Source organism: Perissodus microlepis, chromosome 3 (assembly GCF_051167445.1).
Source record: "Perissodus microlepis isolate ML-2025 ecotype Zambia chromosome 3, ASM5116744v1, whole genome shotgun sequence".
Taxonomy (NCBI): domain Eukaryota; kingdom Metazoa; phylum Chordata; class Actinopteri; order Cichliformes; family Cichlidae; genus Perissodus; species Perissodus microlepis.
The window spans coordinates 28934044-29222401 of record NC_140463.1 but is presented as its reverse complement, the minus strand read 5'-3'; the positions used below and the strand labels follow the sequence as shown (position 1 = coordinate 29222401).

Here is a 288358-nt window from a genome sequence, read left to right as displayed (position 1 = left end):
GCCACCACACGAAGTAACGAATAACGAGCCTATTTAAATCCCAGTAACGACTAACGCGTTCCTGGTTTTGGCATAATAACTAGTTACTGTAACGCGTTACTTAATAACGCGTTAGTCCCAACACTGGTCTGAAGTAAACTGGATGTCGCGCTTGGAGAAAATGCTCCTGAGTTTTTCTGATACACCGGCTACATAGGGGATAAGAATGTTGTTCAGTTCAATTCAATTTTATTTATATGGCGCCAAATCACAACAACAGTCACCTCAAGGCGCTTTATATTATACAGTAGATCCTACAATAATAGATACAGAGAAAAACCCAACAATCATACGCCGGGTATATATTGTTTATCATGACTCTGGTTTTACGTGGCCTATCAACACAATTTAAAAACTGGTATATATCACCTTGTTGCTTTGTCTTGAAGTAGTCATGTGATTGGCTTACCATGACTACTTTATTCTTCCTCAGTCAAACAGCAGCACTCATGTGATTGTTTTGCCCCCTAGTAATACATATATATATATGTATATTACTTTTTAAGAACTCTTTAACAAACACATTGAAGAGCAGAAAAGTAACGCAGGCATGTGCAGGCCTACTTTTAAATAAAAATGCGTACAATATGATCCACAAGCATAAACTAAGCTTTACAAATGTGTACAGTGATTTGTGTGTAACATTTGAGGACTCGCGCATGCTTTAATACACACACAAATTGTCACGACTGTGGCAGCAGCCGTGTGATGAGTGGAAAAGAGGACTCAACGTCAGCACTACTGAGATGCGAGGGTGGTTTATTATAAATGCAGAACACAAAGTGGGGATGGAAAAACAGGTTAAAGGTTAAACTAAACTGGGAAAAACGAAACTATGGAACGACAAACCTGAACACGAGTGGAGGACGACAGGGAGAGCACACAGTAGATTCACAAAGAGTTTCCAGGAGATGAACATGGACACGGAGATCGCAGAGTAATGCAGAGTATGGCAGGAGAACACAGAGTAATATGGAGTAACACAGAGGATGAATACAGACAACGCGACGAGGAACAGAGGCAGACACACACAATGGCTGTATCCCAATTCAGGGTCTGCAGCCTTAAAGTACGCAGCCTCAACGGTCCTCAAGGGCCGCGTACTCAAAGAGCTTCCAGTTTGGATTCGGGAGACAGAAACTATCTCTACTTTTAAGATTAGGCTTAAAACTTTCCTTTTTGCTAAAGCATATAGTTAGGGCTGGACCAGGTGACCCTGAATCCTCCCTTAGTTATGCTGCAATAGACGTAGGCTGCCGGGGGATTCCCATGATGCATTGAGTTTTTCCTTTCCAGTCACCTTTCTCACTCACTATGTATTAATAGACCTCTCTGCATTGAATCATATCTGTTATTAACCTCTGTCTCTCTTCCACAGCATGTCTTTTATCCTGTCTTCCTTCTCTCACCCCAACCGGTCGCAGCAGATGGCCGCCCCTCCCTGAGCCTGGTTCTGCCGGAGGTTTCTTCCTGTTAAAAGGGAGTTTTTCCTTCCCACTGTCGCCAAAGTGCTTGCTCATAGGGGGTCATATGATTGTTGGGTTTTTCTCTGTATCTATGAAGCGCCTTGAGGCGACTTTTGTTGTGATTTGGCGCTATATAAATAAAATTGAATTGAATTGAATTGAATTGAATTGAAAGACCGCTATGGCCGGAAGTGCGAGGCTTGTGAAATGGGACGGTCTAGCCTCCGTCGCGCTGCCCAGGTTGCCTAGCAACCATGATAGCTGGAAACGTGTGGTTGACAGAAATGAAGGAGAACATATTTTGTTCGTTTGTTTCTACATGAGCTTTGTGTGATTTAATAAGTATCTGAGGCTGAGACCACAGGACGGTAAAACATGATTGTTGGGCTTCATATCTGTACTGAACAGTCATACAGGGAGTGCAGAATTATTAGGCAAATGAGTATTTTGTCCACATCATCCTCTTCATGCATGTTGTCTTACTCCAAGCTGTATAGGCTCGAAAGCCTACTACCAATTAAGCATATTAGGTGATGTGCATCTCTGTAATGAGAAGGGGTGTGGTCTAATGACATCAACACCCTATATCAGGTGTGCATAATTATTAGGCAACGTCCTTTCCTTTGGCAAAATGGGTCAAAAGAAGGACTTGACAGGCTAAGAAAAGTCAAAAATAGTGAGATATCTTGCAGAGGGATGCAGCAGTCTCAAAATTGCAAAGCTTCTGAAGCGTGATCATCGAACAATCAAGCGTTTCATTCAAAATAGTCAACAGGGTCGCAAGAAGCGTGTGGAAAAACCAAGGCGCAAAATAACTGCCCATGAACTGAGAAAAGTCAAGCGTGCAGCCGCCAAGATGCCACTTGCCACCAGTTTGGCCATATTTCAGAGCTGCAACATCACTGGAGTGCCCAAAAGCACAAGGTGTGCAATACTCAGAGACATGGCCAAGGTAAGAAAGGCTGAAAGACGACCACCACTGAACAAGACACACAAGCTGAAACGTCAAGACTGGGCCAAGAAATATCTCAAGACTGGTTTTTCTAAGGATTTATGGACTGATGAAATGAGAGTGAGTCTTGATGGGCCAGATGGATGGGCCCGTGGCTGGATTGGTAAAGGGCAGAGAGCTCCAGTCCGACTCAGACGCCAGCAAGGTGGAGGTGGAGTACTGGTTTGGGCTGGTATCATCAAAGATGAGCTTGTGGGGCCTTTTCGGGTTGAGGATGGAGTCAAGCTCAACTCCCAGTCCTACTGCCAGTTTCTGGAAGACACCTTCTTCAAGCAGTGGTACAGGAAGAAGTCTGCATCCTTCAAGAAAAACATGATTTTCATGCAGGACAATGCTCCATCACACGTGTCCAAGTACTCCACAGCGTGGCTGGCAAGAAAGGGTATAAAAGAAGAAAAACTAATGACATGGCCTCCTTGTTCACCTGATCTGAACCCCATTGAGAACCTGTGGTCCATCATCAAATGTGAGATTTACAAGGAGGGAAAACAGTACACCTCTCTGAACAGTGTCTGGGAGGCTGTGGTTGCTGCTGCACGCAATGTTGATGGTGAACAGATCAAAACACTGACAGAATCCATGGATGGCAGGCTTTTGAGTGTCCTTGCAAAGAAAGGTGGCTATATTGGTCGCTGATTTGTTTTTGTTTTGTTTTTGAATGTCAGAAATGTATATTTGTGAATGTGGAGATGTTATATTGGTTTCACTGGTAAAAATAAATAATTGAAATGGGTATATATTTGTTTTTTGTTAAGTTGCCTAATAATTGTGCACAGTAATAGTCACCTGCACACACAGATATCCCCCTAAAATAGCTAAAACTAAAAACAAACTAAAAACTACTTCCAAAAACATTCAGCTTTGATATTAATGAGTTTTTTGGGTTCATTGAGAACATGGTTGTTGTTCAATAATAAAATTCCTCAAAAATACAACTTGCCTAATAATTCTGCACTCCCTGTATAAGATTAGCTAGTAAATAACAATTAGCTAATGTTGCTCATGAGACTAAAGTCAGTGTAAATATGAGATGGCCAATATTATAGTTATTATATTAATCATTATTAGTTATTACAGCAGTGAGTTTGAACTCTCAAATCAAATCACTTCTATTGTCACATCACATGTGCAGGTACACTGGTACAGCACATGTGAGTGAAATTCATGTGAGTGAACTCTGTGTCAAATACTGAGCTTCAGTAAAGATTCAAGTTGCAGTTATTTATATTTCCTATCACCTTAAATCTTCACTCAAAGACACTCAAGTATCTTTGACAGTGTATATATAGATGTATTATATATAAGAGACATGTTGTTCCTTCAGTATGTTGGCATTACTAAATTTGGCTCAATGCTTACATATATGTGTAAAAACAAAATGTACGAGCTGTGATAACGGTTTCTGATAGAATGAAGAATAGACTGATATATTAAATAATCCTTTATTGGGTGAGAAAATCAGACCATGTCATAACTGCTTTAAGTCATACAGAATAGATATCAGAGCCTTAAACAGGCTGACTTCTGCTAAATGGGTCAAACTGGGCAGAAAGTATACAAACACATAACATCCTTATAGAATATGCTGTAACACTATAGATCAACTTACCTCAGAATATATAAAGCATATAAAAAATTACAGCAATATGATGCAACAAACACAGCAGGACTACCAATCCAAAATACTCAAAGCTTCATAGAACTGAAACAAACATTTATTTTTAGCTCCATTCTGCTGCTGATACATACTTTAGGTTTCTGAATATTAAACTTGTTGCTGCCTTTCATAGTGTGTAACTTGAAGGCCCTGAGTACTTTCTCCCATACTGAAAACACTGCAATGATAAAATTATTTGAACATTACCTAATAAGACTGATTCAGGACAGACAATTAGTTATGCTAAACTTTCCTAGCAGTCCTTCACAAACAGGGAACAGTCTGTCTATTCTCTCCATCTGTCAGCTGCTGCTGGCTCTTCCTCCTCCTCTTCCTCACACACTGCTGAGTTTGTCCTGGTGGATCATCAGGGGTGCAAAGCCTCACAGATGATGTGCAGCAGTGGGTCCCTCAGTCTGTCCTCACTCTGGACACTTGCAGTTGTCACACATGGAAATCAAATGTGTGATAAGCTGCAGGATTCAAACACAAGTGTAACTTATAAATACATGTTCATACTTTTATTCCACAATCAGAGAGAAAGAAAAAGAGAGAGAGTGCAGGACAGACAGACAGGTGACAGTCTCAGGTGTTTACACTGCTACAAAACAGCACAAAAGAAGGAGGATTTAGTGTTTGTGTTATTACGAAACAAGAAGAGTTCCCAGATGGTACAGTGGACACATGAGTGACTCGTGTGATTAAAGCATCTTTCTTTCAGCTTAACGAGTGAACCGTCAGCTCGTTCAAACACACGTTAAAGTCCGTTTGGCTCGACACCACCGAACAGAGGCAGCAATATAACATAGCTAACATTAACAGTGCAGTGAATCCTGCTTGTGCCGTGATATTCAGGACTGCAAACCGAGCAGCATCACTGACTTTCAGCTTGTTGTGTTTGTGGATATATGACTGACTTTAATTATCCATAAAATCATCACATTCTCTGTAAGATTAAGGTCGACTATTGTATTATTATATTTTAAAGGCTTTAAAAGCAAGTAAAAGCTGAACATACAAACATCGCTAATGGCAAATAACTTTGCCGACATGTGGCCAACAGTAATGTTTTAATGTTCTTCATTATTAAACATTTGCACATAAATAAGTGACATAATATTCAGTACTTACTTTTAACAGTTTACTCTTCGGCCGCTCCGCTTCTGCCGTCTGCGGCAAAATTATCCACACCGACTGCCGTGCTATGAATTGTGGGATATGTTGGGCCACGAAGTCTACACTGCCACAGCCTTAAAATTTAGGGAAATGAAGGACACATTTGAGGGCCGCATTTCGAGCAGCCTTTGAATTGGGACAGCCTCTGTGACGTAATCCGCCTTAAAATGCAGCCTTTAAGGGTGCAGACCCTGAATTGGGATACAGCCAATAAATACACAGAGGGACACTGGGAAATCACACACAGGTGGGAGACACAGCTGAACCTGATTAACCTGACGAGACAGGGGAACACTAACACCAGGGACCAACAGAGGGAGCACAAACCCAGAAACCCAGTATCCAAAACCCCAAAACACTAATAATAATAATAATAATAATAATAATAATAATAATAATAATAATAATAATAATAACAATAAACTCAAAACACTGGGTCAATGACCCAGGACCATGACACAAATATCAGGCAATCTGACCACACATAATTTTTTAAGTTTTGCTTTGTGAATCTGATAATTTTGTCTTTCAAAAACTTTTCTTTATGTACAAATGTCTACAACTACCGGTAACATCTCTCTCGCTCACTCACAAAACTTTAAAGTGTAGTGATTTCTTGTTTCCTGTTTTATTGTGAAGGTCTGCGTCTCATGTGAGTGTGTTCAGTTTACCTCCCTTGTCTCGTCTCGTTAATTACTCCCAGCTGTGTCCACCACCTGTGTGTAATCTCCCTGTGTTTCTCTGAGTGTATTTAAGTCGTGTCTTCTGTCATTATAGTCGCTGGTCCGTCTGTGTATCCACCATGTCTCACTTGTGTGTTTTTCCTGCTGTCAACCGTCGTCTGCCTCTGCTCGCTCTCATTCTTGTTCAGGTTTGTGTCCAGTAGTTTGTTCCCAGTATAGTTTAGTCCTTCCTCCATTTATTTTGTGTTTAATAAACCACCTTCACACCTTTACAAGTGCCTGCATTTGGATCCTCCTTTATTACTTCCACACGGCTCATCTCACTCGCCGTGACACTTTTTCCTCTAGTCTCGAGCCAGTGAGTAGGATGCAAAGACTGCCTACTCATTGTGTGCTGAGTTAGGATTGGAGTCAAGAAGGAGAAGTCGGACAGCCTTGTACTGGGCTACACCTCATCTTTCTTTTGGATTTCTTCCAACACAGCAGGGAGCTGGATTCTATCGGTGCGCCCAATGATCCTCCTTCCCTCCTAAAAGAAGAACCACCTCAACAACGGTTGTAGTCATTTAGCAACAGAATAGTTAGGATTTATAGGGTGATAAATTGATTAGTTTGATTTGATTTGACTGAATTGCAATTAAGCTGTTTGCTAAACCCTGCTGAAATATTGTTTTAATAAAATTATCTATCTGCATTTAAAGTCAGAATCGTGGACATTCATTCTATTACTTCCTTAAAACAGTAAATGGTAAGAATTTATGAGTGTTAACTCATAACATCAGATTTAGGGTTCTTATAGGTTATTCTAGTAAATCATTATAACACGTCCTTGGGACCTACTGTCCAGGTCGCTAAATTTTACTCAGAAAAATAACAAGTGCCATAGATCATTAGAGGAGAGCTGCCGTTAATAAGTGTGGCTGACAAATATGTTTCATTAAGGTTGCAAATGAGAGCATAGAGTCAGAGGTAATGCAGGGCGGGCGCTTAGATGAAGGCCGTTAGAGGCTGAGTCTCCTCGCCGCTGGCTTAAACTACTCTCAACTTCACCTAACAGGGTAATACCCGTAGGGATTAAGGGGCTCTGACCCGAAGGATGGAGAGCCGGTCCAGACCACCTGTACAGGGGTAACTGGGATCTAACAGTGTGCTAATTTAGGTTTCCTGTATTCTGTATAGTTCCCTGAGTATTTTATAGGTTTCCCTTGTATAGTTGCCCTCTGTGTGTCTGTGCTTATATTGTGGTGTCAGTTCTGGTGCCTTCGTGTATTTCTTCATGTATTCTCTCTCTTTCTCTCTCTCCCCAGTCTGCATCTCTGTGTATTCCTTGTTTTATTGTGAAGGTCCTTGTCTTATGTCAGTGTATTCAGTTTTACTTCCCCTGGGTCTCGTCATGTCTGATTTCTCCCAGCAGTGCTCCCCTTCTGTGTCTCATTCCCCTCGTTATTCCCCAGTGTATTTAAGCCCTGTGTTTCTCTGTGTCAGTGTTGTGTCGTCCCTCATGGCTGTGTTCCTTTTCCCAGTTTAGTTTCGTATTGATTTGTATGCCTTTTTTCCCTTTCTAGCAAATAAATCTGTTTTGAGTTCATCCCTCGTGTCTGCATTTTGGGTCCAACTACTGCCTGCACACAGCTGAATCTTGACAGAGAGTGTGTAGTCTTTTTCAAAATGTGAAATATTAAATAGTCTTTGGGGCATAAAGAGTTATATATTTTCCTCTCATTCTCTCATTCATTCTCATTCATTCAGATTCTGTATCAACAATGGAGGTAAAATATATGAAACAGGGATATTGTTCTTTGGAGATATCGCATTTGCAAGAAAATGTACAGTGGAACCCCGACTTACGAAATTAATTCGTTCCTGAGGGTCTTTTGTAAGTAGAAAATTTTTGTAAGTCGAAGCATTGAGTGAACAATAGGCTATAGGCTAATTGCTAACTGCAACAACAATACGGCGTTCAAGTGGAACAGCGAAGCGCAAAAGCCAAGGGGGTTGTCACATGATTCGGAAGGCATTCTGGGCAGAAATATTGCCGTTAAGTGCCTTCGTAACTTGAATTTTTCGTTAAATGGGGTATTCGTAAGTCGGGGTTCCACTGTATTTACATGTGTATTTTTTCTCTTTTTATCATCATTTGTAAAACAGGAAAACAACGATGAAGATTTAGTTGTTGAGCTATACTGTGAGGAAGTAAATGACCCTCCATCAGCACCATGTTCTACCTGCAAGGATGACTGTCAGCAGATTGTTGCAGGAGGTAAAAGTCAGCTTTATGCTTTTTATTGATACAGCAGAAAGACCTGATATGATGTGAGGTCTGTAAATGAATCATAAACAATATTGCCAATATTACTATTATTATCCCCACAGTTCCTTGTCGTCATGTGAAGACAACAGTGTTTAATATCCGCAGTGAGTCACTGTATCAGCATTTGGACCCTCCTGCTGGTGACAGCGAGAACTACACAGTGATCAAATGCAGAGAGGAAGAAACTGAGCAAGAGTCGACAGACATGAAGAAATCAGAGCCCAACAAACTCAAACCAGAGGAACAAAAGTCCACTCAGGCTCCTGAAGACATGAAAGATGAAAACAAAGGTCGGCCTGTTGTTACCCCTAAACACACAGGTAAATTTTAACACCAATTATGAAAAAGTTGGTATATGGGCTAAAATGTAAATAAAAACAGAATGCAATAATTTTTAAATCTCATATCCACAGTGAAACACCTGGACAAGGCACTGGAAGGACTGGGCTTGAAGCAGTATTACAAAGGGAAGTTATCACTCAGCAGGATACTTGAGATTGACATGAGGACCATCACTGATATACCTGCCAAGTGTAAATCAGACCTTCCATGGTATTTTCTAAAAAAAAAAAAAAGATGTTTAATGTCACTGCTAGGAATGTGAAATGTACCTCAGTGCCTGAATCAAACAGTGATGATAAATCGGGAACTAAAAAGTTAAATCTTAAAAATCGGGTCAGGAGTCAAAAAAAAAGGCAACATGGTGAACCCCCTCGACGTAATCACTGCTCTCTTTCTGTGTTCTGATGGTTTTCTACAGCAGGAAATGGCACTAAAAATGTCCATGTGTCAGTTCTCTGTCCCTCTGCTGCTTCCTAATTGTGACACAGAACAGTGCACACTCATGCTGTGGGCCATGAGAGACATTGTTAAAAAGTACAGACCTCAGTCTCTTTCACAGTCAAAGGGCTTCATTGAAGAAAGAATCGTTCTCTCTGAACTTCCAATGGTCTCTTTTGTCAGACTGGGTGAGTGCTCCTTGTCCAAGTCAGAGATTCTCAATAACCTTCTGAGCAATGATCAGCAGTACCACGACACCTTTGTTCACCACGACATGGAGTGTGGTGACAGTCCAAGAAGAATTTCCAACGGACTGACTGAAATTACTTGGTATCTTCCAGGTGGAAACACAAACATTGATATTTTCAGTCAGCCAGTGGCATCAAGATGATAAGATAAACATTGAGTTTGAAGTTTCTCTAAAACAGCAGATCTGTGGATTTGCAGCCAGAGAGTTTCAGAAAATGCACGAAGATTTCATAGAAGAAAATGATCCGTACAGATGTCTGATTAAAAACAAGGAAAGGTTTCATGAGGACTTCAAAGATGTGTTTCATGAACGAGACCAATGTCAGAAGAAGGCAGAAGAATTCACAAATCGATGTTTGAAGCCTGCTGTTGAAGACTTTGTTAATCGCTCCCTGGGTCCTGATATCATTGATGAAATGAGGAAACTCGAGCAGTTCAGCACAAGAATGTCTTTATAGTATTCAATTTTACTGGATTTGCTCTCCAAGGAGGATTTTCAAAACTATGTGAGCTACATTTGCTCATATAAGAAATATGTAAAGACATGGATACTCGAACAAATAAAGGAGCACTTCTCGAATGAGTCGACAGTTTTTGAGTTTGAGGAGCGACATCTGCAGTCATGTATTGACAGCATAAATTCTGCTATCAACAAGGCCAAAACCAGAGAGAGTGAGGATTTGAAGGCTTTTGTTGAAGACATTTGGAAAGAACTTGGTGATAAACTGGTCATTTCCCAGGATGCTCTTGGTGCTTTCATGATACTGAACAATGCTGACAAGGAACAGTTTGCTGACTGGCTCACAACATCTGTGAATGACATGACAGAAACAATGAGAAAGAAGTTTAAAAAATCTACCTTTGAAAAGAAACTACAACATCTCCAGCCTCAGAATGAATTTTTCAACAAATTGATTGGTTGTGGCAAACAGTGTCCATTCTGCAAGGCTCCCTGTGATGCAGGAGGAAGAGCCCATACTGAGCACTTTGTTTCACTGCATAGGCCACAGGGTCTGGGTAGATACAGGTGGCACAGTACAAAAAAAACTTGTCACTGAAATATGCTCATCCTCAGTGATCAGTGACAACACATTTTGTTGCAATGACACAAACAGTGAATGGCACCCTTATAAGAAATACAAGGAAATCTATAAAGACTGGGATATTCAGCCAGATAAGAGCCTTGAAGCATCAGACTACTGGAAATATGTAATGAAACAATACAAAAGTGACTTTGCTGAACAATATGAAGCAGAACGTGCCAACATCCCAGCAGCTTGGGAAATCATCGACAATGATCGGGCAGAAAAAAGTCTTGACGAAGCATATAAGTAACCACTCATATTCGTGCTCATTTTATTAAGCTGTACAGAAGATATCACAGATGTGGTTCTGGTGTTACTGAATAAAATTTCTCTATATTTTCTGAGACAAAAGTAAGATACTCTCAGTACACAGACGATTAACCAGTGTGGCTTAACATACAATAAGAAAAACTTGTTGTCACCTCAGTTTGCACTTAACACAATAATCTAACATCAAATTTTATATATGTTTTTTTGTTTGTGTTGTTTTTCTTCCTATTTTTCTGCCAACCCATGTATTCATATTTTTGTTATGGATAACTCAGTTTTATTCTTTTTTCAATAACAAAGTTAACAAAACAAAAACACTCAGACTCAGTAAATCATTGATGTTTCTTTGATGAATCTGATGTGAAATCTTTAGACTTTCAATGTTTTAAAGAACATCTGAGAAAAATTCATGTAATCTGTTTAGAAATCCACCAGGCCATCACAGTGCACATCCCACATGGTTGAGTCAAAACAGTCCTTCAGAGCCTCTTCAGTCTCACCATCTTTTCACTGTGTGTACTGTCATGGAATTATTTATGGATATGTATGTCATGGAAATCATTAAATACTGTATATGCATTAAATACTTGCATTCGTTTAGGACAGTGGGAAGTTACTAAGCTTTGACACTAGTTGGTAAAACCCGAAAGGGAGAACAACATGGCTGAGAAAGTTATGTGTGAAGCATCATACAATCTATTTTAGCTTTTAGCCTAATCAAACATAAATAAAATCTGCTGAGTTGCAAGTTATGTGTTTTTATGTTGATTAAGAATAATCAAAAAGGGTGGGAATTGTCATGGAATTAATGATTTATGGATATTGTAGTGGGTCAGGGCTGTTCGGGGTTCTGTTTGTACAGTTATGTTTTGTTTATGTTGCCATGGTGACAGGTGACGCCCTCTCGCTGCGACGGTGTGTCCTTCCGGGGTCAGAGGGCGCCCTGTGTTGTTGTTGTTGCCGCGCTGAGCAGTTAGCTAGCGGCAGTGTTCTTCTTCAAGTGTGAATAAACGGCTGTGCTCCCTGGCTAGCTCACGGGAAGCAGGACCAAACGATACCTCCGTCTCCTCCTTGTCTGAGCTCGCCACATTGGTGTCAGAAGTGGGATAGCTCACCCTCGCCGTAATGGAGAGAGACATTCAGAGGCTGGAGCAAGCCGTCGAGGAGAACATTCCCCGCTTGGGAAACTGGCGATGGAAGAGAGAGGATGTGAGCGGCCATGTAAGTCCCCCGACGGGTCCCGATGGTGCGAGCGCACCGCGGCGGCGGCCCGTCGCGACAGATGCTAGGGCAATGCTTCATGGGCTACCTCTGTCGACCCACACGCCGAGCCCCCAACCGCGAGCAGTTATGCCTACCACGCCAGTTAAGGTACCGAAATACAACGGGCTAACCCCGTTAGAGCCCTACCTCTCACAAGTGCGGCTAGCCGCCAGACATAGTGGCTGGAGCGAAGAGGAGACCGCTACACACCTAGCACTAGCATTAGAGGGAGATGCACTGCAGATACTCCTTGACCTAGCCCCGGCAGAGCAGCATGAGCTCCAGGCCCTCACCGCGGCACTCGAGAGGCGATTCGGGCAGCGGCACTCCACTGATCAGAGCAGAGAGCAGCTAACCAACCGGAGCCGTCGACCAGGGGAGAGCCTGGGCACCTTTGCAGCAGACGTGTTGCTGTATGCTCGTCGTGGCTACCCGGAGTTTCCAGCAGCGGCCCGTGAGGAGCTTAGCCTGCATGCTTTTCTGCGAGGACTTTTCCCAGAGCGACTACGCCAACACGTCCGCCTGGCCATGCCTCAGACCCTCCGTGAGGCGCTCCTTGAGGCTGAAAGGGCCGAGCCGGTGCTCACCTCGCGACCTAACCAGCAGGTGCCCCCCCCAAACTACCCCCAAATCAGAGCCGCAGACTGCGACGGGGAGGGGGAGGTCGCCGAGATGTCCCAGCTGCAACCCTCGGTGCCCCGGAGGCGTCCTCGTCGACCAACCGACCGCTGCTACCGGTGCGATGAGCCTGGCCACGTGGCGCGTGACTGCCCAGCACCAGCCCCGAAGACCGGAACTACGCAGCCTCAGGGAAACGAGGAGGGAGCGGTGTAGCGAGGGGACCACCGCTCCAGCTTCCTGCCCCCCTCCAAGGACGATGCACAGTGGTGGGCCGAGTTGGGCACCTCAAGGGACTCCACCTGAGCTGCTGTGTTGAGGACCAGCCATGCCAGGCCCTGGTGGACACGGGGTCTACCATTTCCCTGATACGACCTGGCGTGCTCCCTGAAACATCCGGGCCACTGGTGAAGGGTTGGTTGCCCACAGACACCCAGCTGATGACAGTGACGGGGGAGAAAACTGTTATGCGGGGGAAGAAACCGTTGCGGATCCGAGTGAAGGATCTAGAGCTGGTGCACGACTTCTGGCTCGCCGACATTCAAGACCAGTGCATCATTGGCCTGGATCTGCTGAGCCGCTGGGGGGCCTGCGTCGACACCGCAAAGCTGGCTATCACTCTTGGCGCAGAGACTTTTGCTCTCCAGCGCGGCCAAAAGCAGGGAGCGGGGACCAGACGAGACAGGCGTCGGGCAGCTGCCGCTCAGCAGATTTCGGATGCTGGTGGCTCCGGGTCATCTCCACTCGCTTCAGCCTCAGCCTGACAAACCTCCTTCGACCGAGACCATCGAGGCTGTTGATGACCTTTGGCAGCGCAGCAGCGTAGGCCTCAACGTCGACCAGCGCCAGCGGTTGAGGTGCCTCCTGGACGAGAATGTGGACATCTTTGCCGCCAGTGACAAAGACTGCAGGCAGACGAGTCTGGTCCAGCACACCATCGACACCGGCTCTGCTCAGCCCATCCGTCTGCGCCCACACCGGCTGCCCCTCTCGAAACGGCAGGTAGCGGAAGAGAAGATCCGTGAGATGGCTGCGGCTGGGGTGATCGAGCCGTCCATGGGCACCCGTGGTTCTGGTGGGGGAAGAAGGGATGGCAGCCCGAGGTTCTGCGTGGACTTTCGCCGTCTCAATGCAGTCACCAAGAAGGACTCGTACCCGCTGCCGCGGATCGACGAGGCCCTAGATTACGTTACCGGCTCCAGTTGGTTCAGCTCCCTCGACCTACGCAGCGGTTACTGGCAGGTGGAGCTAGCCCCCGACGCAAGGCCTAAGACTGCATTCACCATTGGACAGGGGCTGTGGCAGTTCAGGGTCATGCCATTTGGGCTCTGCAATGCGCCAGCGACGTTTGAGAGGCTGATGGAGAGGGTGCTCGTGGATATCCCTCGTAGCCGCTGTGTTGTGTACCTGGATGACCTGTTGGTGCACGGTGGCGACTTCGACAGTGCACTGTCTCACCTGAGCGAGGTCTTGAGTGCCATCCGACGAGCTGGGCTGCGGCTCAACCCCGCGAAATGCCGCCTGTTGGCGAGAGAGACCACGTTCTTGGGCCATGTGATCAGCGCTCGAGGTGTCGCCACTGACCCCGCAAAAGTGGCTGCGGTCCGGGACTGGCCGACTCCCTCGAACGTCCAAGAACTGCGGAGCTTCCTGGGCCTAGCCTCCTACTACCGTCGGTTCATCAAAGGGTTCGCGACAATGGCCAGCCCCCTCCACCGCCTGATTGACAAGGGACCGCTGTTTGGCTGGGGGGATGCCTGTGCTGTGGCTTTTGAACAGCTAAAGGAGGCCCTCACCAGAGCCCCAGTCCTGGCCTACCCCGACGCCCGGCAACCTTTCATTGTGGACACTGATGCTAGCAATGTAGGGGTCGGGGCGGTCCTTTCCCAGCAGGACGAGGCTGGAGAACGGGTGGTGGCGTACTTCAATCGTGCCTTGGGGCGAGCCGAGAGGAACTACTGCGTGACCCGGCGGGAGCTGCTGGCCGTAGTGCTAGCGGTGCGGCACTTCCAGCCATATCTGCACGGCTGCCGGTTCCTCCTGCGCACTGACCATGCATCTCTGACTTGGCTCCTGAACTTCAAACACCCAGAAGGGCAGGTGGCCCGCTGGCTGGAGGTCCTTCAGGGCTATGACTTCGAGATCCAGCATCGGCCAGGTCGACAGCATGGCAACGCTGATGCCCTCTCCAGACGGCCCTGCGTAGCCGTCGAGTGCCGCTACTGCCTGCGACAGGAAGAGCGGGCCCAGGAGGTGCTGGGGGTGGCTACTGCTCAGGCCACAGCCGGCGGAGGGGGGTGGCTCCCATTGACAACGCAGCAGCTGAAGCGGGAGCAGGAGGCCGACGCGACGTTGGTTCAGGTGGGGGCCTGGCTGGAGGCAGCGCAACGCCCCGCCTGGACGGGGGTGTCGGGACAGGAGCCCAAGGTGAAGGCCTACTACTCCCAGCACAACAATCTGGAGACCCACGACGGCCTCCTGTACCGGAGATGGCGGGCCCCCGGTCAGGGCAGAGATCTCCTGCAGCTGTTGGTGCCTCGGTCGCTGCGGTCGCAGGTGCTTGAGCTGGTCCATGGCTCGGTGGGGGCAGGACACTATGGGAACGCCAAAACTCTCTGCCGCCTCAGGGGACGGTTCTACTGGCCTGGCTGTCGACGGGATGTGGAACTTCATGTGCACTGCTGTGACACCTGCACGGCACAGAAGGGCCCAACTCAACGCTCCACTGCCCCCCTTCAGCAGTACCTGGTGGGGGCCCCAATGGAAAGAGTGGGAGTGGACGTCCTAGGGCCTTTCCCCGTCACAGAGTCAGGGAACCGGTATGTGTTGGTGGCTATGGACTATTTCACGAAGTGGCCAGAGGCCTACGCGGTGCCAGACCAGAGTGCAACGACGACGGCCGAGAAGCTGGTGGAGGAGATGTTCACCCGTTTTGGGGTCCCGGCTGAGCTCCACAGTGACCAGGGGCGTAACTTTGAATCGAAGGTCTTCGGAAAGATCTGCCGGCGACTGGGGGTGGAGAAGACGAGAACCACACCGCTCCACCCACAAAGCAATGGCTTGGTTGAGCGCTTCAACCGCACGCTGGCCACCCAGCTCGCCATTCTCACCAGCCGCCACCAGCGAGATTGGGACCGACATCTGCCCCTGGTCCTTTGGTCGTATCGGACTGCGGTGCAGGAATCCAGCCAGTGCACACCTGCCGCTCTGATGTTTGGACGGGAGCTCCGGACGCCTGTGGATCTGGTGTTCGGGTCCCCCCCCGAGCCGGAGATTGATGGTGGGCCAGAGATGGACTACTACAGGAGGCTCAGGGAGCGGCTGCAGGTGGTTCATGGCTACACCCGCCAGGCCCAGGCCAGCGCTGGAGTACGACAGAAAAGAGCCTACGACACCAAGTGCCGAGGGGGGGTTTTCATGCCTGGCGACAAGGTTTGGGTGTACTGCCCGGTTCGCAAGAGAGGAGTGTCCCCCAAACTCTGCAGTCACTGGCAAGGGCCGGCAGAGGTCGTGGAGCGGCTAACAGACGTGGTGTACCGTATCCGCATGCCGGGCCCGGGGCGCATGGTGGTGTTGCACCGGGACAGGCTCTCACCGTACCGACCGCTCGCTCCAGCAGACGCCGGAGCAGGGGATGATGGTGGCACCCCATGTTCTGACCCAAGTGACTTTTCCCCCGCCGGTCGTGACCGGCTGGTGCGCCAAAAGAAGGCACCTGGACATTTGGGGGACTTTGTGTGGGGTAATGGGGTCGTCGGGGACGACTGACCCCTTAGGTGGGGGCTATGTAGTGGGTCAGGGCTGTTCGGGGTTCTGTTTGTACAGTTATGTTTTGTTTATGTTGCCATAGTGACAGGTGACGCCCTCTCGCTGCGACGGTGTGTCCTTCCGGGGTCAGAGGGCGCCCTGTGTTGTTGTTGTTGTTGCCGCGCTGAGCAGTTAGCTAGCGGCAGTGTTCTTCTTCAAGTGTGAATAAACGGCTGTGCTCCCTGGCTAGCTCACGGGAAGCAAGACCAAACGATACCTCCGTCTCCTCCTTATCTGAGCTCGCCACAATATGTATGTCATGGAAATCATTAAATACTGTATATGCATTAAATCATTTTAATCGTTTAGGGCTTAGACAGTGGAATGTTACTACGTGCGCAATGGAAAATAACTAAAGAGCAGAAGCTTGTGCAGCATAGCAACAATATAATAATAGATGTAAAAGGGGGAAGTAAAGCTCGCCCCCATTAAATTATTTTTAGCAGAGTAAAAAGAAGACACTTATTTTTCAGGATATAAGTAAAGGGCGCTGCCTCATTTGGGGCAGAAATTATCAGGAAGCTCTGTCTGACTGTATACTCTCTCTTGCTGCACCAATAAAATCTTCGTTTAAAGGAAGCTCGCTGTTTGTCGTACTTTGTTCAATGATTTAAATTGCCAAGACAGTATGATCTTCAAAGGGGAGGTAGGGGAGATGAGCTATATGCCTTTTTTGTGTTAGCATACAGTATATTCAGTGTTTTATTGTCTCTGGTGGTGCGTGTTATCATAATGAGACTTTCTACTGTGTTTTCTAAATTGCAGTGTCAACAAATCAATAAATCTGGGAAATAAATGAAATAACATTGATTTTTCTTGGCATTCCATACTTTTCATCATCTATTTTATGAATCACTTCCACATTATGAGCAAGCCAAAGTGCTTGCTCATAGGGGGCCATAAGATTGTTGGGTTTTTCTCTGTATCTACTATTGTACGATCTACCGTGCAATATAAAGCACTTTGAGGTGTGGTGGCAGATTTCTTTTCTCATGTATTAATCACATATTTAATCATATCACATTAGTTATAGTAATATCACTTTCTCACTTTACTATAGTAAGAGCACTACTGTCACTAGTTTACATGCATGTGGAAAGTTAACACAGTGAGGCCATTGTAATGAGAGACGTTAAACAGATAGTGAGGCTCCTTCTGCTTATCAGGGATGTAAATCCTTAGGTGATGGCTAAGCAGAAGACAAGGTCATAATTCTCTCGGTGAGGGAGGAGGTATAGCCCCCCCCCATGAGAGGGGCCAACATGTAAGAGTTTGAGGAATGTTCTTTGTCTGTGTCTCTGTATATAAGATGTAAGGGCGGTGGCCACAATTCAGAGATGGTCCTGGTGTTTCACTGGGATGCTCTCTCCACATTGCAATGTGTTTATTAAACGCACTTCAAATCAAGCTCACTGGGTGTGTTGCAGGCAGTGTTGGGTAAGTTACTTTAAATTAGTAACTTAGTTACATTACTAGTTACTTCTATCAAAAGTAACTCAGTTACTTCAAGTTACTCGTTACTTTCAGAGTAACTAGTTACTAGGGAAAGTAACTTTGGTTTTACTCAGAATTCTCTTGTTAATGTGTTGCTTCCATAACTGGATACCCAGCCAGACTGCCAGTCTTCTAGCTTGCTTACTTGCCACAAGTGCACTGTGCCACCTACCAATAGAAAGGAAAAAAATAATGTGCACATTTCCACGAGAGAAATCCCACGCCTGGACCGTCGTTGACCGCCGCATGATTCTAGCCTGCTTTTTACATCCAACACAAAAACTGCAGTCGTGGTGCTTTCGATTGTACTCAGAACTCGGAAATTCTGCCTTCTGAATAGGAAGATGTAGGTAACACCAGACTGCAGATGAGCTGCTTACAGGGCTGGACTGGGACAAAAAAAAATCGTCCCGGGGAATTTGACTAGAGACCGGCCCACCATTATAGGAAAAATCATAAAGCCTTCCTTTGAATGAAAACAAACGCTGTTGTGACAGTGATGTACACTGTTCTGATGGTATATATGCATTAATCTATCAATCGTTTGTTGTAAGACTCAGATAATTATTTTTTTTAAAAGCGAGACATTTTAAATGAGAATAAGAAAGAAAAGTATTTCCTTGTGCCCCCCTCTCCCTGTTAATGCCCTACCTGCCCCCCTGGCAACACTTTGCTAGACCCGCCCCTGGACAGTTACCAGCTGTCAGCTACTTAGAAAAGGATCCTGGTGTTATTTGTCTCTCAGAAACAGTTCATAACTTCCCTTCAACTCATTCATGTCACCTAAAAGGTAAACCTGTTTCTCCATCACCTGTTCAGCTCTGATGATTCAGTAAGGACATCTCCTGGTTTCATCTTCATGTTTCCCTCTCACCACATATCCAAACCGACATCATGACCAGCAGCTTTACAGCTGTGGCTCCAGCAAACATCAGCTGATACTAGAAAGTAATATTAAATAAATTCTAACAACAGCTGATCAAGCTTAAACGTGCTGCTGTTGTTTAGCGTGACACCCGCTGGTTTCCTCTTTCTGGCGCAAAGTAGGCGATAAACAAACACGAGAGAAAAGCCGATCAGCTGATCATTGATCAGTTTCATGATTGAAGTAGAAACAGGAGAGGGAGGGGGAGAGAATGAGAGAAGAAGAGGCAGTTGTGCAGCGTAAACACAGAATAAATCCAGCTTTGTGTCTTTTTCATTGTAGCTGAAGTCCGGGACAAAATGTTCCTTTTCACCTCAATATGAAACCCGTAATATTTTCTCTTAATACGAGACGATTCTGTTTTTTACGGGACGGTTGGCAACTCTAATAATTAACCGTATGAACAAAATAAAGTTCAACATCAGTAACATAGCACCCACCCAGCTGTATAGAAACTCCGTCATGCTAGCTAGTACGCAGTACGAAAAAGTCAGCATAACGAAAATAAACTCCACCTAAACTTGATTTATATGTGACTCAGATACACTGCAGGTCATAACTTCTTACCTGAAGTTCAGTTCACCTGATACTCGGACCGGCGGCTGCTTCGGGTCTCTCCTCTTGCCTCCCTTTCCCTCATCCATCTGCTGGCCTCCACCACTTGCTAATGTTATTGTGGAAGCTCCGCGATAGCCACCACACGAAGTAACGAATAACGAGCCTATTTAAATCCCAGTAACAAGTAACGCGTTCCTGGTTTTGGCATAATAACTAGTTACCGTGCTCGTTACCACAATAATAACGTAGTTACTGTAACGCGTTACTTAATAACGCGTTAGTCCCAACACTGGTTGCAGGTTATTGTTAACATTTCCATAACAGAGGCAACCGTTGTTGTGATTTTGCGCTATATAAATAAAACTGAATTGAATTGAATTATATAAGGAAAATTATGTGAAAATAATCTTTTCCTGTCTTCAGTGTGTTTCTTGTCTGCGTGTTTCATGTTGTCAAGCTTGTGTTATCATGTCTTCGTCTCTCAATTTTTCCTGTTTTATTTTGTAAGTTTTGTGTTTCTATGTCCATTGACCAGACCAGACCAGACACCAGCGAGGGAGGATAAGAAGGACAGACGCAACAACATTGTCATCCCCTATGTAGCCGGTGTATCAGAAAAACTTAGGAGAGTTTTCTCCAAGCATGACATCCCGGTGCATTTCAGACCCAGCAACACGCTCAGACAAAAACTGGTTCACCCGAAAGACAAAACGCCAAAACACAGACTTAACAATGTGGTGTATGCTGTACAGTGCAGCGAGGAATGCCCAGACCTCTACATTGGAGAGACCAAACAGCCACTTCACAAGCGCATGGCACAACACAGAAGAGCCACCTCCACAGGACAAGACTCAGCAGTCCATCTGCATCTTAAGGATAAAGGTCACTCTTTCGAGGATGCCAATGTTCACATTTTGGACAGAGAGGACAGATGGTTTGAAAGAGGAGTGAAAGAAGCCATCTATGTCCACTGTGAGCGACCATCTTTGAACAGAGGCGGGGGTTTACGACACCAACTCTCTGCCATCTATAATCCAGTTTTGAGATCCCTTCCCAGACGCCTTAACGCCCACTCACATCCTGGGCCATCTGACCTCAGGAATTCGCATGATAAGGTGGGGCCAGGTTTCACAATGAACACACCCGAAACTCTGGCTGATTGGGACCCACACCCAGTTTCACACCTTGGCTCAGGCGATTAGAGGATCATCAGGGGGTCCTTTTGTCCCTCTGTGGGGGGATACTCCCACTAGGTTTATATCTGGGACTCCCCACCATTTGACCTTAGAACTGAAGAAGCTTCTCGGATGAGAGGTGAAACGTCTTCAAGTAACTTAAAGAAGTTCAGACGCTTTTCTTTGCAAGCTCCTTTGACTATGTCCATTGTGCTTAGTTTGACTTTTCCCCTGTGGTGTCATTATGTTCATTCCAGTCAGCTGTTTCCCCATGCTTTTTCGTCTACACCATAACCTTTGTGGGAGAGAGACACTTTTGAAATGGCGTCCCAACCAGACACAAGGAAGATGGCTGCAACTCGGATGCTAAAGCACCCAACCTGACAAAGTACATCATCCCTCAGTCTACACCTCTTGACCTCAACCTTAAAGCTCTGGAGGCAAACCTAGCAGATGGTCAGAGAGAATCATTAGTTGACCTCCTTGAACAATTTAGCAATATGTTTGATGGTCATTTGGGTCGCAAATCTTTAACGGAACGCGATCGACACGGGAGATGCGAGGCCTGTTAACCCCCCCCCAACACACACCGCACCTCCCCAACAAAAAAGCAACTGATTGAAGAACAGGTCTAGAAAATGCTGGAAGATGGCAGAATCAAACCATCCAAAAGTCCCTGGGCCGCGTCTCTCATGATTGTTAACAGGTTGGGCGCAGACTAGGGCTGGGCGATATAATCTCTACAGTTGGTCAAATTCATATCGTTTCTACCGTATACCGTTTATACCGCCCACCCCTAGCGCAGACCCACGGTTCCTTGTGGACTTTAGGGGGCTGAGCCAGGTGACCCGTAAAGACTCATACCCCTTACCTTGAGTCGACGAGTCTCTCGATTTCCTGGCGAGAGGTCGGTTCATTTCAACATTGGACCTGGCAAGAGGTTACTGGCAGCTCCCGGTCTCAGAGGACTCACACCCTAAAACTAGGGATGGGTATCGAAAACCGGTTCTTGTTGAGAACCGGTTCCCACTGTTTCAATTCCTTGGAATTGTTTGCCATTTTTGCAAACGATTCCCTTATCGATTCCAGTCGCCCCAAATGACGTCACCACGTTGCGGAGCGTCATTTACCTGGCAGGAAACACGGCGCCTCAAAACTTTGGTCATACTTTACGAGAACGGATGACAACAGGGCAACTTGCAATACTTGCAAAGTAGATATTTCATTTAAGGGAGGAAACACTACGAATATGCAAAAGCATTTGCTCACAAAACACGTGATAACCTTAAATTAATGTTGTGTTTTTAATTCCGCTCCGGACTCATGAATCTCAACCCAGCAGCAGCGGTAACGTTTGCACGTCCTCTCCCGTTAATGCGGCAGGTAAATAATCAACTAACAGTGCATATTATGTTAGCGCGATCTGCCTTATTACAAAACCTGCCATTACTGTGCATTTAGGTGACCATGATGAGAGAGACAGACAGAGTCTGGCTGGCTCAGATGCTGACAGTTCTCGCTGCAGTCTACCGGTAGCGTCTCCTTTCAGGCCAGGATAGACGAATGTCACCGAGCAGTGACTAAGTTTGTGGTCAAAGGCTTGCACCCATTTGCCACAGCAGATGCCCCTGATTTCACTTTGGTAAGTGAATGTGTTTAATTGTAGGCAGGGACATTACTGGATATTCTTGTGTAATTGCTACAGAATAATTTATCTTATACTTTGTTATTGCTACAGAAGAATATTTATTTTATTATTTTACATTTACAATTTTTTTTCCTGGGGACCCTGTGACACCCCATGGAAGAGCCGTAGGCTGTGGATCTCTTAAGATCTCACTGTTGGGTTTGTAAGGCCATGTTACTCCTAAATTTCTATAAAACAAAGTTCTAAGCTAATCGACCTTAGTGTTCTCCTTTTTTAAAAATAAGAATCGATAAGAGAATCGAATCGTTAAACAGAATCGAAAATGGAATCGGAATCGTGAAAATCTTATCAATATCCATCCCTACCTAACCCCCCCCCTTTTTTTTTTTTACATTGTGGGCTGTTTCAGTTTTGCATGCTCCCTTTTGGTTTATGTAATGCACCAGACACTTTTTCGTCCTTGGCGGCCTTGTTTACAAGTCATGTGCAGTTTATCTGGACAACATTGTGGTCGTCTCTCCCACCTGTGAGCAGCATTTGATGGACCTACAGGAGGTCCTTGACAGACTTAGGTCTGCGGGTCTCTCGTTGAAGCTTAAGAAATGCCATTTCTGCCTCACTTTCCTGGTCTACCGTGTTACCGGGATGGCATTAAACCAGACGATGACAAATCAAAGCTGTGATGCAGTTCAAGACTCCATCCTCAGTGAAGCGAGTGCGACAGTTCCTCTGTCTGACAGGTTATTACCTCAGATCTGTACAGGAATATGCTCGCCTCTGCACGCCCTAACAAGGAAGGATGTAGCCTTCCAGTGAGATAACAGGTGTCAGTAGTCCATGGACTTCCTGAAACGCAGCATTACGACAGCACCTGTCCTGTCACTTCCAAACTTTTCTTGCCCTATCTTCATCCATACGGACGCATGTAACCTGGGCTTGGGGGCGGACTTAATGCAGAAGGATGCAGAGGGTAGGGAAGTGGCTTATGCGAGTTGAGCTCTACTTAAGGCAGAGAAACTGTACTCTATGCTGGACAAGGAGTGTCTGGCCATGATTTGGGCCTTACAACCCTACGTAGAGGGGCTTCACGTGACGATCTTAACTGATCACAGCCTTAAGTAGCTCATGTCACACCAAAACCCCACTGGCTGCTTGGTGCGGTGGTCCCTGCGCTTGCCAACATACATATGGCAGGGGTGCACAACAGGGTGTCAGATGCTCTGTCTCGCAACCCACTACCTGTGCCTGAGGGTTCCCCTATTAAAATCTTGCCAGAATATCACTTGGTGTTTGCGCTCTCTGCGGTAGAGTATCACTTCCTGTTCCTGTTCCAACACACAGTGGTGTTTTTGAGTAGCTTATCTGCACAGCAATTTAATTTAAAAATTTTAGATAACTTAATTTTTCATAGTATAATTTTCACCTCCTTCATCCGAAGCACACTCTCTGTGTGTACTCACTCCCTAATTTATTGCCAAAGTATTCACTCACTGTATCTTTACTGTTTTGCTACCTTAGCTTAGCTCGTACTGAGCACAATGAGCACTTTCCTGCTCATTGTGTCTAGGGTTGCCAACTCCCTGAAAAATAAATAAGGGACACCTCGTGGCCAGGGCCGGGCGACCCAGTTGTCTTCACCGTTCCCAGTGTGGTGAATTTTCTAGCTCTTTTTTTGTGTGTGAAATTATTTTTTTAACCATTTGACTTGAAGTTGATTTAAGTAGATATATTCTACTTAAATCATATTCTATTCTTTGTGATATGAACACATGTGAAACAAATGATCATTTAGCCATTTATTTTTTAGCTCAAAATGACAACATTAACACAATAAAACAGGTCTCTTTCTTAAACAGAAGCCTGTCATGCTTAACTTTTGAGAATATAAGTAAATCTTTCTTTAAAAGAACTCTGTCCTGCTTAACTTAAAATAATAGAAAACAATAGAAAGAAAAACATTCTTGTAACTGTGCACATTTAGTGCATTTAGTACAATTGGCTTCAGTTGAGGTATTATTTCAGCTTTTCTAATGCTAATCAGCTGCTCCCATTTGTAAACCCGCTTGTTCCCATGATTACGCATCATTACTCATCATCATTATTCATCTATGTATTACTTTTATGTATTAGTGATCTATTTGTTGTAATCATCTATCCTTGCAGTTGTTTATTACACAAAATAAGTTATATTATCACACTTCTGGCCACATAGCGCTGATATTCACTGCACATGCCCATATTAACTTTTTCCAGCCAGGTGTTTTCCTTTTCCCCATTCTTCCCTTTCTCTGAGGGGAACAAACATTGCTGCTCTAATGCTGGGCTTACACTGTGCGGTTTTAGGCCCATTTTGAGCCGATTTTTGAGTCGTGCGACCGTTTTGGTGATCGGACCGACTTTGGCCTTCATCGTGCGTCGTGTAGTATACGTGGGGTAAAGAGAAGTGTTTAACACCTCACGACCAGCTCCCGATCATCAATCGCTCGTGAGGGTGTCACCGCAGCTGCTCACACTGCTCACGCGCAAACATGTAAACGTCGGTGAAAAAGATGGAGCAGCACAGCGGTGCAGCGTGTGCACTATCCACAAGCAATGGAGGCACAACTTGTAGAACTTTGGAAAGCTCATCCGAGCCTTTTCGATGTGGCATCACAAAATTATCACGACCACAACAACCGTGAAAATAGTTGAATTTGCATTGCTGCTCAATCACAGCTGCCTGATCAGTGTTTTTCATTAGCAATTTAGCAAAGTTGATGGTGGTGGTGTGCGTGTCTGTGTGAGTGAAAGACAGAGAGGGAGAGCGAGCGACAGATTTTCTGCTATAACCTTCATTTTATGGAGGCACAGTGTGAGCTCTCAGGTCGCATCAGAGCATCGGGCGGTATAGTGTGAGACCCTGCATCGTGACCTACCAACTTCTAACCCCTGCGAGTCAATCGTGCAGTTTGAGCAGGAGCTGAATAACGTGACTGAAAAAATCGCACAGTGTCTGCCCAGCTTTAGGTGTACTGACGTCCGAGACTTGCACCGCAGTGTCTGCGTTTGTTTCCCTGTTGGCCATGCTTCTTGTTGTGGTCATCTGTTGTCTTCCGGTATTTTCTCCGTAAGCGACCTTTCCTCGACCAATGAGATGAGCGGTAATCTGAATTGTCATACTCGAATTGTCATAAGTGTGCTGTCAGCTCATTGGTCACAAAGCAGGAGAGGGGCTGGGAATTATGTTTTCAAACAAAGTGTTAATTCCATTAAAAGTTATAGACTACTTTTGATTCTCACTGTATTACGGGACAAAGTGCGTCCCTTATTAGCTCAATACGGGACGTGTACTTTTGTTTCTAAATACGGGACGATTCCGTTTTTTAAGGGACGGTTGGCAACCCTAATTGTGTCAGATGTTTAGTTACTCCTCTGCCTCCTTAGGCAGTAATGATACTTCTAATAAATGTAGCCCATTTGAAGCTCTGGAGGCCAGGATTACTGAATTGGAGACTTGGCTTCGCACCCTTGATACATCCTAGCTAACCAGGCCCCTGTAGCTGGTGCAGCCGATAGTAGCGTAGGCCCCACTAGCTATCTCCTGGCAGGCCCCGAGCAGCTGGGGAAAGAGGACGGCTGGGCGACGGTGAGGAGGAAGCATAGTCTTAAACAGAAGCCCCAGTTACACCACCAACCTGCTCATGTGTTTAACCATTTTTCCCTCTGTAGTTTTCTCTGGTCCCCTCCCCATGTTTAGCCACATGTTCTCCTTAAATTGCTGGCTGTCTGAGTATTGTCCAAAAAACAATGTGGGCTTTATAGATAATTGGGAAACTTTCTGGAGGAAACCTGGTCTTGTTAGGAGAGATGGCATCCATCCCACTTTGGATGGAGCAGCTCTCATTTCTAGAAATCTGGACAAATTTATTAAACCCCCCAAAATATGACTATCCAGAGTTGGGACCAGGAAGCAGAGTTACAGTTGCTACCTCTCTGCAGCTTCTCTCCTCCTGTTATCCCTCCAAAACCCCATTTCCATAGAGAATGTGTCAGCTCCCAAACAGAAAAAAGCAAATAAAAAAAAAAAAAAACAGAAAAAAACGGCTTAACCTATATGGAAAAGATATATATAAATCTTATAAAGTTTGTATCTGTCTTGTGTGAAACTTGTATGAAAAGCGTACAAGAGTGAAAACAGATATAGGATCCCTTGAAAAATTATATAAATCAAACTTGTATGTTTTGGATACTTCCTAAAACAATATATGAAAGTAATGAGAAAGTGGCCACTTTCATGAGTAAATCATATAAGCCTTATATGATTCACTATATGAAGCAAGCCAAAACTGATGCAAGTCTTTTATAAGTTTTTTCTATTTCTTTTCCATATGGGAAACATAAACAATCACAAAGAAAGAACAATACAGTATCCACATCTGAACCAAAGAGTAAAACAGTGAAATGTGGATTATTAAATATTATGTCTCTCTCTTCCAAGTCTCTGTTAGTACATGACTTAATAATTGATCAACAAATCGATTTACTCTGCCTTACAGAAACCTGGTTGCCAACACCAGCGGATTATTCAACCAAAGACCAAGACAGACTTTTAATTCATTTGAAAGCCTGATGCTTAACATTGTCCACCCCAGCTGTAAAACTCAAAAACCAGTCTTACTTGTTATCATCTATCGTCCACCTGGGCCTTACACAGAGTTTCTGTCTGATTTCTCAGACTTTTTATCTGATTTAGTTCTGAGCTCAGATAAAATAATTATTGTGGGTGATTTTAACATCCATGTAGATGCTAAAAATGACAGCCTCAACATGGCATTTAATCTGTTATTAGACTCAATTGGCTTCTCTCAAAATGTAAAAGAACCCACCCACCACTTTAATCACACTCTAGATCTTGTTTTAACATATGGCATAGAAACTGAACATTTAACAGTGTTTCCTGAAAACCCTCTCCTGTCTGATCATTTCCTGATAACATTTACATTTACAATAATTATAATAATAATTACAATAATTGATTACTTAATTGATTAGTTTAAGAATATAATCCACCCACTGTTATCATCTTCAATGGCCTGTACCAACACAGAGCAGAGCAGCTATCTGAACGCTACCCCAACAGAGGTCGATTATCTTGTTAATAATTTTACCTCCTCACTACGTATGACTCTGGATACTGTAGCTCCTGTGAAAACTCAAGTCTCAAATCAGAAGTACTTGACTCTGTGGTATAATTCTCAAACACGTAGCCTACAGCAGATGACTCGTAAGCTGGAGAGGAAATGGCGTGTCACAAATTTAGAGGATCATCATTTAGCCTGGAGAAATAGTTTGCTGCTTTATAAGAAAGCCCTCCGCAAAGCCAGAACATCTTACTATTCGTCACTGATTGAAGAAAATAAGAACAACCCCAGGTTTCTCTTCAGCACTGTAGCCAGGCTGACAAAAGGTCAGAGCTCTTTTGAGCCAACCATCCCGGCATCCATCCCACTTTGGATGGAGCAGCTCTCATTTCTAGAAGCATGGACAAATTTATTAAACCCCCCAAAATATGACTATCCAGAGTTGGGACCAGGAAGCAGAGTTGCAGTCTTACACGCCTCTCTGCAGCTTCTCTCCTCCTGCTACCCCCCCAAAAACCCATCTCCATAGAGACTGTGTCAGCTTCCAAAAAGACAAAAAACAAACTAAAAACCAGCAACAAACAACTTATACATAAACAATTACAAAGAAAGAACAATACAGTATCCACATCTGAACCAAAGAGTAAAACAGTGAAATGTGGATTATTAAATATTAGGTCTCTCTCCTCCAAGTCTCTGTTAGTACATGACTTAATAATTGATCAACAAATTGATTTACTCTGCCTTACAGAAACCTGGTTGCAGCAGGATGATTATGTTAGTTTAAATGAATCAACACCCCCGAGTCATTCCAACTACCAGAAACCTCGAAGCACAGGCCGAGGGGGCGGTGTGGCAGCAATTTTTCACACCAGCCTATTAATTAATGAAAGACCAAGACAGACTTTTAATTCATTTGAAAGCCTGATGCTTAACATTGTCCACCCCAGCTGTGAAACTCAAAAACCAGTCTTACTTGTTATCATCTATCGTCCACCCGGGCCTTACACAGAGTTTCTGTCTGATTTCTCAGACTTTATATCTAATTTAGTTCTGAGCTCAAATAAAATAATTATTGTGGGTGATTTTAACATCCATGTAGATGCTAAAAATGACAGCCTCAACATGGCATTTAGTCTGTTATTAGACTCAATCGGCTTCTCTCAAAATGTAAAAGAACCCACCCACCACTTTAATCACACTCTAGATCTTGTTTTAACATATGGCATAGAAACTGAACATTTAACAGTGTTTCCTGAAAACCCTCTCCTGTCTGATCATTTCCTGATAACATTTACATTTACAATAATTGATTACACAGCGGTGGAGAGTAGATTTTATCAAAGTAGATGTCTTTCTGAAAGCGCTATAACTAAGTTTAAGAATGTCAAAGGAGCTTGCAAAGAAAAGCGTCTGGACTTCTTTAAGTTTACTTGAAGACGTTTCACCTCTCATGAGGTGAAACGTCTTCAAGTAAACTTAAAGAAGTCCAGACGCTTTTCTTTGCAAGCTCCTTTGACTACGATGACCTGGATGACTGAGAACCTTCACAGACATAAGTTTAAGAATATAATCCACCCACTGTTATCATCTTCAATGCCCTGTACCAACACAGAGCAGACCAGCTATCTGAACGCTACCCCAACAGAGGTCGATTATCTTGTTAATAATTTCACCTCCTCACTATGTACGACTCTGGATACTGTAGCTCCAGTGAAAACTAAGGTCTCTAATCAGAAGTACCTGACTCCGTGGTATAATTCTCAAACACGTACCCTAAAGCAGATGACTCGTAATCTGGAGAGGAAATGGCGTGTCACAAATTTAGAGGATCATCATTTAGCCTGGAGAAATAGTTTGCTGCTTTATAAGAAAGCCCTCCGCAAAGCCAGAACATCTTACTATTCATCACTGATTGAAGAAAATAAGAACAACCCCAGGTTTCTCTTCAGCACTGTAGCCAGGCTGACAAACAGTCAGAGCTCTGTTGAGCCAACCATCCCTTTAACGTTAACTAGTAATGACTTCATGAACTTCTTCACAAATAAAATTTTTATCATTAGAGAAAAAATTACCAGTAATCATCCCACAGATGTAATATTATCTACAGCTACTCTTAGTACCATTGATGTTAAGTTAGACTCTTTTTCTCCAATTGATCTTTCTGAGTTAACTTCAATAATAATTACTTCCTCCAAACCAGTGGCGGAGCGGGGGGTGGCTTACTGGGCTTAAGCCCGGGTTGTTTTTTCAGAAGCCCGGGCTGACAGCTGTATAAAACAAAAACTACACACAATATTCGAAGCACATAGTGCACACTGTGGGAATTTACGACTGTGCGTAAATCTCCCCTAATATTGGTATGATCCGAGCTCAGGCACTAAGCGACTGAGCGAGGGGGCGGGGGGAGCTGCTGCCTGTTGGAGAAGCGCAGCGAGGCAGACAGAGGAGAACTGAAGTTTGACCAGGTACCAAAGAAAATCATTCGTACTGTACAAATAATGTAAATATTAGTGATGGGCAGATGAAGCTTCATGAAGCACTGAAGCTTTTCATCCAATTGGTTCACTCCAGCGCAAAGCTTCTTGAAGCTTCATTTGCTCTAGTAGGACATCTACTGGACGTAAAAATATTAGTTGGCATGAATTTGAAGAGTGTGGCCTTTTGCACACAAGCCTGTAAATGTCAACAACAAAAGGAGTGTGTAAAACATCTATATTGTAGTGATGGCAGTATACTGTGTATATTTATACTGGCAGTATGGAAAATGATCATTTGGAAATGCTTAAAATGGAAATGATCATTTACCGTGAGGTGAGGTGTGGTTGGGGTGTGGACAGTGGTTGTGCTTTTGTAACGTTGAGGTATAGACAGCTACACACTGAGGCTTTGAGCCTCAGTCCTGCCCACATTTTATTCTGTAAAAACTAAATTTTCACTGGTTTTATGGCCTTTTTAGTGGGGAGAACATAGCTAGGATTTAACGATTTAACAAATCTTTTAAATCCTTTGTCCTCCACAATGCTAAATGGCTGTGAGTCCTCAATCACCATGCTAACCGGGTCTTCATCTATTTGAGATTGCTCTGCTGAGGAAAGACAACAAAAATAAAGCACAAATATAAATATCACACACGTAACTTATTACAGTTGTATAATATTGTTATATCATTTAGTAACATTACTGCATGCTATATTATCATGGCATTTGATGGCTCACCCAGGGCTCTAGAGTGCGACCAATTTGGTTGCAAATGCGACCAAATTTTTCAGTGGTGCGACTAAAAAAAAAATATTTGGTTGCACCTGTGCGACCAACTGTTCGGGTAGCAAAAAAAAAAAAAAAATCTGCAACCTTCCCTGTGGTCAACAACAGACACACGTTATGCCCCTATCGTGGACTAAACCAATCAGAGATAGTAAGGGGCGGGACCTCTCTGATTGGCCGTGGTCCAGTTGAAAGTGCAGGTGGAAGTGGGAGGTGAGTAGCTTGAATAAAGCGATATCAATTCATTAAATCCTGAATCAACTTTTAAATATAACTGTGTTTTGCCAGAAACGCCAGATTCTCAGATTAAAGCTCACAAAACCATTTCAACAACAACCAAACAGCAAATGAGAGCAGGTACAGGGATTCCACACAAAGACGTAAACACGGAGCGGAACCGACGCATCAGAATCAACTTTGTCTTTCTCGGCTTTCTCACCCGACGGCTCGTAGACGGACACGCTGTCGGAGCTTAGCGATTCTGATGCGTCCGGTCCGCGCAGTGTTTACGTCTTTTTGCGCTGATTCTGAGCTGCAGGTTTTGTCTCTCTCCAACCAAAATTCACCGAGCCAGCAGCAAAAGAAGCAGCAAACTGCGCTTCACATTTGATCAATGTCGTCATGAATTTTGCTGTTTTGCTTCCACAACTATTAAAATCACACTTCATGCACAGCTAGCTCTCTCTCTATCTCTCTCTGTACTTCAAGAACAGTTTCCCGTCTCCGATCTCTGTTTTCTGTATTATTCATTCGCTTATTACCCACCAGTCTACCGTTGTTTACAGCGCTGTCGGCTGCTGTCTTTTTCTTTTCTTTTTCTTTTTCTTTTTTTCACTTAAATGACCTCGGACAAGAAAGCCTATTTTTCTGTTGTTCAATACTGAAGAAATTTAAACTTTATATGCAGAACATTGTAGAATATTTTTAAGGTTATCTGCTATAAAAAGCCAGACCAGCAAAATCTCCTTCATGTTTTTCTGTGTTTTATTCTCAGTTACTTTCACACAAAGGCATCTGCTGTGATGTTCACAATTCTGATGAAGTCAGTACTGATAAATGATCAGAATTATAATATTTCTGACTGTCTGAGGCTAAGTTGAATCGAATCGGGACTTTGAAAACCGGAATCGAATGGATTATAGAAATCAGTGATGATACCCAGCCCTAGTGAGCAGCCTAGGCACGACAGAAGTGGATGTAGCTGTAATAGGAAAAGAACTATTGCTAACTTTTCTGTTAAGTTAAGGCCTGATCCTTCTGAAATTCATAGCCAGTGCTCTGACACGGTGTCATCAATCTTTGAATGCTGAAAAAGCACAGTGTATCCAGAAAAACACATTATATTATATAAATTATTATAAAATTTGTGTACGCCTAACTTTTGTGCCGGTACGCCTAACTTTTTAAAGTTAGGCGTACCGGTACGCCCATGGCAAAAAGTTAGTCTAGAGCCCTGTCACCTGGTCTTGCTCCACAATCGGTGTTCCCCCTATTCTCATGCAAAGCTCTGTAGTGCCTAAGCATGGATGAGGTGTTGTTGTTATATCCCAGCTCCCTGGCACATAGCAAACACTTCACCTTGTACAAAAGTACAGACAGCTTAACATAAGTTTTATTGCACCATCAGTATTATGAAAATACATCTTCTGTAGAAATCTACATACCTTGTTGGGAGGAATAAGATCAAAATGTTCCCACACAGGGGAGGACATCCTCCTCTTCTTAGCTGGCTCCATTCTCTCCTGACTTTCTCTCCTCACTCTCCTAAACCTCCAAACTGTCTACAAACTCTCACTAACCGCAGCTCTCCATCAAACACCCACATTTTGAATGAAGTCTGAGGGGTTTATATCGCTGTCATAGCTCGCGGCAAAGTTCGAACCACTTCATGAACCAGTCACGTGGTACAGCCGGGCAGCGAGGCTTCGGACGTCATCATTTTCAGCTCCTCCCATAAATGAAGCAAGCCTCGATACGGGCATCGCGGAAACGCCCCCTCCATTACTCGACACAAGCTTTGAAGCCTCGATACAGAACGTCACATCACTAGTAAATATGACGGTGTATCACGGAAGATTGATGTCAAACAGATCACTTGACCCATATTACATTACTTGCTCTTCGAGTGAATCAACAAATGGCGAAATGAAAAGCCGAACAACAACAATGCTGTTTCTTTAGAGAGTCTTAGCTTACATGTGTGTTTATTTCATATTTTCAGTTGTTTCTGTCAGGGTGGGTGTAGAAAAGAGGACTGTATGCAGGACTCCTTTGGGAGAAGACAGTGGATTTATTTACAGTGCGGTAAAGGTGCAACAGTTCAATAATATATACATACATAGTGATGGCTGCCCAGGTGCGGTCTCCTCCTTTTCCTCCTAGCAGTGCTCGTGGCCGTGAAGTGAAAACACACGTAGTGACTCCTTCCAAACAGTTATCCCAAGTGGCGGTCCAGCTCCCGTGATCTTCCTCTCCGTTTCCCTCCTGGTGGCAAACACACAAACAGTAACTAAACAATCCTCAGATCAACATAACTGCCACAAAAACCATCCGCGCTGCTCTACCGTGCTTCACACAATGATCCAGCGCAGACCGAAGCTCGATCGCCCTGTTAAGAAGGCAGCCCGGAGATGGCGGATAATTGGCTACAGCTGGTCGGCTCCGATCGACAACAGGTGCGGCCAGTCACTGCGCGGGAACACTCTCGGGAATGCTCGTCACCGCTCGGAGGTAAACAATCCCATTCCGAGAGAGAGAGAGGGAGAGGGGAATGGAGCGACATGCACACAATAACACATGGGCAGGCAGCCAGGCGAGGGCTGTCGGACCATGACAGTACCCCCCCTTTAACGGGAGCCTCCCGGCGACCGACCAAACTTGTCCGGGTGCTGCCTGCGGAATTCTCTCACCATAGCATCATCGAGAATAGCAGATCGCGGCACCCAGCAACGCTCTTCCGGACCATACCCCTCCCAGTCCACCAAGTATTGGAAGCCCCTACCGCGGCGCCTAGCGTCCATAATCCGCGTTATGGAATATGCAGGTGCGCCATCGATAATCCGGGCAGGTGGTGGGGACCCAGCAGGCGGGCACAACGGGCTGGTCCGGACTGATTTCACCTGAGAAACATGAAACACATCATGAATCCGCATATTGCGGGGCAAAGACAACCTCAACGTCACTGGATTGAGGACCGCCTGAACAGGGAAAGGTCCGATGAAGCGGGGACCCAGCTTTTTGGACTCAGTCCGAAGGGCAATGTACCTGGTCGAGAGTCAAACCCTCTGGCCAACCCGGTAAGCGGGCGCCTGAGCGCGGCGGCGGTCCGCCAAACGCTTGTTCCGTTCCGCCGTCCTAAGCAAAGCTGCCCTAGTTGCCTTCCAGGCGTGCCGACACCGACGAATATGATGTTGGACAGACGGCACGGCAAGCTCACCCTCCATGATCGACAGGAGCGGAGGTAGATAACCCAGGGAGGCTTCAAAAGGTGACACTCCTGTTGCGGTCGACGTACTGGCGTTGTGGGCATATTCAATCCAGGCCAACTGCTCGCTCCAAGAGGACTGGTTAGATGAGACGACACAGCGTAGCATGGCCTCCAGCTCCTGATTCGCCCTCTCAGCTTGACCATTTGTCTGCGGGTGAAAGCCAGAAGACAAACTGACCTGGGCCCCCAGTTCAGCACAGAACGCCTTCCACACCCGGGAAGTAAACTGGGGCCCTCGGTCCGACACAATGTCCTGGGGAATGCCATGTAAACGAAAAACATGCTGGACAAGGAGTTCAGCAGTTTCCAAAGCAGACGGGAGTTTAGCCAGGGCCACAAAATGGGCCGCCTTGGAAAAGCGATCAACAATGGTAAGTATGACGGTATTACCAGAAGATGGCGGCAAGCCGGTGACAAAGTCCACCGCTATGTGAGACCACGGACGGCTGGCGACAGCAAGTGGCCGTAACTGACCCGAGGGCAGAGAGGTAGGAACTTTGTTCTGAGCACAGATGGTACACGCAGCGACATACTCCTGGACGTCCTTCGCCAGAGCAGGCCACCAGAACAAGCGTTGTAAGAACGTGATGGTACGGTTCTTACCCGGGTGGCAGGAGAACCTAGCTGTGTGCGCCCAATGAATGACCTTGCCACGGACAGCTGTGGGAACATACTGTCGGCCCGCTGGGCCCAAACCGGGATCAGGTTCCAGTCGCAAAGCCTCCCCGATCAACTTCTCGATCTCCCACGTCACCGCACCCACCACACAGCTGGCCGGGATGATAGTCCTCTCCTCCTCCTCCCCCTCCCCACTGGGAGCAAACTGGCACGAGAGGGCATCTGGCTTGGTGTTACGCGACCCTGGCCTGTAAGTGACGACAAGATCAAAACGAGCAAAAAACAAGGCCCACCTGGCTTGCCGGGCGTTGAGGCGTTTGGCCGTCTGCAGATACGACAGATTCTTATGGTCCGTCCAGACCAGCACCGGATGCACGCTCCCCTCCAGCCAGTGGCGCCATTCTTCCAAGGCCAACTTGATCGCCAGGAGCTCCCGATCCCCGACATCATAATTACGCTCCGCCTGGGAGAGACGATGGGAGAAGAAGGCGCAAGGATGGAGTCTACCGTCCACCTGTTGGGAAAGGACAGCGCCCACACCAGAATTCGAGGCATCCACTTCCACAATGAAGGGTCGAGACAAATCTGCTTGAACGAGAATTGGGCCAGACGAGAACAACAGCTTCAGTCGCACAAAAGCCTGTTGGGCCTGGGGCGACCACACAAACTGCTGTTTAGGAGAAGTGAGAGCAGTCAACGGCAACACCACAGTGCTAAAGTTACGAATGAACTTACGGTAGAAGTTCGCAAAGCCCAAGAACTTTTGGAGCGCCTTCCAAGTCTTAGGCTCCGGCCACTCCACCACCGCCTTGACCTTAGCAGGATCTGCTCTCAACTGCCCCCGATCAATCACAAACCCCAGAAAAGACACAGTCGGGACGTGAAATTCACACTTCTCACCTTTGACGAACAGGCGATTCTCCAACAGCCGTTGAAGCACCAGCCTCACATGTTCAACATGCTCCTCACGAGTCTTGGAAAAAATGAGAACATCATCCAAGTACACAAAAGCAAAGTGGTTAATGAAATCCCGAAGCACGTCATTCACCATAGCCTGAAACACTGCCGGAGCATTGGTAAGACCGAAAGGCATGACCAAATATTCTAAATGGCCCAAGTGCGTATTGAATGCGGTCTTCCACTCGTCCCCTTCTCGAATACGAACCAGATGATAGGCATTGCGAAGGTCCAGCTTAGTAAAAATGGTGGCTCCCTGGAGCAACTCAAATGCAGACGCCAACAGAGGGAGAGGATATTTGTTCTTGATGGTTATCTTGTTGAGACCACGAAAGTCAATGCAGGGGCAAAGGGATTTGTCCTTCTTGTCGACGAAAAAGAATCCTGCCCCTAGTGGAGAAGTGGACAGTCGAATGATGCCAGCGGAGAGAGAGTCGGTAATATAGCGCTCCATGGACTCGCGCTCAGGCTTGGACAGGCTGTACAGGCGGCTGGTGGGCAGTGTAGCTCCTGGAAGCAAATCAATGCCACAATCGTAAGGTCGGTGAGGCGGAAGCGATGAGGCCAAACTCTTGCTGAACACTTTAGCTAGATCATGATATTCAGCCGGAACAACAGAGAGATCAGAAGCACGGACAGAGTCCTTCGCCACAGTCAGCGTCAGATTGGGAACAGCAGACCGTAAGCACTGCTTATGACACCACTCACTCCATCCCCCCCACACTACCCTGGGCCCAATCTATCTGAGGGTTATGACGTTGAAGCCACGGGTAACCCAACACTAATGGAGTATCAGGCGCCCTAAACAGAAACAAACTTATCTTTTCAACATGATTACCAGAAAGAACCAGCGTGATTTCATGCGTGCGATGCGTGACTTTGGCCAGTACTTCCCCATTGAGGGCAGACACATGTAAGAGAAGATGCAGAGAAACAAGCGGGACCCCCAATCTCCTGGCTAAAGTCTCGTCCATAAAGCTTTGTTCTGCGCCCGAATCCACTAGTGCGTTACAGGAATGAGTTATGGACTGAAAGATAAGCTTGGCGGGGCAGCTGAGGTGGGGTAACACATCTCCCGTCGCACCCATCAGTAGCCCCACCGCTACTGACGGGCCGAATCTTTTAGCCGGGACGGGCAAAAAGATTCTGCAAAGTGCCCCTTCTTTCCGCATGCAAAGCACTCACCCATCTGGCGTCTCTTCCTCCACCCTGGCCTGCTGAATCTAGCTCGCCACAGCTGCATCGGCTCCTCCCCCGTTTCCTCAAGCTCACGCTCTCCTTGTCCTCCCCCATCGGAAGAAGTGCTCAGCCAACCACCTGGGCTTCCAGTTGCCCGGCGGGCGTCCTCAGCCCACCCTCCGTACTCTCACATGTGGTCATCAAGGCTGATACACATATTAATCAAAGCATCCAATGATGTAGGTAAGTCTTTAGTGGCCAACTCACGTCTGAGTCTGTCATTCAGGCTATTGAGAAATGCCCCCCGAAGTGCTTTTTCCTCCCATCCAGTTTCCTCAGCCAAGATCCAAAAATCCACAGAGAAATCCGCCACACTCTTTTTGCCCTGTTTCAAAGAAAACAACCGGTGAGCAGCAGCATCCGGATTAGAACCTTTATCAAAAACACTGCGGAATTTGGCCAGAAAGTCAGGGTAAGACACATTGGGGTTGGAACGCAGCACTGCCTGAGCCCATTTCAGTGCTCTCCCAGTCATGAGTTGCACCATGAGGGCAATTTTGGCACCGTCGGTAGCATAAGCTTGAGTCTGTTGGCGAAAACTCAAACCGCACTGGGTTAAGAAGCCTCTACACCTATCCAAATCCCCCGAAAATTTTTCAGGCACAGGTAAGGTGTGCTCACGCATGGGTGGAGGCGGGGAGGGAGGAAGAGGGCAGGCGGCCGCAACGCTTAAGGAGGGCAACTGAGGTGAAACATTAGCTGCTGCTGGGCCAGGAGATTGCCACATACCTTTGAGTTCCGTTACTACCTAAAGCAGGGTGCCCTGTTCCTTAGAAATATGCTGAAGCATCTTCTCGTGTCGTTCCAATAGGTCCGCCTGAAGAGATAGCTCCCGTTGTACAGGATCGGAGTCCGCCGAGTCCAATGCTGGCTGGATCATTCTGTCAGGGTGGGTGTAGAAAAGAGGACTGTATGCAGGACTCCTTTGGGAGAAGACAGTGGATTTATTTACAGTGTGGTAAAGGTGCAACAGTTCAATAATATATATATATATAGTGATGGCTGCCCAGGTGCGGTCTCCTCCTTTTCCTCCTAGCAGTGCTCGTGGCCGTGAAGTGAAAACACACGTAGTGACTCCTTCCAAACAGTTATCCCAAGTGGCGGTCCAGCTCCCGTGATCTTCCTCTCCGTTTCCCTCCTGGTGGCAAACACACAAACAGTAACTAAACAATCCTCAGATCAACATAACTGCCACAAAAACCATCCGCGCTGCTCTACCGTGCTTCACACAATGATCCAGCGCAGACCGAAGCTCGATCGCCCTGTTAAGAAGGCAGCCCGGAGATGGCGGATAATTGGCTACAGCTGGTCGGCTCCGATCGACAACAGGTGCGGCCAGTCACTGCGCGGGAACACTCTCGGGAATGCTCGTCACCGCTCGGAGGTAAACAATCCCATTCCGAGAGAGAGAGAGAGAGGGAGAGGGGAATGGAGCGACATGCACACAATAACACATGGGCAGGCAGCCAGGCGAGGGCTGTCGGACCATGACAGTTTCCCTCCACGGCTAAATAAATCGGTTTCAGTAATGCACTGATATACAAGAATGGACATAAGGGGCTTCTTTCAAAGAAAAAACTCTGGTAGTATTTTATATATTATGCTTTGTATGTTGTTCAGTATATTCCTATGCAAAACAAGAGGAACTTCAATACACAGCAGTATATTCACAGTTTAAACCAGATATTTACATACACTTTATGGAAAACACAAGAACATTTTTTTAATGTACAACATCAATTTAGAGTAAACTTGTTTTTTTTTTGATAAATAAATATTGAAATATCTTTTGAATTAGTTAAATGTCAGAATAAAGAGAGACAGAGCTGTCTATTTTTTTATCACTTTCATCAAATTTAGGAGTACATATACACTAAGTTTATTGTTAATTAATAAGAAAACTCCAGACGATTCCATTCTGAGCTGAAGAAGCTTCTGATAGGTTAGTAGAGTCTATGTGAGTAAATTGGTGGCACAGCTGTGGATGCACATAAGGCAAAACGGGAGCCTGTTTCTTTGACATGGGAAAATCAAGAGATGTCAACCAAAACACCAGGAAAAGAATTGCGGAGCTCCATAAATGTGGCTCAATTTTATATACAATTTGGTGCCATTTATAATTAAGAAATACAGATAGTTTTTCTCTTTACTCTTAAAGTTAACAAATATGTTTTTTATATCTATCAATCTAAAAAAATAAACATTTAGACTGATTTGATGTTACAATTAAAAAAGTCTTTGTGTTTTGATCTGAAGAGTATGTAAATATCTGGTTTCAACTGTATATTTGATGATGTTGGTGTTTGGCTTGATTGTCAGCACAAAGAGGGAGAGAGAGGAACAGAGAGGAACAGAGAGGGAGATGGAGAATGAGGACAGAACAGAGATGGAACAAGAGCAGGTGAGACACACATGTTAGTCAAATGGTTGTTTACCAAAAGTATCAACGTATCATAGGTACTCATGTATCTCGTACCTAGTGTTTCTTTTTAGGTTTGTTATTTTTCAAATTCTATATTTATGAAGTTATGCAGGCTTGTTTGCACAACAAGGCTAAATAATTATATAAACTTTTCTCAATCTAAACAGTGTACTTTGGTAGAATTAAAAAATAAGTGTAGTGCAGGTCTATGATGATTTTTAGTGCTACTATCATCTAGTTTTGATTCTGGTTCTGTCTTGGATAAGTCCTCAGTAGTCCTGATTTTGAACTGTTGTAGTCCCCCCCCCCCCCCCCCCCCCCACCAATCCCACATGCATAATACCCTTTAGGGCTAAGCCCCGGGTGTATCAAATGTCTGCCTCCGCCTCTGCTCCAAACCATCAACGTGTCTTTTAGACCCCATTCCTACAAAACTGCTCAAAGAAGTCCTGCCATTAATTAATTCTTCGATCTTAAATCTGATCAACCTATCTCTAATAATCGGCTATGTACCACAGGCCTTCAAGCTGGCTGTAGTTAAACCTTTACTTAAGAAGCCATCTCTAGACCCAGCAGTCTTGGCTAATTATAGGCCAATATCCAACCTTCCTTTCATATCAAAAATCCTTGAAAGAGTAGTTGTCAAACAGCTAACAGATCATCTGCAGAGGAACGGCTTATTTGAAGAGTTTCAGTCAGGTTTCAGAGCTCATCACAGCACAGAAACAGCTTTAGTGAAGGTTACAAATGATCTTCTTATGGCCTCTGACAGTGGACTCATCTCTGTGCTTGTCCTGCTAGACCTCAGTGCAGCATTCGATACTGTTGACCATAATATCCTATTAGAGCGATTAGAACATGCTGTAGGTATTACAGGTACTGTGCTGCAGTGGTTTGTATCATATTTATCTAATAGACTTCAATTTGTACATGTAAATGGAGAGTCCTCTTCACACACTAAGGTCAATTATGGAGTTCCACAGGGTTCAGTGCTGGGACCAATTCTGTTTACATTATACATGCTTCCTCTAGGCAGCATAAATTTTCACTGCTATGCAGATGACACCCAGCTCTATCTGTCCATGAAGCCAGATAACACACACCAATTAGTTAAACTGCAGGAATGTCTTAAAGACATAAAGACCTGGATGGCCGCTAACTTTCTGCTTCTTAATTCAGATAAAACTGAGGTTATTGTACTCGGCCCTGAAAAGCTTAGAAATATGGTATCTAACCAGATTCTTACTCTGGATGGCATTACCTTGGCCTCCAGTAACACTGTGAGGAACCTTGGAGTCATTTTTGACCAGGACATGTCCTTCAATGCACATATTAAACAAATATGTAGGACTGCGTTCTTCCATTTGCGCAACATCTCTAAAGTTAGAAATATCCTGTCTCAAAAACTAGTTCATGCATTTATTACTTCCAGGCTGGACTACTGCAATTCGTTATTATCAGGATGTCCTAAAAACTCCCTGAAAAGCCTTCAGCTAATCCAAAATGCTGCAGCAAGAGAGTACTGACAGGGACTAGAAAGAGAGAGCAGATTTCTCCTGTTTTGGCTTCCCTTCATTGGCTTCCTGTTAAATCCAGAATTTAATTCAAAATCCTGCTCCTCACATACAAGCTCTTAAATAATCAGGCCCCATCTTATCTTAATGACCTTGTAGTACCATATCACCCTATTAGAGCACTTCGCTCTCGCACTGCAGGCCTACTTGTTGTTCCTAGAGTATTTAAAAGTAGAATGGGAGGCAGAGCCTTCAGTTTTCAGGCCCCTCTTCTGTGGAACCAGCTTCCAGTTTGGATTCGGGAGACAGACACTATCTCTACTTTCAAGATTAGGCTTAACACTTTCCTTTTTGCTAAAGCATATAGTTAGGGCTGGACCAGGTGACCCTGAATCCTCCCTTAGTTATGCTGCAATAGACGTAGGCTGCCGGGGATTCTCATGATGCATTGAGTTTTTCCTTTCCAGTCACCTTTCTCACTATGTGTCAATAGACCTCTCTGCATTGAATCATATCTGTTATTAACCTCTGTCTCTCTTCCACAGCATGTCTTTTATCCTGTCTTCCTTCTCTCACCCCAACTGGTCGCAGCAGATGGACGCCCCTCCCTGAGCCTGGTTCTGCCGGAGGTTTCTTCCTGTTAAAAGGGAGTTTTTCCTTCCCACTGTCGCCAAAGTGCTTGCTCATAGGGGGTCATATGATTGTTGGGCTTTTCTCTGTATCTACTGTACAATATAAAGCACCTTGAGGCGACTGCTGTTGTGATTTGGTGCTATATAAATAAAATTGAATTGAATTGAATTGAATTGCATTGAACATGATCTCTAGCAGGAGCATGAAAGACAGTATGAAACAGAAAACATGAAATCAAATCATGAGAAACACTAGAACCTGACGTGACATAGAGGGAAAGAAAACAGACCAAGACTGAAGAAAAACTCAAACTAAACTCAAGGCAAACAAATAATAATCCTACAACTCTAAATATTTTCTCAAGAGATAACATAAGAACTCAAAACCTAAACTGAGAAACTGTCAAAACCCTTAATCCTACCCCAAAAAGAAAGTGGATTAGCCCACACAGAAAAACAATCGTTCTCTTACTTTTTGCACATTATTTAAATTTAACCTTTGAATTACACAGTTGGGTAGCATTATTTTTGTTTGCCTGTTTGTGTGTAACATGAAGTTATTGTAATTCTCATGTTTACGCTTGACTGAAGAGGCAGTCAGAATCCCCTCTGTGGTACACTGCCTTACAGAATGAAAGTGAAAGTAAGTCAGGCATTAAACTCCTTTTCAAGAAATCACATGATCCTGAGTGAAAATGAAAGTGTTCATCTAACAGTATAAAAGGGGTGTTACCAATCCCCGCTGCACTACACTATTTGAAGAATCTTACTGCCAATAGTGCAGAAGCAGAAAAAGTTAGACGGGCAGATCTCTTCTGTAACGGTAGGTTGTTTAATACTTGTTTTTTTCATTCTTTCTGTCTGTACAGTCTGATATATGCGTTGTCATTGAACCTTAAAGCTTTCACAGATAAAAACAATACAGAGTTATCTGATGCATCAGCACAGTCCGGTAGTCGTTTGGCACTGGGGTGCGAGAGTTCAGGCTCGGGTGAAATTTATGGTTTTCAGGGTCTTTATCGGTTTTTATTGTTATTTTTTTATTGTTTTTATCGTTAATTCAGTTTCCCTGGGTCTTTTCCCGTGTGTTATGAATAAATCTTTTATTTTTTTTGGTAACGGTGCTGGTTTTATTTGTTGTACTGTTGTTGTAACCATGCCTGTCAGACCATGACAGTTTCTTCTGCCCTGTGTTGAAATGTCTTTAATCCTCAGAAAACATTTGTACACTAAATAATCAAATTAGGCAAATTACTGTAAAAGCTGTACAACAAATCACAGAAACCTGAGTAAAATTGAAAGTGGTCAACTAACAGTTTGTACAGCACCAAAGGTGAACTACACTGCCTTACAGATTAAAAGGAATTGAGGCACTAAACACCTTTAAATAAGGTTACATGATCCTGAGTGAAAACAAAAGTGTTCATCTAAAAGTAGTAGAGGAGTGGTCAGACAGCCTGCTGCACTACACTGCCTGAAGAACTGAAAGGTAGTGATTTACAGCAGCGGTCCCCAACCCCCGGGCCTCGGACCAGTACTGGTCCATGAGTCGTTTGGTACCGGGCCGCGAGAGTTGAGGCTCAGGTGTGAAATGTATGCTTTTCAGGGTTTTTATCGGTTTTCAGCGTTATTTTGTTATCGTTTTTATCGTTAACTCGGTTTTCCTGGGTCTTTTCACGTGTGTTATGAATAAATCTTCTTTTTTTCGGTACCGGTACTAGTTTTATTTTGTTGTATTTATCCGCGACACCTTAAAGGCCGGTCCGTGAAAATATTGGTGGGCATAAACCGGTCCGTGGCGCAAAAAAGGTTGGGGACCGCTGATTTACAGCAGTAGTACAACAGAAAATTGTTGAGTTTTTGTTTCAGCTACTGGCTGAGCCACATTTTGCTTGTCCCCAGCCTCCATCAAAAGTTCTGCTGGAGGTGCTAGTCGGTCCAGTAGCTTCCCCACCACCTGATCCTACTCACCACCAGATGGTGATCAGCTGACAGCTCAGCTACTCTCTTCAACCAAGCGTGCAGAACATATGGCAACAGAGCCAATGACATAATTACAAATTTGATTTCTGACCCGTGACCCAGTTTGTCCTGGTGCCATGTGCACTTATGGATAATGTTAAAACATGGTGTTTGTTATTGTATTGACACTTGCATGGACCCACATGTTTTAGGTCACAGGGCTGCAAAGTATGAAAATCATGCACAGTGCTTTGTTTATTTGCTTTCTATTGCTTAATTTTTTGAAAGTGCTCAAATTGTTTGTGAGATGAAGGGGAGAGGCAGAGAGTTTGTAGTCTTTTTCAAAATGTGAAATATTAAACTGTCTTTGGGGCATAAATAGTTATATATTTTCCTCTCATTGCTTTCAGGGAGAAACCGACTGAATAACCTGGAGCAAATGTTGGATGACAAATTCTGTATCAACAATGAAGGTAAAATATATGAAACAGAAATATTGTTCTTTGGAGATATCGCGTTTGCAAAAAAATGTGTTTACATGTGTATTTTTTCTCTCTTTATCATCATTTGTAAAACAGGAAAACAACGATGAAGATTTAGCTGTTGAGCTATACTGTGAGGAAGTAAATGACCCTCCATCAGCACCATGTTCTACCTGCTGGGATGACTGTCAGCAGATTGTTGCAGGAGGTAAAAGTTAGCTTTATGCTTTTTATTGATACAGCAGAAAGACACGATATGATGTGAGGTCTGTAAATGAATCATAAACAATATTGCCAATATTACTATTATTATCCCCACAGTTCCTTGTCGTCATGTGAAGACAACAGTGATTAATATCAGCAGTGAGTTAGTGTCTCAGCATGTGGACACTCCTGCTGGTGAAAGTGAGAACTACACAGTGATTACATGCATCGAGGAAGAAACTGAACAAGAGTCGACAGACATGAACAGCTCAGAGCCAGACAACCTGAAAACGGATGAAGAAAAGTCCAGCCAGGCTCCTGAAGATATGAAGGATGAAAACAAAGGTCAGTCTGTTACTTGTTTACACAAGTAAATGTTAACACCAATTACAAAAAAGTTGGTATACTGGTTAAAACGTAAATAAAAACAGGATACAACAGAAAGCAATAAATTTTAATTCCTATATCAACAGTGAAACACCTGGAGAGCTTATTGGAAGAACTGGGCTTGAAGCAGTATTACAGGGGGAAGCTATCACTAAAAAGAATACTTGAGATTGACATGAGGACCATCACTGATATACCTGTCAACTGTAAATCAGACCTTCCATGGTATTTTCTAAAAAAGGTAATGATGTTTAATGTCACTGCTAGGAATGTGAAATGTACCTCAGTGCCTGAATCAAACAGTGATGATAAATCAGGAACTAAAAAGTTCAATCTTAAAAATCGGGTCAGGAGTCAAAAAAAAGGCAACATGGTGAACCCCCTCGACGTAATCACTGCTCTCTTTCTGTGTTCTGATGGTTTTCTACAGCAGGAAATGGCACTAAAAATGTCCATGTGTCAGTTCTCTGTCCCTCTGCTGCTTCCCAATTGTGACACAGGACAGTGCACATTCATGTTGTGGGCCATGAGAGACATTGTTAAAAAGTACAGACCTCAGTCTCTTTCACAGTCAAAGGGCTTCATTGAAGAAAGAATCGTTCTCTCTGAACTTCCAATGGTCTCTTTTGTCAGACTGGGTGAGTGCTCCTTGTCCAAGTCAGAGATTCTCAATAAGCTTCTGAGCAATGATCAGCAATACCACAACACCTTTGTTCACCACAACATGGAGTGTGGTGACAGTCCAAGAAGAATTTCCAACGGACTGACTGAAATTACTTGGTATCTTCCTTGTGGAAACACAAACATTGACATTTTCAGTCAGCCAGTGGCTGTAGCTAACCTTCGTGGGGACATTGCTTCATTTGAAACACAATACTCCTTTTTGTGTCAGACATCTGCAGCAGTTTTTGTTTTCTTTGAGCATTTGGATTCTGAGTCTGACTCTGTGATCAGTCTACTTAAAAGCCAACACCACAAAGCACAGATCTTTATGGTGGGAAACTATGAGAGAGAAAGCTTCAATTTAGATGCTTTGGAAAAAGTAGCAACTGAGTTGGATCTAACTGAAAACAACATCATTATTAAGACAAAGGAGAAAAATGATGCAGACTTTGTAAAAGATTTGAGGAAAACTGTCAGAAATGTGGTTGAGAAATCAGAGCTGAAGATGAAAATAGAGAAGATGGTGGATGTTGCCCATGAACTGGGAATCCTGGTTGATGAAGATGCTCCAGAGTGCCAGACTGCAAAGAAAAATGCAAAAACCATCACTGCAGGGATTCAAGACATCCATATATACAAAGAAGATGAGCTTCCCCGACAAGGACAAATATGGAAAACACTGACATGCTTAGAGAAGGAAGAGTTTCGACTTCGACATGTTGGGTCTAAAAATGTAGAAGATTACAAAAGTGATCTTCAAGAACAGAAAGAAGAACTGCGAAAAAAGCAGAACTCTTATGAGATATCAACAGCTATGACAAACTTCATCACGGGGATATCAAGCCGAGGAACAGAGAGGTTTTATTTCCTGAAATGGATGCGAATGAACCTCGATAATGTGTCTCGTATAAAACTGTGTGAACTCAGGGAGAAATATAAAGAAAAATGTGAAAACTCTGAAAACAAAGAGGAGATCAAAGAAATTGACAGACAAATTTCCAACAGCTCACTGGGGATTGAACACTTCTTCCGTGAAATGGGTCAGATCTATGAAGCTTCACTGTCCCTTCCAGAAACAGACCTAGTACGTCAACAATTGCAGCATCTGCCCAAACTGTGTGCAGAGTTGTTGCTTGATGGATTTCCTCTTGAGCTCGTAGATGGAGATGCATCCAACATCCCTCTCAGATGGGTGAGTGATGTTCTCTCTCAGCTCAGTGACCTGGTGTCTCCAAACAGAAAGATACGAGTAGTCACAGTTCTTGGAGTTCAGAGCACAGGAAAGTCCACTCTCCTTAACACCATGTTTGGAGTGCAGTTTGCAGTCAGCAGTGGTCGATGTACTCGAGGTGCCTTTATGTTGCTCATCAAAATCAGTGAAAACTTCAAAAACGTCCTGAACTGTGACTTCATGGTGATCATTGACACTGAGGGCTTAAAGTCACCAGAACTTGCACAACTGGACAACAGCTATGAGCACGACAATGAGCTTGCTACACTTGTTGTTGGGCTGAGTGATGTCACCATAGTGAACATTGCAATGGAGAATTTAATTGAAATGAAGGACATCCTACAAATAGTTGTGCACGCTTTTCTCAGGATGAAGGAGGTGGGCAAAAAGCCTAAATGTCATTTTGTTCACCAGAATGTGTCGGATGTTTCAGCCCATCAGAAGAACTTACGAGATAGGAAACTGCTCCTGGATCAGTTAAATGAGATGACTCAAGCAGCAGCCAAAATGGAAAAGAAAGAGGAGAACAAGAGCTTCACTGATGTGATGGAGTACAGTCCAGACACTGGGAACTGGTACATTCCTGGACTCTGGAATGGAAACCCACCAATGGCACCAGTTAATGCAGGATACAGTGAGGCTGTATACGAGCTCAAGAAAAACATCATCCAGCTACTGGGAAACTGTGAATCATCTGCTAATGATATCATGGAGTTTAAAGAGTGGGTGAAAAGTCTGTGGAATGCAGTAAAGCATGAAAACTTCATCTTCAGCTTCAGAAACAGCCTCGTAGCTGATGCATACATGAAGCTCTGCACAGAGTTCAATAAATGGGAGTGGGAGTTCAGAAAAGAAATGTACACCTGGGTAAGAGATGCAGAAACAAAAATTTCCAATTTTGGTACCATTGCAGCAAAATCTGAAACATCTGACATGAGAGAATTTCTCAGATCTTTGAAAAGTGAAGCCTCCACAGTGCTGTCTGCATGGGAGACAAAGATTCTGGACAATCTGACACAATATTTCAAGCAAACAGAGGGTCATGTGTATCTGGTTGAAGGATACAAAGAGGAATTCTCAAACAGTGCAAAGGTCCTTCGCCGTGAAATAGAAAGTGGTGCAATGTATCAGCTTAAAGCAGCAGCAGGAATCAGACAGGGAATGACAGAAATTAATAAAATCAAAGAAAGCCACAGAAAAGAAATTGAAAAAGCTGTGCGTGCATTAATTGATAAATGTCGAAAGAAAAAAGTCCAAATGACAGACGAAGAGTTGGATAAAGAGTTTGAGAAGATGTGGAGGGAAACTTTACAAAAACTTTCTTTCTCTGAACAAAAAACCTCGAATGTCACAGACAGAGTGTCCTACTGTCTGAGAGAAAATCTGAAACACAGGGGGGGGCGTGCAAATGAGTTATTAAGTGAAAAGAGTCTGAAAAGTTGTGGAAACGAGTCATTCAAATATACAGCTGAAGGATGGTTCAACAAATTTAAACACACAGCAAACAAGTTACTTGTCCGTCAGGATCACATAAAGGCTGCACAACATCTGGCTGACAGCATCATAGATATTTGCACAGACTTTGTGAATAAACGAGTGAAAAGCAAAAACAATTACCATGACACTTACATTCAAGAGATCCTCCACATGATTGATGTGACTCTCCAAAACAATCAAGATGTCAAGATAAATACTGAGTTTGAAGTTTCTCTAAAACAGCACATCTGTGGATTTGCAGCCAGAGAGTTTCAGAAAATGTACGAAGATTTCATAGAAGAAAATGATCCGTACAGATGTCTGATTAAAAACAAGGAAAGGTTTCATGAGGACTTCAAAGATGTGTTTCATGAACGAGACCAGTGTCAGAAGAAGGCAGAAGAATTCACAAATCGATGTTTGAAGCCTGCTGTTGAAGACTTTGTTAATCGCTCCCTGGGTCCTGATATCATTGATGAAATGAGGAAACTCGAGCAGTTCAGCACAAGAATGTCCTTCCAGTATTCAATTTTACTGGATTTGCTCTCCAAGGAGGATTTTCAAAACTATGTGAGCTACATTCGCTCATATAAGAAATATGTAAAGACAGGGATACTTGAACAAATAAAGAAGCACTTCTCAAATGAGTTGACCGTTTTTGAGTTTGAGGAGCGACATTTACGGTCATGTATTGACAGCATAAATTCTGCCATTGAAAAGGCCAAAACCAGAGAGAGTGAGGATTTGAAGGCTTTTGTTGAAGAAATTTGTAAAGAACTTGGTGATAAACTGGTCATTTCCCAGGATGCTCTTGGTGCTTTCATGATACTGAACAATGCTGACAAGGAACAGTTTGCTGACTGGCTCACAACATCTGTGAATGACATGACAGAAACTCTCAGAAATGAGTTTAAAGAATCTACATTTGAAAAGAAACTACAACATCTCTGTGTAGAGCCTCAGGATGAGCTTTTTAGCCAGCTGATTGGTTGTGGCAAACAGTGTCCATTCTGCAAAGCTCCCTGTGATGCAGGAGGAAAAGCCCATACTGAGCACTTTGTTTCACTGCACAGGCCACAGGGTCTGGGTACATACAGGAAGTCTGCAACAGGTATACTTGTCACTGAGTTATGCTCGTTCAATGTGAAAAGTGACAGAACATTTCACTGCAGTGAAACAAAACATGAACCACACCCTTATAAGGATTACAAGGACATTTTTAAAGACTGGAAAATTCAACCAGACGAGAGCCTGGAGGCATCAGACTACTGGAGATATGTTATGAGAAAATACAACAGTAGATTTGCCAAAGAATATCAAGCAGTACCTGCTGTCATTCCAGAAGCTTGGAAAAAATAAAGAAAAAACAGGCAGAAAAAAGTCTCAAAGAATCATTTTACATCAAGTAACTTTCCAATTCAGGGTTGTGGGGATGACTGGAGCCTTACAGGAGAAAATTGCACAGATATAGTATTTGTAGTATGTGTGTGTGTGTGGTGGAGGTGGGGGGTTTATTCATGGCACTATAGTAGACACTGGGAAAATGCATGTAATCGTTGAATAATTATTTTCTTTAAATTATTAAATAGATATGATATGTGATATATACATATATGTTATTGATTGATTTTGTTTTTTGCCAGATATTCACAATTTTGTTTCGAATGACTTAAATAGAAAAGGAAATAAAAAAAGAGACTCAATATATAATTTTTACTTCTGTGAGGATTATGGTTCAAATTTTTAATTGTTTAGTGTTTAGATCATGTTAGTATAAACATTTTCTTTATTCCTTTGAGTATGTGACTTTGTTTTGCAGAATTTAGAATGAGCTTTTCTTTTACTGACATATCTGATCTTACACAAACTTTTTAAAGGACTTACGGGATTCATTTTCTATCTGATGAGAGCAACAAATTGAGTTATGTCTATTTGTCACAGTTTTTGAGTCTTTGCCATTGTAAAGTGTTAAGTAACGGGACACATGATCTCAGTCATGTGTATGTGTTGTTTTGATTTGTATGAGTTTTAATGTGTTGGCGTTAAATAAACTAAATTCATCCCCAAATATATGACAATGAAGCTTCCAATGTGTGTGTCCACATACATCTGGACTAGTAAACACTGGTCACAGTTCAGGTCAGAACCTTCCCTTACAGACAGATCGACACTAAAACTGAATGGTAAAATACCCCCAGCAACAAATTCCTGTACTATAGAGGGCCAGATATGACAAAATGAAATAATTAAATATGCCATTAATTAATTATATAAATGTTTCAATAATTAATTTAATGCTAATTTATTTCATTTAAAACATTGAATAAATCATTTACTTGTTTTCAATTTTATTTATTTAATTCATTATGTAGTTAATTAATTATTGAGACATTTATGAATTATTTAATTATGTATTTATTTAATTCATTTTGGCACTTCAGCACTAACTGGCTCTCTTTCCTCATTCAAACGCTGCAGCATGGTGTATGTGCCATTCCACCTCCCACAGGAGCTTTAGATGTGGTCTGCCCATCTGCTGCTGCATTTGGCAGAGCTTCTTTGCTGTTGTGCTAGACCAGAAATAGTTTACTATCTTCTGAGCCTTACCTCTGAGCTCCTCAAGTCCAGGTGTGTTATCAATTGATTTTCTGACAATTAGCTTCAAAGTATGTGCAATGGACTTTGTGTGGCACACTTTCAATATTTTCCAACATGAAATCATGTTTGGTGCTGCATCTGTGACAAAGCATCTGACCTTATTTTGGATGCCCCACTCCTCCATCAAAGCTTTCTTCACCTCAGCAATATTTTCTGCTGTATGTGTCTTAGGAAAATGTCCCACTCCTAGCAACACTGTGGACAGTGTATCCTGTTCATTAACAAAATGACAGGTCACAGCTAAGAACCCATCCATATGAATGGATGTCCACATGTCACTGGTGAGACTAACAGCTGTAGCCTTCTCCAGTTCTCTCTTCGCCTTCTTCTTTTCCTCCTTGAACTTTTCCACCACCATTTCCTTTAGAGCTTTTCTGGTGGCTGTTGTGTAGGCTGTGTCCAAGACACCAACAAAGTCTCTGAAAGCAGCATCCGCAATTATGGAAAAAGGGTTGCAAGTCCTTCACAATCATGTTCACCAAAGAAGCATCAACCAGTTGCCGTCTGGTCTGAGTGGGCTCTGTGTTCATGGTCCCTTCAATAGAAGAAAACTTTTGAATAGGAGTATAAAAATTTGCTTAAGTGTCTTGTGCAAGTTGATTAGTCTTTTATGCCGTTATTCCCTGCTAGTTCTTTTTTTTAATTCATGTTTTGGATAGACAGAAACATATAAGCATATACAACAGGAGTAATAATATTGTCAGTTCACTGTCCATTTCTCAGTATCAACAAACAAATAAGAGCTAACAATAGCTAAAGAAAACCAAAAGAAAAAAGAAGAAAAACCCAGGAGAAACAAAATAAGAAACCACCTCCTGGGAAATACCAGCAAAAACAAAACAAAAAACAAAAGGGGCAGAACACCCAGGTGCCTAGAAACTAAACTCAACCTTGACCACTGGTTACAATAAACAATTTCTTTCCTCTACTGGCTGTCAAAGAGAAAGAACAACAACAATAACAACGACATATGAAAAACAAAATAACAAAAAAAACCCAAACATCATATAATGCCATCTTGGACATTTGTTCAGACCATTCCCTGAAACAACAGGGGCTAGATGACTTCCAGCGCCTCAATATTATCCTGCATCCTGTTATGAAAGCCAGACACATCCATAGTCTCTGTCTTCTAGTGAGGATGCTGTTGTCAGGTAACAGACCCAGGACGCACAAGGCTGGAGACTTAGAAAGGTTAAGATTAAAAAGATCTTTCACAAGGTTAATCATCCCGTCCCACAAATAATCATTTTTCCAGCATGCATACAACATATGAACTAGGGTCCCGGCTTCTTCCTGACATTTCCAGCAGGTGTCGGTGTCAGCAAGCTTCAACCTGACTAGCTTACTGGGAGTCCAGTAATTTCTGTGAAGCAACTTGTATTGGATAAGCTGAGATTGTGCTTCACATGAACAAACATACCATGATGAAACCAGCTTCTTTCCCTTGGATCCAGATTAAATTCCGCAAATGATTTCATGCCAGTCTGCTCAAATAAATCCACCACCTGGTTGATACCTGCCCTAGCCCAAGCCTCCCACCTGTATGGTTTCCGGCGGAGCTCACGGGCGCGTCACTGCAACCCCCCCTGGCTTCTGCTGCGCGGCTGCTGAGTGACCCCTCATCTGGGGCTCTCCTCAGCTCTTTCTGGGACAGTGGTGTGGCTGCCCCTCTGTTGGTCTTCCTTGGTCTCTTGTGTTCTGGGGGCCTCTGGATGTCTGGAGTTTTGATCTCCTCCATACCTGCTTCATGCCCTGGTGGACGGGGCTGTGGCTCCCCACACCCTCTAGCAGATCATTACATGAAGGAACCTTTTAAAAACAAGCGCGTCCATGCTCACAGGTGTGCACACGGGTGATCACACACACAAACTACACCCTTTTTGGCTCCTACCTCAAAGCACACTGTGCGCTGTCGATATTACGTGCTGCACAATAATGTTTAATATTTAGTATTTACTGTTATATTCCCATATATCATCGTGATGTTGTTTATTCTATTGCTCTCGTTTTCTTTGCTTGTTTTCTTTTTTCTTTCTCAACAGGTGATCCAGGTGATTGACATATGTATTTTTTTGTCTGCTTATTTTGTTGGTTTTTGTTTTTTGCCCTTTATCCCCGTCCCTCTTCTCCGCTGTTTTTCTTTCCCTCTTTCTTTTTCCCTTTTCTTTTCCTCATTCAAGTCTGTCCCGTATCTAGCAAGTGAAAATAAAATAAAATAAACAATAAAAGGTGAATCAAATAGACCATTACGTCAAGGCTGGGATGGTCCATTTGGTAAAGTAAATCCGTTGGGCATCTTTCTTCGCCTTTAGACAATAATTCTAATGGCAAAAGAGCCAAACGGGACAGGCAAAAAAAACAAACAAACAAACAAACAAAAAAAAACACTCCACAAATCCTGTGAATGATTCATTTCTTCATAAACCATCCAGTCTTTGAGTGATGATGTATGAACCCTGCTTCTGGGTCCAAACTACTCTGCGTTTATTGAGGCTGTTGTGTTTTTAACATATTTTAATTAAAAGTGTGAATTTAAAGCGCTTAAAAAAAAGCATTTAAGTGCAACTTTTGTCAATGCACAATTTACTGGCATACTGACTGCAGGACTGATCAGAGGCAAATTTCATTTCAAAAGACTACCCAAAGGAGGACTTGATAAAAGCGTGGTTTTATGCAAACAAAAATCTGCATACCACCGAAGCACTTCAACCTTATGCTACCATCTAAATGCAAAAGATGTTGCAGCGAGCACAGAAACTGTGGGAGCTGTTAGAGCTAGCAGTCCGAGTACCAACAAAAGGTGTCGGCAGCCCAAACTTGATGAAATGACTGGCTTCAGGACCACAATCAATAAGTCAACATCAGACAAACTGACCAATTCTCTCACAAAATGTATTGCTCTGGACTGCAGAGCACTATCAGTGGTAGAAGATAGGTTATTAGAAAATGTGATAGTCAGATGATCCATCTTTCCAACTGCCATGTCAAAAGACTATTTCAAGTAAAATTCAACAGCTTTATGACACTAAAAAGCAAGCCAAATTGGATGCATTACAGAAAATCCTGCTAATATGGAGGAACTACACCAGGAGCAAACAAGACTGGAGCAACAGAAAGATCCACTCATACAGGATGTTTACACTCGGTGAAATTCAACGATGAATATAGTTTCTTGCCTACTAAAGAATCAAGAGGCTTTTTTTTGCTGCTTTAGATAAACAAAAGCACAAACTAGTAATTTTTACTCCATCAGAGCTGATAAAACTCCAAAAGCTGGTGACTGTAGTTGAGCCATGCAGGTAAATAAAACAATTTTTTAACATCTTGTTACTGTTTCTTCAAAAAGCTCTATAGCTGACAGTTATTGTGGAGATTAATAATTACTTTCTTGAACTGTCTACTACAGGTTTGTGACTGAGCTTCTTGGAGGTGAGACATATGTCTCATCTTCAGTGGTTTTACCTCCTTTCTGCCACCTGCATCACACCATGGAGGTCAAAGAATCATTTTACATCAAGTAACTTTCCAATTCAGGGTTTGGGGATGACTGGAACCTTACATGAGAAAATATTACAGATATTGTTTTGTGGAGGTCAAAGGTCAAAGCTATTCTTAGTACACAGAGACGTAACCAGTTTGGCTTTCAATAAAACAAAAAAAAAAGTGCTGATCACCTTCAACGTGTGTGTGTGTGTGTGTGTGTGTGTGGGGGGGGGGCGGGGGGGGGGGGGGGGGGCGGATAGACACTGGAAGATGCATGTAAACATTGAATCATTATTTACTTTAATTATTGACTTTTATTGATTGATTGATTTATTTATTTTTTATTTTTTATTTTTAGATATTCACATTTTCTTTGAATGGGTTAAATAGAAAAGGAAATTAAAAATGTCTCTTAGATAATATTTTTTTGTTTCTGTGGGGATTATGATGCAAATATTTAATTGTTTTGTGTTTTAGATCATCTTACTATAAACACTTTCTTTATTCCTTTGACTATGTGATTTTGTTTCGCAGAATTTAGAATGAGCTTTACTTTTATTGACATATCTGATCTTACACAGTTTTTAAAGGACTTATGGGATTCATTTTCCATCTGGTGAGATCCACAAATTGAGTCAATTACATTTAGGCACTCAGTTCTAATCCTAAATGACCTCAGTTATGTCTGCTCGTCACAGTTTTTTGAGTTTTGAGTCTTTGCCATTGTAAAGTGTTAAGTGACGTGTCACAGTGATGTGTATGTGTTGTTTTAATTTGTATTAATATAGATGACAATGAAGCTTCAAATGTGTGTGTCCACATACATCTCTTTCCCACACAGACAGATCAACACTAAAACTGAATGGTAAAATACCCCCAACAACCAATTCAAGAGCTATGGAGGGTCAGAAATGACAAATTTGAATAATTAAATACGCAATTAAATAATAACTAAATAACATCTATTCTCCAGTAGTTCATGTTTTCTCTTTCACTTTGTGTTACCCCTCACCCCAGTCAACACTTCGTTTTTAAGTGGGGCGTAACAGTCATTAATTAATTAAAGTTGGAATTAGATATATATTTCATTACATATTATTTCATTTAAAACATTTAATAAATTATTGATTGATTGATATCCAAGTTTAATTAATTACACATTTAATTAATTAAACATATTTATTTAATTAATTATTGATACATTTAATTAATTATTTAATGATGTATTTATTTAATTTATTTTGGCACTGTCTAATGTTATCTGTCAGCCTCATCCATCAAACCCAGGGGGTGGGGTCAATGCTGGCATTACAGCTTGTCTAACATCTTTTTTTTTTTACTGTCCAAAAAGTGTTTTATTTTACCCCAATTAATAAATGGAAGATGTCAAGTAAACATAATGCTATTCAAAAATATTTATGTTTACTATGAACCACCAGTAGCTATAAGTAGAAAAATGTTCGCGCCCCCCACACACCCATATTTTGCTCCATTGCGGTTTATTTCACACCTCAAACATTTGGTAAACAATTAAGCAAATACAAGTAATCTGCAATAAATTATTGGTAGTAATAAAATAAACTACTAACTCTTTTACGCTACGTCCACACCTACACGGGTATGTTTGAAAATGCAGCTGTTTCTATGCGTTTGGGCCTTTTATCCACAGGTAAACGGCCGAAAATGGAGATTCTTTTAAAACTCCTTTATTGCGTTTCTGTGTGGACGAGGAATACAGAGTTCGTCACGCAACGTCAAAGGTATGTGCCTTTTTTCACGTCATGCTGTGCGCCACGTTATTGTTTAAATGAGATGAATTGCAGAATGGCAGATAGAGACAAAATACTGTTAATCTGACTATCTGCAGGTTTTACACGCAGTTACTGTCGCTCCATTTAGAAAGGCAGAGGCGTCACGGTGTGATTATTTTATGTGTAGTTGTTTTTTTTCCTGTGTAATAATATTCAACATTGCTATCAATACATTTTTCAAAAAATGCCTCTCTGTGCAAACTGGGTTCAAAAACATAAACAACTGTGGGATACTGTTTGTCTGTGATTTGAACCGGGGAAACAAGTTACGGCAGGATCGGCCTGATATTATTTGTATCCCACAGTAAGTTTACTGCATAAAGGGCTAACATCTCCAAAATGTCAGGAGTAGTTAGTCATTACAAGAAGTGTTTCTGAACTAAAAATCAAGAATGTGGGATACTGTTTGTCAGTGATTTGTAGAGCCCAGCGCTGCTCCCGACGCAGAGAAAACTAATTCTGCAGGGGAGACCTACCTTGGCACTTGTGCAGGTGAAGCCAAAGGGAAGATATGCTTCACCATATTTTCTAGTTTTTGGCTTGGAAGGAAGTTGGTTTGGAAACATATTTGGCGATGCTTCATCTCCTGCTTTGCGTTTGTGTGGGCACCCCATCAAAAACCTGTTCATTATGCTAGCAGTGTCCAAGTGTATGGGCTCATTGAGTGCAGCATGGATAAGATCTTAGAAAGGCTTACGGCTGCTGTGAATACTCAGAATAAGATCTCTGGGTGCAGACTGGATTACATCTCGGAAGGGCTGGCTCGGAATAACATCTCTGGGCATAAATTGGATGACATCTCGGGGAGGCACACTGTCGTGAGTTCTCAGAATCGGCTCTTTGGGCACAAGAATGACAACATCACAGAGCGCAAGTATGGCGAAGCTCGCGGCTCTCCAACGGGAGATTGAGAGACCAGTGTTGGACTGTAGAACTGCTTGGAAATTCATATGAGCTGTTCGCACTAAAGTAAAAAGCACCATCACTTATGCGGATACCCTTTCGGCGCCAGCTGCAAGGCTGGAGCTGAACAACAACACCCTGATAACGACTGTGTTTTGACTGTTCTTCCCTTTCTATGCAAGGCCACCTGGGTTGGCTGGAAGACTGTTTACTTAGCCTGGCAGGGCGAAGGACACCGTCTCAGCTGAACTCTGGACAAACACACACACACGCACACAGACATATATACATATGCAGACATACACTCATCCCCCCTCCCCCCTCCCCCCTCCAAACGCCCTTATTCCCTTCCGATGCTGACGGTGGATCAAGGAGACCAGCGCACAGGCTGCAGGCCCGGATGTACTGTCTAAATCGGCTGTCTCTCACCCTTTAGCCATCCCTGTTGCTTGTCATGTGTTTCTTTGGTGTATTAAGAGTTTTTTCATGTGCTTTGTGCAGAGGTGTTTTTTTTTCTGTTCTCAAACTGATCTCCCTGTTGGAGCTCAGTCTGGGGGGAGTTATTTTTTTCTCCTTATCTTTCCTCATGTGGTGCATTTTCCATTGTTATACCTCTCTGACCGGTCTTCCCCATGTGATGTTTTGTGTAATGTATGTATGGTCGGAGGGTAAGATGACGCCGCCATTGCGTGCAATAGGTCGGCAGCCTTATGAAATTTCCCCCTTGTGGGACTAATAAAGGTATATCAAATCAAATCAAGCTCAGAGGTTCCCTAGGGGGCGGGCCCCACACTTTGGGAACCTCTGAGCTATAGCAACATTAACTCACATGTAGAAAGGAGATATTTAAAATCTAAACAGCAATGTTTTAGCTGTAATTTAAGCGTAGTGAGCAAATTAATACTACTAAATTGCTATTTTTAATTGTGCAGCTGTAAATTTAGCCACCGTAAAGTAAGTATTGAAAAGAAAGTACAAAGCAGTAAATAGTGATTATGTGAATGTAAAATATAAATCATCCGATCTATGAACCATACTTTTTTATTTTTTGCCTGTCCCATTTGATAATCAGAATTGTTGTCTGAAGACCAGGAAAGATGCCCACAGATTAATTTTTTCAAGTGGAGAAAATATGGCAATGCCATATTGGTCCACTTGATTGATCTATATTATTAATGTTTATTTATTTTGTTTTATTTTAAGTTATTACAAATTGGACAGTCAATTAGACAGAAAGAAAGAAAGGGAGAAAGAAAAACAGGGAGGAAGGTGGGACAGTGAGAGTAGACTGAGAAAATTGGATCACCTGTTAAAAGAAGAAAAAAGAAAACAAACAACAAGAGAATACAGAGATCAAAGCAACAACCTAGATACATGTAAGTAACAGTAAATACTAAATATTGAATTTTATTGAGCAAGAGCAACAGCAGATGATATGCTTTAAGGTAGCAGCCAAGGTAGATATTTTGTGTCTGTGAGCACCTGTATGTACACTTGTGTGCGTGAGCCACTTGAGTTCAAAAGGTTTATCCGTGTAATGATCTGCTAGAGGGTGTGGGGAGCTATAGCCCTGCTCCCCAGAGGATGAAGTAGACATGGAGGAGACCCAGGCCTGGACATCGACAGGCCTCCCAGAGCGTGAAAGCCCAAGGAAGACCATCGGAGAGGCAACTTTCCCGGGAAGAGTTGAGGAGAGCCCCAGCTGAGGAGCAGCCATGGTGCAGAAGCCACAAGGGGCTGTGGTGACAAGCCCGCAGGCCCTGTCAGCAGCCAGTCGTCCCAGAGCGGACTGAGCCCTGGTCCCAAAGGCCTGAGATCCGAGGGACCCCATCTGGCCATGGGCGCCAGGGCTGCTGCCGGGAGTGAGCTGTGTGCCCAACCCGAACGCCGAGAACCACCAACGCACTGACGACTGAGGGCATCAGCCACCGGCAGGAAGTGTGGTGGGTGGAGACAGGCCTCCACACCTGGGGGGCCTGAGAGGCGGAGATGGAGACTCGACCTGACATATAGACAAACACAAACTGGCACACACAGACACAAGCATACATTCCCACCCTCATGCACACAAATACAAATACTCAGCACTCACCCAACCTAGAGACAGAACAGATATGAACACTATACACCCATTCACACATCCCAAACATACTCTATACTCCCACAGGGGGGCAATCAACCCCAGACCCACGAGATACTACACTTGGGGTGGAGGGAAGCAGACCGCCCTTGGCCCGACAGCCGCAGAGAGGCCCAGCATCCCACACCCCAGCCAGACTGCCAACTCCACCCAGTCCCCTGCCCCGATGGTGTACAGAGAACGGGGGTGTGAAGACCACATCCTCACTCCGCCTGCTCATATGTCATGTTGCTGCGTGCTGTTCTAAAGTGCATTTAAACCATGGGAGGGGCATGGTGTTTCCTGCCAGAAAGCAGCAGATGTCAGCACGGCCCCTCCCAAAAACCCTCAATGTCTACATGCATTTAAAATTGAGAGGTGGACACCGGTCCCAGAGGTTAAATTGGATATACAAACCGTACTCTCGATGCCGTATATCATGCCCACTCCCAAAGCCCTATAGAGATTGAAAATGTGACGTCATTCAGGGGTAAAACCGCAAAGGATTCTGGGAACCCGTGGCAAGAGGTACTAGCGCACCCAGGCTTTCAATTGAAATCAGTTATACAGCGATAAAAAGAAACACAAAAAATGGCAAGAAGCTGTTGTATTATTAACTGCAATAGCCGGTCGCATGACAGCCACGGGAAGCCGACGCTTAAAGAGATCGGTTGTTATCAGATTACGTAGTTGAAGAGAAATTGTTCGAGCCATGTTTCCGAAGTAACAAAGAGGCGACGGATGGCCTGGATTGCAGCCATTCAAAGACCAAATATAACTTCCCAGTCTGCTCCAAGCATTCCCACAAAGGTCAGTGTTTTGTAGTAGTTAATACATCATTTTTCATAACATAATTGGTGATATAGGTTACAAGCAAGTCTGGCGCTGAACAGAAATTGTCGCGCTATGCTCCTTTGTTTATTGTGCATAAATAGTGAATTGTCCTGACAGAATATTGCGTTTCGCTTCTGTTATTATGGTACATTGACAAAAACATATACTTTTATTCACAGGATAAAACAGGTTTTTTTGTATCACTAATTGCCCAGTACGATTACAGCATACAGTATTATTGTCACTGCTACATTTCTGTAATCCGTACCAGAAATTATTTCCACTACTAATTAATTACCATTGAGCTCAAAGGTCCTATTAATAAACGGTTAATGAATGTGTATTTATGAAGACGATTTGTGAGGTAAACTTACCTTTGTTCATACGATGGTCTTTCGTTCTACATGGTGCATTTCAAGGTCCTGTACCCATCCGTCGGTAAACTGTACCCGGGCTTGTGTATGTGTATGTACTCACTCCAAGAACTGTATAATTATAAATATGAGCGTGGTGAAAGTTGGGCAGCACGCTAACGTTTTTTGTCCACTCTGTGTGCTCGTAAGGGTCTAACCCTTTCACTCCTTTGATTTTTTCCTCGTATCTTTTCTTTGCCTTTTCGTCGAGTCTGTCTTTGTATGGACCGGCATTGTTCTCCTTCGTTTTGTACATTACTTTTTTGGGGGGCAAAGAAAAACCAAGAAGGTATTGGAACGGGAGAATGAACGTTTTGCGGTGCTGCAAATGCTTGCATTTGATGCGGTACTTGGATTGTTTTACCACAGGTTCCCGGCATGCAATGCGCGAAAGTCTGTCAATCTCTACATGTATGTGTTATGACACTATGAGTAATGTGGATGTCTAGATTGCGGAATAAAATTGAGGCACAGATGACCAGAAGAGGACTGAGGAGGAATGCCTCCCCTGCACCTCAGTGACACACCTGTACCCCAAGGCCCTGCATGTGTGGTTGTGATGGAGCAGGAAGGGGGAGGCAGTTGGGAATGGAGAGGGAAGGAATGGGGGTGGGGCACTGGGCCCAGTGCCCTGGGTCCAGCTCCCCCCCTGACCCCAGTAGGCACCCCCTCTCCCAGGAATCCACCAAGGCTGGGGGACTCTGGCCCATCTGGACCGGGGCCCACAGCAGCAGCACCGCTAAGCCCAGCAGAGCCCGGGGGGGGGGGGCCCACCTAACCCCACCCAACCCCACCACAGAGAAACTACACCCACCCCAACATCCAATCAGCTACCAGACTACATAAGACAATAGACATAGGCTGAGTTCATTCTCCACCTTTCCTGTACCTCTCCCCTACGTGCAGAGTGGATTCCTGGAAAGCAGAGACTTCCTGCAAGGATGTGACATCTTACCCGCCAGTTGAAGAGGCCCCCATTTCCGCTGGCGCACTAGAATCCCCCTGCGCCAGGGCTGGGCCCCCGTGCATCCACCCACCCACCCACAACCCCAGCGACACACCAACCAGGGCCCGAGCCCCCAGGGCCCAGCCATTTGTATTTGGGGGGATGAAAAAATTATGTTATGTGTATTTGTTTCAATAAAGTTTATTGTTTCAATAAACTTATACTTATCATGGCACATGTTTAAATAAGGAAAGTTTATTGATCAAATTTATTAAACAAATAGATAATTTTCACCCCAAAAATACATGTTCAAAGCAATACAGGGGTAGCCCAGTATCAGACAGAATTGTGAACTCCACTCTGTAGAGTGAGCAGTTATAATGAAGCAGTACATTTTAATTTGTAGATTCAAGCTGGTCTTCATATTTTTGGCCACCGGATGTCACCAAAGATGACTGTGGTGAAAAGCCTCAAGTAATGAACCATTTTTAAACACAAGCTTCAATACTTCAATACAGAAAGCTTTGTTTGGGCATCGCTACCCACCACCCTGTAACTAGAAGGCCAGTAATCACTCCAGCCTCAGCAACTCAGCTCTACCTTTAGGCTGCAGCATGTAGTAGACCCTGGCCTGCACAGAGAGACAAACTATCACAGCAGTGTTTATAGTGTGGGCTATAAGTAGACTAGAGTATCAGTGCAATCAAATACACCTGCCTTCAACTAGTTCAACCCCATCACAGCCATTTGACAGGATAACAAAGGGGAGGACGGGATCCACGGCAGATGGGAGGGAAAAAACACACTCCACACTCGCTCCTCGATCCGTTCGCTCCACAAGTTCCACTCCTTCGCTCAGTCGCTCCACTCCGATACTCTCCACGCAGACTGGTGGTTACACTCCTCGGCATACACACATGCTCAGTCATCCAGGAAACTCGGGAACTGGTTCAGGGAAATCTACTTACAGATAAATGAAAGAATTCAAATTCGAAGAGTCTGTGGCGACAAATGTGTCCCTGTTTTCCCCGAATTTCAAGGATGGATCGGGTTTATCCTTCGAATTTTGATTTTTTTTTTCAAATGAACCTTTTTGTGATATTGTTGTTGAAATGAGGAAAAATGATCCTGTTTTCACTGGGGTGAAGAATTTGGCCACTGTGGCATGGAGGTACAGGAATAAATCAATTTACACATCATATTCATATGACTACGGTTTTATTAACCCTTATGCTGCAAAGAACCTGTGCTGTCCAGACGGTATTCCTCTGGTGTTCTGCTGTGAAAACGTTTGGGTTTAGGCATTAACATAGTTGCCATGGTTTTCTCTCCTCTTATTTTTTGTGTGTGATCAGGACAATTCTGGAGAAGATGGGCCTGCAGGGGAAAGTCACCCCCATGCAGGCCAGAAAGAAATAGAATAACTAAAACAAATACAAAGTACGTATGTGTGTTATCAAAAAGATACTTCTTAAGAACACAAGTTAATAAATGTACAATTACTAAGAGTTGTGTTTTTTTTTATTTGTCTACCGTCATTTTTGATTTCCTCTGCCTTTAGAATTAATAATGGATTGGATTTATATAGCGCTTTTCAAGGCACCCAAAGCGCTTTACAATTCCATTATTCATTCACTCTCACATTCACACACTGGAATTGCAAGTATCCAGGCTCAGGAGAGGGAGTCAGTGGGAAGCCCACTGCTGTGCTTGGCCTGGTTTGCCCTCATGCATGAGGTGATAGGACAGATGCCTTCAATTAGGCCTCCTGTCCTAATTTCCTCTCTCCCTGAGGACACTCCAGGGCCAAGCGCAGCAGTGGGTGACCAAAACGAAAGCGATGAGGGAGTCAGCCACCCACAACAGGGAGACAGAGGTGAAGAGACAGCTGATGAGCTGCAAGACCTCATCAGAGAGGACACGAGGCAGCAAAGAGAGCCTGAGGAGGGGAGAGCGCAGGAGAGCAGAGGATGGACAGACTAATTTCAATTGCTGAAAGATTAGTTCCAAAATAAGTTATGCATTAAAATATGTATTTATTTGAATATATTTGTTACATTGTGTGGCGGTGGCAAGGCAATGTGAAGGGGCCAAATGGAAAAAAAACAACCACACGAGCCTTCAATTGTTTTCAAAGCTTTGAATATATTCTCTCTTTTTTCTGGTACAGAGGTTTTTTGTCATGCCCACCAGCAACACATCTAGAAATAACCACCCGAGCCTCTCAACAAACCCCTCCTTAAATAGATGCTGGTCATACCATAACCAATAAAATGTAAAAGGTCTTCCCATCCCGACACAGCCCAGCTACAAAAACCTATACAGTGAAACATTGCAGTTTTTTTGACACACCTCACAAATATCTGATTACAAAACACCCCCCAGCTAAACAATATCCCAACTAACTAAATCAAATCAAACTGAAAATTCAACCCACTCCCCCCTCAGCTCTCATCAGATGGTTCAACCCACTATCAGTGGGTGATTGGAAAACTCCTTTCAGGTGAACATCATTAGGCCATAATCGTGTGTGCACTCCATGACTAAGGCCTTCAGGAAGTTGACTTCAAGGGAGAGAGAGAGAGAGGTTAATGGACTTCAAAACAAAAGTATAACAAAATCAAAACTTCCTATTAGACACCGTGAGTGTGTACATCATTTAGTCAGGGAGATGCTCCCCAGCACCCTCACATTTTGTCACACGAGACAAAAGTCAGCCACCTTATTCTGCCTTCCCGGTCGATATTGGATGATAAACCGGTATGGTTGTAGAGACAGGAACCAGCGTGTAATCCGGCTGTTTGTGTCCTTCATCCGCTCCAACCACTGCAACGCCTTGTGATCTGTCTCCAAGACAAACTTCCTCACGAGCAGGTAATACTTCAGCGTGTCAATAGCCCACTTCACGGCCAAACACTCAAACTCTACTTCTGAATACAGGGTCTCCCTTGGAAAGAGCTTTCTGCTAATAAAGGCCACTGGTCTCTGGTTCTCTCCCACGCCCTGCAACAGGACAGCTCCAATTCCTCGATTAGAAGCATCAGTTTGTACCGTAAAAGGCAAGTCAAAGTTGGGACTCTGAAGCACAGGTTCACAACACAGGGCCTCCTTCAAACCTTTGAAGGCCTTCTCTTGCTCCTCTCCCCACACCAGTTTAGATTTTACTGTACTGGTGAGATCTGACAAGGGTGCCGCCCTCTCTGAAAAGTTTGGAATGAAGCGTCGGTACCAGCTCAATAGTCCAAGGAAAGACTTTACCTGTTTGTGGGTGTGAGGTCTCTCCCTCATCCGGATGGCCTCCACTTTATCCTTGACTGGCTTGATTTCACCGTTTCCAATGTTGTAACCCAGATACTCAAGCTCCTGCTTTGCCAGGGTATACTTTTTGGGGTGTACTGTCACGCCGGCTTCCTTGATTCTTCCAAAAACTGCCTCCAAGTGAGTCAGATGTTCCTCCCATGAAGAACTGTGAATGAAAATGTCATCCAGGTAGGCCGCAGCAAATTTTTCCATACCTGCCAACACTTTATTCATTAACCTTTGGAAGGTCGCAGGCGCTCCATGCAGGCTAAACAGCATCCTGTTCTGAAGGCAGTTAAAGGCTTTGCAGCATCCGACAATGGCACCTGCCAATATCCTTTACATAGATCTAACGTAGTGAGGAACTTCGCTTGTCCCACACGTTCGATCAGATCTTCCAGCCTGGGTAGAGGAAAAGCATCAAATTCAGACTGTGCATTGCAGAATGTGCACCTCTCTCCTCGGCTTCACCCAGGATTCCTGCAGAACATCCAATGGACCTCTCACCTACCTGCCATAAAGGAGCTCAAAAGGTGAAAAGCCAGTTGAGGCTTGAGGCACCTCCCTATAAGCAAACAGCAAATAGGGAAGCCACTTGCCCCAGTCTTTGGCATTAGCTGAGATGAACTTCTTCAACATTGCTTTCAGAGTTCGATTGTATCTCTCCACCAAGCCATCTGTTTGGGGATGGTAAGGGGTGGTCTGGATACTTCTAATACCTAAAAGCTTATAAACCTGCCTCAGGGTATGTGAAAGGAAGTTTGTTCCCTGATCTGTCAAAATCTCAGACGGAATACCCACTCGGGAAAAAAGCTGCAAAAGGGCATAAGCTATTGGTTTAGCTGTAATATAGCTTCTGGGTATCTGGTACTGTAATCACAAACCACCAATATATAGCGATTACCTGCCTGGGTTCGCTCTAGCGGCCCCACTATATCCATTGCAATACGACTAAATGGAACCTCAATAACAGGTAAAGGCTATAAAGGAAACTTTGGGACTTTTTTTATCCCCGGCTGGCTGACAGATTGAGCAAGACTGGCAAAACTCCCCAACCTCTCTGTTCATACCTGACCAAAAGAACCTGCTGGCTATTCGGTCCCTTGTTTTCTGCGTTCCCAGATGCCCCGCCCAGGGAATACTATGCCCTCAAAACTTGCTCCAGCCACTGCTGGGGGACTACTAACTTCCCTTTGTCATCCCTGCTGCCTTTGTAGTACAACACTTGTCCTTTGAGGTATTAATCCTCTTCTATCAACTGACCGGGCTGCACTTCTGCTGCCTGTTTAAAAGGGCCTTCCAATGTCACATCCTGTTTCTGCAGCTCTGAAAAGTCTTCTTGGGCAGTTTCTCCGCTACCTGGCACTGGCAGCTCAACAGTATTTTTAACCGTCCCCGTCATTTTCTCTATTCTTCTTTGTCTTTTGCTTTTCCTAGCTTTAATGGCAACTTCTGGCAACACCTCCGCAAAAAATGGCAATTCCGAGAAAATGTCAGATGGCTTGCTCTGGTCCTCTGCCCCATTTTGATTCTCTTACATGTGCTCACTAATTAGCTTCGGGACTGCACTGACACCACTCTCAGCCTTTTGCACCTGCTCATTGCATTGTTCCTCCTCCTTCTGCTTTTGTCCCTGTGACCTTGTGACAATATTTACAGGTTTACAAGTTTGTACTTGTACCTGCAGTTTGTACCTGCAGAATAGGCACATCCTGACCTAAAATTACAGGAAATGGTAAGTGGCCTGTATTTATATAGCGCTTTACTAGTCCCTAAGGACCCCAAAGCGCTTTACATATCCAGTCATCCACCCATACATTTACACACTGGTGATGGCAAGCTACATTGTAGCCACAGCCACCCTGGGGTGCACTGACAGAGGCGAGGGTGCCGGACACTGGCGCCACCGGGCCCTCTGACCACCACCAGTAGGCAACGGGTGAAGTGTCTTGCCCAAGGACACAATGACCGAGACTGTCCAAGCCGGGGCTCGAACCGGCAACCTTCCGATTACAAGGCGAGCTCCCAACTCTTGAACCACGATCGCCCCAAGCTTTCCACCACCCCAACTGAGATAAGGTACTTCTGCCCAGAAACTTCTAGATAAACTACTGTTACGGGGTAGGGTACCAGTGTCCAGAAGGGCTTGGGCTTTCCTACCATTTATTTTCACAGTGGTGGTTTGCTGCTTCCCTTCCCAAACTTTATTCTCACAGGGCCTTGGAAGGGTACACACATATGCTGCCAAGCCTTTCTGACAGGACACTCTGGCTTAATGTGACCCTCCCCCCACAATAGAAACAAACAGGTTTAGTGGTTAACTTTGTTTTTTGCAAACCCATCTCCCGACTTCAAAGGCTCTAACTCCTTAGGACCACCCCAACCCCAGATGACTTACCATGTGAAGTGAAAGATTTGGCCGAAGCCCCAAATCGAAAGCTTCTAGCTCCTCGCCTTGCTGCTTGAATTGTTTCCACCATCTGAGCAGCTTCCTGCGCTGACTTTGGACCCCTTTCTTTCACCCACACCTGGAGTTCTGGAGTCAACGAGTGATAAAACTGTTCAAGGATAATGGCGTCTCCAACCTGCTCCTTGGTTTTCTTTTCTGGTTGGATCCATTTGCCATACAGGTCTTTCAGACGATTACAAAACTCTTTCGGACTTTCACCGGGCCGGATGTCAGGGTCTCGGAATCGCTGTCGGTACACCTCTTCATTAATGTCATACTTTGAAAAAATTGCTTCCTTAACCTTTTGGTAATCCCCAGTGTCCTCTGCTGCCATGGCCACATAAGCTGCTCGAGCTCTTCCTGACAGGTAAGGAACCAGCCTCACCGACCACTCCACTTCAGGCCACTGATACGCCACCGCCAGCCTCTCAAAGGTTATCAAGTACTGCTCAATGTCATCGCCCACCTCCAGTTTTGGTATCACTGCTTTCCCCCAGCTCCGACCTTCTGGTCTCTCGGCACACTCGGCGGGATCACCATTTCCTCTCTTAATTGCTGCTGGGGCGGGGACGGCTCTTGGGGCTGGTCCGCTGCACTTTGTTGCTGCTCCAACTCATCTTGAAGGTTATTCATTTGGATCTGCATCTGGCGCCATCTTTGATCTTGCTTCATTGATTCTTTCTCCCACCTGTCACTCATGTCCCGCTGGAAGCGTACACACTGTTGCAGCAGCCCCGCGATAGAAACCAAATCTGTAGTCTCAGGATGCAGCTGCTCCTCCTGAGGCTTCGAGATCAGGGGCACTCCCCCTACAGCGCCCTCCTCCAGACAGTCCTCTGCCACCTCCATCTTCTGAGCTCTGGCTTGTGCTTTCGGACCCATATTGCAGCTATTAATATGGTCCACCTCCACTAACGAAGCGTCACACATTGTTATATGTGTTGCATTAGTTTAAAAGTTTTATGCTATGAATAAATTGATTACAACAAACAGTAATTGTCACTGAACTCATTTTATTTACAACTATTTTAAACATGTATGAACATAATGCTTTATTTGATGACAATAAAGTAAATAACAATAACAACTAAACAAGAATATTTCTAATACACCAACAGTATTTAAAGATCAAAAAACAATATTTACAGTTGTTCACACAGGATTAACCTGCGTGACCTGTTCCTGGACCATTTCTTTTACAACTGTAATAGATTACAGGAAGTCTCTGGCAGTGTTGCTGGATCTGGATACTAGCCACTAGAAACATTTTATACAGCATTTTTTGGCATAAATAAAGGTGAAAATTTTTATTTTTTTCACTCTGATATATATAGATGTATTGTATATATGATAGACAAATGTTGTTCTTTTAAGATATGTTAGCATTACTGAATCTGCCTGAAAGCTTACTTATAAGCATAAAAAGAAACTCTACAAGCTGTGATAACAGTATGTTTTTGATAAAACGAAGAGTAGACTGATCTAATAAATATTCCTTCATTACAGGGGTGGGCAACTCCAGGCCTCGAGGGTCGGTGTCCTGCAGATTTTAGATGTGTCCTTGATCCAACACAGCTGATTTAAATGGCTAAATTACCTCCTCAACATGTGTTGAAGTTCTCCAGAGGCCTGGTAATGAACTAATCATTTGATTCAGGTGTGTTGACCCAGGGTGATATCCAAAACCTGCAGGACACTGGCCCTCAAGGCCGAATTGAAGTTCCCCACCCCTGCTTTATTGGGTGAGAAAATCATGCCATATGATAACTGCTTTAAATCATACAGAATAGATATCAGAGCCTTAATCAGGTTCACTTCTGCTAAATGGGTCAAACTGGGCAGAAACACATAAATCCTTATAAAATGTGATGCAACACTAGACCAACTTACCTCAAAATATACACAGCATATAAATATTTACAGCAATATGATGCAACAAACACAGCAGTACTACCAATCCAAAATACTCCAATGCTTAATATAACTGAAAAATAAATGGACATTTATTTTCATGTACATTCTGCTGCTGATACATACATACTTTAAGTTTCTGAATATAAAAATTTTAGTCCCACCCAGAGGATCAAGATGAATTTAAATGTATGCTAGCTTTGCACATGCAACACATGCCTGATAACTGTTCTGTCCTGAGCTTTTGTTTCCTATTGCACCTAACTTGACCACACTGCCAGTTTCCACGCTAAAGGAGGGTAATTACATATGTCTGATGTGGAAGAAGCTTAAAAAAGTGGGAGAGGTAAGCCCTGACTGGGGTAACAAAATCATGAATGTCCCTTTATAGGCAGGAAAAACATTTTTTCCTGCCCAGTACCTGGTCAGGTATCTGCACAATGGTCCAGTTGGAAATGCCAGTAACAGGCAGGAGTGGGACCAAAATTGCAGGACTGCAGGAGGAAATAAGAAATAACCTTAAAACCAGTTTATCGCTGAGCTTTAACCAAATACTAACTAAAGCAAGTGAGGAGCAAATAATCAATCTTCTATTTCTCATGGGAAAGACATAACAAGGAGGAACACAGCCATGAAGGAGAATGTGACAAAGAGCAAGGTAAGACTGAGACAATATATAATCATACACAGGATAACAAGAGGATGGAAACAGGTAGAGATAACTAACCTAATGACTAAGGAGGATGTTAAGCTGGAAACAAAACATAGGGAAGAACAGACACCAAGATCTGCAGAAGACATTTGTGCAGTAAATCATCTGATGCAGTTTGCTCTCACAAACTCTACAGGAAGTTCCATGAAGTGTTGATCTAACGGTATAAAATGGGCGAGGCCAGAATCCGCCCTGCACTACACTGGCTCAGATATGGAAAGAAAGTGATTTATCTACAGTAACAGGACAGCAGTCTTACTGAAAATAACCACAGGAAAGCATTTAAACAGACACTATTAACAGATTTACATGTAAATACATATTGAAAGGCACTAAAAACCTTCACAAAAAAATCAAATGTAATGATGCTGAGTGAAAATGAAAGTGTTCATCTAACCGTATCAAAGGGGTTTTCCTGTTATATGTAGTAGGAAACAGGAAAACAATCTCACTGCCAGTTGAACAGAAGCAGAAAAAAATTGTGAAATGACATTTTCAAACAATAAAAGCTAAACTGAAACAAGAAATCCAATCTGTAAAGTAAACGAAACTAAAGAGAATTAAAAGCAATAGTTGCTTCTTCTGTCTCTGCAAATGTTAGACAATTTTAAAGGATGATAACTGTAAAAGGGAATTTGTCCACCTAAGAGAGCACTAAGTCTGTGTGTGTGTGTGTGTGTGTGTGTGTGTGTGTGTGTGTGTGTGTGTGTGTGTGTGTGTAGGATATAAAAAGTTATTATTCTCACATTCGCCCTTGTTTGTATTTTTATTTACAATTTTCAAGATTATCTAGCTGTTATACACTAGATATAACATTCCTTCAACCATTTACTTTCTAACAAACTGTCTTTAATCTGCAGAAAACAGTTTTGCACTAAATGGTTTTTACAGTTTTGTCCAAATAACAAAAGGTTCCTCAGCATCCTCCAGCAAATGTCTCCATTCCTCCAGTGTCATAATTACATTCTGTGGTAGAGACAACAGGAGAAAATGACACAAGGATACATTAAATCTCTTTGCTTTGAGAGCATGGCACCAACTCCTGAATCAGAGGGATCCACCTCCAAAAGGAGCTGTTTTAACAGGACCTCAACAAGTGCAGTGGATATTTTAGTTCTTAGTGTGTGTATATATATATATATATATACATATGATCCACTGTTGATCTGCACACAGCTTTTGTCACGAACGTCGCACTCGCTTACGTCACTCTCATGAGACATTCTCGCAAAAAAATCACGGTTTTAGTAACAGGGTAACGCAGCGTTCCTACGGGAAAGTAACAGTAATCTAATCACTGTTTTTGCAATAGTAGTCCCTTACTTTACTCGTTACCTGAAAAAAGTAACGCGTTACTGCCCATCTCTGATAATCTGTCTCTAAGTACATTAAAACTATAACACAAAAATGGGTTTATGAACCTTAATTGCAGTTACTGACACAGTCCTAGACCAAGCTAAGAGTGCGTAAGGAAAACATAGTAACATTTCTTCCAAATTATTGTAGAGCACACAGTTTAGCGACACTTCAACCTCTATACACCACAAAAACTAAACACCTCAAAAACTAAAACCTTAACCTTACCCTAAGAAGAAAGTAGGTTAGGCCACACAGAAACAGTAATTGTAGTCTTACTGCACACTGTTTAAACTACACCTTTGAAGCACATTACACAGTTGAGCAGCAGTATTTTTGTGTTTGCATGTGTTGCAAATTATTTTTATCTGTAAGGCTAATACCTCATAATTAGCATCACATATGTGTGTTTTATACTTTGCTACACACAGTGTACTGTGAGGATGTTTTGGAGGGGGACTGTTACTCTGATACTAACAGACATAAACAGAGGGAAGCATTCTTCTCTGTGGAAGTTAGCCAAGGCCATTGTGGCGGGGCGTGGCCTGCGGTGCCGTCCAGGGAAGGCGGACGCACCTGCACGGCATCCGCAATCACCCCCGCCGACTTAAATATGGCACTGGGTCCTGTGGTGTTGGCGGTGGTAAAATTTTGAGCTGGCAGCAGGAGAGAGCTGCAGCTCTGTGTGTGTTTGCATATAAATAAAGAATGCCGCAAAGCATGAACATGCACACGGGTCTGCTGTGGGTTTGTTACAGCCATAAATCAGGTGTTAGGAGATAGTACGCACTATACCCTCCCCCTTCTAACTCTACAGGCCTGACAGGAAGACAAGAGGTGGTTTTCATGGTAACAGGAGCATCTCCACATAAAGACATACCAAGAAAGCTACAGAAGAAGAAACATGAGCCAAAGTGCTGGATCTTAGTCAAATAAGGAGAACTGTGGCTCTTCTCCAACTTTTGACCAATCTCCTTAAATCCTGTTTATCACAGATAATAATTTGCTGCCTGGTGTGGTGCTGTTTGTTTGTCTGTGTCTCCTGAGTGAGCAGAGAGACACGGCAGCCTTTTGTCTCTGAACCAGAGACGAGGTCCATGGTGCCATGTAAAAAAATTAGAAATTCTAACCATTTTGATAATAAATTGTGAAAACCTATAACTGGAGCTATTTGCCTTCTCTCTTACAAAAAAACCCTACACATATTTGTGTGGAACATAAAGTTATAGTAGTTCTTTATTGAAGAGGCAGTTAGAATCCCCTCTGCACTACACTGCCTTACTGAATGAAAGTAAGTGAGGCACTAAACCACTTTACAGGAAGTCACATGATCCAGGGTGAAATGAAAGTGTTCATCTAACCATATAAAGGGGGAGTTCAGAATCCCCTCTGCACTACACTGCACTACAGGAAGTGACTTATCTGCAGAAACAGGAAAACAATCTTACTGCTAGTAGTGCAGAAGCAGAAACGGTTAAACAGGCAGATCTCTTCTGTAACGGTAGGTTGTTTAATGCTTTTTTTTTCATTCTTTGTGGCCGTACAGTCTGATTTATGGGTTATGATTACACCTTAATGTTTTCACAGATAAAAACAATACATAGTTATCTGATGCATCAGCACACAGTCTAACACACTGTCGTGATAAAATTACAATAGGTGCATTTTTGGATTGCTGTAGACTGATAACAGGTCACAAAGTTTGGTATAGTGGGCCAGATATTATAATGTGGTTATCACTGTCTAGATCAGGCGTACATACATGAACCTTCAACATCAAAAGTGCCATTTCAGACCCCCTGACCGAACACTAGAAGAAAAAGACCTACATGTGCATGTGTGTATCTGTGGTTTGTTTGGTGCAGATGGGAGTAAGAAATGATGCAATTCAGAAAGGACAATACATTTACTTAATACAAGAATAATAAGATGTCTTAATAAGGAGAAGAGCTTTTTTACTTTTTAAGAGCTGTTTAACGAACAATTTGAAAAGCAGAGCTGAGGTGTTACATGCAGGCCTACTTTTAAATAAAAATTCATACAATATGATCCACAAGCTTAAACTGAGCTTTTCAAATGTGTACAATGATTTATGTGAAACTGTTGAGGACTCAGGCATGCTTCAATATACAAAAAAATACCAAGCAATCCGACCACATGTAATTTAAAAAGTTTCAGCTTCATGAATCTGACCATTTTGACTTTCAATAACCTTTCTGTTTGTACAAATGTCTAAAAATACCTGTAACATCTCTCTCGCACACTCAAAAAACCTTAAATACGTATGGACGAATCGCCTGATATGTATAGATCATGTGGCATGGTCACGTGCAGTTTCGAGGCATATTTAATGCTTCCACCTTCTGCGTTCAACTCTCAGTGTGAAACAAATGTGTACAAAGCATTGCTTGTGGATCATATCGTATCCGTATGCGAACCTCATGAGACATATTTCTATATGTCCATATTGAAAGCATAGTTTTTCCATTTTCAAGTAAGAGTCGGGCTCAGTAGATTTATTTCCAGATCCATGGCTCCGAACAACAGTTTTAAAAACTAGGTTGTTAAAAAGTATTTTTAATTTTTTTTTCACATCTAGTTTTAGTTTTTAAGTTTAGTTTTAGTTGAATATAATAACCTTTGTATGTGTTTTCATTTTTTGCTTAAACAGTTCTACCCTGTTTCATGGCTTCAGCATTCACTTTTTGAAAAAATGTCTTTATCTGCAGAAAATATTTGTGCACTAAATCATCAGAGGCAAATTATTGTAAAAGCTGTACAAGAAATCACATAAACCTGAGTAAAATTCAAAGTAGAGCAGGGCGATATGACCAAAAATAGTTATCACGATATATGTAAAGTCTAATTGTTGAATGTTGTCATTATGTTCTTAAATTTGTAAGGTCTGAGTTCAATCTATAGGATCAAGACATTCCTTTGTCTCTGACCACTGGCTGGAGAGGCTTTTATTGCAGATACATTCTATCTGGAAGATCTGTTTCTTGTGATGTTGCTTCCTGCTTTTATGATCCTTTTGGTGAGCAGGAAGTCATGCACACAGAGAGACACATTCTCACACACTCACTAAAACACACACACACTCTCACATTCTCTCTCACACACACACACACACACACACATTCTCACATGCATACAGATGTTTACACATACACACACATAGTGCCTTGTCTTAGAACCATTTGGGGGGTTTTATGGTGGGCGTTGCTTTGCTGTGATGTGTATTGTGTGAATTGTAACAGTTTGTCAATAAATAGCTGCGAGGGAAGCTGCTCTTGGAAGGATTTTGGGCTGGAGACAGGTTAGGAGCATGAGCTCCAAGAAATGGTTCTTGACCAAAAACTTCCCTTGCTAGCAAGTAAAAGATGTTCTTCTTGTTTTTGTCGTTAACGAGAATAAGTTTCTAAACTAGCGGGGCTTGTGGAAACACAGACCCAACAATATACATTTGAAAATTTGTGATAACGATATAACTGACGATATAATTGACACTGGACAAAATACTTTACAACACAACTTTATTAGTGCAAATAAAAACCCCATCAATTTATTTTCACTTAAACAAGCAGCTGTTTTTTTATGTGCATTAAAGTTATGTAAAAATTTAACAGTGCAAATGCAAATTCCTTGCTGACAGTTTAACCAAAAGGCATTTCCAGTGGAAACTGGCCGACATATCCTCAGCATAACCATGTATAATATCCACAAAACTTAAAAAGCGGTTATACACACAATACGGTAATATTATGTTGAAGCACAGTACGTATCACTCCACGAGGCTCCTGCCTACGATAGCCGTAATGCTCCGACAATCCATCAAGCGGTGCGGGTTCGTAGCTTAGCAAAGTCGTACTAAAACATTTGACACACTGAAAAAAAGGGATTGGCCAGCTCTTGGATTTACATAAGCATCTTGCGTGTATTTAACACAATTGCCTCATGCTTTAAAGTTAAGTGTAACTACATAGTGTAGAAACTACATGATATGCAGAGAGGCTAGATTAAATTGTTCATATCATGTTCAAGTGAAGTAAGTCAATAATATATCAATGTTAAATCCCGCGACACTGCACGGGTTTCAGACTCGCGCTCTTTAGATCGTGGTTTCAGGAAGGCATCCATCTCAGTCAAGTCGAGCAGCCACCTCTACTTCTTTTAGTATACCAAAAAAAGTAAATTGGGTGGTTGTTACATTACATAATTTGAACACAATAATTTCATGTTTCTATGAACGTAATTAAATCATGAAGAATCTGTACGAAATTCAACAACTTAATTTGTTCTTGTTGAGACGACATGATACAATCTAGTAAGAGTGGTTAGTTGCTGAACTCATGAAATTCACAAGATCGCACAAGATTTCAAACTGCAGGAAAATCACTGGAGTTATAAGAGGCATACAACTACACACGCACCACGTGCATGCTATTGCTATTTATTGTGTATTATTACAAAAACAAAAAAATTCTGCATCAAATACAGGAAATCATAGCTTTCCTACATTTCCTAGATTGTTGGCATGGTGGTTAGTGCTGTTGCTTCACAGTAAGAAGGTCCTGTGTTCAAATCCACATTCTGGCTAGTTTGCAGGTTTCTCTCTGGGTATTCTGGTTTCCTCCCGCAGTTAAAAGTCATGCAGTTATTAGAGTTAGGGTTAACTGGTGATTCTAAATTACCTGTGAATGTAAGTGTAAATGGTTGTTTGTTTCTATGTGATAGACTGGTCAGCTGTCCAGGGTGTACCCTGCCTTGTAACCTATCACTTCAGGGTTATTTCCCAGCCCTCCTGCAACCAGGATAAAGGTAGAAGGATGGTAGTTGTTGAAGACCCATTCAATTTTTATGGTAACCAGGATCTAGACTTTGTTGAAGATTATGTAATATGAAGACAGCATGTAGTATTTAAGTGACCAAGTAGTATTGGGGTAAAAGTTATTGAATAGTGTTGAAATAAAATGACAAAATTGTGAAGGATTAAAATATTCCAAGAGCTCAACTTACTTCATCTGAACATGTTTCAATCGTGTTTTATGAACACAAAATGCACAGGTTTACTGAATATGAAAAAGTTGTGTTGATTTAACTAAGTTGTTTAAGTTTCTGCCAAAGCAAAACATTTGTGTGCAACCAATGTCCACTATTGAATCAAGTAAATCCAACATGGCCTTTTTTTCAGTGCAGATTTTCGCCGTGTACCACATAAAATCGTTTTGAGGTCAGTAAACACAACCAGAATTCATACATAAGGCACACGGGATTATAAGGGGCACTGTCGATTTTCAGAAAAATCAAAGTATTGATTTTAAGTGTGCCGTATTTTCCAAAAATACAGTAATAACGACGGCCCGCTAGCATGCTCTACCAAAAATAGTGCTTTGTTGTGTGTCTGACGGACGAAAGCTAAACCAGTTCCACACCACTGAAGTTGCAACATTTTTACAAACCAATTCTGGTTCATCTGTTTCATTCAACGATCCGCTTTCGCCCTTCTCATTCTCCGTCGCCGCCATGTGCGTATGAAAACAAAGGCACTGCGCATGCGCGTTTTACCCATATTCTATCGCGATATTTCATTTTCTTATCGTTGCCCAACATTATACCGGTATTACCGTGAACGGTATGATATGGCCCAGCCCTAATTCAAAGTATTCATCTAACAGTTTGTACAGTACCTAAGGTCCACTAGGATGCCTTACAGAATGAAAGGAAATTAGGCACTAAACACCTACAAAAGGTCACATGATTTTGAGCAAACATGAAAGTGTTCATCTAACATTATAAGAGGAGCAGAGGTGGGTCGAGTATACAAAAATTGTACTCAAGTAAGAGTAGCATTACTTTAAAATATTATTACTCAAGTAAAAGTGAAAAGTAGTCGTCAAAAAATTACTGAAGTAAGAGTAAAAAACATAGTTGGTGAAAAGACTACTCAGGTACTGAGTAACTGGTTGTAATGTCTGATTTATTTTTTTACTTTTTAAAAAAATAAATGCTTATCAGACAAGCAAAAATAAATAAATACACAAATTTTAGTATTCTCAAATAGAATATAAAAACATTAACAAAATAAGGCACACCACTTCTAATTTCCAGATTTCAGTTTTTCACAACATAAAGCTTTTTTAACCAATACAGTGGTCCCTCATTTATCGTGAGAGTTAAATTCTAAAAATAACCCGTGATAGGTGAAATCCATGAAGTAGCCAACTTTACTTTTTATAATTATTATAGATGTTTTACGGCTGTAAATAGATGTTTTAAGCCTCAGTATACACTTTATGCACTTTTCTCAGACAGGCATGAACATTTTCACACTTTTATCCCTTGATAAAAGTGTGAAAATGTCACAGTTCAAACCTTCGTTGAGTATTATGGAATGAAACCAAAGGCACCCATGGTTGCCTCTGACGGTGCAAAACGTTTCATCGACATTGTTGCGTTTGTTGGGGAGAAAACTTACAAATATACAGTACAGGCTTCAGAGTCACACTGCTAGCACTTGAGATTTATGTCAATTTGACCAGCTGAACGCATTCTGTATTGTACAGGAGACACGGAGCATGAGATTGATTGACAATGGTCTACAGCCAATCAGGACGCAGAACACAATGCGCTGTGCAAAAAACCCCAAAAAACACTTGAAAAATTGCACACAAAAAATCTGCGACAGCGAGGCCGCGAAAGGTGAATCGCATTATTGCGAGGGACCACTGTACCTACAGTAAATTATATAAATATATGAACAATGCAAACCATTTCCAGTGACAAGATATGCTGTATACTTTATATTCAGCTTTACTCCAAATGGCACAGCAGCCTCAGAGAAAACATTAGAGCAAGGCAACTTCAACATATGTACATACAAGGCTGTAATTGTTTAGCAGTGAACAGGAGTCCTGCCTGACTAAAAAGTCCTTCACAAGCTCCAGATGCAGGAAGAGCTGTACTGATTATGCAATAGATCCACACCTCCAGTGAACAGACATGAAAGGTACCTCTCCAGCTCCCCTGCTTCTGGTTTTCCTAACCCCATGGATCCAAAGCAATCATCTTGGTCGGTTAGGCCGCTGTTTGTGCTGGCCTCATCCAGCTCTGTGTCTAGGTGATGTCTGATGAAGTTCAGACCTGTGGAAACATACGGTTTTCAAAAGAATTAGGTCTGGGCATTATAGTGCTGTATAGACTGCCAGGCTGCGGATGTTTGGCATAAATATTTTATCACGCTGGAGATGTTTTTTACTAACTCTTGTTGAAAAACAAAATCTTGTCATTCATATCTCCGCACAAACAGTTTGTGATGAATTCCAGATTAAGTTCAAAATAAGAACGTATGCAAGGCTAAGCAGTGCTAGCCAACATATTCTTCTTCAAAAACATTTTTTTAGCCTTTCTTCTTAGTTCTAAACTTCTACACCTCAGAACTGTAGTTCACTGAAGGAGGAGTCAGGACAAAAAGTCAGATGTTGAGAAAAAAATATATAAAAACGGCTTAATTACTAATGTAAATGGCCTGTATTTGTATAGCGCTTTACTAGTCCCTAAGGACCCCAAAGCGCTTTACTCATTCAGTCATCCACCCATTCACACACTGGTGATGGCAAGCTACATTGTAGCGACAGCTGCCCTGGGGCGCACTGGCAGAGGCGAGGCTGCTGGACACTGGTGCCACCGGGCCCTCTGACCACCACCAGTAGGCAACGGGTGAAGTGTCTTGCCCAAGGACACAACGACCGAGACTGTCGGAGCCGGGGCTCAAACCAGACAGTTGCCTCTGCCATGTTTTCATGTTTCTACTTTCTGTGTCCGCTAGTTTGAAAGGCTTGGGCCGCTCTGCCCGCCACAGTTTATAAACTGGTCATGTGACTGCATGGCTACATCTGATTGGTGAAAGAGTTAAGGGTAACTCCACTGGCAGCATGATCCATTATTATCTAATGTGTGAAATTAATTATGTAGAAAAAGTAACAAGTCAAATATAGCGGAGTAAAAGTAGCATTTCTTCTTCACAAATGTACTCAAGTAAAAGTAAAAAGTATGGTGCAATAAAGGTACTTTTAGAAGTACATTTTTTTCAAAAACGTACAGCGTTAATGTAACTCATTACTACCGACCTCTGAAGAGGAGTGGTCAGAATCCCTGCTGCACTACACTGCCTAAAGAATTGAAAGGAAGTGATTTACTGCAATAGTACAACAATTTCACTGCCAGTAGTGCAGGAGCAGAAAATAGATGAGTTTTTGTGTCAGCTACTGGCCGAACCACATTCTGCTTGTCCCCAGCCTCCATCAATAGTTCTGCTGGAAGTGGGAGTTGAAGATCTTAGAGAGTGGGGCCTCTGTCAGGCATTCCCATTACACCATCATAATATGTTTAGGTTTGCCAGGTCTGTCAGGTGTCGTTCCCACCACCTGATTCAACTCACCATCAGGTGGTGATCAGCTGACAGCTCAGCTCAGCTCTTCAATCAAGCGTGCAGAACATATGGCCACAGATCTGATGACATGATTACAAAATTGAGTGGGTGCATGGGTTCTCTCTGGGTACTCTGGCTTCCTCTCACATAGATATGAAGTTAATGGGATTAGGTTAATTGGTGACTCTAAATTGCCTATAGGTAGGAATGTGATTGTGAATGGTTGTCTGCGTCTATGTGTTAGCCCTGCAACAGACTGGCGACCTATCCAGGGTGTACCCTGCCTCTTGCCCTAAGACAGCTGGAATAGCCTCCAGCCCCCCTGTGACGCTGAAAACGATAAGCAGAAGAGAATGGATGAATGCTTTTTTTTAAGTGCTCAAATTGTTTGTGAGATTAAGGGGAGAGGTAGGGAGTTTGTAGTCTTTTTCAAAATGCCAACCATAAAATAGTCTTTGGAGCATAAATAGTTAAATATTTTCCTCTCATTACTTTCAGGGAGAAACTGGCTGAATAACCTGGGGCAAATGTTGGATGACAGATTCTGTATCAACAATGGAGGTAAAATATATGAAACTCAAATATTGTTCTTTGGAGATACTGTGTTTGCAATAATATATTTTCATTTTTTTCTCTTTTTATCATCATTTGTAAAAAAGGAAAACAGTGATGAAGATTTAGTTGTTGAGCTATACTGTGAGGAAGTAAATGACCCTCCATCTGCACCATGTTCTACCTGCTGGGATGACTGTCAGCAGATTATTACAGGAGGTAAAAGTGAGCTTTATGCTTTTTACTGCTACAGCAGAAAAACACAATATGATGTGAAGTCTGTACGTAAGCACATTATTAATATTATCAATATTACTATCATTATCCCCACAGTTACTTGTCATCATGTGAAGACAAAAGTGTTTAATATCAGCAGTGAGTTAGTGTCTCAGCATTTGGACAGTCCTGTTGGTGACAGTGAGAACTACACAGTGATTACATGCAGAAAGGAAGAAACTCAGCAAGAGTCGACAGACATGGACAGCTCAGAGCCCGACTACCTGAAACCAGAGGAAGAAAAGTCCAGCCAGACTCCTGAAGACATGAAGGATGAAATCAAAAGTCAGTCCTTAGTTACCTCAACACACACAGGTAAACGTTAACACCAATTACAAAAATGATGGCATACTGGTTAAGTTGAAAATAAAAACAGGATGTAATAACTTTTAAATCTCACATCCTCAGTGAAACACCTGCAAAGCTTATTGAAAAAACTGGGCTTGAAGCAGAACTACACAAAGAAGCTATCACTCAGGAGAATACTTGGGATTAATAAGAAGACCACCACTGATGAATCTGCGAAGTGTAAATCAGACCTTCCATGGTATTTTCTAAAGAAAGTAATGATGTTTAATGTCACTGCTAGGAATGTGAAATGTACATCAGAGTGTGATTCAACCAGTGATGATACATCAGGAACTAAAAAGTTAAATCTTAAAAATATGGTCAGCAGTCCAAACACAGAGGACACGGTGAACCCGCTCGACATAATCACTGCTCTCTTTCTGTGTTCTGATGGTTTTCTACAGCAGGAAATGGCACTAAAAATGTCCATGTGTCAGTTCTCTGTCCCTCTGCTGCTTCCTAATTGTGACACAGGACAGTGCACACTCATGCTGTGGGCCATGAGAGACATTGTTAAGAAGTACAGACCTCAGTCTCTGTCACAGTCAAAGGGCTTCATTGAAGAAAGAATTGTTCTCTCTGAACTTCCAATGGTCTCTTTTGTCAGACTGGGTGAGTGCTCCTTGTCCAAGTCAGAGATTCTCAATAAACTTCTGAGCAATTCTCAGCAGTACCACGACACCTTTGTTCACCACGACATGGAGTGTGGTGACAGTCCAAGAAGAATTTCCAACGGACTGACTGAAATTACTTGGTATCTTCCTGGTGGAAACATAAACATTGATATTTTCAGTCAGCCAGTGGCTGTAGCTAACCTTCGTGGGGACATTGCTTCATTTGAAACACAATACTCCTTTTTGTGTCAGACATCTGCAGCAGTTTTTGTTTTCTTTGAGCATTTGGATTCTGAGTCTGAATCTGTGTTCAATCTGCTTAAAAGCCAACACCACAAAGCACAGATCTTCTTGGTGGGAAACTATGAGAGCAAGCGCTTCAATTTAGATGCTTTGGAAAAAGTAGCAACTGAGTTAGATTTAACTGAAAACAACATCATTATTAAGACAAAGCAAAAAAATGATGCAGACTTTGTAAAAGATTTGAGGAAAACTGTCAGAAATGTGGTTGAGAAATCAGAGCTGAAGATGAAAATAGAGAAGATGGTGGACGTTGCCCATGAACTGGGAATCCTGGTTGATGAAGACGCTCCAGAGTGCCAGACTGCAAAGAAAAATGCAAAAACCATCACTGAAGAAATTCAAGACATCCATAAATACAAAGAAGATCAGCTTCCCCGACAAGGCCAAATATGGAAAACACTGACCTTGTTAGAGAAGGAAGAGTTTCGACTTCGAAATGTTGGGTCTAAAAATGTAGAAGACTACAAAAGTGATCTTCAGAATCAGAAATATGAACTGCGGCAAAAGCAGAACTCTTATGAGATGTCAACGGCTATGACAAACTTCATCACGGGGATATCAAGCCCAGGAACAGAAAGGTTTTATTTCCTGAAATGGATGCGAATGAACCTCGATAATGTGTCTCGTATAAAACTGTGTGAACTCAGGGAGAAATATAAAGAAAAATGCAAGAACTCTGAAAACAAAGAGGAGATCAAAGAAATTGACAGAGAAATTTCCAACAGCTCACTGGGGATTGAACACTTCTTCCGTGAAATGGGTCAGATCTATGAAGCTTCACTGTCCCTTCCAAAAACAGACAAATCACATCAACAATTGCAGCATCTGCCCAAACTGTGTGCAAAGTTGTTGCTTGATGGATTTCCTCTTGAGCTTGTAGATGGAGATGCATCCAACATCCCTCTCAGATGGGTGAGTGATGTTCTCTCTCAGCTCAGTGACTTGGTGTCTCCAAAGAAAAAAGGAAAGAAGAGAAAGATACGAGTAGTCACAGTTCTTGGAGTTCAGAGCACAGGAAAGTCCACTCTCCTTAATACCATGTTTGGAGTACAGTTTGCAGTCAGCAGTGGTCGATGTACTCGAGGTGCCTTTATGTTGCTCATCAAAATCAATGAAGACATGAAAAATGTCCTAAACTGTGACTTCATGGTGATCATTGACACTGAGGGCTTAAAGTCACCAGAACTTGCACAACTGGACAACAGCTATGAGCACGACAATGAGCTTGCAACACTTGTTGTGGGGCTGAGTGATGTCACCATAGTGAACATTGCAATGGAGAATTTAATTGAAATGAAGGACATCCTACAAATAGTTGTGCACGCTTTTCTCAGGATGAAGGAGGTGGGCAAAAAGCCTAAATGTCAGTTTGTTCACCAGAATGTGTCGGATGTTTCAGCCCATGATAAGAACTTACGAGATAGGAAACTGCTCCTGGATCAGTTAAATGAGATGACTCAGGCAGCAGCCAAAATGGAAAAGAAAGAGGGGAACAAGAGCTTCACTGACGTGATGGAGTACAGTCCAGACACTGGGAACTGGTACATTCCTGGACTGTGGAATGGAAACCCACCAATGGCACCAGTTAATGCAGGATACAGTGAGGCTGTATATGAGCTCAAGAAAAACATCATCCAACTAGTGAGAGACTGTGAATCATCTGCTAATGATATCATGGAGTTTAAAGAGTGGGTGAAAAGTCTGTGGAATGCAGTAAAGCATGAAAACTTTATCTTCAGCTTCAGAAACAGCCTCGTAGCTGATGCATACATGAAGCTCTGCACAGAGTTCAACAAATGGGAGTGGGAGTTCAGAAAAGAAATGTACACCTGGGTAAGAAATGCAGAAACAAAAATTTCCAATTTTGGTACCATTGCAGCAAAATCTGAAACATCTGACATGAGAGAATTTCTCAGATCTTTGAAAAGTGAAGCCTCCACAGTGCTGTCTGCATGGGAGACAAAGATTCTGGACAATCTGACACAGTATTTCGAGCAAACAGAGGGTCATGTGTATCTGGTTGAAGGATACAAAGAGGAATTCTCAAACAGTGCAAAGGTCCTTCGTCGTGAAATAGAAAGTGGTGTAAAGTATCAGCTTGAAGCAGCAGCAGGAATCAGACAAGGAATGACAGAAATTGATAAAATCAAAAACAATCATACAAAAGAAATTGAAAAAGCTGTGCGTGCATTAATTGATAAATGTCGAAAGAAAAACATCCAAATGACAGACACTGAGTTGGACAAAGAGTTTGAGAAGATGTGGAGCGAAACTTTAGAAAAACTGTCTTTCTCTGAACAAAAAACCTCAAATGTCACAGACAGAGTGTCCTACTATCTGAGAGATAATCTTAAACGTAAGGGGAGCTGTGCAAACGAGTTAAGTCAAAGGAGTTTGCAAGACTGTGGAAAAGAGTCTTTTAAATGGACAACTGACGGATTTTACAACAAAGTTAAACATGGGGCTAAAAAGTTCTTTCTCGGTCAAGATGACATAATGGCTGCACAACATCTGGCTGACAGCATCATAGCTGCTTGCACAGACCTTGTGAATGAACAAGTGAAAAGAAAAAATAATTACCATGACACTTATATCCAGGAGATCCTCAACGTGATTGATGAGAAGCTAAAAAACCATCAAGATGTTAAGATAAACATCGAGTTTGAAGTTTCTCTAAAACAGCACATCTGTGGATTCGCAGCCAGAACGTTTCAGAAAATGCACGAAGATTTCATAGAAGAAAATGATCCGTACAGATGTCTGATTAAAAACAAGGAAAAGTTTCATGATGATTTCAAAGATGTGTTCAATGAACGAGACCAGTGTCAGAAGAAGGCAGAAGAATTCACAAATCGATGTTTGAAGCCTGCTGTTGAAGACTTTGTTAATCGTTCCCTGGGTCCTGATATCATTGATGAAATGAGGAAACTCGAGCAGTTCAGCACAAGAATGTCCTTCCAGTATTCAATTTTACTGGATTTGCTCTCCAAGGAGGATTTTCAAAACTATGTCAGCTATATTTGCTCATATGAGAAGTATGTAAAGTCATGGATACTCGAACAAATAAAGGAGCACTTCTCAAATGAGTCGACAGTTTTTGAGTTTGAGGACCGACATCTGTGGTCATGCATTGACAGCATAAATTCTGCCATCAACGAGGCCAAAACCAGAGAGAGTGAGGATTTGAATGAATTTGTTGAAGATATTTGGAAAGAACTTGGTGATAAACTGGTCATTTCCCAGGATGCTCTTGGTGCTTTCATGATACTGAACAATGCTGACAAGGAACAGTTTGCTGACTGTCTCACAACATCTGTGAGTGACATGACAGAAACTCTTAGAAACAAATTAAAGGACTCTACCTTTGAAATGAAACTACAACATCTCCATGTGAATCCACAGAATGAGCTTTTCAACAAATTGATTGGTTGTGGCAAACAGTGTCCATTCTGCAAAGCTCCCTGTGATGCAGGAGGAAAAGCCCATACTGAGCACTTTGCTTCACTGCATAGACCAGAAGGTCTGGGTAGATACAGGTGGGAGCAGACAGAGCGACTTGTCACTGACATATGCTCATCCTCAGTGATCAGTGAAAACAGATTTCATTGCAGTCATACAAACAATGAATGGCACCCTTATAAGAAATACAAGAACATTTATAAGGACTGGGATATTCAGCCAGATAAGAGTCTCGAAGCATCAGACTACTGGAAATATGTAATGACAAAATACAACGAGAATTTTGCTGAACAATATAAAGCAGAATGTGCTAACATCCCAGGTTTTTGGTATGCCATCAACAAAGATCAGGCAGAAAAAAGTCTTGATGAGGCATACAAGTAACCATTCTTCTATTGCTCCTCATTTCCTTCTGCTGTACACAAGATATCGCAGATGTAGTTTTCATGATATTGAAGAAAATGCCTCAATATTTTCCAAGACAAAAGTAACATACTCTCAGTACACAGAAAATTTACCAGTGTGGAACTCTTCCCCTGAGTTCAATTTAACTCGATTAATGAAAAATAATCTCATATCAAATGTAATATATGTTTTGTGTGTGTTGTTTTTCTTCTCTTTTTTGGTAATTGATATATTCACATTTTTGTCATGGATAAGTCAGTTTTCTTCTTTTTTTCAGTAACAAAGTTAACAACAAAAAAAACCCCGCTCAGACTTCATTAATAATTTATGTTTCTTTGAGGAATCTTATGTTAAATCTTTACACTTACACAATTAGCAAACTGTGGATCGAACTGTGTGTTATCTACAAAAAAAAGTAGTCTGTAATGCAATCCACCAGGACATCACAATGCATATCCTCCATGGTTCAGTCAAAACATTCCTCAGAGCCCACTTCAGTCTCACCATCTTTTCACAGCATTGGTCCCTGTGTACGATAGGTTTATACACAGGGAGAAGGTAGACCAGGTTGTCTTGATGAGCTATATGCCTTTTTTGTGTAAGCATACAGTATATTCAGTGTTTTAATGTCTCTGGTGGTGTGTGTTATCATAATGAGACTTTCTATTGTGTTTTATAAATTGCAGTGACATCAGATCAATAAATCTAGGGGGAAAAAATGAAATAACATGTATTTTTCTTGACATTTCATACGTTTCATCATCTGTTTTATAAATTAGTTCCTCATTAAATAAAGAAAATTATGTGAAAATTCATCCTCCCTGTTCTCTAACAAATGTGTAAGGAAATGGGGTAAACCGTGTCTTTGAGCTTTTCAAAAAATCTAGTATAGTCTATGTGACTGTCTTTAGAACCAGCTTACATATTTTTGGTCTTAAAAAAAAAAGAGAAAGATTTTACATTATATTATTATCTGTTTTTATGTAGTGGTTTTACCAGTCTGAAAAATGCTACTTTTTAAAATAATCATATTTCATTAGAATACTTTTAATGTCTTTAGCAATTTTTATCCTCCTAAGTCTTGAGTTTGAGTTAAACAAAGATTGTATAAAGAGCACAACAAGTGCACATTTGGTGGAGTAGTTGCAGCACTAGTTGCTGCAGCAGACCAGAAGCGCCACTACTGCTGCTGCTGCTGCTGTCATGAATTGAGCCAGTCCTTTCTCCCACTTACAAATGAAGTCCATGTGGCGATCCTTTTGGACTAAAATGTTTGTTATGTTTTTGCACTTGACTCGCTCCTAACCATGGACTGATGGGCTGTTTCTCAATACTTAAGTCTGCAAATCCGATACGCAAGTTATAGGCCAATTATGTCACAGCAAGGCAACAAAGGGTGCCCATTTGAGGCCCACAAATGCGTCCTCCTTTTTCCTGGATTTGAAGGACTGGTCAAGTGTATTCTTTGTTGCCCACCCTATCCCAGGATTCATTGCGAATCTAACATTTGAAGAAATTTTGGGGAAAAAATAGCAGTGGTCCGGAAATAAACTTTCAAATGTACTGGGGTTTTAATCACTTCTAATATCCTGCGAAACAAATGTTAGCATAAATGTTAAATTTAGCTAACCTTCGTCTATGTTATGTGACATCAGTTTTCTATCGAAGCAGTGTGAAGCCAAATGTACCTAAACATTTTAGGAAAAATCGAGCAGACAGCGCTCCAAATATCTGGCCTGTGAACTGTGGTAAGGAAACGGACCTTAAACATGAGTTAAAAGAGCTTTCATCCTATATAGAGCCACTAATAATAAAATGGACAGTAAATGAAGAAGAACTGTTTCTGTGCTGTTTTTATCATCCTTGTATTATACAACCTGCGAAAGTCACCTTTGTTATAATACTCAACATTTCTGCAGGCTTTTATATCTTATTTCCCCTTTAGTTTTCTTCCCTCTCTGATTAAAACACATAAAGTGTGTCCATGTTCTTATAACTTATAACTTATAACACCAGTATAACTGGTGTTTGTCCAGATATGGTATGTAAACACTGGTTTGTTTTTTTTAAAACCCTCTGGTTAAGGTTAATATGGGCATGTGCAATGAATATCAGCGCTATGTGGTCAGAAGCGTGACAATATAATTTATTTTGTGTAATAAACAACTGCAAGGATAGATGATTACAACAAATAGATGACTAATACATAAAAGTAATACATAGATGAATAATGATGATGAGTTATGATGCTAACTCCCTTTCTGATACTGCGAGGAACTTGGGTGTTGTCTTGGACAGTTCCTTCAAGCTGGACAAACATGTGTCCTCTGTAGTTAAACCTGATTTCTATCAATTACGTCTAATCTCTAAGGCTAAGCCCTACATACCACGTAAGGACCTGGAAAAACTTATCCATGCCTTTGTTACATCAAGATTAGATTACTGTAATTCCCTTTATACTGGTCTTCATTCTGCCCTTGTTCACAGACTGCAGCTCATTCAAAATGCTGCTGAGCGTCTCTTAACCGGAACTGGTAGGTTTGAGTCTATTACTCCAGTACTTTCCGACCTGCACTGGCTCCCCATTAAACTTCGCATTGATTTTAAAATCTTATGGCTCACTTTTTAAATCAAAAATAACACCTTGCCCAGCTATCTTACTGATCTCCTCAGCTTTTATACCCCTAGGAGAGCGCTTAGATCAGCAGGCCAAATCCTCCTGGTGCGACCTAGATTTCGGCTTAAGACCAGAGGTGACCGCACATTCGCCTCTGTTGCACACTACCTCTGGAATAATCTCCCTCAAGCTATTCATGCGTCTGATTCAATTCAATCTTTTAAATCTCGATTAAAAACATATTTATTTAGCCTTGCCTTCCCTGCCTCCTAGACCCTGCATTTGTAAGTGTACTGTAACTTATCTTTTTTGCTTTTATTAATGTTTTTATGATTTAACCTTCAGCCTTTTGGCTCGTGCCTACTATGCCTGGTGTATCATTGGTTAGTTATGTCTCCCACCTGTTAGTGTACTTTATTTGTACTTATTTTATTTTATTATTTTATTTACTTGTAACCTAGGCATGACAGAATTTAACTAGATAAGCTGAAATGAAAACTAGAACACAAATGAATAACAAAATACAAAGAAACTCAAAAACACTGGGTCGCACGACCCATGACCGTGACACTGGGTCTAGGGACTCAGGGCTTGTTTCTCTGTAAATATGTTTTTTGTCCATGTGTGGTGTTTTGAGTTCTCCCTTTTCCCCTCTGTGTCTTTACATTCACTGTCCTGGATGTTTTGGACACAGAGCAACCTCTGGACGCAGAAGTGCTCTGGTTTGGGAGGCAACTGCAGCTGCAGCTCATCAAGCCATCACCGGCTATGCTGATCACCTTCTGGATGAGCGTCCTATTTAGCAGTGCGGCTGAGCTCCGGTCAACGCTGGATGATTGAGTTAACCCTCGTTAGAATGTCCATGTTTCACAGTGTTGTTATACCCCACTAGTGTGGATGCCTCTTGTGGACATATGTCTGTGTCTTGTGTTGGCAGGGATCCATAGCTGAGCATTCATTCACTGGGATGGAGCATGAGGGGAGAATGGGTGCTGGAGCCACAGATCGGAGGACGGGTTGTTTGGGACAGCTTTGCACCACTTCACGGACACTCGCATTGTGTGGGATTCAGGGGAATCTCACGGGAGCCACAGTGAAGGGGGACTGTATATATTTTTGAGATTTGTGTTTCACTGTGAATAAACTCACAGTTTTTGCCTCAGGAGTCCAGCGTTTGGGTCTTCTTTCTACCCCATTCCGTGACACATATAAGGGTTTTTTCTTCATGGTGTCAGGATAAAGTAACATTAAATAATGGATCCTCCATCTGAAATAATTGCAGTCTGTATAAATTCCCACTGAAGACCAAAATACACATGATAAAATAGAATTAAATAATGCATTGCTTGTTAATTAAACAACCTTTGAAACATCACATTGACCTCTATACCTCACTATCGTCTCTAAACATTTAGATCCACAAGCTATCCAGTTTAAATAAGAAGGAATTAAAAATACATGATTGTAGCTGGTTTTGACTCAGATGGAAGGAAATCACATATAAAACATTAAAACCTAATTAAACACACCGACTAGGAGGAGGCCGGGCTGCAGCTACGTGAATGAGCAAAGCTGCCAGTTCTGGACATGCGTGTGCAAAGTCACCATAAATATTCTCAGGACTACACAGGGTGTCACTTAGGGATTGCAAGACCTGAAGGCCAATTTACTACTACAGCAGAGCTGACAATCTGGAGGAAAAGATGGCGCTCCCCAGTGTGTGACGTCGCGGATCGCTCCAAGTCAAGTCACTTACTATTACTTTTCTTCTTCTTACTACTCTATGGTGTCGAGCTAAGACACACACTGCAAAGACCTTCTACGATTGGGCTACCCTGCTAAAACTGAGAGAGCACAGTAATTATGGACTTCTCGACCTGACCGTGCTGGAATCCCACCCTGAGCTAGCATGCTATGCTAACCCGTCGCTAGGCGACTCTTCTGAAAACAAGCCGAAGAGGAGGCGCGGCTTCGGTGAGGTGCTGACTGAAGGCTCCGGCGCTTGGTTAGCAAAGGAAGGCTAACCCTCCCGGTCATATTGCTTGCAAACGTTCAGTCTCTGGAAAATAAAATGGACGACCTCCACGCTCGGATTTCCACACAGAAGGACATTCAGGAGTGCTCCATACTGTGTTTCTGTGAAACCTGGCTGGGGGAGAGGAAACCCGATACAGCAATAACACCAGATGGTTACACGGTCTTTAGAGCGGATTGAAGCGCTACAGCGGCAAGACCCGCGGAGGAGAACGGCTGCCCTCGTCAAGCAACCGTGGTCTACTGACTGTAAGATCATTTCAAAATCCTGCTCTGAAAATGTGGAACATCTGACCCTAAGGCTAAGGCCGTTTTATTTGCCCAGAGAACTGCAGTGCATCATTGTAAGTGTCCTGTATATCCCCCCCTCCGCTAAGGAGGAGGCTGCACTGAAGGAGTTGCAGCGAGCACTAAAATAAACACCCAAATGCTGCTGTAATTATTCTGGGAGAGTCTAATCATTGTAATCTCAGGAAAACTATGCCTAAGCTGCATCAGTTTGTAACCTTCCCCACGAGAGGAAATAAAATACTGGATCACTGCTACAGCAATATCAGGATTGCCTTCTCAGCTGAACCGAAACCTGATCTCGGTAAGTCTGACCACCCAGCAATCCGGCTAAAACCCACCTATAACTAAAAGCTCAAGACAAACCCAGTTACAGTCAGGACTATTAACACCTGGACTGACAGTGCAAAAGCCAGCCTGCAGTGCTGCTTAGAGACCACAGACTGGAGCATCTTCAAAGGAGCAACTAATGACATTCACTACATAAACTGGTGTACATCTGTATGTGCCCCTCCCAGGACTGTGCGTAGGTTCCCCAACCAAAAACCCTGGTTTAATGGAGACATAAGATAAGATAAGATAAGATAAGATAACCTTTATTAGTCCCACACGTGGGAAATTTGTTTTGTCACAGCAGGAAGTGGACAGTGCAAAAGTTATATAGCAAAAATTAGAATACAATAAGAATAAAATACTGTACACAACTGTACAGAGTAGAATAGAATAAAATAAAATACTATATACAGTAGAATAAAATAGAACAAAATATACAGTAGGATAAAAATAAAATACACATTCTATATATAACTGAGTAAAAATACAACTTTGTCAGAAAAGAGTATTGCACTTAGTCTTATTGCACATGTGTGGGTTTGTGTGTGTTTGATCAGTTGGAGTCTTTGTTGTGGAGTCTGACAGCAGTGGGGAGGAAAGACCTGCGAAATCTCTCCGTCCCACTCAGTGGGTGCCGCAGCCTGCCACTGAAGGAGCTGCTCAGTGCTGTTAGAGTTTCCTGCATGGGGTGGGAGATGTTGTCCAACAGGGATGACAGCTTAGCCACCATTCTCCTGTCACTCACCACCTCCACTGGGTCCAGAGGGCATCCTAGAACCTAGCTGGCCCTGCGGATGAGCCTGTTCAGTCTCTTCCTGTCCCCGGCAGAGATGTTGCCGCCCCAGCAGACCACACTATAAAAGATGGCTGAGGCCACCACAGAGTCATAGAAGGTCTTCAGGAGTGGGCCCTTCACTCTAAAAGACCTGAGTCTCCGCAGCAGGTACAGCCTGCTGTGCCGTTACCTGTAAAGGGCGTCTGAATTATGAGACCAGTCCAGTTTGTTGTTCAGATGAACACCAAGGTAAAATTAAACTGAAAATCAGGGAAAGGAGGGAGGCCTTCAAGACGGGAGATCAGGCGGAGTACAAGAGAGCCCGCTACGAACTGCAAAAGTCCATCAGAGCAGCAAAGAGGGCCCACTCAAAAAAACTTGAAGGCCATTACCTCAACAACATGCGCAGCATGTGGCAGGGAATTCAAGCTATCACACACTACAGAGGAACCACAACAACAACCACAGACCCCCGAGACACCACCGTCCCGGGCAGCCTCAACACCTTCTATGCCAGGTTTGACAGAGCGTACACTGACTTGCCCTCAAATGGTAAATGGTAAATGGCCTGCATTTGTATAGCGCTTTTCTAGTCCATAGGACCCCACTACATTTACACTACATTCAGTCATTCACCCATTCACACACACATTCACACACTGGCGATAGCAAGCTACATTGTAGCCACAGCTGCCCTGGGGCGCACTGACAGAGGCGAGGCTGCCGGACACAGGCGCCACCGGGCCCTCTGACCACCACCAGTAGGCAAACATGGGGTTAGTATCTTGCCCAAGGATATTTGGCATGCAGCCAGGAGGCAGCCTGGGATCGAACCACCGACCTTCTGATTAGTGGCTGACCTGCTCTGCCACCTGAGCTACAGCTCACGCTGACGACACCACCATCCTGGGGCTCATCAAGGGGGGGGACAAGTCTGGGTACAGAAATCTAGTAGACAAAGACCCCATGTGACCCCACAGAACCCGTCTTCCAGGTGACACACACAGGTACTGAAAGCTCTGAAAAAGGTAAATCCCCACAAGGCTGTGGGACCCAATGGAGTTCTTCCCAGAGTACTGAAAGCCTGTGGGGAACAACTAGCTGGTGTGTACACTGATATCTTCAACCTGTCACTATCCCAGGCAATAGTCCCACACATTTTTAAATCCTCTATCATCATACCAGTTCCCAAAAGACTAGACACTTCCACTCTGAATGACTTCAGACCAGTGGCCCTCACACCAGTCGCTATGAAGTGTCTGGAAAAAATAGTTCTAACACACATCAACCACACGGTCCCAGAAACGACAGACCCCTTCCAGTTTGCGTACCGCCCAAATTGATCAGTGGATGATGCAACAGCATTAGCCCTGCACCACACTCTGCAACATCTGGAAAGTAGCGGCACGTATGCCAGGATGCTCTTCCTGGACTACAGCTCTGCTTCCAACACCATCCGCCTGGGCAAGCTGATCGAGAAACTGAGGGACCTCAACATCCCAACTCCCACCTGCAACTGGATCCTGGACTTTTTGACAGAGAGACCACAGGTGGTGAGAATGGGAGGACACGTGTCTGCTGAGCTCACCGTCAGCACTGGATCTCTACAGGGCTGCTGCCTCAGCCCTAAACTCTTCACCCTGTACACCCATGACTGTGTCTCCACCCAGGAAAACTCCATCATCATCAAATACGCTGACGACACCACCATCCTGGGGCTCATCAAGGGGGGGGGACAAGTCTGGGTACAGAAATCTAGTAGACAACGTTCTTGTCTATGGTGTGGAAAACGACCTCATCCTCAACACGGACAAGACCGAGGAACTAATACTGGACTTTAGGAAGAACCCCCCTCCCCTGCAACCTCTTATCGTCAAAGGGACAGAGGTGGAGAGGGCAAACAGCCACAGATTCCTGGGACTGCAGGTTGCATCAGACCTGAGCTGGATTCTCAACACCACAGCAACAGTGAAAAAAGCCCAGCAAAGGCTTTATTTCATTCGGCTGCTCAGGAAAGCCGGCATGAACCACCGCCCTCTCACCCAGGCCTACAGAGGACTGATAGAGAGCATCCTCACCGCAGGCATCAGTGTCTGGTATGGGAACACTACACAGACAGAGAGGAAGGCTCTGCAAAGAGTCATAAAGTCTGCGGAGAGGATCATGGGAACAAAACTTGCCCCCAATGGACCTTCTGTACATACAACGCTGCCAAAAAAGAGCAGAGAGAATTATCAGGGACTCACACCATCCAGCTCACTCTCTGCTCAGACACAAAAACTGCACATACAATCTGAGACACAACAGAGCGGACAGCATCATCACACACAGAACAAGATTCTTCAATAGCTTCTTCCCCGCAACTGTCAGATTGCTGGCAAAACACAAACACTGAAACATTCACACAACACACAATACGCCACAATCAGACTGATGGCAAACAAAAAACACAGAACACTTAAAACAACACAGCACTACGTAACTCCACTTGAATGTATGATCGGTTCACTGACCAATGGACAATACACTCACAACAGACTTGTGAAACAGATCTGTGGAACAAACGTGCAGTACTGTGAAAAAAGTGCAGTACTATGAGTGCAATAAGAGGTAGAGAACTACAAACTCTCTACAGTTTTTTCTTTTTCCTTGTATATAGAAAATAGTTTGATTACCCCACTCTGGACTTTATTTCTATCCTTCTGCTTTTTCTGTCTTTATATTGTTACATTATTATATTGTTATACTGTTAAAGTGTGATTTGACTTGGAAAGCTCTGCACAAGAATTCCAATGTACATGGACTGTTGGTCCTGTGTGCAAATGGCAAAATAAAAATCTTGAATCTTGACTGTAAAGATCTAAGCTGTTCCTTCAGTATTGTCAGGTGATTACTGGAGATGAGCTGCAGGTGAAGAAAGGTGGAGTGTTAGGATCAGTGGAAAAATACACCAAAACACCAACAAACCCCCCGGATCATGACGTTACCTTGAATTATAAGATATATTTCACAACAAAAGCTTAGGCTTGGAAAAAGGAAGTTTGATTTACAAAAGTTCCAGAACAATAACAGACTAAAATTTATATCTAATGCTAACAAACAGCGTCTTTGGCCCACTGCTGTGAGGGCTTCAGTGGAAATAACTTCTTCCTGTTGGGATGTTACAAATTGCACCTGCTATCTTTCATCATAAAATACACATTGTTCATTCTCCACTGCTCAATGCTTCCAGCAGAATAACACATCATGTCACAAAGTTCAGACCAACTCAAGCTCAGTTCAATAGAGCACCTTTGGGATGTGGTGGAAAGGGAGGTTCTCATTACAGATGTGCAGCTGACAAATGCAGCAAATGTGTGATGCTGTCATACATCAAAATCTCTGAGGAATGTTTCCAGCACCTTGTTGAATCTGTGGCATGAAGAATTAATGTAGTTATGAAGGAAAAAGGGGATTGTCATTGTACACATGTACAATGAGATTCAAAGCACAGCTAATTCATATCATTACCTCCTTACAAAAATAAATATAAAAGAAAAAAATAAGAACACTAAAATTACACAGTCTATATTAAAAGGAGTGCATGTAGATTTTAGGGGAATTTCAGTTTTCTTAGTATAATCTATTTAAATTAACCTTATTCAATTCAATTCAATTCAATTTTATTTATACAGCGCCAAATCACAAAAACAGTCAAGGTGCTTTATATTGTAAGGTAGACCCTACAATAATACATACAGAGAAAAACCCAACAATCATATGACCCCCATGAGGAAGCACTTTGGCAACAGTGGGAAGGAAAAACTCCCTTTTAACAGGAAGAAGCCTCCAGCAGTACCAGGCGCAGGGAGGGGCGGCTGTCTGCCGCGACCGGTTGGGGTGAGAGAAGGAAGACAGTATAAAGACATGCTGTCGAAGAGAGACAGAGATTAATAACAAGTTTGAGGTCTGTTAACACATAGTGTGTCACAGCTGAGCAGCCTGTGTGTTTCAGATGCGAACCCAAATGCAGACACAGGAGAACAGAGCTTGAATTTGAAGGATGGGTCGGTGTATCCTTCGTGGCCCAACATATCCCAGACTCCATAGCACGGCAGTGGGTGTGGATAATTTTGCAGAAAAAAAACGGTGGATGGCTGAAGCGAGGCGGCAAAAGAGTAAACTTTTAAAAGTAAGTACTGAATATTATGTCACTTATTTATGTACAAATGTTCAATAATGAAGAACATTAAAACATTACTGTTGGCAACATGTCAGCAAAGTTATGTGGCATTAGTGATGTTTGTACTAACTTGGTTTTAAAGCCTTTACTTTAAAGTATACGCCGTTTAATAGTTGACCTTAATCTTACAGAGAATCTGATGATTTTGTGGATAATTAAAGTCAGTCATACATCCACAAACACAACAGGCTGAAAGTCAGTGATGCTGCTCGGTTTGCAGTCCTGAATATCACAGCACAAGCAGGATTCACTGCACTGTTAATGTTAGCTATGTTATATTGCTGCCTCTGTTCGGTGGTGTCGAGCCAAACGGACTTTAACGTGTGTTTGAACGAGCTGACGGTTCACTCGTTAAGCTGAAAGAAAGATGCTTTAATCACAGGAGTCACACATGTGTCCACTGTACCATCTGGGAACTCTTCTTGTTTAGCACTCGTAATAACACAAACACTAAATCCTCCTTCTCTTGTGCTGTTTTGTAGCAGTGTGTACACCTGAGACTGTCACCTGTCTGTCTGTCCTGCACTCTCTCTCTTTTTCTTTCTCTCTGATTGTGGAATAAAAGTATGAACATGTATTTATAAGTTACACTTGTGTTTGAATCCTGCAGCTTATCACACATTTGATTTCCATGTGTGACAACTGCAAGTGTCCAGAGTGAGGACAGACTGAGGGACCCACTGCTGCACATCATCTGTGAGGCTTTGCACCCCTGATGATCCACCAGGACAAACTCAGCAGTGTGTGAGGAAGAGGAGGAGGAAGAGCCAGCAGCAGCTGACAGATGGAGAGAATAGACAGGCTGTTCCCTGTTTTTGAAGGACTGCTAGAAAAGTTTAAACTAATTGTCTGTCCTGAATCAGTCTTATTAGATAATGCTAAAATAATTTTATCATTCAAGTGTTTTCAGTGTGGGAGAAAGTACTCAGGGCCTTCAAGTTAAACACTATGAAAGGCAGCAACAAGTTTAATATTCATAAACTTAAAGTATGTATCAGCAACAGAATTGGTACAGAAATGAAGGCCAACAATCATGTTTTTACAGTCCTGTGGTCTCAGCCTCAGATACTTATCAAATCAAAAATAGCTCATAAACAAACACACAAATGAACAAAAAGATTTTCAGCATCATGGTTGCTAGGCAACCTGAGCAGCGTGGCGGAGGCTAGACCGTCCCATTTCACAAGCCTCGCACTTCCGGCCTTAGCGGTCTTCAAGTACGCGGCCCTTGTAGACCGTTAAGGCTGCGTACTCCAAGGCTGCAGACCCTGAAGTGGGATACAGCCATAGTGAGTGAGAAAGGTGACTGAAGAAGAAAAACTCAATGCATTATGGGAATCCCCCAGCAGCCTGCACCGATTCCAGCATAACTAAGGGAGGATTCAGGGTCACCTGGTCCAGCCCTAACTATATGCTTTAGCAGAAAGGAAAGTTTTAAGCCTAATCTTAAAAGTAGAGATAGTGTCTGTCTCCCGAATCCAAACTGGAAGCTGGTTCCACAGAAGAGGGGCCTGAAAACTGAAGGCTCTGCCTCCCATTCTACTTTTAAATACTCTAGGAACAACAAGTTAGCCTGCAGTGCGAGAGCAAAGTGCTCTAATGGGGTGATATGGTACTATAAGGTCATTAAGATAAGATGGAGTCTCATTATTTAAGACCTTGTATTTGAGGAGCAGGATTTTGAATTCAATTCTGGATTTAACAGGGAGTTAATGAAGGGAACTGTTGCACACTTGGATTAAGATGAATCAAGACCAGTGTAGCTTTGTGAATTTGCCTTTACTGCTGCAAATGTATAGACATAGACCAACATTACACATTTGTACAATCTCTCACAGCTCTTTTAGGCGCACTGCCTTATGGTTAGTCTCTAAACTCAAAACACTAATACTTCTTACAGTAAATCAATGAAATAAACATAAACAAAAGAGTGATGATTGAAGAGTGTGATTCACCAGTCTTCATCTGCTGTGATCACAGCCCGGTACAGGTATAGATCCACAAAAGCGCCACGAGGTTTCCACACAAACTAATGAATTAACTCTAGCTGCTAATCGTTAGCTTCTCGGCTAATTCACATCGCTACCAATAACTTATATACTAATGACACACGTTGGGATTAACGGCCAACTTTCCCACATTCTCATCAATCCTGTGGACTTACCTTTAGATACATCTCAAGTTATTTCCCTATATTGTATCTGCTTACCTGCAAATGCATAGACACAGAGCATAGTTACACATTTATACAATCTCTCACAGCTCTTTTAGGCGCACTGCCTTATGGTTAGTGGCTGGGCTTATTTACTCCCGCTAGAGCTGCTCATTTTAGGGGATACTCACTCTTGTGGTGTAATGGAGGAATAACTACCCTTCCCGCACTATGTCATTTTTGGACTGGGGCACACATTATTTTACAACAACCAAAGAAAATAACACATTTGAACAATCAGAACATTTAACCAAATATAATATTGTAACTAAAGATTATGGGGGGGTGTCCTATTTGGTCCACAATGTCTTTCTTGTCCTTACAGAACCCAACATAGGAGAAATCTGCTCTCTCTTTCTAGTCCCTGTCAGTACTCTTGCTGCAGCATTTTGGATTAACTGAAGGGTTTTAAGGGAGTTTTTAGGACATCCTGATAATAATGAATTACAGTAGTCCAACCTGGAAGTAACAAATGCATGAACTAGTTTTTCAGCGTCACTCTGAGACAGGATATTTCTAATTTTAGCAATATTACGCAAATGGAAGAAAGCAGTCCTACATATTTGTTTAATATGTGAATTGAAGGACATATACCTCACAGTGTTAGCTGTTTTACAACTACTCTTTCAAGACTTTTTGAGATGAAAGGAAGGTTGGAGATTGGCCTATAATTATCTAAGACAGCTGGGTCAAGAATTTGCTTTTTTAAGCAATGGTTTAACTACTGCCAGCCTTCTATGTGTAAGTAGTTAAACTAAACATTAGGTGTCTTCAACTTTAAACAGTTGTCTACTTGAATTGGACTTTGTTCTCCTCTATTTATTGTGTCATGGTCTATGTGAGTCCTGAGGCTTTCTGTGTTGTAAGCATCTCCACCCCCAGGTGGAGTTCTCTCGTTTCCTCTGACTGACGACACCTGTGAGTAATTAGTCTGCAGGGATTTAAGTCCAGCTTTTACAACCATTCCTTGCCAGATTGTCTGCTAACCCTCGTCAGTGAAGTCCGTCATAGTACAAAGAATCTTGTCATAGTATTTTCCTGTACTGAACTTGTTTTTTCCTCTGCTCAGAGTAAACCTCCGGATGCCGTTGCTCTTTACTGCCATAGCCTGTTTTTTGTTCAGTTGCTGATCGACCCGCAGCTTCTCTGTTTATGCTCACCTGTCTGCCTCCCTGCCAGCACATAGACATTCTCGGATTTTGCTCACTGTAGTTCCTCTAGGCCTCACCTGGATCACCTACCCATCTATGCTTCGCCTCCGCCTGCATCAAAGTAGACTGTTTAACTATTGCAACTTACGCCCCAGATCAGCAGCTGGAATACCATCTAACTTCTTTTTCCCTCATTACAGTGACTCTGAGAATTCTGCCACGTAATTTCCCTCTGCTTCTCACCTCCTGGTACCTGCATTGGATGTTACCCAGTGTCGGGTTCCCTGTTTTGTCCACGACGGTCCCAAGGCTCCCTCATGGACCCCCTCACATTTTGCATAGTTATGCCCGCATCCCATTCCACAGTTAATGTTTTGTGACTCTCATAGTGTTGTCTGGTGTATCATAGTTCAGTGTTTCATAGTATTTAGATTGTGCTTTTGGTACTGTACTAGGAACTAGTACTTCATAGTATATTTCCGTTCATAGCGTGTCATAGTATTTCTTGAGTTATAGGTTCATAATTTACTTTGTCATGGTTAATTGGTTAAACACCCTCTGCATCTCTGTTTTCTTTGTGCTACAACTCGTGCTCTGTAATAGTTTATTTTACACACAGTGGCTGTGCCTCCGAGTACTGTCTGCATTTAAGTCCAGTTTCTTGTATGGGCCCCCCCCGCGGCCGTGACAGTACCAATCAATGAAGCCTTTTATTTATCACATGCAAAGTTTACACCTGCAGTGAAACTGGACCCCCCCCCCCCGACCATACATACATAGCAAAGATATGACATGGGAGACAGGTAGGAATTTGAAAAAACATTGACCAGTACATGCCCAGCACAATCTGGCCAGCCATGGACCCAGCAGACCCTACTCAGACAGCCATTTCGAAACAAGTTGCCATTTTAGGAGCTCATGAGCAAAACATCCAATTACTTTTAGCCCAAGTGGAAGCTCTCACAGACAAGCAAGCCAAATTTTGATTGATTGAAGCCTTTATTTGTCACTTGTAGTTTCCTGCAGTGAAATTGGACCTTTTCCAACTGTACAGACACATTAGGGAGACAGGTCAGAACAGGTAGCGTAAAGAAAAACAATGAAATGTATAACACAAAAGGGCAGTCGTGGAGGAAAAAAGAAACTCTGCTCATACTGAGCCAGTGATAGGAGATCAATATGAGAACAGAAAACAAGAACCCTTTAGCACAAGAGCACATGAATCTTCACACCATAACACGATGTAAAACACATGACAAGCAACAGGGAGTAAGCCAATGTAGACAGCAGCATCAGGGTCGCTGCATCTCTGTGCATTCCAGCTGACCCACCGTCTGCACCGGATGGGAGTTAAGCATCAGAGGCGTTTGGAGTGGGGTTGGAGAGTGAGTGTGTGCGCGTGTGTGAATGTGTGTCCTATGTTCAGCCTGAGAGAGTGTCCTTTCACCCAGTTAAGCGAAAGTCAACAGTCCGCAGCCTACGGAGGTGGCCTTGAGGAATCTGGGCAAGAGTCTCTGCAGTCTTTGTTATCAGGGAGAATTTGTTGTTCTTGTCAACGTTGGCCTTCAACCGTCCAGTTGGCACTGGCGGGGTTGGGGGTAGCCGCATGAGATGAATATGGTGGTTATATGGTTTAGGATGAACAGACTGCATCTGAATTTTACAGTTGTTCTTAATGTCCATCACTGTTCACCAGGTGTATCAATTTCCCGTTGATAAGCCGTGAGCTTCTCCAAGATATTTCCCATATTGCGTTCCATAAGAAGAATGTACTGTTTATAAAACTGGGGAAACCTGCAGTCAGCTGAGACTGAAGAAGTCACTTGGATGAGTGACAAAACGTTTCTCCCACTAAAAACGCTACGTCCAGATGAACAGAATCAACTTTTGGAGATTTACTTACCTGGATGATTGAGAATGCATCAAGACATAAGAACAGTCTGAGTACTCACAGCTCTCCCCATCACTTAGATCATAGTGGCTATCCTTGTGGGGTTTTGAACAGTCGTAACCGCTGTCTTCAATTTCCGATAAGCCAGGGCCAAGCCAGCTCCGATCAGCAAGAACCCTGTTATCATGGTTCCAAATAGGTAGATGTCTTCACTATCCTCAATAGACTGTCCTGCCAGGTACACGACGCACCACTTCTGCCACATATCCATCGTGTATCCGGCAGGGAACGTCTCTCCAGGACACTCGGGCTCTCCCAAACCCAGGCTTCTTGTCAAGAAGAGAGTGTCACTTGCATTTAGGGACCAGTTGATCAAATCCATAATTCTTCTTAGGTTTTAGAGAATGAGACAGAGAGACTGTCCAAGGGTTAGAGTTACACGAGACAAGACAAGGACATAAGAAGCTAAGCTGGGAAGATAAGGTTAGGGAGAGAGATGCCTCCCCCTCCGTCAAGAGCACGAGCCACTGTTGGTACGTTACAGCCTTGTGATGATACTGACTCGGATCCCCCCCCACAGCCTCAAGCAGCCGCGGCCACTGATTTCTTGCCGGTGTTTCGCGATGCAGCCTCCCCGGAACCAGAGCCTTACTCAGGCGATCCTGGAGGGTGCAGTGGTTTCCTGTTACAAGCAGAATTAGCGTTTGGGTGCTCGCCGCGTACTTTCTTTAATGACGTTTCCCGTATCTTGGTTTTAGTAGGGAAACTGTGCAGTTGCACATTGGTGGAAGCTTATTTTTCGGGGAATCCGCTGCAGTACTGCCCCTATGTTGGTTTTCTGGGTGATTTTAAAAAGACCTTCGCTCACCCATATTCTGAGGGCAGTACAGCGCAGAGGCTGCTCATCCTCCGTCAGGTTCGGCGAAGTGTAGCTGATTATCTCATTGATTTCCACAAAGCTGCGGTGGAGGCGGGCTGGGCGGATCAAGTGTTGCAGGGGCTTTTCTTCCAGTTGTTAAATGAAAAGCTGAAGGATCAGCTCGTTTCTTGGGATGAACCTGGCTTGTTTGAGGAGCTGGCTTCATTCGCCCTCTGCATTGACAATCAGCTGCGTGAGAGAGAGGAACCACCAGCCTCAAAGTCCGTTTTTGCGCTCATTTTCCAGGCCATCTGTTTTTTTCTCCGAGAAATTGTTTCGCAACCGAGCTCAGTCGCTGCCCCTTTCGTCACTGATTCCACTCATGAGCTGATGCAGATCAGCCGGTCACAGGTGTCCCCAGAGCAAAGAGAGTGTCGGTTGCGTTCATGGGCCTGTTTCTATTGAGGGTCTTTAGAGAATCTGATTGCTTCCTGTCTGAAAAAGGGAAAAGGCCTCAACCACTCGTAAATATGGGGGTACGAGTACGTGATGCGCACCTCTGTCAAAAGCCTCGTTTTCAGCTCCCTGTAACCTTAGAAGTAAACCAAACCACGCACCCTTTGTCAGCTTTAGTAGATTCAGGTTCTGAACAAAAGCTAATAGAACTGCACTTTGCCCAGAGTATAGGGATTCCCCTGGTGTGTGTTGAAACCCCCATTCCTGTTCAAGCTCTAAATAATCAGATGTTCACCCAGATCAATCAGCATTCAGAAACAGTGGTTCTTGTCACTCAAGGCAACCACCGTGAAAGGATTGTTTTTTTATGCACTACACTCACCTGACACCCCACTCATTCAGGGTCAAAGAGTTGTGAGCTGGAGCCTGTTTTGCCACTCTAACTGCCTAACTTCAGCCTGTCCTCCCAGCTCCGACGCTCTGACTGTGAAGGCCGAGGAGGCTCCCAGTTTAACTGGGGTTCCTAGTAAATATCACAATTGAGGTGAGGTGTTTAGTAAAAATAAGGCGTCGTCGCTTCCACCTCATAGACCGTACGACTGTGCCATAGAACTTCTCCCTGGTGCCCCCCTCCCCACCAGCCATTTGTATAACCTGTCTAAACCCGAGCGGGTCGCTATGGAGAAGTATATTCGGGATTCACTCACGGCAGGGATAATCCGACCGTTGTCATCACTCATGGGGTAAGGTTTTTACAAAAAGATATCCACAAGGGGAAAAAAGGGAGGGGGGCGGGCGTTGAAGGCATCAGAAAACAGGACAAAACACAGACACAGAGAAAACACAAAACCATGAAAAAGAACATTCTAATAGGTAGTCTAATACAGCGGTCTCCAACCTTTTTTGCGCCACGGACCGGTTTATGCCCGACAATATTTTCACGGACCGGCTTTTAAAGTGTCGCGGATAAATACAACAAAATAAAACTAGTACCGGTACCAAAAAAAGAAGATTTATTCATAACACACGTGAAAAGACCCAGGAAAACCGAGTTAACGATCAAAACGATAACAAATTAACGCTGAAAACCGATAAAAACCCTGAAAACCATACATTTCACACCTGAGCCTCAACTCTCGCGGCCCGGTACCAAGCGACTCACGGACCGGTACCGGTCCGAGGCCCGGGGGTTGGGGACCGCTGGTCTAATAGGTAGAAAGGGTGTCTGTGTCTCAAACTGTGAAATCCAGCCAATTCCACAGAAGAGGGGCCTGAAAGTTGAAGGCTCTGCCTCCCTGTCAGGAAACTGAACATAGTTGTTTTGTTGTGCCCACAATTCTGTGAGCTTTGTGTAACCCACTCCTGGGTAAGTACACCTCACTCTAGGTTCGGGGAGGAGCTGGACATGAGTTTGAATAGTCATAACTAGAGATGGCATGATACCACTTTTTTATGACCGATACCGATATCATAAATTTGGATATCTACCGATACCTATATTAATCCGATATAGTGTGTTTTTTAATCAATAAAACTGTTTTATTTAATATCTTGCTGCATTTTGTATAAGTTCATACTCAGGTTTAAAAAACAAAACACTAAAGCTATTCTGTTATACCTGTATGCAAAAAATACACTGCACCCAAAATATTTCATAGTTCAGCAACACTGATCAATCTAATAAACTTAAACCTACTCCATCCTCCCTATGCTGGTATTTTAAAGAGTACTTAGTGGAAATATTAAGCAACCTAACTAATAGGGTTACAACTCCCAGCAAGAAAAAAAATAGGGAACCACCCCCCAACCTCCGCCTTATGATGCTTAATCGACGTAATCAACTTTAATTTAATGCACAAAAAAAAAACAAAAAAAACCCCCACAGAAATCAATTATTTTCCCACAATAATTAAAGAGATTCAACATCTTTCTACAACAGAATTGCAGACTGCACAGATGGTATCTTCCCAAAGGAAAAAGTACTATAGCTTACTGGGGTATATTAGACTTAATAGTTACTATATACAGTAATGGACTTCTATACATTTTACATCAGATTAAAACTTTGGGTGTAAGATTCAGATAATTATTTATTAAAAGCTAGACATTTTAAATGAGAATAAGAAAGAAAAGTATGTCTTTGTGCCCCCTTTTCCCTGTTAATGCCCTACCTGCCCCCCTGGCTAAACTTTGCTAGATCCGCCCCTGCACAGTTACCAGCCGTCAGCTACGTAGAAAAAGATCCTGGTGTAGAAAGTAATATTAAATAAATTCTAACAACAGCTTATCAAGCTTAAACGTGCTGCTGTTGTTCAGCCGCTGGTTTCCTCTTGCTGGTGCAAAGTGGACCAAAAACAAACAAGAGAGACAGGAGTCGCGACAGAAAAGCCGATCAGCCTATCATTGATCAGTTTCATGATTGAAGTAGCAGCAGGAGAGGGAGGTAGAGAGAAGAGGCAGTGCTCCATATATCGGTTGTTAAGCTTAACGTGGGAATGCTTTACAAACATTCAGAGATGAACCTACACACTTGCTTTACTTCTCTCTGGGATAACTTTCTCAGAGATGAAATGCCGGTTTGGTAGTGAGGCTCCAACTGCTCAACCAGACCGCCGAGAGGTCTCGCACTCCACAGCCGCTCTATCACGTGATGCATACTGCTCTGACGTGCTAAGGTTATGAGCTGAGTTACGCCATGTCACAAGTTTCGTGAGGTCATAACACAGAGGAATTTCAGTTAACTGTGGCTTTAGTTTTAAGCAGGTAACAGATTCATAAAAAGATAACAACCAGGGCCCTTTACAAAATAAAATAAAAATAAAACGCATTGTCCTTAATTATTTGAATTGTCCCTTTGAAGGTATTTTCATAGGTTGCAACCTTATTTTTTCAGTTTGTTCCTCAGAGTTTTATAGAGTAGAGGTTCAGTCAAGTCAAAGCACAGATCAGGTGAGGGAATGATCTGTAATGATCTGTCAGTCAGCAACTCACAAGTCTAATGAAGGTTCGCGCTTGGTGTATTTATAGTCTAGAGTGCACTCTTTTTGTCTCTTCACTGTTGCCAGTTGGGATGACTGGTGGAATCCTACCAGAAATCACATAAACCATTGGCCATCTGACTGGGTGAGCAGATCTAGATCCTGGAAATCACACTGGGAGACTCGCTATCAATTGGAATCAGTGGTCTTTCCTCTTGGAGCTCATCACTCACTAAAGGAGCTGACCTGTATTTAGAAACAGGTTTATAGTCTCTGATCTATCACTTCATTTTCATATAACAAAGTTCCTTATGTTCTCTTTTACAGCATTCAAATGAATTATAAATTCAACAGTTAAACAATAACTGCAATTTGCAATTATTTACATTCTGAAAATGTGTGGTACTTTTCAGTTAACAGAAGAATAACAATAATTATAATTGTTGTTAGATCGTCTGTATAACCAACATAGTTGCAATTCACACACACATAACACAATTATTAGACAAATAAAATACAAATGTTAAAGCTTAAAATTTCCTTAGAACATACATTTCAACTAAATTCGGCACAAACACTATCAAATTGCATTTGTTCCCTCATAACACAAGCGCTCATCATTGATATGATACATACAGTAGAAAATAACATTTTATGCATCAACTACTGTGATTAGCATCATCGGATGTAACATCTGAAAACCCATGAAGAAAATAACATGAGTGCAATATGTAATTACTCTCATTGCGATCGTTGAACATAGAAGGTAAGTAAGTTAGCTTACTGAGACACATGGAACACCATTAACTTAGCCGTCACCTCTGCTGATTTCGGCAGCTCTGCCTAACATTCACCTCACTATTAAGATGTTAGCCGATAACTTCTGAACATTTTTTAACAACTTTTATGAATCATTGCTTCCATAACCGAGGCAGTTTCTGCTGCTAATCAAGACAACGTCTGCTTTTTTCGTTTTCCTTCGAATGGCTGGTAACAACACGATAATTTATCACACAAAACCCAGTAAACCTTCCAAATAAAAGCTCCTGCTAGGCACAGCAGGAAGTGTGGAACTAAAACACATTTTTTCATATTATCACTTCTTGTGACAATAAAATTAAACAAATCAAAGAACAATTCTATAACTAAACAAATCACTTACAAAGCCTATCTTATTTTAACTTGTTTCTCCAGCTGGGTTACATTTGATAGTCAACAAAATTTGCTATTCCAACAACTAAATGCAAATTTTACCAAATCAATAAGGATTTGTGACAGATGATTTGCGCTGAAAATATGACAAATAGTCTATGACATTCTCTCTGTTGTTGTCTCAAATTTGCATGAGTACATTTTAAAACTCTTATGTAAACATATATTTGTTGTTTTTGACTTTGACACATGCATTTAAAATGATCTCATACTGTATTCATTTAGAATCAGGAGATGCTACATCATGCAACATCTCATTGGCCATAATTGTGAAATGGCCATAACATCAATCTGTTATCTAATATGCTGTCTATGTGCTTAAAACATTCAATTCACATCAATCTAGGGGTCATCGGAGAGTGGCACTGCGAAAACAAGTTATCAAATATTGGGTACCAGGCATGGTGGGCTTACCTAGATGGTTCCAGGCTCACTAGGCAAACAGCCCTCACTGTGAAGTAATGAATACCCAGCTTCTGCTTGCCTAGTCTTCACTCTGGAGGTTTGGGCCAGGTCACGGATACCATCGGTCTTGAGCTGTGGTTCCTCAAGCCGCAGATAGTTAAATATTTGGTTGATGAGACATAAAAGTAACTATGTTTTCCAAATAAACAAAAAAGGAAGAAGGCACTTTAGTACACTGGGAGGCCCTTCAGTCCCACAACTTTTACATGCTAGTGGTCAAATCACTGTGTGGGTGGTTGTTGGGTTTATCTAGGCACAAACCCCGCTGGAACATGAAACCAACAACTGCACGGCAAAGCAAGACAGGAATGCGCTCTCTGTGTTTTCTGGCTCGCGAGGGAAGTTAGTCAAAGTTGAGGAAAAGATTCCTTTACCTGAACTCGGCCAACTTCGACTGACTTCCTCGTTACTGCCATTTTTATTGTCACATACATGAATATGCAATTACAAATAGACGTGACAGTCTTAAGCAGGCATATCTGAACAACATCAGTGTCTGTATTGTATGTGTGTGTGTATATGTATGTGTGTGTGTGTTTTCAGCCATTCCATAAATAGAAATACATCCTTTTTAATGAACTTAATGTGTGTGTATCAGATATGCTAAACAGCAGAAGTAAGCGTCTTGCTAAACTATAAAACACAGGAACTTGCAAAAGGTCCTGTCTCAAATGGATATTTAAAGGCGTAAAGTCTTGCACCTTAAAAGAACAGAACATGGTGCTTTCCAAATGTGTAACATAGCTCATCTCTGCACTAAGCTGCATTCTAAATAAAGAAAGCACATTTTGTCAGCACAGACACAGATATTGGAAATGTTAGAAGGTTAAAAATAAATCCTCTAACTGTCCTGTTCTTTCTACATAATGATATCCATATTAGGCAATGATTATATATCTATATATCTTAGCACAAATGATTATATGTTTCTAAGCACAAATGACAATATCAAATTATCACTCTCACAGTGGTACTCTGGAAAAAGCAAAACAACAAACAAACAGTCCACTTATGAAGTTGAACTTTAATCTCAGCCAAACCGATTTACTCAGGAACAAATCAAACACTGAAATAAATCAAACATTAAAATTTAGAAGTTATCTAAGTGATTTATGTATCATGTTTAACCCGAGGAGCGAAAGATCGCGGGGGGTTTGAAAACGCTGTGCCGGGAGTCCGCGCCTTGACCAGCCGGCCAGCTGGTGGGTAACAGGCACCTCTGAAAACGTTAGAGCACTTTTGCAAATATGTCATGTCTTGATAAATCGAGCAGATATTTGAAGTTTACACAGCAACATTCTGACCTGAAAATATCTTAAAAGTTTATTTTGTGATCCAGAAAGAGTAACATTTTAAACTCAGCGCTCCTCCGCCACTGCCTCATTTGAGTTTTGGACGAAATGCATTCTCGGATATTTGCCTGGGTTTGGTTACAGAAGCTAGCGAGCTGATTGGAGACCAAAACAGTCAATCAGAAGTTTTTGCATCCAAGTCTGTGATTGGTTGGTTTTGTGGCACACTCATAACGGTGTACAGAGAGTTGAGTGCGCACGAAGCAGAAATGTTGTGAGCGCGAACGACACACTGAGAGCAGGTCCGCAGATGTCTGTAAGCATACTGAGCAGAGATCTGAGCAAGCGCAAATGCAAACAACTGAGCGAGAGGGGCTGTTATTGTGTGTGTATATGGATAATCTCAAACAATGAAAGTCATTTCTTGCACGCAGAAATGAATTTTGTTCACTCAAGTTTAACTTTTGTTCGCAACATTTGCGCTTGCAATTTTTTTTTTACGTGCGCTCAGAATAGAGGCACTAAAAAAACGCCATAGACTTGGGCTATTCCACATGCTCACCTATATCAGTAGAGTATAAAAGGAAGCCATTTGCTTTTAGAGGGGTTGGATTCTTTGCTGTGTGTTGGTGTGACAACATGTGTTCTCTGTAATAAAGTCTTTCATTTGATGGATACATTTTATTCCACTCTCGTGTTTTTATTGGAAGTGACCCATGACCGCCGGCCAAAACTGACAATGATAAATAATGGCTTGTGTTCTTCTGCACATCACACATATCAGCTGTTTCACACAGATTTCACATTTATAGGGTAGAACAGTTTGTAATAATGCAGCTCTCTTCTGCATAAATATTGCGCTGCACCAGAGTCCTAATCCTCAGAACCCTATGACAGTGCTCAGGAATTTCTATTAGTAGAATTATTTCTTATATCAAAAGCATATTAACTCTTCTTCAGCCGCCTCTCTTTTATCCCCACTGTTTACAGAGAGAAACACTTGAACCTGAAATTACACTGAAAAATTTAGGTTATCAGTCTTGCAGCGATCTCCCTCTGTCATAGTTCTGGGCCTTTGACCCAGCATTTTGAGTTTACATATGGATTCTTTGCATTAAGATGATTTAGGTTCAAGTTTACACTGGGATAATCTTGAGTTTTGTCTTTCAGTTTATTTATGTTTTTCAGTCATGTCTATGTTTGGTCTCCCTCTGTGTCTTGTCTCCATTAACCTTTCCCATGTCCTCCTCCTTGTGTTTCATCCTTTAGCTTCTTGTTAGTTTAGTCTTAGTCTCTGTTTGCCTTTTATTTGTATTTTGTTGAGCAGCCTTAAATAAATGGCTCACCTTTAGTTCAGTCTTGTCCTGCCTCGAGTGTTTGCTTCTGGGTCCTCATCTTCACTCCATGAGGTCTGCAGCCACAGACCCTATCAGACACTGTTAGTACATCAACCTGCAATTTCGACTTCAAAACAATTTTTTTAATTAGTTACTATGTCCCATAGTATGTTCAATTAAGTACACAAGGAAGCATGGAAGCTCCTTTCCTTTTTCTTTGCACAATAGGAACAGCTCTTATTATGGCCGCTATGCAAATACTTTCAGTTGGGAACCTTCCTACACAAAATTGACTATGAAATGCACCATGGGACTAACACTGAAAGTTGTACACAGACCTCTTAAACATTCTCAGCACTTCATTTTAAAATGGCAAGTCAGAACAAAATGTGGTAAGCACATCGTATGTCGCTCGGATGATGAAACTTAGTGTATTAGACTCCATTCCCCAGATCATCCAGCGACCCTGCTTGGCCTGCGCTACGGCTCTGGCACGTCTTACTGTTTCCTCCTGTCGACACACCTCCTCCACCACCATTTTGCTACGTTCGGTTACAGATGCCTGTTGCCACCGAGGTGTTATTGCTCCAAGACCAAATCCTCCTCTGCCTTGTTGGACGTGACCCACCACATCACGATGGCGAAGAGCAGATTTGGTCTGTAGCACAGCTGTGGTTGGGGTCCACTTCCTCCCCGTTGCTAGGGTGGGAGCAGTGCCTCTCACTATGGGGTCCCGGGAGTCCGTGAGTGACATCTCAAGCCTCACTTTTGCACATTTAAACTCATCTACCGGGCTAGGGATAGGCAATGACAGTATCCCGTCGCTATAGAGTCCAACACTGCTGAGGCATTTGGGAAGTCCAAGCCACTTCTTAAGCTCAGTTAAGCTCACTAGCCTCTCTAGTCGATTGACATGATTGAGCGAGACCTCGTACATTGCCAACGGCCACAGTAGTCTGAGTAACAACCCAAACTGGAAGCACCAGAGCTTCAGTTTCCCTGGGAGTGCAGTGTTGTTAATCCACTTGGGGTCATTAGCCAAGTTCTGCCTTAGTTGTTCAAGTTGCCACGTATCATTGAGGTCTACATTATACCACCGTCCCAGGCTCTTTATGGGCTTCTCTAAAGCTGTTGGTGTTATAGCGGACGCCCTGGACCACTATCTCTGAAACGTGGTTCTGTACTGTTCCCTGGTAATAATGTCCGGTCAGAGACGGGGAATGATGTCAGAGTGGAAGAATTTTATTTACCATGAGCCCACATCGAACACACACTCTCGCTGGCAAGTAAGGGTGTGGTTCTGAAATTAATACTTAGCATAATAACATAACAGGATGGCATAAACACAGAATCATAATCAATTTAGGACAATTCCCTCATTTGTGAGTCAACACCACCCTCTAGTGGACACAATTGCTCACTCAAAGGCCGCCAGGTTTATGCAGGCTTTATAAACAAGAACAGACTCATATGCTAGCATAGTAACTCTATCAGATAAAATCTTTGTGATTTTATCTTTGTGATTTCGCCACAATAACTGAAACAACTTAGAAATGAGGAATATCCTGTGGAGCCAGGCTACTACTTACTTTATTCCAACAGCATAGCTGCTAACACACAAGGCAATAGTACAGATGTCTACATTGGTATATTAACAGCAACAGAAATAAAATATGTTCCCAATGTGACTTACTGGGTCTATGAACACACACTTTCCCCCCTTAGTCCAATTCAATCCAAGTCCACAACTTGCCTGCAGCAGCGTTACTCTCTGACTACACTGTTAATTGCCACAGCAAGGAGAGGATGGGTGCACACTCTGAGTGGCTATTGGCCCCTGGGGGAATCATGCTCCTCCCATGCAGGTGACGCATGCCCTGGCAGGAGGACTTTTTAACAGTTGGAATTGGTTCTCCACTGATATAGAAATGCTCGGCTGTCAGTTTTCCTTTTATGATGGAGATACTGTGAGATTTACTTGGCTTAAACTCCATTCTTGCCCATTCGATGTTTTCCTGGAGGTTCTGTAGCATTCGTCGAGTACATGGTTTTGTTGCTGTAATGATGGCGCCGGTGTACGTGGCTGCTCATCTGTCGCTGTCAGTTTTGTTTGTTTTTATATTGCTCCTGTCATGTGTCATTTAGGAAATCGGGTCTTTACTGGTGTACGATCGCCAATTGCTTCTGAATCTCTCATTTTGTTCTGGACAAAATGCTGTTCCATTTTCTAACTGAGGACAGAATTCTTGGTGCCCGCTGCTGTCACAAATCCCGACTTGCCTATGCCGTGCTGTCATGCTACCTCCCCTGCGAAGGCGTCGGGGTAGGCGCAGTGGTCAGCTGGTTAAACACAAGCTCTGCTTGGTGCATCATCCCACTACCGGCAAAGGAATACATAAATTATTTGTATTATAGTTTTTGTCCATCGACGCTTCCTGGACACTGGATCCCTGCCTCATCCCCGTGGTCGGCCTGGATAACGCGCCGCTCCTTCGTGACTCCTGTCCTCTTCGGCTCAATGTGCGCCGGGCGAACCTATGCATTCTGAGGCCGCTGTTTCAAGCTCCCTATGCTGCTGATGCTCATACCCTGCCCCAGCTCCTGCCAGGATTGGCCTGGTAAATGCCAGATCGCTGGTGAACAAATCTTTTATTCTGAAGGAGTTATTTACCTGATGATGCTGCGTTTTCACACACTACAGTTCAAACCAGCGCTCCTGTTCGCCGCTGTCGGATTATTAACCCTTCCACTGCCGCCCAGTTCTCCTCTGCTTTTAGCCAGCAGTCTGTCCCCGCTGATCTTACTCCCTTGGACACAGAGGACCTCAGCTCCTGGTTTCAATCTTCTTGCCTAACTATTCTGGACTCTGTGGCACCATTAAAAACCAGGCAGCCCAAGGCTAAAACCGAGCCTTGGTTTTATGACACCACTCGGTGTCTCCAAATGATCCTGTCCCACCATGATTTTTTATGGAGATATTCCCTAGCATAGGGCAGTCTGTTCTTACTGTTATAAACAGCAGTTTAACATCTGGTGTAGTCCCTGCTAATTTTAAGCATGCAATAGTGCAACCCCTGCTTAAGAAACCTGCCCTGGACCACACTGTATTGGCTAACTACAGGCCTATCTCCAAGTTGTCTTTTATGTCTAAAATCTTAGAGAAAATTGTATATTGCCAGTTAATGGATTTTTAAAATGAAAATGTATCTTAGAGGTCTTCCAATCAGGTTTTAAAAACCTTCATAGCACTGAGTCAGCACTCTTAAAGGTTTTTAATGATATCTTCCTTACCTGTGATTCTGGTAATCATGTTGTTCTTGTCCTCCTTGACCTAACAGCTGCTTTTGACACTGTAGACCACAACATTTTACTGTCTCGTTTACACCATCTTGCATGTATTCGTGGTACTGCTTTGAATTGGTTTAGGTCTTATCTGTCTGACAGAACTTTTAGTGTGAACTTTTTAGGGTATGAGTCCTCTTCTGCCACTTTTCAGTTTGAGGTCTCGCAGGGCTTAATTTTAGGGCCTCTGCTGCTTTTTTCATTGTATTTACAGCCCCTGGGAACCATCCTCAGAAGGCATGGAATATCCTTCCACTGTTAATGCTGACGACTGTCAGATTTATCTGCCTCTGAAGCAGAAAGATTTGTTCTCTATTAAACCACTTCTAGCATGTCTAGAAGACATTAAATCTGGGATCGCCCTAAACTTCTTAATTCAAGCAAAACTGAGGTGATTGTGTTTGGTCCTAGCGGACCTTGTGAACCCTCTGCTATTGATTTGGGACCCCTGGCAGAGTATCTTAAACCTGTTGTTACTAACCTGGGTTTTAAGATGGACAGTGATTTCAAATTAGGGCTGCTGTCAAGTCCAGTTTTTATCATTTAAGGCACTTGGCAAATGTAAGACCTATTTTATCCAGGCCGCATCTTGAAACAGTAATCCATGCTTTTATCTCATCTAGTCTAGATTAGAGATGGCACGATACCACTTTTTTATGTCCGATACCGATATCATAAATTTGGATATCTGCCGATACCGATATGAATCCGATATAGTGTGTTTTTTAATCAATAAAACTGTTTTTTTTAAATCTTTCTGCATTTTGTATAAGTTCAAACTCAAGTTTAAAAAAAAAACCCACTAAAGCTATTCTGTTATACCTGTATGCAAAAAATACACTGCACCCCAAATATTTCATAGTTCAGCAATACTGATCAATCTAATAAATTTAAACCTACTCCATCCTCCCTATTCTGGTATTTTAAAGAGTACTTAGTGGAAATATTAAGCAACCTAACTAATAGGGTTGCAAACTCCCAGCAAAAAAAAAAAAAAAATAGGGAACCACCCCCCACCTCATGATGCTTAATCAACGTAATCAACTTTAATTTGATGCAGTTAAAAAAAATGCACAGAAATCAATTATTTTTCAAGAATAATTAAAGAGATTCAACATCTTTCTTCAACAGAACTGCAGACTGCACAGATGGTAGCTTCCCAAAGGAAAAAGTACTAGCTTACTAGGGTATATTAGACTTAATAGTTACTATATACAGTAATGGACTTCTATACATTTTACATCAGATTAAAACTTTGGGTGTAAGATTCAGATAATTATTTATTAAAAGCTAGACATTTTAAATGAGAATAAGAAAGAAAAGTATGTCTTTGTGCCCCCTTTTCCCTGTTCATGCCCTATCGGCCCCCCTGGCTAAACTTTGCTAGATCCGCCCCTGCACAGTTACCAGCTGTCAGCTACGTCGAAAAAGATCCTGGTGTAGAAAGTAATATTAAATAAATTCTAACAACAGCTTATCAAGCTTAAACGTGCTGCTGTTGTTCAGCCGCTGGTTTCCTCTTTCTGGTGCAAAGTGGGCGATAAACAAACAAGCGAGACGGACTCCCGACAGAAAAGCCGATCAGCTGATCATTAATCAGTTTCACGATTGAAGTAGCAGCAGGAGAGGGAGGCAGAGAGAAGAGGCAGTCGCTCCATATATCGGTTGTTAAGCTTAACGCTAAAATGCTTTACAAACATTCAGAGATGAACTTACACACTTGCTTTAGTTCTCTCTGGGATGACTTCCTCGGAGATGAAATGCCGGTTTGATAGCGAGGCTCCGAATGCTCAACCAGACAACAGGTCTTGCACGCCACAGCCGCTCTATCACGTGATGCATACTGCTGCGACGTGCTACGGTTATGAGCTGAGTTATGCCATGTCGCAAGTTTTGTGAGGTGCTTTTTTGATATTTAATGGATCGGATTACATCTTTTATTTCTCTCCGATATCCGATCCAGTAATTTAGGTCAGTATCGGACCGATACCGATACGTAATATCGGATCGGTCCATCTCTAGTCTAGATTACTGTAATGGGCTGTATTTTGGAGCTAGTTAGCGTCTTCTCTCTCGTCTGCAGCTGGTCCAAAATGCTGCTGCACGACTTTTAACCAGAACTCGTAAAAGAGAACACATAACTCCCATCCTCACTTCACTCCATTGGCTACCTTTATATCTTAGAGTTCATTTTAAAATTTTAATGTTTGTTTTTAAATGTTTAAGTGGTCTTGCCCCACCTTACCTCTCTGAGCTTCTTTGTCCTTACTCACCCCCCGGGTCTCTCAGGTCAGCTGACAAGCTGCTCCAGGTCCAAGAGAAAGCTCAGAGAGGACAGGGCCTTCTCTATTGCTGCTCCTAATCTCTGGAACAATCTGCCCCAGCACATTAGAGAGGCCCCTTTGTTGTCCACTTTTAAAAAACGTCTTAAAACCCATTTTTACTCCTTGGCGTATGACACAGTATGACCCTGATTTTATAGTTTTTTAATCTAATGTGCTGATTTGATTTTTTTTTTTTTTTGATTTGATTATTTTTAAATTTAATTCTAACTATCATTTTATACTATTTTATTTGTGCTTATTTTAAATGTTATTTTAATTATCATCTTATTTTTGTTATTTTTATCTTTATTTTTTAACTTATTCAATGTATCATTTTTGGCACGTTGTGTTCAGCTGGGAGTTGTGCCTTGGTGGATTTTTAGGCCCATGTCAGTTTTTAGCTTTGGCCAGCCACAGATGCAGTTCTGCAGCTTCTTTCCTGGATCAAAATCTCTGAGGAATGTTTCCAACACCTTGTTGAATGTGTGGCATTAAAGTAGTTATGAGGGAAAAAGGGGATTGTCATTGTACACAAGTACAATGAGATTCAACGCACAGCTAATCCATATTATTACCTCCTTATAAAATAAACATAAAAGAAAAAAAAATAAGAACCCTAAAATTACACAGTCTATATAAAAAGTAGAAGTGTGTCTATGTCACGGTTCTGGGTCCGTTGGACCCAGTATTTCGAGTTTATTATGTTTTGGTTTAATTTTGCATCATGGATTGTTTTCTTGTTCTCTTGTGGTTGTGATGATCATTATTATTATTATTATTATTATTATTATTAGAGTTTCATGTTTCTGTTATCCATGTTTTAGGAATTGTGGTTTCATGTTTAGTTCAGGTTCCATGTGTCATTCTGTCTGTCTCTCAGTGTCAGGTCTGCGTCTTGGTGTAGTGTTCTCGTTCCCTGTTTTATTGTGAAGGTCTGCGTCTCATGTGAGTGTGTTCAGTTTTACCTCTGTCTCGTCTTGTTGATTATTCCCAGCTGTGTCCACCACCTGTGTGTACTTCCCCTGTGTTTCTCTGTGTGTATTTAAGTCGTGTCCTCGGTTATTGTAGTTGCTGGTCCGTCTGTGTATTCCACCCTGCTTCATCGGTGTGTTTCCCTGCTGCCAACCGCCAACCGCCATCTGTTTCTGCTCGCTTTCATTCATGTTCAGGTTCGTGTTCTGTAGTCAGTTTGTTCCCAGTTTAGTTTAGTCTTTGCTCCGTTCGCCGTTTGTCCATTTCCTTTTTGTGTTTAATAAACCACCCTCACACCTGTACAAGTGCCTGCGTTTGGATCCTCCTTTATTTTCCACACGGCTCATTTCACTCGCCGTGACAGTACGGACCAGCCAGATATGGATCCAGCGGCATTCACCCCACCCACGGAGCTTCGAAAGCTCATAACGGACTCAGTGTCAAAACTAATCAACCTGTGGCTCGAGCATGAGGGAGAAGCGTTTCTCTACGTTCTGGAAGTCAGGCTACAACAGCTTATTTCCGATTATCCCTGGCTGTTGGACTCACTGCACCCGCTCGTACAAAACTTCATTCTCCATGAACTACACCTCCACCCCCCCGCCGCTACTGCTCGCCCACTCGCTTCAACGGAGGACGTGCCGCCCGTACCGCCGGATGAGGAGTTACCCGGCCCGTCGGAGCCGTCTCCACGGAGGAAGCGACGTTCGCGCCGCCGGCGCGGCACCCCACAGCCGGAGTTCAGAACGTCAGAGCAGCCGGCTGTGGTGAGTGAAAGGGACACTGTTGTTGACTCTGTTGCTTCTGTGACTGTAGTTTCTGGGGCAATTTTTTGTGTTTCTACTGAGGATAACAATGATTTCTCACCCATGGCCATAGCTTCTAAGACTGCCTGTTCTGAACCCTCGTTCCATGTTTATGACCGTGTCCGCTCCATTGTCCCATCCTCACTTCCATCCCAGTCAAATGCCAGGCCTGTAACGCTGCCCTCAGTTCAGTCAGCAGCCGCGCTGCCCTCCGTTCAGTCAGCAGCCGCGCTGCCCTCCGTTCAGTCAGCAGCCGCGCTGCCCTCCGTTCAGTCAGCCATTCCACCTCTCGTTACGACTCCACTGCCATCGTCTCCGCTACCTGTAGGTCAGTCTGTAGCCGCTTTGCTGCCTATTGCTCTGTCGCCACCAGTTCAGCTGTCTGCCCGCTCATTTACTCAGCCACCATCCTCACTGTCTCATTCAAAGCAGGGAACACACTTCACCACAATATCTGCTGGTTCTCTTAAGCTGGCCATATCAGAGACAGTTGCTCCCTCTAGGGCCTCCCCAGAGGCTGGGTGTCAGTCACCAGCCAACTCTGGACCCCTAGAGGTCAAGACGCCAGCGCCAGAAGCCTCACCGGAGAACTCACCAGAACAGTCTCAGCTCTCAGCACCCCCTGAGAGTTCAAGTGAGTTCACCCGTCCGCCTCCGTCCTCTGCTGGGTGTATTGGGGAACACTTTCAGCCCTCTGAGGACTGCATCCTACTGTTGCTGCCTGAGTCTAGCCATTGTGCTGCTCAGTCCCAGCCAGTGTCCACACTGGCAGAGGTCTCCGTACCTGCTGCTTCAGTGTCTGTTTCCACTGGAGGGCCAGAGGAGCCCGTCCAGTCTCAAGTCATGTTAGCTGGGGGTTCAGGTGAACCCAGCCAGCGTCCTGCCTCATCAGCTGGAGGGCCTGAGGAGCCCATCCTGCCTCAAGTGTCGTCAGCTGGGGGTTCGGGAGAACCCAGCCAGCCTCAAGTGTCGTCAGCTGGGGGTTCGGGAGAACCCAGCCAGCCTCAAGTGTCGTCTGCTGGAGGGCCCGAGTCGCCCGTCCAGCCTCAAGTGTCGTCTGCTGGAGGGCCCGAGTCGCCCGTCCAGCCTCAAGTGTCGTCTGCTGGTGGGTCCGAGGAGCCCGCCCAGCTTCAAGCCAAGTCAGCTGGTGGGTCCGAGGAGCCCGCCCAGCTTCAAGCCAAGTCAGCTGGTGGGTCCGAGGAGCCCGCCCAGCACCACGCCTCATCTGCTGGGGGTCCTGGAGGACCCAGCAAGCACATCCTCACGTCTGCTGACGGTCTGGGGAAGTTTGTTCAGCCATCACCTGCTGAATCATCCCCTGTGACTTCTACACCGTTGCCTGCATCCACACCACCTCCTGCATCATCACCGCCTGCAGCATCACCACTGTCAGGTTCCGCAGCCGTCCCGCTGCCGTCAGGTTCCGCAGCCGTCCCGCTGCCGTCAGGTTCCGCAGCCGTCCCGCTGCCGTCAGGTCCAGCTTCAGCTCCGCCTTCGTCTGGTCCAGCTTCAGCTCCGCCTTCGTCTGGTCCTGCCTCGGTGCCTTCATCCACGCCTGGTCCTGCCTCGGTGCCTTCATCCACGCCTGGTCCTGCCTCGGTGCCTTCATCCACGCCTGGTCCAGCCCCCGTGCCTTCATCCACGCCTGGTCCAGCCCCCGTGCCTTCATCCACGCCTGGTCCAGCCTCCGTGCCTTCGCCTGGTCCAGCCTCCGTGCCTTCGCCTGGTCCAGCCTCCGTGCCTTCGCCTGGTCCAGCCTCCGTGTCTTCGTCTGGTCCTGCCTCGTCTGGTCCTGCGGTTGCCACACCGCCGTCAGAGCCAGCTCGACCTGTTCCACTTCGCCTCTGCCGGCCGTTTTCCAGGCCTCTAAGTTGGCATCATGGCCTTCGGGGACGGCCTCCGGAAAGAGTTCGTCGCCGCCGCTGGCATCGCGGCCGACCTCCGGACCTGCTCAGTGGCCGCCACTGCCTTCCGAGTGGTCGGCCTCCTGATTGGTTTTGCCTGTGCCGCCGCCGTTGCCGTGTGCACGGTCGGCCTCCGGAAATGTACGCCCGTCGCCGCCGTTGCTGTGTGCACGGTTGGCCCCCTGAACTTTTCATGGACTCTTGTTGAGCTCTAGTGTGGTTTTGTTTTTGATGTGCTTTCCTGCGTTTTTGGTCTCTGGTGCTCCTTGTTTTTTGTTTGGTCTCTGTCCCTCCATCCTGGACCCCCTCCGCCCGCCCTGGTCTGGTGCTTTGTGCTTTTTTGTTTTGGGCTGTCGGGAGCCAGCCCTTGGAGGGGGGGTACTGTCACGGTTCTGGGTCCGTTGGACCCAGTATTTCGAGTTTATTATGTTTTGGTTTAATTTTGCATCATGGATTGTTTTCTTGTTCTCTTGTGGTTGTGATGATGATGATGATGATTATGATTATTATTATTATTATTATTATTATTATTATTATTATTATTATTATTATTATTATTATTAGAGTTTCATGTTTCTGTTATCCATGTTTTAGGAATCGTGGTTTCATGTTTAGTTCAGGTTCCATGTGTCATTCTGTCTGTCTCTCAGTGTCAGGTCTGCGTCTTGGTGTAGTGTTCTCGTTCCCTGTTTTATTGTGAAGGTCTGCGTCTCATGTGAGTGTGTTCAGTTTTACCTCTGTCTCGTCTTGTTGATTATTCCCAGCTGTGTCCACCACCTGTGTGTACTTCCCCTGTGTTTCTCTGTGTGTATTTAAGTCGTGTCCTCGGTTATTGTAGTTGCTGGTCCGTCTGTGTATTCCACCCTGCTTCATCGGTGTGTTTCCCTGCTGCCAACCGCCAACCGCCATCTGTTTCTGCTCGCTTTCATTCATGTTCAGGTTCGTGTTCTGTAGTCAGTTTGTTCCCAGTTTAGTTTAGTCTTTGCTCCGTTCGCCGTTTGTCATTTCCTTTTTGTGTTTAATAAACCACCCTCACACCTGTACAAGTGCCTGCGTTTGGATCCTCCTTTATTTTCCACACGGCTCATTTCACTCGCCGTGACAGTCTATATGTTAGGGGAATTTTCTTAGAGTAATGTATTTAAAGTAACCTTATAATGCATATTACACAGTTGAATAGCACATATTTTTGTCTTCATATTACTTTAATAATCTATGTTTTAGTAGAAAATATAAAAAGTAATTTTAATTCTGACATTTGCCCTGGTTTGTAACCCTAAAGCTTAATGATTCATTTTAGGTAAAACTATTCTGCCCTGTGCAATGGGTTCAGTATTTACTCTCTGGCTAGCACAATGTCTTTAATCTGCAGAAAGGACTGCAGTTTGCTCTGGAAAGCTTCACAAGAAATCATGTGATCCTGAGTGTTCGCATAACCGTGTAAAACAGGTGGTCAGCATCCCTGCTGCATTACACTTCCTCAAGGATTGAAAGGAAGTCGCAAGAGAACAATACTGCAGCAAGAGGACAAAAATGGATGACGGCATCAGACAGAGAGCTCTCTTCTGTAAAGGTAGGATGTTTTATGCTGCTCTTTTTTTCGGTGATATTTCTATTATGTGCATGAAAAGGAAGGCGAGGAACTAGTTTGTGGATCCACGAAGCTGCCTTCTTCAGTGCACCACTCTAGTCTGTAATCTTCCTCTTTTTCTTGTGGCAGAGGGGCGAGCCCCCCCGAGACTATAGTTTGGAAAAGCAATGAAAAAATATAAATTCAGCCCATTCAAACATCAATTGGCAGCATAGGGCTCAGTCTGCCACAAGCAGAAGTTTCCTCAAGAAAGTTCTTTTCATTTTTCTTGCTGTTCAGTCTTATTTTTGTGTTGTGATGAAGCCTTAAATCAATCATCTTAAGTCAGATTTTGAATGCAGAGCTTTTAGCTTTTACTCTAAATTTCTAATTGCTTTTTCACACTGTATTAAAGTGTTTAATACATCAAGGCCAGAAACTGAAGCAATCATTAATACAAAAAGACTGACACTTGTGTGGGGAGAATGAAAACCAAACTCAGTGTTTTCTTTTCAGTTTGCTTTCTATTACTTACATTTATGAAAGTGTTCAAATTGTTCATGTGACGAAGGAGAGAGACAGGAAGTTGGTGGTCTTTTTCAAAATAGCAACAATGAAACAGACTTTGTGAGGAGGGGGATAAATCCCCTTATGTCAAAACGAGTGATTTATGGCCTCTGAGAAAATGATTTATGACCTAGAAAGTAATAATGGAAATAGTAAGAGTTAATGGCAGTCATAATTTTTATAAATATCATAAAGTTATGATATTTTATAACTCGTTAATAATCAATAATTCCCCAAAAATATGATCATGAAAAATATGGAATAGGACTCTGTCATTTTATCACCAAAAATGCCACCTTTTTAGACAGCTGTTTTGTGGGTCTCTGTGTGTGTGTGAACATGTTTTAAACCAAAATAAAATTCTTAGTTAAACCGGTGCTTTACTAACTAGTGAGGATGGGGAGAGTTGGAAGCTGCATGCCCCGATGGAAAACTTTATTACATTTTATTTGCGTTTATTTAATCCGAAGAAGGAAAATCAGAATTAAAGTCCGACTTACAAACGCGGAACCTCAGCGCGAGCGAGGACTGCCGAGAAAGACAGGTGTGTCTTGACACTAGTGATGTTGGAATCATGAACGAATCGTTCAGTACTTGAGAATCACTTTACTGACTCATCCCTGTTGCTGTTAGCAAACTAATTTCATTAGTAGAAATATATCTGGCTGCTCTGAACTGGAAGAAAAAACCCTGAGTAGAAAGCTCACATCAAGACAATAGCTCCTCAGTTCACAGTAGCATCGCTCTGCTAACATGCTAACAACACATTTGAGTGCTCCCCCTCCCTCCTGTGCTGAATCGTAGCGTAAGCAAATCACTCAGGACTCACTCACCCCCTCCCTCCTGGCTCACAGCTTCTTCTTCTTGGTTGGCAACCAATGTTAAGGAGCATTACCGCCCCCTGGCACACAGCTCAGTGGACATTTAGATGAGAAAATATATATTTGACACATTTGAGGAAAATACTAATAAAATAAAATAAAAATAAATGAAATCAATGCTCCCTTTAGAAATTTTTTTTTTTGCTCTTCTTTGCTCTATAAAAATAGTTGTTTTTCTTTTTCTATCACTCAGCATTTGGATTTACATGAAAAGAGAAACAAATTAAGTAAAATTTAAATTCTGTTTTTATTTACACTTTGCAGAGCATCATGTAGCATTTTCACAATTGGGGTTTTGCATACAGCAGTTACTTAAAGAATACAAAAAATACCTTAAGAAATTGAAATTACAGATATGTGGACCCAGTGTAAACACAAATCTCAATGTGAAAAAAGAGGGTTTTCTGTGTGGAGCATGTTCCCCCTGTGTTTGCCTGGGGTCTTTCTCGGTACTCCAGCATCCTCCCACAGTCCAGTCTTAGTTAGTGGAGGGGGAGCTTAATTGGTGATTCTTCATTGTGAATGTGAGAGATCTCTATCTATGTGTTAGTCCTGTGACAGACTGGGAATCTGTCTAGGGTGTGCCCCACCTCTTGTGCTATAATAGCTTGGATAGGATCCAGTGACCCTGGCAAGGATAAGTGGAATTGGTGGATAGATGGAATCTTAAATAATCATATAACGCAGAAAATGATCAATTTAATGTTATATTATATATAAATACATTTTGAATTTAAAAGATATTGTGGCGAGCTCAGACAAGGAGGAGACGGAGGTATCGTTTGGTCTTGCTTCCCCTGAGCTAGCCAGGGAGCACAGCCGTTTATTTACATTCGCAGCAAACACTGCCGCTAGCTAACTGCTCAGCGTGGCAACAACAACAACACAGGGCGCCCTCTGACCCCGGAAGGACACACCGTCGCAGCGAGAGGGCGTCACCTGTCACTATGGCAACATAAACAAAACATAACTGTACAAACAGAACCCCGAACAGCCCTGACCCACTACAATATTATTTAAATTCTTAAACATAATAACCAAGGTTGTGAATTTTAAATCTATGTTTTATAAAAAGTTTCTTCAGAAATAATAAGAATCTTTTTATTCACAGTGAAACACCTGGATAGCTTATTGGAAGAATTGGACTTGAAGCAGTACTACAGAGAGAAGCTATCAAAAAAAAAAAAAAAAAAAATCAAGATGGCGCCGGTGAGGTCGGCTGCCGTCACAACTGCTCCGACCACCTTTTCTTTGTCTTTGTTTTTTAAGTTAGTTTCCAGCGTCTCTAAATCGGCAAAATCATCACCATTGGGTACATTAGGTATGACAGTGACACTCTTGTTTCTATTGGTATACAATGTACTCACAATTCGAAGTTTTTAACACCGGATCCGAGCTGGCCGAGTGAGATCTTGAGGGAGAACAAAGGGAAGCGGCGGCCTAGAGGGAAGCGAGCCGGCGTCAGGAACAGGCTGAGAGCTCGTGCACACCGCACACCTCTGCCTAGCATCCTGCTCGCCAACGTCCAGTCACTGGAGAACAAGCTTGATGACCTCAGGGCCAGGATAAAGTTCCAGAGAGACATTCGGGACTGCAATCTCCTGTGCTTCACCGAGACATGGCTGAACCCAGCGGTGCCGGACCACGCCATCCAGCCGGCCGAGTTCTTCTCGGTTCACCGCATGGACAGGACACGGGACTCGGGGAAGTCAAGGGGAGGCGGCGTGTGTTTAATGGTGAACAACAATTGGTGCAACAGTGCGAACGTTGTTCCTCTCACACGCTCCTGCACACCAAATCTGGAACTACTGTCCATCATGTGTCGTCCTTTTTATCTACCTTGGGAATTTACATCGGTCATTATAAGTGCCGTTTATATTCCACCACAAGTGGACACGGTCACCGCCTTATGCGAGCTGCATGAGGCACTCACACAGCACCAGACACAACACCGGGACGCTGCGCTTATTGTGACGGGGGACTTTAATAGTGCCAACCTCAAACGCACAGCGCCGAACTTTTATCAACACATCACCTGCCCCACCAGAGGTGAAAGGACACTGGACCACTGCTACACTACGGTCAAGGACAGCTACAAGGCACAATCTCGCCCTCCGTTTGGCAAATCCGATCACGCCGCCATCTTCCTCATGCCAAAATACAAACAAAGGCTGAAACAGGAAGTTCCGGTTCAGAGGAAGGTCGCGCGCTGGACGGATCAATCGGTGGCCGCGTTACAGGACGCACTCGATGACGCAGACTGGGACATGTTCAGAAACAGCTCCGATGATGATGTCAACGTGTTTACGGAAGCGGTTGTGGGATTCATCGGGAAACTAGCGGATGATACCGTGGAGACAAAGACTATCACAACGTTTCCCAACCAGAAGCCGTGGGTGGATAAAACCATCCGCGACGCTCTGAGATCCCGCACCGCTGCCTACAACACGGGACTCACGACGGGGGACATGGACCCGTACAAAGCCGCGTCATATAACGTGCGAAAGGCGGTGAAAGAGGCGAAGCAGCGCTACGGGAGGAAACTAGAGTCACAACTCCAACAGAGTGACTCTAGGAGCCTGTGGCGGGGACTAAGGACAATAACGGATTATAAAGCACCAACAACCGGTATGACGAACGCGGCCGTGACTCTGGCAGACGAGCTGAACACTTTCTATGCTCGCTTCGAGGCTGCAGCTAAGGACTCCAACGATGCTAGTGCTAGCGGCGCTAACGGCTGCAGACAGGAAGATACTGCCAGCACCGGAAACGTGCTCGTCATCTCCGAGCATGAAGTAAGGAGAGCCTTCAAGAGAGTGAACACCAGGAAAGCAGCAGGACCAGACGGCATCCCAGGTTGTATCCTCAGAGACTGCGCATACCAGCTAGCTCCTGTGTTCACTGAGATATTCAACATCTCTTTATCTCAGTCGGTGATCCCCACATGCTTTAAAGAGTCCATCATTGTTCCTGTCCCGAAGAAACCCCACCCTGCTTCTCTCAATGACTATCGCCCTGTAGCCCTCACCTCAGTAGTGATGAAGTGCTTTGAACGCCTGGTCAGAGACTTCATCATTTCTTCACTACCAGACACACTGGACCCACTACAGTTCACTTACCGTCCAAATCGTTCCACAGACGATGCCATCTCTCATCTCCTCCACACATCACTTACTCACTTGGACACTAGAAGGGGGAATTATGTTAAAATGCTCTTCATAGACTACAGCTCTGCATTTAATACCATAATTCCCTCCACACTCACCACCAAGCTGGAGCATCTGGGACTCAGCTCATCTATGTGTCAGTGGATCTCCAACTTCCTAACTGGCAGACCACAGGCAGTAAGGATGGGCGGACATATCTCAGCCTCCACCACTCTCAGCACTGGAGCCCCCCAGGGGTGTGTTCTGAGCCCCCTGCTGTACTCTCTGTACACATATGACTGTGTGGCCACTACCAGCTCCACCACCATCATCAAGTTTGCTGACGACACCGTCGTGGTGGGCCTGATCTCTGATAACAACGAGACGGCCTACCTGAAGGAGATTAGGAATCTGGAGAACTGGTGCCAGAGGAACAACCTCCTTCTAAACGTCAGTAAGACAAAGGAGCTGATAGTGGACTTCAGCACTAAGCAGGAGAGGAACTACCAGACCCCTGTCATCAACGAGTGCCCAGTGGAGAGAGTGGACAGCTTCAAATACCTCGGAGTTCACATCACGCAGGACCTGTCATGGTCCTGTCACATCAACACCGTGGTGAAAAAGGCCCGTCAGCGTCTCTACCACCTCAGACGCTTGAGAGACTTCCAACTGCCCTCCAAGGTGCTCAGGAACTTTTACTCGTGCGCCATAGAGAGCATCCTGACGGGAAACATCTTAACCTGGTTCGGGAACAGCACCATGCAGGACAGACGAGCTCTACAGAGGGTTGTGCGGTCAGCTGAGCGCACCATCCGCTCCGAGCTCCCTGACCTGCACTCAATCTACAACAGGCGGTGCTGGACCAAGGCCAGGAAGATCGTGAAGGACCTCAGCCATCCCAACAACGGACTGTTCTCTCTGTTGAGGTCAGGAAAGCGATTCCGCTCCCTGAAGACCAACACAGAGAGACTGAGGAGGAGCTTCTTCCCGCAGGCGATACGGTCTCTCAATCACACCACCACACAGTACTGACCCACACATATAGTTCTTACACACACTGGACATTCTGGACATTGTTTTTCACTTCATCACTTAATCACTTTAAGCATATTTGCACTGCACAGGACACTAAATAATGTGGATTGCACAACACTGGTCATTATATTCTTCATTTCCAGTTAATACTTGTACAGCTGCTGTTATTGTGTGTGTGTATGTATATATATATATATATATATATATATATATATATATATATATATATATTTCTTCATACATTCTTATATAGTTCTATACTGTGTATTGTGTATTTGTTGTACAGTTATTTTATTTTTCAACTTTAATTTATATATTTTATTTTATTCCTTCCTAGTTAAATTTACCCTTTTTAATTTTCATATTTATTTCCTATCTTATTCATAGCCTTTTCTTTTTTTCTTTAGGTCACGAGCAGTTGTCTAAGCATTTCACTGCATATTGTACTGTGTATGACTGTGTACGTGACAAATAAAATTTGAATTTGAATTTTTATCACTCAGCAGAATACTTGAGATTGATAAGAAGATCATCACTGATGAACCTGCCAAGTGTAAATCAGACCTTCCATGGTATTTTCTAAAGAAATTAATGATGTTTAATGTCACTGCTAGGAATGCGAAATGTACAGCAGAATCTGATTCAAGCGGTGATGATGAAACAGGGAGTACAAATATAGATCTTGAAAATATGATCGACAGTTCAAACAAAGGCAACATGGTGAACCCGCTCAACATAATCACTGCTCTCTTTCTGTGTTCTGATGGTTTTCTACAGCAGGAAATGGCACTAAAAATGTCCATGTGTCAGTTCTCTGTCCCTCTGCTGCTTCCTAATTGTGACACAGGACAGTGCACATTCATGCTGTGGGCCATGAGAGATATTGTTAAAAAGTACAGACCTCAGTCTCTTTCACAGTCAAAGGGCTTCATTGAAGAAAGAATCGTTCTCTCTGAACTTCCAATGGTCTCTTTTGTCAGACTCGGTGAGTGCTCCTTGTCCAAGTCAGAGATTCTCAATAAACTTCTTAGCAATGACCAGCAGTACCACGACACCTTTGTTCACCACAACATGGAGTGTGGTGACAGTCCAAGAAGAATTTCCAACGGACTGACTGAAATTACTTGGTATCTTCCTGGTGGAAACACAAACATTGATATTTTCGGTCAGCCAGTGGCTGTAGCTAACCTTCGTGGGGACATTGCTTCATTTGAAACACAATACTCCTTTTTGTGTCAGACATCTGCAGCAGTTTTTGTTTTCTTTGAGCATTTGGATTCTGAGTCTGTGTTCAATCTTCTTAAAAGCCAGAACAAAAACGCACAGATCTATGAGAGAGGCCAACTCAGTTTAGATGTTTTGAAAAAACTTGCAACTCAGTTGGATTTAACTGAAAACAACATCATTATTAAGACAAAGCAGAAAAATGATGCTGACTTTGTAAAAGATTTGAGGAAAACTGTCAGAAATGTGATTGAGAAATCAGAGAGGAAGATGAAAATAGAGAAGATGGTGGACGTTGCTCATAAACTGGGAATCCTGGTTGATGAAGACTCTCCAGAGTGCCAGACTGCAAAGAAAAATGCAAAAACCATCACTGAAGAAATTCAAGACATCCATAAATATAAAGAAGATCAGCTTCCCAGGCAACACCAAATATGGAAAACACTGACCCTGTTAGAGAAGGAAGAGTTTCGACTTCGAAATGTTGGGTCTAAAAATATAGAAGACTACAAAAGTGATCTTCAGAAACAGAAATATGAACTGCGGAAAAAGCAGAACTCTTATGAGATGTCAACAGCTATGACAAACTTCATCAATGGGATATCAAGCCGAGGAACAGAGAGGCTTTATTTCCTGAAATGGATGCGAATGAACCTCGATAATGTGTCTCGTATAAAACTGTCTGAACTCAGGGAGAAATATAAAGAAAAATGCAAAAACTCTGAGAACAAAGAGGAGATCAAAGAAATTGACAGACAAATTTCCAACAGCTCACTGGGGACTGAACACTTCTTCCGTGAAATGGGTCAGATCTATGAAGCTTCACTGTCTCTACCAAAAACAGACAGATCACGTCAACAATTGCAGCATCTGCCCAAACTGTGTGCAGAGCTGTTGCTTGATGGATTTCCTCTTGAGCTTGTAGATGGAGATGCATCCAACATCCCTCTCAGATGGGTGAGTGATGTTCTCTCTCAGCTCAGTGACCTGGTGTCTCCAAAGAAAAAAGGAAAGAAGAGAAAGATATGAGTAGTCACAGTTCTTGGAGTTCAGAGCACAGGAAAGTCCACTCTCCTTAACACCATGTTTGGAGTGCAGTTTGCAGTCAGCAGTGGTCGATGTACTCGAGGTGCCTTTATGTTGCTCATCAAAATCAATGAAGACATGAAAAAAGTCCTAAACTGTGACTTCATGGTGATCATTGACACTGAGGGCTTAAAGTCACCAGAACTTGCACAACTGGACAACAGCTATGAGCACGACAATGAGCTTGCAACACTTGTTGTGGGGCTAAGTGATGTCACCATAGTGAACATTGCAATGGAGAATTTAATTGAAATGAAGGATATCCTACAAATAGTTGTGCACGCTTTTCTCAGGATGAAGGAGGTGGGCAAAAAGCCTAAATGTCAGTTTGTTCACCAGAATGTGTCGGATGTTTCAGCCCATGATAAGAACTTACGAGACAGGAAACTGCTCCTGGATCAGTTAAATGAGATGACTCAGGCAGCAGCCAAAATGGAAAAGAAAGAGGGGAACAAGAGCTTCACTGATGTGATGGAGTACAGTCCAGACACTGGGAACTGGTACATTCCTGGACTCTGGAATGGAAACCCACCAATGGCACCAGTTAATGCAGGATACAGTGAGGCTGTATATGAGCTCAAGAAAAACATCATCTAACTAGTGAGAAATTGTGAGTCATCTGCTAATGATATCATGGAGTTTAAAGAGTGGGTGAAAAGTCTGTGGAATGCAGTAAAGCATGAAAACTTTATCTTCAGCTTCAGAAACAGCCTCGTAGCTGATGCATACATGAAGCTCTGCACACAATTCAACATTTGGGAGTGGGAGTTCAGAAAAGAAATGTACACCTGGGTAAGAAACGCAGAAACTAAAATTCACAATTTTGGTACCATTGCAGCAAAATCTGAAACATCTGACATGAGAGAATTTCTCAGATCTTTGAAAAGTGAAGCCTCCACAGTGCTGTCTGCATGGGAGACAAAGATTCTGAACAATGTGACACAATATTTCAAGCAAACAGAGGGTCATGTGTATCTGGTTGAAGGATACAAAGAGGAATTCTCAAACAGTGCAAAGATCCTTCGTTGTGAAATAGAAACTGGTGCAATGTATCAGCTTGAAGCAGCAACAGGAATCAGACAAGGAATGACAGAAATTGATAAAATCAAAAACAATCATACAAAAGCGATTGAAAAAGCTGTGCGTGCATTAATTGATAAATGTCGAAAGAAAAAAGTCCAAATGACAGACGCAGAGTTGGACAAAGAGTTTGAGAAGATGTGGAAGGAAACTTTAGAAAAACTGTCTTTCTCTGAACAACAAACCTCAAATGTCACAGACAGAGTGTCCTACTGTCTGAGAGAAAATCTGAAACATAAGGGGAGCTGTGCAAATGAGTTATTAAGTGAATGGAGTCTGCAAAGTTTTGGAAAAGAGTCTTTCAAATATACAGCTGAAGGATCTTGATGCTCATAGCAGAAAAAAGTCTTGATGAGGCATACAAGTAACTACTCGTATTGCTCCTCATTTCCTTCTGCTGTACACAAGATATCGCAGATGTAGTTTTCATGATATTGAAGAAAATGCCTCAATATTTTCCAAGACAAAAGTAACATACTCTCAGTACACAGAAAATTTACCAGTGTGGAACTCTTCCCCTGAGTTCAATTTAACTGAATTAATGAAAAATAATCTGATATCAAATATATGTTTTGTATGTGTTGTTTTTCTTCTCTTTTTTTTTTTTTTTCGTAATTGATATATTCACATTTCTATTATGGATAAGTCAGTTTTCTTCTTTTTTTCAATAACAAAGTAAAAAAAAAAAAGACTCAGACTTTATAAATAATTTGTGTACACTTACACAAATAGCAAACAGTGGATCAAACTGTGTGTTATCTACAAAAAATAAAAAAAATCAATTGTAGTCTGTAATTCAATCCACCATCCCTCAGAGCCCACTTCAGTCTAACTATCTTTTCACAGCATGGTTCCCTGTGTACGATAGGTTTATACACAGGGAGAAGGTAGACCAGGTTGTGAATTGATCCTGATGAGCTATATGCCTTTTTTGTGTAAGCACACAGTATATTCAATGCTTTAATGTCTCTGGTTGGGTGTGTTATCAAAATGAGACTTTCTATTGTGTTTTATAAATTGCAGTGACATCAGATCAATAAATCTGGGGAAAAAAATAACATGTATTTTTCTTGACATCTCGTATATTTCATCATCTGTTTTATAAATTAGTTTCTTATTAAATAAGGAAAATTATGTGAAAATTCATCCTCCCTGTTCTCTAAGGCTACGTCCACACGTACACGGGTATTTTTGAAAACGGAGATTTTCCGTTTTCATTTTAAAAAATAATCCCGTCCACACGTAAACGCAGAAATTAAGGAAAACGCTGCTAGGAACATGCCAAAGCAACAGGTGGCGATATATTCCTAACCGTGCAGAAATGTTGGCCAATCAGAAGTCTAGAAGCCTCGGTGGGAAAAAGTAAACAAAGCTGGGGCATAGAAGCAGAACCGAGTCGTATGTGTTGAGGGACAGTAACTGTGTGTGTAAATGTAAGCATTTAAACACTGCAGAGAGTACAATTAACAGTAATAGTATTGTAGAAATTCATTTCACCAAAACAATAACGTGGCGCACAGTGTGACGTCAAAAAATGCGCATACCTTTGACGCTGTGTTTTCTCTGTTTTCCTCGTCCACACGTAAATGCAAAAACGTAGTTTTCAAAAATATCCACCCTGGCCGGAGTTTTTAAAAATCTCAGTTTTCAGTGACCAAAAACGCCGTTTACGTGTGGACGAAAGGTGCAAACGCATAGAAAAATCTGCGTTTTCAAAAATACCCGGGTACGTGTGGACGTAGTCTAACAAAGGCGGTGGGGTAAACAGTGTCTTTCATGGGTTTGAGCTTTTCACAAAATCTTGGATATAGTCCATGTGACTGTCTCTGGAACCAGCTTACATATTTTTAGTCTTAAAAAAAAAAAAAAAAAAAAAAGAGAGTTTTTACGTTATATTATTATCTGTTATTATGTAGTGTTTTTACGAGTCTGAATAATGCAACTTTTTAAAATAATCATATTTCATTATGTAACACCTGCTTAGTATAGTTAGGCTAGGCTTATAGACTAGATTCGAGAGGAATAAAATAAATTTGAGAGAATTGAATGTTGAACAGCCGGCAGGCTTATTACGATGTTACAATGGTGCAATAAACCAATGTAAACAACAAAGAAAATTAACAGAGAAGATTAACTGAGAAAAGCGCTTTTTTGAAAATAAAAGCAAAAATAAAATAAAATGAGTAGTCTCTTCAGACCTGACTCCTGATGAAGCGGATATTGTGAGTTTAATAGTTCCTCCAAAGAACAATCCGTATGGAGTAATGGGTTTTGTTCTTGCTTATCTGAAATCCCGTGGTTTAAAGTAATTCAGTATGTAGATCTACTCCTGCATCCAGAACAGCTGGCCACACTGCTTTTGGATTCGCCAAGAGTTTTCACAGGGTCTTGCTCACCATCCGTATCCAGAACCAACTTCAGGATCCAGGATCACAAAAAAATAGTCTGCATATACAGTACAGAGCAATGAACAAAATAGTTCTTAACAGTTGTTTCTAAATAAAATGAGATCTCATAAAGTTTTCAAAATCAAGTTCTAACATTGTTTCTGTTTCTATAAATTCAATTTGAATTTCTTTAGAGCATTCAAATATATTTATAAATCCCTTTTTAAGGCATGTGTAATCAAATCATGAAATTTTTAACTTAATCATATAATTATATAAATTATTATCATATAAACAACTCATTTATATAAAATAACTCATAACTGAAATGACAAAGTGCAGAAAAGGCACTTAATAACATGTACAACTAAAATAAAACTGCATCTTGCATTAGTATGGTGCATTGGTGAAAGTGCCTAATCAAATAGACAATGAAATAAAAATATAACACTCCATTCCACACACAGTTCAAGTACTCCAACTGGTTTTAGCTTTTTTAGACAATACAGAGTAGTTACCACATTTAAAATTAGCATAGGTTTTCCTGCTAACTTGTCTTTTTTAGTAATTCACCGGAGTTTCCAAGAAACAAACACACGCTCCACCTGGTTTGGTCGAGAGCAAAACACATAAAAGGCTCTGAAAAGGACAGAACTTCAAGTTAGAGATTGTTAAAGGTACATTCTAACACTTATTTTATATCGAAAGACTCACTGTGTAGCTTGTTAATTGCTCTGTCTTCCTCTGCCTTGTCTAGCTTAATGCAGCAGCGTGCTTATGTTGCATTCACTGGACTACGGAAAATCACAGTGTTTTCAAGAGGTGTTGGAAATAATAGTATAAGGTGAAAAAAAAAAAAAAAAAAAACAGGTCTATAGGGGTTACAATTACAATGTCTTTAGCAGTTTTTATAATAAGCCTTGAGTTTAAGTTGAACAAAGATTGTATAAACATCACAACAAGTGCACATCTGGTGGAGTAGTTGCAGGACTCGTTGCTACGGCAGACCAGAAGTGCCACTACTAGCTGCTGCTGCCATGAATTGAGCCAGTCCTTTCTCCCACTTACAAATGAAGTCCATGCGATAATCCTTTTGGACCAAAATGTTTGTTGCTTTTTTGTACTTGACTCGCTCCTAACCATGGACTGATGGGCTGTTTCTCAATACTCGAGTCTGCAAGTCCGATACGTAAGGTGTCGGCCAATTATGTCACAGCGAGGCAACAAAGGGTGCCCATTTGTGGCCCACAAATGCGTCCTTCTTTTTCCCAGATTTGAAGGACCGGTCAAGTGTGTCATTGTTGCCCACCCTATCCCAGGATTCAATGAGAATCTAACATTTAAAAAACATATTTGGAAAAAAAATATTTGCCGGTCAAAACGAAGCAGTCCGGAAAGAAACTTTCAAATGTACTGGGGTTTTAATCACTTCAAATATCCTGCGAAACAAATGTTAGCATAACGAAAAAATGTAAATGTTAAATTTAGCTAACCTTCGTCTATGTTCCATGACATCAGTTTTCTATCAAAGCAGTGTGAAGCCAAATGTACCTAAACATTTTAGGAAAAACCGAACAGACAGCGCTCCAAATATCTGGCCTGTGAACTGTGGTAAGGAAACAGACCTTAAACATGCTTTGCTGAGGTTTAGAGTTAAAAGAGCTGCCATCCTATATAGAGCCACTAATAATAAAATGGACAGTAAATGGAGAAGTCCTCCTGTTTCTGTGTGAATTAGCCAACCTTCAAAGAAAGGTGGCTTAATGATTAACACTTTTGACTTGAACCCTTTCTGGGTCGTGTTCAAGGAGTTTTAAGGTTTGCTTGTCTTGCTTTGATATGTTAAGTTTTCACAGGTAAAGTTTCAAGTTACCATAGTTTTTCAACATGATAGCACAGTTCATCTGCAGGAAAACTAAAAGGAGTGAACAAACATTGGGCATGCACTGAACAGTTCTGAGGTTGGATGTCTGTGATAGAACCATTGAGTGTCCGTCCTAAGCGGGTTTTGACTGCTGCAGGAGACCCATAAGGGCGATGTCTGACGAACAATAGGAGAAATAAGGTGGGTATGGTCAGAGCCTACAAGCAGCAATGGAGATGCTTGTATTTCCTTTGACAATACGGAGTATGTGTGGTCTGAAAGTGCTAGGTGCCTTGCTGGAAAATTTGGAAACTTGCAAAGAATCTTGAATGGTTTCAACTTCTTGGCAGACAGTTCTAAGTGATAAGTTTTCAACTTTCCACTTTAGGTGGAGATGCTGAGCAGCTCATGTCAGAAGAATGGTGAGTTGTGAACGACTGTCAAGAACAGCATGCGTTTCAAGCGTTGACAGGGACAATCACTTGGTCTATCAAAATACAATGTCCTTACTACAGACTAGCTCCAGTTGTTCAGTTCTTCAAACAAAAATTATAGTTTTTGTGCTTTAAGCCTTCTGTTAAAAACATCTCTAAAAAGCACCTTTTTCTCCCAGCAGCATTATTGTAGTGACACTTTAACAAACTGCTGATACTTCACATCACAATCTTTATGATAAAAAAACCCCCACATTCTCATGTTAACAGATCTCTGTGCTGTCACTTGTCATGAAAATGGACAGAACCTGGGATCAAGCTTCCTGTTCTTGTTTCCTCTTTAATAATGACCACAGATCATTAATAGGCACCACAAAATATGTGTCATATTCAGAGATGGGCAGTAACGCGTTACTGTAATCAGATTACTTTTTTCAAGTAACGAGTAAAGTAAGGGATTACTATTGCAAAAACGGTAATTAGATTACCGTTACTTTCCCGTAGGAACGCTGCGTTACTAAAACCGTGATTATTTTTTGCGAGAATGTCTCATGACAGTGACGTAAGCGAGTGCGACGTTCGTGACAACAGCTGTGCGCAGATCAACAATGGATAATATATCGAGTGCGGGAGAGAGTATGAGCGTGCAGCGTTTAAAGCGTGGAAGTACTGACCTTACTTTAAGTTTGATTCCATAAAAAGTGACAAAAACATTAGCGTCCGCTGTGCGTGGGAAGAAAAGTTCTTTTTACAGCGAAAAAAAAACCCCTAAACTTCCAAGCAAGCACCGAGTGCGCTACGACGTAATGGGAAATTCACAGAGAAACTCACGGATTCTTCCACTGACCGCTGCGGCACACCTGCACCAGGATAAACCTCCGCCTACCCTACTCCTGCTTTACAGGTGAAAATAGAGCAAAAGGACCGCTAGTCTTTGACTTTATTTATTTTCTGTTGTGTTTTACTTGCATCTATTTGAAAGAGTGAGTGTAAACACAAAAAAAATTATTTTATGTGCTGGAATGTGCAGAAAATAGGTTTAAATATTAAACAAATTTCTTCCAGTCAGAGAAACAAGTTTTAAAAAGAGACGTTTCCATTTGATTACATTTTGTATGATGGATTATGCAGAAAAAGTAGAATTGGGCTGAAAGATCGATTGCTTTATCACCTATTCAGGTTGTAAATCGTGTTTTTAAAAAGTAACTAACTAAGTAATTAATTACTTTTGAAAATAAGTAATCAGTAAAGTAACGGGATTACTTTTTTGGGGAGGTAATCAGTAATTAGTTACTGATTACTTTTTTCAAGTAACTTGACCAACACTGGTCATATTATCCCCATAAAGACAGCATGTTTTTATAGAAATGATTGTAATACAGAAAATTTAGATTTTGTTTTTACACTGTCTTAAATAAAAAACACTTTTGAGTTTCATATCTATAAAGTGTACTGAAAACTGCACCTCTTGAAAATAAGCTGATTAGAAATGCATTCAAAAATGAAACAAAATTACAACTTGGTGTTCGAAAATACATGATGGTGGATAAAAAAAAGTAACTTTGTCATGAGTGATTGTACTTTTATGTTCACCAACAGCTCCGGAAGTCCTGTCTCCAAACTGCGCACACACAGACACAGACACGCACACACACACACACGCACACGCACACACACACACACACACACACACACACACACACACAGAAAGAGAGAGAGAGAAAGAGACAGGGAGATCAATACAAAGAATTGCAGCAGCTTTTGGATTTTCACTCTTCTTTGGATTTTATACGAACAGTCACATAAACTTCATTGCAAATTTTCACCTTTGCTTCCATTAAGATGTGTCTTTAAATGCTATGTTACCTTTCTTGATCAAATAGTTTAAATTTTCTAAAATAAAGAGGATTTCATCATCTGCAGGTTATAATACAGACTTAATAAAAGAGGTGCTACATCAAAAACAAATCAGTAGATCCAGAAATTATTTACACAGACTCTTTTCAGATATAGATATAAAAGTACACTTCATGTACTTATAAACATACAGTTCAATGGCCTGCATTAGGGTGCATTGGTGCACACTTGGGCATCTTATATTTAGCATGGTTATACCATTTTGAAATCTACTATATACTTATGCTTGAGAGCAATGTTCCCTCTAATTTCTCATGTATCTAAGCGAACACACAAACTACCTGAGCGGTCCCTTGGTCCACTGTGAGCAACAGCAGACGTGTGCACTGTGGTCACGCCAGCATCGAATCCATCTAAGTTACATGGTTTATTAAAATAATCAAACTACAGCATCTAGATTTATGTTAGACTACTTTTAATAAAGTGCTTCAGCTCACTTACATTTTTTTAAATAAAGCTCTGACTTGTATTATGAGTCTGTGGTCTGGGAGAGAGTCCTGTAACTCTCTCTCTGCAAAATACAGTATATAATGACCAATGTTGGGCAATTAATTATGTAGTTGCTTCTTCAAAAAAGTGAGTTATGCAAACAACAAAGTTTTTTGCAGCTGTTTACCTAAAAATGCAGCGAAGGCGGTTTTTAAAATAAACATTTCAAACTATTTACAGAACAATCAGGTGTTCTGCGTCAAATTTGATGCCACACAAATTATTTGTGCCACTCCAAAAATAATTTCTGTCCACTATGAGATAAAGGAGAACATCCCAAGCCTGATACCTGCAGGCCTGACAGAAGGAGATGTATCACTCCTGTAACATTCAGCAGTCACCTCATTGTTCTGACACACACAACAAAACCATTTACTACACTACACACTAACTACACAAGACAACACACTAACTTTAGACTCCAAACACGCTAAACGTTGCAAATCTCTCACATCTCAAAACTTCACTTTCACTCCTAAAATTCCCCCTTTCCTAAACAACTAAATGCCATGTTGCCATATCATTTTTTGGTTGGTCGACATGGTACATTTTTCCACCAATAGGAAAGGGTGGGTTTTTTTTGGTTTTGTTTTTGCTCACAGGCGGAGAGTGCTTTCAAGCGCTTTCCTTATAAAACATGGTTTTTACCGTTTCTTCCCGCATTAAATATAAACAACAATAGTATTCAGGAAAAACAACTGCAAACACGCTTACACACATAGATAATAATTAGACAAATTCTCTAGGTCAGAGAGTCCCGAACATGATATTCTAACTTTGAATCACTAGAAGAACAATGGATGACAAAATTAGACGATTGAGGCTAGGCAGAGAGGTGTTTTCCTTTACCGTCTCTTACAGAGGAAGGAGCAGACACCAGACAAGGTCACGGAGATACGAGGATCCTTTGCAGCAGAGACAGACACAGAGACTGCCAAGACAGCAATTGGGGTCAAGGGTCATGTCGTTTGGGCTCCTGCTAGTCAGAATGGACACCAGAACCACAGCAATAACCACAAAGGGGTTGGCGGAAATCCAGAAGCACCAGACCAAGGAGGGTCTGGCCAAAAAAAAAAAAAAAAAAAAAAAAAAAAGGGGGACACAGATGTGACCCCAGAACACATAGATCTTTGACATAGGGGCAGAATAAATCCCCTAATCTATACAACGAACTGAAGGGTAGTCTAACCCCTGACGTTGAAGAAAGAAGAGGAGAAGAGCGCAGAGAATCGCCCGTCCCGGAAGATTAGTTATTTAACTGTAAAGAAGGTCAAAAGCCCCTCAGACAGAGGTTCTAGTCTGAGCACAAAGAAAAGCAGGAAACAACCAGAATGGAGATCGGGGGAGCTGAAAAGTAATGGGAGATCTGATAATTTGTTTTAGTCTTAGTCTGTGATTTTTATGTGTAACATTTCCCCAGACACAGCAGTCATCCCATATGGTGCAACCATTAAAGGGGGCAGAGAGGGCAGACACCTAGTGGGTAAAAAGGGTGTGTGTGTGTAATGTTTGGAGAGATGTGCTGCACTTTCATTCCCAGCAACCCCAGATGGTTCTGTAACTAGAGCCCTGCGAAGACTCAGAACATCATTTAAGAAAAATAATAAATGCATGAATATTTTGGAATTGATAATCCGTTGGAGGAGTGGATGACATCTGTCCTTGGGCAATGGAAGGGGTGTATTATGTCCATTAGGGTTTCCTTATCCATTTTTACAGCTAATTGGGTAATTTGTGGTGATTGTTGTGTGCCTTCTATCTGGCTATTATTGGTAAGGTTGGTTAACAGGGCTGTTGGGGATCTGAAGACAACATGATGATACTTGATGACTTATAGTAGTGTCGATGTGATCTGATCAGATCAAAGGAGGGACTGTTGGGAATAAATAATTTTTCAGTGCCTCAATAATGTTATGCTTTTTATTAATAATAAGTTTTATAAAGTTATATAGTGTAGTATTAAGTGGACACAGCCCTGAAAAATAAAGGCATGAGACTGTTACGTAAGGCCCAAAATGGCCTCCGTACAAGAAAGTAGTAGCTCTAATATTGACCAGTAACGAACCACCACACGCACCCTGTAATGGGGTACACAAGATTTATTTGTTCTTTCTCCGGGTAAAACTACTGGGTGAAGACACAACTCTGGCCAGGAATCCAAGGCCCAAAGCCACCGCGGTCAGGGTTGTTAGCCTGGTTACAAACAGGGGAAAGAACAAGCAGCCAAAACGTATAAATCCTCCATCTTCCTCAAAAAGGCTTGCCACCCACCTTTTCAGGCCTGACTTCGTTCGAGGCTGGGTCTCCACATCACATCCTGGGAGCTGGAACTTCCCCAAAACTTGTCCAGTTTCCTTGTCAGGGGCACAGAGAGTCTCCAGTCCAGTGTTTGTTTTTCTGCCTCCCAGCACATCCACTCACATCCCAATAAAAATGAGTCCTCCCTCCAACATCCTCAGATTATTTTAAAAGCAAAACCAGGCCAGGTTAAAAATCTTTTCCATTAAAATGTGCACACTTCATCCTGGGTCTTCGAGGCTTCCCTGCTACACCAGTGTCCTACTAAAAAAAAACAACGACAACCCCTACTTCCTGTTTCCTCTCCCCTTTATAGAGAAGGGCTCCAATCCTCCCCAATCAGCTGTTCCCTGTACTCAACTCCAAATAGCTGGCAGCTGGACTAGAGTAGAATCTCCACTCCCACGTGGGTGTGGCCCACACCTCACATCAAACACAAAGAAACACCAAAGCATGCAATTAATACAAAACAAAATCTAAAGTAATGCCAACCCAAAAGCTTAGTGGGGGATTCTCTCCATCCTTTTCCACCATGCTATACTCTGTAACAAGACCATGTGTCCATGGGGAGTAGAAAGCTGCAGACTCGCTCACACTTGCCTGGGAAAATGTAGATAAGAGGGGACCATCTCTAGTGGAAAGTTACTGAGACACTGTTGTTTAGACTAGAATGAGAGAGCTTCTGTAATAAAACTGTTGGGGGGACACCACCATTTTGATCCGTGGCAACGTGTCATGCAGGACGCATCTCCCTTCTAGAAGTAATAAAATGTTAAATGGTCTACTGAGCAGTGTTTTGTCTTCCATCGGATGCCTCTGAGGAATCAAAAGAACTCAGTGAAGTGTTGCTATTTATATTTTCAGGGTAAAGCAAGTGCAGTGTTCAGATAAACCTGGTGTGGAAACAGCCGTTTGGGCATTTCAGTCCGAGGCACATCACACAAGCGTCATGTGTATCTGAACCTGAGATTTTGCAAACGCAAGGACAAATTCTGGGCAGTATGCAGTCTGCCATCTTAAGGAAGCTTGGTGTAGCTAGCTTGGAATGGCTGGACAGGAATAATAATGCATTTTTTAAATTTTTTTTTTAAATCGGTCAGGTAGCTATGGTGACCTAGTAGCTAGTTAGTGTGGTGGCTAGTGCTTGTATGGGTTTAAATGTGTTCATAAATATTTTGTACTTGTAAATCAGAATGCGTATATTTTTACATCTGTAGATAAGAATTTGTGTGTCAGTAAAGCATCCCTCCAACAGCCAAACCCATCTGTTCTCTGATTGGATAGTTAAATTTGTGATTGACATGACATTGACCCATCAGCTGAAAGGAAGAAAAATTGGGTCAAAATTTGTACTTGTAAGTTGAAACTTGAGTGCAGAGTTTCACACTTATTTTTTTTCCTTTGTATCTGTAACCAGACCTTAACAAAAAGAATTTATACCTTGTGTAAATATTTTTACACACACAAATCTTTTTTACGCACACACAAATTCTTTTCTACAGATGCACAAATATACGCATTCTGATTTTCAAGTACAAAATATTTATGACCACAATTTGAGCCCATATGCTTGTGCTACTTGGCTTGGTGACCGTGTGTCAGGGTTCCTGGGTCGGTGACCCAGTGTTTTCAGTTGTGTTCATGTTCAGTTTATTTTGCCACTTCCATGTTCTCACTTCCTGCTTTTCCTGTGTCAGCTCGTCTCGTGTCATTAGCCAGATTATGTTCAGCTGTGTACTCACCGGTCTCTCATTATCATCCTCATCAGTCTATGTATTTAAGCCCTCTCTTCCCTTCAGCCCTTGTCGTGTCATTGATGTTATGTTGTCGTTCCCGTTAGTGCTCAGTTATTCAGCCAGCCACTCAGTCTTTCAGTCAGCTAGTCAGTTCTGCCGTTCCTGCTTTGTTCATTCACCCACTCCAATAAATCCTCATCATTTCTGCACCGTGAGTCCTGCGTTTGGGTCATCTCTTCCACACACAACCCCTGACACCGTGTGTAGCAAAGACAGGTAGTTTGGTAGCTAGGTTGGTAGCTGTTGTTGTGCTAGGTGTGTGGTGGCAGCTAACACACTCTCCAACCTGGCTCTTTGGAGAAGAGGAGGCTGGAAACGCGAACCATGCTAGCGCCCGGGGACCAAAGTGTTAGCTTGCTCGTGTGGACAGTTAAGCTAGCACTCACATTAGCTGTGTCCCAAAACGTAGGCTGCATCCTTCGGAGAACCCGGCCAGGTCCTAAGAAGACCGAGAAGGCCGGAAGTGCGAGGCTGTGAAATGGAACGGTCTAGCCTTCAGATTTACATCACCGCTGTCTCGGTGGAGTTTAGTAAACTCGGCCGTCTGCTCCTTGTTATCTAAAATATAACAGGACACTGGTGTAAATTCTCGACCGTCTCACACTTCTGTTTAATGAGTTTTCTGTTTGACGTTTATTCAGCTGTGTGAAAACCAAGGAGGAACCCACCCGGCGGATTAATAAAGTTTTATTTAATCTAATCTAATAAACAGCGGGGGTCTGAAAATGATGAAGCTGGGAGTCCGCTGCACTCGCCGGCTCCAGTGACCATTGAAACTCCCGGCTAGCTATTGAGCGGGAACGTCAGACCACTTTTGCAAATATGCGATGTATTGATAAACCAAGCAGATATTTGAAGTTTACACGGCTACTTTCTCACCTGAAAATATGTTAAAAGTTTATTTTGTGACCCAGAAAGACTAACAAGAGTAATATTAAAACTTAGTAGCGGCCGCCATTGTTGGAAACTGGAATTGGCTGGGCTGCGCTATGAATTCTGGCATATGGTGGGCCACAAAGGACACACCCGACCCATTCTTCAAATTCGGGGAAATGAAGGATGCACTTGTCAGCCGCATTTGAAGAAGTCGAAGAATTGGGACAGCCTTTGTCGCCTAGCTGTGACATAATTGGCCTTCAAATGTGGCCTCCTAAGGATGCAGCCTACGTTTTGGGATGCAGCTCTTGACAGTAAGGAGAGATGAAGTTCCTTAGAAGCAAGAAGAGGAACTTGAATGACAGGTGACGCTGCGCCACACCCTTTTATACAGCGGTGTAGCAACCACAGGACCAGGCGAGGCAGAGGCTGGACCAGGCGAAGCTGGAGCTGATGCAGAGGCTGGACCAGGCGAAGCAGGCCCGGACGTGGCAGCTGTGGGGCCGGACGAGGCAGGACCAGGCGACAGCGTGGCAGCTGCAGGTGGTGGCACAGCAAGCGACAGTGTGGAAGCCGCAGGCGATGGAGCAGGTGGTGGCACTGCAGGTGCGAGGATTGACGGCAGAAGTTTTAACAGCTGTTGGAAGCACTGCAGGCGACAGTGTGGAAAATGCAGGTGGAAACACAGGAGGTGGCTGAGTGGGATCAGAGCCGTCAGAGGACTCAAGGTGCTGGAGCGATTCCTCCCCACCCTTCATCAAGGACAGATGGCTAAAGCGGCTCCTCTGGTCCCTCAGTGGTGACGGACGGTTGAAGCGGCTCCTCGGGCCCCTCCGCGATGATGGACGGCTGAACGGGCTCCCCGAACCCTCCAGCGGAGACAGGCAGCTGAACGGGCCCCTCAAACCCTCCAGCGGAGACAGGCAGCTCAACGGGCCTATTGGACCCTCCAGCGGAGGCAGGCACAGGGCCAGTAGGCAGAGAGACCTCTGGCGGGTACAGAACAGAACCAGCAGGCGCGGGGACCTCTGGCCAGGACAGATCAGAACCAGCAGGCACGGGGACCTCTGGCAGAGACGGATCAGAACCAGCAGGCGCGAAGACCTCTGGCCGGGACAGATCAGAACCAGCAGGCGCGAAGACCTCTGGCAGAGACAGATCAGAACCAGCAGGCGCGAAGACCTCTGGCCGGGAAAGATCAGAACCAGCAGGCACGGGGACCTCTGGCAGAGACGGATCAGAACCAGCAGGTGCGAAGACCTCTGGCAGAGACAGATCAGAACCAGCAGGCGGGAAGACCCTAGCGGGGATGAAGCTGGTTGGAGCTGCGCAGGACAGTGGCTGTGTTCAGGCAGTGACAGCAGGATGCAGTCCTTAGCTGGCCGAATGAGCTCACTGGAGCTTCCAGCATGGAACGAAGGTGGTAGTGTTAACTCCTCTGAGCTCTCAACAGGGACCAATTGCTGAGACAGCCCTGTTGAGCTCCCAGGAAAAAAAGGTTGCACTGGCTTCTTAGTGTCCAGGGGTCCAGAGTTAATTGAATGTTGAAATTCAACCTCTGGGGAGGCCCTGGAGAGAATAAAAGTTTGCCAGGTCTTGAGGAGGAACAGAAGTCTGTATGGAGCTATCCCCCTCCTGAAAATGAGTGGGTGAAGAAGGTGGCTGAATAGACGGTGGACCTGATGGTGGAGGTGCAGACAACACAGGAGAATGCACTGAGGTCGACTGAACAGGAGAGTGCACTGAGGTCGACTGAACAGGAGAGTGCACTGAGGTCGACTGAGCTGCAGGAGACTGAATGGAGGTCGACTGAGCTGCAGATTGTAGTGGCGGTTGTGGTGATGGTGGAGCTGGTGATTGAGTGGATGACTGAGCAGAAGGAGACTGAACTGGGGACAGCTGGGCAGCTAACTGAGCTTCTGGCTGGGCAGCTAAACGAGCTTCTGGCTGGGCAGGTGATACAAAAAATATAGCCCCAGAATAAATAGTCCCATGGTCCGAAGAAACAGAAAAAGTGTCCTTTTCACTCACCACAGCCGGCTGTTTTGACATCCTCGGGTCCGGCTGTGGGGTGACGCGCCGGTGGCGCGGTCGTCACTTCCTCCTCTGTGATGGCTCCAATGGGCCGGGCAACTCCAAGTCTGGCTGGCTGGGCAGCACATCTTTCCCCGAGCTGGGTGGGTAAGCAGTAGCGGCTGGGGGGTGAAGATGAAGCTCATTTAGAAAGAAATCCTGTATGAGCGGGTGAAGCGAGTCCAGAAGCCAGGGAAGACCAGAAACCAGTCGTTGGAGCCAGTCGGCTACAGCAGCGGTCCCCAAGCCCCGGGCCTCGGAGTCGTTTGGTACCGGGTCGCGAAAATTGAGGCTCAGGTGTGAAATGTATGGTTTTCAGGGTTTTTATCGGTTTTCAGCGTTATTTTGTTATCGTTTTTATCGTTAACTCGGTTTTCCTGGGTCTTTTCACGTGTGTTATGAATAAATCTTCTTTTTTTCGGTACCGGTACTAGTTTTATTTTGTTGTATTTATCCGCAACACCTTAAAGGCCGCACGATCTGATATCGTCGTTTTGGTGTTGTTCCCAGATCAAGGCAAGGCAAGGCAAGGCAAGTTTATTTGTATAGCACAATTCAACAACAAGGTGATTCAAAGTGCTTTACAGAGACATTAGAAACAAAAACAAATAAAAAGCATGATTTAAAATTGATTAAAACAAGCAGACAAACAAACTAACTAATTAACAAACAAACAAACAAAACAGTATATAAAATCAAAACAGATAAAATCAGAACAATAGATAAAATCAGTAGTTAAAATGTACGTTTTGAAATTTAAGCTTAAAAGTGGATTTGGTGCTTTATTCAAATGCAGCTGGGAACAGGTGAGTCTTCAACCTGGATTTAAATAAACTGAGTGTTTCAGCTGATCTGAGGCTTTCTGGGAGTTTGTTCCAGATATATGGAGCATAAAAGCTGAATGCAGCTTCTCCGTGTCTGATTCTGACTCTGGGAACTGATAAAAGACCGGATCCAGATGACCTGAGGGACCTGGAAGGTTCATACTGGGTCAGGAGGTCACTGATGTATTTTGGTCCTAAACCATTCAGAGCTTTATAGACCAGCATCAGAACTTTAAAGTCTATCCTCTGACGGACAGGCAGCCAGTGTAAAGACCTCAGAGCTGGACTGATGTGGTCCACTTTTTTGGTCTTAGTGAGGACTCGAGCAGCAGAGTTCTGAATGAGCTATAGTTGTCTGACTGATTTTTTAGGTAGACCTGTAAAGATGCTGTTACAGTAATCAAGCCTGCTAAAGATGAATGCATGGACTAGTTTTTCCAGGTCCTGTTGAGACATCAGATCTTTTATCCTTGATATATTCTTGAGGTGATAGTAAGCTGATTTTGTTATTGTCTTAATGTGTTTTTCTAAGTTTAGGTCTGCATCCATCACTACACCCAAATTTCTCGCCTGGTTTGTGGTTTTTAGGTGTATAGATTGAAGTTCTCTGGTGACCTGTAATCGTTTTTCTTTGGCGCCAAAGACTATTACTTCAGTTTTGTTTTTGTTTAGCTGGAGAAAATTGTGGCACAACCAGTCATTAATTTCCTCAATGCATTTACCAAGAGCCTGTACAGGGCCTCGGTCTCCTGGTGACATTGTGATATATATTTGTGTGTCATCTGCATAGCTATGATAGTTTATTTTGTTGTTCTTTATAATCTGTGCCAGTGGGAGCATGTAAATGTTAAACAGAGGGGGTCCCAAGATGGAACCTTGGGGAACTCCACATGTGATACTTGTCTGCTCAGATGTGAAGTTACCTATTGATACAAAGTATTTCCTGTTTTCTAAGTATGTTTTGAACCAGTTTAGTACAGTTCCTGAAAGACCTGCCCAGTTCTCCAGTCGTTTGAGTAATATGTTGTGGTCAACTGTATCAAATGCTGCACTGAGATCCAGTAAAACTAAGACTGACATTTTTCCACTGTCTGTGTTCAGACATATGTCATTGAACACTTTGGTCAGAGCAGTTTCAGTGCTGTGGTTCTGTCTAAAACCTGACTGGAAGGCATCATAGCAGTCATTCTGTTTTAAAAAGTAATTGAGCTGTTGAGAAACTGCTTTTTCAATGATCTTACTTAAAAATGGGAGATTTGAGATCGGCCTGTAGTTGTTCATTTGTGTCTTGTCAAGATTGTCCTTTTTCAGTATAGGTTTTATTACAGCAGTTTTTAGTGGTTCCGGAAACACACCTGACATTAAAGAACAGTTGACGATCTGTAACAGGTCTGACTCTAAAGTCTTTGAGACCTTTTTGAAGAAACTCGTTGGCAGGACATCTAAACAGCAAGAGGAGGAGTTCAGTTGACCTAAGATGTCCTCCAGGTCTTTGCTGTTAATAGGGTGAAACTGTTTTATGGTGTTTAAACAGTTTTTCGGTGGACACAGTACATAGTCTGGATCTGCTGTTGATGTACCAATTGCTTGTCTAATCTTTTGGATTTTTTCTGTGAAGAATTTGGCAAAGTCATTGCAGGCCATGGTTGAATGAAGTTCAGCTGCCACTGGCACAGGAGGGTTTGTTAGCCTGTCAACTGTAGAAAATAAGACCCGAGCATTATGACTGTTTTTAGTGATGATGTCAGAGAAGTAGGACCTTCTTGCACTCCTCAGTTGTAAATTATAATTGTGAAGTTTCTCTTTATAGGTGTCATAGTGAACCTGGAGGTTTGTTTTTCTCCATCTGCGCTCAGCTTTCCTACACTCTCTTTTTTCATTTTTCACTAGTGTGGAGTTTCTCCATGGAGACTTTTTCCTTCCAGAGATAACCTTCACCTTAATGGGAGCAATTGTATCCATTGCATTTAACATTTTTGCATTGAAGCTATTGACGAGCTCATTGACTGAACCTCTGGACAGGTCAGGTGTTAATGGGAAGACCTGGTTAAAGATCTCACTACTGTCTTCAGTTATACACCGTTTTGTGATCACTGCTGTTGATATATTTGTGTGGGCTGAGATTTTACTTTCAAAGAAAACACAGTAATGATCAGACAGGCCCACATCAGACACAGTAATGTTTGAAATGCTCAGGCCCTTGTCTGTGAAGGTTCTCAGGCCCTTGGAGATCAGTAGGTCAAGAGTGTGTCCTCTATTATGTGTGGCCTCTGTTACATGCTGAGTCAGCCCAAAGTTGCCCAGAGTGTTACTCAGGTCTTTAGTCCCTTTGTCCTGGGGGTTGTCCACATGGATGTTAAAATCCCCAACAATAATTACACAGTCGAAATCAACACAGATCACAGACAGCAGTTCACTGAGGTCATTAAAAAAGTCTGTGCAGTATTTGGGAGGCCTGTAAACATTAAGAAACACAACTTTGGATGGGGCCTTCAGCTGTAAAGCCACATATTCAAGAGACTGAAAACTTCCAGGAGATAGCTGCTTACATTGAAATGATTCATTAAATAAGACAGCAACCCCTCCTCCTCTCCTGCTCACCCTGGCCTCACTGATAAAACTGTAGTTAGGAGGGGTCGTCTCGATGAGAACAGCTCCACTGTTACTTTGGTCCAACCAAGTTTCAGTTAAAAACATAAAATCAAGGCTGTGTTCAGTGATTAAATCATTAATTAAAAATGTTTTCCTAGCTAAAGATCTAACATTTAATAAAGCCAACTTAAGTGTTTTAGAGGCATTACTTGTCCCCTCGTGTTTGGGAGCAGTCTGTGGCACACGAGGTATGTTTACTATGTTTAAAGATCTTTTAGAGTGCAGCTCTCTGTGTTTTGACCAGGCCACATGTCTCCTTCTGTCACCTGAAAGTACAGAGATTTTAAAATCTTCTAGTAAACAGGGTCCCAGCTTCTCCTGGGAAAAGTCACCACTGCCATAATCCTCACAGCCCGGACCCTCCACACATCACACATCAGACTGCGGAGACAGAGCATGAAGGTGGTAAGGAGGAACTAAGGGGGGCGAGGCTGGGCAATGTGACCTCGATTGCTCTGTTGAGGGTGGGGCTCGATGGCGAACCTTTGGCTGCTCTGGTGGGGGGTTTATGGGGGACAAAAAGGGATTGGGCCGGGGGATAGATCTGAGCCCAGCATTGACCCGCTCCATCATCTCCTCAGTGAATTTCAGGTGTGGGGAGGAGGGAGAAAGGGAGGGGGAGGAGGGTGATGGGGGTGATGGCCTGTCAGGGGTTTGGGGGACTGGGGAAGATCGTGGTCCCTGGTCCTGGTCCTGGTCGTTGGTGTTGTTGAGAGAGTTAGAGGCAAATAGGGACCCCTCTTCTTGCCTCAGATGTCTCTCCTTTCTGAGGCTCTTCCCGGGTGGGGGCAGATGGAGCTCCTCCTCAAGGTTTCTGCTGGGCTTTGTCTGTTCTTGGAGTACTGTTTGTTCCTCTTTATGAGATAACTCCTCGTTTATCTCAGCCTTGGCACCAAGCACAGATGGATGGCGTATGGAATAAAACAAGTTGGAGGTGAACAGTTTCACCCCTGACTTGTTAAAATTAAATCCATTTGCTTTAAACAGATGCCTGCGTTCCCAAAAAATATTAAAGTTGTTGATAAAATGCACTGAGTGGTCAGCACATGCTGATACAAGCCATTTATTCAGTGTAAACAACCTGCTGAATCTCTCGTCTCCTCCTCTGACCGGCGGTACAGGTCCACTGATGAATACAGCTGCATTCAGAGAGTTTACAGTATTTAATAATCCAATAAAGTCCCGTTTCAGAACCTCCGACTGTTGTTTGGACACATCGTTTGACCCTGTATGCAGAACAATGTTTGTCACAGTTGGATATTCATCTGCAATTTGAAGAATTCTCTCCTTCAGGTTGTTGACCATATCGTTAGGAAAGCAGAGGACTTTAGTGTTCTTACCGCACATCCTTTGTACATCCTTTACGGCAGAGTCACCCACAATCAGAGTTTCAGGCCTAGCCTTTAGCTTTCCCTGTGGCCTTTTACTTTTCAAAAGATTTTCGGACCTTACTTCGCTACTTTTAGATGGATGGTTGTCCGATATAGATCCAGGGTCCTTTGATAGTGGAGCAAATCTGTTGTGCAGTTTCACATTCAGTTGTTTTGAAGGTTTGTTGTTAACCTTCCTATTCACGGTTGTCCAGTCCTGTTTCCTCTCGTATACAGGGGTAGAAGAGCTTCTCTGTCTCGTAGGAAGTGAAGGCCAGTCGGTTTCAGAGATTTCAGCTCGCTGTGCCCTGCCTGTGATACGTCCTCCCTCTTCTAGGAGATATGATTTATGTCTTGGTTTTGCACCAAGACAGTCCAAGGGGGGATTATCGCTTGAGGATTCATGATAGTGCACAAAGTCTACTTTCTTGGTCATGTTATCTGTGCTCCTTAGCTGTGTACTAGCTTGCTCATCGCCATTGTTTTGAATCAAAGGCAAGGTTGTTTCATTTCCACACAGTCCATTTACCTCCACGTTTACTTCTAAGCGATGAATTTTTGTCTCCAGTACTGCAATCTTCTGCAGGAGGCTGTGGTAGTCATCTGTGGAGAGGGAAGGCATCTTGTTGCTAGTTAGCCTAGCGGTTAGCACCTTTCCAGGCTATTGAGGCTGCTCGGTGCCCAGACGCTGTAATCAGGCTTCAGCTGTGTCTAGGCCACAGACACACGGAGCGCTGAGGATAAGGTAACTATAAAAATGTTGCTGTTTCTGTTAAGAACACTTTAGTCCTAATGATCTATAAGTGTCCAGAAGCTATCGCAGGTAAGCTCATATGGAAAAAAGGGAAAAATTCAGCATAAAACTCAATAAAAATCATTAAAAGAAGCGAGCAAAGAGATGAAGCGTCCACACTCACAAAGGGGGAGGAGTTCCTTTTTTTTTTCCTTTTTTTTTTTCATACTAAATGTTGTTCCAGGATCAACATTGCAAGTGACCAATCAGAATGTTGTGACATCATACTTTTGCGACTTCGGAAAAAACCGGCGTAAAACAAAAAACTGTACTTAAGCTGTGAGAAACCGCCTCTGTCCGCCGATCAACGGACCCTAACCCTAACCGTAACCCTTTAATAAACGGTAAGCAGAATTGATATTGTCCTTGCAACAATGTCATAAATGCACGAATGGCTTGGCGCACAAAAGAATAATGTCACAACAATGTGATTGGTCATTTGCAATGTTGAACCTGGAACAACATTTTCATGATGATCTGGGAACAACACGAACACGACGATATCAGATCATCCTTTAAGCCTGGTCTGTGAAAATATTTTCGGGCATAAACCGGTCCATGGTCCATGGGGACCGCTGGACTACAGCATGCTGAAACTCCTTTTCCGGATGATCCATCCACAGGTCACATAACTTATTAACTGAATAAATTATGTCCTCCCTAAGCTCATCAGACAGGGCGAGTGCTGCTGGGTCCATGTACTGGTCGTGTCGTTCTTTCATGGTTGGCTGTGTGGCAGGCAGGCAGAAGTGGTGGACCCAAAATGTAGGACTCTTGGAGATGGGATTTAAACTGAAAACACAGCTTTATTGCTGGACAAACTCCTCATAAAATAAAACTCACAAAAGCAAAAACTAGTGATGGCTTGCTTGAAGCTGACGCTCCGGTGCGTGTGTCAAAAAAATCAACACACTGCTTCAGAAGCGCTGTGTCGAAGCTTGATTCGTTTAGCCAGAGTCACATGATCAGTGACGCCCGAAGCTTCATTTAGAACCTAACTGCTTCGGTATCTGATTCAAGGATTTTATAAGGTTTATAAGGAAGTGAATCATTCACGGGATTTGTGGATTGTTTTGATGGTGACAGATGGCAAACCACTGATCATTCTACTGAGAGATATGGAGCCAGCGAGGAATAGAGGAGGTTCTGTTGTGTGGGAGTATTTTGAGTTGATTTTGGTCAATCGGGTGAGTTTTCCAGCTTTGTGTTCTGGCTATTTGCTTTTGTTTTGTGCGTGTTTGTTTTATCTGAAAATGGGAAAAACTTAAAATGTCAAAAATCTGCTTTTCATAATATAAATATCATTAAATAACTTTAGAAAACTAACATTGACTCTTTACATTTATTGTTATAAAAATATATATTTTATTTTTAAATTACTCTTAAAATGTTAGTCTGCCAAATGCAGATTGCAAATCCAATTGCAAATGCAGCAATTTAATTTATTTATTCTCTTTAGCTGATAGTTTGTGGGGCCCAGGTAGAATGTATAACTGCATCTCTACCAGTTTCTCTGCATTCCAGCCTCCTCTGTGCAATGTGAAGGGATTTTCCTTAAGGCAGGACAAATTATCTCCACAAAAAGGAACAGGTTCGGCCATTGCACAGTAGAACAAATTCTCTTCTTGAATAAAAATGAAAAGGGTTACCTTAAATGCATCATGTTTTTAATTTGCAAGTTCATAAGCATTTTCCCTTTCCAGTTCACAATCAATTCTACCCCCAGGTCAAAAATATGTATAGGAAAATTTCCCTAATATAATATTATTTATAAATACACCCGTCTAGTAGCGATTAATTGCATAAGTGCATGGAGGCAGGACCTCACAGCAGAAGCATACTCCATAATGTGTTGTACATTATTATATGTATATTATATGCAACGTGGTATTTTTTAATTATTGTATTTACCAACATCAAGAAGTCACAAGCAAAGAAAGACCACACCATGGTGCGTGTTTAAACAAGGAAGGTTTACTGGTCAAAATTATTTATTACACAAATAAACCACATTTTTTTAACCCCCCAAAAATACACGTTCAAGGCAACACAACGGCAGCCCAATATCAGACAGAACTCCACCCTGTAGAGTGAGCAATCATAATGAAGCAGTTGGTTTCAAGCTGCTCTTCATATTTTTGGCCACAAGATGTCACCAGAGAGGCTGTGTTGAAAAGCTTTGAGTAATGAACCGTTTTTCAATACAAGCTTCAGTGCTTCAGAAATATGGGCAGAAATCTGTGCCATCAGAAACTGAATTTGAATAAGTTAAATTTGAATTTGAATTGCTCAGATTGAATCTGAAATGCAACTTGAATAAATGCTTTTAAAAACTGAATATGAATTATCCTAATTTGAAATTCAATTTATTGGTTTGAAAATGATCATCACTAAATTGAAATTAGATTTTATATTTTGAAAATGAATTAATTTGCTTTGAAACCGCATTTTATCCTTTAAAAATTTAGCTCTCGAATAATTTCAGATTCACTTCTCACCATTCAGTTTCAGTTCTACAATTCAATTTCAGTTCCAAAATTCAGTTTTTTGGGACTTACATCCGGTTCAGGTTCAAGAGTAATCGAGCTCAGATTAATAGAACTACGTTTTACTAGCGGACCGAAAGTGTTACTGACGGGAATCTACAGCGTCTTGAGCTGAATTAAGACTTCAGAAGTCATTCGTCATGTCGAATGACCAGCGGATAAACTCTCAGGTTGGTAATAAATGTATTACATGTATAAGAACAAGCGTCATGTTAACAAATGATAGCTGTACGGTAACTTTTATGCTTATTGTAGCTGTTAGCTCAAAACGCTAATTTAGCGTAGTTTGCCCTGGATTCAGCTTTGACAAACAAATATGATCGACTGTTTCTAGTAGAATTCCAAAGTTGTCATCTTGTACCCTGTCAGAGCCCTGTATGCTTGCAGAGACCCCTACAGCAGGGAAACATGCAAAACGCATGGCGCTTGTTCTTATGAAATTGAATTGTAGAACTGAAACTGAATGGTGAGAAGTGAATCTGAAATTATTCGAGAGCTAAATTTATAAAGGATAAAATACGGTTTCAAAGCAAATTAATTCATTTTCAAAATATAAAATTCAATTTAGTGATGATCATTTTCAAACCAATAAATTGAATTTCAAATCAGGATAATTCATATTCAGTTTTTAAAAGCATTTATTCAAGTTACAATTCAGATTCAATCCGAGCAATTCAAATTCAAATTTAACTTAGTTCTGCCTGCATAGGAGCATGCAGGTGGCTTCTCATGTGGTCCGCTATCCTTCTCTCTTCCTTGAAGGTGTTCATGCAGAAGTCCAGTAAAATGAAGTCGCTGTACTGTTTTGTTTTTATTTTAAACAGGTATGTGAGCTCCCTCTTTTACTTTTGTGTCATGTGAACTGGTTATATCTTTTGTTTGTTTGTGATTCATGTTCACTGTTTCAACTTACTGTTAGATATATGTAACTAAAAAATATGTAAAATTGCCACTGGAAAATGAAGTCTCCCTAAAGTCTAATTTTGTTGATGAGGTAATTGTCACTATATGTTCACGATGCAGTGCGTTTTCATTTGTTATATATGTGTATAAATACATTTTAGTATTTTAGCAGTTTTATTTGTTAATTTGATTTTATTGTGATGTTGCACCTCAGTCGCCTAGAGGCCCCGCTGAGGAGAGGTGTTCATGCAGAAGTCCAGTAAAATGAAGTCACTGTACTGTTTTGTTTTTATTTTAAACAGTTCTGGGAGAATAAATCCACCCAGCTGGCAAAGTGAGAGCTGACTCCTCTGGTCATTCGCACAACACAACGCAGAGAACTAACGGCAATCAGAGTTTAAGGCCAGACCAGCTACATAAACAGAGGTGCTGGAGGACTGGACATAACAAACACACAGCAAGTTGAGGGTACAACACGACAGAAAGCACAGGAAAACGCAGGGCTTATATACACAGGGGAGTAATCAGGGAATGGGCAACAGGAGGGAGACACAGCTGGGAGAAATTAGGCTAACGGAAGAGTTAAAACTGAACACACTAGCTGTGTCCCAAAACGTCGGCTGCATCCTCCAGAGGCCGCATTTGAAGGCCGATTACGTCACAGCCAGGCGACGAAGGCTGTCCCAATTCGTCGACTCCTTCAAATGTGGCCGACAAATGCGTCCTTCATTTCCCCGAAATTGAAGGATGGGTCGGGTGTGTCCTTCGTGGCCCACCATATCCCAGAATTCATAGCGCGGCCCAGCCAAACTCCAATTTCCAACAATGGCGGCCGCTACTAAGTTTTAAAATTACTCTTATTAATCTTTCTGGGTCACAAAATAAACTTTTAACATATTTTCAGGCGAGAAAGTAGCTGTGTAAATTACAAATATCTGCTTGGTTTATCAAGACATCGCATATTTGCAAAAGTGTGCCGACGTTTTCGGAGACGTCTATTACCCACCCGCTCGATAGCAAGCCGGAGGGTTCAATGGTCACTCCAGCCGGCGAGAGCAGCGGACTCCCGGCTTCATCGTTTTCAGATCCCCGCTCTTTCGCTACTCAGCTTAAACATGATATACAAGTCACTCGGATAACTTAAAAATGTAATTGTTTGCCTTTTTTCGGTGTTTTATTTGTTCCGGAGTAAATCGGATTGGCTGAGATCAAAGTTATTAGATTATTAGATTATATAAAACTTTATTAATCCATCGGGTGGGTTCCGCCGGGATTTTCACACAGCTGAATAAACATTAAACAGAAAACTGATTAAACAGAAGTGTGAGACGGTCGACAATTTACGCCAGTGTCCTGTTATATTTTAGATAGCAAGGAGCAGACGGCCGAGTTTGTTAAACTCCACCGACACAGCGGTGACGCAAATCTGAAGGCTAGACTGTCCCATTTCACAGCCTCGCATTTCCGGCCTTCTCGGTCTTCTTAGGACCCCGCACACGTAGACCACGAAGACCGGGTCCTCCAAAGGATGCAGCCGACGTTTTGGGACACAGCTATAGACATGAGACGTGAACTTTCAAAGTAAAACAGGAAATAAACAATTCACAAAAACGCAAACTTGACACTGAGAGAAACAGGAAGAATGTGACACAAAACAGAGGAGACAGTGACTTAAACTAAAGGCCAGAACACCAAATAAAGTAATGAGAAGAAAACCAAGAATAACCCCTAATACAAAATCAAACCAGCACAACTCAAAAACCCAAACAAAGCATATATTTAGAAAAACAAAACAGAAACAGAAAAAGCTGGGTCAAAATTGACCCAGAACCATGATAATTAAAACATCTTCACAAGAAAAAGCAGCTGAATTAAATCTTAAGCACAGTGTGACATGGTTAACTGTATGTGTCTACAGCAGGATTTAATATCCATGAAAACTAAAGGTGGTCTAATGGAAAACTTTGAACATTGAGGCAACCAAGTGATTTCTGAGAAATGTTCATCTGATAGTGTTGGCAACTGTTGAACTTGTCTGTTTGGCTAAACCGGACATGGCAGAAGTTTCCCTCTCTGTAATCCATCCTTTCATTACTAACATGCTAAACAAGTTCTGAAAAGTTTCATACATAGTTTCAAACAGTGGCTTATCAAGTCTAGACGCTGTTAACAAGACATGGATACGCCCATGAGAATGCCTACCCCAAACAGAAACTTATGTAAATGAGTAGGAAAATCATGCTCAGCTTTTTCTCTCCAATTTCACTCATTTGGTTTTTATAGCTTATGTTTATGAAAGTGCTCAAATTAGTTAAAGGCTTGGCTCTCATTACTTTCAGAGAGAAACATACCAAATAACCCGGAGCAACTGTAGTAGTCAATACCAACAAAGGAGGTAAAATATGTGAAAAAAAAAGTGTTGTCCTCACTACATACTGTGTTTGCAATAATAGATTTTTATGTGTGTTTCTGTTATTCTATAAGTCCAATCAGGCTCCTGAAGACACGAAGAACAAAAGGGAGACCCATGGGCTCAGGCAACATGAGAGTATCCGAGTTGGATATTGGATATGTTGTGCGGGATCTTCAGAAATCTCAAGTTCCGGCTCAAGCAGTGCAGCACCCTTGGGCTCATGAGAGAGATCCACAGGCTCAGTGGAAGAGCTGGCTGGTTGTAGTGAGGATGCATTCTGAGGAATCAAATGAGTGGGGAAGCTCTAATCTGAATTTCTTCAAGCGCCCTTTACATAGTTAAAAAATGTGTGAAATTATTGGGCACTGATGCAGTTGAGGGTGTTTGTTAGCAATTTCCCTTATGGTGGAGAGTCCCACTGATAGTATGTTAATATCCTCAGTCATAACTCTTTGAGATTCTTAGAAACTCTAATCTCAGTTTCTCATCTAGAATTTGAGTCTAGTGTTGGTGTGATGAAGCCCTGTGAATGTGGCAAACTTTTCTGGCTTATTCTGGCCAACCTTTCCAGACAATTTTCATCAAAAAGCAGGCCACTTGCTTGCTATCTTCCTTGTGGAAACACAAACATTGATATTTTCAGTCAGCCAGTGGCTGTAGCTAACCTTCGTGTAGACATTGCTTCATTTGAAACACAATACTCCTTTTTGTGTCAGATATCGGCAGCAGTTTTTGTCACACACACACACACACACACACACACACACACACACACACACACACACACACTACTATTAGAAAAATACTATTCATGTTAAAAATCCATATTTTTCCTGACCATAGTTTTTGAATTATTGAAAATAAAGTTATGAAGTTATGAAATAACAATTGTATTAATTTCCTAAGTCATAAATCACTCATTTTTACACAAGGGGTTTAATATCCCTCCGTCCCTGTGCTGTTCATTCTGGACTTCCTGTAAGAGCTTTTGGGCTGGAAATTTGTACGAGTAGTATAAAGGCTCTTGGGAGTCATTGTGTGGTGTTTTTGTATTTGTTGGTTTGTTTGTATTTTGTTTTATTTCACGAGCTAGTTATTAGATGCCACCCAGCCCCTCTCTTTCCAGTGCAGCAAGCAGCAGGTGCACCTCACAAATGGAAGGCGTCCATACTCCCTACAAATGGGCAGTAGAAAACCAATCAGTGCCTATGCAATCCCCAGAATGCACTGGCATGATGTTGGGACAACATGGGTGCAAGCAATGTTCCCTCTAAGTGCAATTGTGCACTGCTGGCACGGTCTCTGCGCACAGAAAATCTGCGTTGCGCACAAAAAAAAATCTAACCTGAATTGAAATAAAATTAAAACTTTAACAATTCTGTTTTGCAGTGTTAGTCAGTAAGTGACTGGCTGCTCCCGTATGGGATTAGAACGATGCCACCTTATCCCATAGTCCAGCCAATCACGCGATTTACATTCGTATATACGCCCCTAATCAACGTTGTTGACAGGCTATGACAGCGTCCTTATGTGCCGACACCAGTGCTTTAGCAAGCAAAGTGGCGTGGCTGATGTGGAGTGAAGCCACGTTAATGACAATGTGTACAACCATTGGAGATGTGAGCAGGACAGACGGAACAATTGATGGAAAAAGTGTCAATTTAAAAACTTTATAGCAGTTTTTAAATTGTGTTGATAGGCCACGTAAAATCAGAGTTATGATTAAAAAATATATGCAATGTTTGTTTTATTCCTGAATACTAAAACTGTAAAAACAACGTTTTATAAGGAAAACGCTCAAAAGCACTCTCCGCCTGTGAGCAAAGACAAAACCAAAAAACCCCCCACCCTTTCCTATTGGTCGAAAAATGTACCATGTCGACCAATCAAAAAATGATATGGCAACATGGCATTTAGTTGTTTAGGAAAGGGGGAATTTTAGGAGTGACGGCAGTGTTTTGAGATGTGAGAGATTTGCGACGTTTAGCCAAATCTTGTGTAGTTAGTGTGTAGTGTAGTTTTGTTGTGTGTGTCAGAACAATGAGGCGACTGCTGAATGTTACAGGTGATACAGGAGTGATACATCTGCTGTTGTCAGGCCTGCAGGTATTAGGCTGTTGTTCTCCTTTATCTCATAGTGGACAGAAATTATTTTTTGGAGTGACACAAATAATTTGTGTGGCATCAGATTTGATGCAGAACAGCTGATTGTTCTGTAAATAGTTTGAAATGTTTATTTTTAAAAAACGCCTTGGCTGCATTTTTAGATAAACAGCTGCAAAAAACTTTGTTGTTTGCATAACTCAGTTACTTTTTTGAAGAAGTAACTATATAATTAATTGCCCAACATTGGTCATTATATACTGTATTTTGCAGACAGAGAGTTACAGGACTCTCTCCCAGACCACAGACTCATAATACAAGTCAGCTTTATAAAAAAGAAAGAAAGAAAGTTGTGTTTTCAAAATTGGAGTTCAAGTTATTTTTACTTCCAATAGTGTTAACATACTACACAGGTCATAAATAAGATTTTTTTTTTAAATTTTCATTGTAAGTGGGCTAAAGCAGTTAATTAAAAGTAACATGTAAATGCTGTAATTTGATTATTTTAATAAACCATGTAACTTGGATGGATTCAAATTGTCTAATGTTGCTCACAGTGGTCCAAGGGATCGCTCAGGGAGTTTGTGTGTTCGCTCAGACACATGAAAAATTAGAGGGAACATTGGGTGCAAGCAACTTTTTTGCCAATGCCCATGATGCCACCCCCACCATGACGCTACGGCCCACGTCGCCCGTATCAAAAACTGCCACTAACCACCACCACTTTTTTTTTTTTTTTTGCACAGTCGAGGAGCGTATCAGGCCACATTTCACTGCGCGTTATACCCGTATAACCATGCACGTGACAAATAAAGAATCTTGAATCTAACTACACTGCCTTACAAAATGAAAGTAAGTGAGGCACCTCACCCCTTTACGAGAAATCACAGGATCCTGAGTGAAAATGAAAGTGTTCATTTAACAGTATAAAAGTGGTGGTCAGAATACTGGCTGCACTACACTGTCTGAAGAATTCAAAAGAAGCGACTTGTCTGCAGAAACAGGAAAACAATCGTGCTGCCAATAGTGCAGAAGCAGACTAAGTTAGACGACAAATCTCTTCCATTACGGTAGGTTGCTTAATACTTTTATTTATTTTTCATAGGGATGTTTCTGTTATGTGGATGATAAGGAAGACCAGATGTTAACTAGTGAATTCACCAAGCTGCTTTTTTCAGTGATTATCAATGCAATAGTCTAGTCTGCAATAAGCAAACGATTTCTCAAGAAAGGCTTTCATTCTTTGTAGACTTACAGTCTGATTATTGGGTTAAGAATAAGTATGCTTCGGCACACATTAGTCTAACACACTGTGCTGACTAAATTGCATTATGTGCATTTTTGGGTTGGTATAGAACAATAACAGGTCACAAGTCAGATGAAATTGGATAGAAAACGATGCATATACAGGGTGGGCCATTTATATGGATACAGGAAGAGGGCCATGTGACCCATCAAACTTATTTGTAATGTCACAAGAAAAACAATGGTGTGCTTGGTTTCAACGTAACTTTATTCTTTCATGAGTTATTTACAAGTTTCTGACCACTTATAAAATGTGTTCAATGTGCTGCCCATTGTGTTGGATTGTCAATGCAACCCTCTTCTCCCACTCTTTACACACTGATAGCAACACCGCAGGAGAAATGCCAGCACAGGCATCCAGTATCCGTAGTTTCAGGTGCTGCACATCTCGTATCTTCACACCATAGACAATTGCCTTCAGATGACCCCAAAGATAAAAGTCCAAGGGGGTCAGATCGGGAGACCTTGTGGGCCATTCAACTGGCCCACGACGACCAATCCACTTTCCAGGAAACTGTTCATCTAGGAATGCTCGGACCTGGCACCCATAATGTGGTGGTGCACCATCTTGCTGGAAAAACTCAGGGAACGTGCCAGCTTCAGTGCATAAAGAGGGAAACACATCATCGTGTAGCAATTTCAAATATCCAGTGGCCTTGAGGTTTCCATTGATGAAGAATGGACCCACTATCGTTGTACCCCATACACCACACCAAACCATCACTTTTGTTGGTCCAACAGTCTTGGAGGGCTCCATCCAATGTGGGTTAGTGTCAGACCAATAGCGGTGGTTTTGTTCGTTAACTTCACCATTCACATAAAAGTTTGCCTCATCACTGAACAAAATCTTCTGCGTGAACTGAGGGTCCTGTTCCAATTTTTGTTTTGCCCATTCTGCAAATTCTGTGTGCCGATCTGGGTCATCCTCGTTGGGATGCTGCAGTAGCTGGAGTTTGTAAGGGTGCCATTTGTGAGTAGCTAATATCCGCTGAAGGGATGTTCGACTAATGCCACTCTCAGTGACATGCGGAGAGTGCTACGCTGTGGGCTCTTGCTGAATGAAGCTAGGACAGCCAGTGATGTTTCTTCATTAGTGACAGTTTTCTTGCGTCCACATTTTGGCAAATCCAACACTGAACCAGTTTCACGAAACTTAGTAAGCAGTTTGCTAACTGTAGCATGGGAGATGGGTGGTCTCGTAGGGTGTCTTGCATTGAAATCTGCTGCAATGACCCGGTTACTGCGTTCACCAGATATCAACACAATTTCGATCCGCTCCTCACGTGTTAACCTCTTCGACATGTCAATGGCTGTGAACAAAGAGAAACTTGTAAATAACTCATGAAAGAATAAAGTTACGTTGAAACCAAGCACACCATTGTTTTTCTTGTAACATTACATATAAGTTTGATGTGTCACATGGCCCTCTTCCTATTGAAAAAACAAAAGTTGTATCCAAGATGGCCGACTTCTAAATGGCCACCATGGTCACCACCCATCTTGAGGAGTTTGCCCCCTCACATATACTAATGTGCCACAAACAGGACTTTAATATCACCAACCATTCTCATTTTATTACGGTGTATCCATATAAATGGCCCACCCTGTACTTAATACGAGAATGATAAGATAAGGAGAAGAGAGTTTTGCTTGAAAGAACTGTTTAACAAACACTTTGAAGAGCAGAGCAGAGCTGTCATGTGCAGGCCTACTTTAAATTAAAACATATGTGAAATGATCCACAAGTGTAAACCAAGCTTTACAAATGTATACAATGATTTCTATGTAACCTTTGAAGACTCACACATGCATTCTTCAATTCCCACACAATTACTAAAGAACACATGTAAAAGCATTTCACGAATGCATACATCCAAACCTGAATAAATACTGATCATTTATGCACAATTTGTTAAGTTCAGCTTTCACGAATCTGATCGTTTTGACTTTCAAAAACTTGTCTGTATGTAAAAATGTCTAAAATAACACATAACATGTCTCTTGCTCACCCACAAAAGCTTAAATACGCTTAAATGCGCCCAATAGATACAGATCTCCAGAAAAAATCTCCAGATCCACAGCTCTGAACCGCATAACAACAGTTTTTTAAAAAGTAGGTTTTGACAATTTTCTTAGTTGAATATTTTTTCACATATAGTTTTAGTTTTTTAGGTTTAGTTTATTTAGTTAAGTGTGTGTTTTCATTTTCACGAAAACGATTTACTTCATGGCTTCAGCATTCACTTTTTGACAAAATGTCTTTAATCTGCAGAAAACATTTATGCACTAAATCATCTGATGCAAATTACTATAAAAGCTGTATACGAAATCACATAAACTTGAGTAAAATTGAAAGTGTTCAACTAACAGTTTGTACCACACCTAAGGTCCACTACACTGCTTTACAGAATGAGAGGAAAGGAGGCACTATACACCTTTACAAGAAATCACATGATCCTGAGTGAAATGGAATGTGTTCATCTAACAGTGTAAGAGGAGTTGTCAGAATCCCTGCTGCACTACACTGCCTGAGGAATTGAAAGGAAGTGACTTATCCACAGCAATAGTACAACAATTTTATTGTCAATAGTGCAGAAGCAGAAAAAAGTTATCTTTTATTTAGCTACTGGCCGAGCCACATTCTGACAGCTCAGCTCAGCTTTTCAATCAAGCGTGTAGAACATATGGCCACAGATCCGATGATATGATGACAAAATTGATCATCAACCTGTGACCTAGTTTGTCCTGGTGCCAAGTACACTTATGGACAATGTATGAACATGGTGTTTGTTAATGTTACTTGCCCTGAAGTCTAATAATAGAACATCACTTGGTTGCAGGCAAGCTGTTAACCCCACGCTTTTAAATTCATACTGTATTAAGGGACAAAAATAGTTAAAAACCACAATTCAAAACCCTTATTAACACAAAACAATGGTTTTGTGAACCACATATTTTAGGGCACAGGGCTGCAAACGAGTATGAAAATCATGGTCAGGGTTTTACTCATTTGCTTATGTTATTAAAAGTACTCAAATTGTTTGTGAGATGAAGGGGAGAAACGGAGATATTGTTCTCTTGAGATGTGTTTGCAATAATGTATTTCGATGTTTTTTCTCTTTTTATCGTCATTTGTAAAAAAGGAAAACAATGATGAAGATTTAGTTGTTGAACTATACTGTGAGGATGACCTCCATCGGCACCATGTTCTACCTGCAGGGATGACTGTCAGCAGATTGTTACAGGAGGTAAAAGTCATCTTTATGCTTTTTATTGCCACAGCAGAAGGACATGATATGATGTGACTTCTGTAAATAAAAACCATTAATATATTAATATTATAAGTATTACTATTATTATCCCTACAGTTACTAGTTGTCACGTCAAGACAATACTGTTTAATATCAACAGTGAGTTAGTGTCTCAGCACTTGGACAAGCCTGCTGGTGAAAGTGAGAATTACACAGTGATTACATGCAGACAGGAGGAAAACAGTTGACAGACATGGACAGCTCAGAGCCAGACAACCTGAAACCAGAGGAACAAAAGTCCAGCCAGACTCCTGAAGACATGAAGGATGAAAGCAAAGGTCAGTCTATTGTTACCTACACACACGCGCACACACACACACACACACACACACACACACAAGTAAAAGTTAACACCAATTACAAAACCAGATGACATACTGGTTAAGTTGTAAATAAAAGCAGGATGCAATAACTTTTAAATCTCACATCCACAGTGAAACACCTGGAGAACTTATTGGAAGAGCTGGACTTGACGCAGTGCTACACAAAGAAGCTATCACTCAGCAGAATACTTGAGATTGATTTGAAGGCCATCACTGATGAACCTGCCAGGCGTAAATCTGACCTTCCATGGTATTTTCTAAAGAAAGTAATGATGCTTAATGTGAAATGTATATCAGAGTGTGAGTCAAACAGTGATGATGAAACAGGGAGTGCATACTTAGATCTTGATAATATGATCAACCATTCAAAGACAGAGGACATGGTGAACCCCCTCGACGTAATCACTGCTCTCTTTCTGTGTTCTGATGGTTTTCTACAGCAGGAAATGGCACTAAAAATGTCCATGTGTCAGTTCTCTGTCCCTCTGCTGCTTCCTAATTGTGACACAGAACAGTGCACACTCATGCTGTGGGCCATGAGAGACATTGTTAAAAAGTACAGACCTCAGTCTCTTTCACAGTCAAAGGGCTTCATTGAAGAAAGAATCGTTCTCTCTGAACTTCCAATGGTCTCTTTTGTCAGACTGGGTGAGTGCTCCTTGTCCAAGTCGGAGATTCTCAATAAGCTTCTGAGCAATGATCAGCAATACCACAACACCTTTGTTCACCACAACATGGAGTGTGGTGACAGTCCAAGAAGAATTTCCAACGGACTGACTGAAATTACTTGGTATCTTCCTTGTGGAAACACAAACATTGACATTTTCAGTCAGCCAGTGGCTGTAGCTAACCTTCGCGGAGACATTGCTTCATTTGAAACACAATACTCCTTTTTGTGTCAGACATCTGCAGCAGTTTTTGTTTTCTTTGATCATTTGGATTCTGAGTCTGACTCTGTGATCAGTCTACTTAAAAGCCAGAACAAAAAAGCACAGATCTTCTTGGTTGGTAACTGTGAGAGCAAGCGCTTCAATTTGGATACTGTGAAAAACCTGGCAACAAAGTTGTGCTTCAGCAATAACAACATTATTTTTAAGACAAAGCAGAAAAATGAAGCACACTTTGTAAAAGATTTGAGGAAGACAGTCAGAAATGTGGTTGAGAAATCAGAGCTGAAGATGAAAATAGAGGAGATGGTGGATGTTGCCCATGAACTGGGAATCCTGGTTGATGAAGACGCTCCAGAGTGCCAGACTGCAAAGAAAAATGCAGACGCCATCACTGCAGGAAATCAAGACATCCATAAATACAAAGAAGATCAGCTTCCCAGACAAGGCCAAATATGGAAAACACTGACCTTGTTAGAGAAGGAAGAGTTTCGACTTCAAAATGTTGGGTCTAAAAATGTGGAAAATTACAGAAGTGATCTTCAGAAACAGAAAGAAGAACTGCGGAAAAAGCAAAACTCTTATGAGATATCGACAGCTATGACAAACTTCATCACTGGGATATCAAGCCCAGGAACAGAGAGGTTTTATTTCCTGAAATGGATGAGAATGAACCTCGATAATGTGTCTCATGTAAAACTGTCTGAACTCCGAGAGAAATATAAAGAAAAATGCAAGAACTCCGAGAACAAAGAGGAGATCAAAGAAATTGACAGAAAGATTTCCAACAGCTCACTGGGGACTGAACACTTCTTCCGTGAAATGGGTCAGATCTATGAAGCTTCACTGTCTCTCCCCAAAACAGACCCATCACGTCAACAGTTGCACCATCTGCCCAAACTGTGTGCAGAGTTGTTGCTTGATGGATTTCCTCTTGAGCTTGTAGATGGAGATGCATCCAACATCCCTCTCAGATGGGTGAGTGATGTTCTCTCTCAGCTCAGTGACCTGGTGTCTCCAAACAGAAAGATACGAGTAGTCACAGTTCTTGGAGTTCAGAGCACAGGAAAGTCCACTCTCCTTAACACCATGTTTGGAGTGCAGTTTGCAGTCAGCAGTGGTCGATGTACTCGAGGTGCCTTTATGTTGCTCATCAAAATCAATGAAGACATGAAAAATGTCCTAAACTGTGACTTCTTGGTGATCATTGACACTGAGGGCTTAAAGTCACCAGAACTTGCACAACTGGACAACAGCTATGAGCACGACAATGAACTTGCAACACTTGTTGTTGGGCTGAGTGATGTCACCATTGTCAACATTGCAATGGAGAATTCAACAGAAATGAAAGACATCCTGCAAATAGTTGTGCACGCTTTTCTTAGGATGAAGGAGGTGGGCAAAAAGCCTAAATGTCAGTTTGTTCACCAGAATGTGTCGGATGTTTCAGCCCATGATAAGAACTTACGAGACAGGAAACTGCTCCTGGATCAGTTAAATGAGATGACTCAGGCAGCAGCCAAAATGGAAAAGAAAGAGGGGAACAAGAGCTTCACTGATGTGATGGAGTACAGTCCAGACACTGGGAACTGGTACATTCCTGGACTCTGGAATGGAAACCCACCAATGGCACCAGTTAATGCAGGATACAGTGAGGCTGTATATGAGCTCAAGAAAAACATCATCCAACTACTGGGAAACTGTGAGTCATCTGCTAATAATGTCATGGAGTTTAAAGAGTGGGTGAAAAGCCTGTGGAATGCAGTAAAGCATGAAAACTTCATCTTCAGCTTCAGAAACAGCCTCGTAGCTGATGCATACATGAAGCTCTGCGCACAATTCAACAAATGGGAGTGGGAGTTCAGAAAAGAAATGTACACCTGGGTAAAAGATGCAGAAACGATAATTTCAAATTTTGGTACCATTGCAACCAAATCTGAAACATCTGACATGAGAGAATTTCTCGGATTTTTGAAAAGTGAAGCCTCCACAGTGCTGTCTGCATGGGAGACAAAGATTCTGAACAATCTGACACAATATTTTGAGCAAACAGAGGGTCATGTGGATCTGGTTGAAGGATATAAAGAGGAATTCTCAATCAGTGCAAAAGTCCTTCGTCGTGAAATAGAAAGTGGTGTAAAGTATCAGCTTGAAGCAGCAGCAGAAATCAGACAGGGAATGACAGAAATTATTAAAATCAAAGAAAGTCACAGAAAAGAGATTGAAAAAGCAGTGTGTGCATTAATTGATAAATGTCGAAAGAAAAAAGTCAAAATGACAAACAGTGAGTTGGACAAAGAGTTTGAGAAGATGTGGAGGGAAACTTTAGAAAAACTTTCTTTCTCTGAACAAAAAATTGTAAATGTTACAGACAGCGTGTCCCGCTATCTCAGAGAAAATCTGAAACACAGGGGGAGCCGTGCACATCAATTATTAACTGAAAATAGTGTGCAAGATTGTGGAAATGAGTCTTTCAAACATACAGCTGAAAGATGGTTAAGCAAATTTAAACACACAACAAACAAAGTTTTTACTGGTCAGGATCACATAAAAGGTCTGTCTGACAGCATCATAGCTGCTTGCAAACACTCTGTGAATAAACGAGTGAAAAAAAAAATCAATTACCATGACAATTACATCCAGGAGATCCTCCGCATGATTGATGAGAAGCTGAAAAACCATCAAGATGTTAAGATAAACATCGAGTTTGAAGTTTTGCTAAAACAGCACATCTGTGCATTTGCAGCTAGAAAGTTTCAGAAAATGCATGAAGATTTCTTAGAAGAAAATGATCCACACAGATGTCTGACTAAAAACAAGGAAAAGTTTCACGAGGACTTCAAAGATGTGTTTCATAAACGAGACCAGTGTCAGAAGAAGGCAGAAGAATTCACAAATCGATGTTTGAAGCCTGCTGTTGAAGACTTCATTAATTGCTCCCTGGGCCCTGATATCATTGGTGAAATGAAGAAACTCGAGCAGTTCAGCACAAGAATGTTCTTCCAGTATTCAATTTTACTGGATTTGCTCTCCGAGGAGGATTTTCAAAGCTATCTGAGCTACATTCGCTCATATGAGAAGTATGCAAAGACATGGATACTTGAACAGATAAAGAAGCGCTTCTCAAATGAGTCGACAGTTTTTGAGTTTGAGGAGCGACATCTGCAGTCATGTATTGACAGCATAAATTCTGCCATCAACAAGGCAAAAACCAGAAAGAGTGATGGCTTCAAGGCTTTTGTTAAAGATATTTGCAAAGAACTTGGTGATAAACTGGTCATTTCCCAGGATGCTCTTGGTGCTTTCATGATACTGAACAACGCTGAGAAGGAACAGTTTGCTGACTGGCTCACAACATCTGTGAATGACATGCCAGAAACTCTCAGAAATGAGTTTAAAGAATCTACCTTTGACAAGAGATTAGAACATCTCCGTGTGCAGCCACAGGATGAGCTTTTCAAGCAGCTGATTGGTTGTGGCAAACAGTGTCCATTCTGTGCAGCTCCCTGTGACGCAGGAGGAAAAGCCCATACTGAGCACTTTGTTTCACTGCACAGGCCACAGGGTCTGGGTGAATACAGGAAATTCTCAACAGGTATACTTCTCACTGACTTATGCTCTTCCAATGTGAAAAGTCACAAAAAATTTTGCTGCATTGAAACACAATATAAACCACACCCTTATAAGAATTACAAGGAAATTCTTAAAGACTGGAAAATTCAACCGGATGAGAGCCTGGAGGCATCAGACTACTGGAAATATGTAATGACAAAATACAACAGTAACTTTGCTCAAGAATATGAAGCAGCACCTGCTGTCATTCCAGAAGCTTGGAAAAAAATCAACAAAGAACAGGCAGAAAAAAGTTTGAACGAATCATTTTACATCAAGTAACTTTCCAATTCATGGTGCGCGGTTGACTGGAGCCTTACAGGAGAAAATATCACAATAATTGTTTTTGTGATACTGAAGAAAAATTTCTAAATTAAGATATTGTTACTATGCAGAAACATAACTACTGTGGCTTACAATAAAATTTAAAAAACAACCCACAATGCTGGCTGATCACTTTCATCAAGTTCATGAAAAATACTCTAATTCAGCGGTGCCCAACCCCCGGGCCACGGACCGATACTGGTCTGTGAGTCGTTTGGTACCAGGCCACAAGAGTTGACTCTGTTTTTATCGTTAACTCGGCTTCCTTGGGGCTTTTCCTGTCTGTTATGAATAAATCTTCTTTGTTTGGTACTGATACTGGTTTTATTTTGTTGTATTCATCCGCAAAACCTTACAGTCAGTGAAAAAATTGTTGGACACTCGCAGCAGTACAATAGACACTGCACATATGCATGTAGTCACTGATTAGTTATTTTATTTTAACTTTTAAATACACATGATATGTGACTTGTAATTGATTCCTTTTGAGTTTTGTTAAACTTTTGTGTCAAATGACTTAATTTAAAAAATTCAGTATATAGTTTTTGTTTCTATGAGGATTATTGAGTCAAGTATTTAAATGTTTAGTATTTTAAAAGATCATCTGAGTACAAACTGTTTTTTATTCATTTGACTATGTGATTTTGTTTGATTTCGTTTCATAGAAATCATAAGCTTTTCTTTCACTGACATGTCTGATCTTCCACCCAGTTTTTAAAGGACTTACAGGACTCATTTTCTTTCTGGTGAGATCCACAAGTTGAGTTAATTATATTCAGTCACTCAGTTCTAATCCTAAATGACCTCAGTTATGTCTGTTTGTCACAGTTGTTGAGTCTTTGCCATTGTAAAGTGTTAAGTGATGTGACACAGGATCGCAGTGATGTGTTATTTTGATTTGTATCAGTTTTTATGTGTTGGAGTTAAATAAACTATATTCATCCCCAAATATATGACCATAATGCTTCAACCGTGTGTGTCCACATACATCTGGACTATTAAACACTGGTCACAGTGCAGGCCAGAACCTTCCCTCACAGTTCGACAAAAAACTGAATGGTGCACACAGAAATACCCCCAGCAACAAATCCATGTCTTCTTTAACAGTTCATTGAAAGACATAAAGTTAGAACAAAAATGTGGTTAAGGAATTGTGAAAGAGTAAAGGAGGTGTACATGAATGGAAAGTACACTGAGATAATCTGGTCACCAGTTTATACTTAATGAGTGTATTCCCTAAAGGAAATGTATGGACCCATGATGGAATGAGTGATGTATTTTCTCACTGAAAGTCATACAAGAAACATTTTTTTTAAAGTTTTCTCGGATTTGCAAATTTGCAATTGCTGGGTTTTTGAAAATGTTTAACATTGAAAAAAAATCCCTTTAATCCAGACAGTTAGCTATATCATGTATTAACTCAGTAACTAAAACCTCAGTATTTTAAATGTAAGCTTACCTTGTTCAGAAATCAGATTTAACACGCTGTTCTAAGAATCCGTCAGACACAGTAATGCCAAATAATACATTTTTCTGCCAAAAAATGTGTATTTGATGCAAAAGACTGCTAGCTTGTTCATTTTTCAAAAAGTGTTCATGTGAGTGTAAAATGTTCAAATGTAGTTTTCAATAAAGTTTTTTTAATCCACTCAAGCATTTGCATCGTGGTTTTATGAACAAAAAGTGACTGAAGTAAAAAAAAAAGACTACACTCATTACAAATTTACAAATTTGATTAAATACAATAAGAAGAGTTTTTTAACAGAACTTTATTGAACAAGTGAACACACAAAGCTAAAAGTCATTTGAAAAAGACATTTTTCAGCAGTAATACCATAACAGAATATCTCAGAAACCATAGCAGCACAAACGCTAATTTTACCTGCACAAATCAGCACAAACGTAGCACTAAAAAAGTAGACCATTTTGGTCTGTTTTGGAGCAGTCTTGGGGGATGGTGACCTTTGAATGACCTATAAAATAAAGTTTAATATCTCAAAAACCGTAGCAGCACAAACGCTCATTTTACCTGCACAAATCAGCACAAACGTAACACTAACCGCTCCGCCTATTTGCCTTTACGTTTCAAGTGGGTGGGGGGTCAGTTTCACTCTGCTCTCTGGTAGCAAGAAAATGCGCGTGCTCTTCGCGAGCTCGTTCCCGGCTCATAACCAGCGCGCTCTGCCGTCAAGGGCGATCATTGATTAATGGGTAGTCATGTGACTGATGCAAGTCAGATCTTTTTATTTAGCAAAACTGTGATTAATAGTTAAATATTATTGTTAAGTAACACAGACAGGACTCCGCACTCATTTTTTTTTTATTACAATTTTTTTTTAATTGCCTGAAGAAAAGGGCACTTTGGGCACCCATCAGGAAAGGGGCAGGTGCTCAGCCCAAGCCCAAGTGTGTAATGAAATGCATATTCACTTCAGTGAAGATTTCTCCAAAGAACACAGGGAGGCTCATTCTAAGCTGTGGCCAATGGTTCAGGAGGCCAGGAAGAAGGGAAAAAGAGCGTTTCTGAAGGAAGGTTACGCACTGATTGATAACAGTCGGGTGGATCCTGTTTGAACATCCTTTGTAACATTGTTCCATTTCAGGTACTGTGACTAGTTTACCAGTTCTACGAATGTTCAGACACCTTAAGGGTTGCTGCAATAAATGCTAATGTTGAATTTTGTTGGGAACACATTAGCTGCTCATTACTGCGCACCACTCTCTTCGTGCACTCTTATTATTTAGCGACTGTTATCCTTTTTTTCCTTTGAATGTTGGGGGTTTAAAGAACAATGCAAAGCGTAAGGCAAATTTTCTTTTTTGCAAAGAGCAGAAGAGCAACATTATTTTTTAAGAGACTCATTCGGGGGAGGCAGATAAAAATTTCTGGAAACAACAATAGGGAGATTATGTTTTCTTCAGCCATGGGACTTCACATTCAGCTGGAGTGACGATCCTGTTCAACAGGTTTTCGGGAATTGTAATTAGCCACAGTAGCAGTAGCGGTTTTAGATACGGGCAACACGGGCGGTTGCCCGGGGCGGAATCGAGGTGGGGGGCGGCATCACGGGCATTGGCAAAAAAAAATTAAAATGCTCCTATTCATGCTGCCCCGACGTCAGCCAGGGAATGGCACAGGTACCGATCGTTTTTCTATCGCCCATTTGCTGGGAGTAAGGGCGCCCTCCGTTTGCGAGGTGCGCCCGCTGCTTGCAGCACAGGGAGGAGAGGGCGGGACGGCGGAGGAGTCTCTGGCTGGCTGGAGCAGCATCTAATAACCAACTCGCAAAATAAAACAAAATAAAAACAAACCAACAAACACAAAAACACCAGACATCATGATAGAGACTTATAATTTGCACCAATGTTTTTTTTTTAATTCTATACGCGAAAAGTAGCGCAAGAGCCCTCGGTGCGCCTGAAGTCAAAGTAAACTTGATTGTCATCTCCGCTACATACAGTGCAGTATATAGAGAGACGAGACGACGAGGCTCCAGTTACAGCAGTACAAGTAAACAAACAATATATATAAGAATCCATCCATCCATCCATCTTCATCCGCTTTATCCGAGGTCGGGTCGCGGGGGGCAGCAGCCTAAGCAGAGAGGCCCAGACCTCCCTCTCCCCAGCCACCTCCTCCAGCTTATCCGGGGGAACACCGAGGCGTTCCCAGGCCAGCCGAGAGATATAATCTCTCCAGCGTGTCCTGGGTCTGCCCCGGGGCCTCCTCCCAGTGGGACATGCCTGGAACACCTCACCCAGGAGGCGCCCAGGGGGCATCCTTGTCAGATGCCCGAACCACCTCAGCTGGCTCCTTTCGATGTGGAGCAGCAGCGGCTCTACTCTGAGCCCCTCCCGGATGGCCGAACTTCTCACCCTATCTCTAAGGGAGAGGCCAGCCACCCTTCGGAGGAAGCTCATTTCCGCCGCTTGTATCCGCGATCTCGTTCTTTCGGTCACTACCCACAGCTCGTGGCCATAGGTGAGGGTAGGGACGTAGATCGACCGGTAAATTGAGAGCTTCGCTTTTACACTCAGCTCCCTCTTCACCACGACGGACCAGTGCAGCGTCCGCATTACTGCAGCTGCAGCCCCAATCCGTCTGTCGATCTCCGGCTCCCTTCTCCCATCACTCGCGAACAAGACCCCGAGATACTTGAACTCCTCCACTTGGGGCAGGAACTCATCCCCGACCCGGAGTGGGCACTCCACCCTTTTCCGGCTGAGAACCATGGCCTCAGATTTGGAGGTGCTGATCCTCATTCCCGCTGCTTCATACTCGGCTGCGAACCGTTCCAGTGCGAGCTGGAGGCTATCACCCGATGAAGCCAACAGAACCACATCATCCGCAAAAAGCAGAGATGAGATTCTGAGGCCACCAAAGTGAAAGCCCTCCGCCACTTGGCTGCGCCTAGAAATCCTGTCCATAAAAATTATGAACAGAACCGGTGACAAAGGGCAGCCCTGGCGGAGCCCATCACCCACCGGGAACGAGTCCGACTTATTGCCGGCAATGCGAACCAAGCTCTTACAACGGTTGTATAGGGATCGAATGGCCCGTAGCAATGGGCCAGACACCCCATACTCCCGCAACACCTCCCACAGGACACCCCGAGGGACACGGTCGAATGCCTTCTCCAAGTCCACAAAACACATGTAGACTGGTTGGGCAAACTCCCATGCACCCTCAAGTATCCTTGAGAGGATAAAGAGCTGGTCCAGTGTTCCGCGACCAGGACGAAAACCGCATTGTTCCTCCTGTATCCGAGGTTCGACTAGCGGACGAACTCTCCTTTCCAGCACCCTGGCATAGACTTTCCCAGGGAGGCTGAGGAGTGTGATCCCCCTGTAGTTGGAACACACCCTCCGGTCTCCCTTCTTAAAGATGGGGACCACCATGTGAAGGAGTCAGACTCGAACCCCATACGGTAAAAAAATACATTTTTCCTGGCTAAAATATATTTCAAATATATGGTAAATATATTTTGTATTTGTGATGCTCCAAAAAAATATATTTTTGAAATTGAAAATATATTTCTTTCAAACCAAAATACATTTCAAAACATATTTTAGGGTGAAGAAAATACATTTCCAACCTTACAGTAGAATGTATATCAACGTATCCTTTATTTGAAATATATTTAGTGCAATAATGATGATAATGATAATAATACTAAAAGTAACATGTTTTATGCACATCTGCAAAAAACAGTTGGATTCAAACAGAACAGAGTCAAAGGTCTATCACGAATTAGGTTGTTTATTCATTTGCTTACAGTATTTCACATTACACAATATCTCACTATAATGTAGTGTTCATTGACTTTGAAATTATCTGTCAGTGATACAGTAAACAAGATACAACAACTGCTATGTACACTTTAGTTTTTGACAATATATACAATTTAGTACTTAAAGGAACACACTCCACTTTTTTGGAAATAGGCTCATTCTCCATCTCCCTCAGAGTTAAAAATGCAGCGTCTTCTTTCTAGATCCGTACGTTAATAGGACTCTGGAGCGTGATCTTACGGGATGGGGCATAGCCAGGATTTTTGGTCGAGGCGCCATATTAGCAGGCCAAACAAATGCTTGCTGTGTGGTCGGTTGTAATGTTAGATTGCACTACCGGCAAATGAATAAGCTTGAAAACAGGCTCTCTTTTCATTGTTTCCTCACCTGGAAGCATCACGAGGGAGCTTATGTGTTGGATGTTACCAAAAGAAGGCGTCTAGCCTGGAGAGCAGCTGCGAGACGAGCTGATATTCAGTTCTCTACCAGCCACAGATATCTGTTGGTTTGCTCCAGTATTTTCATTCAGGTAAGTTCTAAATAAGTTCATATTATTCTTTATAGCCTGTTAATTTTATTTTCAATGCGCTCTGAGATCATAGCACAAACTTAGAACAAACATGCAGAACTACCTTCTATTTATAGAGTTGCTAATTATTTGGCATTATTGCAGCAAACCAGCCTATGAAATGAATGAAACAAATCCTGACTGGGTTCCAACACTACACATGGGGCACTACGAAATCCCTGCTTCAAACTACATGCTACATACCACCATGCCAATCAGATTACTTCTTCCATGTGTGGGTAAAAAGATGACCTTCCTGGATAAGATGGCAAAGGTTTGCTGCGTTTTGGTGAACATGTGCCCCAGTGTGTTAGTAAAACCAGGGGAAAATGCTCTTCTTAAATACTCTTAAGTCTTGTGCTGTTTATGTAGTGATAAGTTTTCAAAAGAGACAGTAAATTACAGAATGCTAATAGTGGGTGATATTATTTAAATGCTGTCATTATTTTATGTGAACATTTTGTCATTTGTAAACTATACATAACATTGATTCTACATTGTAACTGATGTGATGTTCTACAAAGTGCTTTTAATTAAAAAGAGGCAAACATTTCTTTGTTTCTTTATTCAACTTTTGAACAGTGGTATTTAGTAAGTACATATTCAGTAAATGCAAACTATTTACATGGCCCCCTAAATTAAAACATTATGGGTTATTCAGAACAGAACTATGCTTGGAAAAATATTGTCCCATCAGTTGATCCAACTCCTCCACAGTAGCAGGTGGAACTTTTCTTTTTGAGGACGGCTTCTTTTACCTGTCACAACGAATGGTCTGTTTATGTTTTGATCAAGAACCTTTTTTTGGGCAGCTGAAGAGGAGAAGTCTATCTTATGGCCAACCTCTGGCTGTATCTTGGTCATATTACCAGGCAAAACCCAGTATGCAGGTTCATCTGTAACAGTCCTTGTGCCACAGATCCTCACTGTTGCTTCTACATTAAACAGAAGAGCAGTGACATGGCTGCAGGGCTCCACGACTCCGGCCATACAGCTGCAGTGGGCGGCTTCAACCTTCCCTGTGATGCTCACAATGACCTGTGGCTGCAATGCTGCAATTCAGTCTTTAACAGTGCAGGACCTAAAACACACACAGACAAAGTTCATTTAAAGACAAGAACTTTAATAAGCCAAGGCCGACACAAATATGTTTTTTTTTTTTACTTTCAAATCCATTTATCATAAATGTAACAAATAAAGTGTTTTTATGTATCCATCTATAGAACGCTGCATGTTATATTCTAAATCTGCATGTTTCTTTTTAGAAACCTATCAGCAAAAAATGAACCTAAAGTATGTAATGCAAGGATGTAATCACTTTCAAGAGGGAGAAAACATAAAGTTCGACTTTAAGTGACAATTATGGACACCTAATGTGATAAGGAGATTCTGCAGGTCATTAATCAATGTATAAAACTAAAACAGAATGTATTTTTAGTGACACAGGACACAAACAAGGAAGCAAGATGTGTAATTAGGATTATTTATATGCTAAAGCATATAGTTAGGGCTGGACCAGGTGACCCTGAATCCTCCCTTAGTTATGCTGCAATAGACGTAGGCTGCCGGGGGATTCCCATGATGCATTGAGTTTTTCCTTTCCAGTCACCTTTCTCACTCACTATGTATTAATAGACCTCTCTGCATTGAATCATATCTGTTATTAACCTCTGTCTCTCTTCCACAGCATGTCTTTTATCCTGTCTTCCTTCTCTCACCCCAACCGGTCGCAGCAGATGGCCGCCCCTCCCTGAGCCTGGTTCTGCCGGAGGTTTCTTCCTGTTAAAAGGGAGTTTTTCCTTCCCACTGTCGCCAAAGTGCTTGCTCATAGGGGGTCATATGATTGTTGGGTTTTTCTCTGTATCTATGAAGCGCCTTGAGGCGACTTTTGTTGTGATTTGGCGCTATATAAATAAAATTGAATTGAATTGAGTTGAATTAGGGCAATTTCTTTAACCATAAAGAATAACTAAATCCTTCAGGACAATGTCACATCAATGCACTGAACTCACTATGTTATCCCTCTAACAGAGCCTCTACGTGTTCTCACTGTAATTTCCCCCTCATGAATGAATTTTTGCTAGCACTAATCTGAATGTTCGGGGGGAATCAAACGCATTTTACTCGCAGTACTCAAGCTGACTTACCTTTGCTTGAATGACGGCGTACTCACAACGTGGAGGCTTAAAAATAGCAAAATCTTGTACCCAGTCCTTGGTGAATTGGATGTGCGCCTCCAGAGATTTATAATTGCGAAATTGGTGCGCCGTGTATGCTCTGACTCCACAGACAAGGTATGAGAGTAGATCATGCTAAGTCAATAGCGGTTTGGTCTTTAGGGTTTCTACTCCACGGCTATATTTCATACGGGTCCACATTTCAACAATCAAGTACCGTCTCTTTGCATCTGGACACAATCTGTCTCTATACCGTCATTTTCTTTTGAGCTACATTTCAGAATGGTTCGTAGCAATCTTGTTTTGATTCGTGGCCTGCCAAGATGGTGCTGCGCTCCCACAATGCATTGCGACATTACGTCAACTCCAAAGCCCTTTGCGTGCAGGAGAGTATGCGCATGCGCATTGCCACGGTGGTTTAAAAAATAAAGATATAATGAAAAGTAATTAATAAAAATTAAATATTTAAACATTCCCACAAATGTGCAATGAACGTGCAAAAACTCTCTTTAGTAGTTGTTGCTCTTTCTTTCTTTCTTTCTTTTTTTTTTGAAAAATAACGACGTCTCTGAGGCGCGAATTCCGACAGTGAGAGGAACGGCCGGATACAGGAGACGGGAAGAAGCAAGCCGATTATGTTCGCGTTAATTAAGTGGTTGGAAGATGTAAAATTCTCAATTCTGCCAACTGAACATATACGAGATTTTAATGAGGATGAATAATTAGCCGGCATGGAGGAAACGGACCTTTATTTGGTGGAGGGGCGACAAGAAGCCAAAAGGCGGGTGGCCAGTCTAAGAAGCCTCCATCATCAAGCTAGCAGGTGCCTTTTCTCATATAATATTACTTTATTCTCGCTTATTTGGCACGGAAGCGTAGAGCTGCCACCCAGGCAAAAGAGAAATATAAGTATATCACGTTATAACGTGAAAAGTTTATCGTTCTAACAATATACTATCATGTTTATACAATATACTTTTCATGTTTGAACAACATGTTTTGAACAACATTGTACGAAAAATGTACATAATTATCACGTCCGTACAATATTGTGCGAACGTGATAATTATGTATATTGTAATAACGTGATATTATACAAACATGAAAAGCATAATGCTAGAACAATAAACATTTCACGTTATAACGTGATATAGCTCTATTTTTCTTTTGCCTGGGTGGCAGCTCCACGCTTCCATAATTTGGTAATCAAAATATGTAACTTAATTATATTGTGACGTACTTTTGCCTTTTCTTATTATTCTGCCTTCTCAGAAAGGGAAAAAATACAAATAAAACTGTTTACACTTGTTATATACAATAACTATCAAAACCTATTCACATTTAATTTGGCTTTCACAGAAATCCCACCTCTCCTTCTGGCTACAGAGTACTTACCAAGGTTAGAAACAAAGCACAGTTATGCTTTATTAATGTTCGCTAATTACAATATTCCACATTTCCTTGCTTTTTAAGTCATTTTTAGGCTTTTTAGAGTTTTTGCTTTTTTAGCAGTAATGTTTCTGCCTATTTATTTCAGCCCACGAAATCGAATGCAGATCTTCCTGATGTGAGATTTACATAAATGTAAGTAATTTTGTTTGTCATTGTCATTAATGTTGTTGCTGTTGTTGTTTTTGTGCAGTTTGCAATTATATAAACCTAGCAAGCATCAGTCAGCACAGTGACTAACCTAAACAGATTCTTGCTTTATTCACATATATTATATGTAATTATATATACCTGCACATTGTACCTAGGGTTGCAGCCACTTGGCCCCACCCCATTGTTGTGACAGCCCTGATTGTACTTATACACTGCATCTGAACAGGGAACAGTCTGCCACATTAATGTATTTTTAAGTGACTTGTTTGTAATGCATGAATTTGTTTCTTACAGATGTCAAAGTCTCAACCTCATGCTGCCCGCCCCCATCCTCCTAAAGTAAGTATTTGTTGTTGTAGTTTTTTATGCAGTGTCTGTGTCACATGCTAATCATAATTATTGAAATAACTGTTTTCTAACAGATTTTCCAAAACACTAGTTATGTTTGTTGTCATTCAGACCAATACTACTGCTTAGACATTGCTTAGTGGTCATGCATGTTTGACAAGCTCGTTATGATACCAAAACAGTAGGCCTATCACAATAATCGATATATCGACTTAACACACAATACATGTACATGACCTCAATAATTGTTGATGATGTAATTTATCTGCCATTATATTTACAAAAATAAAATATAATGATAACAAAACAATAACATTAAATAACATTGTTTTCTATTTGTTAGAAAATTTACTATTTATTCAAGTTTTTAAGGTATCTAATATTTTGATTCCTAATTTCAATGATCTAAATACTTTAAGAATTAGATGTTGGTTTGTCAATTGAAAGTGTGTAGATCTTGCATTATTATGGTGTTATATTATGATTATACATTCAAAGACATAAAATGGTCTTAAAATGACAATGACATAACTTGTCGCAATTGTTTATGGGGAAATATACCGACCAACAAAAAGTCGTTATCGTAACAGGCCTTCAAAACAGACGGTTTTATGATTGATAAATTCAAAAAATAAATACATTTAATTTCTCTGAGATTCTCTAATATTCAGTTACAGTTCACAACACAGCTACCTGTACATGCAGTATTATACTGTAAATATAAATCTCTGCATTTAGCATCCTACTAGAAGAGTCACAGTTACTCCCTCTTTTTTTTTTTTTTTTTAAACAAATACCTGGACTATTACTAACACATTTACTGTTTTACTTTTAGCCTGTGGATACAAATGCAGATTTCCTTAATGTAAGTTGTGCATTTTAATTACATCATGTTATTTTTATTATTATTTATTTATTTATTTTATTTTACATTCAAATATTTCAAGCTTCTTGGTTAAAGAAGCTTGATTGCTAGTAGGTAAAGAATAGTTCACCTATAATTGATATTCCCAATTAATTTCTCACCTCTGAATGCCTTTGTTTGTTCTCCTTTTTTGACTATAACAAAACATTTTTGCAGGACATATATATATGGTGAATTTATATGCATAGATACAGTCGTAGTGCTTGACACATGCACACAGCAGTAGATGTACTAAAAAGGAAATAATTACAATCATGATGTTGATTGCTGATGTCAGTATATATATTTTAGAGGAATGTTTTGTTTATCACCCAAAATGAACTATATTGCTTCAGAAGAGATTTATTACCCTACCTGACTCTTATATATTGTTCTGTTTTTTGTTTGTTTTTGTTATTTTCAGGTTCAATGGTGCGTGTTCTTCTAATGGCCGCCTTCCCACTGGAGGTTTTGATCCACAGCAATTTAAAAGGTAAACAGCTTTGAAAGTCAGTTCAAATGGTTAGCTAATAGTACTCTAAAAAGCCTACAACTCTGTCACCAGTTTCTTTACCAAAAAGTACCCATAAAAGTATCTCTCAATAGCATATCATTGTAGTTCAAATGTTTAGTTGTACAAATATCAGATTTTGGGAAATCTAAAACTAGTCAAATACTCAAATGTTCATGCTTTTTATAGGAGGACAGAGCAAAACGGACATCGGCGCAGAGTGAAGAACTGCCCTTGATAAGGACACTATGACAGCCACATATAGTAAGTGAAGACTTTATGTGTATCTAAAATTGCATACAGCACAAGTAACTTACTTTGCAACCATTAAAATAGGTTGTAAAGTAAGTTACCAATACAAATAGGTGATGATGCATTGTAGTGGTTGGTCTCAGACAAAGAAGGTCAACAGATTTATGAATGCTGGAGGGTAAGGAGAGACGACCAAAAGGGGTGTTAGCATTACTGTAATGTGAACTGGATAGACTTTCCATCTAGGAAAAAAAAAAAAGAGGTAAAATTATGCGTAAAATATATCTGTATCTATATAAACAGAAATATCTGTTTGCTAAATGAAGCCAGCTAACATAAATCATATTTTTATTTTAACTTTTAACTTATAAAAGTAATAGAACTGTGACTTTTGTTTGTTACAGTGGCAGTAAGGAAGAGGTTTCCCAATGTGTCCAGAAGGGCTTTGAGGATTGCAGTGAAAGCTGGGGGAACTGAGACTGCTGGAAAAGGAAAAGAAATTATATTTTAAGTATGTTGACTTATGCGCGCGCGCGCGCGCACACACACACACACACACACACACACACACACACACAAATACATGTTAAAATATATAAATATATTTTAAAATGTATTTTAGCACATATATTTTTTGGCCATTTTTTGTATATTTTGAAATATATTTTAAAATACATTTTGAAATATATGGGACGTCAAGGAAGGTGGTAGGGAAGCAGACTATGCAGACATTTCAGGTTTCCAAGGTGAGCAATTTATTTACAGTGAACTTAATTTAATGTAACTTAACAAAACTTCCTCCCCAAATAAACTCTATTAACAAACCATAACATGGATCTGGTAACACAGCTCACCTCTCCTCTCTCCTGCATCTGGTAGAGACTGGCTTTAAATAGGGCCATCAATTTCCCTCCAATTGCCCAGCCAGTACCACTCACTCAACTGAGGGATCTAAAACTCTACACAGATTATCTAAAAACACAAAACCTCTACACACTTCTAACACACACATTTACACAACTAAATGGCAGTATTAACGAAAGGAAAAACAGTCAACAAATCCCTTTAAACCTTAACACAAACAAAAGGAAGCATCTCTATGGAAAAAGAAACCCCTCCACTTGGTTTGACCTGCTGATGTCATGTGTGACATCATCAGGATTTTAAAATGAGGAAATGCTAGGTGGGCGTTTCCCCACACCTGACCTTCATGAAGACTGAAAAGACAAACAAAGTAAGTATGAACAAATGACTTAATCTGTAACATAATAAAGTATAAAGAAACATAACTTAGTATTTGTCTTAATTTGCAGAATGTTTGATTTGCCGGTAACAGAACGCTTACACAAACAAACCCGGGATAGTGAGTGAAGCAATGTTACTTGACCAATAGCAAATCATAGCAAATACATAGAAACAGACTGTGTACAATGTGCAAAAAAAAGGTAAACACATATGGGACAAATGGAGAGCATTACAACTGCTCCTCCACTTTGTCACACACCACCCCGGTCTGCCAGTCCAGGGGTACTGCCCCTGATCCCCACGCAACATTGTAGAGGCGTGTCAACCAGGACAGCCCTACAATGTCCAGAGCCTTCAGGAACTCGGGGCGGACCTCATCAACACCAGGGGCTCTGCCACCAAGGAGTTGTTTAACTGCCTCAGTGACCTCGCCCCCGGAAACTGGCGGGTCATTCCCCTCATCCCCAGACTCTGCTTCCTCCTCGGAAGACGTGTCAGTGGGATTAAGGAGGTCCTCGAAGTATTCCTTCCACCGCCTGACAATTTTCTCAGTCGACGTCAGCAGCGCTCCGCCAGCACTATACACAGTGCAGGTAGAGCACCGCTTTCCCCTCCTGAGACGCCTGACGGTTTGCCAGAATCTCTTCGAGGCAGTCCGAAAGTCTTTTTCCATGGCCTCTCCGAACTCCTCCCACACCCGAGTTTTTGCTTCAGCCACTGCCCGAGCCGCATTCCGCTTGGCCTGTCGTTACCTGTCGGCTGCCTCCGGAGTCTCACAGGCTAACCAAGCCCGATAGGACTCCTTCAGCCTGGTGGCTCCCTTCACCTCTGGTGTCCACCATTTGGTTCGGGGATTACCACCACGGCAGGCACCAACCACCTTGCGGCCGCAGCTCAGTGCAGCAGCTTCGGCAATGGAAGCGCTGAACATGGTCCATTCGGACTCAATGTCCCCAGTCTCCCTCGGAATGCTGTTGAAGCTCTGCCGGAGGTGTGCGTTGAAGATCTCGCGGACTGGGGCCTCTGCTAGACGTTCCCAGCACACCCTCACTACGCGTTTAGGTGCACCAGGTCTGTCCAGCGTCCTCCCCCGCCACCTGATCCAACTCACCACCAGGTGGTGATCAGCTGACAGCTCAGCCCCTCTCTTTACACGAGTGTCCAGAACATATGGTCGCAGGTCTGGTGATACGATTACAAAATCGATCATCGACCTACGGCCTAGAGCGTCCTGGTGCCACGTGCACTTATGGACACTCTTATGTTCAAACAAGGTGTTCGTTATGGCCAAACTGTGATTTGCACAGAAGTCCAATAACAAAACACCGCTCGGGTTCAGATCAGGGAGGCCGTTCCTCCCAATCACGCCCCTCCAGGTCTCGCTGTCGTTACCCACGTGAGCATTGAAGTCTCCCAGCAGGACAACAGAGTCTCCAGGTGGAGCACCTTCCAGGAATGACTCCTGGATTCAACGTGCAACAAGGAATCCGACAAGGATGCCCTATTTCCCCAAAGCTTTTTATATTGGCAACTCAATTCTTAACACTATTAATCAAAAATTCTAACGACATAGAAGGAATATCAATTTTTAATAAAGAGTTCAAAGTCAGTTTGCAGATGATACATCTATCTTTTTGAAAGATAAATCAATTGTAGATAAAACTTCAAGTATTATCTCAATCTTCTCTAAAGCTTCCGGTTTATCTCTTAATATCAAAAAATGTGAACTACTCCCGATTCATACAAGCTTGTACTGTTGTACTGTTCCAAATTTTCATTTGTATTACCTGTGTTATCCTCTTTGAAAGTTTGTATTTTGCAATTGCTCAATTAAAAAAAGAAATCTAGGTAGCTAGTGGCCAGCTGTTTGCCACACACAACCTTTTGCAGCTGGCAGGTGGTGGGCAGCCCTCTTCCAAAAAAGCAAAGACTGCTTTCTTTCTTATGGGGAAATGGGTCGTTCACACGTAAATTTACTAACCTTGAACATATTTAGAAAACAACAAGGAGAATAACTGAGTGTACACTAAGGGATCAATTTTGAATACATGAACTTATTCCTGGGGCTTTAATTACTGTTGTTTTTCCAGAGCCATTCACATAGATCAGACAGCCCCCCCCCCCTCCCCGCCCACAACATGTGTCTTTTGTTATTACTGTATATTGTTGTAAACACCGACAGTATAAAACATGAATGTTCATTTTCTGGATTGGAAAACTGAAGCCAAAGTGTCTTAAACCTGCATTCTGTCTGAAGACCACCAGATGCTAATTGCTGTAGTTTCAAAAACACTTCAGGTCGTATAAATGTCTATGGAAAAGCCTCTGTAAAAAACTTTCCTGCTGAGTTTATATAGTCTTAGTCACTCATAAATAATATGGAAAACTCTAATGTTAAGGCATTAAAATGGGATTTCATAAAGGAATGAATTCGCCATAGAGTGTAAATAGACAGATTCTTTATTGATCACGCAAGGGAAATTGCCGTCTTGCAGCAACACCATAAGAAGTAAAAATAAAAATTGTATAATGTTACAATAATGTAACAATGTAATTTAAGGTCCATACAGTAATTGGTCCATACTGAAGGCCTAGTAATGTGAGGTAGTCCAAAATTTCACATACTACAGTGATTAAAAGAAAATAATACCATAATGGAAAGTCACACTTTATTTTATTAATTTCTATACAGGCAATCGCGTAAACCAGCCCTGTACGTCTTTCCTGGGTCCCTCGCAGCAACACCCTTCCAAGATGGCAGCCAACAGTAGCAGCACGGGTAGCAAATCCAGCAACAGCGGCGGTGGGAAACAGTCCGGCCCGTCAGCTGAACAGGTACACTTACCTCCACCTCAGGCTGCTTCACCGGTGCAGTCGTTGATATTGTTGTCGTTGGGCCGTGTGCGGTGGAGTTACAGCCACCAGTTTGAGTCCCGGATAGCTAAAGCTAACGTTAGCTTCCCATCGCCGTCATGGTCTGCTCTCTAACAAGCAGCTGGTGTTAAACATGAAGATTTAAGCGTTCATATAATGAGCTGGGGTCAGGTGTGCGCTTCTAGAGAGCGGTTTATGGCTGTTAGACGTATTTAAATGTGCGCATGTGTGTAACGAGATGGTGTGGCTGTGTGAATAGAAGATACTATTTTTATAACTGAAGACCACCCAGCCCGACTCAATCAACGTGAAGCCACATTAGTCAGATATTCATAAAGTACCTGTAACGATGAACTGAGTCTGCCGTAAAAGTCCTGCAGTGTAGCTGCTCTCAACAAAAGTATGTGGAAAGCGATTAATGTGATTAATACAATGGTTTCATGTGGTGCTCCTGCAGGCTGTCCATCATGGATCAGTTTGCGTTTGTTGGCGTCAGCTGCCCTCTGCTGTCCCAGCGCAGCACAGAACAGCATAGAGTACGGCAGTGACCATCACAGACTCATGCTGAGCAGATATTAAAATACCTCAGTCATCTCATAAAATAGTGATGGCTGTGTATGTTGTTGTAGAGAACTTATGTGTTTTTAGTGAAGTCTGGTTAATTGTTAATGTGAACATTCCCTGACAGTTTCCACACAGCCCCCACTGGTAGAAACAGGGCTCACTGGTTTTGATCACCAGGAGGTGTTTAAGTTACTCAAAATTAAAATGCCATTATTTTTATGATATAGCCAAAAAATTACTGAAAATGTGTGAATTTCTGTTAAGTGAGGTTACATAGACTTTTACACCTTAACTATGTGTGGATCAGACATGCTTACATGTCCAGTCATCTCCAAGAAACGTGAATATAAAAATAATATGCAATAGCTCTGCTGGTCCATGATGGTGCTCACTGTGGTTTTGTGTGGCAGGTGGTGGCAACATTTCAGAGGATGCGTCAGGAACAGCGCAGTATGGCTTCTAAAGCTGCAGAGTTGGAGATGGACATCAACGAGCACAGGTCGGTACAAACCTTCTGATCCGCTCTAAACAGTTTACATTTACAAAGAAGTTTCATGCAGCAGTTCAAGAAAGAGAGAACTGAACATGATTTATTGATATACAGAATTCAGTTATGCTATTTGACGACTCCGATGCTACGATAGCAGAATGAAATCCTAGTGGCGATAGACGTTATCTAGGCATCAAGGGTCATGCCTTGACTCTAGGTCCTCGTCAAATTCTAGCTCAGGTTCTAGCTCCAGTGCCCCTCCAGCTCATCGAGGATCTCAGAGCAGAAGTCCAAGATGGTGGAGTTTAATCCATCTGACCATGGCTTGTAACACGCACTGGGAAGCAGCTAAATTATTTTATGGTTTTACTGCGTGCCTTCTCAAATGTACGATGTGTGGCCCAAATGTGTGCGCACACACACGTGTACACAGAAAAAGCAGACAGATGATAGAAAAACACACACAGCAAGTGTTTATTTCTCACTTCCAGTATTAGGAAACGTTTGCATGTTTGCAAACAGTACTGATTGCAAACAGTTCATTGGCACAACCAGAACAGGTGGCTGGTTTGCAGCAATTATTTTGGTAACTGAGTTTAAGTAACTGATCTTAAAACGTTTAAATATAAAAATAAATAAATGCTTAAATGAGGTGTCAGATGTACTTGTATGGGTATTAATATACTTGGTGGAAGACCTGATGGCTGAGTCGTTATTCCTGTTATACTTCTTTTAAGTTCACCTCCCAGAGTGCATGTGTGGTTGGTGCATGGTGAAATAAAGTCTCCGTGGATAAGTCCTCGTAGACACATGGACCCTCACACTCACTGTCTGATGATGAAATTTATGATCCTAGTGGACTTGTGGAGGTTAATTGAGACTTATGGCCTGATATTATAAGCATCTAAATGCGTAATAAGCTCTAGGGCAGACCAGGTGGTGCATGTGAATGTAACACTGAATGCATGTTCTTAGCCGCAAATATTTCACAGTCTGGGGAATCACAATGTCAGCTACTAGCTGAGGCATTCCTGTGATACCTTTTGAGTTGAATAAGTTTTCTTTTTAACATTTTTGTTTTTCTATTCAGCTTAGTAGTAGACACATTGAAGGAGGTGGATCCATCGAGAAAATGCTTTCGTCTAATAGGAGGAGTGTTGGTGGAGAGGACAGTAAAAGAAGTTCTACCTGCCTTGGAAAACAACAAAGAACAGGTGATAGAACAGGAAATGAGAGCATTTTACAGTTTTTCTTTAAACACTGAGTGCTCTGGCATTTAATAGCGTCATATATTGTACTCAGACACTTATTTAACTCAAAATTTAATTTTCTTCCTCCTTCTGTCCTCACAGATCTCCAAAATAATCGAGTCCATCAACTCACAGATGCAGACGAAGGGGCGGGAGCTCACAGAGTACAGGGAACGCTACAACATACGTTTGGTGGGAGAGGGCGAAGGAGAGGAAAAGGGCCAGTCAGCCGCTCCCTCCAGGGACAGCGAAGGAGGCGGATCCAAAAGCGGAGCCGGTGTTTTAGTTTCATAGGTAGTGAGCATGGACAGTGACAGCAGGGCCCTTTGATTTCTGCAATGATGAACACGTAGATGGAGTCACACAGTTTAGGTGGAAAACAAACTCTTTGCAGGATAACTCTGGATTTGAAGTTTACTGAAATCTCTGCTTAGTCTAACGCACTTGTTAATTTGCAGCAGGTGTATTCAGCTTCCTTATGTTCAGTGTGAAAGTTAAAGCTGTCTTATGTTTGCCTTTTTTAATGCTGAAATACTGTGACATCAGTTCACTGATTGAATTCAACCCCCTGAATATTTACTCGCACTCACGCAGGAGCAGCTAAAAACATGATTTTGCTGTCTTAAGGTTATCGAAAGTGTTTTTTCCACACAATAATGATAATGTGATAATGTGTTTGCCCAAAATTAAAGAGTAATTTCCAAAAGTAAGAAGAAGTGGGACACCTAAACATCCAGTAAAATAAATAACAAAGGGATCATTTTGAAAGATGTGCAAAAATTGGATTTCATAGTGCTGTAAAAAATTAACAAGTTGAGCAAAAGTTCATGTCCATGAAGACATTTAAAAAGCACTCGTCTTTAGCATGAACATCTAAATTTACTCTAAGTACATCATCAGACTTAAAAACAGACATGTTACATTCAGCCTCCCTCTGTGACAGTTCGTTTCCTCTGAGCTCGTTTAGCTCCACACATGAGCCATGTAGAGTATTAGCTCTGAATGAGGTTGGTTTGTGTTCAGGGGTGATGAACCTGGAAGTGTAACTGTCGCACCTTAATAATAAAAATCCACCATAACTGAGGAAATGCCTCCATGAGCACTGTCCACACGGTTAATGTGTTGTAAGGCCTTTGTTTTTTTAATGATCATGAATAAAAAATGTCACAGTTGTGTTTTGTTGTTGTCCTCAGTTCATCTCACCACTTCCATTAGGAGTGGAGCCAACAAGAGTTTTAAACAAGATGAGACAAGGTTCAACAGAAGTGCATCATAAATTGTTCTCACACACGAATGGTGAAGGAAAAAGGACTAGTTTAAAGAGTCACTCTCATAGCATGGTTTGTATATTTGCCTGTATGTGCAGCACCTGCTTTCAAAGGATAAACCTCTATCATTAATTATAGCTCTCTCAAGTCATGACGTTCAGAAACTGAGACATCCTTCAGCATGGTGATCTAAGACTGATTTCAAGATGGGGAAAGTCTTTTGTATGGAGTTTTTATAAAAAGACCTCGGGGGGGGGGGGGGGGGGGGGTTCTGGGAGAGTGAAATGTTTGCCACTCACCAAAGGTTTTGGACACAGTGAAAGGAAGATAACTTTGTTTACTCAAGTACAGAAAATGCCTAAAATGTATCAACAGGAAAATACATGTCAGTTAAAGTAAGATATACCTTTAAGGTACATGGAGCCATCTATGTGCTCACTTTCATTCTAAAGCAAAGAAAGAGCAAAACCACAGGTCAGCCAACAGATTTTGGTGTCCAACTTTTGGATTGCTCCTAATTTGTCTGCAAGGCAATTATAAATAACAAAAATTTAAACTTAGTGTGGGGAACTGAAAGGACTTTAACTGAAACACCACACTTTAACCCCTGTTAGGCCCTTAAAAATGTTTATGTTTAGTTGAGACGAGTATGTGGTAGAGAGCCGTGTGCTTGTGAACTTATTATCTTACCTATGACAAATAACCACCAAAAACAAAACCAACAGCAACAGCAAAAAAATAAACCTTAAAATATCAGATTAACTCGGGAAACTAAAGTAAACTGGGACAGGGGAAAAGAAAAGCTAACAAAAACAATAAAAAATGCGAGATGATATTTTCTCTGGGCGTCTGTGTGCACTGCCATATCTGCACGTATCTATATTTATCTCTATCTATATTATATAGCTACACTTTGTAGTATTCATTCTGGGTTTTATATGGGATTGAGGCAGATTGATTGAAGCTCCTTCATTTGTAATTTAAACCTCATGGTCCGTTTGGACTAATGTGAGCAAGTGATACTGAGCAACTGAGATTATTTTTAAACATATGGCGTTACGTAACTGACAAAACACGTGATTCAGGATTAAGTGGGAAAAACTGAAAAGCTACCGACGAGGATGGGATTCGAACCCACGCGTGCAGAGCACAATGGATTAGCAGTCCATCGCCTTAACCACTCGGCCACCTCGTCTGAATGTCTCTACTGTTACAGCAAATTGTATTCAAGGGCAACATAGAAGAATAGTGTCCATATTTATGTGGCTTATTTCTAAAGACTTCGTTCTCACGTAACGTGGCACCGTATTTAGAACATCCACGGGTTCACACATTGGCCTTTAGGACAAATTAAAAACAAGCGCAAACACTTCTCCAGGAGTAAATTCAGCGGCGCCTTTGCGTCCGTCATTACGGTTATAACACATCGGTGTGCGCCGCTGTCGCAGCAGCAGACTGCTGACAACTGTGCTGTGCTTTGATGGAGATCACAGAAACTGTATGATCGCTTTATTTGTTCTTTTCTGAGTCGTGTGGAAATCTAGGTCAGCGCTGCCACTAACCGGGAAAACATGCGATCGAGTATTCGTTACATTTCCAGCCGAGGAGGCTGCAGTTAGCACCGAGGCGCCAGTGTCGGTGACGCTAGCTGGGACAGAAATAGAGCAGTAAGAGGCATCCAGCTGTGGTTTTCGGACCTCTTTGTGTCCTGCAGCCTGTCTGGGATGCATCTCTCCAAGAAATGTTCCGCCTTCAAAGTAGTGCTGAGCGCCCTGCTGATAGTGGCGCTGCTGCAGCTCATCTACCTGTCCTTCCTGTCCAAGTTTCACGGAAAGCAGCAGCGGTACCGATACTCGGAGCTCTTCGGAGGCTCCGGGGCCAAGAAAAATGCCCACCCGGAGAAAAACTCGCGGAAGGAGCGCCTGAGGTACTCTCTGTCCACCGGCGGGATCTTTGACAACAGCGGGCAGTACCGAGTGTACAAGAACTTGATCAAAAGTGACTTCACCACGAATGAGAAGCCGGGATCTGACCCCAGCTCCAACATCCTGGCTCTAGCTACACACACCACTATCAACAACCTGCACTACCTGGAGTCCTTGCTGGAGAGGTGGCAGAACCCCATCTCTGTGGCCATATTCGCTCACGGCCAAGATGTGAAGTTTGCCACAGCTCTGGTGTACGCTCTCAGCTTCTTCTGCCCTCACATCCAAGCCCTGGTGGACTTCCACTTGGTTTGCCTCTCTGGAGAGATGGCCAGCTTCCCGGAGCAGGACCGTGAGCATTTTGCAGGTCTTGAGGACTGTGCCTCAGTGTTCTCCAGACTGGAGACTCACGGGGAGAAGTACAAGAACTATGCCATGAGCGGAAACATCTCCTACCCCAACAACCTTCTTCGTAATATCGCCAGAGGGGGCACGGAGTCCTCCTACATCTTGGTCATTGACATGGACATGATGCCAAGCACCGACCTGCATGAGCAGTTCATGGCCACGATCGCCAAGCGTGAGCCAGCGAGTGACGAGGTCTTCGTCCTACCAGCTTTCGAGATCCGCCACGCTAGGAAGATGCCAGCCACAAAGGCAGAGCTGGTTCAGCTCTACCAGGTCGGTGAAGTCCGGCCCTTTTATGAAGAGCTGTGTCCTCGTTGTCAGGCCCCCACCAACTACTCACAGTGGGTAAACAGCCACGTCAGAGAGACGGGAACCCTGGAAGTTGCCTACACGCTCACCTGGGTGGACCCCTGGGAGCCCTTTTATATCGGGCACCGCTCTGTGCCTCTCTACGATGAGAACTTCAAGCAGTATGGCTTCAATCGTATCAGCCAGGTTGGTATGAGAAAGGTGGTCATGATTTCAAGAAGATCTGCCTGTTAGCTGAAGCCCATGAGGTGTTTGAATACAAAACCACAACAATCACTGAACATACAGGAGAGAGCTACCACACACTGTCAGCATCAGAATCGCTCTTAGACTAAAGGAGTAAAGCAACAGCTTGTTCCAGGTGTTTGGTGGCTGGAACAATCAGCCTTCTAAAATTAAAAGCTCAGGTCCCAGTAAACCAAAGTTAGCAGTATTTATACTTTGCTGTATTTTTTAAAAAACTGGAAAGTGGTCGACAACTTTGCCGACCTCTGCATTTAAATCTCTTAATTTGACTGTAAGTCGTGTATATTTTCATAGGAAGAAGTACTTGGTGCACTACTACTCTATAAGATCTGCAAACGCAGTTTGACAGAAGTCTGCAGTTTATTCACTCTTTACTCACATGGAGGCTTTTTCTTCACTTTTTCTATCATCAAGGACTTTCTTTATTATTTCTGTTTGCACTAAAAGATTCAGGGCTTTTTTCCAGGTCCAAAACTCTGTAGATGAATTGCTTAAATTAAATTGTAGACTAAATTCAAAAGCAAGTGCACAAATATATGCTACCAGTCATTTTTCTGCCTTTAAAGAAACTTTACACTATCAATAAATATCACTATTGCTCCGACTCCCTCCTGCAGATACATGCAGGTTAATTGGTGATTTAAGCTGTGAGTGGGATCAGCTTTTTGTGTTAGCCCTGTGATAGAATAACAAGTTAAGTTCAAGTTTAGTGATTACCCCCTACTGATAATCAATTCTAATAATAGCATCGCCATTGCTGGAGATCCCCCAGACCAACAGTATCTAATGTCTTTGTTTTAAACTTCTGTTAAACGCCACCGAGGCTGCAGCTGAAAGCATAAAAACTGTCTTTTAAACATTATTTTAATTTAAATACTCTCCCATATCTTAGTGATAGAGCTGTGCTATTGACAAGTCTGTTATCTCACACACTTATTATTTAAGTTGCCTCTACTTCCTGCCTTCAAATTGGCTGAACTTTATCATTATAGTAGATCATTTAACATAAACACTATAAACAGTTCGGAAAATGAATGGAAGTTACTAAAAGTAACACAAAAGTGTAAAGAGGTCATGGAGATGGACAAGAGATTAGGAGTCATCACAAATGAAGTTTAATGAGTCACAGTAGTGGGAGAGGACGTGACCCAGAGCGGGATGAAATCCCATAAATCTCTTCTTTTTTTTTTATAATCCTGGACTTTTCAGACTAAAACTGGGTCAGCAGCTTTTTTATGGAGTTTTAAGCTTCCTAAAACTTCAGACGAGGATGTAAATGCAGTAAGAGGTACACATTTTAACACTAAAACACATGATTGTGGACACACCTTTACTGAGGACGAGAAGTCACAGGACGTCTGCCTCTGGTGCATCAGCTTTGACCTCTCACAGGTTCCTCAACTTTAGGAAAGTACTATATTAAAGATGTGAAGGCTCCTTTAAATTAAATTAATCTGCTCGACACAAATCGTTTTTGGTTGTAGTCTCTTCTAAACCTCATGGTCTTCTTTTTCTAAGCTTCTCCTTTCCCCTGTGGAAATGTCTCCACACCTTTGTCGGTTTCATCACTCCACACAGCCTCTCCCTGACACCTCGTACCTGAAGAAGACATTTCATCTCTCCTTCCTCATGTCCGCTCTCTCACTTTTGTTCTCACGCCTTCTGCCCTCGATACCAAAACCGTCTCCTGTGTCATTATCTTCTCTCACCTCCCCCCGTTCGCTCTCATCACTTCCCACCTCCACGTCTGTCTTCTCATGCTGTTGTTTAATCTCCCTCCAGGCCTGTGAGCTCCACGTGGCCGGATACAGGTTCTCCGTGCTGAGCACTGCCTTTGTGGTGCACCGCGGCTTCAAGATCCAGGGGGAGTTCCACGCTAGGAAAGACGAGGAGAACAAACGCAACCGGGTTCTGTTTCGCAACTTCAAAGAGGGCCTGAAGACCAAATATCCGTCCTCCACCCGGCGCTGCTGAAAAAACACGAGGACATCGGCCGTCGATGAAGTCGCTGTCAAGCTGAAACGATGGACGCTTTCTTCTTGTATCCAGATTTAGCTTCCTGTAAAACCCTTTCTGCCCAACTTTCATAGTCAGCACATTAATTTCCTAGTTTCTCTCTGATTTTTCTTTTTTTTTGTGATGGTGGCACAGTAGGCGTTTATTTCAAATTTTGTGAAAATGAGCATCAGGGAAATGCTGCCTGGGGATTTCTGAGTGTTCGCTTGGATGGGAGAAAAAGAAATGATCATTCAAGAGTGAGAAATAGGGCAGAAAATCTGGAGTTCACTGCGATTTCACTCAAATGCACATTCAGAAAACATTTGGGGTCATTTTAAAGCACATAAGAATCCATGCATCCTATATTTGATAATCATTTTACACTCGTCCAGATTCAAAAAGGTCCTAGATTTCACTGCGAGTAACATGAAGTTTAACCTCTTACATTTCAGACATTGTGTTTAAAGTTAATATGCATGGTGGTGTTTGACAGCAGCTGGCAGAAAAATGAATTCGCTGATACATCAGGGACCAACAGTAAGGACCAGCTGCTTAATGTGGAGCTCCTGACCAGCTTATTCTCCTGCAGACTGACTGAGCAGGTTCATTTTTAGGAAGGTGGTGGAGCATCACAAAGGTCTACTTGTCTACAAGGAGACATCAGCAGGAAGGCAGGGATGTTGTTTTATAGAGCAATGCTGAAGATGCTTTAATCAGGCTTTCTGTACAGAAACAAGTTCTCCATCTACATATATACAAACACTAACAGCCCTCTGACTGGAAGAGAAGCTAAAAATACTACATTTCTTCCTTTTGGGGACTTGAAGGGTCTGATTATTATATTTCCTCCAAGGGCAAAAACACTAGTTTAAAGATAAAGCTGCTCCTTTATTCTGACAAGGTCGTCACAGCAGATGAATCTGCATCTTTTGATTTGACACAGATTTCTGTGGCTAAAAAAACCTCCTCACACTATTTAACTTCACTTGTTTGGCCTGGTTTCAGACATTTATGTCAGCTATTCAAGAAAAAAAAATGATGAAGTAGTCTGATTATTGCTCTGCAGACCTGCAATCATGGGAGTAAAGCGTGTCTTATAGTGCGCTCTGACCACAAGGTGGCAACAGTCGCTCGAGCGTCCCGGTTGTGGTTTGTTTTCAGCCTGTGGTAAAAACAGCAGAGCGCTCGCACATCAGCGGCGCTGTTTGGTGCTCAGGACGCGAAGCAGCTCCGCAGCACGGTCGTTAGCACATTTGGCTGCGAGTGCTTATCAGACTGAAAGGGTTCATCTCATGAGAACAAAGCTGTGGGAGCCTGTGTACAGAGATTATATACAACACTAGATTTTTGCATACACTGTGGAGAACTGCTGTATTTATAACACTGGGGATCTGACACTGGCAGCCCTCTACATTTATCAAGAGATTTTTGTTGTTGTTTTTACCTCTTCAGCTGGAGTGTGTGTTGGGAGCGGGCAGCTACAGGCACTAATGTAGCACACATATAAAGCATAATCAAAGTGTGAACCACAAACAGGAGCAGCCTGTGGTGTTAAAGGTTTGCTTCTGTTGCTACTATTGGAGTAAAAGACAGCAAATGTTTGATCTTAGGCTTTATTCTGTAACTACGGTACATACATACAGTATTAACCTCGACTACCACTCTTCTTCTTTGTTTGTAGTGAATGCATATACACTTCAGATATGTTTGACTCACATGTTTAAGTGTTTAATTTAAATGTAATTCTCGATTCGAGACGGACTGACGTGTTTTTTCTTCCTCACTCGTCATGTTTGTGATATATTTATTGTAAAAACTCGTTTGTTAACAGGAATAGTTTTTTATGACCTCGAGCCACAAAGAATAACCTGTAGCACCAAATTTAAATGGAACATTGTGATTTTTTTTAAACCACTATGAAATAATTTATTTAGCGTTTTTGGAGCAGATTCAGTTTGAACACGTTACCTTATGTGATTATGTGGTGCAGTGCTTTTTCCTGGTGCAGTGTTTCTTCCTTATTTGGAAATTTATTGTTTTTTTTATTTATTTATTTTTTCTCTATGATGCCTGATTTGTATTGTTGAAATTTCTAATAAACCTGGATTATTTACATTTGACCTGTGACTGTGATTGACTCTAGCTCTAACTCAAGAATAGAGTAAGTTAGTGAAATCACACCTGATTATATCACAAACTCAGAGTATGCGAAAGAAAGAATGAGCCAGCTGTGGCTCAGGTGGTAGAGCAGGTCGTCTTCTAGTCAGAAGGTCAGTGGCTTGATCCCTGGATCATCCAGCCCACATGGCTCAGGAAAGATTCTGAACTCTGAGCTGCCTCCAGTGCATCTGTGTCTGTTTGTTAGAAAGCACTTAATGCGCTGCATGAAGATGTCAAGTCAAGTGACTGTTATTGTCATTTCAAACATGTACAGTGGTTCAGTACAGAGTGAAATGAGACAACATTCCTGGTGCTACATATGACAGACAAACACAGGACTATGTAAAATGCAATGTGCAAAAAAACAAGACAAGACAGTGTAATGGAAGAGTGCAAAACACTTAATATTGTAATTTCTTCATTTCATATATTACCCTTAATCCTGTGCAGTCTATTTACCAACATTAGCAAACATACTACATGTAGAAACTTCAGAAATCCTTTGGCCATTCAGTCAGTTTTCAATTCAACAAAAGTCGAGAGGTTTCTATATATTGAAGGTTGTTGATTCATAAAAATGGTAAATGGTAAATGGCCTGTATTTATATAGCGCTTTACTAGTCCCTAAGGACCCCAAAGCGCTTTACATGTCCAGTCATCCACCCATTCACACACACATTCACACACTGGTGATGGCAAGCTACATTGTAGCCACAGCCACCCTGGGGCGCACTGACAGAGGCGAGGCTGCCGGACACTGGCGCCACCAGGCCCTCTGACCACCACCAGTAGGCAACGGGTGAAGTGTCTTGCCCAAGGACACAACGACCGAGACTGTCCAAGCCGGGGCTCGAACCGGCAACCTTCCGATTACAAGGCGAACGCCCAACTCTTGAGCCACGATTCATAAAGGGGAGAAATACAAAAATACAAAATACAAAAATAACATCTCCAAGAGGTATTTGGGAAAAATTGGGAAAGGATCTGTGCTAATGGCTCTAATTTAGTGACACTTACGGGTAAGACTGATATCACTTAAAATATCACATTTTTTCTATTGAACCTACAGTAGGTTCAGACTGGACTTCATTAAATCAAAGGAAATGTAACAGCATCCACATTGTGAACATGCTTAAAATTCAGCTTTACTGGACAAAAATAATAATTATTTAGATGTAACTGAGCTGTAGTGAGCCCTGTGACAGACTGGCACCTGTCCACAGAGTGCCCTGCCTCTCGCCTCTAACCCCTGTCTTAGCCCCCCCACCACCCCCCGAGACCCTGACAATTTTTTAAATATTGTAAAGCATTCAGTCAAACTTTATCACGCACTGAAGGATTAGACAACAATCGCAATAATGATTGGATATTAGACTCTTTTTTTTTTTTAAATGAAAGAATTCAGGAAATGCTCCTTTAATGAGTCGCTTTACAAATCAGGGAAGGTCACTGATATGAAATAATGTACAAAATACTTCAAAATTAAACATTTACAATTATCATTTATGTCTTTTATGTTATTAAACTGAAATGCTTATTTGGCATAAAAAATGGGTCCAAATTCTTCTGTTATAAGACGAGTAAAGACTCCCTTGGGCTGAATTTTTAAAAATGCATTCATTCACCCTACAAAACTGTAAAATAAATAACTTTACTGTATGTGTTTTTATACCACCAGTTTTTATAAATAGTAATTAAATATTATTAAAAAATTTTCTTGTATTGTTTGTGTACAGATTTCAAATGAAAGGTAATTTTAAAACAAATTGTAAGTAAGAAAACAAACATCCTCAGTCATGTGAAGGTTCTTTGAGCACTTGGAAATGCTCAAATCCAATCAATTAACTTCACCAGAGGGATTTGCAATGACATCTAATGTCAACAGAGTTTCCAGAAGCATCATTTGAAAACAACTGCAACACTTCTTGTCCAAGTAAAGCGTTTCAAACACAGCAGGCTTCGCCCGTCTGAACTCAGAGCGTGCGTGACGTTATGTAAAACCTTTATATGTGTCGCTCAAAGTGAGAAAACTGCGAGTTATCAGAGGAGTATCATTCTCCAAAACACTTGACCTAGTTGACTCTAACCTGTGGTGTAACGGGGTTTAAGATGGGGAGGCTTTAAAGCCATCCCTGCACCAACAGCATGTGACAGGTGATTACAAGGTGAGCTGGGACAGAATCCAATTAAAGGTTCCTACTTAGTAATTAAGATCTCTGTTACAGTGGAGTTTAATGAGTTCTCTGTATGACTTCTGCTTCATATGGACTGAATTCCCTCTGCAATGACACCCATGGCCAGTGAGGTTCCCAGGAGAGCCTTCATTATATCCTGATAAGCAAAAAAAAAAGAAAGGTGATGAAGAAAATAAAACACGTCAGTATCATTGTGCTCAGCTTCAACCTCGCTCGAGCGTTGATGGTTTAACCGGCCATCTGTTGGTTGATAAAGTGGAGCACGTGTGACATTCAGCACTCGACAACTGTGCAAGGGGCCGTGGCATTTTGTGGCTAAGCCTTCATTATTGGGTCCAGGCACACGAGGGCAAGTGGCACGCAACGCCATGCTATGACTTTAGATCAGCTTTTATTGGACGCACACTTGGTCATCACCAGCTTTATTAAGTAAGGCTTTGTTTTTGCCTTCCACTCACTTCATCACGACTTCCCTATCACTCATGTACAACAGCAAGGCCTTACCAATGTAGCAAAAATCTTTGAGTTAGAGTACTCATGCATTTAAGTTAGGTTATTCATTTGTTTTACATACATACTATATATAATTGGTATATGCTTAGTCATCTTTTTTAAACTTTAAAACCCATGATGTACATTTTTTCTCCCCCTGCTCAGGGTGTTAATAACGTAGCAGAAGGTGCGGAAAGGTTAGGAGGGGGATGGTGGATCAGGAGAGGCAGGTTTGGTGAGGTAAAGTGGGGTTTATCTCAGCAGCTTTGGGGAGTGAAGGCTTATCTGGGTCAGAGAGCTTTATGACATAAGCAATTAGGGTTTCCTTCTCTTGTGTATGCTTGCAGGAGGGAGGCCTCCCGCTATCTAGATTAGCCATCCTACTCATGCCAGGAGAGCTCGGCGGCTTCTGGACAGTGGAGGGAACCAGCTGGAGGGCGAGATGAGCAGGCGGCAGGGGGTTCCTCGATGGGGAAGGGGGGGAGGGAGGAAAACAAGAGCAATGGGTCAACAAACATATCTTGTAGACATGCAGGACAAGCAGCACGGGTCAGCGGAGGAGCAAGAGCAGAAAGACGGAGTCAGTGACCCACACTGATGAAAGGAATTCACAGAATGAAATGTGGGGGGATGAAGAGGGCGTTTGTTCACTGTAGCATGTTTAACAGGAGTGTGGAGAGAAAACGACCACAAAGGATGTTTATGGTTACTCAGCTTAATGTCATCGATTTCTTCTCATGAGCCACTTGACTGGAAGGATTTACAAGTGATTAGGACAATTGGTTTAGAGAAATGGTTTAAAAGATCTCTACATATGCTCAGCTTGTGACTCAAGGCATCTGACAACATGTGGAAATATGGATTTTGTTTCACAAGAACTGCACATTTCTAGCCCCCAAAAAAGTAAAAATGTAACTTTGTGACTGTAATTCATCATTTTCACATTAAGCTATTCCAGTGAAGTGAAGCAAAAACAGCCATGCAAGCTGAATGCTGTTATAAGAATTACATTTTATGTGTTGTAAACAATACTTATGATTATTTGTTAACCTCTAATGCCAAATAACCATTGAAAAAAAGATTTCTTCTTAATTCCAACCTGACCAAAAACACATAATTTTATAAAACAACATAACAGAAATGCCCAACATTACATTAGAGCTGCTGGAGACATCTATACTTAATGATTGATCATTTAATGTTTTGTTGCTTGAAATTTCTTTCTCCAGCACAGAGTCAAACATCTCTAAAAAAAAAAAGGCAACATGATCTTTACACATAACCACATAACAGAAAAAGAAGCAAACCGTCACGTTTATCAGGGACCATGATATCTTTCACTTCAAAAATTACTTGGATGTCTCTGACTGGTCAGAATTTTTTCCATTAATTTTCTGCTAGACAGCTTGTTTTAGATCTATTACAGTGGTGGTTTTTTTTTTTGTTTGCTTTTTGTTTTTTTACAAAACTCATTTCCTTATATTTTTCTTCTAAGGATGCAGATTTTCTTAACAATAATTCTCGAAGCTTTCTGGAGGTCTATCAACTGTTCTTCAGTCCTTGTACCTGTCCATTTTCAAAGAATTGGAGATTATGTATCGGACTTTCAGGAGCAGGACCACGCCTCCAAACACGCTCCTTCCGGCTGTCATCTATGTAGGTTCCCCCAGTTCCGATCATTCTCGTTTACGTGCCCCACCCTCCCTCCCTCCCTCCTTCCCTCCTTGTTCTCCATTCTTTAAGTTCTTCACCTCTATTTAGTACACGGGGATCTGCCAGGCCCGGGAACCATCGCCATTCCCCTTCGAGGCCTTCCCCAAACCGCAGCTCAATTCATGTCAAAGCATTTACCTACTCAAACACTGTTAAACCTTTGTTAGGCCACTGATCTAACACTTGTTCCAAATTCTTTAGTTCAATCTGTGAAAAAAAGCAAAGGCAACATAGTTTGACAGACGAAAAATCAAGGTGATTCCCAAAGAGCTATTAGCTGAAAACCTGGCATATCTCAGCATGATGTGCAGAGTCAGGCTTTCTACAACAGATTCACAGTATCTGAGAGTCATACTCTTAATAAAGAGGAAACAATCCTGACACAAGGTGAGAGAGACATTTGGTCCTTCAGTTGATCTATCCCTTGTTTACTAAAGCCTCATCAGAAATGTTCACAGTGGAAGGGTGGCTGTCAAGAAGCCATTCTTACAGAAGGGAAAGTATGTCAGGTAAGCTGAGATTTGGCAAATTACACAAGAACTGACATGAAATTCAGTGGAACAGGTCTGATGGAGTCATGAATCAAAATGTGAAATGTTCAGGCCAAATCATCATCGATATGGCAGCAGCTTCATTTTCATAATAAAGGTGGTGACTTGTTAGAATAGTACAACTTCTATCTATCTATCTATCTATCTATCTATCTATCTATCTATCTATCTATCTATCTATCTATCTATCTATCTATCTATCTATCTATCTATCTATCTATCTATCTATCTATCTATCTATCTGCCTCCACCCTTCTCCTTTTCATTCTTGTAATGGTGCCTGTTAATAAGATTCAGGTCTCAATCACAAACACAAAAACACTCTTGTTTTGATCAACGATCCCAACAACAGATTGTAACCACACACTGGGCATGTCGATCTCTGTGATGCATGCATCCGTTTCACTTAAACAAGCGAAGGCTTAGCTGCCATCCACGCCAGCTTTGGGAGAAGTTTACCTGTCTACTTACCAAAGAAAGCCTCTCAGGCAAAGGGCACACATATCACTCTACCTCTAAACCTGGTGTTCCTGGACGCCCCGGCTGCCTGCATTTTAAATGCATCCCACTAAAGCCAGACTATCCAGGCTGGAGGACAGAAGTAATGAGACGTGACACTGCCCAAGGGAAGGAAAATGAGGCCTAACAGATATAGGTAATCCTTCTCACCAAGCTAACGCCTCTTAGCCTCTCGCCCCGGCTGTCACATGAACCCAGCAGGAAAAGATCCAGGAGCCATACGCATATAGACAAATGCAGACACACTAGCAGCATAATCATTAGAAGCTGTCAGCTTTGCATTCATACATGTGTTGTTTGAAGAGAACACACTGTTCAGTCACAGCACTAAAACCTCTGACAGGTAAAATTAACATCGATCATCTCATTACAATGCAGCGTTCAGCAGGGAAACCTAATTTTTCTGTTACTTTGACACTCACCACCAACGTAAACATTGTTTAAGCAGCCGCTTAAGCTAGCCCCCCCACAAGGACAACACGCACCACCAAACCGCCAAAACTGCTAAAGAACAGCTTGAGGAGGCCGACCCCAGAGGCCTGGACATGTTAGAGGTAGCTTGTAAGCACAAAATAAGGCAGGTGGTTTCAAAAAAAGGGAAACATATGGTCTGCACCAGCCACACACACTTACAATAGCTTCTGCATCGATCGATGTGCTAATGCAAGGCTCATTTATCACCATAATTCACTAACAGATGTTGGGCGCTATGATACCATTACCCCAGTGTTTGCACAACACAACCCGGGTGTATGACAACAATGTCTCAGAGAAGACCTGACTGATATTATCTGCATCGATAGAGAACGTGATGGATTGTTGTGTACTTGTAAAAGGTTTATGAAGTGTAGCACTGATGGCTGAGTAGAAGCACTTCTGCTAAGCAGTTACAGACGTTAATATACTCGATGTAGCGGTTGTGGAACAAGAGATTAGGTCGGATTTATTTGACAGATTAAACTTTAGTTGAACTGTCAGCCACTGTATCAAAGGATCACACAACATGGCTTTAATGGAAATCAATATAAGCCACGAGTGAGCGCGACTATTTGTTTTCACTATTTGTTTCTTTGTTGTGAATTTTGTTGCACTCATGACGCCAGAGGTTGTATCGAATGTTTGGAGGTGCAACAAAAAAACATTTATTACAGTAACACAGACTGAAAAAGGACTATGATACTGATATAAATGAAGCTTTTTCACATGTTTACTGTTTGCTGGAGCTGAGCTTTTAAGATAATTTTGGTTTTGGTTGAGAAATGCAGCATAGTGCCCTTCAGACCCTGTGCGCTGTACTATTTATTTAAATACACCTAATAAATGATCAATAAACTAGTAATTAGGTCATATTATTTCAGCTCACATGAACACACTTTTGATACGGTTAATTAATTGCATAATTGCAAATTTCAATAATCCACACAAACAATTAAAAAATTCTAAATGAGATTTGAGAACATTATTTATCATTACAGCTTAGTACAGCATGAAGAGGGCTGAAGGCTGAATGACCGCAGGCATGTGGCTCCTGGTTAATGCATCACGTCAGTGTGTAAGTGTCCACATCAGATCTGATTGCAGAAAGATAAAAGTGAGGATAAGTGAGTAATAAGTTTGGTAAAAACTGATTTAAACCTTTAGTTTTGTGTTGATTAACTAAAATTTTATTCAAATTTTGCAAACAAGTTAACTTTCTCCACTCAGTTCATTAGGTACACGCTGCTAGTACTGGTTTTTCTTCAGAACTGCTTTAATTCTTCATGGCTCAGATTCAACAAGATGCTAAAAATATTCCTGACGTGACAGCATCACACAGTTGCAGCAGATTTGCCGGCTGCACATCCATCATGAGAATCTCCCATTGCACCACATCATAAAGGTGCTCTGTTGGACTATGCTTTCATGTTGCTAATGCGCAACTCTGACCTGACCATTTGAATTTTGCAGCAGAAATCAAAACTCATCAGACCAGCCAACAATTTTCCATCTAATTTGAGTGGCTTCCAGTGTGGTCTTCTGCTGCTGTAGCCCTTCTGCTTTGAGGTTCTACATTCAGAGATGCTTTTTTTTTACATACCTTGTGTAACCGGTGTGTTCGTGCATTGTGTCTGACAATGAAAGGTAAAAAGAAAGTAAATAACTTGCTCGCTCCAGCTCCTCCCCCACAGGGGAATTGTAGAAAAGGGCGCTGTATATTTTTTTACATTAAACATAAAGCACAAACTTACATGCAACATATTTCACACAGATCGCAAAAAAAAACCCCACCAGGGTGGATAAAGATATAATTACTGTTCTAAAAGAAATGACACAAGCTCCCACAGGGGAATTGTAGAAAAGGGAGAGGCCGAAGGGCTACCCCAAATTTATAGAGCTGCACCAAAGAAGAAGAAAAAAAGGATGAGGAGGGGCTCTAACTGATAATGAAGATAACTTTAGGCTTGGAGGTCCTAAAAGTCAAGTATACCAGGAACAGTTTTGTGTAATTGTAACAATATATAATTTATGTATTAATTTATTTGAGGGACTGTTGCCTTTCTATGAGCTCGAAGCACTATGCCCATTCTCTGACCTCTGACATCACCAAAGCATTTCCAGCCAGAGATCTGCTCACTGGATATTTTCTCTTTTTTTGAAGCCTACAGATTCAGATCTACAGATCAGCAGTTTCTGAAACAGTCAGAAGAGTCTGTCTGACAACAACCATACCACGTTCAATGTCACTTAAATCCCCTTTCCCCATTCTCACAGATATTTACACACAGTGTATTATTTACTAAATTACCAGAGTAAAAGAGTAAATTGCCAGTTTAGTGCAGCATGTTTTGAGATGTCCCATTTTGGTGCGAACAATTATCTTCATATGATTTAGTGCAGCTTGGAGGACACACATGTTGACAGGTGTCACAATAAAGTGGGGTTCCCTCCATATGATCCTAATGTTTTCAGACATGAGCCTATAGAAAGCACAAGACTGTGTGTCTGTTTTTGTTGTCAGAGACAAACTAAAAGTTAATTAGTGCGGTTGACCTGGTGGTTATAAAGCAGTAAAACTTGTCCTACTCTGGAAGAAGTTCATACTGAAGCTCAGAAGTTCAGAACAGCAGCAAACATAATTGGTATGTAATGTGCATTTATTTAAATTAAGTTCTGCTTACATTTACTAATGTATATTTTAAGGTGTACCAAAAACACACCAAACTATAGCTGCAGAATCATTAAAGTCAAAGTATTAACATCCAGTTAATTTACTTTTTTGTGGGTTTGTCTCATATTTATCCCATTTGACATCAATACAATCTAAAGAAAAAACACACCACATTTCAGGTCATAGGCCACAAAGTTTGCTTATATTTACGACACATAAACGTCAGACATGTAGACATCTATCTTTCAGTGCTGTATTATCCTCCTCGTCGAGGCCCTGACAGCGTCAGCAGCACAGAGGGTGAGGCTAGGCTGGGCAGGGCCGGGAGGTCCAGAGAGGATCAGGGGAGGTAAGTCACCAAAGCAGGAATTAATGAGCATTATAGTATTAGGTAAAAATAAGTCCCACCTTAAATCCCTCAGGATTCCTAAACAACCACCAGCACCTGTTACATATGATGAAGAGGATCACAGAGGAAGACCAGGCTCCTGTGACAAAACAGATAACTGAAAAAAGTCTACGCTGTTTATGTAGCTGATCTAAAATCAAAGCTTGTGAAATGATATCAGTGCACACTGTTGTTTACTGAATATTTCAGCTGTACATATCTACTTTTTATACAGGCTGCTGTGCTGTTATATTTTTATTATTCATTAAAATATTTAACTTCTTCCAACATAAAGAAATGCATAAATTCGGGGAGTCGGCTTTAAACCCTTAAAACCGAGACAGCAGTCTGCGTGGTTGATTTTTAATTGCTGTTTCTTAAAAAAACAGAAAATATGTCTTTAAAAGTCACACATGAAAAAAAAAAGAGACAAAGATGATGAAAATTTTAAATCCTCTTAAATTTAATAATGCTAAATAATCACAAGAAATCCAATCCTCCACATTTCTGTGACCTCATTGGGTTTCTGGGTGTTATCTTTTACCTTTGTTCCCCACGTAGGCAGGTCTATACAAAGCTCTGTGACCACAATTAGCAAAGAAAAGAAAAGAAACAATCCAGTGCAAGCAGTGATTTGCTGGGCTATTTTTTCTTTGGCTTAAATTAGAGTTTGCCAGCTAACCGTGAGCTTGTGGTAAGCTGATCCCACAAACAGGGAACATGATACTGTCTGGAGGTGGTTCATTGTGCTGGAGGGAACAACAACCCAACCCACCTGTTAGTGATACCTGGAAAGCACAAATGTTACTAATAATAGGGCTGAATTTTCTTTTAAAGACCCTGTTGCTTTGAGCCACTAATTAATTCACAGAGTTCAGATTTCCCTTGGAAATGCTGTAATGTCGAGAAACCAGGCACTACAAGGAACAGCACATGCCTCAAGATTACTGACCTTTAAGAGCTTCCTTCAGGGTTCTGGAAATTAAATCTTCTAAATTTGCAATTGTGAGTGCTTTAACTGTGGTTGAATCTCATAACCGGGGTTATTACATTATAAGTTATTATAAGTAAAACAAACTAAATCAAAGGATAGTTAACTGAAATGAAAAATAAAAGCTAAATAACTGAAACCTGAGACCTACAACACTCTGTATGAAGAAACCTTTGCAGGTTTGGTCTAATTTGGTCACATTTGTCATGTTTACTAAGATTTTGATGTCTACATGACTGCGAGTGAAGGGTTTGCATTAGAATATCTGCTATAAAAGGCTTAAATTTGCAGCTGACAAATACGACCTGAAATTAAGACAAAAACTGAAACTAATTCAAAAACTAAACCAAAATGAGCAAACCCTGTAAATGAAAAGACAAATGTAAAACTAAGTAAAAATAAAACCTATAAATTGTTTAATTAACCAGTTAGTCATTGGCTTTAATGAGCTGTTCCTAACACTGCATAGTCTGAACTTATTAATACAGTGGTTTAAAAACTAAGTTCACCTCATGATTAAACAGTTTAGCTGCAATAACTTGAAGCAAAATCCTTTTCTGTGTGATGTATCAGTCTCTCACATTATTGTGGAGCAATATTACCCCACACACCCCTCACACTCTTCACCCCGCTGCCTTCTAGCAAGAAGTACCGAAGCATCCGGGCCCTCACTGCCAGACTGCGAAACAGCCCAAGGTTAGACTCCTGAACACTCAGTGACTGGACTGGCACACACATGCTTTCATACACCAAGTTACTTTTTGCACAATGCTCAGTCTTTTGCACAACCAACTGTCATTTTTGCACGTTTCTACTGCACTGTTGTGTCTGTATCGTTCTGTTCTGTCTGGTGTTGCACTCTGTTTTGGTTTTTTTTGCAATTTTTGCACTTTATGTGGTCCCGTGTTGATTGTCTGTTATATGTGATGTCTAGCACCACGGTCTTGGAGGAACGTTGTCTCGTTTCACTGTGTACTGTACCACTGCACATGGTTGGAATGACAATAAAGCCACTTGACTTGAATTTTGCTGAGTCATATTGACATATTTGTGACTTGAGTTTGCAGGTATTCATTCATGCACAGCTCTCTTAAGGTCCCACTGCAACATTTTAATCAGGTTAAGGTCTGGACTTGCTGGCTGGATCGTTGCAAAACTTTGATTCTTTTCTTTTTCAGTCATTCTGTTATAGATTTCCTGCTGTGCTTGGGGTCATTGTTCTGTTTCATGACCCAGTTTTGGCGAGTTTTAGCCATCAGACACATTTGACTCTAGAATATTTTGGTAAACAGAGGAGGTCATGGCCGACTCAGTGACTGCGAGGTGTTCAGGTCCTGTGGATGTAAAACAAGCCCAAATAATGACCCCTCCACCACCGTGCTGGCAGGTCGCATGAGGTGTTTGTGCTGATATGTTGTTTTTGTTTTTTTACCATAGTGATGTGCAGTATGACCTAAAGTCTCCACTTTGGTCTTTTCTTTCCAAAGTACTTTTTTTTTTAAACTTTTGTTTTGTAAGGATACAGTTTTGCAAACTGAAGCTGTGCAGCCATGTCCTTTTTACAGAGACAAGGTATTCTTCTCCCAAACAGTTCATTCTTGTTCAGTGTTTTTCTAATTGTACTGACAAATTATGTTTAACAGACTAGCTAAAGTTTCTAGGGTCTGAGATGTAACTCTTCTGATTTTGCCGTTTCTCTGAGTATTGGTCTGAGCTCGGTTGAACGTCCACTCCTGTCTTGAGTTTTAATGCACACCTGAATGCTCCAGACCAGCGAGCTTTCAAAACCTCTGCTTTTATGGAGATGCTCAAACTTGCTTATGATCAGTTCATTGAATCAAGCAGCAGTAGTCTCACCTGGCTGTTACTACTGCTGCTTGGTTCCTATAAAACCATTGACGGTGTCCTAAGTTTTTCACAGGATTGCATCTAAATAAAGATTTTGTTTAGAGGCCACAACATTTCTCAAAGAGTTTGTTCAGTGAGGCATCTTAAGTTATACCAAAACCAATTACATATTTTAGATCACACCTGTACAAAGGTATGACTTTTCCTTTATTTATTCTTTGTATTCACCAATAACCCACCAAATGTTGTTACTGTTATCTCCTACCAGTATTTTCCATGCATGCTGACTTTATATCACCTGTGTCTATATAACCAAGAGATCTTCTTCTCTCTTCTCTTTACACCCCACAGCAACAGATGAGGAAGTCACTTTTGTCGTTTGTTTGCTGAGAGCTCCCGGCTTGAGCTGAGAGGTAAAGCTAACATGCAGGAGTTTTGGGGGTGAAGGGAGGGGAGGATGCAGAGGGGGTGGACCTGTCTGAGAGGAGACTGCATAGAGTTGTAAATGAGCTTGTAATTAGCTCTTACACATTTGCCTGGAGGGAATTAGTGTGTGCGTGCTTGTGTGTGCGTGTGCGTGCTTGTGTGTGTGTGTGTGTGTGTGTGTGTGTGTGTGTGTGTTTTAACCCCTTTTCCTTAGAATAGGGGTTGACGGCGATAAGCAGATAATACTAATTACTTCTCCTCCCCATTGCTTGTTAATTGTGCTTGGTGTGGATTTATACAGCGTGGTAATACTCCCCATTCCTCACACACACACACACACACACACACACACACACACACACACACACACACACACAAAACAGATGCATGCCCCCTGCTTTGTTGGCAAAATCAACAGGTCATTTTTTAATCAGGATATTTTAATTATGCCAGTTTGGTGCTTCATCATATATTAGTCCAGCCAATGAGGCAGTGTGTGTGTGTGTGTGTCTGCTTGTTTTAATATATTCATGGAGGTTAAATACCTGGGGCCTGACAGCTTTGGGGTCAGACCTCAACAGTATATGGAAATGAAAATGCTGTGAAGAGTAATAAATGGATTAAACCTGATTTTATTGTTAGAGGGTGTCTCACATACATGACTGACACAGACCAGGGGTTGGCATAGTCCTCTTTTGTTAAATAACACATTACAGTAAAACTTGAAGGACAAATGTCAGCCTTCCTGTCTCCATTTCAGCACTAAATTTCTTCACCGCTTTTCTTCTTTTTATGATTAGCATCACACCAATCTGGGAACCCAGTGACTATCATATGATAACTATGAGATCCAGGTTTGTCTTTCTGTAAACAAATCAGGCAAAAAAAAAAGCTAGAGAAAAATCAGCATCCGAAGTTCAGCAACTGGATCTACTTCTGCTCTCCTGAAAAGTGATCGATCACTATGAACATAAACCAGAGGATTTCCTCCAACTTACTGTTGCTAAGAATCAGCATATCGTGTCAAGAAGATGAAACTTAACCCAGTGTGTATTGGGAAAAAGTCAAGGTATACTCTAGACAGACTGGCAGTCTGTCACCTTGTTAACACCCATAAGCTGTGTCCCAATTCAGGGACCGGAGTGTGTATTTAAGACCAGGTACGTCACGATGGGCAAACGACACTCGGTGTGAAAACTCTGCTTCATCAGGGGATTTGGAATGAGCCACAAACATACAGAAAATGCAGATGATGTTTTTTTAAGGAAAAATGTGGAAATCAGTAAACTGGACAATATTCTTTGCATATATACATAAATAATATTAGAATATTGTAGATGTTACAGAACTATTTGTAGAGGCACCACTTGAGTAATTGAGCAAATTTAAGCACAACAGCAAATATAACAATCAGGAAAACAGAATTACAAAGCAATAAGATGACATAGTTAAAATATGATTAAAATAAAAACCTATGCTGTTCACAGAAAGACGCAGTTAGTTTCTAGTTGAGATTAAAAATCTGTTTTGTGAGGCCGACAACCTGAACTGTAGGAGGAGGCTGCTCCAGAGTTTTGGAGCTGCGTTTGCTGCAGCTGACGTCAAGAGAAAAAAAAAAAAAAACAGTCACAAATACCTTATAATGGCTCAGAATACTTTTATTGTTTTGACAATTCAGCTTTTGTTTTTTTAAAGTAAAACCTAGATCGTTAGGTTGAGATCAGGTGATTGACTCAGACACTGATGAATATCTCATTTCTTGGCCTTGAGAAACTCTCGGGTTGCTCTCACAGTTTGCTTTGGGCCATTATCTCATTGCACAGTGAAGCCCTGTCTGATCAGCTTTGCAGCTTTTGGCTGAATCTGAGCAGAGAGTACAGCCCTGTGCACTTCACACTTCATGCCACCTCCACCGTGTGAGACAGTTTTCTTTCTCCATATTTCTCTCTTTCCATCTTTCTGGTACAAGTTCATCTTGGTTTTCTTCATCTTCTTGAGTGTAATATGTGGTTTTCACCTTGTTGTAAATTTCCCTTCATGAAAGCATCTCTTGACTGTGGCGTTTGACAGTGACACTCCTACCGTACCACCACAAGAATTGCTTGACTTGTTTAGATGTGGTGAAGCTGATTTGATTAACTATGGAAATAATTCTGTGATCATTCACTTTAGTTTTCTTTCAGATCTTTTGGTGTCTCTGAGCTGGTCAGGATATTCACTCTTTATAAGCAATACCCAGATTATTGATGTGGCCTCTCCTAAAGTTTTTGCTGTCCAATTACTTTGTGAGTTATTTTTATGATACAGGCATTAGTTTTGTTTAGGTCATTTTATGATGCCTTTTTAGTATCTACAGTAAAAAAAAAGAGTCACGGTGAGTGATTTTCTATTTTAAGACTATATAAAATGAACCCTCTGAGCCTCCCACTGCCTCCTCCCCTCCACAAACACATGCATAATCTTTTTATTCCTCCATCTTATTATTCATTCTGCTCTAACGGCTTGGGAGTACTTAAGCAGATTTTGGTTCAGTCTGCTCTCAAAGTGTTAAACAGATTGGGTAGGGGGGTATTTATTTTAATGAAGGTGAGTGTGTGTGTGTGTGTGTGTGTGTGTGTGAGTGTGTGTGTGTGTGTGTGAGTGTGAGTGTGTGTGTGTGTGTGTGTGTGTGGTGGGGTGGTGGTCAGTGGTCAAATGTCTGAAACTTGGACGGGTTAGATTAACTATGAGCACGATCTTCACTGAGCTCATTTCCCCCTTTCTGTGACAATGAGTGTGCCTGACGCGCGCACACACACACACACACACACACACACACACACACACACACACACACACACACACACACAGCTAACCACCTTTCCATTAGCTCACCAATCCCACCTGGTATTTTAATCTAGATTTAGGCTCTAACACGTATCAAATGATGGCCTTCTGCTTACAAAGTAATTCTACACCCTTTCTATACCCTAAACTCTCGTAAACAGCATCTCAGGAACAGATCTGGAAAACCTCTAAAAGATTAATCAACTACTTATTAAAGGAAAATCAGCTAAAGACATTTTAATAAACTGGATCTTTGTCTCCATTCAGAATATTGGAAATAAAGTATCCAAATACACATTTAGGTGTTTATTTTAACACACTTTGTTTATTTGACATTTATGCAAATTGGTGTGTGATTAATGAGATACCTCATTTGCACATTTTAACAACTTGCCTTTAGAAAAATAACTTTTATAATGTAGTAACAAGCTGGAGAAACTTCATGGTGATATCTGTTACTTTAAAGAATTCGTTTTCCAATTAAAAATGTATGATCGCTTCATCCTGCATTTACATTTTTGTACTGGAGAAGTTTGGAAAAAGATGTAATTTTTAGATACATAACAGATATATAATGCCACTTTAGAATTCTGAATTTTTCTTTTTTTTCTTTGACAAGGGAATAAACATCAGAATAGGGAGAAACATGTAGGGGAAAAAACATAATTAGATAATCCAAAATGTCCAAAATGTTTTAGAAATTACATCTTTGACCTGTGTTGTGACTTTTGACCACCTGGCTCATAACTGTCTGTAGTTGTGCTTCAGTTCTTAAGTCAGGAATTATTGTTTGTCGTTTACCATATCCAGTCTCCTTCCTCGGCAGATCAGATTTTATCCTTTTCCCTGTAAGAGCTGTTTTTCATGCAATAGTCAAAATTTTGAAGAGGTAGATATCCTCTCTTCTAATGATTCCACTGCTGATCCCAGAAAATCTGCAGAGGTCGCACAATCTAATAAGATCTCATAGATGATGATTGCTGTGTCTTACACGTGGAGTGCTAATCACTCTCAAATCAGTACTCAGTTTTTTCCCTCTTACCTCACTTGAAGTTTTAAACACAACATTTCTGAATACTTGTAATATCAAAATATAACTCGTTATGTAAGTAAACAACTGAGGAAAGAAAAAAAGTTTTACTTTGTTTTCCTTAATTTATTTGACCAGTTGCTGGTTGCAGGTTACTGGGTTAAAATCATTACTTAAGTACCTTATCAAGGCAAAATAATCATTTTAAAAAAGATATAAAACGTTTGCTCTTTTGCAGCCGTGGGTCCTGAATATGCAAGCCTTGATTCCAAAACTGTTGGCACAGAGTTTTGGAAATAAAAACAGAATGCAATACCTTGCAAATGTCATAAAACAACATTTTATTTGCAATAGAACACTGGGAACATCAATAACAAATGTTTAAACTGAGAAATTTACGTTTTTTAAAATAAAAAAATTACATTTTACAGTGTCCCAACTTTTTGACAATTGCAGTTGTGAATTGTGGAAAAAATATTCAACGTTTGTGAGTAAAGGCTTTAAACTTAGTTTTTGTTTGTTTTTTTTGTTTTGTGAAAAAAGGTGTTCAAAGCTAATTTTCATGTTAATCTCGTGGTTATGCACTTTGTGTGCACATTTGATGTGCACACAAAGGTAATTATGTGTCAGCCTGACCGTCTGTGTTTCACATGAACACAAGGTTAAGACTCCAGATGTTCTAGCTCAGCCTTTGATGTCTGCTGGGCTCATATCTCTATTCTAGACAGAGTTCGAGACAAAAATTTAAGCTCCTTCTACTTATTTTAAAGCAGATGATCCTTCACCTGACTGCAACCTTTATGCAAAGTTAAATTCACTCTAGGGAGTAATTGGTGTCTGCCTGCGGAGGAACTTTTTGCAGACCCTAACTCCACATCTATATAACAGCCTAACTTTTTCCTCAATGTTGTGCTTTGTGCAGATAAAGTTTATGTTTGCATTGCAGCTGACAGATGCTTTCAGGGTCCTTAACCTGATTAATAACAGAATTGCCCTCAGACTGATTAATGAGCTGCTGAGATCAGAAGGATTGAACCGGGCAGCGGATCATTAATTCCGTGTCCTGGAGTCACTCTGCTGCACGTCGATGTCCAGGGGCGTTTTCATTATGTCTCGGCCTGACGAGAGGTCGCAGAGGATAGCCGATGTGCAACCATGTCTGCTTTAATTACAGGGGTATTAGCTGGTGGGGAGATCCCTACAGCTTTGTGTCCGACATTCCCTCTGGGCCAAATGTCCAGGCAAATGTGACATTTTTTTTTTTATATCATGGGACATCCGGGTTTCATTGTGGCATCCAAGTGTGTGGCAGAAATACTGTCAGATATCAGACTATCACTGGTGACATAAAGGCAGAACAGCTTTAACAGAAAACCTCCCAAAAAATTTTGTATTTATTTTGCATTTTTTGAGTCTTGATTGGCCTCCTCTTCAGACACTGAGCCATTTTGTGGCCTGCACCCTTTCTTGCCCAGCTTTCCTCCAGCCCATCATCCAGCAGGGCTCCAACTCCACTGGTCCATCTCCACCGATTAACCAACCTAACCTCACTTGTTTGCTCACTGCAGTCATTCTGGCAGTCAATGTATCCTCAGGCTAAGCCAAACAAGCTGATCAGCCAGCCACCTCTGTACACAGTACCCCCCACTAAGAGGCTAATGGCCGGGATGTATAATCCTTCTCAAAACAACCACAGAGATGCTAATTGTATCCCGCTATAAATACTGGCCGACTCCTTGTCCTCTTTCTTCATTTGCCTATGCTCGTCTAAACCTGGAACAGCCTACTCCCTTCACACCGGCTTCCCCGAAGCAATTTGCACAGATACCAGGAAAAACTCCGTTACATAAGACAGACTCTAGATAATTGAGACAAGTGTCAATAAACCTGCAGCATCTGAACAAAGGAGAGCGGCAGAGAGCGCGCGGGGCTTTACGCACGGATACAGCATTTCATGCGTCTTTTGGCCACTTCTTCACTTCTTCTCTGAGCTGCTGCGAAGCAACAGGTCGAGATGTTCCCCCTGCCGATGTTCACACCGGACCAGGTAGCTCGGGTGTGCGAGAACCTGGAGGAGACCGGGGATATCGAGCGCCTTGGTCGGTTCCTCTGGTCCCTGCCAGCCGCCGTCCCTGGTTCCACCGGGGAAGCGCTCAACCGACACGAGTCCATAATGCGCGCCAGAGCGCTGGTCGCGTTTCACGGAGGGAACTTCGAGGCTCTTTACCAAATCCTGCAGAGTCACCGTTTCACGCGCGAGTCTCACGCCAAGCTGCAAGACCTGTGGCTGGACGCGCACTACCGAGAGGCAGAGAGGCTCCGTGGGAGACCCCTGGGCCCGGTGGAGAAGTACCGCATCCGCAAGAAGTTCCCGCTGCCCCGCACCATCTGGGACGGCGAGCAGAAGACGCACTGCTTCAAGGTAGGGTTGTGGTTTCACTCTCGTGGCTTTTGGTGACAGAGGGTTAGGGTCGTGAAATTCCAAACTAACCCGCGTGTTCACTCATTTCTGAGGAAAACACGGACTCTGCAGTGCCATCAGAGGCTGCTACAACAAGCATAAACATTTCTGCAAACTACACATTAACTAATAAATCAGGGCTTTTTAACATGACTGTTGTATTCGTGCTGGCTGGTCTTTGAGCTGCTAAAATGATGACGGTCAGAGTCATGGGTTTCCCCTCAGATCAGAAATTTCTGAGACTTTCCTACTTTAAAAAAACAAAACAAAGTTGAATCGTTTCATTAGAGTTAAACTGTTTTTGTGCAGATATTACAAAACTAATCTAAGCTTATATGTATGATGCAGCTGCGTGTGTGTGTGTTTAAAATGAAAGTTCCTCTGTGGATCTGTGTTAAAATTGTGGTTTCAGCAAAATTCCTCTTCTTGTTCTGTAGCCATGTTTAAGAGAACAATTTCCAATGCACACCTTGCAGACTGCTGGTTTGCACAGCAAGACTTCTTCTGTTAGATTTATAAAACTTTTTTCTTGTGACACATTAACAATGCTTTCCAGATGTGCAGAGAAGCTCGACTCAAAAGAAAGAAAGAAAGAAAGAAAGAAAGAAAGAAAGAAAATGTAACATTTTGATGCCATGAGATTTGTTGCAGTTCCTCAGGAGGCATTTTTGGCTTTTAAAGTGCAGTTTATAAATCACAAATCGGTAAAAGTATACAAAGTACAGCTTTAAATATACAAAATAGTATGTTTGGGGGAAGTAAAAATGCACTTTTCCTCTTGGAAGTGTGTGTCTGAAAGTGTGAGCACCCTCTAGTGGCAGGGTGGTGAAGTATCATTCAGAGTTAATCTTTAATTCCAACCCTCAGGAGGGGTAGCTTCTCCAGCAGCTTATTAAACCACTTAGCATGATCCAATTTAGTGGATAAACATTGTTATGTGTGCTTCTAATGTAGATTGTGTTTATCTATTTATAAATCCGGACTAATGTGATTATACCTGGTATCATATAAGAGTGATTATTGCGATTTAATAGGATGATATTAAAATAACACTAACCACTTTATTGTCGTCACCTTTGGTTGATCCGTCATATGAGACACGTAGAGTCTTTAATGATCCACATCATTTTAATTCTTACCCAGGAAAGAACTCGCAGTTTGCTACGAGAGTGGTATCTCCAAGATCCGTATCCCAATCCGTCCAGGAAACGCCACCTGGCCCAGGCCACCGGGCTCACACCTACGCAAGTCGGGAACTGGTTCAAGAACCGCCGGCAAAGAGACAGAGCTGCCTCAGCAAAGAACAGGTATCTCAGAAATTCCACATTTTATACAAGTTATGACTCAGAAAGAGAGAGAAACCCTGTTTAGTCAAGCTAGACTAGAGACTAATTAGGTGAAGTGGCTGTACTTGTCTGAAGATCAGCTCCGACACTCACACTCTTAAAAACAAGACTTCTCACTCTTCTTCTCTTTTCTCTCCCCTGATGCAGGCTGCAGCAGGATCCTTCCCTCCTGCCCTCTGAAAGCTCTCCCAACGGCTCCCTCCAGGGACGCCACCATCACCCCCACCTGCTGCCCGCCTCCCCTCGCCACCCGGGCAGCCCCGAGGCCAGCGACTGCAGCACAGAGCCCGAGCCCAGAGGAACCGGAGCCTCTACCCCGGAGATCTCCGTCAGCAGCGACAGCGAGTTTGAGTCTTGAGACGAGGGACTCTCTGTCGCAGACGGGCAGACTCTTACTACTGTCTGTGATCAGACCCAGACACACTTACAAAGACACTTGAACTTTCAGCGTGACTGCGGACACATTAGAGCTGTTCTCGGTGGGAGGAGGGCAAGGATGAGACCACTTGTTGTGGATGTGAGTGGACAAAGTAAAGATATGCACTTAAAAAAAAAGCACCATGGCACATGACTCTGACTGTTATGTATTAGTTTAATGTGACTCAGTGCTGTAAAAAGATAAACATCCAGTTGAGTTTCAAACTCTCAGGCGAAGTATTTGTAGAGATCATGCCTATGAGCTTTAGAAGAGATGTGAATATTAATATTTTAAGGTTGAATGCTATTTTGGTAGAGACAGTTTTAAAGTTTTTATGGAAGCTACAAAAAGAAAAATGCCTTGTGCAGGCTGTTACTGTATGTCAGTATGTTAACACGCACATTGTTTCATTTGATTATCTTCAGATAAGAACCAAAAACAAACTGTGAAAATCCCCTAGAACTGGCAGAGATGTCCCCACACAGTGTTACAGTTTTATCACTCCTGAAAAATTCCATTCAAAAAATGCACAGCTGCCAGTGGTGGCACACTTAATGATAATAAAGACAAATTTATTAAAATTAAAAACAGCCAGTAAATGTACAAAATCTATCTTGCTGCGCTGCAGTTTGCATGTTAACATAAGGACGTACCAACTCAACACATTTCACTGCCTTAAAATGGAACTAAGGGCATCACTGTTTTGCAATGCAATAACAAGCAACGCGTTTAGAGAGACTGAACTGTAACTCATCACCCGTGCACACATGCTGCTTAAAATACAAACCATGTCATTGTGGGCTGTTTTACCTTTTTCGCTGATCGAAATCTGCTGGAAATGCTCCTGAGCTGCTCTGATGATGACGAATTCCTGCAGGAGCCGACGCAGAGGTGAAAGAGGAATCAGAGAGAATAAAACACACTCGTCGGTCTTAACTCAATGTGCCTATTACATCTGAGAACAGTGAGACCTAATCAGGCATAAGACTGTCCTCATGACAACGACACACGCAAAGGCCTACTGTTTGCTGTCTTTCTTAATGACCATCATTTCTCATAAAGTATCGTTTCAACGATAAATGTGTATTTTGTAATGTTTTGTGTAAATAAATGAACCTATTTTTATCCAAAGCGATGCAGTCTCTTTTTAGCTATGATCAGTATGAATACACTGTGTTTGTCTTTCTTTAAATCACCTTCAATATCAAAAAGCTTGAGCTTTTTTCACCAAACAAAATCAGCATGAAGCCACAGATTTACTCAAGGCTTACAAAGAATCAGATATAGCCTGTTGAATACGCCTTTAAGTATCATATTAATATAAGGTGTAAAAATTTAGAGTTTTTTAAACTACTCTGCAGTGGGTTACAGTTACAATTGCAATACAAGGACTTATGTAGTTATGTTAATAATAACTTGAAGCAATGATTTTCTGTGTGACTTTTCAGCCTCTCGCATCACTGTGGAGAAATTCTAGCCCACTCATCTTTACAACACTGCATCAGTTCATTCATTTATGCACAGCTCTCTGTCTCACCACAATATTTCAATTAGGTTGAGGTCTGGACTTTGGACCATTGCAGCCCTTTGATTCTTTTATTTTTTCAGACTATTTGTTGTAGATTTGCTTCTCTGTTTGACATCATTGTCCTGTTGCATGACACAGTTTCAGCCAAGCTTTAGCTGTTGAACAGATGACCTCACATTTGACTCTAGAATACTTTAACAAACAGAAGAATTTGACTCAGTGACTGCGACGTGTTCAGGTGCTGTGGCTGCAAAGCCTAAACCATCTTTGAGACTGAGACTCTGAGATGTAGCTGCAGGTTGTTTTAAAATAACTGTGAGCATTGTAGTGGCTTTTTGCTGGGAAGATAAAGGCATTACGTTACACACACATGTATGCTGCAACCCAACAAAATGCCAAAACTTCTGCTTTTAGGGAGGAGCTCACAAATGCTCTTGATCAATTAGTCAAATGCAATTGATCTGCAGCACGTGGCTGATACCAGCCCTCTAAATTCCCATGAAAGCAGTAAGGGGGTACTGTGAAAATGGTCTTTTTCACATGACAGTGTATACAGCCATCTGTGATAGATAGATAGATAGATAGATAGATAGATATTGTGGTTTATTGTGGTTTATCACAACTTTAGTACTAGCTAACTCTTATACTAACAGACACCATGCTAGCATACGTTTCTGAAGAGAAATGCACAATTCACAAATGTCTGCAGCTTCCATAAAAAATATATATGTTGAAATGTTGTTTGGAGAGACTTACCTGACTTACCAGGAACAAATGCTGTCTGTCTTTCACAAAAAAGACTTGCTCCTCTGTAGATGAGGTTGGTTCTCAAACTAAACAAAGATGGCGGCCGGAAATGGACGTTTTTTTTACCTTAAACCTATAAGAAGTAGAAGCTAAGCAAGCTGCATGACGAGCAGAAAGGAGCCATGTCATTACTGGGATTACAAAACAAACAAAAAAAGGTAAAATATTAAAACAGGTTTCTTCTGGCACTCACCCATAATTTGGATTCACGCTAAATGTTGTGAAATTGCTGAAATTTGGGAAATTACAAATGATTTACTGTTTTTATCTTGTTATTAAAGATAACAACACAAATAGACATTTAAACTATACATTTTAATCATATGTTGCTCTGTAATTTCAGTTTAAAACTATGTCAGCACTGACAGAGAACATGCTGCTGCCATTCAAAAGGTTCTGCACCGTCAGGCTGTTATAGGTTAAAAACTACTCAGATATTGGATGTGTAACTTTAAAAAAATGAACGAATGGTATATAGTACAACTTAATAAATATCAGACCTCCAACATATTGTATAGTATTATGTTACAAAGCAACAAAAACAAACAAACAACAAACAGTTCTTTACCAACCTCAAAGTGAACATATACATAAACGTTTCCTCAGCTGTGATTAAAGGACATTTAAAGGTAAGTGAAATGCAAAATGTGCAAAATGTCAGTCACATGTTTGTGTAAATTCCTCTTTTCTTATCTCATAACAACACAGTGTAGAATAGTTCTTCTTCCTGCCTGACCACAAAAATGGGTGTTGTCACGCTCAGTAATCCCACCCACACCAGAAGGAGCAGCAAACAGACCTGTCACTTTTTAGCCACTGCTACACTTATGTGCAATCTTAGGGCTGCACATAACACACAATCGGCTGTGTGTCAGTGAGGTTCCTGTGCAGACGGGTGGGGGTATTTTGATTTTTGTAATATTAATTAAGAATGGACAGCCAGGGGAGGAAAGTGGTGGTCAGTGACAATGGGACAGGGGTAAGTCAAGCACTCTGCAGTATATTACCACATAGTCAGATATCCTGTTAACAGTGCTGGATGTTGTCTTTTATTTTTCTTTCCATTAGCATTTAGTTTTAGCGTGAAAAATATTACTAATCATGTTAACTGCATGTCTCTTTAAGATATTTTGATGCAAAGTAACCTTTTGCATCGATGTCTATCTTATTTGTTTTATTGTCAATCATCTGAATCATTTAATGGCAAATATGTGAAGAAGTCCCGGGTGTGAGACAAAGTGCACTGCTGTGTGATTCCACATCTGTCTGGACTTGTCACTCCTGCCTTCAGTATGCGCACACCACCATAAATGGCTGTGGTGCTTTGAAGTGAGCAGACATTGGACAAAAACCAGGAAGAGAGACTTATCAGAGGAGATAAAATCACAGAAGTGGCACTCAGTGGTTGATTTCCGGAGGAAGATGCGCATTGACAGACTTTACCTGCTGCAACCAGAAACAGTCGTGTTTTTACCCCTGTTAGGAATGCATTGCATCCCTCCAGGCTAAGGAATGTGTGTCTGTGCCCACATGGACAAGTTAAGACAGTGTAGTAGGAGGAGTAGTTATGGCAGATAGGAAAGCATGGGAAATTTGGTAAATCTATTGCTGTTTAAAGGCTGCGTAAAAAAAATAAAAATTATATATGTGTGTATATATATCTATATCTATATATATATATATATATATATATATAGTGTGTGTGCTTTCCAAATGAGTGCCAGTAAACGTGATGAAATTGCTCTCGCCACTGTCTGTTAAATAAGAAACAATTTGTTAAATGTATTACAGTAATACACTCTAGGTCAGGTCCTTGGAGGCAGATTAATCCCAGCATCAGATTAAAATGAACAAACCTGATTTATGAATGGAATTTTACCTGCACAAAAGGCTTTTAGTGCAAGAGTACAATTAATACGTTTAGCCTTAATGCAGGGCTACACAAACACAAACTGACTCTCAGTTTCATTTTCACATCCCTGTGCAGTTTGTCAAGTGTGGTTTTGCCGGCTCCAACTTTCCGAAGCACATCTTCCCAGCCCTGGTGGGCCGGCCAATCATACGATCATCCGCCAGAGTGGGCAACATTGAGATAAAGGTAAGATTGATGTAAATGAAAGGACTACACATGGGTCTTTCACTTCACCTAAAGTCAGAATAGAGGAGCATTAAAAAAAGATGAAATAAAGGGAAATGGGGAAATTACATCTACTGTGTGCAGAGTTCTATTAAAAGCAAACAGCATTAAAACCAGGTGAGTCATCCTGTTACAGTTTAGTGCTCTATTGAGAAACCTGGTGTCGAAGCATTACAGCATTCCCAAGAAGGATAAGGGGCCCTGCAACACCACAAAAACTACTACTAAGAACATAATAAATAGCCAAGACGTAGACTACAAGCACAATGGTCCCACCCAATAACCCACAGGACTCTCAAGGTCCATGTCTAGAAAAGTCAGAGCTGTTCTGGCAGCAATACAGGGACCTGCACTATATTACTCAGGTGGTTTTAATGTTCGAGATGGCACAGTGGTGTCTGGAGCCTCTGAATATGGAGTGTGTGTTACCCTGGTGCCAGATTGGTGGCATGTCCAGGGTGTACCCTGTGTCCCACCATGTGACAACTAAGATAGGCTCCAGCGACCTTTGACTGGATAAATGAAAGAAATTGGATGGTTTTAATGCTGCAGCTGATTGGTGTAGCCATCTATCAGATCTAGATACACATCCCGAGACTTGATCATCTGTATCTCTGGTTCTCATCAACTTCCTGTGTCTCAGCTTAAAGCGTCTTAGAAGTGCACACCTGCTAGCTTCCTAAGATGCTGAGACTGTTGAGTTCATAGACTCATGTAACCTGAGATCATTCAGACCTTTTAACCTGATAATCCCTGCAGGACCGGAGCAGAGAAAGCATGAAAAGGTCATTGGTACAAATAAATAAGTAAACAAATTAAGGCAGGCTGTTATGTAATAAACATCACATTTTCATAGATTTTTTATTTAGTGTTCACTTGAAACACCAGGTTTCCCAGATAGCTGTCTTATATTTGTACTTGTGTATGGATGTGCATGTTTGTAACTTAATATTTTATACAGTATATTTAAAATGTTTCAACAGAAACAACAAAAATCAAACTGATGCTTTTTTATTATTATTTATTAAACCTATACTTTGCTGTAGGTCAGACAAAGAAGAGCAAAAACAAAACCATTAATATTTCCTGTCCCTGTCATCTTTTCCACCAGGATCTAATGGTGGGAGAAGAGGCCAGCGAGTGTCGCTCCATGCTGGAGATGTCCTACCCCATGGAGAATGGCATGGTGCGCTGCTGGGAGGACATGCTCCACCTGTGGGACTACACCTTTGGCCCAGAATGCCTGGACATCAACCCAAAAGAATGCAAGGTATGAAGCCGTGTAAGACAGACAAAGACGGAAATGAATGAAAAAAAAAAACTGTACAAGGACTAGATTATTATTGAGTTTGTGTATGTTTTCTATCCAAGATCCTTCTGACTGAGCCGCCCATGAACCCGACCAAAAACCGCGAGAAAATTGCTGAAATCATGTTTGAGAAGTACCAGTTCTACGGCATCTACGTGGCCATTCAGGCCGTGCTCACTCTGTACGCTCAGGGTAAGAGGGCGCGACACGCTGCACACAAATAAAGGGTTTAAATCCTGACCTGCTGTTAACGGTGCAATTGACTGGATATTTGGTCAGTTTTAACTCCCGCTTTGTTAAATGACTCTGTCCACAGGTTTGCTTACCGGTGTTGTAGTTGACTCAGGAGACGGCGTCACCCACATCTGTCCAGTGTACGAGGGCTTCTCTTTGCCCCACCTTACACGCAGGCTGGACATCGCAGGACGTGATGTCACACGCTACCTCATTAAGGTGAGCTGGAAAGATCAGTGTTCGGGCAAAGAGTTGGGGTTTTTTTTTAGTGTAAAGAAAGTATATGTACAGTTTCACAGCAAACATATGTGTGAAAAAAATGTTCTTCCCATCAGCTCCTGCTGCTTCGCGGCTACGCCTTCAACCACACTGCTGACTTTGAGACCGTGCGCATGCTGAAGGAGAAGCTCTGCTATGTGGCATACAACATTGAGCAAGAGCAGCATTTGGCCACAGAGACCACTTACCTGGTGGAGACATTCACGGTACGTTGGGGAGCAAGCTTTAATTTATTCTGCCTCCTAAAGTCGAGAAACGTCAGAAAAAATAACCAATTCCTCTCATTTGTGCAGCTTCCTGATGGCAGGCAGGTGAAGGTGGGCGGAGAACGATTCGGGGCTCCTGAAGCTCTTTTCCAGCCTCATCTCATCAACGTGGAGGGAGCTGGAGTAGCCGAGCTGCTGTTTAACACCATCCAGGCTGCAGACATTGACCTCAGGTCCAATCCTCCTCCCTCGCCTTTCTCTAATTAATGAAGCTGAACTACTGCAAACACGCCTTCATCAGGTCCGTCTCCCGTCTGCTTTCCCATGCAGGGCCGACTTCTATAAGCACATTGTTTTGTCCGGGGGGACCACCATGTACCCGGGCCTCCCATCCAGGCTCGAGAGAGAGATCAAGCAGCTCTACCTGGAAAGAGTGCTCAAGGGAGACACTGAGAAACTATCAGTAAGAGCTTTCATATTAATGTCAGTAGAGAATGGATTCGATTAAGAGCCTGTAAGGCGTTCTTCAGTGCATTTGCATAAATATAATGTTACTGATGATCAGTGTCATCTGTATCATGAGCTGACGAAATGTTAATAGAATACATTTTCCAGTTATTTAATAAATGTCACCAAGCATTCATATAGATGCTCTGTTTTATTCACTGAACCTGAGGGCTACTTGCATGCAGGTTTTTCTACAGCAGGTCCAGTTTGGCTGTGATATAAACTCTCTGAATTTAAATATCTTTATGAGATAAAAGTTTAGAAAAAGCTCAGTTTGAATTCCACATTTGACGCTCTGCAACATTTAAGGTTAAGGTTATCTCTTTTTCTTTGTATTAAAAATAAGTTTGGGCTATTTTATTACAAATACCAAAATGCATTTACTTTTTGTTGTTTTAAAGCCAAACCAATAAAGTGTGACATTTGTCATATTAATTAAATACATATCTAGAAATTGAAAGTTTATTTTGTTAACCTCATTACTGAGGTCGATTCTCTTTTAGCAGTTTTCTTTGTACACAGCAAAATCTCCAGTGTTAAATTAACACTAGAGAGTGTCTATATGGGTCCACACCTCTGAGTGTTAAATACAACACTGTTGAGTGTTAAATTAACACTTTTGACAGTGTTATATGTTTAAAAGTAACCTAGTCAGTTTTGAAGATTAACAATGGCTAACACTGAGCAGTGCTGATTTTCTAACACTGGAAAAGAACTCAAAATGTTAGAAATATTCCAGTGTTAGAAAATCAGCACTGCTCAGTGTTAGCCATTGTTAATCTTCAAAACTGACTAGGTTACTTTTAAACATATAACACTGTCAAAAGTGTTAATTTAACACTCAACAGTGTTGTATTTAACACTCAGAGGTGTGGACCCATATAGACACTCTCTAGTGTTAATTTAACACTGGAGATTTTGCTGTGTAGCAGCACAGAATATAAAAAAAGGCTTAAAGGAAAGAATTGTTGTACTTAAATATCAGGGCTCTGTGTTTTAATGACCTCTCCTGACTTTTCTCTTCACCCTTGCAGAAGTTCAAGATCCGAATCGAGGACCCTCCCAGGAGAAAACACATGGTGTTCATGGGTGGTGCTGTGCTGGCCAACATCATGAAAGACAAAGAATCCTTCTGGATGACTAGACAAGAATACCAGGAGAAAGGCCTGGGAGTGCTGCAGAAGCTGGGAGGTGGAGTCAGATAAAATAAAACTGAGTTAAACAGAATTTTAAAAACACAAATTAAAAATGAGGAAAATATGAACTAGGTTTTGTACTTTTAAATATTAACTCCGTACCTCTCACAGTCTCATCTCTATTCAAAACAGTTTTAACTGAGCAAAATTACAAGTTTTATCATTAAAAACACAATTTAGGTTTTTTCAGCTTTTACATACTGTTCTAAATATAACCGTTTTTTGGACTGTGTAGGTGCTCGCTTATCCAGGTCATGTTCTTTGGACCGTTTGATGAAACTTTGATGACTAAAGTTAAAAAATTTCAGGAATTTATTTGTTGCATTAATAGCAAGTTTATGTTTTATTTAACCTTTTTAAAACTAATAGATCTGTGCTTCAGTACTGTGCAAAAGTTTTGAGTCACCCCTCATTTTTTTATATGTTACTGAAAAAATGGGAAATAGATCCAGCAATGTATTGAAACATGTGCAAATGTATATACAAACTCAGAAAAGGAGGCCAAAACCAAGTATTAAAGTTCTATAAGGCTTGAAAGTCAACATTTGGTGTGACCACCTTTATTCTTCAGCACAGTCTGAACTCTCTTTGGCAGCTGAAAAATGAAGCCAGTCACATGCCTCCCTGAAAGGAAGTCTTTGAAAAATCTTTAGAAAGTCTGGAGAACTATTGTTGAAGACCATTTTAAAAAATACAGAAAAAAACTTAAAATTTTATCTTAACTGAGTCTTAATTTATCCTTGTGCAATACTCACAAGGCTATTATAACACAAAAACATGAATATTTGGATAAAAATGACTTAAATGTAAAGCCGAAATTAAATGATTTTGTTAAACTCCATTACTAATTCACTTTGGGACTCCACATTATGCCAACCAAACAGTAACCTGTTTGCTACTGTTTCTTAGAAATATTTGTCAGTAAATTTTACTCGCTAAACTTGATTTAATCAAAAATAGATTACAGTCAAAGATCTTCCTCAAACACAAAACTTACCCAGTTTTTACTTTGGCTAGCTTGGCATCTAATCACAGGAATCCTCTTTTCTTTACTCTGTTTATATGGTTGGTGGTGTTAGCTTATTGTTATTAGCAGCCTCCCGAGGGTTCCTGGTTGTTCCTCCCTTTGTGTTTCCTTACTCCTGACTTGTTCAGTGTGTATGCGGGTCTGTGTAGGTCTCTGGGGTTATTTTTATCTGTTTAACTGTGAATGTTAGTATAGCTTCCAGTCTGCCCTCCCCAAAGCCCCGACTGTGACTGATTGTGTGTTACTCTCACCTGCATCTCGTTCCTCACCTGTTTGTCACTTCTCAGTGTATTTATAGTTTGGCCTTTGTTATAACACCTGTGTTTCCGCCCTTTGGTGCTGCTCATTTTGCCTCGGTCCCAGTTTGATTCCTGATTTGTTGCTCCTCCCGTTCTGAGAGATTCTTATTATTATCTATAAAAATAAATGTTCAATGGACTGGCAAATACAGGCTGAACATTTGAATGTTCTGAGTGGGAAAAAAAACCTGTAAAGAATTTATCTGTGGGTTTGTTTGTTTGTTTGTTTGTTTTTTAAATAAATGTCAAACAGAATTGTTTTTTATTGTACATATTCCTTGCTGTAAGCAATGAAAAATGATGCAAAATGTGACCTGTTACTTCTCTCATATATATAATATTGGGTACATACACTGTCTTAACTGGGTACACCAGTTCAGCTGCTCGTTGCTGCAAGTAACTGATCAGCCAATCAAATAGCAGCAAGCTAATGCATTCAGCTATATAGACATGATGAAGACCTGCAAAACTTCAAACTGAGCATCAGAATGAGGAAGAAATGTGATTTAAGTGGCTTTGAATGTGTCATGGTTGTTGGTCTGAGTATTTCAGAAACTGGTGATTTATCAGGATTTTCCCACAAAAACATCTCTGTGGTTTAAAGAGTACAGTCTGAAAAAAAAAGGAAAATATCCAGTGAGCAGCAGATCTCTGTGTAAAAATGTCTTGTTCAGGCCTGAAATCAGAGAGGAATAGGCCTGATTGCTTAGTAGGTAAGTAAGTAAGGTATGCAGAAGCGCATCTCTGAATCCACAACACACTGGCCTTGGAAGCAGATGTGCTACATCAGCAGAAGGCCACACCGGGTGCCACTCCTGTCTGCTAAGAACATAAAACTGAGGCTACAATTCAAACTGGACAACAGATGATGAGAAATGTGTTACCTAGTCTGATGTGTATCAAGCTCTGCTCTGACTTTTGGAAAGGAGGGTCAGAATTTGGAACAAACCTGGATTTATTAATGTTTCAGGCTCGAGGTGCATTAATGTGGGGGAACATTTTGTTGGCACACTTTGGGCCCCTTAGTACAAACTAAGCATCATTTAAACCCTGCAGCCTGATGTTGACCATGTCCATCCCTTTATGGCCACAGTGCACCATCTCCTTATTGCTGCTACACACCATGTCCCAAAGCTCAGATGAAACCGGTTTCTTGAACATGACAATGGGTTCACTGAACTCAAATGACCTCCACAGCCATGAGATCTCAGGCCGACAGAGCACCTTTGAGATGTGGTGGAAGAGGAGATTCTCATCATGGATGAGCACCAACTGTGTGATGCACTAACATCTGCACTCATTGGTCACTAGTACCAGGTTGGAGCCCCGTTTTCCTTCAGAGCTGCTTTAAATCTACATGGCACAGATTCAACAAGGTACTGGAAACATGGACCGACACTCCCGAGGAATGTTTCCAATACCTTGTTGAATCTGTGCCATGTAGATTTAAAGCAGCTCTGAAGGAAAACGGGGCTCCAACCTGGTACTAGTGACCAATGAGTGCAGATGTTAGTGACTTTCATTTAAAAAATATAATTTAATCTTTTTTTCCTTTTTTTTATGAGACCTTTTAAATAACATGATCATACATCCAAAAGCAGGACTTGGCTTGATGGGTTAATTAATGGATTAATACATGAATTACTAAATAGTCAATGATAAGTCTCAACACTCAAAGTCAGTAGAAATTAATGTGAAGGTGTTCAATGACAGTGTTAGTATTTGCTGCCATCTGGTGGTTAAATCTGCACCCGTCAACACTCCCAACCCCACTCCAGCACTTCACTCACCGTAACCACACGGCGAACGGATATTGCAATTTTTTTATTGCGATACTGAGTTACCTGACAAAATACAGTCATGTGTTTTTACACTGAAAAGAAATAGTGAGCTCTCACAATGAACACATGCTTCACGCACACATACACGCACACGTACACGCACACATACGCGCACGCCACATTCGCAGAACCTTCGCGTTAAAATGAAAAAAGCATGCAATAATGTTCAAAACACATCTCAAAACTGAACCTCCTCCCCTCCCCCGACTGATCCAAAAACTCCAGAAATGTTGGAATGTCCACATGTTTAGGTTCGATATCTACCCAACAAATTCAACTATTCAAAGTTAGTTTTAAATACACACAATAATGATCATCGATAACGACACTGAGTCGAACAGTCAGTCGATAGTGATGACTTGCAGCAGGAAGTCACCAAGAGGCTGGCGACGTGCACATTTACATTCTACCAGTCGCCGCGAGGCTCCCGGTTTTATTGGTCAGACTGTCCTCTCAGTCCGCTTATAACAAAAAGAAAGAAAGAAAAACAGGCTCGGCCAACAGTAGAACTCAAAAGCAGTGAATCGAAACATGAAACGGATGCAGTTCTGAAAAGGAATAAACACTGAGAGAGATTTTAAATACATTCGCGAGTCATTCAGTAAAATCTGTTGTCCTGGTGTGTGGATGTGATGCGCTTCCGTCTTTTTTCTTCCCTCACTTGGTTTAAAAACAGAGAGAGATGATGCCTTTCTATCACTTCCCTCCTACTCGCCCATTACTCCACCTGCCAAAACCATTAAATAGAATACGCAAGCTGGGAGAAGAGCTTCTTCTTCTTCTTTGCTTTCCTGTTTTTTTCTCTTCAGGAAGTAAAAATAAAATAGTCTTTGTGGGGGAGCCTAAAAATAAACAGCTGATTTAAAGCTTCCCTCATGATTTCTTTCAAAGCAAACAGCTGTTGTGTCACAAGATGGCCTTTCTTTTATCTTCTGTTTTCGTCCCTTTGGTATTGAGGTTTGGTCGTGGCTATCACACATCTCCCCTTTTTTTGTCACTGGGGCGGGGGGAAGGGAGGGAGGGGGGCACAGAAAGCCTCGTACCCCCACCTTTTAACAGCATAGTTCCATCCAGCAATCAATCTGCAGACATTTACACATAAAAGGAGCAAAAAAAACCCCCAAAAAAGTAATAAAATATCCAATTGTCACCCAGAACTATACAGTGGAAGGGTTACATCACCGCGATGGACTATTTGCCTTCTTGCGGCGCGCGCTCGCAGGAAGTGATTAGTTTCCAGGCAACAGTAGTCTCACAGAATTTGTCTTTGGATTCGAGCCTCTTCACATGTTTTTTTTTGTTTTGTTTTTAATGATGTAATCGCTTCGTGGTATAACTCTGGGTTCATGTTTCAAATAACAACCAAAATCCATTTATTACACATTTTCCATTGTCACAAGCAGCACACTCCTTTACACTAGCAGCCACACTGAGTGGTACATAGTACAACTTTTTGGCAACACTCCCCTACGTTGGTCCTGCTCTGTTCTGCACGTCGGTCCATTTAGGGAAGAGTTTACCATTTGTTTGTTTGTTTGTTTGTTTTAAAGCTCTGCTCCTGGTCTGGAGAAGGGCTGCAGTTTGTCACGAAAAAGTCCCGACCCACGACGAGACACAACACACCGTCGGAGAGAGAAAAGAGACAGAACAAGAGAGAGAAAGAGAGAGAGAAAGCAAGAGCCACCATCCATCTCCTCCTCCTCCTTCCTTTCCTTCCTTCCTTCCTTCCTCCTCCTTCCTCCTCCTCTATGCCTCCCACTCACTCCTCACACACCGACTCGCTCAGGTCCACGGCGCCACCCCTGGTGAGCCGCCGCATCTTGCTGAAGTCGTGGTCGGTCCTCAGGTAGGAGAGCGAGGGGCCTCCCTCGCTGTGGCTGGCCAGGTCCTGGGGCTGGGCCTGGGGCGGCAGGGCCCTCATCTCGCCGCCGCTGCGCCAGTACAGGGTGTATTGCTGCGGGTCGGACACTCCGAAGGTGGCGGCACACAGCTGCGCCAGGGCCTGGCTCGTCTCCCCGGCTCTCCACTGCAACGTCCGCACGGCGCTCCGCTCCCCGTCCTGGAACAGTATCCGAACGCACCTCTGGAGGCAGCGAGGGAGGGAGGAAGAGAGAAAGAGAGGGAGAGAGAGAAAAGGAGTGAATATATATACTGTATTTATGCAAAACACAGGTCAAGAGGCTTATGGAGTGAGGGCAAACCAGGGGGAGGAGAGAGATGGAGTCAGAGGAGGAGTGAGGACTGTATAAGCACGGGCTGATACGCTGCCACAATAAATGAGCCAAAAAAAAAACAAAACAGAAAAAGGACGTTCATGAAAGAAAAATGCCTCTTAAACAAAGCTCCTGCTTCCCACACACAGCCGGCAGGTCCGAGAGCTTCACACGAAAGCCATCTTCATGAAACTGCTCTGTTTTCCCCTGCTCTGCTTCATGTTACAGCTTCACTGACAAACTCCCGGCATAAATCCACTCGAGCGAGTCCACCTCCAAACTCAAATATCATCCATTAAACTCGCTCTGCTCTGGTGCTCTGCTGAAGTCCCCCCCCCCTCTCCTCCACCACCGCCACCACTCAGCAGACACAAACTTTTTTCACATTTTCCACAGAGCAAAAAGCGAGCAAACCCAAAACTAACAGGTCTATCGCAACAATCGCTGCTCTTCAGGCACTTGAGCCATTATATAATGTCAGATTCGACCACCTACAGACGCCCTCACAACTCTCTGTAAAGCACACACACACACACACACACACACACACTGTGAAAACATGCTGGACATAATCCTTTTTACCAAACATCCAACCTTGAGAAACCAGGGAGAATCCTCTTCCCTGTCGCTCACAGAAACACACAAACAGACAAACCATCCAGCCTGCCTCCCTCAACACACACACACACACCACAGATGAATAAGTGGCTTTTAAAAGAAGCAGAAAAAAAGAAAGAAAAAGCACTCAGTAGCAAATATAATCAACAGGTCAGCCATTATCAGAACTTACAGAGTCACTGAGCTCCTCGCTGTCCGTGTGCATATTGTGTTTGCCTGCTTCGATGGGTAGATGCAGCTCAATAAATTTCATGTTATCTGACCGCCCACTTCTTCATAGCACTTGGCTCACTGATCCCCGCCTGTGTCAGTGGAAAATCTGGCTGCCGGGTGAGTTAGATCGGCTATTTGAAGCCAGGAGAGGAACCACGTGACGAGACAGAAACGTTGTGGATGACAATGCCTGTTTTCCATGGCATCTGGTGGACCGTTACACAAACGTGGGGCCAGCAGGGTGATAATAGGAGAGTGTAGGTAAAAAGTCAGCGTGCGTGTGTGTTAGTGTGTGTGTGAGCGCGCATTAGTGCACGACCGTCGTAAGCCGGCAGCCCCAGATCAGAGGATTACCTCTAAAAATGTCTAAAAACTAATCCCCCCAAATGAATTTGAAACGTGTTTGCACTCAGAAAACCAAAACAGGGAAATCCAGGTGTGCTCTTTCACCTCTGATTTAAAAACCGGCTTTCCAAAAACTCCAGCTCTGTCCCCGACTTCATCAAGAAGCTTCAGCGGTGATGCCCGAAATCAACTTTGAGTCAAATGTGGGTCACTGCTCCTTTTTTTTCTACCCCACCTGCCAGAGTCACAGATAGAGGACAGTGTGATGTTGCTCAACACTGTGTTGCCATCAGTGTAATTAATGTGCTGTAATATCTGACCTCTTTGGATGGATTAGCACCTCTTTTTCAATGTCACTTGCTTCTTTCGTGCAATTTTTATGTGCCAAAGCGCACTGTGACAGTTCTAAGCAGATGCTGGCCGCTCCAAGCTGCAAAGACCACACGTTTGATACGAGAGAGACTTTGATTGTTCTGCCAGAAGAAAAGAGATTTTAACTGGTGCCATCAAGCGATGATTTGCTTTGTTATTCTCTGACAGTCAAAGACGAAGCCAGGGTAGCCTGCTTCTGAGTGCAGCTTTGTGTTTAATCCATAAACGTGCAGAAAATGGTTAAAGCTATACTGCTGTCCAACACCAGCACTAGTCAAAGCAGCATGCAGAAGCTTTGCAGCTGCATGGAAACACTTGTCTTGGCCCTTGTATGAGATAAGCTAGAGTAGATCCAGAAAGTATTCACATTTACTAAACAAGCTATTTCTAGTAACTCTGTAATTATGCTGAAACTGCCAAACTGATAAATCAAACACACAGTTTCTTGGTGAAGGGGTGAAATCAAAACCCCAAAGTAGACTCCTCTGCAAATAGAACAAAACCTGCAGATTGAGAACATCTGAGTAAAAGATGTTCTGGTCTGATAGGCGGCATGGTGGAGTGGTGATTAGCACTGTTGCCTCACTGGGTTCGACCCCACCACCAGGCCGGGGCCTTTCTGTGTGGCGTTTGCATGTTCTCTCCGGGTACTCTGTCTTCCTCCCACAGTCCAAAGAGATGCAGTTAGTGGGGTTAACGTAACTGATGATTCTAAGTTGCCCATAGGTGTGAATGTGAATAGTTGTCTGTCTCTCTGTGTTAGCCCTGCAGTCCGAGCACCCTGAACTGGAACCTTGATGGATAGATATTCTGTTCTGATGAGCCTTATAACCCCAAAAAACATTTAGAGAAAAAGATTGGGACAGGAGATAGTTGTCCTCCAATGTCTTCTTAAACCTGGAAATAGCAGCAGGACTGAGCGTGCAGGATGCAGGGCATAAAATGTCCACATCCTTGCTGCGAATTAGACTTCAAGCAGCTCCTACAATTACTTCCTCTTTTCTTACAATCTAAGACGTGCTGGTGAGCGCGCAGGGGATAGACTGTTTAATACCCAAGTCTGATGCTTTGCTTCTTGCACTGGGCAGCTGTAGCTCAGGTGTTACAGCAGGTCCAATCAGAATGTCAATGGGTTAATCTCTGACTGCTCCAGGCCACATGTCTAAGTATCCTTGGTTAAGATACCAAACCCCGTGCTGACACCCCTAAACCCCCTTGAATCCATCCGTTGGAGTGTCAGCGTGTGTGAAATGGTGGATGTCCAGGAAACGCCAGGCACTGCTTGGTAATAGCACCAAGCTGAGGGAAAGGCAGACTGATCAGAGCAGAGAGACGGAGATAAACCACCTGACAAACAGGCGACGGTTCACCTTTTTAGCATGACAGTGACTTGAAGCTAATAACCAAACAGCCACTCTGGAGTGGCCTCAAAGCAGGTCTCTGCCTGTCCCTAAGTGACCCCATCAAATCCCAGACTTAAACGCCACAAAACATCAGTCGAGAGGTCTGAATAGACGCCTTGCATCCCATCAGGCTGAGAGAATCTGCCAAGAAGTATAGAATAAAATAAAAGCTTATTTTGGCTGCTCCCTAATTCACAACAGGGTGCCACAGCAGGGTAGCTCTACGTGTTTAATTTGGCACATTTTCTTTATGCCAGATGCCCCTACTGATTCAACCTCAAAGGGATTTGCATCTCCTCCTGGGATCAAACCAGAGATCTTCTGCTTGTTGGGCAAACGTGCAAACCACTACATTATGGAGCCAGTCCAAGAAAAATGGAATAAAAAGCCACACTTTTACAGGCTTGACCAGAGTTATCCAAGAAAGCTCAAAACTGTAAGGAGATTTCTGCAAAGCTACTGATTAGCATTAGTTTTTTTTATCCATATTATCAGTTTAATCCAATTCCCTGCGTTTGTAATAACCTTCATGTAGAAAAACAGATTAAAGAAAGAAAAAAACAAGACATCCCCCTCACATGTGTTTGTTTTTCTTTTGATCGTCATTCATCCACCTGTAAGATTTAGTTCGTGTCTTTAAACCGTTTCTGCCGTTAAGTCGTCCACACGGGCCAGAATATCCCATTAGAGTTGTCTCACTGCATAATAAGCAGCTGTCCACACATAAATCACCATTTCACACAAGAGAGGTTTGTGTGAAGGCTGTATACTACATTACTCCACAACAAACCCACATGTAATGCTACTAGGGCTTGTGCACTGCTACAATCGAAGCAGGCGGCGCCTACTTGGCTCTGCTGATTCTCTTTCTGTCTCTGGGCCTCTCGGCTCCGTCTGCAGCTCCACTCTTTCAGCGCTTCTTGGACCTCTGGCGTCAGGCAGCCCGAGAACGGCTGCTCCTTGTCCAGGCTCTGGATCAGACGCAGGCTGGCGTACACGCTGGTCAGGTAGTAGCCACCTGTAGGCGAAAAAGGTGTAGGAGGGAAAAAGAGTGTAAAAACAGGACTAAATCTTGCATCACATAGTACTTCCTCCTACTCTGTCCTTAAAAAGATTGTCTTAAACTTCACTGCCATGTTCTGCTTTCAGGGGATTTTTTTTTTGTTATTTACTTCCTAAATTCACTTCCTACACTCTTCCTGTGTAAGTCAGAGGTACGAATTAATAATAGAGGATAATAATATAATAATAATCAGTGCATGTAGTAACAGCTACCAAAATACAAATAAGACAGAGTAGATTATGAACAGTCAGTGCAATTTTAAGACAAAAAGCGAGTAAAATGTGAATCATCAAACGCAGATTTGTGGTAATATTTGAAAATGTGTATTTTTTACTGATATGAAACCAGGAAAAAAAATGAACTAGCTGTCATAAACCGTCATAACATCTGCTCATTTTATTTTGCTGTTACCTGTGTTCCTTCTTTCTGTCTTTTGTTAGTTTTTCATCTTTAATTTCCTGTTTTAGATTGAAAGGTTAGCTTTTTTTGTGTTTCTCTTCTGGTTTTAATTCCTGTTTGACTTCCTTTCCCATTTTCACACTTGTGTCCTCTCTCCTGCATCCCTGACGATTTTTGATTGTCAAATACATCCAAGTATCTACAAATGTTTTGCATCAGTGTGTTTTTAAAAACCTCTTGTTTCTACTAATCGAATTTATTCATTAAAGTCACTTTTCTTTATATGGGAATAGGTATATAGTATTAGTAGAAGTACAACAGCACAGTGTTTGTTAGACTAATTTGCATTGCCACCATTTAAAGATAAAAACACATAAGAAAAGCTTCACACAACAAAAAAACACCAAATCAATTGTGAATGACCTTTTTAAAAACAGTTTAAGGTTGCACTTAAAAATATTCCAGTCTGGATACAATTTGATTTCTTCTTCCTCCTTTCAGCTGCTTCCTTTACGAGATGCTGCGGCGGATCATCTGCCTCCATCTCACCCGATCCTCCTCCGTCACACCAACACTCCTCATTCACTACACCCATGAATCTCCTCTGTGCTCTTCCTCTTCTCCTCCTGCCTGGCAGCTCCACCTTCGACATCCGTCAAATATATCCACTCTCCCTCCTCTGCACATGTCCAAACCCTCTGACCCTTGTTTCTCTAACTTTCTCTCCAAACTGCTCAACCTGCGCCGTCGCTCTGATCTACTCATTTCATCTCCAGCTCGGTCTCCTGTCTTTTTTGTCAGTACCACCGTCTCCAAAACATACATCACAGCAGGTCTTACGAAGGTCGTAAACCTTCACTCATGCTGCCATCCTTCTGTCATAAATCACCCCTGAGACTTGTCTCCATCCCCGCCACCCTACCGACACTCTCTTTTTTATCTCTCTCGTGCATTGTTTATTGCTTTGGACGGTTGACCCCTCTGTAGGTAAAGATTTGAACACCAGAAGAGTCGACTGCGTTTTTCTGTCCAAATGAGGATTTAAATAATGATACCTTGCAATTCCCAGAAGAAGTTACTGACCCCCAAACTCAGAGGAATCAAAAGCACCTGAGAAGGTAATTTGGTCCTATTTGGCCTTTGGCCCATAAATTACTTTTGATTGTTATATCATCAAATGTTTATGTTGTCTGGCTATTACAGACGGTGGTTAAAAATAACCTGACTCAGTTATGCACTGTGCTGTCCCAAAACAAAGACAGCAAATGTAACAAAACTATTGTGATAGCTGCTCCTGCACTGCACAGTAACAGAGGTTTAATGATGGCTGTTGTACCAAAGATATCCTGGGACGACCTGAGACAGTGTCGCGGTGCGACTGATGCCACAGTTTAGGACCTACCCTCTCCTCCGAGCCATGAGGGCTCCAGCAGCTCCATCATGTACTCCACCTCTATGAGGATGTGAGGCTTGTTACACTCCACGATCACATAAGACAACGACGGCAGGAAGTCGTCCCAGCTAACTTCCTGTCCTGCATATATATTAAGAGAAGGAAAGGAAAAGAAGAGGCTGTCATCGTTCTTTCTGACAGCTTGAAATGAACATTGTACCAAATAAACAAGTGTACAAAAGCAAGCAGGTTGTGCTGCTGCCCACACAGATACAGTTTGAAATGTGAAGGTTTTGACAGTGAAGAATGGCTCTGCAGAGACGCCTGACCTTCATTTTTTTCTTCTTTCTTTTTTTTGTTTTTTTTTTACAGCCAGGATCACAAGCAGCAGCGACAAAGCCCTTTATCTGTAAACACTACAGAAAGTGAAAAGTCCCCAGTCTCAAACTTGATCTTTAACTGAAAACATCACAAATCCACACAAAACTCCAGCTGAAGTGACTCCATCTCTGGCTACCTGTGTTTCTGTCTGTGCAGCATCCAGCAGTCTCACCGTGTAAGGACCCCATGGCCTTGTGCACACACTTGCACACTTGGAGCAGCAGCAGCACCTTGTCGATGGGCGAGTGCGTCCGCTGCATCAGGACCAGTTTCTGCTTCACCCGCTCCACCTCTCGGCTGTCTGGAACGCCCGTCCGAACACCGAGCCTTTCCATGGTGGCGTCCCCTTTCAGCCGGAGCAGGTTCTGGGTGAGACGCTGGGTGGAGCCGTCCTGATTGTGCAAAGCGACCAGGGCTTTCTCGAGGTGGGACCTCAGAGGCCTGAGCACACAGGAGAACATGGAGCGCTCCAACGCCAGGTCTGCGAAAAAGGGGAGGGGCTTGTTATTCGGGAAAACCAGCATTTATTCTGACAAACTGATGCACAAGGAAGGAAGAGAACTAATTTTTGTGTTTTGTGCAACTGGGAAATACTGACACAGAAAGGTCTGCAGCAACACTTTTCATAATGCATGAAATTCCTTTTAAATTAAGAAGAAGCAGAAGAAAAGCTTTTTTTTCCAGTTTTTATTCTGTCCTGCATTTTGAGAAGCACCCATGGAAATTAAAACAAAGGTACGTCTCTATAAGAGGATCTTGGGGCCGCACCTTCTTCCAAATGATGTAATCACCTTTTTGGGTGAGGAACAGTGTTGTTCCACTGTGCATCACTGTAAATATAACTATAAATATAACAACAACCACTCAAAATTCTTCAGGTAATTTTATATTTGAACAATAAAAATACAATTAAAAAATTGGCTCCCCCTCCTATATTGTGGTTTGGTCTTCTGCAGAGGCGTGTCTAGAAGGTGGGCATGGGTGGGCACCAGCCCACCCTCAAAATGTGATTGCCCCACCACCAAAGCCTTCAAACCAGAGGAATGTTAATCTTGTAGTTCCTGATACCACTGGATGAGAGCACAGATAGGACTAGTAGGAATGTAACTGAGTACATTTACTCAAGTACTTCACGTAGATTTAATGTACTTGTACTACATTTAAATATTTCCACGTATTCTATACTTGGAATGCAATTATTCCACTTCATACGCCATTTTTTAAAGCTTTCGTTACTTCTTATTTTGCAAATTAAAGAGATTCACACATCAGTAAATCAATAATTATAACCCCAAAACATCATTAGTACATTTACTTTAGGTACTTTACATATATTTGAAGTGAACTTAAAAGAAAGCATATTTGAGACACTGTTCTTTATGCTCACTAGTCAATAGAAGAACTTTTTTTACTTCACACCTGAGTCTTGTGCTTCAGTGCTGCCTCCCTGTACGGTATCAACACCCATGCTGCAGCGCAGTAACATCTCCTGATGCTAATGGATTAATGAAATCAATTAAAATAATGACCTCATTAACCTTGCTGAAATTTTAACCAATTTTCAAGTGGTTCGGTTCAGTATTTGTTCCTGATTTCCCATGAGACCCCACGGCTGGCTCTGCATCCCAGCCCACTGCCACTCCATTTACAAAATCCTGGAAATGTCTAAGTGGGGGGCGGGGGACCATTAGGGACCGTAACATTTTATCTACATTTATTTTAACGATTACTGCTCTAAAATACTCAGCCATCATCCAGTGACCTGCGATAAAGTGCACATAAAGTAAAATTACCTTCAGAAAACAGACAAATATATGAAAATACATAAAAAAAATTCCAACAAATAACATTGGCTTGATATTTTTTTAATGATCTCGCCTACGCCGTGTCAAGTCCCATTGTCTGGTTTCAAATTAATATTTAGATTATTTATTTAGAACCTTCATTTAGAGGAAAATAATAATTCAGATAGCAATGAATCTGACAAAGTACGCTTAATGGAGCGATCCACAGAAACACAAATTACAGCCTTAAAAGGTTTAACTACTAACACACATTACTTACAGAGCGTACTGTACTTGACTGTGTGCTTTCTGTTTTGCCTCACATCATATAAAATCAGATGTGCTTTGGATTCGGGAGATTATTGCTGAGTGAAATGTTGTTCAAACTCTTCTGCTGTAGTGCAGAGTGAGTGTTTGTAGAAACAGCTCCTATTTTGCATGGTCACATTAACCTGAAAGCGACCTTCCCTGCAGTTCACCTCCCGGCACAGTTTTTCCATTAACCCTTTTCTCAGAGCACAAACCTTTGCAGAGACACAGGAATCGCTTCAAGGTAACACAAATCAAAGTGATCAGCAGTCCTCCTCTGGCTGCAGACTGAGACTGGGATTTGTGCCTGCTATTCTTAGTCAAGACATAGTTACAGCAGCACATAACTGCTCCAAGAAAAAAATGTCTAGACTGTCATTTCGATCATCTCTCATCGCTTTGGGCGTGTTAAAGCCTGGGAATACTGAAGGTGGTGAGATACCGTGTAAAAAAGATTAAAAAAACAAACAAAGAAAAGGCGATCTACGACCTTCTGACAATTTATTGTGAACGCTTATTTCCATCATTGAAAGTTACAAATTATTAGCAGGTAGAGCTAAATCAAAAAAAAAAATTGAGTTATTATCTCAAAATTGAAACTTCAGATTTAGTCGAATTTTTGAGTCTTTTTAGTGGCAGAAACAAGTTTCCATAATTTATGGCAAACATCCTGGCAGTTTTGATTGCATAGTATCATTATAATTAATAATAATACCTTCTTCAAAATGATGTCGGCCCACCCATTGCAGCTATAACAGTTTCAGCTCTTCTGGGAAGTCTTTCCACAAGGTTTAGGAGTGTTTGTGGGAATTTTTAAACATTCTTCCAGAGGAACATTTGTGAGGTCAGACACTGATGTTGGACGAGAAGGCCTGGCTCTCAGTCTCCAATCTAATTCATCCCAAAGGTGTTTTTTGGGGCTGAGATCAGGACTCTGTGCAAGTCAGTCAAGTTCTGTCAAAGCACACTCATTCATTCATGTCTTTATGGACCTTGTTTTGTGTACTGGTGCAAAGTCATGTTGGAACAGGAAGGGGACATCCCCAAACTGCTGCCAAGGTTGGGAACATTTAATTGTCCAAAATGTTGGACATGTTGATGTGCTGAAGCATTACGAGTTCCTGTGTGACTGAACCTTTGCCTACTACTTCATGGCTCAGTTGCTGTCGTTCCCAATCGCTTCCACTTATAATACCACTAACAGCAGTGAAGAAATTTATTAACTGGACTGGTTGCACAGGTGATGTCCTATCATGGTACAACGCTGGAGTTCACTGAGGTCCTGAGAGCGAGCCATTCTTTCACAAGTGCTTGTAGAAGCAGTCTGCAGGCCTAGGTGTTCGATTTTAAACACCTGTGGTCATGGATTTAATTTGAACAATGATTTGGATGGGTGAATGAATACTTCTGGCAATACTGTGTATTCATTACATAAACTAGGGATCCCAGAAAGTACAATAGTGGCTCTAACTAGCAGCAGGCATAAGCTATACTTTCTCATCTTTGTTAGTTTTTCTGGGAACTCCTTTGTATCTCCCAGCCAATTTTCCACCTCGCTTGCACAAACCTGGCTCCCTCCTCGCTCTAGTCTTGCCTGCTTACCCACAATTCTTAGAGAAGTGCTTCACAGATGTCACAGAACTGAAATAAGGGTAAACATTAGCTTTCTGTTCAGCAGGTCCTCACTTACATTTCCCTAAAGATAAAACACGCTTTAAAACCTGCCTCCAATGAAGAAACGAGCATATTTCTGCAAATGTTAAACGACTCCTTTAAAGCTCCCTGATCATGTAATTAGAAATGACATTTTCTCATCCTCTGAAAAGCTCAGGAGTGTTTTTTTTTCCTTTTGGTTTCGTTTTTCATTTTGTTTTGGGGTGACAACAGTGAACTCGTGTACATGTAATGGTTCACATGCGAGCCTTCCCTTACACGTGTAAAAAACACACACTCGGTGGTTCTCCTGCAGTCAGTGGGCAGTCCTGACTAAGTGGGTAACAATTCTCCAGTGCACACTGTTTTTCCACTCATCATCAATATCCTCCACTCCCTCCTCTCCATGCTTCATGTTTCCCTGCTGCATAATCCTTGAACATCTCCCCCATCTACCTCACTATAGCACTCCCCCTTGTGATCAATCATTCCCACCCTCTAGTCTCTGTTTATCCACCTCCCTCTCTGCTCCATGTCTCTCTCTCTCTCTCTCACACACAAACAGCTCTGGAGAGTAATAGATTACATGTAATGTGATTACAACCCAGGTACAGAAAAAAAGCTGACTTTTTCTTTTCTCTCTTTTTTCCCTTTTATTTTTTGAGTTGTTACTCACAGTTCAGTAACTGATTACATTTTCAAAGTAACCTGCCTATTTCGATCTCTCCCTCCCACCCTCCTCTGAATCGTGCTGCTCTTCAAGTGAGCGTGGGACTGTGATATCTTTTTATGATAAACGAGGGGGAGAAAAAAAAATGCAAATGCCTCCCACCGACGCAAAGCGAGATAAATCAAAATCACAGCGCAGGAAGGAAGGAAGGAAAGGGAGGACGGAAGGCAACGGCCGACCGCTCTCCCCAGAAGCCTCTGAAGCCAGGCAACCATCCGTCATCACACATTTACACACAAGCACACGCACCTGCGAGCACAGACGCACACACGCGCAAACGCTCGGCCACACACAAAGCAGTCCAAACACGACCAAACCTACGCAGAGGAGCGTGTCAAAAGATCTAACTAGAATGCTTCCAGAGTAACACCCTGCGATGTCTTTACAATAATGAGACGAGTCCCGCTTTGAATGCGATGGATGTGAGTGCAGGCGCGTCGGGCCGGGCTTTCCTAATGCTATTTTCTAAATACCAGAGACAATATGAGCTCCACTGAATGAGACTCTACCCCCCCCAACCGCCCCCCCACGCAAACTACTTTGTGTTGACAGTGCCTTTCACTGGAGCCCGAGCAGCCCACCATTTATCAGAAAAGGCTGTCTGTTTCCACAGACCTGCATCCTCTGGCACAGTGTCTATTGAATCACTGTTTTCTAATAGTACAGTTTGTTGGTTTTTTTGCTTTGTTTTACACATTTCTATCTCTCCTCGGTCCCTCGGTGCACTCACCATCGCCTCCTTTTTTAAATGTGATAAACCAATCAAGCATTCATATGAGAAAGGGTGGTGAGGATATTGTGCTCAGACTGTGATCCAGCACAGTCAGCTAAATTTGATCGAATCCTTCCCTCGGCGAAGCAAACTTAAAATTTAGCCTTTATATGGATGTTACTAGTTTTGTGAGTTTTTGAGGCCCTCTTCTAATCAGGGTGTGTAGCTTTATCTCCACTTGGGGGGTCATCATGTATGAAATCACAGCCAATCAGTTCTCTGGAAAATAGCATCACCGTTCCTGGAAGATCCTTCAGACCTCTGTTTGTGGACAGTTGGAGGGTCTAAAGTTTTTTAATAGAGCGTGAAGTCTCTGTGTTTCAGTAACTGATACAGATTCCTTAGACTCCTTCTTTTAAAACTGACTACAATTTTTCATCAATTTTATTGCTCTATAAGCATCAAGATATGATTCTGAAATGGGAAACGGATGTATTCTTCTGGACTTTATATCAAATTCATGCCGCATTTTTTCTTTACTTGCTCAGAGAACATTAAACCCCTCTGGTGCAGCAGGTGATAAAGTTGTGATATTGAGAAGTCTGTTAACCCACGCAGACGGGCTCTCCTTCGTGTCTTTAAATAGATTAAACTTTGTGAATATTGTCACTCTTTACTTACTTTTAATCCCAAACTACTGTACAGAGTTTGTCCTCTCTCTCACACACACACACACACGGCTGATTTGTCTGTAGCAGCTGTGTCACTTTCAGCCCATATTGTGTGTGTAACCTCTTCATATGTTTTTTGTAATATTGTAGTTTTATCTTCCTTCGTAAAAATCCTCCACTCTGCTGCCTGCACTGTTATCCGTGATTATGATCAGCAGGATGCTGCCAACACCAACCCGTTCCTGTGAACACACTTGTAGCTAGATTGATAAAGCCTGGTTTAACTCATTGAGCTGATAACGACCTTCGTGTGATTGCTTATCCTGATCACCAGTGTAAGCGTAAGTGAATCCAGATAATAGAAAAAAATGGCACAGGTCTAGCAGACTAGGAATGGATGATCTGATATCGTCGTGTTGGTGTTGTTCCTGGATCAACATTGCAAGTGACCAATCACATTGCTGTGACGTTATTCTTTGGCGCGCCAAGCCATTCGTGCATTTATGAAATTCCAATGTTGCAAGGACAATATCAATTCTGCTTAGCGTTTATTAAAGGGTCAGGGTCCGTTGATCGGCGGACAGAGGCGGTTTCTCGCAGCTTAAGTACAGTTTTTTGTTTTACGGCGGTTTTTCCCGAAGTTGCAAAAGTATGACGTCACAACATTCTGATTGGTCACTTGCAATGTTGATCCTGGAACAACATTTACTATGTTGATCTGGGAACAACACCAACATGACGATATCAGATCGTGCGACTAGGAATACCCCACCATGGTAAGAGCACAAAGCAAGGCCAGCAGGACAATGCTCATGTCTTCAGCTCAAACTATGAGAACTGACTTCACCTCAAATTCTCTGCAACAACATTCAATCTGTGCAATGAGCTCAAAACAATTCGGATCCACAGAGGCCACTCAAAGCAACCATCAGGACACCACAAAACACCCTCAGGAGGAAACTCAACTGAAAAATACTTCATGTTGAATTAGTTATTTTCATTTGTGTAATAAAGTAAAAACTAAATGTTCCTCATTGGAATAAGATTCTGCTAATAAACCTGCTCCAGCTCCAGCTTAGAGAAATTTCAAAAACACAGATCAAACTATGTTTTAAATGCACCGTGTTTCATATCATAGTGTATTTGCATGTTAATTATGTTTGCATTTGCTTACCCTTCTCGTTCTCTGGCACCAGGGTTTCAATGGGAGGCTCCAGCTCTCCGCTGTCCAGCAGGCAACACTTTGCCTGGGACAGAAAGAGGCGCAGACCCTGCAGAAGCTGCACGGAGGTCACGCGTGATGAGGACGATGGCGAAGACGTCAGGGATTTGAGCACCTCTCTCTGCTCTAGGAGGAAGTCCTGAACGATACCCCCGAAGATTGAGCGCCTGTCTCTGGACAGCTCTTCCACCAGCCGGGTGAGCCGCTTGTCTGGTGCAAAGAAGCACACAAATGCCTCGCTCATGCGGTGCAGCCCGCCGCGACCTCGAGAGCGCAAGAGTGGCGGGCGATGGTAGGCGTGCATTTGGGTTTGGGACATGCTTTCAGGTTCCGTGTCTGAGTCATGGTCCTCATCCATACTGCTGAAGGAACTGCTGCTGTCGAGCTCAGCCAAAGATGGAGCCGGGCGGCGCTCCATGGCCAGAAGTGCCACCTCGATGCCTGGCTCCTCAGCTGGGCCAGACGGCTGGGGCTTCGGAGGCTCCTCCACCTTGGGAGATGTCTTGAAGAGAGGAGAAGTTATTGCATGATGTGAAAAGCGACATATTTACTATAAATCAAGACAGAAAGGAGGTGTGCTCACATATCCGTATCAGTATAAGCATGCTTTGACGTGCAAATAAAGATCCTGACTCTTATTACTTGTGGCACATAGACAGACATCAGGTCATCCTCCTCAGCAGATCCAGGTGAAACAGCAGGAGTTCTCCTCAGGACGCCTGCACCGGCATGAACTCTCCTCTGTGGGTTGGCGTTGGTCTTGTTCAGCCTTTCTGACCCACCAGGTTGCTCAACCGAAAGGGGAGGTGAGTAGGAACCAACCCCCTCGAGGGACAGATTCATGGAGGACTCAGAGAGCCGGAGCCGCATGCTGCGCTTGAAGCGGTGCCGTTTATTGGAGGCACTGTGGTTTGTGAGCTGTTGCTGCTGTAAAAAGGGAGGAAATGGATTCAAGGGTAGATTGATGAACTGTTTATTTTTCTATAAGAGATTATCTATAAGAGTAAAGTGCAGGGTGTAGTTATTTATCAGTTGCACGGACGTTTCGATTTAGAGCACTTGTAGAGGCCAGAAAAGCACCAACGGGTGTCGTTGAAAGGTCTCAGAGAAAGCTTCTAAGCAACTAACCTTGCAAACCTCCAGCTGCAGAAAGAGCGGGTTAATGAAGCACAGTTTGCCTTGTGTGCCCCTTGACAGCAGGGGACATCGGTCCTGGACCCCAGTCTGGGCCTGACTGGTGGATGCAACTGGCTCCATCGGTCCATTTTGGATGTCTGAAGCACTCGGTGAACTCCAGAAGTCTAATTGAAAAACCAGGAGAGGGGAGATAACTTAAATATTTTAGTAAGTCTTTATTGTACTTTATTTTACAAGTGTTTAAACAGTGTTCCCATTTTTTTATGTTTCACCTCCTTGAAAACTAAAACAATACACAGCACAACACACAACATTAACCTGTATTTTTTACTGCAAGCTGATCCAGAAGCAGACTGATTTTGCAGAAGCATGATGAGAAAGAGTCTGGTTATCACTTTTCGCAATGAAGTCACACCCCACTGCACTACAGAAGCATGCCGCGCATTTAAAAATAGACGCAAGCTGGCAGCCACCACTTTAGTCAGCTATTACTTTAGTCTCTCATTCTCTCAAACTTTGGTTTTCTGTCAGCGATCTCATCCTGAACACATCTTTAAAGTCCTTAAATCTCATTTAGGTTCAGTGTTAAAGGGGAAAAAAAACCCTCAACAGCCCCACCCCCACCTCTGGTTAGTGAATTATGAGAGAGTAGGACAAATAGGAAATACCTTATGGTAGCAGCTCTGTTGGGCTGAAGTATTTAGGCAATTTAGACAATTAGACTGGCTGACCCAAAAATGCTGATCTACGTTAAGTAACACTTATTATTTGGAGCAAGTGAATGTACCTGCTGCTGCAGTTTATTTTTTAAAGAGGCCACCAGTGACCGACCTTGTCCCATGTGTGAGATGGCCTCCAGCTGCCTGTGTGTTGACGCTCTAACGATGGCATCAGGTAGCTGCAGAGGCAAAGGCAACACATCCCTGCAGATCAAAGAAAAAGAAAAGTTCAAGTTTGAAGATATGTGAGATCAGAAAGTTAAAACTAGATACAGTCAATTTTACTACATGCAAGGAAGTCTGTGGACAGCTAAAAATTACGGGAATAAAACTGGTTTTAAAAACCAGTGGGCATTAAAATGCAGAAGAAGATTTAGGACCCAGCGTGCAAAGACTTTGCTCCCATTTAAGTGCAAAGGCATTAGGGGAGATCTGCCACTTCTGTTAAGAAATAAGATTTGGGCATTCGGCCATCCATATCATTCCAAATACTGGGCTGAAGTGAGGACTTTGCATAGGCCAGTGAGGTTGAATGTTAGCAAGAAGAATGATTGAGATTTATTATCAGTTATAATATTATTACCTGCTGATACAGTAGAAGGCCACCAGTCGACACAAGTCAGGGAAGCTGAGTGCTGAGCTCTCCAAGGCGAACGCTGGTTATACACAGACAGAGTTTGATTGACAGCTAATGGGAGCAGTGGGACACTCGTTCAGCTTTAACAGGAAATGTGCCAGCTGCAAAAAAAATCTGGAGGACCCATCCTCTCCGGCCCACATCACTTCACCGAGAGAGTGTCTGAGCTGCACTGCGCCACAAACGCTGACTGGGTTGTCAACTCTCACACTTTTGACATGAGACACCTGTTTTCAGTCTGTCTCACACTCTCATGCTGCCAAAACAAATCTCGCTCCAATTAAGAGGAAGCCACGAAAAGAAGCCTTTATGAAAAGTAATCCATGTTAAACAGGCTTTCTCTCGACAGTCTGAACACCAACATCACAGAAAGCACCAGACTGCAGTTTAGTTCGTTTAGTTAGTGGATGCACACTTCGCCAAACTTCACCAAAATCACAGATCAACTTTCGTGGATGTTGAGTTTTGCCTTGTTTACTCGACTCTCTATTACATATTGAAATTCCTACAAGATAGCAGAAAATCACTGTGATGAGTTTGTAGCAGGTTTGACCTTCACCAGTAATACATGTAATCCATTTCTGACAAGCCTTTAACAGAAACTAAAGTTTACTTTGTTTTATTGATTTATTTGATTATTGGATTTATTTAATGAACTTTTCTCTGAGTTTATTGAATATCTGCTGCATTCAACAGCAGCATGATCCATTCGAGCATCTCAGAGAGCAGTGCAGCCATCCTCTGTAAAGCCATTTGTTTTGCTCTTTTTAACAGATTGATGTGTAAAGTAAAAAGTTTTCTCGTTTATTGCTTTTTGAAGTTTGAAGTTTTTGAAGTAGCAATGATTTGTATCATTGTACCACCTTTCTGCTCCATTACGGGTCCCTACAGCAAATTATTTTTAGCTCCATCTCACCCTAACCCAATATTCTGTCACACCAACTTCAAACATGTCCTTCTTCACTACAGCCATGAACCTCCTCTGAGGTCTTCCTCTTTTCCTCCTGTCCAGCAGCTCTATATTCAACATCTTTTGTCCAATATGTACACTATCCTTCTTCAGCACACATCCAAACCGTCTCATGCTTGTCTATCTTAACATTTTCAACTCTGCTTCCTGTCTTTTTGTCAGTGCCACTGTCTCCAAACCATACATCTTATTGTAAACCTTCCCTCTTACTCTTGCTGCTATTCTTCTGTCACAAATCACCAAGACACTCGTCTCCCTCCACCCCTCCCTCCCTTCACTCTCCTATTGCTTTTTCTGTTGCTTTGGGTATATTTAAACTCCTCCATCTTTACGTCCTCTGCTCCTTGCATGTTCACGTTTCCACCTGTCTCCCTCTCGTTCACACATGTATTCTCTCTTGTTTTTTAGTCTTTCATTCCCCTTCTTTCCAGCGCATACCTCCACCTGCCCCAGGCCCTCACAACACATCATTATGTTTTATAAAAAGGCTAATTTTGAATATTACATGTGATATGATAAAATAATTATCAGTTAATTTTGTTTGTGCACATCTAAAAAGATGTAAAAACAAGCCTGACATGGTCTTTTTTTTAGAGGTACAAAGATGACAACTTAGTGGCTGTGTAGGTAATTTCTAAAAAATAAGAGTCATGTGGTTTGCATTATCAACCCTGCTGCACTCCAACACAAGCCCTCTCCCCCACATCCCCTCGCCCCTGATCTCACTCAGCCTGACTCTTGGCAGCTGTGGATGTGTTGAGTGTTATGTGTATTGCTTCAACTGCAGTTGGCTGATAATTTAGCTTGTTTTATACTCACTGGAGTCCTCCTCACAGATGAAGCACTCCTTAACAGAGGAGGCACTTCTGTCCGCTGTCACCCTCAAACACAGCACCTTCCTCTGGGTAGAGCTGCATTTGCGCACTAGAAATGTCTGTAAGCACAAAAAAAAATCACCGAAAATAAGAACAGAACATTTTTTTTAATTTTCTCAGGTCTAGGAGCTGATGTCCACTTCATGATTAAGGTTAATTTTCATTGTTTTCAATCAAACACATTTCATTTTAATTAGTGGAGAATTGCAGTTGGCATAAATAGGTTGATTGGTGGTACTTAGATGATGATGTTAATTAGATGAGGACATTTAGACCACCCTCAGTAAATATGAAGCTAAAGCAGGGAGAGCCATGAATCATATCCACGTAAGGTTTTACAAAATCCTGCTTTTTTAGTTACATATGTAACCATCCAGTTCATTGGTATGCACAAAAGATTATTCATTATTGTTTTACCTGATTAAATAGTATGAGTAATATGATTGATAGTTCCTCACCCCGACAGGTTCTCTGAGCAGGATGTAGAGGGCAGCTTCTTGGTTGAGTGACAGCTGCAGCCACACAGGATGTGTGAGCAGCAAACGATCCAGGACGCTGAAGGCCCGCTGAGAGCCTCGCTGGGAACTGCCCACCTCCTGCATCTGCAAGACAGATGCAACCAGAGAAAAAAACAAATCAGACAAGCTGTTCCTGTCAAATATTTCAAATTTCAAACTTGAAAACATGATTTTTTTGTTTTAAGGACAGAAGTTTAGAGAAGCAGATTGTGATACAGCAGCACAGTACCAAGGAGGTTAGCACTGTTTCCACACAGCGGGGATGTCCTGGGATCAAATTCATCATGTGACCAGATCCTTTCTGTGTGGAGGTAGTAGTTAGGGTGGTTAGGTTAATTAATTAACAAATTGTTCATAAATAATCTGTCTTTCACAGTCCAGTGACAGACTGGAAACCTGTCCAGTGTATACCTCTTCTAGACTTCTAGACTCCAAACCCTGTGACCCTGATAAAGGTAGGAGGACGGATGTATGTGTTTACTCTCTGCCCCCATAAAAAGTGATTAGGTTTCATATTTTCATTGCTGTTGTTAGCATTTTGTACCAAGGAAAAAGCTTTGAAATGTCTTTACTTTAGTTTTATTAAATAGTCATGAACCATTTTAGGCTCTATTAAGAAAAGTAAACACATGTTAGACTACTACTGATAATAATGATAACAATAATCTATTTGCTTATGAAGTCCCACAACATCAAGAATCAACCAAATTGGGCACACAGGCACATCTTAGGCCACCAAGTTTTTATCCATATCAGATATTATGATATCATCATGTTGCCTAGCAACAGGCAAAATGACCTATTAGTGGCATTTAAGGATCTAGTACGTTTTAGAAAGGTTTGATATCATGTTAATTACACAGCATTAATGTAATATTTTTACCCACAACAGTTGAATTACACATAATATATTATGATGTCACTACACTGCCTGGCAACAACCGAACAAATGACCAGTTTTTAGCTTTTATGTACCTAACATGTTTTTAATGAGGTGTGGTATCGTTTTTATTCCACAGCAAAAACATCTCACATATGTCCACAAAAACTGAATTGTTCATGATAAATTATAAACAGCATCATGTTACCTAGCAACCACCTACCAATGGGCTAAAACAACCTATTGTTAGCATTTATGCACCTACCACACCTTATAAAAGCATTTTATCATTCCAGTTTCATGAACAGGCCAAACAATACTGTCGCATGGGCATACAATAACAATAATAATAACAAGTTATTCACATGGTGTGGCCCTTCCCCACCAAAAGCTAGCATGACTCAAGAATAATCTGTGTGGTCCAGCTGCTAGCTTAGCATTAAGCTAGGCTCCAACACTGCTGATGGGACACTTTTAATGTAACACCAGACAAACTATAACACTTCACTTGAGTAGAACAGACTAAATTGTTAATTATAGTTCAGAAGAATATATTATGAATATATAAAATAGTGTTAAATGTCAATAACTGCATGGTGTTAGAGTGGTGTTAGCTTTTATACCCAAGTCCTCCAAAACCTAATCAGTGTCAGTATGTTTACACTGTTGTCAGTTGTACTTCCTGTCTGATGGTTTGCCCTCATTAGTGTGACCTGTGTTTAGTCTGCAACACCTGTTTCCAATTAGTCATCAGCTTGTAAGCTGTTTGCTTACAACCTGTTAGATTATTAATGATTTCTGTTTAAATATGGCTTGACTTCTGCCTGCCCCTCATTTGGATTGTTTGTCGCACAAACTGATATCCTGTGTATGACCATTGTGTGTTTTCTGGATTGAAGACTTTTATTTCGCCCCAACCCCTCCGCCAGCCCCCTCACAAGAGTTGTATTAGATTTGTCAGAAAGCCCACATAAAGTCTCAGCAAAGTGTTATTTATGTCGTGCTGTGTGTGTGATTTATGCAGAGTGCATTCATTTTTATTTTTTGCATATTTTATAGTGTGCTGTAAAACTATACTTGCTTGAGATAGATAGATTTATTAGACAATAGAAATTCAAGAGATTGAAGTGGTGAGCCAATTTTTTTCTTGATAAATTATTCATGGTCTCATTTAGATCATGTTAGCAATCCATTCCTGAGCTTTGTGGAAGAAACACCACCAGTTTCCTGCCATGTTTTTTTTTTTTTTTAACTCAATGGCCCTAGCGATGACACTGCGGCTCCTTTAGGCCCGCGCCACACTCTGTCTTTTACCTGCTGCCTGCCTGTGAGCGGCTTTAACCATCCTCATCCTTTACCAAACTTCACAAATCCTGAACATTTAAAGCAGCTTTACATCCTTCTGTTCCTTCTATAATCTGCCAAAGTCTGCTGTGTTTCACATGCTGCACACCTCTCCTCCTTCTGTCACCAGCAGCATTCCTAAAGAATTTACTTTCTAAACAAATTCACCTTTACGTGGACGTGAAGTGAAACTAATTCACTGTTTTTTTGGGATTTTTTGTGTTTGCTTATTTTTGGCTCTTTAATGTAAGCTTTCAGTCACAGTGTTACTTTCTCTGTAAGACTGGCTTGCTGCTGGATGTCACACTGTGTGGGCTGCCGGCGAACGCTTGCGAACGTAGCAGCAGATGGTTGCTATGGCAACCTGGGCCTACACATCCTACCAGGCATTCCCACTCAGTGAAACACCCTTTCTCTAACAAGTTGGAAATGCGCGCACGCACACACACACACTGTTGGCTGACGGGTGACAGGTTTTTCCGGGGTGCAGAGGTGTTTTATTTCTAGGACGTACTTCTTTCCTTTATTCTTAAGGAAAGTGAAGGAATGATGTCGTTAATAATCATTATATTTCCAGTTCCTTCCTCCCCTTACATCAGACCGCCGAAGCACAGCTCACACGCAGCGATCTGTTTCAACGATATTAGTAAAAGCATTATGAATATTGTTTTCCTTTCAGTATCACATTTGAAATTTTCACATTTTTCATCACCTCCTGTCACCTATTACATAACCCTCCCCTCCTCCAGGAGAAACCAGTTCCCAGTCTGCACCCTGCAGGACCATTAACTGTAAATAGCACAGGAAAGGTTAGGAAACAAGTGCAGCACATATCAGTCACATTAGGGTCTGTGTTTTATGATAATAGCCACCTATATAAGATGCTTTCTCTATGTAAGAGGAGAGTTTTAAGTGTGTTGTTGTTCTTCTTTAGCCTTTTAAACCCAGAATGCTAGTTTTCCAACACCTGTTAGTATTACTTAGTTGAGTTGTTATTGTAGGGTTACAAATTTAATTTAAATAAAGAAAGCCACTTGTTGCAGAGGTCAGATCCAAGAGTTGAGCTGCTGACCATAAAATCAAAGAAAACATGCTTTATTATCTCAACTATCTTAAAAATACAGACTTCTTTCATTCTGTGTGGGTAATTTTAAAAGACCTTTCCACATATATTGCATCCATGTGTCTTTAAAAGTGGTGCGCTTTAATCAAAAAGCTTTTTCACCATGTTTCATGTTTGTTAATGTTAAAAAACACGGCTTACCAAATATTTGATGTGGCAGCAGCACCTCAGCTGTCCTGTCTCATACAGGGAGTGCAGAATTATTAGGCAAGTTGTATTTTTGAGGAATAATTTTATTATTGAACAACAACCATGTTCTCAATGAACCCAAAAAACTCATTAATAGCAAAGCTGAATGTTTTTGGAAGTAGTTTTTAGTTTGTTTTTAGTTTTAGCTATTTTAGGGGGATATCTGTGTGTGCAGGTGACTATTACTGTGCATAATTATTAGGCAACTTAACAAAAAACAAATATATACCCATTTCAATTATTTATTTTTACCAGTGACACCAATATAACATATCCACATTCACAAATATACATTTCTGACATTCAAAAACAAAACAAAAACAAATCAGCGACCAATATAGCCACCTTTCTTTGCAAGGACACTCAAAAGCCTGCCATCCATGGATTCTGTCAGTGTTTTGATCTGTTCACCATCAACATTGCGTGCAGCAGCAACCACAGCCTCCCAGACACTGTTCAGAGAGGTGTACTGTTTTCCCTCCTTGTAAATCTCACATTTGATGATGGACCACAGGTTCTCAATGGGGTTCAGATCAGGTGAACAAGGAGGCCATGTCATTAGTTTTTCTTCTTTTTTCTTTTTATACCCTTTCTTGCCAGCCACGCTGTGGAGTACTTGGATGCGTGTGATGGAGCATTGTCCTGCATGAAAATCATGTTTTTCTTGAAGGATGCAGACTTCTTCCTGTACCACTGCTTGAAGAAGGTGTCTTCCAGAAACTGGCAGTAGGACTGGGAGTTGAGCTTGACTCCATCCTCAACCCGAAAAGGCCCCACAAGCTCATCTTTGATGATACCAGCCCAAACCAGTACTCCACCTCCACCTTGCTGGCGTCTGAGTCGGACTGGAGCTCTCTGCCCTTTACCAATCCAGCCACGGGCCCATCCATCTGGCCCATCAAGACTCACTCTCATTTCATCAGTCCATAAAACCTTAGAAAAATCAGTCTTGAGATATTTCTTGGCCCAGTCTTGACGTTTCAGCTTGTGTGTCTTGTTCAGTGGTGGTCGTCTTTCAGCCTTTCTTACCTTGGCCATGTCTCTGAGTATTGCACACCTTGTGCTTTTGGGCACTCCAGTGATGTTGCAGCTCTGAAATATGGCTAAACTGGTCGCAAGTGGCATCTTGGCAGCTGCACGCTTAACTTTTCTCAGTTCATGGGCAGTTATTTTGCGCCTTGGTTTTTCCACACGCTTCTTGCGACCCTGTTGACTATTTTGAATGAAACGCTTGATTGTTCGATGATCACGTTTCAGAAGCTTTGCAATTTTGAGACTGCTGCATCCCTCTGCAAGATAGCTCACTATTTTTGACTTTTCTGAGCCTGTCAAGTCCTTCTTTTGACCCATTTTGGCAAAGGAAAGGACGTTGCCTAATAATTATGCACACCTGATATAGGGTGTTGATGTCATTAGACCACACCCCTTCTCATTACAGAGATGCACATCACCTAATATGCTTAATTGGTAGTAGGCTTTCGAGCCTATACAGCTTGGAGTAAGACAACATGCATGAAGAGGATGATGTGGACAAAATACTCATTTGCCTAATAATTCTGCACTCCCTGTAAAGACGATGGTGGGAATGCAACAGATTAAAGTACTGCATTTAAGTACTAAAAGTCTTGTCTCTTTTTTACTTTTTAAATGATCATTTACTGGTCATTTTAAATGTAGATACCAGTAAGAAAATTAAAGCCGAGTGCCTTGAAGCTCGTGAGTCGTGGAAAACATCAGCCAAAATCCCCAATAGACTCAATGTGGCCCAACATCGATGGCTAAGACGGATCTTGCAGGTCTCTTACCAAGACCATGTCACGAATTAAGACGTCCACCACTGGACTGCCACACGTCCCCTCTATGACATTGTGACTGAGCGATGTATGCACTTTGGAGGTCACATTTTACGCCAACTCCCGTACCAACTGCCCAAGACTGCCCAAGCAAACCAGACCGCCCCCGTACAACATGGCGAAGGACTTTCGTTGATGATTTACACACCTAAGACATTGCATGGGATGAGGCCAAAGGAGCTGTAGCTGATCGATTACGCTGGCGGAGATCTGCCACCCAGTACGGCGAACAGCGCGGGAGGGTAAAAAGCCTTAAACCTGGATTCCTCTTAATTGTTAAAGGAGGCCAAAATACCTGTGACTACAAACAGTTCTGGCTCCATAGAAGTGAAAACCGACCTCAGACCTGACTGCTTTAAGCACTTCCCTGATGACTTAATGCTCTTAATTGCTTATTTGGGGTCTTATAGAATAATATACATGAAATCAATTTTGGAAAATTTGGCCACAAGTTTCAGAAAGGAGGATTATCCAGGATGTCCTCATACATATGGTTTCACAGTAGGATCAGCCCCTCATTTATCACATCCAAAATACCAATATAGGGATGGCAACATCAGCTTGAATCAGACAAAACATAATAAATAGTAATAACATTGTCTTTTGCAACCAGAGGTGTTGCCCCTTGTGGGTGTTGGGAAAATGCAGGTGTAAGTACCTCCACTGTTTACCCCTGGTCTATGTCCTTCTGCAGTCTATGCCCTATAACATAGCCTGATCTTAAGGTTTGAGCTAGCTTCATCTAACAGTTCCCATCATTAGCCAAAGCTGAAGTTAATAAAATCTGCTATTTCTTGATATTCCCTGTTTCATCGAGCCGTGGTCGGCCATCGGCCATGCCTAAGTGTCCACTGTCATAAATTTCAAACCTAATTTCAATCAAGAAAATCCCTTTTTGTTGGCTTGAAATACAAAGACTGCTTTTGTTTACTTCAAGTAGCTATTGTTTCAGAAAATACTGAATTGTGAAGCTGCAAATCTGCCACTGTTATCCTGGCAAGCCTGACAACAGGCAGTTTTAAATGAATAAAACAAAGGATGAATGTTTATCCTTCAAAAAAATAAAAAACTCAGACACACTTTACATGTGCGTCACAAGTCAACAAGCAGCATCACTGTAAAAGTACAAGTCATATATCAAGCTGCTTAATGAATAATTAAAATTTAAAATACATTTTTTGTGTGTATATGTGCGTGTTTTTACGACTCTGAGTGGGCTTGGAGAGTCACATCATTGTGTATCTGGAGTCAACCACAGTCCGATGACCCGAACACACACACACACACACACACACACACACAAGGCCACAAGACAAGCAGAGAGAGAATGAGAGAAAAAACACAGAGCAAGACACAAATGTTTTGCTAGCCATCTCCAGGTCCACCTTACATAAAGTGCAGTGCTGCCCACACACACACACACAAACACACACACACAGAAAGTCTTATGTAATTCCCTCAGAGAAAGAGAGAGGGAGAAACACAAAAGAAAGATAAAAGATAAAACGATGACAAGAGAAGAGAGAAAAGCCGGCACTGCAAATTAAAGCTTGGATAAGGAAATCACAACATCGGTGGGCCCGCAACGCTGCGAGCTGGCAGACTGGAAATGTAATAAGCAGAAGGAGACGACGCACGCTGTATATCTAACAAGGTGTTTTTGCACCTGAGGGCAGCAGCTGCAGCATAAGCAGTGGGAGCCCAGCAGGGTAGAGCATAAAGTCTGATGCTGCTGATCGCACTCAGCACTTAACAAGAAGTAGATGAAGAGACAGTTAGGGCAAGGCTTGACTGAAGCGGGATGGGGAGAGGAGGAGGAGGAAAGGAGTGCTGAGCCCAGTAGTGCGATTCAGTGGGGAGTTGTTGAGGATTTTTAGAGAACCTTAAATTATGTTCTTCTTCTGGGAAAAAGGTAGAGGGGAGAAGAGCTTGTACAGTCAAAACTGGAGTGAGTGCTACAGAGGGGGGAAAAGGAGAAGCAGCAGGCTGTTGGTGGGTAATTTGAGCAGGAAACATCAGATTTTATTGTGCAAATAATGACTGACTGCTGGAGAAAACCTGACTACACCTTTTGGAGAGGAGATGAGAAATTTTGAAAGAAATCCGAACATGAGCGCGATGCTGCACAGAAGGACTGCGAGCGATGACGGGCTGACGGAGTGACTCAAACCCTGACAAAGGACGATTTTACAACAGATGTGAGAAAACACAGCAGGTGCAATAGGTATCAGTGTTTTGTTTAGATTTTATAGGCAGTGGTGCATCATAAATGGTGTACAGAGATTACATCACCACCTGTCTGTCACTGGACAACAACTCGGGACTCGAGAGAAAAACGGCTTTTAGGGCTGAATGTGAGTAAGTCACATTGTGGGGGATGAAAGAGATCGCTAACAGTGACCAGCTGCTATGCTAGAAGCTCAGCTTCATGCAGATGGTCAACATCATGGTGTCCAGATTTGCAGGACGCAGTTTGTCCGCCTCCACAGCAGCGTCCACTCAGGATGCACAGAAGCACAGTGGCGCCCCCAAGGGATCGAGCTTATTTGAAGACTTCACAGACAATGAACCCAAAAAGCTCTGCTGAGTCATGCATGTGAGGAAGAAGAGTATTGCCAGGTGTGCAAGGCAACTACTGGTTCTACAGCCGTGAAATATGATTGGTCTTCTGGAGCCTCTACCCGCCCACCCCCACCCCTCACCAACACCACTGGTCTAGAGTACAGCTGATCTGCAGATGAACAGCGCCATTGGATCTAAGAGTGGATAGGACTGTGCATAACACATTTACTCAATGTGAATGGACTCATTACCCTTTAATCATGTCATACAACTATTGTTTTACACCATTATTAGATATTGAAAGCAAATCTACATTTCATGTAGATTCATGTTCATTTGAAATATAAATCTGAACATAAAATAATCCCACATCATCAGCAGTTCAGGCTGCTGGTGGTAGAGGTGGTGCAAGGTGTAGGGGATGTTATCTTGATACACTTTAGTACATTTAGTACCAAATAAGAATCCTGCCTGAGTAACACCACAGCCTGCCTGAGTATTGTTGCTGACCACATCCATCTGTTTATGACCACAGTGTGTCATCCAGCAGGATAACACACCATGTTACAAAGCTCAAAATATCTCTTGAGCTACCAACCTCCTGAACCACATCCACGTGACGTGGCACATCTATAGTCGCATTAGTGAACAGCGAGTTTGTGTTGCAGTTCACTGCAGAAAAAACCATCCAGTGCTCTGCCAGTGCTGCAATCAATGCAAACAGTAGCTTACCACATAGATCAGCGGTCCCCAACCCCCGGGACACGGACCAGTCTGTGAGTTGTTTGGTACCGGGCCGCGAGAGTTGAGGCTCACGTGTGAAATTTATGGTTTTCAGGGTTTTTATTGTTATTTTTTAATCGTTTTTAGCGTTATCGTCGGTGTCCCTGGGTCTTTTCCCAAGTGTTATAAATAAATCTTCTTTTTTTGGTACCGGTACTGGTTTTATTTTGTTGTATTTATCCGCGACACCTTAAAGGCCAGTCCATGAAAATATTGTCAGAGATAAACCGGTCTGTGGCGCAAAAAAGGTTGGAGACCGCAGACATATATTATTAACTAAAACTTGTGCATCCTTTCTTGCAGCAAACCCTAAGTGTTTGCTTTGACAAATTACCTTCGGTTCCAGTAAGGAGGAAAAAGTCATCTGCATGAACTTTAGACCTACCTGAGACACAACAAGTAATCCATCAAAGAAACCCTAGTGTTTTACAGTCACAAGGAGGGAGAACATTTAAAAATAAATAACAGAATGTGCGATAAAAACTTAATGTAATGTAACATTAGTAATAACCAAAAACTTGATGAAAAATCCAGAGAATTGCAAAAAAAGAAAGCCCTCCTGAAATGTGAATTCAGGCTGTCCCAGCTTGTTGCATGCTGCCCCTTTATTCTCCCTCCTGCTTCACACTCCTGCATTTCCCAGCATTCATTTCAGCAGCCTCCAGAGAACACTCATAAACTTGTTTTCAGCTGAGTTTTATGTGTAGGTGGATGTAGCCATATAATGACAGAGGTAGTAATAGCAAAGCAGCGCAGGCGTCCAGTTAAGCAGAAACCTCCACGATTTACACATCTGCAAGCTGTGATCTGCAAGCCTGATCAGTTATCCCAAATAATGAGACGGGAAATGCTGCTGGTGATTGATGCACTGTCAAAAACGTCAAAGAAAATTCTAAATCATCCGTACAGTACTTCGCATTTTGCCAGCTACTCACAGGGGAAAAAACAAACCCTAATGCAATAAGTCCAGGGAAAGTTAGAGAGGCTCCTGAGACAGCAGCAGAGGAGGAACGAGGCGGGAACTTAAATCTCAACAACCCACCCACTTTTCACTGAGCTGATGCGGCTACGCTGCCTTCAGCTTCTGCCACACCGAGTGAAATCCACCGAGTTCTCACAAATGTAAACCCCAGCCAATAAACATGCAGCGATAGTAATGCTGAAAGCAGATAGCAGTGCCGTGCACTTTGCTCATTGTTACATCCTACATACGGTGTTTCCATCTGGAGTCTTTGATAAGCAGGCGTTGGAAATTCACTTTTTTTTAAATCATCTTCTACAGATTTTACATTTGGCCGGGACATTACATTTCATGGATATACGCTGATGTTGCAGCTCTGAGAAATCCACAGGATGCACAGATTTCTGCACATTTATAGCAGCTTACCATCAACAAATTAACATGACTAATAATAAGAATTAACAAGTTATTGTGCACATTTATTAATCACATACAGAAAATATATTTTTCCCAAGTTCTGTTAAACAGAGCAAGTAACTTTTAACACAGCTTTTCCAAACATCCTAGTTTTATTATAGATGCTTACATTACTTTACGTTCCCCATTTGACCTCCCTGATGCTGAAAGTCAGTTGTGCGTTCTTTTTGCTGGATAACAACCTGCAGTCGTTTGTTGTAGTTTTCAGTAAGTATCACTTACGTCTCTTCAGCAATCCCAGGCCATTCTTGTTTCATGGGTTTTTCTTTCTGAAGCTTCACATATCCTTCTTTCATCATGATTCCTTCCATCTTGACAAGATTCCTGGTTCCAGATCTTCTGAAGCATCCCCACAACATAATACTCCGCCATGTTTCACTGTGGAGTTGTTTTCCTCTCTCTTCTTTCTCCAAACATAAGCAGCATCTCTGTGGCCAAAGAGACCTAGTTTTTGGGTCATCTGAAATCTTGTGCCACACTTCCAGCGTACATAATATGTCTCCAGGTGGTCCTTTAATCAGTCAATAGTTTTCTTTCCAGAGTCTTTGAAATCTTTGACTTCCCACCTCTGCCAGGTTTAAACTGTCTAAACTGACTTCTTTTGTTTTTGACATGATGCGCTTTCAAGAAATAGCTCAAACCCACGCTGGAGTTTTTATACTGTGTGTTAAATAAAAGATAAGCCTTACTTTTAGTTTGATTTTACAAGTTTTGAGCATCACAAAGTTAAACCACATCATTGCACAGTAGAGGTTTGTGCTATGGCTCAATAAACCTCTCATTTTTTTCTGTAATTATGTAGAAAAAAATATTCATTCATTCTTAGAAATGCTTAAAGAAAAGTAGAATGTTTAGAAATACTATGTCGACCATCCCTTAACTGTTAAAAATGACTTTTGACAAAAGCAAGTCAGGCTCAAATGCACTCTCAGCAGATCAGCTGACCTCGGTGCTAAACCAAATCAGCTGTAGGTTCAGCTGATATGCATTGTGCAGTTGGCAAATGTAGCGTAGAACATGCTATTTGAGTCTTTTTAGCTCACATCAGTTGCTGCTTATTGCAAGCCTCTTTGCAACCCACTGTCACCACAACACCTCTTCTCTTGTCATTTCAGACAATGTGTCTTGCTGCTGCAGCAGAAAAGTTTTTCCTACTCTGAAGAGGATGGTGGCAGGAAAAATGTGTACAGGCATTCATGTATTGCGATGAATTTATATTTGTTATTTCTGATCAATATGGCGGCCACATTGCTGGATTTATGAACAGTGGCCAGTGGTCTATCTACATGAATGTAACTACACACTGTTATATACACAGTATACGCCAGCTCTAACTTCATAATAGTTGAAGCCTTAACATGTCGAGCAGAGGTAGTTCTAAACTCAAACACAAATCAGACTAACAACTGTGTACTTAAGGTTCAGCATAATTCTTGCTTTGACGCCAGCCACTCTCTCATCAGTCTGTAAAATCTCTCATTTGCATAAGAGTGACCATGACAGTGGATAAGTATAGCCAGCAGCCCATCACTGCATGCGTAGGATGACTAATGGAACAACATAATTGCAGTGGGCTATAAGTATCCACAGGGGGCAACAGTGGGCACGGGGGCCTGCTGACTGATGACAGGTGTCCGTTTTGATGCCTGCTGCATAAGCGGCATAGCAAAGGCACTCAGGGCCAGTGACAAGGAAGTGAGAGCTGTGTGTTGTGTGTATGTGTGTGTGCATGACGAAGTAGTACAAAGGCATTAGTATGAGTCAGAAGCAACACTTGGGCTGTAGGAGAGAAGAAGGACTGTTAGCATAACTGTGAATTTTCATAATTTTAGAAGCATATCGGTTAACTGATGTGGTGATTCAGAAGGAGCATTATCACAAATAGTTCTGTCAGACCAGAGATGCGTGTCTGTGTGTGTGTGTAATGAGAGAAAAGCTAAATGTGATCCATTATGATGTCAAATCATTTAACTGTTCCATTTTTGCTCCATAGTGTGACACAGAGGTCAGCCTGCAACCTATAATCATTCAGCTTTTGTTGATGGCAGCTTTAGGTATATAATGCATGTTAAAATCTTATGATTATTTGAATTCAGGATAATTTGGCGTGAATAATTGTGTGTTTAGCACTGAAAAGAGCAAATATGAGGTGTGGAGACTGCAGTTATTATGAGGTGTAAATCTAATATAGGATATTTTTAGATTTGATACGGATCCCAAATTGGATAAGTATGCACATTCAGACAGAGAAATAAAATGAACCGTGATTTAAACATAAGAAATGAAAAAAATAATCCACAGTATTGAAGTCCTCCTATTAAAACTATCTATAAAAGCACATTTAGACCGAAAAAACATTAGGAGTATAATTATAGTACACATTTACCGCAGTCATTAACCCTGAAAAAGAAAAAACTCTGAAAAGCACGTACTGAATACGAAACAGCAGCTTGCTGATGAACATCTTGCGCGGGTTAGCAGCTAAAGATACAGCTATTTTCTCAGGAGTGACTAAAAGCAGAGCTGAAAGTATGTGAATGTTAGCAATAAATTCAGCAGGTGAACAGAAACACCAGCTGAATGATAGAGCTGCCTGTTGAATGGAATGATGCACGTGTTAGCTAAACTATTAGCTATCCGGTCGTTAAGTCTGACGTCACTAGCCGTGTCTGGGCCTAAACTCCGCCTCAGGTCCATATATCAAACGATCACTATGGCATTACTGAGAGTTGAAAAACTGTCTAAAGTCTTTCATCTTTAATAAAATGATCAGCGTTCTGCTCTACCAGGTGTAACAATTGAGTTTAACATCCAGGCATCCATGAAAACGGAATTTATGACATTTAACGGAGTTAGAAGTTAGCAGGAAGTTAGCTCGCTAGCTTCTATCTAAATACAATATAGCATGTCCTGACTGCGGGGGTTTTGGAAACAAATTAAAACGTACAGCTTTGTTATCACTTCCAACATAAATGAAGACAGAAAACTAAACAGCAGTGACGTTTGTAGGGTTATTGAAGTTTGGCTAGCTGGTATATAATGATGTGCTACGCGACCGCTAGCGACACAGCTATGTTAGCATAATATAAACAAGCTAATTTTTTTTCCACTCGATAAAAGTTAACGTGAGTGTTCTCGGTGGTCAGGAACAAATCGCATGGCAGGATGCTGTAAAAGGACCAAACTTCAGCCAGGAGAACAACTGAGATAATCCATCCACAATACGAGGTTAGTCATTCATATACTGCTGCATGGGCTGGGCTGTAGTTACATCCTAAGGTTTTAAAAACTGAGCTTAAATAAATGATTAGCGGTAATAAAAGCCGAGGGAGGTCAACAGTGATCACTGACTGTTTTAGGAGCTTTTTGAGATTAAATAGAAGAAAATACAAAACATTAAACATGTTAACAACACAAAAGCCATATTAAACGCAGACTACTTTAGGCCCGGAAGTAGGATTCGTCACATCATCACTTAACAACCGGATAGTAACTCGCACAGTAGTGCCAAGCAGCAGCTGCTGGGGCAGAAAAATAAAGCCAGTGTGGACATGCCAAAACTTGAGTTCACTTTGAGAGCAAATGTTTCCCTCTATATCAACTGTACAAGGAGTCATGTTTGTCTGAAAGGCTGAAAGTTATCATTATTAGAGAGGTGGATGCTAACACAGGGGGCTATCATGCTAGCTCTCTGCTAGGCTCTCACCTATGTTATTTTAAGTCGGTGAAATTCACATATTTTTGGTGTTGGTGCTTTTAAGAATATTCCCATTACATTTTTTAGTAACACGTTTTCAATTCAGTAATCACATTACAGTTAGATTTACTCATTACTGCATTTTCACGGACAGCATGCTAACACAAACCTATAGTGAACAACTAAGAGTGATGTTAAGGCTGAGTCCTGACCCCAGCCCAGCAGCAAGAGACAGAACTTCAACAGGTAACAAAGGCAGTGATGAGTTTCTACCTGTTCATGTTTCTAACGTATTGATCGCTTTAAAGTCTCAGATTTTCAACTTTGCTTTGTGTTCAGACTTAAATACTCAAACAAAGATGTTATATGTGTGCTCATTAGGATAACCGTTTGTGTTGGTGTGCGGGACTGTGGCCCCAGGTTTATATTGTTAACTGGTTATTATGTGACAACGCATTTAAGCCATGTTACAGAGTAACGTGAAAACTAATTAACAAGTAATGTAACAAATTACTTTTTTTCTGTGGAATAGTTAAGTAATGTACTGCATTACTTCCAAGAAAAGCAGTGACTAATGTGTAATACATAACCTTTACTGAATAACAACCCCAACACTGCCTGCTAATAAGGGAGCAGCTGAAAGACAACATAGCACTAATTAGCAGGTATCTGTGTCGGTGGGTACACACATGGGATAAAGTGGGCCAGTGTTCCAGCACCTTCAGCTAATGAGTATTTAAATCTTACAGTTTACGATACAAAAATACTTTCAAGTAAGCATTTTTGTTCTGTGCAGTTTGACACAATGTGTCTACTGGCTAAAGGTACAGATACTGTATTTTACAGGGACAGAAAAACAGAAACAACATGTTAATGTGTAAAACTGTCGGAGGTGGAAAAAGATGTGGAAGTGTGGGAGAAGAGGACAGGAAAGTAAGAAGAAACATTTAAATAGGAAATTTAAAGCTTACATAATGTGATGTGCTGCTGGAGTTGAGTTTTTTTCATATTGTATACAATATTGTGGTACATTTTATAGTGATTGATGTTAAACGGCTGCAGGGCAGGCTGTGGTATCCTTGGTAACTGGCAGGTTAGTTCCTGGCTACTATGAGAGACATTGAAAGAAACAGAAACGGCACTAAAATAATTTGGAATAAAATTTTGTGTGAGAATTTTGCAACAGGACGGATGCCTTGAAAGTTCAAATAATTAAAACCACTACAGGCATGTAGTACACAATGGTACTATATGTATATTTGTATTCTGGCTACAAATAAAGAACAAAAACGACAAAACAATAAAGTACATCTGTTTCCCAGGTGACCAATCTATTTTGCATGTGTCACCAGAGGGCACCAAAGGCCCATAGAAAGCATTTTCTAAATACAAATAAACTTTAACCTAAGGTAATCCTAAATGTTTATTTCGTAACTACAATATTCTGATATGTTATTTGAATGCGTGTGCACATAAAAACAGTATTTATATTTACATATAAATAATATAAATGTTCTTCAGAAATGTACACATTAATTTGACTGACCAAGCGGTGGTTAGCATACCACCCAGACTAGCAAGTTTAGACATTAGCAATTTAAGAAAAAATATACACAAGAAATAAAGCTATTGATATCTAGTATTCTCTAATATTGATTACAAATAACAAATGAATAAACTTACGTGAGTGCATTTACGCATCCTCAGAACAGACTTTAGCAACTGTCAATCCACTAAGTGTTGACCACGCTGCATAATGCTGTAGAAGAACAGCTATTGGCCAATAAACCCAAGAAGGACCAATCAAAGAGCTCAAAACTAAACCAATAAAATTGAATCTTTACTGAAAGCATTTTTATCAGTAGCGGTTAAACTTAAAGAGGAAAAACCTCCTAAAGTCTTATTTGTAGCAAAAGTAAGCAAACTTTTAAAAGAGGTTTTTAATCAGATATGAGTCAATCTGTGCATTTTTTAATATCCTGGTTTAAATTTAAAGTTTCATTTAATAATGCTTCAAAATGTGTTTCAGTGCAGCCGCTGAGTAACAGGACCTGCTTCCAGAAGAACTTTGGTAGGAGACATCAATGTGAATTTTAGCTGATATTTCATCTTTTGCTGTCTTTTTATTAGCTAGGATTTGGAAAGCATTCATGATGCCTCATATAACATCTACTCATATAGTGTAGGATGCAGCTGGGTGAATCCAGGAAGAGGAGGAAACCTCAGAGCCAGCAGTCAGCTGACTTCAGCTGGTCCACAAAGAAAATGTGCTGGAGCCCACATTAGACATGTATGCTGCTTTTTTCTGAGTGACTCATGAGCTATCCATGCACCTTGCTAACTAAGCTTGATAGTATTAGCAGGTAAATTCATATTCAAACCACTCATCCAAATATGTGACGCAGCATGGGAAAAGCCAGTCAGAGATGCCAACCAACAATCCTGGCTGTGCACAAAAACAAACAAAACACAAAAGAAGAAAATCACGAACAAGGAGACATTCCAATATTTCTGTTTGTTATCTTAACTTCAGTGTCTGCAAATATGTCTCAAAACTGTCAGAATTTTTCAGTTCAAAGAAAAAAAATAGCTTTTGTCTGTCTTCAGAATGTTAGCTTATAGTCCCCCAGAAAAATTCTTTTTCTTCACAAGGCAGTAGGTGGCGTCACAGTGGCCTCATCTATTTTTAAATACAGTCTGTGGTCCCACAACAAAACTAAGCAAGTGGTCGTCATCAGCTTTGAGAAAGTCTAAAAATGTGGACTATTTGTGAGCAGTGACTATTATTATTTATATACAATTAATCAGTGGATAAAGTTTTGACTGGGGTTTTAATTTACTGCAAATCTTATTTACTGTGTCTTTTTCCCACCGTGTTTTGGAGCTTATCTGGAAAGCCTGTACTCGATTTGGAGTGCCAAAGTTGTCCATCTGAACAGGTCACTGAATCTTGCATTTTCCTCATAATAAGAGCTGGAAAAGTTGCCAGGATAACAGCCCGGCCACATTCACTTGTCTCCCACGAAAACTGGAAACCAACTTTCTTCAAGATGCTGTCACTTTGCCGTTGTCACTTCTCAAAAACACATAACAACTGGAATCTCACCACGCGACTGCCAGATTTTCTCACACCGCTTTCAGCAAAAACAAGGCGAAACACCTCTCCTCTCCTTCTTAATCTCTCTTTATCCCGACAGCGGTTAAAGCTGCGATCCAAAATGTGCTTGGAAACAATAGGATCCATAACCTTAAAAAAAGTCTTTTCAGCATCGCAGTTCCTCCTTTTTTCTGGTGTTGCTTGACTTCTGCATGACTGCGTGATTCACAGTGTAACTAATGATGCATGAAGAGCTCTTCATACAAAATGGTATTTTTGTAAAGGACTGTTAGGTAATGTCAGAGGTTTTTCCATAAGCGGGAGTGAATAATATCTCTAAAAGTTGAGTTTTGTCAGGGGTCTTTGGAGAAGATATTGATTGAGTAGATATAGCATCTCGTAGACTTTGTGCTAATATTAGTTTTAGCAGCTTTTTAAGACTTTGATTAGGAACTTTAAAGTTAAGTTTTATTCTATCAAACACTTTCCCCCAAAGAAACCTCAAACTAGACGATCATGTTAGAGTTAGGACTAAAAATGTTTCCTAAACTATTATTTTGCTGATAAGACTTTAGTGCGTGTATGTGCGTCCATACATTTGGTTTGTATTTAAATTCCCTGGCTTTCCTGCGATATCTACCGTGGATTTAATCTCACGAGCGCGGACTTGACAACGACAAAGAGGGATCACTTTCATCTTTCATTTTCAGATTGTGTTAGAGTGACCACAAGAGGACAAAAGCCTGCATTAATACTGTACTCTCTCTGAAGAAGCCAGGGAAGGAGGACGACAAACCAGATCTGTTGGTTTTCAAGTTCTGCTCTATTAAACAACCCCTACAGATTTTCCTGTCCTGTCACAATAAACGTAAAAATAAAACAGTCAACTATATGTTTTTTGACATATTTAAGGAGTCAGATTTAGCAAACTCGTCGTCTTTAATCCGTAAACCAAATTCAAATCTTTTACTTTGTGATGTTTTGTTGAGTCAGTGTACGTAAGCCCTAAACCTCTCGTCATGAACATCTACCTTGGAGCATTTATCCACCAGACGTGCCCAAACCTGAGAGAAAAAGCTGTCAGGTTGCCTAAGAAACACACCTATATTAGGACTATAACAACACACTTCCTAATTTAATTACACTGCATGAAACAGTAACTAAATCCTCCAAATCCTGCTGTTTTACATCCACTCCATCAGTGCTGTGGTGCATACGGTACCCTAACAGTGAGGAGACAGGGCGGGATCTGTGGTCTTAACCAGGAGGTAATGAATATGAGGCAGTGCAGAGCTTCTGATCATATCATGTCTTATCGGTTTTGGAGTATTTGTACTTCGAACGCAGAATGTTGTTTTTCAGAAATCCATCTGTCAATAACTTGTTGAGTTGGAACTGATTAATTTCAACCTTAAAACCAATAGAGGTGGTAATTTGGGGATATAGCTTTTATTATAAAAAAGGCACTCTGTAATTTGTCACGTGTCCGTGACCTTTTACTTGTTAATACTACATATTAGTTGCGAGTTAGAGGAGTGCACGTGTGCAGTACGACAAAAGTGATCACTTCTGTGATGGTTTCTTTCAAGTGGTTATGTAGGCGTGTTATTTTCTGCTGCCTCTTTAGATGCAGGCGAAGCTTTACCATAACGTTACGAATGCAACAATAATTCTTAACTGATAAAGACGACATCTGGGGACCTCCCCTCTACCCTTAATGAGAAGTACTGACACCGATAAAGATCAATGACATCATCAAAGACGTGTTTCGACCACCGGTAGACCACTCTCACTTGAAGTTTGTTTCTGCCGCTGACAAACGAAAACACTTTTTGGCATCTGTAAGTCATAATTTATGGTTATTGTCTAATTTCAAGTTTTTTACTCAGACGTTTTGCGTTAGCAAGTCAAAGTTTTGAGATAATACCTGGAAATTGGGACTCAAGCTTCTGAGAAGATCCGTTGAAACTTCGAGCTTATGGATGCAAAAAAAAGATGTTTTTTCTAGAAATGATTGGCACTAATTATTAAGAAGAGATTGGAAGCTGTGTTCTTGTTTGTGTGTCTGTTTATTGTTATTGTGGTTAATATGAAGCTATAAACAGAGAGCTATACCAGCAACCATACCAGTGAGATAATATCATAAACATCTGCTGTTTCCATACAAAAATGATCATAGTTGTGCTTTAAGTTCTCTCTGTTAAGACCTGAGGGTGTTGGGGTGGTGACCTATTCATGGTGATACCTCACCTCTCCAATAAAGACAACAGCTCCAGCAACACCGTCACGACCGTGGTTGGATAAGAAGGAGTATGTATTTTCCTCATTTTGCATATACTTACAAAAAATGCAACTTTTTTTTACTCGTATCACATTGCATGAAGCATTGGGTGCTACTGACAATTTGTTTTCCTGTAAAGTGCTGCCCTGCCCTACTGTGCATTTAAATTAATCTGACTCAAGCTGACTGGAGAAGGCGTTCGCATTGGAAAGCGAGCGTCTTACATCCTAAGTTAGTGCAGCTTAACTTGATTATACTGCTGGGACACACTGATGGGAAATGGTTGATATCTAAAAAAAACCAAAAAACTAATTACATCTTTAATAAAGTTTTGATTCGGTGCCCAAAATAGCCTCTAACTGAACAGTAAGAAACTGCTCTCAGTGGAGAAACTGTCTCCTGTGCCAGCAATCCTTATATATCTGCCAGACTTTTCAAAATGGTGGACGTTTGCTTCAGGAGTGAGCACTTTTTTCTGTTTTTTCTCTCTTGTGTTTCAAGGTGATGCCACAATTTCTTAGCAGTGAAGAGGGGAAGCCTGCCATATACATGAGTCAGGTTACTGTAATGTGTCTGTCTCCGCACCGTTTCCAGCACAGAGGACAGGCTGCTCAGCAAAGGACTGAACTCTGTCCAACAGCTCTGAGCGTCATGCCTGGGCACTCTGCGATCGCATTCCTCCTACACAACACAGGGCAGAAAGCAGCCCCCCTCCCCCTACACACACATAAATATATACGCACACATTTGGTCAAAATCAACATGTCAGTCCACCATTCAGCAATCACAGACTTCTTGTAGGTAGGACGGCATAATCACAGCAACGACTCGCAAAGCAATCAGTAATGCTCGTGGCCTCATCTGCATCTGCATTTAAAAGAAGGGTGGGGGTCTTACAAAAATAATTAAATAAAAACTATATTTTTAAAAAAAAAAAAACAGCAGTCATGTAAAGTCACAAAACGCCACTTACAGTAATGTGCCTCTCAGAATTAACGAGCAAAACAACAGCGAGGAAGTGGGAACATCACATCTACTCCTACGCAGGCAGGATGGCACTTCAGTTTTAAAGTTATGTAACAGTCCATTGGTGTGAGATTACATTCACTTTGCCCTCTGAGGGGAGACAGGAGATCAAGATACTTCAAAAATAAAAGTCTGAGTGGCTAATTGAACACTGGCATGCCTCGTGAAGGTGCAGTTCAACCAAAAAAAAGAAAGAAAAGAAAAGAAAAGAAAAGAAAGCCAGGCGGATGGATGGGTGGATGGATGGTCATTAGTTCACCTCCAAAACCTGCAGAGATGAAAATTTGCATTACTTCTCGTGGGTGGCTGGTTTGATTAGGTGCTGGAGGAAATCTGGGGAAAAAAACGCCCTGAACTTCTGCTTGTCTGAGGTAATATGGTAATTTGAAATCTTCAGGCTGTACACAGAGAAATCTGCAGCACAACCACTGAGAGACAGAAGGAAAAACCATCAGTAAAGTTGAAGGAGGAACAGCCCAAGTACACAGTGCAGACCTGTGGCTGAGAATAATGAACACCTACACCCAAACTGTTATTATCATGTAAAAAAAACATCCATATTAATTTCATGAAACCTCCACTTTGAGCTTTGGGTCGTGCATCAGCCTCACTCCCACCCGCCCCCCTGCACCAACGCTTTCCGACCGTCCTAATCGCTAATTGATTAATTGGCAAAAACTTTAATGTCGAGGGGACACACACGCGTGAATCACCGTGCTGCATTGTTTACCGAGACGTCCCCTGCTGACCGGAAACTACGTTAAACAACAAACGCCGACGCGCTTTGAACTTGAGAAGAGAAAGGGGACCTTCAAAAGGGAGAAGAAAATATTAATACAGCTACTAGAGCCTGGAGCTGTGCTGCATGTGCCAACTCTCCAGGAACTACCTCTTCCTTTTTTTTCAACTTCGCGCAGTCTTATTTTTATTTATTTATTTTTATGCATCTTCACAGCCAGTCACACCTGTCTCCCTTTTTCTTTTTTCTTTTTAACGCAAATTTCGATTCCAAAAAAACAAAAACAAACTTACCTTCTATCTGAAGGTGGGAACAGGTGCTGCGGGGCGCTGTGCGCAGTCTGCTGTCTTAATTAAGCGTCCGCGAGAGTTTGATGGTTATGTACGAAGAGGGTGCCGAGCCTCCGAGTCCGAGCACCATGCCGTGGGAACACGGGCTTGTCAAGAAAATGCGCACAACACCGGCGACAAGGCGGAGGAGCGCATTTTTAATTCTGTCTGAGCATCTGAAGTGATACACAGTCACAGCAGAGACACACTGTGTGCCCCCCCCTCCCGCCTCCCTGACTCTGACACTCACTCACTCACACCAATCCAAATCACACCATGCCAGGGAAAATATTCTGCTTGTAAATCCACTTTTTTTTTTCTTTTTTTTGACATAGTGGACACGATATTTAATAAAGGGCGTTTCCCGTGTAATAATGCAGGAGCCTCACAAAACTTTAAGCCTTTTGTAATGTTCTCATGAGGTTGATGGACTCCATGAAGGAGGCAGCACCAGTGCAAACTATAAAAGACGAAATCATTTGTCTTTTAGGGGACACAAGGCACGTTTTTAAATCTGTGATATAACCAAGAAAATAGCGTAAAAAAATATTATAAACAGACTTTTTACTGCAGAAAGGCAGCGAATCGTCCCACTTCTGTTCCCCTAATGAAGCCCTTGAGTATATAACGCGCTGTTCAGGTGGAAGAGAAAGCGCACAAAGGTCCTGAAAATGCTAATTGAAACAATTTGCATTTTCCCACAGAGACTAAACGATCAGAAATAACACAGCTCTTTATAAAACTGCGTGTGTGTGACCATGGGAGAAGCTGTGAGAAGCGTCACATAACCGGAACTGGACTTTGACGCACTGTGCGCTTTTTTGTGAGAGCTATTTCTGGACTGCTGCATCCATCTTTTTTTTTTTTTTTTGTCTTTCAGGTGAAGGTGTGTGGTTCTGCTAATGGCCGCCAGGTGGCGCCAGAGTCCGCGCTTTATGTCACCGACATGGCCAAAAAGCTCCAGAAGTTTTCTGAAACAGGTGAAGATTTGGTTCTGGTTCTTTATGTGTCACTTTGAACAACATTTACCTTCTTCTATATCTAATGAATGATGTAATATTTTACATATGTGAAGCAGAAAAAACATAAATAATAAACATGTTTAACTTACTAAACTGACATTTGACAACTTGAACTGTGTTTAAACTGAATGTAGAACTTATATCACACTACTAACTATAACTGTGTCTTTATGTGGCCATGGGAAACTAACTAACTAACTGGATACCTATAAGAACTATTACTTGATATGCTCAGTATGTGGATTGGGGATGACAAATCATCTGGCATGTTGCCAGATTTTCCCGTTGTAATACAATAAAGCATTAGCCCACATTATTTTGACATTGATAATAAACCAGGCTAAAAAAAAAAATGGAAAGAGCTTGATTAAATGCTAATAAAATTTTAGTAAGTCACCAGTCTGACACAGGGTTAATGGAAGGAGACATGTCAGGCAACCACACAGGATCACGTCTACACCTACGGCCACTTTAGAATCACCCATTAACCTAACAAGCAAAGTGGACTGTGGGAGGAAGCAGGGGTGCCCAGAGGAAGCCCACACAGGGACAGGGATAACAAGCGAAGTCCACACAGGCAGACCTGGGTCGAGCAGAAGGTTTCAAACACATACCGTCCTGCGGCAAGGCAAGAGGGCTAACCATTGTGCCACAAAACTCGTCCTGAATTTTAATTATATATGCTTTGATACTGTTGATCATATATGACTTTTTATAAGTCCATTTTTAATTTTGTTTACATATGCTGTACCATCCATCTATCCATCCATCCATTCATTATCTTTAGCTTATCCTTATCAGGGTCCCAGGGGAGGGGAAGCAGCTACCATAGTGCAAGAGGCGGGGTACACCCCAGACAGTTTGTCAGTCTAAGGCAGGGCTAACACAGCGACACAACAACCACTCACACCTATGGGTAATTTAGAATCACTAATTAAACTACCTGCACTAACTGACATTGTGTTAATGTAGCATTGGCATATTAACGCACAATGCTACAATCCTCCCAGGAGTAGATGTCACAGCAAATTCACCCCCGGGTCAGACCGTGTAAATAAAACTCCAAGAGCTCCATCTCAGAGTCAACAGGCCTCAGTTATCTATAAAAGTCATGACAGTACAGATGTTTGATTCACACCACTAAATTTAGAGGAAACCAAACACCTCATATCAGCTGTAGGCACAATGTTGGAGAGGTGATGTTTGGGGCTTGTTTTGCAGCCACAGGACCTGGACATCACGCACTAACAGAGTCAGCCACGAACTCCTCTGTATACCAAAATATTCTAGAGTCAAATGTGAGGTCATCAGTCTGACAGCTAAAGAGCCGCTACTGCTACGCTTGGCTGAAACTGGGTCATGCAACAGGACGATGACCCCAAACACAGTCGAGGCCCAGACTGCTGTGGTGGGACCTTAAGAGAGCTGTGCATGAATGAATCACTGCAAACTTCAATACAATGAAAGCACACTGTACAAAAGACTGGGCCAAACTCCCAGCACAACAGTGTGAGAGACTCATAAAGGCATGCAGGAAATTATTACTTCAGGTTATTGCTGCTAAATGAGGTTCTACAAGCTACTGAATCACATAGTGTACTCATTTTTTCACATGTCTGTAGTTGCTTCAGTTCCTTCTGTTATCCATGTAAATTCTCACGTTGTTATGGAACAAAGCCGTGATTAATGTTATGACTTATATCTTTGCTTTCACTGCCAGATTTGCAGACATAATAAGCTGCTGTGAACAAACTTCCTGTGGGTGCAGAACGCGCTGCTTGTATGAAATAGAACTGGACCTCAGTTTTGCTCATGTGGTTACGAGAGGCTGATTTATTAGAATAGGAAGTCGAGATTCAATGGTCATGTCGCTGAGATGTTTGTCTGTCCACGTATTTCTCTGCGGTGCTTCAGGAGCAGGTCATATGGGCTCAAAATGTGGTCATAAATATTTTGTACTTGTAAAAAAGATTTGTATGTGTAAAAAAGATTTGTGTGTTTAAAAAAGATTTGTGTGTGCGTAAAAAAGATTTGTATGTGTAAAAAAGATTTGTATGTGTAAAAAAGATTTGTGTGTGCATAAAAAAGATTTGTGTGTGGACTTAGCCCAAAAAAACCCTGCAAGTTACAAGTACGAATTTTGACCCTATTTTTCTTCCTTTCATCTGATTGGTCAATGTCATGTCAATCACAAATGTAACAATCCAATCAGAGAACAGATGGGTTTGGCTGTCGAAGGGGCGCTTTTTTGAACTGCAGGTCCTTGAAGGGTAATACAGTTTGAAGCTGGAGGATCTCTATATAAATATCCGATAGCAGCTAGGTCCCCTTACTTTCAGCAGCTGTTTAAAGGAAAAAGTTGTGCTATATCAGTGGTTAGAAATACCATTATTACTTTAGGATTAGTTTAACACAAAGTCAGGGCTGACCCAGGACCATTGCTGTGAGTCACAGTGCGCAGCATAAAAGTCCTTTCACATCGGACGCAGGATGTGCTGCTAATGCTAACTGCTAACTAAAAGCAAAGGATCCAGAATTTGTTGTGCTGGCTGCTGGGCTCTGTGGGTTTTTGCAGCAGCTCTACCTGTACTAGATGCACCTGCTCCTTGTCTTTTCTATCTCTGACTTTATGTCCTCTACAAGAGTTTCTGTTTTTTTTGCTGGTTCTTCAAATGTTCAATAAAAACATGTATGCTAATTCATAACAAAGAAAGCTTTGTAATGAAGACTGTCATTTCCAAAACACTGCCCGCCCCCACCCCGCGGTCCGCAGCGCTGTTGAAAAGGCTGTGGAAGTCCCTATATTAAACACGTAGACCTGTGACACAAAAATCACCAAACTCGGACGACCACAGACTGTTTTCCTTCGTGGTGATGAAGGAAAACGCTGGGTTGGCATGTAAAAGGGCATTTATTCCCTTCAAAGACCTGCAGTTCAAAAAAAGCGCCCCTCCGACAGCCAAACCCATCTGTTCTCTGATTGGATTGTTACATTTGTGATTGACATGACATTGACCAATCAGATGAAAGGAAGAAAAATAGGGTCAAAATTCGTACTTGTAACTTGCAGGGTTTTTTTGGGCTAAGTCCACACACAAATCTTTTTTACGCATACAAATCTTTTTTACACATACAAATCTTTTTTACACATACAAATGTTTTTTACGCACACACAAATCTTTTTTACACACACAAATCTTTTTTACGCACACACAAATCTTTTTTACACATACAAATCTTTTTTACAAGTACAAAATATTTATGACCACATTTTGAGCCCATAAGGTCAGCTCTAGGTGTTTTTACCCTAACCTCATGCCTCTCTCTATATTGTTTCTCAGATCAGCTCTAACACAATAATGTGCCTGCCTGCCCACACTCCTCATTATTTATCCTTCTGAATGCTTGGTTTGCTGGTGCTCTGCCAGCTCCAGATGTTATTTGAAGTCTGGCATCACATCATTATTCTCTGGGCCTCTGCCATGCGTCCTGTGTTCACATTCATTCCTCTGCACACTCTTTAGTCTATTTAGGATTGTTTTCTTGTTTCTTGCAGTCTGACTTGTTTTCTTGTCATTTTCATGCCTCCCTGGACCCGTCCTTGATGAGTGTAACTGTGAAGCTCAGCCATTTTTAAAATGATGACAATGACATTTACAAAATGATGTCTGGCATGTGGGACTTTCTTCTTCTTCTGCTACTCTTTATTTGGCCTAAAAAGAACATTGTTTTAGTATAGGTGCATTTTAATACTGTCATTCAGGGCTGTTGGAAAGATTTTAGCAATACTGGCTTTAATTATTTTTTAATTACTTACCTTTTTCATATTTATTTAATGCATTGATTTATTCACAATTGATTTTATGCAAGTGGAAGCAGTTCTCTTGGGAACATTTCTGCTGATATCAGCCGATGCATATTCTGTCAGCTCCATGTGCCAAACTTAACTCTGAATAACTGCATCATTGTCGGTTTTACTCGAAATAGCACCAGTGTTACATAAATGTGGCCAGAAAACTTTCCAAGAAGTGACTGACCCATGAAATGAAGTGTGAGACGCTGATAAAATGGGCTGTGAGATGCAGTTCAGAAATCGAGCAGAAGCTACTGAGTGGACCATGTGTTTGAGTTATTTCCTCACACATGCAGAATTACTGGAGCAGTACTTTCCTTCAAAGGCTCAGCTGTGCTGCCAGGAATAAAGCCCCGGTGGAGAAATACTGAATTCTATATTTTCTCTTTTGGTCTCAGTAGAAACTGCAGCGAGAGCTTTGTCTGCATCGCCGGCAATAAGTTGGACTCTTTCCCGGTGGATGCTGGACTTTGCCAGGGCTGCCCTTTGTCTCTGATTCTGTTCATCATTTTATGGACAGCATTTCTCAGGGCCACTCAGAGACCTCTCTGCTGTTTGTGGATGATGTGGTTCTGTTGGTTTCATCAGGCACTGGCCTCCAGCTTACGCTGAAGCAGTTTACAGGCAAGCGAAAATAAGAACCAGGAAAGAGAATTTGCACCTCCAAGTCAAAGACCGTGGTTCTCAACCCAAAAATGGTGGAGTGCCCGCTCTGGGCCAGGGATGAGTTGCTGCCCCAAGTGGAGGAGCTTAAGTTATCTTGGGGTCTTGTGTGGTAAGAGGGGAGCAAGAGCTTCACAGATGGATTAGAGCTGCATCTTCAGTAGCGTGGACCAGTGTGGTGAACAGAGAGCTGAGCGTGAAGGCACCGGTGAGATCTGTGTTCCTACTCTCCCCTATGGCCACAAGCTTTGGCTCATGATCGAAAGACTGAGATTGTGGATATAAGTGGCAGAAATGAGCTTCGACCAAAGGGTGGCTGGACTCTCCCTTAGAGATCGGATGAGAAGTTCAGTCATTCGGGATGGACTCACGGCCAAGCTGCTCGTCCTCCACATTGAAAGGAGGCAGCTGAGGTGGCATCTGACTCGGATGCCTCCTGGGCACTTCCTAGGTGAGGTCTTCCAGTAGGCTTGTCCTACGTAGAAGATGGATTAATGATGAACAGATGGATGGATGGATGGAAATTATGCACAGCTTCATTCACCTCCTGCTCATTTTCAAAACCAAAAGATGCAACAGCAAGAAAACTAAATCTCAAGGCTTTAAAAACGGGTGGTCAGAAAGGATTTTTACGTTTTATAAATGTGACGTTAACATGAAGGTCGAAGAGATTTCTAGTGCCCATTTGAGTTGCTTCATTTTGGGCACCTCTGTCGGGTTTTGCTTTGTTTTCAGTCTTGTAGGTTTTTATTTGGGAAGCTTAGAGATAAATTATACAGCTGCCAGTTTAAGAACACAGCAACATCTGCTATTATAGAAATGTTGCTTAATTGATATATCAAGTCTTTAACCACTCGTGTTGATAAATAGCTAGTTACATTTTCTGTGGAGACTTCATGTGAATAACTTAATCCAACCAAACTGGCACATGAAACTGTATTATTTCAAGGTCAGGGTGTGTGTGTGTGTGTGTGTGTGTGTGTGCATGTTTTTAATGCCGCATTTTATCAAGCTGCGGTCTGCTGAACGCCTTCAGGGGGGAATCTATGCTTCCGATGTTGTGTAGCTCTCGGTGTTTCACTGCTTGGTGTTTGCCTTGTTCGGACATCCTCGTCTTTCCAGCAGCTTTCACACGCCAGATCACTGTGGGCCAGTTCCTCCATCCACTGAGTGGAAAAATCTCCAGTGTGGCAATCTGCAGCCGCTCGGAAACCAACAGCGCCCAGCTAATGCTAATTAATTGCAACACACACTCACACACACATGCACACTCACGTGCACATAAGTCCTCTCCCTTTCCTTTCTGCCCTCTTGCTCTCTCTCCCTGCACAAACACACACTCATGCCGCCCACAGCCCTTCAGAGTGTGAACTAAAATGGAAGTGATGTGTCGTGGTCTCAACGCTGCAAAAAAAAGCATCTCTGACTCACCGAGAGATAAATGAGCAGGGACACGGGCACTGTGTGTGCGTTACATGTTAGAGTCATGGCAAATATTGTGTGTAGCCTCATATCCAATGCTGTTGGGTGATCATGTTGGCAGACAGATGCGATGCTGTTCGGGCCTCTTCGTGTCAGTTCGAGAGCTCTTCAGGGAAAATAACATGATAGACAGAAGACAAGTAGCTGCATAGTAATAAGTAGCAGTTTATACAGCTCAGGAAAGTTGTGTTTTTTCATTCTGTCTTTAGAAACACTGAAAGCAAGTGTGTGTTCAATTTATATGTAATTTCCACACTAAGGCTTATGTGGTGAAATGTAGTTACACCCGTTCAGCTGTTCAATTCCTCAAACATCTGACACATCATCTGATCACATGACAGCAGCTCAATGCATTTAGTCATGCAGACGACCTGCTGAAATTCAAACTGAGCTTCAGAATGAGGAAGAAAGGTTAAATTTGAACGTGTCATGGTTGTTGTTGCCACGGGCTGATCAGAGTATTTCAGAAACTGCTGATCTGCTGGGATTTTCCCACACAGCCATCTCAATGCTCTACTACAAATGCTCTGAAAAACTGAAAATATCCACAGAGCGGCAGCTCTCTCTATGAAAATGCTTGTTGATGTCAGAAGAATGGCAAGACTGCTTTGAGCCAATAGGAAGGCAACAATACTTTAAAAACCATTCATTACAACCAAGTTCTGCAGAACAGCCACACACATCCAACCTTGAAGCAGATGTGCCACAGCTGCAGGGGACCACATAAGGTGCCATTCCTGTCAGCTAAGAACAGGAAGCTGAGGCTACAGTTCACACAGGCTCACCAAAAGTGATCAAAATGCTGCCTGAACAGTCTTGATTTCTGCTGCAAAATTCAGATAGCATTGTAAGGGCAATGTTGTAATGTAATGTGTAATTGTATTTTCTTTGCACATTCTGGGCCCCTCGGTACCAAGTGAGGATAATTTAAACACCACAGACTACCTGAGTATTGTTGCTGACCATGTCCATCCGTTTATAACCACAGTGCACCATCTTCTTATGGCTGCTTCCAGCAGGATAACACACCATGTCACAGCTCAGATTATCTCAAACTGGTTTCTTGACCATGACAGCGATTTTACTGAACTCAAATGACCTCTGCAGTCACCAGATCTCAATTCAATAAAGCACCTTTGGGATGTGGTGAAACAGGAGATTCGCATCATGGATGTGCAGCGACCGTGTGATGCTGTCATCACGATATGATGAGAATTTTTCAGGACCTTCCTTAATCTGTGCCATGAAGAGTTAAAGCAGCTCTGAAAGAAAAAAGGGTCCAATCTGGTACTAGCAAGGTGTACCTAATGAAGTGTCCTGTGAGAATATATTACCTTCTACAGCCAGAAGGTGAAAGTGTTGTTTCATACTTTCAAAATAAAATGCTTTCTAATTTTTACTGAGCTTTTATAAACTGGCAGCACAGTTAAGATTTTATATAGTTTTATATATGAAAGATGCTCCAATTAAAATTTCAATGAATTAAATTTATATCAATCGGTTTAAAAAAGTACTAATACGAGACTGTATCCACACAGAGACGTGCAAAAACGCATGTGGCAGTGCACTCACATGCACTCGTGTGCTGCTGGGCTCACACTGCCTCCGGGCCTTGCAGCGTACGACAGCAGGCAGAAGAGATGACTTGGTTTCCACGTCCCCTGTATCCTGTCTGTTTCCCTGCCTTCATCACGGATCAGTGCTCCACCACACAGCTCAGTGACACCTTGTTCACATCTCCTGGACTCCAGAATCTGACAAGTGAGTTAACAACTCGGGATCCTGTGGCCTGATAATGACTGCAGAGGCCAAGAAACAAGGCAGAGGGATGGTCTGTATTGCATGGGTATTACTCAGTGAAACCAACATGCATCTGCTTTTCACAGGGAGAGCCAGTTGGACAGGACGCACGGAGACTGTGACCTAAATTGGTGGACTGTAAAGAATGTGGAGCAGATGTATTTTCCTCAGTTGTCATGAAGATAAACCTTCAAGCTCTGCAGCTTTCACTTGGTAAACCTGCACTAAAAAAAGTGACATTAGTCTGTATTCTCTGCTCAGAACAGCAAAGCAGCATTTCCTGATTGATGCGTGTTGCCACTGTTTCATAAGGTTTAAGCCAAGTTGCAACCTTCAGAGCTAAAAAATTAAGCCAACCTGAAGTAGTTTCCTAAGGCTGTCTCCAAAAGTGAGTCCAGCCTAGCTACAGAAATAACCCAGCAATTCAAATCACATTAAGGATTAGAGTTATGCTTTAGAAGGCGATGGGCTGCTTTGAGTAAGAGGTGGCTGCTTTTTGTTCATGTTTAGTGTTGAGTGTGCACCAACAGATACTCTAAAGAAGTTCTTCATTTAGTTTCTTAGCATGTGTCCAACTAAGTATGTCAGACACTTGCTGCAGTATCTTCATAGCTAAGCGAGCTGGTTGGTGTTAGCTGAAGAGTACCCTCTGGCCCACACACAGTCACCTCCACCTTCAAAATAAGATGAAGGTTTAATAACAACGAGAGACTGTAATTTCTGGACAAACTGCAGTTGGATTGTTGCTGCGATACAAAGCAAGGATCTAAATATATACATATGTAGGGATATATTTTTAAATTATAGAGATATTTATTCATCGTAGACAAAACTCTCAGCAGGTAGAGCTACCGCTGGACTCAGAGGTGCTTTTGTGGTTGTGGTCTGTAGAAGCGGATGAGGATACTGCCCTCTGGTTTGATGATCCTCTTCATTTCCAACGCAAATTAAGTCATCAAACTCCAGCTTGTGCAGCCAGAAGGTGAAAGTGTTGCTTCATCATGCAGCGTGTAAACCATTGACACGGGGTGACCATCGAGGCAGTTCACAACAACATGCACATAGACAAGACCTGACATAGTTTGAAGGAAAGATTGTTTACTGTTATTATGCATCTGTTGCTATGCAACAGGAATGCGGGCGGAGCCTAGCTCTCCTCTCTACCTCCTATAGTACAACGGGCACCAAAACATGTATGTTCTGACATTTGAGCCGTGCTTCTATGACAGATGTTGCAGGACTAGTTGGATGTGAAAGTTCTGGAAGATTAAAATATAACATGATTTTTTCTTGTTATTAAAATATACAACATATGCATATACAATTATAAAATACACCATAAAGACTAGAATACAGTCAGAAAAGGAAATGGTGACTTATCTGGCTAAACCACGACAGTCTTAGTGTGTAGCTCACATTTTTCTATGAAGTCTATGTACGTGTGTGAAATGTCAAAGACCAACAGCACCTTGTTCCAATTATATTATCAAGGCAGAAGACAAACTCCAAGCTTTTTTATTGGAGATTATGTATCGGAATTTCAGGAGCGGGACCACGCCTCCAAACAAGCTCCTTCCGGTTGCCATCTATATAGGTTCCCCCCAGTTCGGCAAACCGTTCATTCTCGTTTACGTGCCCCACCGTCCCTCCCTCCTTGTTCTCAATTCTTTAACTTCTTCACTCCTTTTTAGTACACGGGGATCTGCCAGGCCCGGGAGCCGTCGCCAGTCCCCTTCGAGGCCTTCCCCAAACCGCAGCTCAATTCATGTCAAAGCATTCACCTTTACCTACTAAAACGCTGAAAACAGAGAAAGTAGAGAAAATTGATTTAATGGAATCACTTCCTTACGTTTGGTTGTAATAATAGACAAATGCAGGTTTCAAGGAAATGTTAATCAATGTTCACTGTACAAGCAAAAGGGTTTTAAATCATTTTAATAACTGCCAGTGTTGGGACTAACGCGTTATTAAGTAACGCGTTACAGTAACTACGTTATTATTGTGGTAACGAGCACGGTAACTAGTTATTATGCCAAAACCAGGAACGCATTACTCGTTACTGGGATTTAGATAGGCTCGTTATTCGTTACTTCGTGTGGTGGCTATCGCGGAGCTTCCACAGATTCAGTAACATTAGCAAGTGGTTGAAGCCAGCAGGTGGATGAAGGAAAAGGGAGGCAAGAGGAGAGACCCGAAGCAGCCGCCGGTCCAAGTATCAGGTGAACTGAACTTCAGGTAAGAAGTTATGACCTGCAGTGTATCTGAGTCACATATAAACCAAGTTTAGGTGGAGTTTATTTTCGTTATGCTGACTTTTTCGTACTGCGTACTAGCTAGCATGACGGAGTTTCTATACAGCTTGGTGGGTGCTATGTTACTGATGTTGAACTTTATTTTGTTCATACGGTTAATTATTAGAGTTGCCAACCGTCCCCTAAAAAACAGAATCGTCTCGTATTCAGAGAAAATATTACGGGTTTCGTATTGAGGTGAAAAGGAACATTTTGTCCCGGACTTCAGCTACAATGAAAAAGACACAAAGCTGGAGTTATTCTGTGTTTATGCTGCACAGCTGCCTCTTCTTCTCTCATTCTCTCCCCCTCCCTCTCCTGTTTCTACTTCAATCATGAAACTGATCAATGATCAGCTGATCGGCTTTTCTCTCTTGTTTGTTTATCGCCCACTTTGCGCCAGAAAGAGGAAACCAGCGGATGTCGCGCTAAACAACAGCAGCACGTTTAAGCTTGATCAGCTGTTGTTAGAATTTATTTAATATTACTTTCTAGTATCAGCTGATGTTTGCTGGAGCCACAGCTGTAAAAGCTGCTGGTCATGATGTCGGTTTGGATATGTGGTGAGATGGAAACATGAAGATGAAACCAGGAGATGTCCTTACTGAATCATCAGAGCTGTGATGGAGAAACAGGTTTACCTTTTAGGTGACATGAATGAGTTGAAGGGAAGTTATGAACTGTTTCTGAGAGACAAATAACACCAGGATCCTTTTTTTACGTAGCTGACAGCTGGTAACTGTGCAGGGGCGGGTCTAGCAAAGTGTTGCCAGGGGGGCAGGTAGGGCATTAACAGGGAGAGGGGGGCACAAAGAAATACTTTTCTTTCTTATTCTCATTTAAAATGTCTCGTTTTTAAAAAAATAATTATCTGAGTCTTACAACAAACGATTGATAGATTAATGCATATATACCATCAGAACAGTGTACATCACTGTCACAACAGCGTTTGGTTTCATTCAAAGGCTTTATGATTTTTGCTATAATGGTGGGCCGGTCTCTAGTCAAATTCCCCGGGACGATTGTTTTTTGTCCCAGTCCAGCCCTGTAAGCAGCTCATCTGCAGTCTGGTGTTACCTGCATCTTCCTATTCAGAAGGCAGAATTTCCGAGTTCTGAGTACAATCGAAAGCACCACGACTGCAGTTTTTGTGTTGGATGTAAAAAGCAGGCTAGAATCATGCGGCGGTCAACGACGGTCCAGGCGTGAGATTTCTCTCATGGAAATGTGCACATTATTTTTTCCTTTCTATTGGTAGGTGGCACAGTGCACTTGTGGCAAGTAAGCAAGCTAGAAGACTGGCAGTCTGGCTGGGTATCCAGTTACGGAAGCAACACATTAACAAGAGAATTCTGAGTAAAACCAAAGTTACTTTCCCTAGTAACTAGTTACTCTGAAAGTAACGAGTAACTTGAAGTAACTGAGTTACTTTTGATAGAAGTAACTAGTAATGTAACTAAGTTACTAATTTAAAGTAACTTACCCAACACTGATAACTGCAATGAAAAATAGCCCTACTACTAAGAAACAGATTTTTCTACAGTGTAGATGGAGCGGTTCCATCCTTGGTTTGATTCCTGGAGTAAACATGAATCACTTGTGGATTGTGCCACGAAGGGCATCCATATGGAGCTCCATATTTTCATGTGGAGCTGCCTGCTGTGGCGACCCCTCGTGATAAGGGAGGAGCTGAAAGTAAGTTTTATTTCTGTATAGCATGGCAGTATAATCGACAGGATTACACCTCAGGTGTGTCAAGTGTTGCACTTTGTATATGGGGCCTACACACTCCTGTTACAACCAGCTGCACATGGACAGCGTTTACACTCAGCCAAGGTTGAATGATGACTAGTTTCATGAAAACAAGCTTGTAGTTTATTTCCTGCACTAATGATGTAAGAAAGAAGTGCTGCTGGTCTTCTAATAACACTCCATATAAGTTATTGATACCAGGAGCTCAAATGTGCAAATTTCTTTATAAATGAACCTTGAAGAGTGGCCCTGACACGCCATCGCTGTCGCATTGTTTCCGAGAGCATTATTTCGTTTGTTTTACATATAACTAACGCTGCTATGGTCTAAATGAAGTACTTCCCTTCAATGAACATAAATGAACATGAATATTTCTTAATAATAAATGTAATAAATTAGATTTGTATAGTGCCAAGAACGTTTTACAAAAGAGTATCATAAAGAAAAAGGGTAGAGGTTGAAGTTCTGAATCAGAGCTGGTATTGTATTCTTTGTGTGTTTGTTTGTTTTGTTGTACTCTGTAATAATTTTATCCTCACCATTATAAGTCCTAAAGCAGTTTGAATTGACTGGCTGTTGAAGGATGCTGTCACTCTAAACCAAACTGAGAGCCTGGAAAATGATTTGCAGTTACCCAACACCCAGCGTTGATGAGATGCATTTGCTTGCTTCTGTGTTGTAAGCATGTATAACATTTTCGTGCATAACCAGCACATAAAGAACTTGCAGCCAGGCCACATTTTTGTCACATTTCACTCATTCATTTCATTCAACTGTCCAATGCCAGCCTCAATAAGCCCACACTATTGAGTATCTCTTGCTCAGAGGACCTTGTTGGGTGTTGCAGAGTCTTAACCTTATTATGTAAAGCTCCTTTTGATAACCTATGCTGTGATTTGCTGCTAAATAAATAAAATCATCTAATTTAAACCACCGTGCTGCTAATAAATGCTGTTGTGTGAAGGTTAGGGGTTTCTAGATGGTCTGAATACTGTTTCAAAGACCATGAGAAAAAAGGTAGCAAAGAAATTGCTGCAATGAAAAGTATAGACACTTAGTTTAATTCAATACCAGTAGGTGCTGGACGAGTGTTTGTGCTGTGCGCCGCTGAGTGTGTCTTAAAGAAAGACAGAAGGAAAAGGAGTAGAAAGGGACTGAGAAAAGTCCCAGATCAGAGCCCATCCACTGGAACAGACACTTCATAAAAATGTTTTGACACCAACATCTGTTAGAGATGCCTCACGTCAGCTGACATCGCCTGATCTCCTGCAGCTGTTCTTTCTCCCGCTACCGTCATCACAGAGTTTCACTGCGTTTGAGGTGAAATCACACAATAATAAAAAAACCTCTCCCTGTACCAGAGAAATCTGCGATGGTGTCAGAACCGCTGCCCATCAATCTGAGTATGTGTGTGCAAAGAATGAATGCACTGTCCACAATTAAAAGGAAAGTCACTCAGGCTTTTTTCTCTTTATGACGTCTGAACGAGCAGTACTTCACAAGCTAGCTACTAACTGTATCTGTGTGCTGTTTGATGCTGCTCAGGTGATGTAACTACAACCTTTTAACACTGTCAGTCCCCCTTTAGCTTGTTCAACATGCAGCGCAGTCTGAGTGATTTCAAATGGCCAGAGTTTGGGGTTTATAATAAGGGTCACCATTAAGGCTGTTATTCCCCTGTAATTAAATGTTGTCACAAGGTGCATTTCACACAGTGACAACCACCTTTGATTCCCACTGAGAGAGACGTTTTAGGAAACATCAGTAAACACTTTCCCCATCTCACAGAGTACTGACAGCTTGACAGACCGGCTGTAGTATTTGGTGATCCACAGGGGACGGTGCTGTCTCCATTCCTGTTCACCTCGTGCACCTCAGACTTTCAGTACAAGTCCAGGTCATACCACCTATAGCAATACTCTGTTCAGCAGTGGTTGGATGTATTAGTGATGGGCAGGAGGAGGAGGACAGAGCACGAGTGGATGATTGTTTGAAGTGGTCTGGAAAGAAGAGAAGAGGAGGGGTTCATGACCCATGCATATTCTGTGGCGTAGGAGTGTAAGTACCTGGATGTTCACCCAATCCTTCAACATGTGCAGCCAAATGATGGAGACTTTGTACCAGTCAGTTGTGGTGAGTGCTGTGAACTTCGCTGTGGTCTGCTGGAGGAGCAGCATCAGAGTCTGTGACACCAACAGGCTGAATAAACCAACCGGGAAGACTGGCTCTGTGATTGGCTGCAAACTGGATACTTCTGAAGCCGCAGTGTTATCCACTTACTGTGATTTACTGCCACAAGGACAGATACAAGAAAACCTTTATACCCACACACTATCTCCTTCTATAATACAGTCTATCTGGCAGAAAATCATCTGCTCTTTAATTTTATCATTTTAACGCTTTTAAAAAATCAGTTCTGCTTAATTTATTTTGGAATATTTTGTTTTCCTTGATATGTATTATCAGCAGTATCACAAGCAGTTAAAGTCATTTCTCCAAGAATAAAGTTAACACATTACTCCTAAAGGTAATTCATCATGTTACTTAATTACTCAGCGGAGAAAATCACACTAATGCACTACATTACTCACACACCAACACAAATCCATCTCCTAATGAGGATACACATACGAGTTTTCTTTTTAGTGTTTAAGTTTGAACACAAAGTTGAAAACCAGCGCAAAAATTTCACCACAGTGATTCTGCTGTAGAAATATGAACGAAGCCTCCAGTGCTGCAAGCCTCACTGCTCATCACGCACAAAGTTGTGTGATGCAGTTGTTTCCATCTAAGGCTACATCCACAGTACACGGGTATTTTTGAAAACGCAGATTTTTCTATGCGTTTGAGCCTTTCGTCCACATGTAAACAGCGTTTTGGGTCACTGAAAACTGAGATTTAAAAAAACAAAAAACTCCTTGAGATTTTGGAAAACTTTTTTTTTTTTTTTGGAAAAGAAAACGGAAAATCCCTGTTTTCAAAAATACTCGTGTACGTGTGGACGTAGCCTAAATGTACAAGTATGCACTGCAATACTTGTACATCCTTAACATCTGCACATCCCTTACAGTGAAAATAACTGTCAGTGTGATAAGACATCATCTCAATTTCAACATAATATTTTGTTTCTGTAATATATTGGAGAAATTTTTCATATTAGAGCTATTTGTAATATATTTTATTATTTAATATTAGTACTTTAACTTGTTTGCTACTGTCTTACTGTCCTGGAGTAACTGTGAACACATACTTTCCTCTGGGATTAATAAAGTTTTGTCCTGGATACAGTCATGTTTGAAAAAGTCACGTTAGGTGTTTCAGGTAACTGAAGAACCGTGTTGTACAGTTTACAGTGCAGTGTTGTAATTGTACTGATTGGCTAGATAATGTTTACTTTGGTGAGTGATGGCACATACCGTATGGGAATTTCCAGGTGACTCAGCAGTACTGAGGATAGTGGGCATTTTACTGGGAGGTGCTTAGGTAACAAAAGGCCATGCACCAGGTGTTGTAGCCCTGCTCAGTGAACAGGGTGGATTCAACACAGTCCTCTAAGCCACAACCAGCGACTGTACTTTCAGCTAGATGAGTCACTTCAGCTGATTAACTGATAAGTTGGGAGCTGGGTTTCCTTTAGATCTTTTAGACAGATGTTAAAGCACCGCCTCAAGAATCTTAACCTACAGCTTTCTGAACTGTGTGGATTTATGTGTTTGTCAAACAGTGATTATTATCTGCTGGAGTTTTTAAACTGTTTCTATTTTTTACTTTTTGTTTTCTTCACGTCATTTTAGATAAAACGTTAGTAATTGTAATCCTGGACCTGCTGTCATCATTATGGTTTCCTGGCAGCAGCCAGTGTGTTCATTTGGAGCAGTCAAGTTTATGGTGGAACCTGGCGAGGTGATGGTCATTTTAACAATGCTCCACACTGTGCTGACACCTCCGTCTGTCCCCTTGTTTCTTTAATTGAGTTAAATTTTCAATAAAGCAATAAAGCTGCTTGTAACAGCGCTTGAACCGGAGATTTCTGACTGCAGTGTTTGTCTTCATATTAAGACTTATGTGTGACGTATTAACTTTATTCAAGGAAGGTTAAAAAAAATGCTTAGAAATGCTTAAGCTACGTTAATGTGTTTTGCCCAAGTGTTTGACTTTGTGACATTTAAATTATCCAGAAGTATCTGAACTAGTAGAAAAAGTGATGACGTGATGAAAAATCATTTTTTATTACTCATGCATTTCATTTTAGTGATATTACTGTGTTTACCATTACTGTGCGCAGGTATGTCCTTTTACAAGCAATCTTGCCCCGCCTTACCTCTATAACCTTCTTCCTTCCCCCACACCCCGTCAGGTCGCCCGGCCAGCTGCTCCTGCAAGTACCGAGATCCGGGAGGAAACTCAGAGGGGACATGGCTGTTTCTACTGTTACTCCTTTATTATGGAATAACTTGCCCAGTACATTAGAAAGGCCCCTTTGCTATCCAGTTTTAAAACATGTCTTGAAATACGTTTTTATTTTTTCCCCTTCTGCCCCAATGAGACATTTTTCTTTTAGTTTTTTGGTTTTTCTTTTAATTATTTGACTTTTTTAAAATTTGATTTTATTTATATCTTATGTATTTTTATAATTTAGTTCCAGTGTGCAGCACTTTGTGTCAGCTGTGGTTGTTCGTAAGTGTTTTTTATAAATAAAGATGAATGGCTGTGTTAGGTCAAGATCTATATATTACCAGAACAATACCGATTGTAGCAATAATTTGTTAGATGTCATATTTTAAACAATGTAATTATGTAAATTAACGACTATATTCAAGCAGAGGCGGAGCCAGACATTTGAAACACCCGGGGCTTAGCCCTAAAGGGTAGTATGCATGTGGGATTTTTTTTTTTTTTTTTGGAGGGGGGGGGTTAGAAATGACTGAAAGATTAATTGGCTCTGTTAAGTTTGAGTTTTGTTCAAAAAAGAACTTCATATATAGAACAAGGTCAGGGCTGTATCAAGACACGAGGACTAAACCCCAATTCAACCAGACCCAGAACTGATCCAGAATTAAAACAGGACTACAACAGTTCAAAATCAGGACTACTTAGGACTTAACCAAGACAGAACCAGAATCAGAACTAGATGATAGTAGCACTAAAAATCATCATAGACCTGCACTACACTTATTTTTTTAATTCTACCAAAGTCCACTATTTAGATTGAGAAAAGTTTATATAATTATTTAGCCTTGTTGTGCAAACAAGCCTGCATAACTTAATAAATGTAGAATTTGAAAAATAGTAAACCTAAAAAGAAACACTAGGTACGAGATACATGAGTACCTATGATACGGTGATACTTTTGGTAAACAACCATTTGACTAACATGTGTGTCTCACCTGCTCTTGTTCCATCTCTGTTCTGTCCTCATTCTCCATCTCCCTCTCTGTTCCTCTCTCTCCCTCTCTGTTCCTCTCTCTCCCTCTCTGTTCCTCTCTCTCCCTCTTTGTGCTGACAATCATCAAATATACAGTTGAAACCAGATATTTACAAACTCTTCAGATCAAAACACAAACACTTTTTTAATTGTAACATCAAATCAGACTAAATGTTTAATTTTTTTTAGATTGATAAATATATTATTTATCAATAACATATTTGTTAACTTTAAGAGTAAAGAGAGAAACTATCTGTATTTCTTAATTGTAAATGGCACCAAATTGTATTCAAAATTGAGCCACACTTATGGAGCTCCACAGTTCTTTTTCTGGTGTTTTGGTTGACATCTCTTAATTTTCCCATTTCAAAGAAACAGACTCTGTGTTTTGCCTTATATGCATCCACACGTGTGCCACGAATTTACTCACATGGACTCTACTAACCTATCAGAAGCTTCTTCAGCTCAGAATGGAATTGTCTGGAGTTTCTTATTAATTAACAATAAACTTAGTGTATATGTGCTCCTAAATTTGATGAAAGTGATAAAAAATAGAAGCTCTGTCTCTCTTTATTCTGACATTTAACTAATTCAAAAGATATTTCAATATTTATTTATCCAAAACAAAACAAGTTTACTCTAAATTGATGTTGTACAGTAAAAAAATGTTCTTGTGTTTTCCATAAAATGTATGTAAATATCTGGTTTCAACTGTGAATATACTGCTGTGTATTGAAGTTCCTCTTGTTTTGCATAGAAATATACTGAACAACATACAAAGCATAATATAGTTTTTTCTTTGAAAGAAGCCCCTTATGTCCATTCTTGTATATCAGTGCATTACTGAAACCGATTTATTTAGCCGTGGAGGGAAACAACTGAAAATATGAAATAAACACACATGTAAGCTAAGACTCTCTAAAGAAACAGCATTGTTGTTGTTCGGCTTTTCATTTCGCCATTTGTTGATTCACTTGAAGAGCAAGTAACGTAATATTGGTCAAGTGATCAGTTTGATATCAATCTTTCGTGATACACCGTCATATTTACATTATTTGTACAGTAGGAATGATTTGCTTTGGTACCTGGTCAAACTTAAGCTCTCCTTAGTATGGCTGGCTCCGTTTCTCCAACAGCGCACTCGCAGGCAGCAGCTGCCCCGCCCTCTCGCTCAGTCGCTTAGTGCCTGAGCTCGGATCATACCAATATCAGGGGGGATTCACGCACAGTCGTAAATTCCCACAGTGTGCACTATGTGCTTCGAATATTGTGTGTACTTTTTGTTTTATACAGTTGTCAGCCAGGCATCTAACTATGAAAAAATTACACTCCAAAAGACCCCGGGCTTCTGACAAAACAACCCGGGCTTAAGCCCAGTAAGCCACCCCCACGCTCCGCCCCTGTATTCAAGTGTTATAGAGTAACACTAAAGATAAATTAAATATATAGATGAAAACTTTGCACTGACTGTTAAAATATGCAGCATAACAAACACAGAACATGCACAAAAACTACACAAACTTAGCATGCGCACACAACGTCAGCAAACGTGCACACATTGAACACAGTCGTAAGGTTTGTGTATTGGTATATCCCAATTCTTTGGGCTGAAGGAAGAACAACACTCGGTGTTTAAAGATCAGTCAACAATCTCTTTATTCCATACAACACTTTGAGCATTACGTCCGGACGGGAGATGTGCACGGGAGAGTGTCCAGCAAAATCTTGAAGTGTCTGACCGTTTCTCACATTCTTAAAGCTTCGGCCCCCCTCCAAACTAAGCATTCACATTCTCTCTCAGTGAGCCTAAGGTACGACCTTGGCTTCTTGTGCAGTATGTTTTGTTCTTTCTACAATCAGAAAACACAAGGCCATGATTCTCTGCAAACAGTATTCTCTTTATAAATCAGCAGAATAATGCAATACAAAGCAGTCTAATAAATCTAATAATTTCACCTTCTTCTAACTCAGGAGTATAATGCAACCTAAAACAATATAATGATTTCACAATCTTTAATCAACGGCATAATGTGGCCCACAGCCGTAAAATGATTCAACAATTCTTTGATTAGAGGTATAATGTAACATAAGACAGTGTAATAATCTCACAACACCACATAGATGTCGGCACTAACGGTGACCTTGGTAATATTCATCCAAAGCTTCATCATGATTGGTCCAGTCGTCTAGACAGGGAACATACAAAGACATACATGCGTTACAGTCATCATAGCATGACGACTACTGTCTGTGCTGCTATTATTATTATTGCTTCTTCAACTATTATTGCTAATTTACTGTTTTTGTAGTTTTCCCAATTAAGCGTTAAATACATATAAATGTCTTTGGGTTCAAATAAAGATAACGACATTATCACCAAGTAGGCCCCTCGAAAAGAAAAGTAAAGAAAAGTCACAATCGAGTGTGTAAAAATAGCGGCCCCAGATGGGACTCCAAACCCCAGCCTTCTGTTTCCAAATTATGCCACCTGTTACCCCGCCTGCCTCCTGACTGTATATGTGGGCATCTGTCAGATATTATTTTTCCTAAAATTCCTTAAAGTGACATGCCTACAGGTCCTGACTGAATCAGAGTGTGAGAAGCTGATAAGGATGTGTTGATGATAACAGTGACAATGAACTAAAGCAGCAGTCGCAGGCTATAAAGCCAGAACACGCTTAAGGCTCCATAACAAACAACAGTCAGATGTAGGGACGGGGATTAAGAACCAGTTCTTGCAGAAAACCGATTCCCAGTAGTCCAATTCCTTGGAATCGTTAGTCTGCCTGCCTGTCGATGCTACTTATCGGTTCTTGCACTCGCACTACAATCAGCTGACTGATGCTTGCGTGTCAGAGGACGAAAATAGCGATGTAGTCTAGAGAATGGATATGGACATTTATTTTTATTGCACAACACAATGAGATAAACGGTGAAGCGGAACACTGAATCCAGAGACAGAAAAGGACATCCAGGACAGAAACAACCACATTATGCTGTTAACACAACTTCAGTTCTTTGCAAGGATATGCCAAGACAGCATGCTAACACTAAGCTAGCCAAGAACTCAGACCCTTAGTTTTAACAGGTAACAAGCAGATAAGCAGTCAGGCTGCAGCCTCCCGTTCTGCCTGTTCATGTTTCACTGTGGCGATCGCTTTTCTCTGCTGGTTTTCATCTTTGCTTTCCGCGGTCAGCTTTAGAGAAAAATCTTAGAGATGTGTTTAATCGTTAGGGATTTGTGTTTGTGTGCGAGGCTGGAGCCTCAGTGTTATTTTGTTAAATGGTGATTATGAGACAGTGTGTTTCAGCTGTTTTACAGAGTAACATGAAAGTAATGCTAGTAGTATAACGAAAACGTTACTTTTAAGATAAGTTCTGTGTAATATGTAATAATGACTTTTTGAGTAACGACTCCAACACCAATCACAACAAAGAGAGGAAATACCTCAACAAGCATGCACAAACATAGCATGACCATAGCAATTCATTAGCGTGAATATTATTTATTTATTTCTGCTTAGAGATGGTGGTGACTCTAAAAACGGAGCCAATGA

At 42.0% G+C, this 288358-nt stretch overlaps 8 protein-coding genes, 1 long non-coding RNA gene, 1 other non-coding gene and 3 pseudogenes across 13 annotated transcripts; 10 read left to right on the top strand and 3 right to left on the bottom strand.

The window, feature by feature from the left end:
• Positions 1-8549: 8549 nt before the first annotated feature.
• LOC146391020 (up-regulator of cell proliferation-like) lies at positions 8550-9515 on the top strand (annotated as a pseudogene).
• A 32710-nt stretch (positions 9516-42225) lies between these two features.
• Positions 42226-49565, top strand: LOC146391019 (interferon-induced very large GTPase 1-like; annotated as a pseudogene). The gene is made up of 5 exons (XR_014799874.1): positions 42226-42295; positions 43845-43907; positions 44013-44124; positions 44238-44465; positions 44594-49565. The product of XR_014799874.1 is annotated as an interferon-induced very large GTPase 1-like (transcript).
• Positions 49566-72182: 22617 nt separating this feature from the next.
• Positions 72183-86110, top strand: LOC146391018 (interferon-induced very large GTPase 1-like). The gene is made up of 5 exons (XM_084923905.1): positions 72183-72276; positions 79705-79767; positions 79866-79977; positions 80092-80349; positions 80443-86110. Exons 2-5 carry the CDS (start codon positions 79741-79743, stop codon positions 85140-85142), a joined length of 5097 nt encoding a protein of 1698 aa, XP_084780031.1. The 5' UTR covers positions 72183-72276; positions 79705-79740; the 3' UTR covers positions 85143-86110.
• Positions 86111-116391: 30281 nt separating this feature from the next.
• Positions 116392-128741, top strand: LOC146391017 (up-regulator of cell proliferation-like; annotated as a pseudogene).
• Positions 128742-144138: 15397 nt separating this feature from the next.
• LOC146391016 (uncharacterized) lies at positions 144139-149048 on the bottom strand. The gene has a single exon (XM_084923904.1). The coding sequence runs from the start codon at positions 148822-148824 to the stop codon at positions 147202-147204; it is 1623 nt and encodes a 540-aa protein (XP_084780030.1). The 5' UTR covers positions 148825-149048; the 3' UTR covers positions 144139-147201.
• Positions 149049-157902: 8854 nt separating this feature from the next.
• LOC146391015 (up-regulator of cell proliferation-like) lies at positions 157903-167197 on the top strand. The gene is made up of 4 exons (XM_084923903.1): positions 157903-158030; positions 161409-161513; positions 161677-161854; positions 162011-167197. The coding sequence occupies exons 3-4, from the start codon at positions 161740-161742 to the stop codon at positions 166678-166680; spliced, it is 4785 nt and encodes a 1594-aa protein (XP_084780029.1). The 5' UTR covers positions 157903-158030; positions 161409-161513; positions 161677-161739; the 3' UTR covers positions 166681-167197.
• A 10309-nt stretch (positions 167198-177506) lies between these two features.
• Positions 177507-178871, top strand: LOC146391014 (uncharacterized). 2 transcript variants are annotated; one of them, XR_014799123.1, is made up of 4 exons: positions 177507-177574; positions 178038-178106; positions 178314-178388; positions 178781-178871. It is a non-coding gene; the product is annotated as an uncharacterized LOC146391014 (long non-coding RNA). The 2 variants fall into 2 exon arrangements; XR_014799118.1 differs by lacking the exon at positions 177507-177574 and having other exon boundaries at positions 177820-178106.
• A 3451-nt stretch (positions 178872-182322) lies between these two features.
• pfdn2 (prefoldin subunit 2) lies at positions 182323-185972 on the top strand. The gene is made up of 4 exons (XM_084923902.1): positions 182323-182456; positions 183470-183558; positions 184640-184763; positions 184902-185972. The coding sequence occupies exons 1-4, from the start codon at positions 182376-182378 to the stop codon at positions 185091-185093; spliced, it is 486 nt and encodes a 161-aa protein (XP_084780028.1). The 5' UTR covers positions 182323-182375; the 3' UTR covers positions 185094-185972.
• Positions 185973-187180: 1208 nt separating this feature from the next.
• trnas-gcu (transfer RNA serine (anticodon GCU)) lies at positions 187181-187262 on the bottom strand. Its single transcript has one exon. It is a non-coding gene; the product is annotated as a tRNA-Ser (tRNA).
• Positions 187213-193073, top strand: b4gat1 (beta-1,4-glucuronyltransferase 1). Its single transcript, XM_084923900.1, has 2 exons — positions 187213-188895; positions 190738-193073. Exons 1-2 carry the CDS (start codon positions 187792-187794, stop codon positions 190927-190929), a joined length of 1296 nt encoding a protein of 431 aa, XP_084780026.1. The 5' UTR covers positions 187213-187791; the 3' UTR covers positions 190930-193073.
• A 17982-nt stretch (positions 193074-211055) lies between these two features.
• On the top strand, positions 211056-214572 carry six7 (SIX homeobox 7). The gene is made up of 3 exons (XM_084918416.1): positions 211056-211662; positions 212845-213008; positions 213195-214572. The coding sequence occupies exons 1-3, from the start codon at positions 211255-211257 to the stop codon at positions 213403-213405; spliced, it is 783 nt and encodes a 260-aa protein (XP_084774542.1). The 5' UTR covers positions 211056-211254; the 3' UTR covers positions 213406-214572.
• A 2022-nt stretch (positions 214573-216594) lies between these two features.
• Positions 216595-223246, top strand: LOC146391009 (actin-related protein 2-A). Its single transcript, XM_084923899.1, has 9 exons — positions 216595-216779; positions 217788-217898; positions 219049-219207; positions 219309-219438; positions 219563-219699; positions 219816-219965; positions 220053-220198; positions 220296-220428; positions 221507-223246. Exons 1-9 carry the CDS (start codon positions 216732-216734, stop codon positions 221675-221677), a joined length of 1185 nt encoding a protein of 394 aa, XP_084780025.1. The 5' UTR covers positions 216595-216731; the 3' UTR covers positions 221678-223246.
• Positions 223247-224803: 1557 nt separating this feature from the next.
• rin1b (Ras and Rab interactor 1b) lies at positions 224804-266745 on the bottom strand. 2 transcript variants are annotated; one of them, XM_084923898.1, is made up of 12 exons: positions 266478-266745; positions 245113-245256; positions 244599-244713; positions 242756-242828; positions 242285-242376; positions 241445-241617; positions 240959-241243; positions 240269-240818; positions 233408-233716; positions 232864-232995; positions 230848-231017; positions 224804-226918 (listed from the first exon to the last, which is right to left on the bottom strand). In XM_084923898.1, exons 2-12 carry the CDS (start codon positions 245254-245256, stop codon positions 226595-226597), a joined length of 2367 nt encoding a protein of 788 aa, XP_084780024.1. In that variant the 5' UTR covers positions 266478-266745; the 3' UTR covers positions 224804-226594. The 2 variants fall into 2 exon arrangements, with proteins under 2 accessions (XP_084780024.1, XP_084780023.1); XM_084923897.1 differs by lacking the exon at positions 266478-266745 and having other exon boundaries at positions 240959-241240.
• Positions 266746-288358: the final 21613 nt, after the last annotated feature.

Bases quoted from the DNA above. Each gene is read 5' to 3' on its own strand.
- six7 (XM_084918416.1), top strand. From the start codon at position 211,255: ATGTTCCCCCTGCCGATGTTCACACCGGACCAGGTAGCTCGGGTGTGC. The intron at 211,663-212,844 runs GTAGGGTTGTGG...ATTCTTACCCAG, and splicing joins AGAAGACGCACTGCTTCAAG to GAAAGAACTCGCAGTTTGCT. The intron at 213,009-213,194 runs GTATCTCAGAAA...CCCCTGATGCAG, and splicing joins GCTGCCTCAGCAAAGAACAG to GCTGCAGCAGGATCCTTCCC.
- LOC146391015 (XM_084923903.1), top strand. From the start codon at position 161,740: ATGCAGACAGGAGGAAAACAGTTGACAGACATGGACAGCTCAGAGCCA. The intron at 161,855-162,010 runs GTCAGTCTATTG...TCACATCCACAG, and splicing joins CATGAAGGATGAAAGCAAAG to TGAAACACCTGGAGAACTTA.
- LOC146391018 (XM_084923905.1), top strand. From the start codon at position 79,741: ATGACAGATTCTGTATCAACAATGGAG. The intron at 79,768-79,865 runs GTAAAATATATG...TTTGTAAAAAAG, and splicing joins ATTCTGTATCAACAATGGAG to GAAAACAGTGATGAAGATTT. The intron at 80,350-80,442 runs GTAAACGTTAAC...TCACATCCTCAG, and splicing joins AGTTACCTCAACACACACAG to TGAAACACCTGCAAAGCTTA.
- rin1b (XM_084923898.1), bottom strand. From the start codon at position 245,256: ATGCAGGAGGTGGGCAGTTCCCAGCGAGGCTCTCAGCGGGCCTTCAGC. The intron at 233,717-240,268 runs GTAAGCAAATGC...CCTTTTTCGCAG, and splicing joins GGTGCCAGAGAACGAGAAGG to ACCTGGCGTTGGAGCGCTCC. The intron at 226,919-230,847 runs GTAGGCGCCGCC...CGCTGCCTCCAG, and splicing joins AAGAGAATCAGCAGAGCCAA to AGGTGCGTTCGGATACTGTT.
- b4gat1 (XM_084923900.1), top strand. From the start codon at position 187,792: ATGCATCTCTCCAAGAAATGTTCCGCCTTCAAAGTAGTGCTGAGCGCC. The intron at 188,896-190,737 runs GTTGGTATGAGA...ATCTCCCTCCAG, and splicing joins GCTTCAATCGTATCAGCCAG to GCCTGTGAGCTCCACGTGGC.
- LOC146391016 (XM_084923904.1), bottom strand. From the start codon at position 148,824: ATGCCTTCCCTCTCCACAGATGACTACCACAGCCTCCTGCAGAAGATT.
- pfdn2 (XM_084923902.1), top strand. From the start codon at position 182,376: ATGGCAGCCAACAGTAGCAGCACGGGTAGCAAATCCAGCAACAGCGGC. The intron at 182,457-183,469 runs GTACACTTACCT...TTTGTGTGGCAG, and splicing joins CCGGCCCGTCAGCTGAACAG to GTGGTGGCAACATTTCAGAG. The intron at 184,764-184,901 runs GTGATAGAACAG...CTGTCCTCACAG, and splicing joins TGGAAAACAACAAAGAACAG to ATCTCCAAAATAATCGAGTC.
- LOC146391009 (XM_084923899.1), top strand. From the start codon at position 216,732: ATGGACAGCCAGGGGAGGAAAGTGGTGGTCAGTGACAATGGGACAGGG. The intron at 219,208-219,308 runs GTATGAAGCCGT...TTTCTATCCAAG, and splicing joins TCAACCCAAAAGAATGCAAG to ATCCTTCTGACTGAGCCGCC. The intron at 220,199-220,295 runs GTCCAATCCTCC...TTTCCCATGCAG, and splicing joins GCTGCAGACATTGACCTCAG to GGCCGACTTCTATAAGCACA.